Source organism: Megalobrama amblycephala, linkage group LG5 (assembly GCF_018812025.1).
Source record: "Megalobrama amblycephala isolate DHTTF-2021 linkage group LG5, ASM1881202v1, whole genome shotgun sequence".
NCBI classification, from domain to species: domain Eukaryota; kingdom Metazoa; phylum Chordata; class Actinopteri; order Cypriniformes; family Xenocyprididae; genus Megalobrama; species Megalobrama amblycephala.
Genome location: NC_063048.1, coordinates 15,725,924 through 16,014,281, shown reverse-complemented (window position 1 = coordinate 16,014,281; position 288,358 = coordinate 15,725,924). Strand labels below are relative to the sequence as shown.

General features: G+C 37.3%; 13 protein-coding genes across 29 annotated transcripts in view; 10 read left to right on the top strand and 3 right to left on the bottom strand.

Moving 5' to 3' along the window:
* The window catches only part of sorcs3b (sortilin related VPS10 domain containing receptor 3b), a 112,091-nt gene extending 107,346 nt beyond the window's left edge, over window positions 1-4,745 (top strand). Inside the window, 1 exon segment of the mRNA XM_048190845.1 lies at window positions 3,831-4,745. Coding sequence (XP_048046802.1) covers window positions 3,831-3,892 — 62 coding nt within the window. The 3' untranslated portion in view covers window positions 3,893-4,745.
* Window positions 4,746-28,940: 24,195 nt separating this feature from the next.
* add3b (adducin 3 (gamma) b) lies at window positions 28,941-44,170 on the top strand. 2 transcript variants are annotated; one of them, XM_048190822.1, is made up of 15 exons: window positions 28,941-29,246; window positions 30,204-30,431; window positions 33,188-33,323; window positions 33,482-33,633; window positions 34,598-34,678; window positions 34,832-34,981; window positions 35,939-36,082; window positions 36,315-36,413; window positions 37,043-37,213; window positions 37,377-37,637; window positions 38,054-38,170; window positions 38,268-38,357; window positions 39,114-39,231; window positions 43,105-43,212; window positions 43,379-44,170. In XM_048190822.1, the coding sequence occupies exons 2-15, from the start codon at window positions 30,234-30,236 to the stop codon at window positions 43,699-43,701; spliced, it is 2,148 nt and encodes a 715-aa protein (XP_048046779.1). In that variant the 5' UTR covers window positions 28,941-29,246; window positions 30,204-30,233; the 3' UTR covers window positions 43,702-44,170. The 2 variants fall into 2 exon arrangements, with proteins under 2 accessions (XP_048046779.1, XP_048046778.1); XM_048190821.1 differs by having other exon boundaries at window positions 28,942-29,246; window positions 30,201-30,431.
* Window positions 44,171-44,579: 409 nt separating this feature from the next.
* On the bottom strand, window positions 44,580-47,989 carry smndc1 (survival motor neuron domain containing 1). 3 transcript variants are annotated; one of them, XM_048190836.1, is made up of 6 exons: window positions 47,905-47,989; window positions 47,165-47,284; window positions 46,817-46,959; window positions 46,535-46,693; window positions 45,348-45,501; window positions 44,580-45,237 (listed from the first exon to the last, which is right to left on the bottom strand). In XM_048190836.1, the coding sequence occupies exons 2-6, from the start codon at window positions 47,282-47,284 to the stop codon at window positions 45,100-45,102; spliced, it is 714 nt and encodes a 237-aa protein (XP_048046793.1). In that variant the 5' UTR covers window positions 47,905-47,989; the 3' UTR covers window positions 44,580-45,099. The 3 variants fall into 3 exon arrangements, with proteins under 3 accessions (XP_048046793.1, XP_048046794.1, XP_048046792.1); XM_048190837.1 differs by having other exon boundaries at window positions 47,804-47,960; XM_048190835.1 differs by lacking the exon at window positions 47,905-47,989 and adding an exon at window positions 47,626-47,767.
* A 655-nt stretch (window positions 47,990-48,644) lies between these two features.
* On the top strand, window positions 48,645-50,772 carry bnip4 (BCL2 interacting protein 4). The gene is made up of 5 exons (XM_048190843.1): window positions 48,645-48,853; window positions 49,379-49,526; window positions 49,618-49,684; window positions 50,088-50,317; window positions 50,406-50,772. The coding sequence occupies exons 1-5, from the start codon at window positions 48,811-48,813 to the stop codon at window positions 50,449-50,451; spliced, it is 534 nt and encodes a 177-aa protein (XP_048046800.1). The 5' UTR covers window positions 48,645-48,810; the 3' UTR covers window positions 50,452-50,772.
* A 211-nt stretch (window positions 50,773-50,983) lies between these two features.
* Window positions 50,984-60,158, top strand: ebf3b (EBF transcription factor 3b). Its single transcript, XM_048190830.1, is given in 17 exon segments — window positions 50,984-52,686; window positions 53,601-53,757; window positions 53,863-53,926; window positions 54,042-54,097; window positions 54,377-54,450; window positions 54,641-54,709; window positions 55,049-55,130; window positions 55,637-55,754; window positions 56,018-56,151; window positions 56,384-56,510; window positions 56,719-56,807; window positions 57,018-57,083; window positions 57,398-57,551; window positions 57,622-57,656; window positions 57,658-57,883; window positions 59,695-59,774; window positions 60,018-60,158. Coding segments are annotated over 17 exon segments (1,635 nt in total). The 5' UTR covers window positions 50,984-52,597; the 3' UTR covers window positions 60,033-60,158.
* A 1,317-nt stretch (window positions 60,159-61,475) lies between these two features.
* mgmt (O-6-methylguanine-DNA methyltransferase) lies at window positions 61,476-66,007 on the top strand. Of its 5 annotated transcripts, none has more exons than XM_048190841.1 (5): window positions 61,476-61,567; window positions 62,926-63,062; window positions 64,641-64,777; window positions 65,160-65,299; window positions 65,397-66,007. In XM_048190841.1, exons 2-5 carry the CDS (start codon window positions 62,932-62,934, stop codon window positions 65,538-65,540), a joined length of 552 nt encoding a protein of 183 aa, XP_048046798.1. In that variant the 5' UTR covers window positions 61,476-61,567; window positions 62,926-62,931; the 3' UTR covers window positions 65,541-66,007. The 5 variants fall into 5 exon arrangements, with proteins under 5 accessions (XP_048046798.1, XP_048046796.1, XP_048046799.1 ...); XM_048190839.1 differs by having other exon boundaries at window positions 61,480-61,563; XM_048190842.1 differs by lacking the exon at window positions 61,476-61,567 and adding an exon at window positions 61,708-61,732 and having other exon boundaries at window positions 65,172-65,299.
* Window positions 66,008-71,249: 5,242 nt separating this feature from the next.
* Window positions 71,250-72,553, bottom strand: gnrh3 (gonadotropin-releasing hormone 3). The gene is made up of 4 exons (XM_048190844.1): window positions 72,459-72,553; window positions 71,793-71,937; window positions 71,560-71,634; window positions 71,250-71,452 (listed from the first exon to the last, which is right to left on the bottom strand). The coding sequence occupies exons 2-4, from the start codon at window positions 71,928-71,930 to the stop codon at window positions 71,381-71,383; spliced, it is 285 nt and encodes a 94-aa protein (XP_048046801.1). The 5' UTR covers window positions 71,931-71,937; window positions 72,459-72,553; the 3' UTR covers window positions 71,250-71,380.
* A 1,193-nt stretch (window positions 72,554-73,746) lies between these two features.
* Window positions 73,747-84,361, top strand: ecd (ecdysoneless homolog (Drosophila)). The gene is given in 15 exon segments (XM_048190823.1): window positions 73,747-73,906; window positions 74,031-74,262; window positions 74,344-74,549; window positions 75,150-75,328; window positions 76,828-77,020; window positions 77,607-77,735; window positions 77,941-78,066; window positions 78,191-78,276; window positions 81,053-81,104; window positions 81,107-81,161; window positions 81,843-82,053; window positions 82,149-82,216; window positions 83,545-83,730; window positions 83,733-83,752; window positions 83,837-84,361. Coding segments are annotated over 14 exon segments (1,926 nt in total). The 5' UTR covers window positions 73,747-73,906; window positions 74,031-74,057; the 3' UTR covers window positions 84,047-84,361.
* A 451-nt stretch (window positions 84,362-84,812) lies between these two features.
* si:ch211-248a14.8 lies at window positions 84,813-98,537 on the bottom strand. Its single transcript, XM_048190833.1, has 5 exons — window positions 98,230-98,537; window positions 97,720-97,850; window positions 97,260-97,467; window positions 90,444-90,741; window positions 84,813-86,237 (listed from the first exon to the last, which is right to left on the bottom strand). The coding sequence occupies exons 2-5, from the start codon at window positions 97,749-97,751 to the stop codon at window positions 85,849-85,851; spliced, it is 927 nt and encodes a 308-aa protein (XP_048046790.1). The 5' UTR covers window positions 97,752-97,850; window positions 98,230-98,537; the 3' UTR covers window positions 84,813-85,848.
* Window positions 98,538-103,288: 4,751 nt separating this feature from the next.
* Window positions 103,289-112,878, top strand: LOC125268555 (serine/threonine/tyrosine-interacting-like protein 1). The gene is made up of 6 exons (XM_048190831.1): window positions 103,289-103,370; window positions 108,578-108,643; window positions 108,927-109,069; window positions 111,286-111,439; window positions 111,554-111,690; window positions 112,208-112,878. Exons 2-6 carry the CDS (start codon window positions 108,624-108,626, stop codon window positions 112,867-112,869), a joined length of 1,116 nt encoding a protein of 371 aa, XP_048046788.1. The 5' UTR covers window positions 103,289-103,370; window positions 108,578-108,623; the 3' UTR covers window positions 112,870-112,878.
* A 1,701-nt stretch (window positions 112,879-114,579) lies between these two features.
* On the top strand, window positions 114,580-133,665 carry p4ha1b (prolyl 4-hydroxylase, alpha polypeptide I b). 5 transcript variants are annotated; one of them, XM_048190829.1, is made up of 15 exons: window positions 114,580-114,717; window positions 116,690-116,766; window positions 118,377-118,473; window positions 118,618-118,769; window positions 119,641-119,778; window positions 120,215-120,454; window positions 122,474-122,688; window positions 122,777-122,953; window positions 124,978-125,048; window positions 127,923-128,022; window positions 128,144-128,197; window positions 128,861-128,926; window positions 132,619-132,687; window positions 132,774-132,870; window positions 133,002-133,665. In XM_048190829.1, the coding sequence occupies exons 2-15, from the start codon at window positions 116,691-116,693 to the stop codon at window positions 133,070-133,072; spliced, it is 1,623 nt and encodes a 540-aa protein (XP_048046786.1). In that variant the 5' UTR covers window positions 114,580-114,717; window position 116,690; the 3' UTR covers window positions 133,073-133,665. The 5 variants fall into 5 exon arrangements, with proteins under 5 accessions (XP_048046786.1, XP_048046785.1, XP_048046782.1 ...); XM_048190828.1 differs by lacking the exon at window positions 124,978-125,048 and adding an exon at window positions 123,274-123,344; XM_048190825.1 differs by having other exon boundaries at window positions 120,203-120,454.
* A 3,434-nt stretch (window positions 133,666-137,099) lies between these two features.
* Window positions 137,100-158,382, top strand: actn2b (actinin, alpha 2b). Of its 6 annotated transcripts, none has more exons than XM_048190816.1 (23): window positions 137,102-137,435; window positions 142,511-142,625; window positions 143,119-143,238; window positions 144,121-144,207; window positions 144,732-144,819; window positions 145,365-145,440; window positions 148,156-148,237; window positions 149,424-149,509; window positions 149,599-149,691; window positions 149,780-150,010; window positions 150,427-150,574; window positions 150,714-150,864; window positions 152,003-152,111; window positions 152,214-152,354; window positions 153,237-153,419; window positions 153,567-153,701; window positions 153,804-153,983; window positions 154,717-154,863; window positions 155,071-155,091; window positions 155,428-155,505; window positions 155,888-155,953; window positions 156,524-156,682; window positions 156,810-158,382. In XM_048190816.1, the coding sequence occupies exons 1-23, from the start codon at window positions 137,307-137,309 to the stop codon at window positions 156,966-156,968; spliced, it is 2,784 nt and encodes a 927-aa protein (XP_048046773.1). In that variant the 5' UTR covers window positions 137,102-137,306; the 3' UTR covers window positions 156,969-158,382. The 6 variants fall into 6 exon arrangements, 5 of the variants coding, with proteins under 5 accessions (XP_048046773.1, XP_048046777.1, XP_048046774.1 ...); XM_048190820.1 differs by lacking the exon at window positions 145,365-145,440 and adding an exon at window positions 144,997-145,075; XR_007184928.1 differs by lacking the exon at window positions 156,810-158,382 and having other exon boundaries at window positions 137,100-137,435; window positions 155,787-155,953; window positions 156,524-156,601.
* A 941-nt stretch (window positions 158,383-159,323) lies between these two features.
* On the top strand, window positions 159,324-254,757 carry ryr2b (ryanodine receptor 2b (cardiac)). The gene is given in 104 exon segments (XM_048190252.1): window positions 159,324-159,368; window positions 162,039-162,155; window positions 162,314-162,373; window positions 162,913-162,987; window positions 163,087-163,165; window positions 165,809-165,921; window positions 166,019-166,136; window positions 166,388-166,484; window positions 166,557-166,631; window positions 166,727-166,883; window positions 167,077-167,227; window positions 167,924-168,062; window positions 168,226-168,409; window positions 168,514-168,649; window positions 168,724-168,819; window positions 168,959-169,030; window positions 169,033-169,076; window positions 169,852-169,985; window positions 170,152-170,393; window positions 170,857-171,049; window positions 171,211-171,430; window positions 171,568-171,672; window positions 172,166-172,269; window positions 172,355-172,438; window positions 172,543-172,702; window positions 172,895-173,042; window positions 173,782-173,990; window positions 174,155-174,329; window positions 174,432-174,640; window positions 174,918-175,240; window positions 176,883-176,997; window positions 177,122-177,282; window positions 177,453-177,612; window positions 177,890-177,976; window positions 179,006-179,232; window positions 179,726-180,557; window positions 181,199-181,405; window positions 182,380-182,485; window positions 182,592-182,732; window positions 182,884-183,160; window positions 186,295-186,409; window positions 186,553-186,685; window positions 186,798-186,901; window positions 187,020-187,155; window positions 187,246-187,432; window positions 187,514-187,622; window positions 187,806-187,926; window positions 189,273-189,442; window positions 191,781-192,004; window positions 192,244-192,334; window positions 192,441-192,581; window positions 192,812-192,975; window positions 193,158-193,206; window positions 193,208-193,237; window positions 193,357-193,446; window positions 193,559-193,696; window positions 197,414-197,491; window positions 197,768-197,843; window positions 198,945-199,068; window positions 199,162-199,277; window positions 202,281-202,357; window positions 203,531-203,652; window positions 204,648-204,697; window positions 205,028-205,088; window positions 207,355-207,593; window positions 208,516-208,597; window positions 209,425-209,936; window positions 210,136-210,376; window positions 210,472-210,559; window positions 214,838-214,930; window positions 215,910-216,080; window positions 216,185-216,235; window positions 216,341-216,421; window positions 216,686-216,798; window positions 217,020-217,116; window positions 219,558-219,667; window positions 221,517-221,568; window positions 221,661-221,711; window positions 221,944-222,043; window positions 222,736-222,815; window positions 222,956-223,032; window positions 223,337-223,410; window positions 223,549-223,629; window positions 230,229-230,317; window positions 230,579-230,707; window positions 231,014-231,118; window positions 231,233-231,314; window positions 235,349-235,878; window positions 235,970-236,689; window positions 241,688-241,752; window positions 245,602-245,737; window positions 245,870-245,956; window positions 246,180-246,368; window positions 246,848-246,978; window positions 247,189-247,231; window positions 249,498-249,634; window positions 249,826-249,892; window positions 250,003-250,149; window positions 250,316-250,450; window positions 251,871-252,027; window positions 252,355-252,419; window positions 252,711-252,811; window positions 253,750-253,801; window positions 254,135-254,757. Coding segments are annotated over 104 exon segments (14,739 nt in total). The 3' UTR covers window positions 254,231-254,757.
* Window positions 254,758-288,358: the final 33,601 nt, after the last annotated feature.

The window sequence follows — 288,358 nt, the reverse complement described above, 5'->3', positions numbered from 1 at the left end:
ACCGACCAAACTGCCTGTCAAGTGATAGACGAAACTGACAATGCTTTTATCTTTTTTGAACAAATGAAAGGCAATGTGGATAAACAGCCATGATATACAGAACACTCTCAAAGATATAGAAAATAAATAAAAACATTTTGGATCAATAAACTTTAAAATATATATATTAATATCTGCAGAAAGGCCACACTGCAGATAGATATAGGCTACATTTCATATGTCGGCAAATCAAATTACATCGTCTAAATTGTCTCTGCGAGCAAGCTTTAACTAATCTACAGCGCAACATTGATGCACCAAAAAACAAACAACAACAAAAAAAATTAATTTAATAAAAAAAATATATTAATTTTTTTATCAAACATTAATTTACAGAATTGAATTAGAACAGAATATACCGTTCTAATAAATAAAAATAGCCTACTTAAAAAAATGAAATATGATCAAGTCAAACTGCAAAATGCCTGTGCAGGGGAACATATTCAAACACAAGCCAGAGTTAAATTAGATAACCCAGAGTGATCAATAAATAAATTAAAATTAAAGAAATTATTAAAATAACGAAAGTATTAGAATTGTCAACTTGTCTTTTTAACTGCAGAGACAATAAACGCTAAACTGGAGTGGCAGTCTTTTTAGCTAAACATTAACAGCGTCCAAAAATCAAATTACAAGCGGCTGAAATAGTTTGAAATCACTTGTAGCTACCCTACCTGACTGAGAGAGAAAAATCCAGTTTTTCACGCGATCTGCCTGTGTCCATTTGAGTCTTTTCAAATAGCGCGCTATAGTCAGCTCGTTGGCCAGCAGAAGCGCGCCGCAGTGTTTGTCGTTGTTGAGTTCTAGGACATGAGCTGTTGGCACAACTTGCATCATACGTTTTTTTGATCATCTTTTACCATTTCAAAGTGCATCCAATTGTACACTTTATCCCAGACATTGCTGAAGATTTAATCCCTGCCGTGAAGATGCTCCTCTGCCGGTCACGGATCATGGAAGTGAAACTTAAATCGGTCACAGGTTGGATTTATTCACGCACATTAAAAATATTTATTAAAAGCTTCTTTCTTTTCACATTTTTATTTATAGTGTTAACATAATAGGCTATATATTAACCTATTGGGAAAGAACCCGTAGGTCTATGTAAAATCAGATATTGAGCGCCCTCATATCTCTTCTCATAACACCTCTGCGACGATTCGACTGTGAGATTGGTAGTCGAATCAGGCTCCTCCTATCGAAGATTCGAATCGTCGACTATTCAGGGTCACCCCTAGAGCGAGGTACTCTACAGAACAAGCTTCTAACATGAGGGGAGTACTACCTAGGCTCGACCAAGTAGAATATCAGCCAAGATCTGGGACTAGAATCAGGGAGGCTTCTGTGGAGCCTGCAACGTGAACTCAATCTGTGTACTCTGGGGAGCCAGGACACTCAAACTAGCTAGAAGTGCTAGGAATGTAGCTTGATCTGGAGGATCGGCATCAAGGCGGCCTGAGGAGGGCCAACTACAAATGAGTCTAACAGAGATAGCTACCTGGGGTGTGTAGGCTTGGAGTACTCATTCACATTGCCACACAAGCGATGTACTCAGCATATCACTTTCTACCCTTTAAACAAGGGGAGTACAGAACTCATGCAACCAGACTGTCACGGAGGCCTCCATATAGGGCCTACTACTCCTAGAATACCACAGGACATTGGCTCGGGGCTAATGCTTGAGCTCTAAGGAAGCGTACTCAGTACCATCCTAAATAGGAGGGAGTACTTAGTCGGCTCGACCTGTTCATCATTGGTGTTGAACACAAGGGGTGCAGAGCTCTGGGAGCGAAACATTCTTAAAGGACCCTGAACACGGGGAGTTAATATCAGCTTGACCTAAGAAAAAGCTCAAGGGTGGAGGCCTGAAAAATAATGACACTCACTCCAAGACAGGTTGCTGTCTGAGCTAAGCTATGGAGTGGAGGCCTCAATGGGATGAAGTTCCACGGAAGAGGCCTAGGATGCTCAACTCTGTAACTTGATTGATACAATCAGGGCTTGACATTAAAACCCGCCAACTCGCCAAATGCAGGTAGATTTCAGCTGTGGCGTGTAAGACAGCCAACTCCCACTAGCCACTTTGGCTGGTTGAATTTAATTTCAGCTTACAGCCAAATGAAATGCCAAGAACGTTATATAACAAAATTACAATTCAATTACAATTCTTTATCGATTAACTTGCTGTTAGTGAAGGGGGGATAGGCAAAATCGCGCTGAATGACACACAACAGAAGCGCTTTCTCGTGTGCGCTCTCTCTGTCACACGCGCGATCAGTTCTCCTTGCGCCTGAATATTCAAATACACACACACACAGATGTCAAAATGTCTAACAGATAGGAAATTACAGAAACTGAATAAAGTTATCAAACACAAATACAGTCTTCACTGCATATATTATAAATTAAATACAGATTAATCCTTATTAAAGCAACAATTTTCTCTGTTACCTTTGTTCTTTGATTAACATCACAGCAACTGGTTTATTAGGATGCTGTGACTTTAAGACCCGCCGCTGCCATACATGGCGCGGATCTGATGTGCATCTCGATTTCTCGCCAACTTTAAGTTCATTTAAGATGTTATTTAACTTATTTAAGACTGCTTTTATGAGGATACTCAACAAAATGGGCGTTTTGGTAATTATTCCGTGTTTTTATTCATAATTCTGTGTGTTATTGTTTGTTCAAGAGCGAAAGAGAACTCGATACTGGAGTGCGTCTATATACACACGAGTCATGTGTGTCACTCAGACACGATATTCACAGACAGGACGTTCTCGTTTGTCTTGTGGTGCTTGAATAGTTTAAAAGCATTTGCGTGAATAAGAGCATGGTCATATAATGTAACGCTAGCCAAATTATGACGGAAAAAAAAAACAGATGCTGCGTTAATTGCGTTAAATATTTTTAGCGTGATTTAAACTGAAAGAATTAATCACATGCGTTAATGCTGTACTTTTGACAGCACTATTTATAAAGTTTTAAATATGGATATTTTTCTTACAAAAATCCATCGCTTCAGAAGGCCTTTATTAACCCCCTGGAGCTGTATGGATTACTTTTATGATGGATTTTTGGCTTCAAAATCTTGAGCCTCATTCACTCCCATTATGAAGCTTGGAAGAGCAAGGATATTTTTAAATATAACTCCAATTGTGTTTGGCTGAAAGAAAAAAGTCATATACACCTAGGATGGCTTGAGGGTGAGTAAATTATGGGATAATTTTCATTTATGGGTGAACTAACCCTTTAAGTACACTTTAGTAGTCTTTTATTTCATTAATAATATATCTAAAAGTACATTTTTTTTTTTTTTTTTTTTTTTTTTTTTTTTTAATATGCTTTTAGGATTTACAGTACACTACAAGTGCACATTCAATACAACTAGGTGCACTTTTTTTTTTTTTTTTAGAAGGGAAGTCATTTTCTGTCGGCTTTAATGTTTATAAAGATGCAATTTGGTGCTCAAGGAGCATGGAGAGAGACGTGCTTGTTTTGTGTCTGTCTGTTGTTTGTAAGCATGAGGTCAGTGGATGGACCCCAATTCATTCATTCTACTGTTATTACTCTGCTGTCAGGGAAGGTGATTGTCTTATGAGTGTCCCAAGACTTTTTGATTCAAAGTAATCAAGGACTGATCCCATGACACTGAAGTGGAAAGCATTGATCACAAAGTTGCCCTTGCTTGTTGGTTGCAATCACTGTGATTTTCTGCTTTGTGTGTGTGTGTGTGTGTGTGTGTGTGTGTGTGTGTGTGTGTGTGTGTGTGTGTGTGTGTATGTGTTTAGGAGGCCTTGGGGTTGGAGAGCGGCTTAGGACCAGACAGATTCCAAACTGCACCAATGTCTGAAATGAAGGAAGGTTTGATGATGAAATATCAATTGTATTAGATGTTTAATTATAAAATTTTATCCCTTAACTTTTCCTGTTATTGTGGTGCTTATGCCTTTTTATTATTGTGGTGTTTTACATTTGAGCTCTATAAATAATCAATTCCTTAAGTGTTAATCAAGGTATTATTAATTACAGGTGTAAATTGAATCAAAATCTCTACCGAAAACGTTACAATTATATTTTATCAGCACTTAAGGAGTAGTTTCTTTCACCCCAATACAATTCTTTCTTAAAGCGATCAGCAAAATTGATCTATTCTTCCTAAGCAGGGGCACCAAATAATTCCTTTTGTAAAAAGTAAGAGATCATTCTCCGCATGCTAACTTGTAGATATATTAAGATAAACTGCCTCACATTTGTAAACAAACAGCTCACTTTTAGAGATCAAAAAACATATGCTACACTTTCATATGGGAAAATGAATATTTAATCATTTGAAATATGCTTATAGCTTTATGTATGTTCATATTTATGCTTACCTCATCTGAATTGATAGTGTCTCTGAGATGTTAAGAGGTCATAAGGAGCATGGTTTTACGATCAAGTAGATGTACATGGCACAAATAGAGGTTGGTACCTTCATCTGTATAGAAGCCTCATCTGCTGAACGTGTCCATTTGTGCCTTGTCAATGTGTATTAATATTGTAAGATGGCAACATATTCTTAATTTGGTTAGTATTCACAATACTGTATTCCTAGAAGTATACTTGGGGCGCATGTTTCATCGCTGCTAATAGCTGACAGCCAGTTTTATATTTGACTGTGAACTGAAACTCACTTTAATCTGAATAAATGTATTTTTACATTAGTGACTACCCACTGATTCTTTACAATGGATTTTCATGACATTTCTGTAACAAGTGGATGGGCTGTGTGTCCCAATTTCTCTAGGCAATTTCCAAACACCCATCATCTTTTCATTTCTCCAGTAAATAGTCTACAGCAGGTGACCTGTGACACTGAAGAATCTTTAATAGGATCACGTTAAATGAAAGGATACAAAAGAGCTTCTCTGCTGAAATGAAAATAAACATTGTGATTCAGCATAAATCTGCATTGTGCACCATTCCAGGTATAATTTCTGTTTTCTGTCAGTTTCTTTCCTGCATTGAAATTTTGGTAACACTTTACAAATCATTAACAAACTATTATTTTAAAGTTAATTCATATTGTAGTCTCTACATTGTTAATTTAGTAATAGGATATATACAAATAGTGAGTTCTTTCTTCTAACAACTGATGGGTGACTAGAACTAAGACAATGACAATGGAAACTAAGACTAAACTGAACAGAACAATACATGAATGTGACAGAATATTATTAGAGTGCTTTCTGAAGGATCATATGACACTGAAGACTAGAGTAATGATGCAGCTTTGCCATTACAGGATTTAAATGTATTCTAAAATGTATTAAAATAGAATACAGTTGTTTTAATATTTCACAGTAATATTTGTAATACTGTTTTTACTGTATTATTGGTTAAATAAATGCAGTATATGCAGTATGGTCAGTATATGAGACTTATTTCAAAAATATTTTTTAAAAAAATCTTACTGACCCCAAACTTTCGAACAACAGTTGAGTCAGGGTTAAACTAACAAATTCATGAATCCATTAATCACCAGTTTTAAACTCTCAATTGAAATGGTTCAGGATACTTTGAGACACAGAGAGTGAAACAAAACAGGAAATAAATAAAAGTCTTCAGAACGTTACGATTTTATGACTCCAGGATCTGCTGTTGCTGTTCAAAGACTACGTACACAAAGGAAGTGCAAACAGGCCTCTATTCAATATCCACCCATAAATGTACAGGCTGCTGGCTAAATATCCTGCACCACAGTAGCCTTTAGAATGTCATATTTTTCATCATTTTAGCTCTCTCTTCTCTCTCTCTCTCTCTCTCTCTCTCTCTCTCTCTCTCTCTCGCACATACACTGACGCACACACACACACCGTAGACGACTCATACATATCCAGCGGTTTTTATAGCTCTAAGCATTTTTTAAAGTTTGTACGGTTGCATTTGAAGATTAAAGTTCAGTAACATGGACAAAAGAGCACTCTGCATGAAAAAAAGTTAGCTTTATCTATTCTAGGGAGCCCTAGTGGTCATGTTTATGTGACAAGGGAGAGAAGGGTAGGATGAGAGTTTGAGTGATTTTATGGTGAAGCACAGAGAGCTTTGCCTCCAAGGACCGTACCGCCTCCCTTAGAATCTAATTTTCCATTGTGATTAAATGTACAGCAAAGTAAATAGTCAGATGACTCGCTGCACACTCAACGCTTAGTGTTTTGTATTTTGTTGTGATGGGCCTACTTTAAATTCAGCCAATATTCACATGTGACCGGCATAATTGCAAGTTAATGAGACCGTACGCAAATTGTAAAACTACATGTCCCATGACGCAGTACTTCACATTATTGTGCAAACTTGTTTTGCAATGTTTGATTAAAAATTCCCCACTCTGCACAACTTCACAACTCTGTACATTTTGTGTTTTGCCTATTTTATTTTACCTATTTGTGCATTTATGGATGTGTAAATAGCTACAAAAAAAAAATGAATACGCAATTATTATACTATACTGTCACCCAGGAAATGTTGCTATAAACTTCTGGTTTCAGACTTTCTGCAGTTAATGCATTTCAACTTCCGTATAACTTTACGTTTTGGAAAAAGACAGACAGCTGTCACGTTATAAAGTCTGAAAAATGAATCTGTGTTGGAGTGATTGAGCTTCGGCTGTCAACTCATGAGTGTGTGTGTGTGTGTGTGTGTGTGTGTGAGTATTTCTTGTGTGTACTTCCTGTAGCTGACGGACTGTTTAGGTTTCAACCTTTCCTGCCAGACTCATCACTGCCGTGTGTAAAAAAGATTTAACATTTTCCAAAGGTCATCCTGAGCTTTCAGAGATGGAGAAACATTGATAAAGTCAGAGGGATTATTTAATGTCTGATGAATTATTAAAAAGGCCTGTTTTGGTTTGAGTACTTCCATCTCCTCCGTCTGTCATTACTTACGGAGTTCACCTCACACATGACACATTCATCAAGGCTGTTTCACTTCAGTGCCATTCTGACTGGCGCAATTGTTAGAAAAAGAATCATGTTCATTTTTTTATGCACAATCATTATTCATGACCTTTATAAAAAAAAAAAAAAAAAATACAAAAATACAATGAAATGAGATGTTGTCACAGAGTTGTCAAAACATATCATTAAAGCAGCAGGAGACTTTGGACTTATATATATAGAGAGAGAGAGCATACTATGCATTAATATTTAAAAATAAATATATTTACTTATGCCAAAAATAACTGCCAGGTTTCAAATTTGGATGCCAGCTCACCTCCCAACTGGATAAAATCCAAGCAAGAGACTGATATAGGAAATATCCTTTTCCATGGTGACCTTCCAATAGTCAGACTTTATGAAATGCCATTCTGTTTTATGTGCTTCATTAAAGGATATTAAATGAGATGGTTGCCCTTAGTGATATCAAACTAATGATTATGCTTATATTTGCAGGAACCTCCTCTCCCCTCAGACTTTACAGAATGACAATTTTTTTTGTTCTTTGCTAGTGTGACTGTGTTTCACATTTATTGCATGTTAATCTGTGTATCTGGAGAACTGCTGTGTAATTCCATATTCTTATGAAATTCATATCCTAATTATTTATTACTAGGTATCTGGGGGGAGCGTCAAGATTCCAAAGTAATGTCCATTTTTAATGGACAGTGAAGTGACATTTGTCATTTTTGCATAATATGTGGTTGAATCCCTAAGTGTTACATGTGGTGCTGTACGGAAGAGGCAGTACTCAGTAATCCACAATACAGGGTACTTTAATAACAACGAAGGAGAGATGAACACACTTAACACACGATTAACACAACAGAGAATGGACAGGGAGTGAAGGGAGTGAGTCCATTATAAAGGCAGTGATGATGATTAAGTCCAGGTGAAGATGATGAGTGCTGATGGGGAGATGACGAGGGAAGTGAGTGCAGGTGTGGAAACAGGAGGATCATAGGAAATGGAGTTCGTGAGACAAGGGATCTGTGACAGTACCTCCCCCTCCCGGTAGGCACGTCCTCGCGCCGTAGATGGAACAACCGGGAGGGGGGGTGGGCGCCCTGGAGACCTCACGCAGGTGCAGGGAGAGGAGTGGACGGACACTGAGGTCTCCAGGGCGGATCAGAGGTCGTGGACGACCAAGGCGGGTTGGGGGCCGAAGGCAGCCATGGCGGGTTGGGGGCCGTGGACAGCCACGGAGGGTCAGGGGCCATGGGCGGCCATGGAGGGTCAGGGGCTGCAGCCGGCCATGGTGGGTCAGGGGCTGCAGCAGGCCATGGTGGGTCAGGGGCCTTGGTTGGCTCTGGCGACCCCGAAACCCCACCAAGGAATTCAACCTCATTCAAAATCAGAAGTAAACAATATAACAGTATACAATACTCACATAATCCGACGCATACATGCCGCATACATGACGAACACTTTGTAAAGATCCATTTTGAGGGTTATATTAGCTGTGTAAACTTTGTTAAGGCACTGTTCAAGGCAAGCACGAGCTCTGTGGGTGTGGACCACGGGATTTAATGGGGCCGCAGCATAAAATCGGCGCGTTTATAATGATGCCCCAAAATAGGCAGTTAAAAAAATTAATAAAAAAAAATCTATGGGGTATTTTGATCTGAAACTTCACAGACACATTCAGGGGACACCTTAGACTTATATTACATCTTTTAAAAACATAATCTAGGGCACCTTTAATAACAACGAAGGAGAGATGAACACAATTAACACAACAGAGAACGGACAGGGAGTGAAGGGAGTGAGTCCATTATAAAGGCAGTGATGATGATTAAGTCCAGGTGAAGATGATGAGTGCTAAGAGACTTTACTGCAAGGTTAACAGTGATTCTGGAGTATGTAAGTGGTCAGAAAATATTTGAAGAGTTTGGTTTACGTTGATTTTGTGAATGAAATCTGAGTGGTGCTTGTGACTTGTCACCACATTGCCTGGGAGACTTGGGTAGTTGTTAGGGTGTTCTGGTTGGTTGCTAGGGTGTTGCTATGCAGGTACTACTGTGTTTTGGGTGGTTGCTATGATTATTTCCCTGGTTTAAAACATTTTAATGAGAACAAAATGAAGTGCGTCTTCAATTAGTGAAATACACACAGAACTCTACACCTGAGATCATTTCATTTGCATCATCTTCCTTTTAATTTACACTTGTATATAATCCCTGTGAGTTTAGAGATTTGCTTGATTCTCATCTGGAATTGATAATGGAGAGAGAGATTAAAAATATTGACTTCCGATACTAAGAGATGCCATAATGTGTGCAAACAACCTGTAATTCAGCTTCAGTTCCCTGTGTGCAGTGTGTATTTGATATTCATGCTGTACAGGTTTGATCTCCCATTCACGGTGTATCAGTGTTGTAAATAATAAAGTATATATTGTGATTGTATTTGCCATCATTGTAAATTATGCATTGCATTATGCATTGTGTTTGAACATGGTCGCCAGTTTTCATCATTCATCAGATGATGAATTTGAAATTGTACATTGTGACACCTTAGTAACAAAGTTCTCCTCAGCAAGCCACAATTTGATGATTTGAGGTATTGGTCACGTCCATAGCACAAAGGCTATTTCTATTACAAAGTTTCATAGTGGTTATAGACTGAAGCAATAATAGTGATGATTTCCTAAGCAAGCATTACTAATGATGTCAAGTGTCTCTGTGTTTACTGACCTGAAAACAACTTAAAGACTTAACTCAGAACTTCTGAGTCCAGGTGCTTCAGAACTATCAGGGACAACCAGGAACCTTGGGAAATAAACAGCCGCCCTTCGTGCTCTTTTATCATCATTTCCATTACATCAAGAAGCTCGTTATCGCCAATGTTTTTATTAAGTCTGTGGTTAATGTTGAGTGTCCGCTAAGTGAAAAGGCTCATTGATTAATGCAGTGAAGCACTGTTCTCAGATCTGTGAACTAACTAAGCTCATAGACACACTAACAAAAGTGCAGCACAGAGGGATGAATCCATCCTCACCATAGTGCAGAATTTCTCTACCGACTCCCCAGTGTGTCACTGCTGGGGAAGAGTCCAGTCTGACTAATGACTGTCTCCAATGTCCTATACTGGGACTGGTTACACACACACACACACACACACACACACACACATACACACACACACACACTCGAAGCATCACTGCGGACACATATCCTCACGCACGTGTTTTAACTCCTACTCTGTGACTAATGATGGTGTCTTATGGCCCATACAAGGGTCAGTAAATCAATTACACATTCTAATAAAGAAGCAGACACATCTCTCTCAGCCTGTCACCACTGATATATTACACATACTTTGAGCGAGATTGTGCGTGTGTGTGTGTGTGTGTGTGTGCGTATGTGTGTCTTAACACTCTGCTGAGGCCTTTCAGACTCCCACACCACAGTACGGACTGTGATGGAATTATACTGAATAATAATGACAACTAACTACCAACCTAAATCACTTCAGTGCCATCAAACTGTAAAACTAACATCTGCTCATTGTTTATTCTACCGCTATAAATCATCTTTAATTAGTGCTGAGAAATGATGTACATTTCATGTGTTCATTTAGACAAATTTTATTTACGCAAGCGTGAAAGCAAACTGCTTCTCTTTTTCTCACCACATAATTATTTGTTATTGCACCATGATAGTTTCAATAGTATAACAAGGCAGCTGATGATCCATCCGACTGGGATTCTCTCTACTTTATAAATGCCTAAAAGAAATCACATATCATATTTGTTTGGATTTAGAAGCAATTGTCTATTTTGCTTTACAGACCAATCCAATGCACTGACCCATTGAAAAAAACTGGAAAATATCAGTGTCTATGAAGAAGGGGGACAGATTACAAATACTTTTACTGTACTTGATATTTCAAGATTTGTTTTTCTGAAATGAATTTCTTGAATTTGACTTTTATATCCATTTATTATTATTTCATTTAAAATAATTGCTGAAAACGTCTCAGGTTACAGATGTAACCCTGGTTCCCTGAGAAGGGAACGAGACGCTGCGTGGTAACGCATTGGGAACCTTCTGCGTGATGTCGTCACTGAAGCACTCATGTATCTAACCAATCGCGTAGCGAGACGTCAGAGACGGGTGACGTCACGGACCAGGAAACTATAAAGCATACCCGGATGCAGAGCACGCCAGCTTCTGGGTAAGTCTGAAACAAGTGCTCGCAAGTATGCAGGGGGTACGGCAAGAGACGCAGCGTCTCGTTCCCTTCTCAGGGAACCAGGGTTACATCTGTAACCTGAGACGTTCCCTTTCGAGGGAACTATCGACGCTGCGTGGTAACGCATTGGGAACGCTATCCCAACTGTGCCGTAGCGGCAAATACTTGCCAAGTTATCTTGGCAGGACTGAAGACCCCGGAGTGGAGCCGACATCAAGGTTATAAAACCTCATGAATGTGTGCTGGCATGACCAACCAGCTGCATCACAGATGTCACTGATGGAGACACCCGACATCAGAGCTTTTGATGCCGCCATACCCCTAGTGGAGTGGGCACGAACACTTAAAGGAGAAGGCTGTCCGGCCACCTCATATGCAAGCGTGATGGCCTCGACCACCCACTTGCTCATCCTCTGCTTGGATACAGGGCCCCCCTTCTTAGGGGACCCAAAACAGACGAACAGCTGATCAGTTTTATGCCACAGGGCAGCTCTGTGGACGTATGTATCCAAAGCCCTTACTGGGCAGAGCAGATTTAGTCTTTCCTGATCCAAGGATTTAAAAGGAGGAGGATGGAAGGCCTGGAGCACGATGGGGCCTGGGACATGGGTAGGGACCTTAGGGACATAGCCTGGTCTAGGATGCAGGAATGCCTTCACCATTCCTGGAGCAAATTCGAGATATGAAGGAGCAACTGACAGTGCTTGTAAATCTCCTATCCTTTTCAGAGAAGTGATAGCGAGTAAGAAAATAGTCTTTAGAGTGAGGAACCTCTCAGGAACCTCCTCTAGTGGTTCAAAGGGCGCCTCGGCCAACCCTTGTAAAACCACGGCCAAGTCCCAGGCCGGAACCCTTGTGCGCACTGGAGGCCTCAACCTCAGTGTGCCACGGAGGAAGCGAGTGACCAGGGGGTCTCGACCCACCGAAAGGACACCCTCCGGAGGAATGTGAAAGGCAGAAATAGCCGCAACGTAGACCTTCAATGTCGAAGGAGATAGGCCCTCCGAGAACTTTTCTTGGAGGAAAGTTAGCACACAGCTAATAGAAGCGTGGACAGGATCCACATTATTGCGCCTGCACCAGGCAGAAAACACATTCCACTTGTATAAATAAAGCTTCCTCGTGGCGGGAGCTCTGGAGTTCAGAATGGTTTCCACAACCTCGGTTGGGAGACCTGCATCTATGAACCTGGCCCCCTCAGAGGCCAGGCCCACAGCTTCCATAGTTCTGGGCGGGGATGTATTATCAGCCCGCCTGCTTGCGACAGGAGGTCCTGTCTGAGGGGAAGCTCCATTGGGGAGCCGTCTAATAGGGACACTAGGTCCGAGAACCATATTCTGGTTGGCCAGAAGGGGGCTACCAGTAATAGGCTGACCCCCTCCCGGCGTACTTTCTCCAGAACTCCCGGGAGCAAGGCGATCGGGGGAAATGCGTACAGACGCCGCCTCGGCCACGTCTGTACCATGGCGTCCAGCCCCAGAGGTGCTGGATGGGTAAGGGAGTACCAGAGCGGGCACTGGGATGACTCTCCCGAAGCAAATAGGTCGACTTCTGCACGACCGAAGTTTTTCCATAGGAGATCCACCACTTCCGGGTGGAGTCTCCACTCCCCGGGCCTCGGACCCTGCCTCGACAGGGCGTCCGCTCCCAAATTTTGGTGCCCCGGGATGTAAGCTGCTCTCAGGGAGAGCAACTTCCCTTGGGCCCACAGGAGGATCTGACGGGCCAAGTAATAAAGTTGGCGAGACCGCAAACCCCCCTGATGGTTTATATAGGCGACCACTGCTGTGTTGTCCGTTCGGACCAGCACGTGATGACCTCTCAGGTCTGGGAGAAAGTGTTTCAATGCCAGGAACACCGCCATCATCTCCAGCCGATTTATGTGCCAGGAGAGTTGATGGACCTCCCATAAGCCCTGAGCTGGGCGACCACTCATGATCGCCCCCCAGCCCGTGAGGGAAGCGTCTGTCGTAAGCATTGCGCGACGACCAGAAGTCCCCAGCATGGGTCCCTGGGACAGAAACCAGGGATCTTTCCACATGACCAGAGCACGAAGGCATCGTCGTGAGACTTTGATCATGCGGAATGGATTTCCCCTCGGGGAGAATCCCCTGGTTCTGAGCCACCACTGTAAGGGTCTCATGTGCAGGAGGCCAAAAGGTATCACGTTGGACGCAGCTGCCATCAGACCCAACAGTCTCTGGAACTGTTTTACAGTGAGTGACTGGCCTAGTTTCACCCCTTTCACGGCCGTTAGGATGGCACTCACACGAGCGGGAGACAGATGTGCCCGCAACGTGGTGGAGTCCCAAACTACACCCAGATAAGTAATAGTTCGAGCCGGAACTAGCACACTCTTTTTGGCGTTGAGCCTCAAGCCCAAGCTTCTCCATGTGACGCAGAACAACATCTCGATGCTGGACTGCCAGTTGCTCTGACTGAGCTAGAATCAACCAGTCGTCGATGTAATTCAGTACGCGGATGCCCTGAAGCCTCAGCGGGGCCAGAGCCGCATCCACGCACTTCGTGAATGTGCGGGGTGATAACGATAGGCCAAACGGAAGAACCCTGTATTGGTAAGCTTCGCCCCCGAAAGCAAACCTGAGGAACTTCCTGTGAGAAGGATGGATGGACACATGAAAGTATGCATCTTTCAGGTCTATCGCCACAAACCAGTCCTCGGATCTGATCTGTGGGACAATCTGTTTGAGTGTAAGCATCTTGAATTTGAGCTTTTGAATTGAGCGATTTAACACACGTAAATCTATTATAGGACGCAGTCCTCCATCCTTCTTTGGAACAATGAAGTAGCGGCTGTAAAAGCCCGACAGCTTGCTGGGAGGAGAGACCCTTTCTATAGCTCCTTTTTGCAAGAGTGTCGTAACCTCTTGTTCCATCACCAGAGACTGCTCGGGGGTCACCACTGTGGGAAGGACCCCATTGAATCTGGGCGGGCGAGACCCGAACTGTATTTTGTAACCCTTTTCTATCATGAGCAGTACCCAATTCGATATGTTTGGAAGGAGTTTCCACTCTGCCAAAAAATCTACTAAGGGAACCAGTCTCTCGGGACTGGCCTCTGGTGTTTTTTTGAGCACTTGACTCGATGCTCTGACGCGGCGCGCCGGCAGATGATAACCGAATCAAGTGGCCGGCCCTCCTCGAAGGGTCGGCGGGGACCGCCGTGCCCTGACGCACACTGGATGGCAGGGTTGACGGACTGATCCCCTGAGGGTGCCGAAGGGGAGCGGGGGTTAGATATAATTTTCCCCGGCTTCCTCCGGAGGGGACCACCCTCAGTGGGTCCTGACCCACAGATATCAGGACCGCTTCGAAGCCTTCCTAGCGACAATAACGGCCCGCAGGTCCGTTTTGCCCTTGGGAGGCTTCTTCTGAGCGGACCGACCCGATCCCCAAGCTGTTTGCGGGGGAGCACGGGCGGCCACGCTCACTTTTTGTTGCGCTCTGTGGTGCGCTGAGGAGCTCGTGGACGGCCGAGGCTGCTCCCGCTCAGCAGCCTCGGGGGGAACTATAGAGCGGCGGGGGATGAACCTCTGGAACGCCGCTGCCTGTTTTTTAGACTCCTGGAACCTCTCGACGACTGTATTTACAGCGTCGCCGAAGAGGCCCACAGGGGACAGCGGCGCGTCCATAAGGGCAGCTTTATCTCGCTCCCTTATGTCCGAGAGGTTCAGCCACAGATGTCTCTCCGTAGCCACCAAGGCTGCCATAGACCGGCCTATTTCTTTGGCGGTCTCTTTGGTGGCACGGAGAGCTAGATCAGTTGCCATCCTGATCTCTTGGATGCATTCAAATGTGGCCTCCCCGCTCTCGTCAATCTCCCCCAGCAGGTCCGCTTGATAGGCTTGGAGTAGCGACATAGTGTGTAAGCATGCCGCTGCCTGACCTGCTGCCGTATATGCTTTGCCCACCAAGTTAGATGTGGTTCTTAGCGGCTTGGTGGGCAACGTCGGGGCTTTTAGCGACGACGCCGACTCGGGTGAGAGATAGCCCGCAAGCGTCTCCTCAACCCGGGGCATCGCCGCGTAACCGTGCTGTCTCAAACCTATTATATTGCTATATACAGAGGTTTGTGGGCTGTATACGCGATGCTGCACGGGCCTTTTCCACGACCTCGACACCTCAGTGTGGAGGTCTGTGAAGAAAGGCAAACCCCGACGCTGGGGTAGCGACCGAGCGGGCAGAAAGCGCTCATCCAACTTGCTCTTAGGTCTAGACTCTGCCCGCTCTGCTGGCCAATCGATCTTTAATTTGGCAACAGCCCTGGTCACTACCTCCAGGAGCTCCTCATACGCTGGGGAAGAGGATGGCGGGTCCTCATCCCCAGCCTCGACGCTCACCACATCAACCTCCTCGGAGGAAGAGAGATGAAGCGCCGGTGCCTCTCTCTGGGGGGAAGAAACCGCTACGCGTGCTTCCGACACCCGGGAAGAGGCACTGGGGCTGGCGGGTAAAGGGCGAGATAAGGCTGGGCCCGTCTCAACCCCCTCCGCCAGCTCCATTTGCGAACCCCACGACAAAAGCCGGCGCTGCGCCTCAGCAGCAGCAGGACCCGACCCGCGAGGAACGCTCGCCGAGGCACCCTCCTCGAAGAGTGCCCGGCGAGATCTCAACACTCTAAGGGTTAATCTCTCGCAATGCACGCAGACAGCTCCCTCGAGAGCTGCCTGGGCATGCTCAACCCCCAGACAAACGACACACATATCGTGTGTGTCCCCATACGGAATGTATCTAGGACAGGGATGCACACACTTCCTGAATCGTTTCTCTTCCGCCATTATAACTGTCTTTATATATATATATATATATGGTGTAATGCAGCTCTTGTCCTCAGACGAAGAGATATTTTGTCTTTTTTATAATAGAGAGACAAACAACACCAAATAAGACAGACAAGATAACATAGAGCGCTTTGTTGAAGACACAGAAGCTGGCGTGCTCTGCATCCGGGTATGCTTTATAGTTTCCTGGTCCGTGACGTCACCCGTCTCTGACGTCTCGCTACGCGATTGGTTAGATACATGAGTGCTTCAGTGACGACATCACGCAGAAGATTCCCAATGCGTTACCACGCAGCGTCGATAGTTCCCTCGAAAGGGAATTGAATTTTCAACTTTTTATTCCAGTCTTCAGTGTCACGTGATCCTTCAGAAATTCTGATATGCTGATTTGCTGCTCAAGAAACATATCGCTCACACTTTAGATTAGGGTCTAATCCTCACTATTAACTGTTACCTGCGACTTTTGCTTCAATAAACTCCTAATTACTGCATATTAATTGTTAGTAAGGTAGTTGTTAAGTTTAGGTATTGTAGAATTACAATATGGGATTATGGGATGTAGAATATGGTCATGCAGAATAAGGCATTATGTGCTTTATAAGGACTAATAAACAGCCAATTGAGAGGGAGAATTGGACCCTAAACTAAAGTGTTACCAACATTTCTTATATTATCAATGTTGAAAACAGTTGTGCTGCTTAATATTTTTGTGGAAATGGTGATATATTTTTTCAGGATTCTTTAATGAGCACAATTTTCTTTTCTAGCATTATAACTTTTCTAACATTATATAATAGCATTATATATTACTGTCATTTTTGATCAATTTACTGCATCATAACAGTATTTTACTAAGCCCAAACTTTTGAAAGGTAATATACTTGAATAGGTACTTTGCTTTTGTTGACCTCAAATTAAATTATTTTTTTTTTTTATTAAGATTCCCTTAGTATATTATTAGTCTGACACTCTTTGAATGGTTAAATGCATTAGTGTGCCAGCTTGTATTTTTAACTTTTTTAAATGTCTTTTTTTATGGCAAGCTAAAATGAAAAGTGCTTTTAAAATTTGTAAAGGCCTATCAGAAAATGTGTCTTGTGTAGAAGTATAATTTTTCAATTTCTGGAGTTGTCAAATGCTTCTTGCCAGTGTTGTCCAGAAGCAAGAACTTGTATTTTCTAATGGATTTTAATAGAGTTGATCAGCATATGTACAACTTAATCTCATTTAATTATGTTTGACTGAGTCCTATCAAACTTGGGGTATTGAATGAACACACAGTGACATCTAGTGACACCAACAGCATAGGCCTATATCCTGATGTCTTTAAAGTGACACAAGTCAGGAGTATGTAGTACTGTGTCGAATTAAAACCAAGTAAACATTATACCTACATACATTAAAAATTTCTTATATTCCCCACCAGTCATAGTTCAAATTCAATAAAGCCAGAAACAGAACTGTAACTAGTTAAATGCACTGATTTAAAGCTGCCAGCCTTGTTAATAGTTCTCATTCTCTGTTTGCATATTCACAATCATAGCCATTGGTGAGGTCATTAACCTCTTCTGGTGTCAAACTATAATAGCGGCATGGTATCGGCACGCATGTTGTCAGCAACAACACTATTTACTCAATACATCACTTTAGGGAATCCCCCCCACTCTGAACTGCTGCATTTCGTATATGACTAATACGCTATGGGTCATGACTGCAATGTGGAGTAATGAGCTGCCAACCCCTGTAGACTGTATTATCCATAAACACTCACAAGCAAAAACATGTTAGTTTACAGGCAGAGAAGCTGAGGGAAGCTGAGGGCAGCGGATATAGTGAGCAGGAATGAGAAATTGCGGTTTTCTAGGGAACGAGAATTACAGTAAGGTCATGGAAGTTGTAATGTGCCCAGAGCTTGAATAAACTACTAACCTATTTAAATCTGAACACTTGATGTATTACAACAAAGTAAGGCTACAGATAGCAGGCTTGTCCAGACAACAAGCAAAACATGTGCTGTAGGTTAAAAACATACTCTTTTAGTGTAAATGTTGAGTTATTAACATCTAAAACTATAATTTAATGCATCATTTAATATTTATGTTGTTTCGCTGCTAAAACGCACACAGGTTAATTATGCCGCCTTTCAGACAAAGTGCTGAGACGAAATTTCGAACTGCAATGCGTACCCATCACTCACATGCAGGTAGATTACTTACAAATTGTAGTCGGTTACTGATTCCAAATTACATGACAAAAATTTTTAATTAGTAATGTAATCCATTACATTACACATTTAATAGCCTATAATCTGACTACTTTTTGATTACTTTTAGATTAGGCTACTTTTGACCTAACTTGTTTATCACATTGATTTGAATAGGATAATGTTGTACCATATTGAAATAAAAATACAAAGTAAAAAATAAATTCAATTCTTTGTTATCAAGAACATGTAGTGCATTAAATATTACATTACATCAGGGTTTCCCAGACTGGGGTTTACTAAAAAATAGCTTTATTTGTTTATCATGTGGCCATTAACCAACATCAGAGAATCATGTACTTAATTTTATTATTTAGCAGTTTTTTATTATTGGCTTTTATGGTCTCAGTTTTTGGTGATAGACTCATGACAAGTGGCTGGTCTGTGTGTGTAATTTCACAAACCTGGAAGACCTTCTGAATCTATATAAGCAGTAGGTTTTTAGAAAGGAACATTCAAAATATAAAAAGTAGTAGTAGGGAGAATTAGGTTATGAATAATTTACTGCCATTGTGAGGATAACATGTAATCATGTAATCAATAAAAAAGTATAACTGTAGTCTGATTACTTAAAAATGTAATATGAGTATTTTAAAATGTAATATAATCAATTAGAAGTACTCAATTTTTAGAATCTGATTACATTATCCAGATTACATGTAATCAGTTACCCAGCACTGATCATGCATCATAGACGTTGCAGCACAAGTTGGCGCCATGATCCAACAAGAATATATCGTGTTCTTATTCAAAATATGGCAAAAACAAGTCATTAACACAAAATGCTCGCATTCATGTTAAAAACAGCTGTTAAAAGCAAAAAAGCAAAAAAAAAAAAGGTATATATTACTTATGCTGCATTCATGCTGTCTTAATTACCATAATTAATAGATGTCAGCCCACAATGTTCTATTCTGAGCTGTTCACTTGTTCAGATTCAGAATTATGCGTTTCTATGGCAACTTTATTAACACCAAAATGAATCTGAAATCTGAGTAATCAACAGACAAAACTACAATACAAGTAACAGTTGTTATGCATTTGCCTAATTAAAAGGAACTTATTATGCTTTTTACCTCTAGTGCGTAAGCTGTTTGTGCATGTAAACAATCTGTAAAGTTACAAAGCACAAAGTCCAGCTTGATAATAATAACAATAATATTCGTTCCTCTGTGTTGTTTGTTAACGTTGTAGCTGTGGTGTGGACTTCTATAATAGAATTAGAATGATTTTTAAAACTATGTATAGCTATAGTTATTATTCTTGGTGTGAACTGGCATTCCAGTCATTATTTTCAAGTTGGAGATGGGAAAATTCCTTGTTCCGAACATTTCTGGAACACAGCATTATAACGGACATGAGTAGCCGATTAGCCATCATTTATCGTAAAGAAAAGCTGAGGTGGATAGGTCTACGAATTCCAAGCCTTGACTTCTGACCCCTCTCTATTTAATCGTATGTGTCAAAGTATCATAGGCAAGCGAAACACATTTATACTTAGAGTTGGAGTTGAAAAGGAGGGTGTAAATAATCTGCTCCAAACAATCTGAGGGCATCTGTCACATCAATCTGTACGGGAATCGGGTGAGATGGAATAGATGGCTGTGGATGGAGGATGTTTTATTCTTTTTGTTCTTGTGTTGCAGAACAGCCTTGAATTATTATGAGATATGAGCACAGACACACAAATACATGCTTAAAAGCACACACACACACACACACACACACACACACACACTGCATTTGATACAAAATATAGTAATGTGAATATGATTGTGTGTGTGTGTTGTGGGTGATCTGGTTCTGACTACATTGTGGGCACCAAATGTAACCACAAGGATGGAAAAATCTGCATTATGCTAAATAATGACTTAATCAATGTGTAAATATGTTAAATGGTATCTGTGAATGGAATGGAAAACAGCTTATAAATCATACTAAATTATGTTTTTTGAAAATGTAAAAATGCAAAATGTTTTCTGTAATGGGTAGGTTAAGGGTTAGGGGGATGGAATATACAGTTTGTACAGTATAAAATTCATTGTCTATGGAAAGTCCCCATAAAACATAGAAACCCAACAATGTGTGTGAGAGTAATAAAGACAAAGGTGTCATAACATATTTTCTGCTATAACTAATTTTATTCTGGTAACTCACAGTACACAAAGAGCAAGAGCGGGAGAGATTGATTTGATGCCCCGGGTGGTGTCCTCCTTTCATTTGTTGGTTTCAGGGTTCAGATGACTCAAAAGCAGGCCAGCGGCTGCTGGGGCTTGAGGTAATTGAACAAGTTGAACTCTCACACCTCTCTAAGTGATTATCTTTAAACCTTTACACATCTAATTCTTCCCTGGTTTTAGGTTTGAGCATTGAAATGGTAATAATATGACATAAAAAAAATGATTATATTAATGAGCATCCCTTCAGACTAGTTTAATTAATAGATAGTGTTCATTAGTGAAGATTTTGTAACACTCGAGTGATAACGACCTCATTAAAGCAAGTACGCGTCACTGATTAAATCTCTACTGCCATCTAATGTCTGAAATATGAATTACATGCATAATACGTTCTGTTCATGTAAAAATAGGGTATTTTTACATGGTAGAATACTTTTTTTTTTTTTTTGTCTGTGAACCTACCAAATTTCTTATTAAATCAATTCAAATTTCTTATTAAATCTCTACTGCCATCTAATGTCTGAAATATGAGTTACATGCATAATACGTTCTGTTCATGTAATAATAGGGTATTGTTTACATGGTATAATACTTTTTTTTATCTGTGAACCTACCAAATTTTTACTATTGATTATCTTAGACATAATGTTTCAAATTTTACAGTCACAGAAACCACTACTCGAACTCTCAGCCAACTCAAGAATTTCCAATAAAAAACCTAGATTTTCTCTTAATAATAACTTAGAGTAAAATATCAACATTATACAGTATATCCTCTTGAGACCAAAGCATAGACTTTTTTCCTCTGTAAAGGACATTCTCTGAGACCTTATGTCACAGTTTTAGTTCTGGATGTCCTGTAAAGACATTCAGGGTTTTTCAGAGATGCCAAATGTTTGGAGGTTATGACAACTCCCTCTCCTTGGCAAATTTAACATTCTAATGGAAATATGATAATATTTTGTAATTATCATTTAAATCTGACTAATATTCAAATTGTTTGTCCTAAATAAACATCTCAGGAAAACGTTATGGGGTTTCAAATCAGAATATGACTTTCTGTTACAAAACAGGGCATCGATTTCATACGTGACCGCTGTAGAAAAGAAAGAAATTGTATATCAATATTCCTATTAAATATGAGATATTCTTATGAAAATGTTGCCAAGTTAGTACTACTGTTATTACACTTCTTTTTTCATTACATGTTGTCCCAAGAACACATTAATATGCCAATTAGATACAATATATATATATATATATATATATATATATATATATATATATATATATATATATATATATATATATATATATACATTGTATAGAATGGGATGAGCCATTTGTGTCCATTTTACACACATTGCATAATAACAAACAGGACTTGCTGTTTTCATAAAGTATATCAAATCATTCTGTTATATCTTTCATAACATAGTTGTGAATCATCTTTATACAAAGTTTGGTTAAAATAGCCTGAAACCTGAAAATTGATTGGTAAATGAAAAAGAAAAAACATTGTTTCTGCCTATGCATGTCATATCATGCCATTTTCTTTTTTTAATAACTGAGTCCTTGTGTCTTCTACAGAGGACATAGCATAAAATATGAATAAAATATGTTCCCTTTCAGTCGGTCACGTTCGACAGACGTCAGTAGTGACCGACGAATTGTGATATCGCCAGAGAGCCCTATCAGCTTCGAGTGAACTAAAACAAGCCAATGGAATTGGCGTGCGATATTTGCATAAATGCGCACCGCCTCCGTCAAGTGTATATTAATAGGAAGCAGATGCAATCGCACTCTGTCTTTCGCTTCGGAGCCAACCTGTGTGTTCCTGCTATTAGACTGAGAGTGACTTCTTAAGCTTTTGAAGAGCTTTCGTTCTACAGTGCTGGCATTATGGCACCGTACAGCGTGGCCGCGAGCTTTCCCAGGGTGAGCTTTCCGAGCTGTTATACAGCTCTCAACTGCTGTTTTCACAGCATTATTTGCCCCGTTTGGTTTGCGATTTGGGCCGGTTCCTCTGTGTATGTGACTCAGGGATTGAAAAGTGTACCTGCAGAAAAGTGTAATGCTTCTAAAAGAGCTTCACAGACAGACACTGCGTCTTTTTCAAGACGTCATTCTGTCTGTGCATTTCTGGAGGCGGTCGTTTCCTATCCTCACTGACGGCCACAATCTCTTTCTCTCATGTCTGCTTAGTGTGCTGAGACTGTGTTTGTGGGTGATTCATATTCTCTTGTGAGAGCATGCCCACGTTGGCGCGCTGTTCATCTCGCCTTTCTCGTAAGGGGTTGAGCACTCAGTGCGCCTTGTGCCGTCGAACGCCTTGTCTGGCGCTCTAGATGCGCGGTCGAGACTCGAGTGCCTTAATTGAGGTGGAGTCCCCTCACTTATTCCCCGATCTAGTTTCTTTTTCTGAATCAGAAAAGTACTACTTTGGCAAATAAGCCTGGGTGACCAGAGGATCACAGTGGGGCAATACCCGCCGAGCCATTATCCGTGGGCCCCTCACTCCTCTAGTGCATTGCAAACATGTTGTGACTCTGTTCGTGGGTGGTTCATGTTTAGTAACAACATGGCCACGTCGGCGCCCAGTGCGCCATGTGTTGTCCAGTTAGACGGCCACGTTCACTGTCCCACATGGCTGGTAGCTTCTGAGTGGATTGCTGGTCCTTCTCATGGGGGACCTAGCGTCTTAGTCAGCGCTCCAGCAGAGGATCAGATGTCGACTGCTACATTGGAGAGAGGATTGTTGACATGAAGATGAGACTGACCGTCCCACGGTTGTGATGTGCTCATGCTGAATCAGATTCAGACTTGACAACCATGCTTTCCCGGGTAGTGAGCCTGCAAGCGCTGCCTTCGGAGGAGGCAGACCCAGCCCTAGCTTTGCTCTGTCCTGTCCGCGCTCCGCGTGTGTACGTTGACAGAACACGAAGCTTCAGGACCTCAGATCAGCTCTTGTCTGTTACGGAGGACAGCAGAAGGGAAAGGCTGTCTCCAAGCAGAGGATGGCCCACTGGATAGTGCATGCCATCGCCCTGGCGTACGAATCCCAGGGTGTGCCTTGCCCACTCGGGTTGAGAGCCCACTCCACCAGAGGAGCGGCCTCTCCCTGGGCGCTGGCTCATGGCGCCTCGCTGACAGATATCTGTAGAGCTGCGGGCTGGGCAACACCTAACACGTTCGCTAGATTCTATAGCCTATGTGTAGAGCCGGTATCTTCCCGTGTACTCGCTTCCACCAGCCAGTAGACGCATTGAACCCGCTCTAAGTGTCGGCTTGCGATGCCACTCCCGCCCCCTGGGCCGGATACGTGCATTTTTTTTCTCCAGTCACGTTCCCCGCTTGGCGAACCCTGTCAAGTTCCTCCGCCTCCCCCTTCGGTTCGGACATTGCAGAGTGTCTGATGCCAGGCCCACATCCATCTCCGGCGTTGATGTTGGCTGGGTTCCAAATGTCGCGATCCAACTACGTGAGCGCTTCCATATGTGTATTTGTCCACGGTCAAACTCCCTACGATGAGCCCGTGTCTTTCCCTTAGCAGAGCCAGCTCTGCTGTCACCTCTCAGAAGAGTCTCCCCCTACTTAGGTGAAGCCATCCCAGGGACTCCATATGCACACTGCCCAACCGGCCAGTCCATATGTGTATTCTCCACGTAAACTCCTCCCCCACAGGGTAGGTAGCGGCCTCCGCAGCTTCCCCTACGGGTTCGCTTCCCCAGTGTAGTCTAGTTTACTAAGGTGGGTATGTCGGAACAGCAGTAGACTCTCTCGGCATAATCTCGCCCCCTTCACCGTCCCAGTTGGTGCGATGGGTGGCTAGAGCTTACGCTGGGAACTGGAAGGGGTCCAAAAAAATGTAATGACATAAAAAAAATCACAAAAAATATCTGTTCTCAGGAAGATATAATGCTTATGAGATCATTAGTTATTTTTTACAATAAGGTTTAATATATAAACAATAGTTAGTGCATGGGACATTTATTATATCTTGGTTAATTATATTCTTTTAAAATATACTATCATTCATTGTTGATTCCATTGAGGTCGATTAATTTTCGTTCATAATGTATGTTAGCTAATGTTAGTCTAGAAATTTGAAATTTGTATAGTAACTTAAAATTAAGATAAATGTATAAATAAATTTAAAAAAAAATTAAAAAATGATTGTTTATTAACTCATGATGCCTAAAATGTATTGAATTTTTTTTCTTGTGTTATCGAATTTGTACCCCTAGCAGTACCATTGCAGACCCCTAGGGGTCCACAGACTCCTAGTAAACCCTGGATTAGTGTTTATCCAGGAAATGTGGATCTGGGAAAAAAAATTATCAAAATGATTCCTCAGAAAGTCATGCAGTTTTGGAAACACACATAAATTATGAAGACAATTTATGTTTTTTGGTGAAATACCCTTTTAAGTTTGTAAAATAGCTTTAGGTCTTTGGGTGAACTAAGGATAGTTCACCCAAAAATGAAGATTATCCCATAATTTACTCACCCTTAAGCCATCCTAGGTGTAAATTACTTAAATGACACCCGAACACAATCAGAGTTATATTAAAAATATACTGCCTCTTCCCAGCTTTGTAATGGGATTGAATGATGGATGGATGTGCTTTCTGGAACTTCAAAAACTTAGGCGCCATTCCATCCCATTACAAAGCTGGGAAGAGCCAGAATATTTTTTTATATAACTCTTATTGTGTTCGGCTGAAAGAAGAAAGTTATATAGACCTAGGATGGCTTGAGGCTGAGTAAATTATGGGATAATTTTTATTTTTGCGTGAACTATCCCTTTAAGAGATCAACATTCTCTTATTTCTCTGTAGTTCAACAATCATCCACCAGAGAACAGCATGACTCCATGCTGAAAGAAGGTCCTGTTTTATGTTCCAATAAAAACAATTCAGGAAGCAGTGGGAGCTGATCTCAGGTCAGCATTTTTATTCTACATGTGAATTTTTAATGAAAAAGACAATTACTTGACTTGGAACAATAAAGAAACAAAATAAGAGTGTGAGAACAAAGCATTTTTTTTATTACTTTTTCTTACTCGCATGCAAACATACAGAGATTAATACATACATTTTTCTCTTTCTAATTTTCTCTCTCTTGTTTTGTCTCTCAGATACATGAGCAGTGAGTCAGGCTGTATGAAGTGAGTGTAGGCGGAGGTGAGAGTGGTTTGTAAAGGGAAAGATGCTGCAGAAGCTCACTGTATTGTATGCAGCATGCACACATAATATTTAGTAGCAATACAGCGTGGTTACTACGCAACCATTACAACAGCATTGCCGAAGCTTCAAAGATGCATGCTGAAACTTGAGTTTATGTTTGGACCAAAAGCCACAGTATTTTACAGGGTCTGAAACAGTTACGGATTGATTGATTGATTGATTGATTGATTGATTGATTGATTGATTGATTGATTGATTGATTGATCAGAAAGTCATGCAGGTTTGGAAACACTTGTAAATGATGAAGACAATTTACATTTTTTTTTTGTGAAATACCCCTTTAAGTTTGTCCAATAGCTTTAAGTTTTAAAAGGATAGTTCACCCAAAAATGAGAATTATCCCATAATTTACTCACCCTTAAGTGAGTGACTTTCTTCTTTCACCCGAACACAATCAGAGTTATATTAAAAATATACTGCATGCTGAAACTCAAGTTTTTAAATGGACCAAAAGCCAAAATATTTTACAGGGTCTTAAACAGTTAGTTCACCCAAATATCAAAATTCGGTCATAATTTACTTACACTCATGTCATTCCAAACCTGTAAGACTTTAGTTCATCTTCAGAACACAAATGAGGATATTTTTAATAAAATCTGAGCCAGTTCTGTACTCTCCATGCTTTTTCACACACAGATCTTCAGATGCTTCAAAAAGTTCATAAAACTAATGAATATGAATATTGAGCGGTTTAGTCCAAATTTCCGAAGAGACACAACTGCTATATATGAACAGATTGAATTTAGCCTTTTATTCACATATAAACATTGATCAGCGAACATAAAAATAAGCTCACCCGAACCTGCCTGATGCATGAGAACAAACATACGAGAATGAACCTCATTGGTTCTTGCAGAAGCTAAAGCGTGATGCGTAACACATGGGAATGAACTTCACTGGTTCTCGCATGTTCAGTGAACATGCTTGAGCTTCTGTTTACTACAACTGATGTGTGCATTGATCAATGTTTATGTGAATAAAAGCCTAAATTCAATCTGTTCATCATATAAAGTGATCTTGTCTCTTCAGAAAATTTGGACTAAACCACGCAATTCATATGGAATAGTTTTATGTTCTCTTTATAAACTTTCTGAAGCATCAAAGTTGTAATTGTGTAGCTGACAATGGAGGGACAGAAATCTCTCATATTTCATTAAAAAGATCTTCATTTGTGTTCCCAAGATGAACGAAAGTCTTACGGGTTTGGAGCAATGAGGGTGAGTAATTAATGACAGAATTTCATTTTTGGGTGAACTAACCCTTTAAGTGTGTTACAGACTGCTCATGTGCACAGAATCACACACACACAAAAAGACATTTTGAAACACAACCCACCTGAATGACTAAAAACAATTGATTATGATGTCACCAATAAATAGAACCTCTAAAATGCCAGCAATCACTTTGCCTGCCAAAACAGCAAATAAAACACCACAGACTAAAATGCAAAGATTTGTAATGCTTGAGACTTGAATTATTTGACTACTGCAAAAAACTTTATAGTGTCATTTTTAGTTCAAACAGAGCTAATTACAGTCATGAGATGTCATGATGATATTAAAACCATCTCCAGAAGAGATAATCTGAACTTCAGATGAAAAACAGAGCTGAATGGAGTCAACAGTTTGTGTGTGTGTGTGTGTGTGTGTGTGTGTGTGTGTGTGTGTGTGTGTGTGTGTGTGTGTGTGTGTGTGTGTGTGTGTGTGTGTGTGTGTGTGTGTGTGAGTGAGTGTATGTCTCAAGAATAAACAGCCCAGCGGTTATGCAAGATCCTCATGGGAAACTGTCCAGATGTGCCTAACTTAAGACATGAGACTTTTTACTCTCTTTTCGGTCTTTTCAACGTACAATTCGGTTATTTACTGTCCTGTGACATCTGTAAACTGAAAGAGAAGCAATCACCCTCCTCCAGAGCTATTTAACAAATATTAAACACTTAGTATATGGACCTGCATCTAAGAGTTCAGGACAGAGGTCATGAGTGTAATGGAGCACAACATAGTTATGCCTAAATTGTATTTGCCATTTTCATAAGGTTAGAGGTGGAAGCAAAAACACATATATATATATATATATGTATGTATGTATGTATGTGTGTGTGTGTGTGTGTGTGTGTGTGTGTGTGTGGAATATTTAATTTTAAAACTAATACAAAGACAATTGGGAATCACATATCAGGGGTTCTCAACCTTTACAGACCCAAAGACCATCACACAGACATTCATCTAATCCATAGGGCCCAGAATAAAAAAGAAATGACATTAAAAATGAATTTATGTTTTTATATGCATTTTCTCCACTGACCCCTTGGAGTATCTTCAGGGGACCCTTGACATTTATACAAGTACAAAATTCTAATTTAATATGGAGGAAATTCTCATGAGACATATCAGCCAAACAAAAGCGGGTGTTCATGTGTAAGATAATGTGAAGAATAATGAATCATTGTTAGTCATTTGTTAACTCAGGTACTGATGTAATTAGGGTAATTATCCACATTCAAACACAAAAAGCTGGCAGGATGGTCACAGAGTACTGGCGTGTGCAGGGTTAAATGATTTACTGAAAGAACAATGCATGGAGGGTGAAAAAGAACAGAACCAGTCATAAGAGATGTCAGATCCAGAAGGCTAAATTCAAGTCCACAGCAGTTATGACATAGATATGGTTTGTTTTGTGATATAAAGTATGCACTTGGGTGAAGCTGAAAGTGTAAAACAGAGAAATATCATGAAAAAGAGACAACTACAATGTCACTTGTTTTCTTATTCTGTTCTTATCTTGGGATCAGCGTGCTTGCTGAGAGTTTGGAGCTAAACCAACTAGTTCATTTGATATATATATATCATAAAAAAGCACTATATATATGTATAAGAAGTCAAATAAATCCAGATAAACCTGTGTAGATCATTCAATAGTTGGATGACATCAACATTTATTAAAAGCTTTAGTTTATTAAAAGCATTATTTTTTCTCACACTCAAACAGATGCAAACAGGCCAAGGTCAGTTTAAATGTGCAACATATAAAATAGGCTTGTTATGGGCATTATGAAATATAGGCCTTTTACACATGTTCGTTATTTATAGATGTTTAAAACTGTTATAGAGTGGCCAAACATCCCAGCATCAGCAGTGTTTGTATTAATGTGTGTTTGATGTCTAACATCTGGCTCGTATCTTCACGTTTGTATACTCTCTGTGTGCATTTGAAAGATAAGGCTCGGGGAGGTCGTGGTGGTCCTGCCAAGGCGCGAGCATTAGTGGGCGGACATGACTAGTCACGTGATCCTCTCACCAAGTTCCCACGCAAAACGCTCCTCATACATCCACGCGCACTCGCGCTTTCGCTGCGCGCTCACGGCCCTGATCGCAACAGAGTCCTACGGTTCTAGGGAGAAGAAACTGAGACTTGAGCGGAAAATAGACTTGGATGCATCAGATGTGTTGTTGTTAGTTATCCTGGCTGAAGCTGATTTATAGAGTTAGTATGTTTCCTGCTGCAGCTCTGGGAATAAACTTAAGCTGAGACCGAGAAAAGTGAGTATATACTCCTTTGTACTATTAATGGACTTGTTTAGATTTGGAAAGAAGCTAAATTTTTGATAAAGTGAGTCTGCACATCAGCAATTTAGTAATCTTAAAATACAACATGAGTGTTCGATCTTAAAAAATTCTTACCTTTAAGTTAGTGTCAGTTAAATTTCATTTTTAGTTATATAACACAGCAGCTACACAATGTTAGTGCATCAAAACCTGGTGAACTGCCTACCAAGGCAGCATTTCGGAGCATTACATTCGTGCGCAGTTCTTTTGCATTCTGATTCGGAACGCACATATAATGCCCGAAAATTATTCGTGCGCCCCTGATGCCCAAAAAAATCTGTGTGTGAAAAAAATGCTGCACGCATCAATGATGCCATTAAGTGCTGTCTAGGTAGGCAGCTCACTAAATTTTGAGACAAATTGCTTTTACGTGCGCACTCTGCGCAGGCTGCGCGTCAATGATGGTGGAGATTGAGGAGCGACTTTTTTTTTTTTGCGAAAAAGACTTTTCTCGACTTAGATGGGAGGGTTCAATTAGTTTTTTTTAAAGCTTACGTCATAGATATTAATGCCCAAAACAATTGTACATATTTTAGAGATATACATTTAATGAAATTCAAACAAAATACATTCAAATGCAAAAAACTTGTGTTGGGGGTGCTGGGGTGATTTCAGGCTATCAGGGTGGGGAGGGGCATTAAAGGTGTGAATTGTTCTCTGTGGGGTGCGTGCAGATATGCGTGACTTGTATAGGATGTCAGCTGGAGAGCAGACATACAGGTGTTGTGTGAGTGCATGTTTATTTCCATGTGTGTGTTTAGACAATTAATTTGTAATTCAAAGCGCCCTGGCATTTTTGTATTTAAGCAGCAATTGTGAACAAAACTTCAAGTTGGTCAGAAAAAAAAAAAATTGCCTACCCATATTTTTCTATCTCTCTCTCTGAAGCAGAAGGTTGTGTGTTGTGGTAAACGTGTTGAGATGAGTGCGGGCGATGAAGAGGGCGGTTTACACATCCGTCCCCCATCCAGTCTAAATGTGAAGAAGGTGTACAGCGAGAGCGCAGAAGAACTCCAGTCCCCAGAGGCTCTGAGGAGCAGCGCTATGTCACCTGACCTGAGGCAGGACTTCAACATGATGGAGCAGAGGAAGAGAGTCACACAGATTCTGCAGAGTCCAGTAAGACGTCACTCCCACACACACTCACACCAAAGTGCGAATTCGCATGCTCTCTCTCTCTCTCTCTCTCTCTCTCTCTCCCTTCCTGTGCATTTTAAAAGGAGCCCACGCTTGTGTTTGATTGCATAACAACCAACAAGTGCAGACCCGTTACCATTAGTAACCATGCACAGATCACCAGAAATGCTGGGGATGAGTGAATTAAATAAAGAACCTGAAGTGATTTCTGTGTATCATGTTTTTGCTGTACTTTCAGGGCAGTAACTCTAGACGCACGTTTCTGATGTCTTATATGAGGCTCAGTCTCTTATGTGATTAAAGCTTTATCTTTTTTTCTCTTAATATGCAAAAATTGTAACAGTATAATGAACAACACTGCATGACATTCATGCCCTAAATACACAGCAAAATCTCAATGTAGTTTGTCCATGATTTTTTTTTTTAATCAACATCACGATTTTAAGTTTAAATGTATGTATAAGGTTCATGTGGCAAATGAATTTGTTATTAAATTAAAAAGTACAGATATTCCATGCAGTCTCTCAATTAATATGAGGCCATAAAAGCTGCATGCATGCTAATTATAAAAAGCATAAAATGCTGTTGAAAATAGTATTTAATAAAGTATAGCATGTCTCACCGCAGGGTATGTCATCTTCCCACAACTATTTCACAGTAAAAGCACTTATGACTGGACCTTCTGTTTACGGAACCTTCTCTGAAAGCCTGTTTTGTTGTCAGTGATAATTCATTACCATGAAATAATAAGCTATGAACAAATCAGAAATGTCCTATTTTCACACTTAAGCCACACTTAAAAATAAATAAATTTTATTGGATACACATTACCATACAAAGGTTTGGGCTTGGTAAGATTTTTCTTAAATACCCACCCAAGCTGCGTTTATTTAATCAAAATACAGTAAAAACTGTAATAGTGTGAAATATTATTGCAATTTAAAATAACTTCTTAATATATCTTACAATATAATTTATTCCTGTGATGCAAAAGCTGAATTTTCAGCATCATTACTCCAGTCTTCAGTGTCACATGATCCTCCAGAAATCATTGAAATCATGTTGATTTGGTGCTCAAGAAACATTTATTATTATTATTATCAATGTTGATTGTGATTGCTCAAAAATCTTTTTGACCCCAAACTAAACAAAATAAAAAAGCACAAAAATATTGATTAGATCTGCAAGCAATGTATGCTAAACCTTTTCTTAAGAGTTCTGTCATGAAACTCTAGATGGCACAGACTGATCCTTAAATTCCCCCCTTGTAGTTAATAAATTGTATGCCTTAAAACTCATCTTTGATTACCAAAATGACATATTTAAACATTTTTTTTTTCCAGTGAAAAAAAATTCTTTATGCCTTAAAATAGCTTGAAAGTAACATAACCCTTGCCTCATTTAATATAGACAGATCAATGAATATGCTAATGAGCTCCGCCTCCACTTGCTCATGCTAGCTCAGACATCCTCTCCTACTGAGGTAAATGCTGCACAATGGTATCGCTCTTTACAGCATTGGTCACATAACAGTAATTAATATGATTAGCCTTTTCCTTTCTCTGTTAATGATATGCTAAAGCCCGCCGGCAAGTTGACTTGATTGGTTACAAGGTAGTTTGTGACACCAGCAATTTCAAAGCGCAGATTTGAGACTGTCTTTTTTTCACTGCAGTTTTAAGGAGAAAATACTCAGCAATGGTGTTGACAAATAAATTTGAACATTGTCTTAAAGCATATTAAAAACACCACATAGACATATAAACAACATTAAAAACTGGACACAGCTGATTGGTTCCTGCTGTATCAGTAGCCAGTGAGCTCGCTGCTCAACCTTCAAATAATTGGTCAGCATTGCTGTAGCAGTTGCAATATGCTTTCACAAACCCTACACCTTCCCCAGCTCCACCTAGATCTGCTATGAGTAATTAATGCATTCTATTTTGTACAGCAGCAGCATGTCTTTCTTGCTCACAGCAGCTTGTCGTGTATGTATTGGCAGTAGCAAGTCCTGTACTTGCTCTGCAGTGGCAGCAGCAATAACAGCAGCAGTAGCAGCAGTGTAGCAGATCTATTCCTCCTAGACCAAACATATCAACATTGTCATATCCATTATGATGCCAAATACTCAGAGAGTTGTCATGACAGAACTAATGTTTTTGAATTTCTTGCAATTACATTTAACCAACTGGTCATTTTAGTCACTATATAAAGTCAGTTTATGCATTAAATGGACAGTATATCAATGATTTTAGAAAATGTGTTGCTTAATCTAATGCAATGACATTATTAAGTGTGGCTTAAATGTCCAAATATTATTTTGTAATTACAATTTAGTTCAAAGTTTGTGTGTGTGTGTGTGTGTGTGTGTGTGTGTGTGTCTGTGTGTCTGTGTGTGTGTGCGCGTGTGCGTGCGTTTTTGTGACATATCAGGACACAAATTTGTATAATGACATGGGTATGACATGGGTATTACAAGGAGATGGTGACTTATGAGGACATTACCCCATGTCCCCATTTTTCAAAAGGCTTATAAATCATACAGAATGAGTTTTTTTTTTTTTTTTTTTTTTTTTGAGAAAGTAAAAATGTGCACAGTTTTCTTTGATGGGTAGGTTTAGGGGTAGGGGTAGTGTAGGGGGATAGAAAATACAGTTTGTACAGTATAAAAACCATTACGCCTATGGAATGTCCCCACAATTCACAAAAACAAACGTGTGTGCGTTTGTGTGTTGCAGGACTTTAAGGAGGAGTTGGAGAGTTTGGTAAAGGAGCAGTGCTCTAAAGGCAGTAATTCCGGTGGTTTACTCGGTCACATTGCACACCTCATCATCAGCAACACACTTAACAACACTGGAGTTTACAGTCCCAGCAGTGAGTGTACACGCATACACATTTTATACTTTATACATTCCCGTTGAAGATTATTTGTTGTCATGGTCAACAGATGGTAGGCATATAATTCTGAAAGGTTGTCAGCTTGAAGCACAGATATTTATTTTTGTTGTGTTGCTGTGTCTTTGTGTTTCCAGGTGCAGGGTCAATCAGTCCGGTGAATGATCTGTGTGGTGTAGAGTGGTTTAATTGTTCTAAAGCTGAGAGGCAGGGCCGCTGTAAACTCGCCTGCTTGTACCGCTTACTGGACCTGTACGGACACACCCATTTCCCAAATACGTATATAACTGTAAGTACTCACACAGCACACAAACTGTTTTTCAAATCTGATGTAGGACTGACTATGCTCACTGTCATTTAGCATGCAATAAATTTGGATGCTTTTGTTCAGACAACATTGGTTGTCATAGTAATGGCTTAAGTGTCAGAACAATGCAGAGATACAAGAGAATAGCTGCCATTGTGGAAAAAAGACAGAAAACTGTTCATTCTGCTTCTGCTCTATCATGACATGTCACCATGATGCTAAAGTCATTGAACAACAAAAGCATCAGATGGATTAGTCTGCTTTCCACATTTATGCATATGCACTGTCTCATAATTGCGAGTGCAAATGAGTGAATTGAGATTTAGTCACTAGTGCACTTTCATTTTGCACCCTGAATGATATAAAATTGAAATGTTATCTGCCATTCAGAATTCAATCTTCAAGATTCACAATTAATGTATTTTTTTCCTTTTTTGCTGTTTAGACTATAAGCAATAAACAGATCTGAGTCAGATATGTCTGAACATAGTCCAGTTATTCTGGCCAAATACCGCCCACTTAAAAAGAAAGAGGCCACCTGCCCGGCATTTTTCCATGCTGTTTAATTGCGGATTTATCTGAAATAGATTATACCACAATACTAGACCAGCTTTAAAAAATTAATTTAAAAGTGGTGTGGAAGGTTTTGCGAACAGAAAAAATAGTGACAATGTACAGAGCCCTTTGATTTATCCAAAAGAAATATATACTATTATTTATCCAGTTGCACAAAAGCAGCCAATCAAATTAGAATTGGTGATTTCCAATGCATCTGAAGTTCTTGTCTTTTTCTCTGTCTAATTTTAAGGCTTTGGACCATCTTGAACATAAATGCATTTGATACCAGAATTTATTATAATGTACTCTCTCTCTCTCTCTCTCTCTCTCTCTCTCTCTCTCTCTCTTTCACTCTCTTTTACTATTTCTCTGTCATTTCCTTCTTCAGCTGCGCATTAACAAAGAGCAAGATCATATTCTTATTCTTCCTAAAGGACTGTCATTTTCCGAGGCCACAGCAGCTAGTCTGGTACATACACCCCCACACATTCTGAACATGAATTATAAAGTGGGCAACCATGAACATTAGCAATTTAATATGAATACACTATTATATATAATATATGGAAGAAGCCGATAAATAATATTCATCTTTTTCTTGCACTCGTGTGTTGTTTCACAGGTGAAAGTCAATCTGATTGGTGAGACGGTTGATCAAGGAGCAACTTCACTACCTGTGGATGTTTTGGGATTCAAACCACATTCTGCAGTGTATTCTGCCCGACCAGATGCCAAATGTGTTATACATACATACACACCAAATACAGCTGCAGTGAGTGTATACACACACACTTGCATTTCTGGTCTCACAGATTAGCATGCAAATCAATGGAACAAAAAGTGGGGTGTGACCACCCCTTTAACTCTATCTCAGCCATTGACAAAATTGTTCGTCATTTATTTGACAACGCTTCATTGACGTAATTTGATGGCTTTCCGGGTTTTTCCTGTTTTACAGTAGGGGGCGCTATTACACATCTTCTGAAAGAGTAGAAATCTCCAGATCAAAACAGGAAGCAGAAACGAGCAATTGAAGCATTGCTTATTCATGTTGTAGTTTTTGAAAACAATGCGATTTTTGCAGCTTTTTGTTCAAAATTGCTTTTTTTTAATTAAAATTACCCACATTCAAGTGTTGATAAAAAAGAATGCATGAAGCTAGAATAAAACAGTTTGTTTGTTTGTTTGTTTGTTTGATATATATTGCATGTTCAGCTATTCATACAACAAAATATTCTGGGGGCCATGAAAGTTTTGTGAAAATTATTAAAAATGCCAGCTAGTTAATCAACTACTATTCCTTTTTTATTCCATAAATTTATGTTCTTCATTAAAAAACAATAGTTTCATTTTCCTTTGTTTAATCAGCTTAAAAACTAATTGAGATGAAAAATTCTCTTTTTACAAGCGTGACTGGGCCAAGAAGGCAGCAACAATTAACATAAAAACCTACATTTATTAAGGGGAGAAGAAATATAATTGCAGTTTAATCTTGATTATGTTTTTTAGCATTTTTATTGAGCTAGATTGTTTTATATATATTAATTATTATTATTATTGTTATTATGTTAATGAAAATCTTCATTGATCTTCAGATAATCTCTTCATTGATCCTGTCTTTCCCTTATAAATTTGCTGAGGCCCCTTAGTGGGCTCTGGCCCCTTGGTTAAGAACCACTGGCATATATACAGTATTCACAGTTACGTGTCCTTTTTGTATGTCCTGTAGGTCTCTTCTATGAAATGTGGCATCTTACCCATATCCCATGAAGCTTTGCTGCTGGGAGAGGTGTCTTATTTTAGCTACCATGGTGATTTAGCTGATGAGCAGGAGAGGATGGAACTTCAGAAAGCTCTGGGTCCCACTGCCAAGGTGACAGTCTGTGAATTCTGCAACTCGTTGGCATGACAACCATTAGTAGTTCACTATAGTACAGCATGGCAAAGCTTAAGCAGGTTCTAAACCATTGGTTTTTTTGTTAATATTTGTTCATTTTTTTATAGTTAAATTTATAACCTTTATAATATTTATTATATTATTTTGTGCATTACTGGTATGCGTTACAGTGGATTTGCAATAATGATGTAATTCTGCTTGTTTTTAGGTTTTGGTCCTGAGGAATCAGGGTTTTCTGGCATTTGGAGAGACGACAGAGGAAGCTTTTCACTATCTGTATCACACACACCAAGCCTGTGAGATACAGGTAAACACACACACACACACACACACACACACACACACAGTAGAAGCAGAAGTGAATTCTAATTGGAAAAGGAATATACACTGGATCAAAGTACACAGAAACTGGAATGGATTGACAAATCAAGCTGCCAGTCCTTTTTTTTTTTTTTTTATCGAAGGCCCAGATCATTCCTGCCCAATTCTAACTATCAGTACCTAAATGTCAGTAGACTTAGGCTACGTCTGAAATCTCATACTCTGAATAGGTACTTATTTTGAATGATTAATTCAAAAAGTATGTTCTATATAGTATGAATGTAATTTGGATCTTACTATATTGACCATGTTGTCATCACGTGACCTACCAGTGTCACTTGCATCGCATCACTGCCATTCACAAATCCTTGCCAATGTCCTCATGGGATAGTAAAGTGTCCATCATATGCACACTTCTCAGAATCTCGTTGGAAGTAGTAGGTCATCCGGGTACTACTCTTTTATGAGTACTATGAATTGGGACATACTTCGTTTGTCTCATACTGTTTTTCACCTGCTATTGTAGGGAAGTATGCGATTTCGGATGCAGGCTAATAGAGTGGTTAGACTTTCATTCAGCATTATCTCTGTCTTTCTGCCTTTGTTTCTCTTCAGGTTAGCGCTCTGTTATGTGCAGGTGGCGTTGACAACCTTCATGTGTTAGACAGAGCAAGTCTGAAAAGAGCTCCTACGAAAAATCCCAGTGGACAAATGCCAGATGGACAGATCAGATGGAGGGTTGGAGAGGCAGAATTTGAGTCACTTATGAGGATGTTAGATAACTTAGTAAGTGGCCTCTGAGCAAATCTTTACCAGATGTGTTAGCAACATTTAAATATTGTCTTTTTGATGGCATGGAGCATGTATTATTAAATATTTATTTAACAGTAAAAAAAAAAACAGTACAAACAAATAGTGCCTACTAACATGCCTCCTCCTGCATTTCCAGGGTTACAGAACCGGTTACACTTACCGCCATCCCATAGTTAAAGAGAAACCTCGACACCATAACGACGTGGAGATCCCAGCAACCATCACAGGGGTGGCAATAGAGGAAAAAGACGTCTTGCCACAGAGTCCTTCGCACTTCCTGGCACAGAAGCGGGACAGAGAGAGGATACGCTGGCTGAACTCTCCCAACAGCTACTTAAAGGTTAATGTACCTGAGGAGTCCATCAATGGGACCTGCAGCCCCCGGACCAAAACTACGGTATCTTTGAATAGTATGCTAATTTGCAAACATGTTGCTAAACAGTTTTGAAAGTTATATGTTTTGAAAATTATGTGATCTAATACCTTTATATAGTAAATTCATTTATAAAGACTGTAATCTATCCCTCACTGCCTTGATTTCATCCACATAAATTCAATATGGGTGTCTGGTCTGACTAAGGTCTATTGTAAGATCAATTTTAAAGTAAGAAATAAATTACATAAAATACATAATTACAAAAAAATAGTGAAGTTGTAGTTGTAGTTTTATGCTGAGGGAAAATGAGCTTCCATATAAAAATGAATATAATATACAAATTAAATATAATATATAAAAAATATTATATATTATAATATTTTTTTTGTTTAATATTCACTATTTTCTTAAATTCATTATTTTCTTTACCCTTTTAGTGGTTGAAGTCAGAAGAGTCAGGCAGCTGCAAGGACACTCCAATTAGGATTGAGGATCCCAACCAGTTTGTCCCACTTAATACTAACCCCAGTGAAGTACTGGAGAAAAGAAATAAGGTGTGTGTGAGAGAGAAAGAAAATACAGACTGAACAGACTGTGTCCACAGATTGCGTTGACTTACACTAAAGCACTGCTTTGTTTGTGGTGGTTTAGATTCGAGAGCAGAACAGAGCAGATCTGATGACAGCTGGACCAAAGTCTCAGCTGCTGGCAGACATCGTTATTGACAAGCCTCCTGGACAAGTGCGTAACTACACAGATAAATCCAGCACAAACACAAATACTAAATAAACAGCCTTTAAAAGTGCACTAAATAACTTTTTCTTCTGTAATTGTACTTTTGACAGGTATGTTTAAAATGACACTCAAGATGTGACAGCATCCGCCTAGAAAAAGCTGTTGTTCTTTACATAGGGCTGAATGATATTTAAATCACATTGAGAAGCTAAATTTTAGTCACTCTTTTGTTTCCTCAGAGTAAAAAATTTAATTGCAACTTTATAACTCAAAATTTCACTTTACCTCCTTCCAGTATACCAACAATCTTCCTTCCTTCCTTCCTTCCTTCCTTCCTTCCTTCCTTCCAGTAACAACAATCTTTTTATTTTTTCTTCCTTATTTAATGTTTTGGATTCCTTCCTTCCATACCAACAATCTTTCTTTCCTGATACCAAAAATCTTTTTTCTTTCTTTCTTTCTTTCTTTCTTTCTTTCTTTCTTTCTTTCTTTCTTTCTTTCTTTCTTTCTTTCTTTCTTTCTTTCTTTCTTTTTCAGTACCAGTTTTGTTTTTTGTGTCCTTCCAGCATACCATCAAATTCATTTTTCCTTCTTTCCTTCCTTCCATACCAACAATATTTCTTTCCTTCATTACTTCCTTCAGGTATAGCAATAGTCTTTCTTTTTCCTTCCTTCTCTCCTTCCTTTACTTTTTCTTCCAACAATCCATTCTTCCTTATTTCCTTCCTTCCATACCAACAATTTTGCCATTATTATTTTCAGGAATTCATCTATGAGGATGAGGAGCAGACAGCTGCGCTACCGCCCAACCCTTTTAACCAGTCAGAGGCAGAGCTACAGGAATACACACAAACTGTGGAGAATAAAAGCAGCCAATCAGGTACAAGCTCATTCTGCATACAAGGACATAGAATGGCACTACCATTCAAAAGTTTGGGGTCAGTAAGAGTTTTGAAAGAAATTAATAAAAAAAAAACTCAAATAACTCAAAACTAGTATGGACGCATTAAAGGTGGGATCAGTAGATTTTGAAAAACACTGTTTGGACATTGTTGATATTTGAAATCAACTCAAACAAACCCACCCCTCTCTTTATTGCTCTGCCTCCAAAAATCACACTCCAGCTTTCACTTTTATTTATATAGCGCTTTTTACAATGTAGATTGTGTCAAAGCAGCTTTACATTGATAACTGGTACATTATTTTGGCTGCACAGCAGCTCTTAAAGAATAGTGTCACTGTAGGCAGATCAAAGCACTGATGAATATCAAATGTCAATCCAAATGTCAAGTGTCCCCAACTAAGCAAGCCAAAGGCGACAGCGGCAAGGAACCCAAACTCCAACAGGTGACAAACAAGTGGCAAATAGGTGTTAAAATGGAGAAAAAAACCTTGGGAGAAACCAGGCTCAGTCGGGGGGGCCAGTTCTCCTCTGGCAAAGAGTGCTATGTTACGACTCAGGATGCTATCATAAGTCAGATAGGATTGCAACATTCAAAGTATTTATTTCAGTTCCATCCAGTTGAGGATCGTATTCATCACGCTGGCTGCGCTACTGGTTGTCGTGTTGATGAGGCATTCACAGTGGATAATCTAGTTGACTCAATCTCTGCTGATACTTCAGGGCTTCATTGTGGTCGTGTCAAGGTGCAGGTCCTCGGTCTCGGTTTGGTTGACTACGCTAAACCTCGGGATAAACAGAAAGACTAATATTAGCTTATATATATAACTAATATTCTTCTTCTGATGTAATGAGTACATCTGGCTTTATAGGAAGTGTTCCCGGTTCCGGTTGACCTAATTTATGCAGCCTAATAATCCTTTAACAGATTTGAAAATATAAATTGATAATGTGTTATGTGTATGCCAGGTTAAAGAGATGCATTTTTTAGTCTAGATTTAAACTGACAGAGTGTGTCTGCTTGCCGAACAATGCTAGAAAGATTATTATTATTATTGATTTTGATATTCTAGGTATTATCAGTTGGCCTGAATTCTGAGATCGCAATAGACGTGAAGGACTATAATGCTTTAAGAGCTCGCTCAGGTACTGGGGAGCTAAACCATTAGCTAATTATTTACAAAGCACTAAACCAGTTCTTTGTACGTAAATAGCAAGATTTTAAAATCTATTCAATGTTTAACAGGAAGCCAATGCAGTGTTGACAGAACTGGGCTAATATGGTCATACTTCCTAGTTCTAGTAAGTAGCTGCTGCATTTTGTACGAGCTGTAGTTTATTTATCAGGCGAGCAGAACAACCACCCAGTAAAGCGTTACAGTAATCTAGCCTTGAGGTCATTAACGCATGAACTAGCTGTTCTGCATTTTTCATTGTCGTAGTTTAGATATATTTTTAAGATGGAAGAATGCGGTTTTACAGATGCTAGAAACATGGCCTTCAAATGAAAGATTCGTATCGAAGAGCACACCCAGGTTCCTAACTGATGACGAAGACGTGTTAGAAGTGTTAGACAGTATTTTAAGTTATTATGTGAAGAAGTTTTGGTCCAAAAATTAGAATCTCTGTCTTTTCTGAATTTAGTAGTAGGAAATTACTGGTCATCCAATTTTTATATCATCAATGCATTCCGTTAATTTTGTGAATTGGTAAGTTTTGTCAGGGCGCGAAGAAATATAGAGCTGAGTATCATCAGCGTAACAGTGAAAACTAACGCCATGCTTCCTAATGATATCTCCTAAGGGTAGCATGTACAGAGTGAAAAGCAATGGTCCTAGTACTGAGCCTTGCAGTACTCCATATTGAACTTGTGATCGATATGACATTTCTTCCTTTACTACTACAAACTGATAACGGTCAGATAAGTATAATTTGAACCATGACAATGCAATTACACTAATGCCAACATAATTTTCGAGTCTATTTAAAAGAATATTGTGGTCAATAGTGTCAAATGCAGCAAGATCCAGTAACACTAATAGAGAGATACAACCACGATCTGATGATAAGAGCAAATCATTAGTAACTCTAATGAGAGCAGTCTAACCACCCTCCGAGTCAGTCTCAAAGCCCGGCCCGTCCGTCCGAGTGCACTAACAATGACGCTAAACAACACATTCTATAGCGGTCCTCAGTGTGCAATAGTTTAACTGCAAAACTCTCACTATCTGGCCACTGGCCACACACGCAATGCGAGTGGATGTCTGTTTATCACAGCTGATGCGCAACAAAATGCTTCACGAAAAATAAAGCGCAGTTGATGAACGAATGAAAAATGAATGTACAGTACACAAGAGTAAATACAAAGTGTTTGTTGTTAGTCACCAACAGCACAGCAGCTCCTGACAATCAAAACCCAGTGTTACTCACATGAAAAGTGGAATCAAAGCAGCCTCCGCGTCTGTTTTCAGGCCTTCCTGTTTAAATCTCTCCAGCACTGGAAAGCTTTTCTAATATAAATGCGATCCTAAAGTGCTTGCCCAGTCATAAACCTTCATTCCAATGATATTCTTTTGAGCTTTTGTATTGTGTCCCATCTCCCATCTCTCGTTCTGCAGTTTTTTTTTCTTACAACTTTCAAATCTTCCTCTTGCTCGTTCTCTCTCCTTGACCATTATACGCCGTCATACGCATAATGCTGATTGGTTATGGTCTCCAGTTCGCACCGGCCGCTCCAAGCGAGACACGAACCCGGGCACGAACTGAGGTTTACACGCACAGCTTTTCCCGGCCTACGTCTGTTACACTCACCCCCCTAAACCTAACTCTCATCTGGGTCACGGCACCAATGTAGCCCCTCCAGTTCGCACCGCCCTCTCCAAGCGGGACGCAAACCTGGGCCTGTCCGCATGGGAGGTGGGCACTCTAACAAGGAGGCTAAAGATGGCAGTTTTGAGTGTGTGATCTTAGAGTGTGTGTACGCTTAAATCCACGCCAATGCTCATATTTATAAAAATGACGTGGAAAAGTGCTTAGAGCCATGTCAGGGTCTGAGCAGACATACACACTTTTCATTGTCAGATTACTGCAGGTTTTTGGAAATCTAAGCCATTCTTGCAGATCGCTGAGGATTTGGATGATGACTGTTGATCTTTTATATGTAAATGGAATTAATTAGGTGTCGTTTAAAACGCGGAGAACTGAAACCATTCAGCTGCGCGCAAGTTCAGGATCTTTTGCGATTTATAGATTTCACATCTGAAAGAGAGGCGTATGCTCATTTTCTGTGTACGTTCATTCTATGAATCACACATACACACATCTGAGAAATGATCGTTAAGATCAAATTTAGGATGGTTTCTGTGCAACATTTTATAAATGAGGCCCCAGGGGAATGAGGTTTACATGAACAGCTTTTACCGGCCTACGTCCATTACAGTTTGACATTTGTTGTTGGTGTCGGCCTGACTAACTTCCAAACAGTGTTTTTGAAATTCCATCTTTAAATTTATCAAAAGTGACAGTAAAGGCATTTATAGTTACAAAAGATTTATATTTCAAAGAAATGCTGTTAAACTTTCTATTCATTAAAGAACCCTGAAAAATTTATTGCTATTAAATACACTGTATATTAAAATTGTATTATTTCACAATATTACTGTGTGTATTGTATTTGTGATCAAATACATGCAGTCCTGGTGAGCATAAGAGACTTCTGTCAAAAACATTAAAAACATTAAACATACATCCATTATTCACTTTCTATCTCTGTTTAGCAAGATTGTAAGGCTTTGCTACCTCCAAAACCCCAATTTAAACCTTGTTTTTTAAAATGTGTTTTCTTGATATAAGCTCTTCAGTCAGAGGCCGATGAGGAGTTCACGGATGGAGAAATGACCACATATGATGGCTCAACCGTGTCCCTGTCAATCTCACCTCTCATGAGCCCTGAAAGAGGAGGTAAATATTCTCTTATATAATCTATCTCATGTAGTCTCATATAAACTGTTGGCTGGGATTGAATGAGCTTATTATCACACTGGTATTTGATAACCAAATTAGTTGTTGTTTTATGGTTTCCAGCTGGATGACCTTGTGCTGAAAAGTCTCTTCCTTTCATTTTCAGACTGTCTCTCAGCTCTGCTGCAAAGCAGCGATGGCGATGACCTGACACAGGATGATGACCTCACTCTACAGGTCACAGAGCTCAGCATCACTAAAGAGATGCAGGTCTCCATAACTACCACTGTCGCTAACAACATTTCAGTCACCAGCTCTTCTGATAGCCAGCCGAAGTCACCAAAAAAGAAGAAAAAGAAATTTCGTACTCCTTCCTTCCTGCGAATGTCGAAAAAGAAAGAGAGAAGGGAAAAGGAGAAAGGAAAAGACAAAGAGAAAGAGCAAGAAGAAAAGGAGATAGAGGAAGAAAAGGAATGCAAAAAGGACTGAGTAAACGCTTCTGTTAGACATGACTATGCTGGGGCTTGTGGGTAATGTAGTTTCAGGAGGGCCCATGTTAAACATGACTAGCAGGGATATGGATATTAACATTAAAGCAATGAATCGTATGTATTGTTATTAAACATACAGAATGTTTCATTTTAACACTCTTTTCTTAAAGCCATATCAATAACTAGAGAAAATAGTCTAAATAGCCTAAGAATATCCACTTACACTTTAATAAACTGTACATAAATGCACACTCATAGAAATTGTAGTCCTGATTTGCAACTTTAAACACTGAATTTGAGAAATATCAAACATTTTGATGGCTCTGCATTGTGTTTGTAGATGAATTGATGTTTTGTGCTGATTTAATCAGGTGACAGTGAATTTTACGAAAGACATTGTGCAACTGAATTCCTGCATATTAGGAATATTAAAGAAATGGGAAGCTGCCCATTCAGCGTAATATGAAGCTTTTTTGATTTGCTCGGTTTATAAATGGAGATGTGGTTGACAACAGATTGTTTTACTTCTAGTTTTATTGACTGATTTACTAATTATACTGTAATCCCTATATGTTGACATTAAGCTATAATCATTATACTACTTTTTAATCAAAATCTTATGCTGTAATTATGTTAATAATGATGCATTCTTGTGCTCACCAAGGTATTTTTTTCCACGGTCAAATACTGCTTTTGTAATTTGCAGTGTCTCATGGTCACGTGTGTAAATGTAATGTAACCGCTGTGAAATTAAAGTGTGCTACAATTTACTATGAAGGAAAAAAAAAATTAATCTTATAATATATCTAAACTGTCAGTTGGAAAACAACTTGAATTAAGTCAAATTAAAATAAATCACAAATTCTTATAGAAATGTCAAGAAATCAATGTTTATTCCTCTCAAATATGTAAATATACAAAACTGAAAAGCAAATGTAACAACAAATGGACTGCAGCAAAATGCTTATTAGACACAAAAGGTGAAGACAGCAAAACAAAACAACTGCTTAATCTGTTCAACACCAGTCAACTGTGTATGAGGGTGGCCAGTGCTTTCCATATACATTTGTTCAAACACAATCTAAAAACTATAGAGCACAGTCTCCATCCTCAGCAGCTCGTACAGAGACTCGTCCTGAGAGCATGAGGAGAACCTGTAAAACTAACCAGGAGCTGTCATCACTGAAGACTGATGAACATCCAGAGTCTCGTTCAGTACAGAACAGCTCTAACATCCACAGACTAAATACCCACTATTACTCCAAATAAAACAAGGGGGAAATGTGTTACTGTATTAATTTCTTGTCCAATCAGATTTGTTTATGATTTCTAAGTGGGTTTTAGTTTGTTTCATTTATGGTGGGTGATGAAGGACACAGACAGAACACAAGGCAGATCACTGGGGCATTAGGTGCCTGACATTATACTTGGAAGTGTCATTGTACTGGGTCATGGGTTTATCTGCAATACCACACGTGCCGACGCCAACCTTTCCATTCACACTCTCTGGAGATGCAAATATACTCCTCTTCACCTGTAGAGGAAGATCATACAAAATGAACATTATGATGGGGTTAAAAAAAAAAAAAACAGGGTTTAAGAGAACATTGCAAAATTAATCAGGCTTTCTTCTCTCATACACACCTGTCCTTTCTTATTTTTGGAATAGGCTTTGTTGTTAAACTGCTGCCATTTGGATTTCTGAACTTCTCTCTCTTGCTCCAGCTCCTTCATGCGCTGCACCTTCTTTTGGGCCTTTTTCTTCTTATATTCCCTCTGTTCTGCCAGCAGCTCTTTCCTAAGAGAAAACACAATAGGAAAATTTTTTCTTAACAAATCTTAATTATTCAGACATATGCACATACAATCTTTTAAAAGTGTATAATGTCTGTGCCATGTGTGTGTAAAATTATACATACAGTATGTATACCATTAATTTAATTGAAATTCATATTTTAAAATGGTAGTATTAGAGATGTAGTTTTAGGGATCATTTTCAGCAGAGATTTAGTGTAGCAACTGTTCATTTACAGCTTTTAAATCATATTATACCATATAAAGATATGTTGCTCTGTTTAGACAGGGCCTGTTTACACCTGGTCACTTCATGTGTTTCCTCTGATCGGATAGCTATCCAATTGTGAACAGACCAGGTGTAAATCCCCTTCAAAACGCATTTGAGATTTAAATCTGTTTACTCAAACCAGATGCTGAGATGCTTTCCAGACGAAACTGGACAAGTGTAATAAATGCAACTGATTGTTGAAACCACGTATGTAAATTTTACTTGTCTCAAAATATAAAAAAAATGTGTGAAAGCTTGTTATAGGCTATATTATATATATATATATATATATATATATATATATATATATATATATATATATATATATATATATATATATAAATAATGTTATAGCCAGAAATGACCGCTGCAACACGCATCGCCAATGCACAAACTGCCACAAATGAAACAGAAAGTAAGTTGCAGACACACACTCACCTTCATTAAAAGTAGTGAGACTAAATGATCTTACCAGTGCTGATGCCGCTCTCTCCTATTGTGGTCTTTGATCTTGAAAAATAGCTGATGATAAATAAAACCCAGCTCATATCTGTTGCTTTTGTTGACGTGAACTCGTTAAATTTGCATATAGAGCGGGAATTGAAGATCGAATTTATATTCATTTTGCAGAGACACATTTATGAGGTCAAGTGTAAATGGAACCTTTTTAACAAATCAGATAGCTATCGGATCAGTAAAAACACATGAAGTGACCAGGTGTAAACAGGCCCTATATTAAAACAGATTTTAATTCATGCCTACATACTTGGATTTGGGCTTTCCATCCTTCTCTTCCCTGCTCCTGCCCTCCTCCACTTCTTTGAGCACATGAAGCGGCAACACCTCTGCGTTGCCATAGCCAGCGAAGGTGATGGCTGCCGTGCCGTTCTCACTGTCAATCTCTTCAATTTCCGCCTCGTACAACCTGACAATCACACAGCACTGTAAGCAGGTGAGTACGGATATATACACGAATCCCTCTTCCAAATGTAGCCGACCACAATCCCAATATACCTCCCAGCACTGTGTGTGTTGGTGTGATACTCACTGTCCGTCCTGGCTCCAGATGGCCATGCAATGGTCTCCGACCCTCCAGCTGTGAGTGGGAGCGACTGTCTCTGAGCTTTTGGTGCTGGCTGCACCCTCCACAGGCTGTGATGTCAACAGGTCTTTTGTCAACTCAATCACCTCCTATAGTGACACATAACAGCAATGATTTGATGAATATACTTACATAGAAAGGCACTTTTTTCATCTTGTCAGAGGCTATAATCAAGCATCAACCTAAATGAGAAACACTGGACCCCTGAAAAATATGGCTGACTGAAAGACTCTGGTCTCACCAATGAACACGCTGACTAAAAAACAAAAAGCAGTGGATAATTGTGCCTCAAACCTGGAGATCCTTCTGCAGTTTAAGCAGATCTTCATTATCTGGATCTGTAGAGAGTGCCGCTTCCACCTGCTGCAGCTGAGCTTTATAATTGCTCAACTGCTTTACCAACTCTTCAGACATCTGAAAAAATTAAACATTTTTTTAAGTAAAGAGTGATAACAGACCTCAAAACACAGACCTTGCCTTTCATATATAAAAAGCCCAGCACAAAATTCATAACAATCTAGTTTCTCTAGAACAGGATTCTCATATATTTGTTTTCTGAATCTGACCTAAATTACGTTTTAGAACTAGCGTTACTCTCTTAGACTTACAACAATGTTAACTTTTCAAATAGAATAATTTTACAACATGTTAGCATGTTTATTAGTGAAATATTTGTAGTCATTTTCCTAATTACATATCCCATTTGAGGAACCAACTATATTTATTAATTTGATAATTTAATTATAAATGCTTACTTTATTTAATACAGCATTTGCGTTCATTCACTGTCTCACGAAGCCTTGTTTCAATTCAGTTAAACCATACAAAAGCGATGTGGAGAATCATAAATAGAGCGCAAGGCCGCACGCTCGGCAGAAGATATGTTTACTATAAACACAGTATAATAGGATCATCCTTAACCATGCGTCTTACCTTTAAATATTCCTAATATAATAATTATATGAAAAACAGATGAATTAAGGTGTTGAAGTGTCCCATGTACGATTGTATTTTCGAGAAAAAAGAGGCCGTTCCTTCTACGTTTGTATCTCTTGCTATCGTTTTCGACCTTTTCCCGGATATGACGTCAGTCTCGCGTGATTAAAGTGTTGTCGCGATGTTGTCGGAAAGGTAAAATAAAATAAAATAAAATAAAATAAAATAAAATAAAATAAAATAAAATAAAATAAAATTTAAAACTGCTTAAAAAATGTGTTTTTAAAACTTATAATAAAATTCTAATGATAATGAAAATTCTGAGTTTGAAACGTAAATCAATGAGATCTTTAAAACAGCAAGCAGACTACTTACATAAAATGCACGTAATATCAGCTGTCACTCTATATCTCCTAATAATATTTCTTACATTTAAATGCCTTAGTTTTATGAAAGCTCTGTAGTTTTCATTGTAGGGGCAAAACATATGGCACCGATTTATGTTTCTGCCGGTGGGTGCCCACACTCCATACCAACTTAACTTGCATGTTACAACAGACTAAAAACTGAATTTACTCACCAATATGTAATAAGTTACATTATATATTTTCACTGTTTACAGCTTTTCATTATTTTACTGTGAATTTTATTTGTCTTGTTGTGCATCAAACAACTTTATTAAAACTTTATTAAAATAAGTATATTTTCTTGTATTTTAAATGAATGTATTTAATAACACTCAAGTCAACACATTCTGAAGAGTGTAACATGTTCGTGCCAGAGCTCTATCGATCGACCTACGTAGGTTGAGATGATTGGTCTAAAGTCTGACCAATAAGAGCGCGGTGTCTGTCTGTAAACAAAAGGTTTCGTCATTGTTTTATAAGAGCGCTGTATTGTCCCGTATGTTTCTCAGGGCGAGTAAGCTTTATATTTTGGTCCACAAACAAACAAATTCAGGACACATTACATTTATAGCGTGAACAAAATTACAAAGAATAGCAATGTCAACTCAAAAACTTATAACTCAGGAAGAAAGTCTGCAAGGTAAGTTGTACAATTTGGCTCACTCGATTACATAGCGTATCTTCTACGTCGACAGCTAATGAAAACAATAAGTATTAATAGTACGTTAACAGTAAATTATTTATTAACATTCCTAGATTGTATACCAAAGTATATCGTGTTTTTCCTTTAAAAATCTGTACAATGCAGAACTTTGTGTTCCAATCCGGTCATACTGCCAAGTCAGCAACTACTTGTTTGCTAAAACAAACATTTGTTCTTTTTTTGTTAGTACAAATATTTGATTACGGACACGAGGCATTTACAGTGACTCCATTTTGAACTGATTATGTTGGGATTTATTGACTAACATCCAAATATGTACATTAGTTACCTATTTGGAGTTTGGACTCTTTTTGGTTCAGTTTCTGTTAGATAAAGTGTAGTAAAGCATGTGTGATTGTTGTAATGTATCTGAAAGACCAAAACAAACATTCATCCATTCTAAAAAGTAGAAACTGCTTCAGTAATCATTTCTAAATACTATGATGTACTTTTCTCCACCAGAGTCATGGGTGGAGCTCCACTACGATTCATGTAGCGAACATAGTGAGGACACACCAGCCCTGTCTGATATCACAGACCTGGAGAAAATGCTTCTGGAAGCACAGCGGGAATCCAGCAGTAGTTCACGGACAAGCTCTCACTGCAGCAGGTGTGTACAAACCTCTTCAAGAGATCTGTGTATACAGGCAAGAATTGTATGATCATTCTAATCACAGTGGCTGTTATTTATTTCCTCCTAGTCCTCGACATGTCCAAACACCTCCACTCATCAGTGCAGCCTCCTTCAACACACACACCATTGCACAGGTAAAAAAAAAAGAAGAAAAAAAAGACCTAATTGCATAAGTTTGCATTTATTAAGATATAAAAACCTTTTCACAAAATCTTATAGTCAGGAACAGTGGTTTAAGTGGTACAAATATTGCACTAATTACTAATGACGAGTTTGTTCTTGGAGCAACCTCTATTTTTCAGTACAATTCCAAATATGATTGCTACATGCAGGTTTTTTTGAGGTCTCACAACCAGACCACACTGCAATATAAGCATATGGAGATCTAATTTAGCTGACATATGTATGCTGATGCTTGGAGTACCACTATAAACATACTATGTTTTGACTGCATTGCAGACTTGCTTACATGACTTGATTACAGTGAAATCGCCAAAGATCAAAATTTGTTGTGATGCTTTGCTCTTTCACTTCCAGGAGGAAGTTGTACCAGAGAGCAAACAGGAAGCTGAGACTATCGCAAGGATCTGTGACTGGTCCAGCCGGCCAGAGAATGTACCACCAGCAGCACTGATTTTTAAACGGCCAAAGCGGAACAGATTGTGCAGCAGAAACTCAGACAAAAATGACAAGGAAATGAACACAAACTTGCTGAAGTTATTGCTACCCTCCCTAGTTTTGACACACATCCTCATGCTTGGGTTGGGGTAAGACACTTATGCATTTTATAAAGTCTGACATTTTGCTTGCCACTCTTCAGTTTACTGTTTGACTATTTTTAATCTCTCTCTGCAGGATCTGTATTGGACGGCGCCTCTCCACTCAGTGCTCTGTTATCTGAGTCATAGCAGATGAATGCTTGTGTATGTTGTGTCAGTGTCACTCTGGGATAGTCTCTAGAAAGAATCCGGCAGTCTTTTGCTGGAACACTTTTGTTTTCATCCGTCAGAAATGCAGGACTATGTAAGAGGACACTGTGAAAATATGATGAGAGATAGAAACTCTCAGCATTATTTTTTTCTTTGGTTCTCCTTTGGGGAGTTTGGCACAGAATTGATAAAGATGAATCCATTTGTGTATGGATATCAAGTTAGATTAACCAGGAAATATGCTTTATAGATTTCAGCTTTTGCTTCGAATTAAAAATGATTGTTACCATAAATGCAGCAGCATGAATATTGTTTTACTGACCAGGTCACATTGTTGTCTTTCAGCTGATCTGCTTTTTTTTATAGCATTTCAAATCATTATTCTTAAAAAGGCAAATCTGTGTTTGAGAGAAAATTCAGAGCCATATAAATGCATATTCTGACATATATTCTCATGTGACATGCTATTGAAAATTCATAAACTGTCCTGCCAATTATAATAATCTTCAAATTCATTTAAAAAAATACTTTCATATATTTTGCACCAATCCAAATACAATACTTCATTTATTACTTCTCAGTATTCAGTGAGCTTTTATGTTTTACTAATTGGTGGAATAAGCAAACATTTTCAGGTACAGCAAGAAAAATACATACTTTTTACAAAAAAAAAGTTTCACTTGCTGCCAATTCTCCTCCAGAATCATCTCGTATTTGTACTGGCGTTTCTGGGACAGCAGGTGGCGGTAGTTTTCCTTAGACTTCCAGTTTTCTTAATTCTAGGTTGGAGTTGACCGTTTATTCTTTGAAAGAAAGAACCAACTTTCTATAAAATGTACCAAACTAACATAATTAATTCAAACAATCAATAAGTCAGTGACAATTGTATAATTATTGTCAAGTTGCAACAATCTGTTTCATTATAGGTTAACTGTGTTTTGTTCCTTCAGAAAGAACTGAAGTAGCCTAGGCTACTCCAAATAACTGTACATATTCAGTATAACAGTGCAATCTCAAACATAGAATTAAACGTGACTAAAGAAGAAATTCTGCTTAATGATAAACGAACACAACTAATTGTCAAATGACATATTTGACCCTGGACCACAAAACTAGTAATTAGAGTCATTTTCTTAACATTGAGAGTTATACATCATCTGAAAGCTGAATAAATAAACTTTCCATTGATGTGTGGAAATTTAACCCTTGATTAAATTGTTTTTATATTAAATATTTTGGAATATTATGTTGAACCTATTTCTATTTCCACTCAAGTCTTGCTTTTCTCTTTTTATGCTTTCCTTTTCACATAGTCCTATTTTATTTTATTTAACCAAAGATTACCTTGTGCACACATGATCTCATTAGTGAATTAGTTTTGGAGGGAGAAAAAAAGAGTAATAATAAAATTGAGGACTTGCCTTTCAAATGTTTTCCAAGAAACGTGCCTTTATGCATTTATTTCGCACATACAAAATGACGACTTCAGCATTACATTTTGAGAATAGGCTATGTGAGTTATGGATTATTTCATTACATATTTAGTAGCCTATTTAATACAAACAAAAAGTCACAAGTCATACATTATAGGCTATAGGCCTATATAGACACCACAGAAAATGAAACTGTAAAATGAACGATTTTAAATGTGATAAATAACTTTAATGGTTATAATTATAATGTAAAGCGATTAATAAACCGTCGAAACATTTTGTCAAAGAGTTAAGACATTTTATTAGGCCAAAACAAGAAATGATCCGTGGTCATTAGTAGAGTAAAGAATGAAAGAATTTGATCTCAGACATGTTTAAAATGTTTAGTAAGACATTTTATTAAAAAAAAAAATAAACTTTTTAAATGGCAAGCAGGTCATCAGCAGCAGGTGAAGAATGAAAGAACTCCACAGATGCAGCGCGCGGTTTCCAACTTTCAAAGTTCTTCGCAGCGAGACGGTTTAAGTCCCTGTGCGTCACAGCCACGCCCATACAACACATTATTACACCTAACCAACCCATATTCTCATGCGGTTTGTCTACAAACTGCAGTCCTGCGGGAGAAGGAACTTTGCTGTCAGCTGCTCTCTTGCATCCCTGTGGACTGAGAGGCAGCGCGCGGTCAATGAAGCAGGAGGTCAGGTCTGCTCAGGGCTCAGCTCGCCTCGGGCTGCAGTTGGCTGGACGGGCAGAGGATAACCTTTCTGCTCAGAGGTAAGCAGGTGCATCCAGAATATGATCTGTCCATTTCTTATTCCAGTCAACTTTTATGTGTTTTTATGTGTAAGATGGATAAAGCAAGTATACATAATTTGTTTTATGTACGCATCCTTATTGGAAAGATCTGAATAAGTTACTTATTTAATTCATTCTATAAAAATTACCCTTTATATTTAGGTGTCTTTAACTGCTATGTACTTAACTAAAGCAAAATTGTTAGGTATAATGTACTTATTGTGTTCATGTTGCTGCTATTGAGATGCTATTTTTTAAAAATATAACAAGTTACTTGTATCAAATGATTAATATACATTTTTTAGTACATTAAATACACTTATAAAATTATCTAAAATATGTCTATATAAAATGGGTCTAAATATTATATATAAACCTTATGTATTTTATTTTTTTTAAATATTACTAAAATTATATATTACAATTTTTATATATTACTATATTACTTATTATATAAAATTCAATATGCGGTCCCACCTTATATTAAGTGTTTTTAACTACTATGTACTAACAGTTAAATTAATCATTTGATACAATGCACTTATTGTGTGCATGTTTTTATATTTAAAAATATCTGCAAGTCATTTACAGCTGTAAAGAATTTCTGTAATGACATCTATAATTACACTGTTCACATTCCCTTACCCCTTAACCCACCCTTAAACCTACCTATACCACTAAACCTGTCCCTAACCTTACCCGTATCCCACCTCAATAGCAGCACAATAAGCACAATGTACCTAACAATTTTTTATGTAGGTACAGTATTTAAAGACACCTAATATAAAGTGACATAATGTGCTATATAGAATTTGCTTTAATGGCAGCTACACTCAAGCTTTGTGTAAAGTTCTTTATTTTTTTAAACTAGTTGCTCTGTTTAATTCTGGCAGAGGTGTTGGTCTTGCCCGAGCGCACTTTGAGAAACAGCCGCCCGCCAATCTGCGCAAGTCAAACTTCTTTCACTTTGTGTTGGCTTTATATGACAGTCAAGGTCAGTCTGTGGAGACTGAGCACACTGCATTTGTAGACTTTGTTGAAAAAGAGAAGGTGAGGAGAAATGTGGAATAAATTAAACACTGGATTTTGATTAGTTTGAAGTTATGATGCTATGTAAGAAAAAGCATATATTTGTTTTTTACCGGTTTGATTTAGGAGCCAGTAAGTGAAAAAACAAACAATGGAATCCATTACAAACTCCACTTACTGTACAACAATGGTGAGCAATGCCTGTATTAGAACTATAATCTTCTTTAAGAAATACACTTACTTTGAACTGTAATTTGTTTGATGTTTAGTACTGATGCTGTGTTATTAATTTTCATGTCATTTAGGTTTCAGAACAGAGCAAGATCTGTACATCCGTTTGATAGACTCTGTGACCAAACAGGTAAACAATTTCTGCACTTTATTTGTATGAATATTGTATGTCTTAGCATTGAAAGTTTGCTTCAGTCAAGACTAAATGTTTAAAAAACTTTTTCCCCACAGATTGTTTTTATAACTTGAAGACATTCTGAAGTGATTAGCTATATTATATTTAGGATGCGTTGTCCACAGATCTCTATGATACACTGAAATACACGTTAATATTGACATGATATGTTTATATATTTTCTTCTGCATAACATTAACCTGCCATTTGCCTACATTACTTCTACTCTCTCAGGCAATTGTGTTTGAAGGTCAAGATAAAAACCCTGAAATGTGTCGTGTTCTTCTCACTCATGAGACAATGTGCAGGTAACTTTTGTCAAAATGCACTATAACACATTAATAGACAAAATCCCATGCATGCAAAAAACACACATACACATATTCTAATGTGTGTTTATTTGCTTTAATTTCAGTATGCAGGTTACATTTTTTACAGTTGATGCAGTGATTAATCCTTATGGAAAGATTTGAATAACTTTATGTGTGAATTTTACAGCCGATGTTGTGGTAAGAAAAGTTGTGGAAACAGGAACGAAACACCATCAGACCCCGTCATTATTGACAGGTAGAACAATCAGTTACATTCTATAAAATTTGAATTGAGTAATGAACTTCATGTACTGTAATGTGTAAGTACAAATGAGGGAGAGAAGAAGTTTATTGTTTAATGAACAATTCATTCCAGAAATTTGGATTCATCAGCCTTGAGGATAAAAGCAGGCAGACAGTTTGTATTGTTTCATCTCTCCAATTCTCTGTTTCTAAAATTTCATTTTCTTAAATCATTCTCTCATTAACTCTTTTTCTACATTCCCTGATCCACACATACCTTCACATGTTTGCAGAGGAATGGTACTAGTCTTGCCCTCTAAATTATGCTCCTTTCTTTTTATTGCATAATTAGGTTCTTCCTAAAATTTTTCCTCAAATGTAATCAAAATTGCCTGAAGAACGCTGGGAACCCACGAGACACACGTCGTTTCCAGGTACAAAAGTTTAATAGTCATGTCACTGATGTCCATTGTGTGTCTGATAATTGGTAACACTTTACAATAAGGTCTCATTTGTTAATGCGTTAGCTAACATGAACTAACAATGAGCAATATATTTTTCAGCATTTATTAATCTTGTTACCAATAAAATGTTCATGTTAGTTCAGTGCATTAACTGATGTTAACATATTTATTATCATAAAAAAATGTATTAGTAAATGTTGAGATTAACATTAACTAAGGAAAGTATTGTTCATTGTAAATTCACATTAACTAATGGTAACAAATGAAACCTTATTGTAAACCTTATTTAATCAACCTGGATCACATTTTAGATTAAAATCGCAATGGTAAAATGATAAATGCAGCTAACACTATTACTTTACATTAATTGAATTAATTAAAAAAAATGTATGAAATGTTTTTACTCATCTGAAAAAATAACCTTTTGTGTGCTAAATTTCCTGCACTACACTAGTAAAATTTTCTGTGCATTGCAGGTGCTGGTCTCTACCACAGCCTCCGTTAAGGGCCATGTTCTAGCCATTTCTGATAACATATTTGTCCATAACAATTCTAAGCATGGCAGAAGAGCAAGACGATTTGAGTTAATTGAAGGTACAGTAATCACAAACATATTTGCAGCTTTTTAGGAGTTTGTATACTTTAGCTAAATTACACACAAAAAAAAAAAAAAACTTAATAAATAACAGTGTTGGTGCTGGATCATTGACAGAGAGAAAGAGTGACAAAAAAAAAGAATGTTTTTATACACCTTTACATTAAAAAAAATGTATTTATTGCAGTTATTTACACTCTGTATCGTTAAAGTGCAATGCTATTATTCAGTGTTTTGAGCTAATATTTGTGTGTGAATGTAGCTGAGATCCCCTGCATTAAGGCCATCAGTCCGAGTGAAGGTTGGACATCAGGTGGAGCCTCAGTGATTATTATTGGAGATCAGTTCTTTGATGGTCTACAGGTGGTTTTCGGAACAATGCTGGTCTGGAGTGAGGTGTGTAACAGACTCAAGCTCTGTTGCCAATCAAATAATTAATATAAATACTTTTTTTGTTTCAGTTTTAGCCTCAGCCTCTTCAGTTTTCCTCATTCCATTTGTTCATTTTTACTCAAAACGCTAATTGCAAATTTTGCAAGGTGTGAAATACATTTGTCCTTAATGAATTTGGCGAAGATCAGAATTTCTAATTCCCATGAGGGTGATGACTTCTTCTGTTTTGTTATAGTTGATCACACCACATGCGATTCGTGTGCAGACTCCACCTCGTCACATTCCTGGTGTTGTGGAAGTAACTCTGTCCTACAAATCCAAACAGTTCTGCAGGGGACCTCCAGGACGTTTTATTTACACTGGTGAGAATTATTGAGTTTGCGGAAATTCAAAAAACTTTGCAATTTACCACAGTTATGGAATATTTTCCATTTTTTAAAGAATTTATTGGATTTTGTTTCTCAGTTACATAATTCCTTTTTGGATGCTCAGACTTTCTCATTTGTTTTTGTTTTTTTTTGCTGGCGGATGCATTAGAGTTTAAATAAGAATTTTGTTTCTCTGTTTAAGCTTTAAATGAACCAACCATTGACTATGGGTTCCAGCGGCTGCAGAAGGTCATTCCTCATCATCCTGGTGATGTGGAAAGACTTCCAAAAGTGAGCCAGAAACACTAAGTGGACTTCACACTTTCTCAATTTACATTTTATTTCTTCCCAAATTCATAAAAATGCATGTCTAATCACCAACTGAACTCTCCAAACAGGGAATTGATTCTGTGCTCATCGTTTTATTTGACACTTGGAAATATACAAATAGCTGTATTTATTTTATTATATATTTTATTTAATTTCATTTTTGATTGACAGGAGGTCTTACTGAAGAGAGCAGCTGATCTCATAGAGACGTTTTATGGAATGCCTCACAACAACCAGGTGAACATAACATTTAGATTTTTTTGTACTCTGGTTTGCTACCCAAGTAAACAATATCGATTAGTAATAAGAAAAATATTGTCCAAGAATGCGTCTGGTACTCAAAAAATACTATGGGTAAATCAAATTTAAAAAACAAATTTTTAATTTGTAGCCCTGCAAATAAAGGCTTTTTAAATACTAAAATCTATGTGAGTGCCTGGATGTGCACTTTCTCTGACATTAGGAAGGATCCACTTAAAATTGTAAAGAATATCGATTGCTGCTGAAATCCAGAGTGGGAAGTGATATAATTTCTCTGCGCCTCACAATAGGAGGTGATTCTGAAGCATGCATCGGACATAGCAGAGGCACTCCATGGGAGCCCACGAAACCCATCCCACACAAATTCACATGGGATTATCGGTGTAAACTCCTTTGATGGACAGTTAACTGCAAACACAGAGGTCTCACAGGATGTAGAACGAGGTATGCAGTATGTATGCATACGGTACATATGTTTCACAACAGTGTTTTAATAAATGAATGTCTCTTTCAGTGGGATTCAGTCGGAGTTCAAACACTGGCTTCGTTTTCAGGCTGCACATCCCAACAGTCTGATTTCAATATCAACACATGCGTGAACGGACACGCACATTTGCACCCACACTCCAACATGCCAAGGCACACACACTCAAACACACACCCGTCTATGGCCGGGCAAACACAAACACACGGACGCCCCTCTGTGCCAAATTTCTCCATGGCTGCCACACAAGCATTCTTAGACAGTCCCACAGAGGACACACAACACTACATCGGTAAGAACACATCTTTCTCTTCTAGACACTGTGAAACTTCAAGACTTTTTAGCCTTTTTTCCCCCCAAAAACCAGCATTTAAGTTTATCTTGACAAACTTTGCTTTCCTACTTAAAAATTACAGTGGAATTACGAATTTATTTAAATTTCAATTCATTTTAACTCTTCTGCCTTGCATTCAAATTCTGAATGGTGCATAATCCAAAATTTAATTATAATTACTACACTTTTACCAGTGAAGGTGACGTGACGTGTGGTCAAGTGTGGTGTCTCATACTCGGAATTTGTGCTCTGCATTTCACCCATCCACGTGCACACACACAGTTGTGAACACACAGACACCGTGAACATACACCCGGAGCAGTGGGCAGCCGTTTTTGCTGTGGCGCCTGAGGAGCGATTGGGGGTTAGGTGCTTTGCTCAAGGGCACCTCACTTGCGGGTAATGAGAGTGGAAGACAACGCTGCTCATTCACTCCCCCCACCTACACTTGCTGCCGATGCTGAGACTCGAACCCCCGACCTTCAGGTTACATGTCTAATGATTATCCATTAGGCCACAACTGCCAGAACAGTGGTGTGCAGTGTGTTCTAAAGTGAGGAGGCAAAGTCCTCAGTACTTTTTTATGTTTTTTAATAAATCAAATATAAATTCATGTCACAGTTACACTAAATGTTGTCACATTTTCCTAGTTAAATAAACATTGCTTTACATTACATCAATAAAAGGAAAAGACAAACAGAAACCAAATACAATCCTATTTTGTATTTTTACATTAACAATGTAATTAATGTTCTATTTAATAAAACCAAGTATAGTTAGTTTTTAAGCATTTTTACATTTATTCCAAAATAATAACTAAAGGCAGTAACAATTTAAACAATAGGTTTTATTTGTGAACTGATGTTCAGCTGTTCTTTTTAATAGTAAACTTATTTTCGGATCATCAGTCTCAGTAAACACTGTCTGTCACAGACACAAAGATGTATCTTTTATTTCACCAAACAGATTTCTCACTAAAACAAAAACCCCAAAGTCGTCATGTTTTTAGGCCATTTCAAGTTTAATTTTGATGTGACATAAAGCAGTGATATCTAAGTGGCTGAGCTGTTTTTATGTACTTTTTAATTAGTCTTCCCATTAACGCCATCATTTTGTTCATTCAGAGTGATTCACGAATGTGGAACACACAAAACAAAAGGTGGGATTTATCGCATGAACCAATCATAACCGATTACATCCAATCATAGCGCGATGGAGGCATTGCCTTCTCTCAAGTGACTTACCCCCATTCATTCTCAATTACCCCCCAATAAACCCACCACATGCTTTAGGGGGTCTTTTAAAATTCACTGGGCTCAGAGGAGACATGAGACATGTGGACTCCCGCTGTAACTTTACCTGCTGTGTCGTTACTTTACAAAAACGAGTGATTTATCAACTTTTTAATGTCACTTTTTGTAATTTGCATTGTTTAATTTTTTTAAATATGGATTATTTTCTCCTTTTTTTTTGAGGAGGCCTCTCTTGCCTCCTCTGAATTATAGTTATACAAAATATAATTTTTACGATATATATATACGATTTTCAGTTGTAAAAATACATATTCTTCTATGGACACATTTCTGTCTACAGTTTATTTTCGAAAATGATTATAATTCATGGCATTATTAAACTGAATCCTGGTCAAATTGCATATGTAATGATAATATGCAATTTTTTACATGCCTGAAGACAAATATATATTTTGGTGGTTTCACATGATTATTTAATCCTTACTTGTCTTCTTTCTTTTTCATGTGGTTCCATAGTGAAGCAAAAAAGTGCTTTTGCTCCAGTTCTGAAGCTGCAGTCCTCAACAGCACAAGTTTCAAGTCTTCCCATTTGCACGGTGAGAGTAGGACAAACATATGCTCTTCTCGTCTACCTCTACATTGTCCCTTTATTTTCTGCATAAAGTGTATCTACACATCAACTATATAAATTTATATATATATATATATATATATATATATATATATATATATATATATATATATATATACATACATAGCCTTAGGGAGTGCGAAGTGTGAAAGTGCATACACAAATGAATTTGACAGACTCATGTCTATTCTGTATTTGTCTTTTACAGCCTTGCATGGACTAGTGACACCTGTCGCACTTTCACATGGACAAACTCAGAAGTGAAGGAATCTCTTTGTGGTCAGGGAACAGCCAATTTTGCATTTTGAATGTTTTTTCAGTGCAAGCAATATAAAAACAAGAAACTATATGTTAAATCGTGTTGATTGGTGATAAAGCAGTTTATTTGTTCTGTGTCTAAACAATATGCAACACTCTAGTATTAGTGTGTTTGTTTTGTGTGGCCAAGCCATTCAGTATTTACTTGATATATATATATATTTATTTGATATAATATTGTGAAATATTATTTCAATTAAAAAGAACTGTTTTCAGAATTTATTCATGTGATGCAAAGCCAGATTTTCAGCATCATTACTCTAGTCTTCAGTGTCACATGATCCTTCAAAAATCATTCTAATGAGATTTGATTCTCAAAACATTTCTTATTATTATCAGTGTTGAAAATGATTTTGCTGCTTAATATTTTTGTGAAAAAAGTGGTTTTCTGTCAACCTTTTGTCCCTAATTTTTCTGTCCTTGCTGAAAAAGTTAATAAATTTCTTTAAAAAAAAAAAAAAAAAAAATGACCACAAACCTTTGAACAGTAGTGTATAAGTAAATAATTTCCTATCAATATGTATAAACCAATATATAAGACATTTTCATACACTTAAACCTAGCTTTTTTAACCCAGCTTTAACATTTGTCTTCTAAAAACATACTACTATTTAAGGGAAAGAAAATGATCAGAACACTGGACATAGAATCATACTGGAATAACTGATGACAATGACAATATTTAATTTCTAATGAAGGTTTATTTAAGCCCAGGTTCCACATAGCCCATATCTCTACAAGTCTATTCTTCATGTCTCATTAAATTCTCATGAAGTTGAGAATTGCTCTTATGTTCTGCAGATCTGCTTCACTGAATTCTCAAATAAGCACTCCATCAAACATCAAGTTTTACTATGAGGAGGAGGCATCAAAAATAAAACCAAATGCTGCATTTGGAGTTTGTCTCTCATAAATCTGAGCGAGTGCATCCTCCCTGTGCATAAGAGAGGATGCTGCACACTCATGAACACCAAAGAACACAATTGTGATAACTGTGTCACACTGTTGTGGACCTTCAAAACCCTTTACAGCGTCAATGTGTTAGGCTACTGTTTCATAATTTCATTTTTACACACTTTTGTCTTGTCCTTTATGAAATTTTGTGCAAAATGAGTGGCATAAAAATGTATGGTAATTGATGGTAATCCCCATTTCAACTAATAAGAATTGATGGATGAATCAAGATTATTGTTTCCTGTTATCAAGACTAGATTAATATGTTAATAATGAACATTAAATATATTATTTTATACCTACTGGCGGTCTGCTGAGAGCAAACTGTCCAATCACAGAATTGAGCACAAACATGCTGTGCTCTGATTGGTCAGGTTTCCTGATTTGTTTAGTACGTTTTCTAAGCAGGAAGTGAAATTGAAAATCATGTTCCAAAGATATTGAAAAAGAAAACCCTTGCGTTCATTGTTCGTTGTAATCGTGTAGGTAATAACTGTAATAAAGTAATGTCACCTTGCATTAACTCTTGGTGATATTAACAATAACATTTTACTTGCGCAAAAAACTAACTGGTTTTGTGTGTGCACGTGGGGGACTGATACGTATGACCCTATGGTATGACCAAGCTGTGTTGTCATAGCTGTATGCGTTGTAGGTTGTAGTCATAAACTGTAAAAAAAGATGGACGACGCAACGCCGCTTCCTTCCATTGTAATGAACTGAGGCCAAAATGGCTGACGATGGGCGCTGACATGTTACGCAAAAACGTCATAAAAAAAAAAGTTTGCAACCTGGGCATGCGCAGAAGGTATCGTCCGTGGAACCGGAGGCGGAGCCGCTGTATCAAACTTCCGCCCAGACGACTGCGTCATCATTCATGTATTTTAAATAGACTATAAAAATGATACACAATTTAAAATTCTACCTATAAAATAATAGGCTATTCTGTTTCTAGAGCAATAATATTTTTGAGACAGCAAATTCAGTAGATAAACTCAATATAATATGCCACTAGAAACAACTCTAGATCGTCAGAAACGGTCCTGCCATTTTAAATCAAGTTCAACTAACGTTACAGGAGATCGATTGCTGTAATTAGAGTAGGCTATCATTAGTTTTGTCCTGCTAATTATTATTTTATACCCATAAAAATAATAAGTAACTGCCAGATATCGATCACCTGCTTTTTCCCGACATGGTTAACATTAGGTGTGTTATCTTAACTAATAACATTAATTAGCTTATAACGCCCACATTTAATGTTACAGAAAAAAAGTTCAGTGATCCGTCAGATCCTGTAGGTCAGTTAGTACAGTTTACTGCTGAACAACTCATTTTGTTGGTGTTAAATAACAAAGAAATCGAAAATTAACAGTTAATACATCTTCAATCTCCCCTCGAAGCTCCGACAGTCCTCAGACAAGCTGTCAATCAACTTCGAATCATGACGACACGCCCCGTTTTTATAGCATCAAATTGCTAGCTAAAATCTAAATCATCACAAAAACGAACAATTGAATATATATCAGCGTGATAACAACTACCTTAAATGACCAAAACCATCTTTCAGAAAGTTTTATTTGAAGCAGAATTTATTTTTAAGTTTTCACTGAAGTCTCATTCGACTGCATTGAGAGGGCGGGGTTTATGACCTGTACTGCATCCAGCCACCAGGGGGCAATCAAAGAGCCCGCAGCTTCACTTTTCAGGACGTATGAGACACACCCGGTTGTAGTTTGTCATAGCTGTATGCGTTTTTACGTGTAATTTTTTTTTTGTTACACATGACTTTAGTATATATGTGTTTGACTGCGTTTTGACAACAGATTGCTTGTTGTGTGCAGTTTGCGATGTCTGACAGCGGTCATTGTGTGCTGCGTGATGTGACTCTTTGCTCGCCAGTGGGGGAAATCCTGCTGAGCGGCTGTGAGAGGGGAGCTCACACCATTGATATCAAACTGGGAACAGACAAGGAGGAGAGGTAACTCACAAACATGTACATAAACTGAGTCAGCGCCCAATTGAAACATGTTAATATCACGTAAAGTGCAGCGAAGCTATTCGAATCTTCTTCTTCTTCTTCTTGGGTTTATTGGCGGTTGGCAAACAGCTTAATGGGGCATTCCGCCACCAACTGGTATGGTATGTACCAGAATGTCTAATATACTCATATATGATATATTTCCTCTTTCGAATAGTGTTCCATTTAGTCCAGTGTGTCCAAACCTAAGCCTTGATATTATTATCTCTTCCCTGTAATTTCTCCCTCTTTCCTTTGAATCCTGTGAAACCATAGCCCTTTTCTTGTTTCTTCCCATTGCCTTTGCCATCTTTCCTTCACTCTCTTTTTAATAATACTCTTGGTTTCTGCCCTGCTGATACTAACTGTAAAATCAGCTATTCGAATCGAAACTCTGAATCAAATGTAAGATGTAAACCCTCCTGAATGCCATGTGGTGAGAGTGCGGGACAAACTGTCACTCACATGAGATCAAAGCAATAGCAAACCACAACGATCCAATGATTTAATCAGTTCTTGATGGTCAAAATCAAGTCCCGCCCTACATTTTTTCTTGTTCGAGAAGCCGTTTAACTCAGATATACGTCACAATTACTGATGGATAATCCGATTCTTTTCTGCAAACTGGTTCTTTTGGACTGGTGGTTTCAATGAACCGGTTCAAAAAACGATTCGCCAGTTTTTTTACATAATTACATGACGATGAACCATTCCATTATTAAAGCACCCAATAATGGTGTGAAACGTGGATGTTTTACATGTCTAAAGCATATATAGTGAATAAACTAGTCTCAATCAACTCACCTTTTATATACTCAATGGGAAACCATAAAAAAACCTTTCATTTCGCCCCTCATTCAAGTCAACTGCTCGTTCATACAGATGCTTGTATCAGCAGCTCATTGATTCTTCGCAGACATATCAGAGTCAGAAGTGTTTCCCCAGTTCAGTGTATTGGTGACTCAAGAACCGTTGAAACCGACTCTTGACTCAAGAGAGAACTACTAGGCTATGTACTGCTGTTGACTCGAGAACTACTGCCATTGGATCACTGTTATATTTCCAATACTTTTCATTTGTTATACTTTATGCTTTTCAGCCAAAGACATCAGAAACACATTTTGGCCCCATTATAAAACCTTCGGCACACAGTTCTCAGCATGTCGGACATATCAGAAAGACTGTTCTCAGTTCAATGTTGGACTGCTGTTGGACTAACTGGAACGCTGAATGAGTTGGCAAAAACCCACATCATAGGATCATAGGATAAGATAGGATATATAGGATAGAATAGGATATACGCCTGGATATTGGCTCATTTCGAGATGGAGTGACTGTCAGATTCATCTGATAATGAGTTTGAGTTACTAGATCTGTGCTGTCTTGAGCCACAAACTGTTACAGATGGTTCAGTCCGATTTTGTGAACTTTTTCAACAAAAGAACCGGTTCAAAAGAACAATTCGTTCGCAAACTGGATATCTAATATAAATCTCATATCTGTTTCATGCTGACTTGATGCATGTGTATCCTGTTGTAGTGTACACCCTATTGGCCAATCAGAAATGAGCCCTGAGTTACAGCGCTGTGTTGACTGGCTTCAGTGCTACTTCATGAAACCCGAGTCCATCAGCACTCTTCTTCTGCCTGCCTTACACCATCCGCTAATGCAGAGCGGTTAGTCACATATACATAGATAATCCCACTTCACCTCTGACTCATTTAGGCCTGGTTTCACAGACGGGGTTTAGATTAAGCCACAAGTTAGTTCAGTTGGGACATTTTAGTAGCTTTTATAAATGTAGCTTTTGTAAATGTAAATGTTATAACCATGCCTTAGAAAAAAACATTACTGGTGTGCATCTTGAGAAAAAAACAATGCCATTGACATATTTTAAGATATGTCAGTGCAAATTGCTTTCAGTTAAAACAACTCAAGCATGCATTTTAGTCTGGGACTAGGCTTAACCCTTTTCTGTGAAACCAGGGGTTAAAGTATTAACCAGGACATTAACTGCCACTGTTTTTTACTGCTTTCCTTCCTCTCACTATTTCTCAGATTCTTTTACAGCACATGTGCTGTGGACTCTGTTGAAGGAAGTGGGGCTTGGGCAAACGGTCTCATACAAGCAGCTTGCTGAAATGATCGGGAATCCAAATGCTGTGCGAGCCGTGGGCTCAGCCATGAAAAAAAACCCTGTGAGTTTTGTTACAATGATGATTGTTCATGAAAGATTGATTTATCTTGAAGTATTTTTCTTCATCTGATGCATCTTTTTCTCTGTTATTCTCTCAGATTCCACTGATAGTGCCGTGCCACCGGGTGCTGCGCAGCTCAGGGGACAGTGGATCGTATATGGGAGGAAAGGGAGATGATATTAAAGTTTGGTTGCTCACTCATGAGAAAAGAAGCATTGAAACTTCATTCTTCAAAGAGTGAATAATCCTTCTGATGGACCCCCACATCTTCATGCTTCTTCTCAGTTTGTTCACAAACTTTTTTTTTTATTAAGTTTGAGTTTGAAAAACATTATGACAGATTTCTGATTTGTTCAGACAAATTATATTACACTTCAGCAAACAAACTCTGTTATAATACATATATCGTCTATAGTTATTAATCTTAGATGAATATGTTTGGAATTTTTGAGAGCAGGTGATGAGGTTTGATTAGTTGTTCTGGTTGTCAATGTTGCATTCACATTGTTAAATGTGATTTGAAAAATCATTGTATAAACAAGATATTTAATCCAAAGGATTACAGAAAAGTATTGTTTTAAAGAAATTGTAATTATTGCATCTTTTGTAATCTTTTATTCCTGGCATGCCTACGTGGTATTTTTGCAGCAAGTTATGCATTTAAAAGAAATGTTTAGGCAAATAAACAGCTCTTTAAAGCAAATCAAATGTTTATTAATGGTGGATCAATTATCTGTGCTACCGTTCAAATGTTTTAAATACTAAATTAATTCTTCTTTTTTTTCTTTCTTTTTTTAAAAGAAAAGAATTCTTATGCTCACCAAGACTGCATTTATTTGATCAAATTATCAAAAAAAAAAAAAAAAAAAAAAATCGGTGTGGATTTAAATAGGCAAATACTCAAGAATCTCTGACTGGATCATTATTGCAGTGATTATTATGTTTCTTGCATGTTATATGTTTGACAACAGATTTTTTAACCGTAGTTTATGGAGTGTGCAGATTTTCATTTCTTAACCATGTAGGAAGACATATCATGGCCATATTCCAGAATGACAATGTCAAGATTCATCAGGCTCAAACTGTGAAAGAATGGTTGGGAGGGAACATGAAGAATCATTTTCACACATGAATTGTAACCTTAAATTCATTGAAAGTCTTTGGGATGTGCTGGAGTAGACAGAGTGCTCAACTTTTGTTTTGTCTTGAACAAAAATTGATGCTCCTCTTGATGGAAATGTTTATTTTTTTCACAATTTGAGCCTGATGAATCTTGACGTTGTTCATCCTGGAATAAATATGGTCATGATGTGTCTTCCTACATGGTCGTTTAAGAAATTAAAAGCTACACTCGATCAGTTAGGGTTAAAATAACTGTTTCCAAACATATAACATGCTAGAAACATAACAATCACTGCAATAATGATCCAGTCATAGACTCTTAAGCATTTGCCTATTTAAATACAGCAACTTTTTTTGTACCTTAAAATGTAATTTATTCCTGTGTTGACACAATCTATTGTCAAACTGATAAATGTAACAGATATTTATATATTTTTTCTTATCAGTGGCGAGTTTTATTTTGTGCTACTCCATAATTTGTCATAATGCAAATTCAGCACAAATATCAAAGATTTCCCGACACCAACCTCTTGAGTGTTTTTTTTTTTGTTGTTGTTGTTGTTGTTGTTTTTTTTTAAATAAAACATCTCAGTCCACAAATTTTCAAATGTATACTGCATAAAGACTGAGGGTCAAATAGTCAGAGAATCACTGTTTAGCTACCATACAAATACTTATAATTGTATTTCTAAACAGTTCCTAGATCCTCTGGATGGCAAACAGACAGTCGTAATCTGTTTAATGGGAGGATGAAAGAGGGGTGTCCCTAGTGAGATCTCCACAGTCAGTGGTGTGATACTGTCTTATATTGTGTTTGATCATATGTGACATGTGCTGCTTCCACTGCCTCAGGCTGTGCTGATCTCTCACTAAGCCTTCACATACAGAATCATGCCACCTTACAGAATAGCAATTTGTGCCTGACAGAAAAAAAAACAGTTGGATCGTGCTCAGTGAACGCAAACCATCCCTGTAATTTCAAATCATCCAGTGCAGTGTGGGAGCTGTTATCATAACTCTGTGTGAGAGGTGAGTCTTAATCTATAGGTTTGTTTTCATTTCCTGTGACATTTTCCACGAGAGGAAGTCTGAAACACTTATTTATTTTTATTTTTAATACATGATCAGAAAAAAATGTAGTTTTATTTTCTATTCGTTTTCTATAATTGTATGTGTGTGTGTTTTTTTTTTTTTAACATTTATTTATTTATTTTATCATTTCTAATAATTCTCACCACAAAAATCATTGGATTTGTTCAACTAATGCTATTAAAAATTGTAACAGGTCACTAAATTTGTGGAAATTGATCTTGTTTGTTGCAGAAAAAAAGTTTTTGATGGTGTAATTAGCATTTAGACCAAACTGCATGAAACTTATAAAAAGCAGTGTGTAAAAGAGAAGCAATGTTGGGTGATGCTCTTTTGAAATGTCATGACAGCAGAGATGGAAAGCTAATCTGCTGAGGTCAGTTAAGACCACATACAGTATACTAACAAATGAGTTAAAAATGTCAAATCCATGTAAGGTATAAGATTTAACATTTAGATTTAACACTATTACCATGATACACTTGAACCAGGGAAACCATCTAGGGGAGTGTCTGTGTAATTAGTCTACTGTAAGTCATTTGTCAGGGTAAGACATGATCAAACTGGATTAATGGTTTAGAATGAGAATAAACTATGATTAAAGTCTAAAGATTCTCTTTTGATTGACAGAATGGTAGTGATTTACAATGTGATCCCTGTGCTGCATTAGTCCCATGCTGGTGTTTTAATCTTCAAAGCATTTAATGTGTCAGGAGGACACATCATTCGTACACATGGGTTATTACTTAAAGAAATTACTTACACATGGGGTTACTTAAAGAAATGCTTCAGACTTTATTTTATTTTTTAAATATTTATGTGAGCAGCTTTTTGCTCAACCACAACTGAACTAACCTGATGTTTCAATAAAGTGACTTCCAGTGTAATGTAATGCATCATTTGCAGTAACAAACTTTGACAACCCTCACCTTTGACACCTTCTCAGAGACTCTCAGATTTTCAGTTTGTATGTGTTACAGCTGAATGTCTCATGCTGATACAGTAGGAATGTACTACTCTTGATGCATTACTCTTGATGTACTCAGGTGATAATGTCTTGCATTTAACTTTGATTGATATGTCAGACTCACACCGTTGTGCAGTTCACACACAATGCCAGATCTCACCTCGCACATTCACCTCTGACACTCACACACTGGCGTAGGAACCGGGGGGGACGGGGGGGACGTGTCCCCCTCAATATTGGAAAATGCTGCATGTGTCCCACCCAAAAATTAGCCTATACACCGCAGGAACAAAAACTGTACATTTTGAACTTTTATTTTGAATACGCGACGAAGAAGATATTCGGTTTTGTCAGTCAAACCCAGAGTGATTTCATTCATGTTTGAATAATCACCATTCGCCAATCACCAGCTTCATATTCTTCACTTTTCACCTATAGTCGGACTCGGAGCATCTGATTGGTAAAGAGAGAAGTCAACATTACACTACGAACATTCAAATACGTTATTGGTGCGCACCAGCTTTGAACGACTCGACTTTGTATGAGGTAAATTAGTCTCAGTCAAGCGGTTTAAATTAACAAGCTTTTTAAAACTGAATTATGGATACGAGGCATGACATTAAATCAACAGTGGAATTTTGTATGGCACGTATGTTATGCTTTGCGAGAGGAGGTTAACGTTACGTTAGGTAGATAGCCATATAGCGGGCAATCGATTTCTCTGTGTTAACCTTAGCAAAAGTAAAACGTTCTGTCATCTCTTTTCAGCATAATGCCACCACAGAAAAAAATAAAACCAAAGGAAATAACGTTGCTGAAGTTTTTTACAAAGAGTAAGGTTAGTGTAAATAGTTATAATACAACACATTTTACACAAGGACAGGGCGACATCATAACCTTCATTTACCAAGCCTATATTTACATTAAAAAATTATATAATTTGTCATCAGGAGAAGGCTGGTATTATCAGGAAAGAGGCAGGTGAGGAAGGAGTGGCACATGAAGTAACAGGTGGAGGTTGTGAGGTGAGGTCTTAAAAGGAATTAATGATGACTATGAAAGTTTTTGCCTTTTATAAATTTTTCACATACAGAAGAGCCCACGATAAACATAACTGACCATGTATAAGTCCACTATTACTTTGTTTGCAATATCATATTGGCTACATTTGTTAATTTATTAGGAGAGCCATGATGCAGCCATGGACGAGACAAAAGGAGAGGCAGGTGGCACAGCAGGGTGTGAGGTGAGGTTTTAAAATGTAGAGGACAAAAATATCAAAAATGTAAAAAAAAAATAAAATAAAAAAAAACTGTCATAAAACCTGTAATATTGGGAGCCCAAACTTAAGTTTGGTCTTATTTTAAAGAAGACCCTTGGCAGATTTTTTGTTGAAGCCAAACTAAGTTTAAAAAGTGAAACCATAGATCTTCCTATGAGTTTGTAGTCTTCAGGATGTTTCTATGGAGCTTTGAGAACAAAATACTGATACCAAACTAAAGTGGGACATTGTCTGGGGGGAAGGAGCATGGGGAGCAGGTGGGGCACTGGCATTAGAGGGGAATATTAGACTTAAGCATCAATTTCATTAGCTTCATAGTCAGCTTAGATAATAAGCTTTGTTTTACTGTTATAAACTTTTTAATAGAAAAGTAAAATGTTATTGATATAGATAATAATGATAGTTCTAGTTCCAAGTGCCTACATCCAAAGCCGTATGTGACTGTTGTGTTTTTGTATTTTTTTGGGGTTACAAATCAAATATTTGCCTTGTAAAGTGCCCCTTTCCTTTCTGCCCGCAATTGCAGGGGGGCTTGTACACTTTTATGTTTCCCAACTTCAATATTTGTGTAATAATAAATAGATAAATTAAACAGATGAACAGATGATAAACAGATGATTTTGTTTATTTATTTTGCTGTTATTTCATATATGTCGTACCACGTGACGTCACCATACTGTATGTTACTATTATGGTGGCGAGATGGACGTTGATTCATAATGGCCAAAATGTCCCCCCCAATGTCAAAGTGGTTCCTACGCCCCTGCACTCACATCTGAATTTCCTTCATTTTATGAACTATATGTGGAGCTAGTCATGACTAGGCTATCAGAGGTGTCAAACTGTCTCAATCAGAATCCAAATTTAGAAGACATGTTGGAGAAGGTACACGTTTAGTTGCAAAAAGCTTAGCTATTTGACCATCTGCTCAGTCCTAATAAAGAGTATTGATACTTTTATTGAGCTTTACAGTGGCAACTGCTTTACTGAAAGTTAACTTCGATGCTGAAGTCAGTTAAACAAACGGACTGTTGTGTCAGTTTCTCGCATTAAACTTTGATTCAGTTTTCATAGTTTGTAACCTATTATTCAAACCATCGATGTGATATAGGCCTAGGATAAATGCAGTTTTAATCATTATTGATCAGGTGTCCTCTAGCTGCTAACAAATGCAATAAGAACTGATAATCTGTGTAAACATTGATGATATTGACCACACACAACAAGGCTATAGAAAATATTAGCATAAATGAGTAATCTCCAGAGTACACAAATTATTATAAAATGTCTCAAATCATTCGTGAAATCACTGTGTAGACATACAAGAGCGCCACCATGTGGAAGCAAAGTTAGGATGTGTATGCCTATGTATGTTTTTGTCTGTATTTTGAGAAAAAAAGGTCTTTGTTTATTTGAACAATTAGTGCAACTCTTGCCTCAGTTTTCAGCACATTTATCATAATATCTAATAATAAATGAGCGAGGGTTGATTTTGAACAAATATGCACTTCCAGTGCAGTATATTTATTAAAACCATATGAGGAGTATATTTCATCAGAACTCAATAAAACCAAATTTTATTCTCATTGGCTCCAAGGGTTCATCTTCATCTTTTATGCTTTTACACTCTTCCTCGTCTGTTGGGAAATCTCTGTTCTTTCAGAGGCAAACCTTCAGCGTCTACCTCATTCACCTGTAACCATAATAGAAAGGCATCACTGATCAATAAATACAGTTTCACACTGGGAAATGAAGCTGCTGATGTTTTCTAATAAGAGAGAGGAACAGTCGTGCTCTTACTATGTGTATTGGTGAAAGCTGCTCCATTGGCGTGTCCGCAGGAATAGACAGCATTGTGTCACCAGCATCCATCATCTGACAAAGATTTTTACTCTATGTTAGTACTCACACATTTCAGCACTTTTAATATTTTTTAGTTTTTGATGTCCACCCCGCGTTACAACACTCCTGGTCTCCCCTTAATAATAAAAAAGACCAATTTTCAAAATGAAACAAAAAGAGGATAATCTCACCCTGAATGTTGCCTCCACTTCACCAACACTTCTCTTTCCACCAGGAAGCCAACCGTATGACCAGTGCTGGCAAAGACTAACTTCCAACACACACACTAGCATTAACAACTGGACCAGCAACCTTCCTTTCCACTCCATGCTAAAACTGAAACAAAGAGATTTAATAGGCAATAATAATAATAATAATAATAATAATAATAATAATAATGCAATCTTATGCAATTATTTGGTTTTATAAATATATTGGAACAAAACTATTGATTATGCTATTGATATGAGTACAGTTCAAACTTATTGAGTCTGAGGCAAAACCACTAAATGTGAAAGTACAACGTAATGACATTCAACCCCAGTTTCTAACAATTTACACAACAGATCCACAGAAATCATTCAAAACATGCATGCATTTTTCAAAAAAAAAAAAAAAATGCTATAGGCATGCTTTCTCTAAACAGTGTTAATATTCATAAAAAGAAATTCAAGTCTATTAATTTAAGCAGGGGTACAAAGATACAGCAATTAAAAATAACACAAGCTGTAACTTCTCATAAATGACTGAGGTCAGCTAAGATGTAATTTCAAATATAAACATTTTTTTTAAATTAGTTACTTAAGTCTTAAGTTTAAATCTAGATATTCAGAAAACACTAGTCCAGAATGTCTTACCTGCTGTCTTTGTTCAAGATGAAGTGTGTTGTTCTTGGTCTCCTTTATACAGTGCTCTTAAAATGAGTTGCAATGCTCTTCCGTCATTGGGAGTCTTGCGACCATAGGGCAGGTGCAGATTTTTCTCTAATGCACACTCTAATGCACACCTGGGGCTGGATTTTTCTAAAATTGACCAAGCTAATGGACCTGTTTAAAGTCTTAGATTTATTAAATAATGTGTTTAAATGGTCCAAAGAGACACTCTGATGGCCAAATCAACACACAAGGGAACAGATGAGATATATAAAGGCAAAAGAAGAGGTATTGGTTGTGTCAAAGAAAGATTGAATCATCTGACTGTCTATCAAGCTTTTGCTTGGGATTGTTTTTAAATACACCAAAATTATGTTCCTAATTAACTAAGCAAGCAACTAAGTAAGTAGTATCTACTAACCAACTTTACATTTGGTAATTATTTGCTCACAAACCTTTTCTTATGTTCTCTAGTGTCCAACTTTGATATAACCAACCAACCAACCAAACAAACAAGCAGGTCAATTAAGTTTTATGGGTTTTTTTTTTTTTTTCTTTCATTTTTTAAAAATAATTTTTTCTATAAATAGAAATAAGAGGATACCACACCTTTTTAATTTAATTTGTACATACACTATCATTAAAAGATTTGGGATCAGTTTAGGTTTTTTATTATTTATTTTTTATGTTTTTGAAAGAAGGCCTTGCTCACCAAAGCTGCATTTATATGATCAAAAATACAGTAAAAACAGTAATATCGTGAAATCTTATTAATATTTAAAATAACTGTTTTTATATTTTAATATATTTTAAAATAAAATGTATTCCTGTGATGTCAAAGCTGAATTTTCAGCATCATTACTCCAGTCTTCAGTGTCACATGATTTTATTTTATTTTATTGTTTTTTCAGGTTTCTTTGATGAATAGAAAGTTCAAAAGAACATTTACTTGAAATAGAAATCTTTTGTAACATTATAAATTTTCACTGTGACTTTTGATAAATTTAATGCATCCTTGCTGAATAGAAGTATTATACTCATAAAAATCTATTCTTTAGCAGTGTATAATAATTTCAATTAGCATTTTGTTTAAATAATAAATGTTTTAACCCTAGGGATGGATTTTGTCTGGATTTTTAGTTTTTGTTTTAGTGTAATTGTATACTATCGCTAAAATAAGGGAAACATTAAATAAACTAAATTTAAAATCAAATGTATAAATTTACCTTTATTTTGCCAACCGCCATTTATTTAACATCATCATCATCAGAAAGAAGGACCTTTATTTTGAACCGAGGACCTGTATCCTAAACTATGACACGTCCGGGGCGTGTAAGGAAAATCCCGCGAGCTCAGTCCCCAAAACATGTCAAGCTGTCCACATGACCGCCACTCTAACGCGTTTATTGATCAAGCTATAGTGTAACTCACAGGTAATTGCCAGAGTGGTATGTACATGAACAAATATCTTATACTACTGAAACCTTAATGATTTATAGCGTCTGCACGTTTAATCTGGAACCAAATCAGTGATGTGACCTGTGTTGCTCCTCTCAGCTTTTAGGGTATAATAAGAAATGAACAATGGATGTTTTGAGAAGACCTGCCATTCCCGAAGATGCGGTCCAGTATCAGCTGTTCCTGGTTCACCCTGACCCATCAGACGCAGAAGCTAACGAGAGATTCCTTAAGCAGATCCTGCAGAACATCCTCGCTGAGATCGCCCCTCTCCTGGTGCCGTACATCTGGCAACATCAGTCTTTCAATCTAAGATACCACCCCGAGAAAGGTGGGAGTTTATATACATACACACACATATATATGTATATAAAGAGGCGTTTATAAACACTATTTAATTTTCACTCCATAGGGGATGTGCCCGCACACCTGGGTGGTGTTACTGAGTTTGGTGATAATGTGGAGGATGAATGGTTCATCGTTTACCTGCTAAAACACATAACGCACATCTTTAGTGATGTAGCTGTTGTTGTCTGTGATAATGATGGACAGTTTATTCTGATTGAAGCAGCTGAACACCTGCCAAAGTGGCTGGACCCTGACAGCAGTGAGAACAGGGTTAGTATTGGAAATTATATATATGATTTCTGGGCTATGGCATTCTTTGAAGTATATGCAAATGCCACTGATGTGTATTAATATGGTAATGTAGCAATCCGTACAATTTGTTGTATTCCTTTGCACAGCCATTATATGTGAGCATGAGTTGAACTCGAATAACATCCAATATTGCAATAACTTGTTTATTAACAATTTAACTGGAAACAAAAATATTACACTGTTAAAAAAAAAAAAAAAAAAAAGTATCCAATCTTGCATTTCGTAATATGGTCATTGCAGGAAATGCCATCACCATCATTAAGTAATAATTTAGCTTAATTAAGTTTTCAGAATATTATGTTACACTTTATTCACAATTATTAATTCTGCATCTGTATAAAGAAATACACGTCAATACACATTAACATTTGATTCCAGTACTGAAATTACCACAGTTTGGATTAATCAGTGATGGATGGTTATTATCATTTTCAGCAAAAAAATATTATACAAATATCTCTCTCTCTCTTTTAGAGTAAGGCTGTTCTTGTTATCATTGCATGTATAGTCTGTTCCTATTGGCTTATAACATTTTTTGTCTGTCATTGTGTTTGTCAGGTGTTCCTGTACCGGGGAGAGCTGCACATATTACCCAACCGTACACGTTCTGAGGAGGTTGGCTGGCCCAGTGACTCAGTGCCTGCTGTGGGTCAGGCTCTAGAGGTGCTGCACTCACACACTGAGAGCTGTTTAGCCAAACAGCCCATACGCTCCGCTCTGGCCAGGAGGCTGGATGGGTGAGTGTGACGTCATTGTTTAAAGTGTCCCTGTTATGCTTTTTGGACCTTTCATGTAGTGTGTAATATAGCTGTCTGCGAATGTAAAAGGTCTGCAAAGTTTCAAAGATCAAAGTGCACGATAAATGGGGTTATTGTCTCCCAAAAGACAGAACCGATACAGAACTGCTTGAAACGAGTTCTCAGGGATTTCAGTCTCTCTTCCTGCACAAACTTGAGTAGGTTTGAACTAATTTGCATAATGCCAGCCTATGGTCTTCATTGGCTGTCCAGAAACAACGTTTACTTTGATCCACCCTCAAACACTGTAGTTGTAGCTGAGGCCTGGAAGAGTTTGGCTTGTGTTGACATGTCGAGAAGATGCTGTTTTCAGCACTAGGAAGCCATCGTTACTGTTTGTATCCTTAGGAAAACAATGACCAGTGGGCGACATGCATTTAAGCATGTAAATATAGGAAAAATATGACAGTCATTTTGACGTGCCACACTTCCTGCTGCCAGCAGGTGGTGCTTTGACTACAACTGAACATTGCCATGTTGTAATTGCAATTTAACATCTCTAAGGACTTGAGATTGGACTGACCAAATATGATGATGTTAAATCTAATCACAGTGTAAAACATGCCATTTCCTGTTGCCCACAGGTGGCACTATGATTGTAACTGAATATTGTCATGTAGATGTCTTGAGGCCAAGACTCTAATAAAACGTGAAGTTTTGGGCATATCGGACATTGTATACCCAAATTACAACAACTTCCTGTTTCATGGTGAAACATTGAATTTTGTCAGGCTGCCACGGACACGCCCTTAGGCGAAAACTCAAGATCTTTGCAATTTAAAGTCTCAAAGGCCTTTAGATTAGACTGACCAAATATGATGTTGATCTGATTAAAGCTCTAAGACGGTCTGGAAATGGCAAAAACGAGAAAATTCAAAATATCTCACTTCCCATTGGGTTTTCAGATTTTGCACCCAGGGACTCTTTTGTAGGTATTGAGCTGTTAAATGTGTCTACCGATTTTCATACTTGTGAACGTAGTGCGAAGGGCGCTTAATTAAAATTTTGTATGTTGGCGCTATCGAGCCATTTTGCCACACCTAATTCTGAAACCCATATCAGATGTAAATTTTCACCGCTTCTGACGTGTGAGTTTTCAAGCATGTTTAGGCCCTCAAAAATGTGAATCATTTTGGAGAAGAAGAATAATTGACTGAGCAATTCCAATAGGGTCCTCACACCATCGGTGCTCGGGCCCTAATGAGTGTTTCATTACCGATACATGCTGTTTCAGTCACCGTGAGAGAAGAGGTGATACTGCAATGTACATTATTAGAAAATTTAAGTGGTTTTTTTTACTTTGGATGCATGTAAACCTATTATAGGAGACCTTCAAAACAAAATTAGGGACCTTTAAAATAGCATAATTGGGGCACTTTCAAATAAGCTGTTTCTCTAAAGATATTTTTACAAACTCAGTCGTTTGTGTATGTGTGCAGGTATCCAGATAAAATCCAGCAGAATTTCCACCGTGCCCACTGTTACGTGCCTGCGGGCATTGCTGTGGTGTTGTCTAGGAGGCCTGACCTGATAGCCGCGGCGGTGTCTGCTTTCTATCTGCGTGACCCTGTTGACCTCCAGGCCTGCCGAAATTTCCACACCTTTCCTCCTGACACCAGAGTTATGACATCGGTAAGAAGCAGTCTAAATTTTGTTCTGAATTCATCTTTATGGGGAAAGTACTTGCTAAATTCTGTCATATACACTGTTTAAAGGTTTGGGGTTATTTTTTTTTATTTATTTATTTATTTATTTTTAATGGCATTAATACTTTTATTCAGCAATGATGTACAAAAGATTTCTATTTAAAATAAATTCTGCTCTTTGGAACTTTCTATTCATCAAAGAATCTTGAAAAAAAAAAAAAAAGAAATGTCACGGCTTCCACGAAAATATTACTGTTTTCAACATGGACAATGAGAAGAAATGGTTCTTGAGAAGCAAATCAGCATATTAGAATGATTTCTGAAGGATCATGTGACACTTAAGACTGGAGTAATTATGCAGAAAATTCATTTTAAAATATATTAAAATAGAAAATGGTTATTTTAAATTGTAAATAATATTTTACAATATTACTGTATTTTTATCAAACAAATGCAGCACTAGTGAGCATAAGAGACTTCTTTCAAAAAACAGTACTGTACATTTAACTGGTTATATTTTTTGAAAACTCCCCCAGTAACTACAAACCTATTCCCTTCCCCCTTTCCTGTAGGTGAGGTTTACTCGATGCTTGTACGCACAGCTGCAACAGCAGAGTTTTGTTCCAGATCGGCGGAGTGGTTTCACGCTTCCTGTCCGCTCTCATCCCCTGTACAGAGCTCATGAGCTGGGAATGAAACTGGTGAGTGCATGTCATGAGAAATTGTTCTTCAGTCGTGGTCAGAGAAAGCTGACTATTAAAATGCAGATTTTATTTCATAGCGATCGTGTTTCTTGTAAGGAAAATTGTAATTTTCCTTATGCTCAGAAATACGATTTGCCATGTAATACATTTTCTAACTACAGTACATGGTGCTAATGTATTCTACTTTCTCTTCTTGTCTAAGGCCCATGGCTTTGAAATCCTGTGCTCTAAGAGTGGACAGTCTTCATCAGAGCAAGAGACTCCAGTCAGCAGTAACACATTATGGAGAGGCTTTTTAGATAGCCTTAAAAAGAATGGATACTTTAAGGTAGGAAAGAGTTTCTGTGTTGAAAATTCTTGAAGCAGATGATGCAAAGATTCCTTTGCCTGAGATATCCATTTTGTCTGTGTGTGGATATGGTTTTTGCTTATGTCTATTTTTGTGAACCCAGGGTGAACTAGAAGGATCTGCTCGATACAGAGACTTAATGACATCAGCTGAGAATTTTTTCAGACAGTCTGTAACCAGCACTCATCGGTGAGAGTGACTTTTTTATTTATAGTTCACTGTCACAGTTCAAAATCGAGTTAAAGGGGACCCATTATGCAACATTAACTTTTATATGGTGTTTAAAGGGTTAGTTCACCCAAAAATGCAAATTCTGTCATTTATTACTTACCCTCATGCCGTTCCACACCCGTAAGACCTTCGTTAATCTTCAGAACACAAATTAAGATATTTTAGTTGAAATCCGATGCTCTGTGAGGCCTTCATAGGGAGCAATGACATTTCCTCTCTCAAGATCCATAAAGGTACTAAAAACTATTTAAATCAGTTCATGTGAGTACAGTGGTTCAATATTAATATTATAAAGCGACGAGAATATTTTTGGTGTGCCAAAAAAAACAAAATAACGACTTGTATAGTGATGGCCGATTTCAAAACACTGCTTCAGGAAGCATCAGAGCATAAATTAATCAGCTGTTCGGAGCGCCAAAGTCACGTGATTTCAGCCGTTTGGCTGTTTGACACGCGATCCAAATCATGATTCGATACACTGATTCATTGTGCACCGATGCTTCCTGAAGCAGTGTTTTGAAATCGGCCATCACTATACAAGTCGTTATTTTGTTTTGTTTTTGGCGCACCAAAAATATTCTTGTCACTTTTTTAATATTAATATTGAACCACTGTACTCACATGAACTGATTTAAATATGTTTTTAGTACCTTTATGGATCTTGAGAGAGGAAATGTCATTGCTCCTTATGAAGGCCTCACGGAGCCATCGGATTTCAACTAAAATATTTTAATTTGTGTTCCGAAGATTAACGAAGGTCTAATGGGTGTGAACGGCATGAGGGTAAGTAATAAATGACAGAATTTTAATTTTTGGGTGAACTAACCTTTTAAACACAGATGTGTGTCTGCAGTGTGTAAAGTGTAAAGTGGTAAAAATCCTCCCACTCTTTTTTCATAAACAGTCTCTAAATGAGTGGTTCCAGATTTCCCTCTGCTCTTATGTAAGAGAGGAAGAAGCCCCGCTCATGATTGATGATGGTATTTGCCCGATTAGCTAAGCTCCTCCCCTCAGATAGCTGTACACAGTCCGCCATGTTTATCTCCTCGCCAGAGCATTTAACAGCATCATTCAAGTAAGAAATGTATTCTTATTAAAGGCACTAAAGAGGATCTTTTCGTCGACTGAGAAACCAAAGACTTAGTGAGTTTTTGAAATGAGCGCATGCGTAAGAACAACCCCCCTCCTTCACAGCTCATTTCGAGGGAACGCCTCCCAAAACTCGAACACGAGTGTTTACCACCGGCATTCGCTGTGTCCTGTTAGTGGATTCATTATGTCGGACTTGTTACTCCTGTCTCCTGACAAAAACATTGCATGCGGCGCCTGTAGAGTGTGGAAAGTTACCGGAGAGCGCAGCCGCGCACATCTCTCACAAGGAACGTCATGGCAGTGATTGACAAGCCAGAGAGCCAATCCATGCACGTCTCTCACAAGGAACGTAATGGCAGTGATTGACAAGCCAGATTGGCTGATGTTTTTAAGGCCCTACCTCGTGCACAGATGATGTATATTAATATTATTCCTTTCAGTGCACCTAATAAATAGTCTTTTATCAGTTAGCAAACACAGTTTCAAGTAATATTGCAAAAATGTATAAAACAAAACATCCTCTTTAGCACCTTTAAAGCTACTTAATTAAAGTTATTTAATCAAGAGCAGGGAGTTTTTTTCAGTTTTTCTTTTGTTGTTTGGTTCATATTAACAGCAGTACGTACTGTATATTACGCTGCTTTCTCTTTAATAAACAGATCTAATAAATGTGAATTCTTTCCCTGATGTTTACGTTCACAGACATACCCTGTGTTTATGAACTTTGTGTGTTTTAAACATAACCTTGTGCTTTATGTAAGCAATAAGGTACGAGAGGCTGTGCTGTATCGTGAATAAGTCACGGCTCAAGGGCGTTGTTAGGCATGATGCTTTGCGAACCCCTTCAGCCGTGACTTATTCACGATACAGCACTAGCCTCGAGTACCTTATTGCTTTTATAAAACGGTTACCACACAATACAAATATTAAAGCAAAAAAAAAAATGTATCAATGCAACTTTCATTAAGTAAAACCACTAAAAAAGCTTTCCTTCCGCTGGAAAAAATAGTACCTGACCGTGAACAGCAACAGAAGTTACATTATTATGCCTTTAGATGGCAGCAAAGACTGTCTTTATGAGTGAGTCACTCAGTAGCGAAGACTTTAATTTTGAAAATACTGAATTGTTGTAAACACGGAACAAGACGCAACTGTCAGTCACAGGAAAACTCCTTAACTGTTATTTTTTTATTATGAACATAGGACTGACCTGAAGGAAAATGCTGAATTGCTGAATGCTGATTGTGAATAAAACACAGCTATTGACCAATCAGAATCAGGGACAGGAACTAACCATTTTATAATGACAGTTTAAGTGCAATAAGATGTGTAAGAGAAGTCAGTTTAATAATAACAGGTCAGGACGCTCCCCATCTGACTGCCAGCTTTCTGTGAACGCTCAGAAAACCATACAAGTATATCAGTAGTTAAAACTGCTGTGGCTTTAAAACGCATGCAAATAATAAACTTCAATGATGATGAAGAACTGCAATGTCATGTGAGCGTAGCCAGGATAGAGATAATAATCAAAACCTCACAGAAGTTTTGAGTTGTACAGGCTTTTAAATAATATCCAAACTTAAAAAATCAAGTCCAAACTTTTGAATAATATTGTGTATATATCATTTTAATTTTTCTCAAGCCCTGATATTCATAATCCTGGTGATGAGGTGTTGAAAGTCATGGAGGGTGCACCTCCTACAGTTTGGAAGGCCTAAAAAAACAAGAGGCACATCTACCACCAGAGGACAGTATGTACAAATTTTTCTTCTGTTATTTGTTTTCTTGGCCTGCACATATTGACGTCAAATATTGCATTTTGAGCAAAACATAATCTTTTCACTGCTTTTGCTGAAAGTGAATCTACTCTGTGAATTGAGCACAAATATTATTTCTCTCTTGTTTAACTCTTTCCCCTTCAACGTTTTTTAAAAAGGTTGCCAGCCACCACCAGCATTTGATAATTTTCACAAAACTTTCATGAATACCCTCAGAATATTTTGTTGTATGAATATCTGAACATGAATTATATCAAAAGAAAGAAAAGAGCCTCTGCTTCTAAACAAACAAACAAACAAACAAAAAAATCGTTTTATTCTAGCTTCATGCATTTTTTTTAACAACATAATGTGGGTGTTTCATAAAAAAAGCAACATTTAGAACAAAAGGCTGAGAAAATTAATTTTTTCAAAGATTACAACATGGATAAGAAGTGCTTTTACCACTTATTTCTGCTTTTTTCCCACCTGTGTTTTGCTCTGGAGATTTTGTACTCTTTCGGAAGATGTGTAATAGCACCCCCTACCGCATAACAGTGAAAACACGGAAAGCTGGAAAATTTGTTGGAAGCGTTGTCTCATAAATGATGGAAAATTCTGCCAATGGCTGGGAAAGAGTTGATCATGTATTCTCCTCTCAATCAAACCCTGTAGGTGATGCGTGGTTGGACATGTCACCTCAGGAGCTGGAGAGGCTGCTTGAGGAGAAAGGAAGTCGAAGGGTGAGTGATGGCACTCGAAAGATGGCACAGCCTGATGAGGAGGTGCAGGAGGAAGAAGCTGGCTACAGTCTGATAGCTGTAACACAAGGCATGAAGAACTTTATCAATGCCATGTCTTCTCATGAAGGTGCTGAACTACCAAGGTAATGATACTCCATCTGAATAATAGTCAATATTTCAGTTATTATTATACCGCCATGATAATTTATGACATTCTTTTCCCCAAATTGTTTTTCAGATCTTGCTTGGCTGAGCCCTTCAGTTTTGATCCAGATGCAGTAACCAGTGCTCTTGATAGATTGCTAGGTGAGTTTGATTTTCTTTGATATTAAAGGGGAAACTAAATGTTAACTGCATTTTTTTTAAATGTTTCCTGAGGTGCACTTATAATGTTAACTGCATTTTTACATCAAAAAATTGTCATAATTTAGAAATAAATGTCCATTTTCTAGTATCCCTCAGATTTGAACGCTCTGGGTTGAAGGGGTGTGTCTGCTGTGAGACTTCATTAACACCCACTGCTATGATTGGCTAACATCTTTGCATATGAAAGTATTACATACACTCTCTCAAAATCTTTTACTATGTTTTTTACTATTACAGCTGTCGAGATTAACTACTCGTGAAAACTGTTGATTATAGCATTATATTTAGCTCTGCTCCTCTTGCAAGGTGGCAGTGATGAGCATTATAGCTGATCACAGACATGACTGTTCAGCGCATGAATGCAGTAATCACGTCAATCCTACTCGATTTCTGCACTCTCACGAATGCTTTCAACATCATGCAACGTAGGTAGAGTCCATAGTGTAGATAACGGTAGTTTAAGCAAGAGTCAAGAATTCAGTCGCTGATAAACTCGTGCTGTTTGATTGACAGCTCCAGCGATTATAAAGGAAGCATTCTTTAATCGCTTTCTCTATACAATTTAACCACAATTTAAATAACAGATTATTTTCATGCTATTACTTTATTTACTGACGCATAAACAGCAATAAACAATTTTGAGACAAAGTCAGATGTCTGACTGTAGGCATTAGAATTAACACGGTTACTTACATGTTGTGGCATTGCTGTCGGGTCAATAAGCACTATATAAAATTAGCAGTACCATGTCTTTATTTGAAAAAATATTATTCCCACACAGACTTACCAGATTACTGAGTGCACTGTAGGTTACAGTGTTTACTTTCTTTTTATTCATATTTTCAATTTCTTTGTGAAAAATACTATAATAGTTACAAAATCAAGAAGTTGCCATCTAAAGTATAAATGTTTTAGATTTTTTTTTTCCCATGTTAATTTTCAAATGATGTATTTAGTAAATATTATGTAAAATAAATATTAATTTCAGCGTTTGTTATGAATGTGTTTTTACTATCTATAAATTAAATGGTGTAATATCATATATATCGGCTTTTTACCGGCCATCAGCCTCCCTTCTTTCTGAAGCATCAGCTATCAAAAAATCTATATTGGTCGACTTCTAATCTTTATATCTTTTATATTTTAAATTGGTTTCCATAAAGCCTGTTTTTCTTTAACTGAACTCTTTGCCATTTATTTAGAATTTTATTGATTTTATTATCTAAACTACAGAAAAGCACAAATAATTTGTACTTCCTGTTTTACAGGAACTAAGGATGATGAGTTAGACTCGGACGACTTTGATGATGAAGATGATGATGAAGACGATGATGATGAGAATGAAGAAGTGCAGAATGGTGGCTCTCAGGAGCAGGCAGGTTCAGAGGCACTGGGGAATCTGAAGAAGTACATGGAAGAAATGGACCAGGAACTGCAAAGCACAAATATTGGCAAAGTTTTACACAGAACAATGGAGTAAGTATCCATAGATGTTATTTATCCTTTTCCCATAACGTTGTAAAAGCTTTTGATTATTTTTATTTTTCTGCTTCCTTATAGGCCAGTAATAAAGCAGATGCATCTAAAAGCTCATCGGCAACCTCGGGCTCAGAGCTTGTTGAGGAAGAAATCCAGCCGCTTGATGTGGATCTCAACCTGGTTACAAATTTACTCGAATCTCTCGCTTCTCAGGCGGGCCTTGCTGGGCCTGCGTCTAACCTACTGCAGAGTCTAGGCATCCACATCCCACCTGACGCAGATCAGTCCTGATAAGCCAAACTGAAGTGGAAGAATCTACTCAGAGATTTATCACACAATAATCACGCACTCGGCGTTCCTTCACCTAGTGCACTTCAGCTGTTGCTCTATCAGCTGGCTATATTTGACTTTATGGCGTTCTGTTCCACACCCAGTGCTGAATTGTGAATTATTACATCCAAACATTGAGGTTTTCTTCAACACAGACCACTTCCATAAAAATTGAATGGGAATTTCTTCCTGCACAAAGTCTGAGAAGTTGTTTTATCATGTTCTCAATTAAAAATGTATTTGTCTATCTTTTTCAATAAAGATAGTATTTTCTGAGATGTTTCTTTAATTACGAGTACTGCCATTTTGTTTGAGATGAATAAAATAGATTATGCGCTACAACAGAAAATACCAGTTACAGCTACAGCTCAGCTATCTGTCATGACAAAATGAAGGGGAATGTTTCACAGGGCTTATCTACACTGACATTACTGATAAACTAAACAAATTGCATGCTTGTGTAACATTAACCAAGTCTATACAGATAAATCAATCATACCTGATTAGAAGCAAAGCCACACAGCTCTGATGGTGAACTTTTTTAACCTCTTGTTTCTCACTTGGAAAGACTTTGGCCTATGCTGGTAACAATAGTAACGAGTAGTAGATATTTGGGGATCTATATCTATACATTATGTACTGCTTTCATCATTAAGAAAATGCACAGGAAATGTAACACATTAGATTTACAGAAAAATGACAAGAAAGAATCTGAAACACTTGGGAATTTGGTTTAGGTATGAGAAAACCTCAATATGTTTTATTTGCTCCATACTTTAACAATAATACTGTAGTTTGTACTGTAAATTAGGAGCTAAATAAATACATGAGTCACAGGTTTTCTATTTAAATAATATATTACTATTATATGTTGCTCTGTTGCAAATGTGTAAGATTAAGCGCTTACTGTAGTATAACGTACTTGGGTGAATCTCACAAAGCATGTCAAGAACACGCTTAGATCATTTTTCACCTATAAAATATAATATAGAATACAAAATTATACTTTGCATAAAAAATCTAGCTTATTTTTAGAACCATTAAGGCTCAGTTAAGCACATTCTCCATTCTCATTACCGTAATACATTCAGATATTTTACTTTTAGTACAGTAATGAAAATCTTCGCCTTTGACTTTTTAAAAACTAAAATAAAAACACAAAATAAAGGCATAAATTAAAGCCAGTACAACAAATACAACAATTTTTGCATTACTGTAATGATAATGATGATTTTTCATGATGTAGTCATGAAACTATTATAAATATTACATTACAATGCGATAAACCCTAAAGGTCCTAAAAAGGCTTAATTTTCTTTATGCAAAATATAATTTCTTATTTTCATTCTCAGAGCTTCCAGCTGACACATAGAAAATAATGGGTAATTCTAACTCAGAATAATAGTCTGTACAAAAGAGCTGGTTTGAGATGTCTGAGAAACCTGTTTTTTATCTTTACAATTGAATTCCAGAACTTAAGTATTAGTTCCTTCATGAAAACACCTCATTTGTAGGTTGAAATGAGTGTCGTAGTTTCAGCGCAAGCAAAGAAAAGAAGTTGCACATAAGTGCTTGCTGGTAGCATAACCATACTATTTGATTAATTAATTATAATTATCTTTACACAAGGTTGTCACACCTATAAATTAAGTTTTAATACTGTTATAATCAATCATGTATTTGATTGATCAGGTATTTAATTAGCTATTCTACACAAACATTTGCTCCTCAGAATGATCTACACTCTGATTGGTCCGTATATTCTATAGCAGACTGAACAAGGGCAGTATGAGCCCTCTGGTCGCATGCAGCACGGCTGCTGGGAGAGCAGATAAATACAGCGCTGTAGCATCCACAAAAAGAAGCTGCACAGCACTGAGCAGCAACATCCCGAGCATGTATCCCAGAAACAGCAGACTGTGCCAGTTGCCATTACTCAGTGCCTTTGGGCCGTCAGGGTGCAAAACACACAGGAACCCTAATAAGAGGGTACGTGTCACTGTCAGAGTGTAGTAAAGGTCAAAGGTTGAGGTATTGCTTCGCTCCGTTTGGGCGACTTTAGCTAGCCAGGCAAGAGACATGCTGTGGAGGACCAAGCTGAGAGGAGAGTAGACATACTCCAGTGGCTCCATCGCATGCAGTCCTTCACACGCTGGAAAGAGAAAAATGCGATTAAAAATGGAATGAATGTTTTTACAATTGCTAGGGCCCATTTCTCAATACTTGCGTCACTTTTTCAAAACTCTTCAAACAATGATTTGCTCTTATCAGATCGTGGTTGTATCTCTCTATTAGTATTACTGGATTTTAGTGCTGCATTCGACACTATTGACCACAACATTCTTTTAAATGTTAAATGATATTTTATTAACAAAGTTCGGGAGGAGCAGGTTCAGATAATTAACCTAATTAGCATGAGTGGAGAGCATTCAGGGGGGAGTACTCTGGGTTCGGGCCAAAATTCCGAGCTCGGAGCCCTCCCCCCGGACAACATGCCAAATATGCATAACTTTTACTCTATTTGTATATGTACATGTGAACTCATAAAATAGACTCGAAAATTAGGTGGAATTAAGTGGAATTGCATTGACATGGTTCAAATCAAACTTATCTGACCGTTATCAGTTTGCAGTAGTAAATGAAGTTCAATCTGGAGTACCGCAAGGCTCAGTACTAGGACCATTGCTTTTTACTCTGTACATGCTACCCTTGGGAGATATCATTAGGAAGCATGCCGTTAGTTTTCACTGTTACGCTGATGATACTCTGCTCTATATTTCTTACTCCCCGACGAAACTTACCAAAATTAATGGAATGCATAGCTGATATAAAAAAATTGGATGACCAGTAATTTACTACTACTAAATTCAGAAAAAAAACAGATATTCTAATTATTGGACCAAAAACTTCTGCACGTAATAACCTAGAATACTTGATGGCTGCTCTGTTAAGTCTTTGTCAGCAGTTAGGAACCTGGGTGTGCTCTTTGATACCAATCTCTCATTTGAAAGCCACATTTCTAGCATTTGTAAAACCGCATTCTTCCATCTTAAAAATATATCTAAACTATGCTCTCAATGACTAATGCGGAACAGTTAGTTCATGCGTTCATGACCTCAAGGCTCGATTACTGTAATGCTCTACTGGGTGGTTGCCCTGCTCACTTGATAAATGAACTACAGCTGGTCCAAAACGCAGCAGCTAGAGTTCTTAATAGAACCAGGAAGTATGACCAAATTAGCCCGGTTCTGTCAACACTGCATTGGCTCCCTGTTAAACATCTTGTAGATTTTAAAATCTTGCTAATTACTTATAAAGCACTAAATGGTTTAGCTCCCCAGTACCTGAGCGAGCATTATAGTCCTTCACGTCTTTTGCGATCTCAGAATTCTGGCCAGTTGATAATACCTAGAATATCAAAATCAACCACAGGTAGTAGATCATTTTCCTTTTTACCACCTAAACTTTGGAACAGTCTTCCTAGCATTGTTCGGGAAGCAGACACACTCTGTCAGTTTAAATCTAGACTAAAAACAGATCTCTTTAACCAGGCATACACATAACACATTGGCAATTTATGTTTTCACATCCATTAAAGGATTGTTAGGCTGCATAAATTAAGTCACCCGGAACCGGGAACACTTCCTATAACCCCAGGTGAAAAAAAAAGTACACTTCTATAATGTACTTAAAGTGCTCTATTTTCGCGTGCTAATTTTGTACTTAAATATACTAAAAATTCTTCTTTAGTACTTCTTAAGATAATCTTAAGAACATTTAAGTGTACTCAACTGTGCTATTTTGAGACACCACCACCTTCTTTCAGAAGAAGAATGGCATCTACGCTAATATTAGTCTCTCTGTTTATCCCAAGTTTTATCGTATTAGCCTTATTAGTGCTCAGAGTTGATCACAATTTTTGGGCTTCTGCTTGTCCACTCTCCTTTTGAGGATTGACTACAGGTTCTCTTTGGGATTAAGATCCGGGGAGTTGCCTGGCCACAGATCCAAAATTTCAGTGTAATGATCTCCGAGCCACTTTATTATTACTCTTGCCTTGTGACATGGTGCTCCATCATGCTGGAAAATACATGGATCATAACTAAATTGCTGGTGGGTCGCTGGGAGAAGTTGCTCTTGTAGGAGGTTTTGATACCATTCTTTATTCCTGGCTGTGTTTTTGGGCATAATTGCGAGAAACCCACTCCCTTGGATGAAAAGCACCCCTACACATGGATGGTTTCAGGATGCTTCACTGTTGGCACGACACAGGACTCATGGTAGCATTCACCTTTTCCTTCTGCAGACAATCGATTTTCCAGATGTTCCAAACAGTCAGAAGAGGGTTTCAGCAGAGAAAATAACTTTGCACCAGTCTTCTGTTGTCCAATCCTTATACTTCCTGTAGAGTTTCAGTCTGTCCTTGATGTTTTTCTTGGAGACAAGTGGTTTCTTTGCTGCCCTTCTTGATACCAGGCCATTGTCCAATAGTCTTAGGTTCTTTCAGGTGCAATTTTCTTTGCAGCAATTTCCTTGCATTTGAGGCCAAGCGATGATGGCTGCACATCTTCCTTTGGAGGTAACAAGCACAATGATTGGAAGCGCTTCTTCTCTCTTTTTATAGCAATCAGTCTGCTCTTATAATTCAATAAGAATGATAGAGTGATTTTCACCTGACTATTGCTTGTTCACACTTCCCCATGTGCTGATGATAAGATTAGTGAAACGATGTTAGCTGGTCATTTTGTGCCAGGGCCAAAAGACAGTAAAATTAGTTGTTGTTTTTTTTTTTGTGATAAAGTTTTTGTTTTGGCCAATGAAGCTATCTGCAATTATTTAAAATGCGTCTGATTACTCAATAAACTAGAAACAATGTGAATCAACACCACAACAATTAAACAGCAAAAATTTGTGCAACACAAAATTTGTCACTGCCAAATCTTTTGGCCATGACTGTATCATTGCTTTGGCACAAAATACATTCAATGACAACTTCTTTCAAATTGCATGAATTATTTTCTCACTCAGACACAAGCACCACCAAAACTCTATGTACCTACAAAACAGTTTGCAAAACTTAATAAGATAGCGATTTGCTACATTTCTACAGTAATACCATATTAAAATATTTTCTAAATCTAAAAAACGAACAATTAGGTGTTAAGGTGTTAAGGCCCATTCACACCAAGGATGATAGCTATAATGATAAAGATATTGTTTTAAAAATCGTTCCAAATGTAAAAGAATAGCAGAGTCCACATCACAACTATAATGATAACGACACAGACCTAAATTTACCACCCAATTTACCAGCCATAAATAAATTTTACCAGCCATGAAGCTATTTGCAAAAACAGGCAGTTAGAAACTACTATAAACACAGCTAAAACAATTAAAAATTGACAAATAAACAGTCAGTAATAAAATAAGAACAAATAATCAAATTATAAGCAACAGCAAAAATAAATGCGACAGAACTAAGATACAAATTGAATAAACAGTGCTTTTCAGATAGATTTTTCAGGTAGGTCTAGCTAGTAGTATTAGGATGCTGTCAATTTAAGGCCTAATGCATGGATCCAATATACCGATACTATACGGCTTTCTGGGCGTGCACGCTTCGGATCCCACACAGAGCGCGAGTAATGAATTGAGCTCCCTTTTGCATCTTCTTGTGCTTGAATATTTAAATTGGCAAGGCTTAAACTTTCATTACAATGCAGCACTGGCCCGTCGACTTACCCGAGCTTCATTCACGTTTATTGACTTCATGTTCACACAACTTTGCATTGTTAGAATTCATAGAAAGTTTACTGGTCAACTGGCGATTGACACTCTTTCATATACTCGTCAACGCCGATTTTTACTCGCATTTAGCGCTTGGCGAGTGTTAATTTTAGGCCTTGGGCACAGAGGAATGATATTGTTGGAACTACTTTCTCAACATTTTTTTCCACCTGATGAATGAAACAAACATTGACAGCCAATCAGAATCTAACGGATTTGAAAGAATTCAAGCATTTAAAAGGGCAGATGACATAACTGCAGCGCATTCTAATAAATAGAACGTTATCTTACGTTGGTGTGGATGCTAATATAGTTTCCATTATAGTTACTGTATCCTCTATATTATCATTCTTGGAGTAAATGAGTCTTTATTCTTTCCAATATACAAAAGGGGGCATGGACCATGTAACATATATTGTGTTTTGGATTTTTTAAAAAAATGACTGCTGTGCCAAGCTGAAAGTTGGTTTGGAGAGTTGTGTGAAGAGTTTTGAAAAAAAAAAAGAGTACTGAGAAATGTGTCCTAGTGAAATGTCTGTTTTCTCTTAGCAGATTTTTGAAGCCATCATACCTGTGATGCTGACAGAGGCGAAGGTGAGAACTGTTAGAAGGCTCAAGACATGGATGGAGCCTGGCATATTCAGTGCAAACAGGTGACCCAAGCTCACACTGACCATTGGGAGAAAGCGGGCAATTAGGGGGTACAGGCCAGAGTGGGAACAAGCTTCAGCCCATACGGCTAGAACACACTGGACGCTCCCGCAAACTGCCGGCACAAACAAACGCTCAGCCAGCCTCAGTGAAAAAGGTTTCAGGTGGATCAGACCCACACCATGCAAAGCTAGCAGTGCCAGGAGAATCAGAAATACCTGGAGGGAACAAAGCAGAATTAAAAGGAAGTTCAATGCAGCTAAAAACAGCACATCAGAGATTAAACCATGATACACAGTGCCATAAATGCCCGGAGAGTCATATATTGCAAACTTTTCATTGTGTACCTTAAAAAAACCAAAAGCAATTTTAGAGGAAATGATAAACATAACAGATGACAATGTTACATGGAAAGCAGTAACAGCTGCTGTATCAAACTATTTTAAAGAACATTTCAAAATTTTTTATAATTATTATTATAAATTATTATTATTCACGTTCGACGTTACATCGATACTGACGTAATGGGGTCTCGCTTGGGAGCCCAATCACCTCCAAGGGTACAAAACGAGCCAATGGGAATTGGCCAGTGAGATTTACATGCCGGACCACACCCCCGGCATCCGGGTATAAATAGGACCGGCCTACTCGCTTCCATTCATACTTTTGCTTCGGAGCGGTTGTACAGTGATCGCTCTTCCAATTCACCTCTACTAAGAGTAAATTTCTGAGCAAATAACAGCAATTTTAATTGCTATCAGGAGAACACTCCGAAAACAGCAATTTTAATTGCTATTTTGCTTGCAGCTCGTCGAGGGATCTCTCTGCAGGTGTGATGGCGCATTCCAGCGGTGTTTGCATCCAGCTTGCTGTTTACACAGGGCAGCATTCACCCATGGGCGCTTCATTTCCCTAAAAGAGCAAGCACGGCAGCGAGCAACTTTTTAAAAATGCCTCTCTGTCTGTGCATTCCTGGATGCGGTTGTTTCCTGGACCACACGCAGAGCTTCAGAAGCTCTGTGCAGCTCTGTGCAGCTCTTTGTTTGCTTTGGAGGTCAGCAGAAGGGGAAGGCTGTCTCCAAACAGAGGTTGGCCCACTGGATAGTGGATGCCATCGCCTTGGTGTACCTCCCAAGGCAAGCCGTGCCCCCTCGGTTGAGAGTTCACTCCACTCGGGGTGAAGCTTCCTCCTGGGCGTTGGCGCACGGCGCCTCTGTGGCAGACATCTGTAGAGCTGCAGGCCGGGTGACACCAAACACATTTGTGAGGTTTTATAATCTCAGAGTGGACCCTGTGTCCACCCGTGTGCTGTCTACACGTAGATAGCCACGGGTGTTCACTTGCTTGTGCCATTTCCTTCAGACGAGGGAATGCGAGCACTTTTCCTGCTCCTCAGTTCAGTTCCCCACATGGTGAACCCTGTGGAGTTCCTCCTGCATCCTGCGAAAACCAGATGTGGCGGAGGCATCCGGCACCAGGTCCAGTACTCATGTGCATGCCCGGTTGGTCAGCTCTTGTACTGGGCTAGATGCCCACATGATGTGATTCCCCTCTGGTAATCCCATATGTGTCTGTCCACGGTACAGTTTCCCTGGCGGTAAACCCGTGTCTTTTCCTGGGTGGCTCTGCTCTGCCCTGTCTCTGTGCGCTAGAGTTCCTCCCTGGAGGTAGGACCTACATCAGAGATCTTCCATATGCGTTACTGCCCCTCGGGTAAGTCCATATGTGTCTTCCACACGTCACCTCCCTTCGGGCAGGGTGTGGCCTCATAGCTTTCCCCTCCCTTGGACTGGGAACGCTTTCCTGGCATTTTGGTCATGGCTGTAAAACATGGGAATTGAGTCCTGAAGCACTCTTCCCCAGGGGTAAGGAACAGTAGCTTTGACCATCCCCTGAATAATGCCCTGTCCGCTCCATCCCACTGGTATGGATGACTTCTTGGGCTTACTCCGGGCGCTGGAAGGTTACGACTCTGTGGTAGCACTTGCATTGGGCACGCTACGGCTTGCCAGCATCTGCTTCCCTAACACTTGTAACATGGCTCAGTTGCTATGGCGTTTTCCATTGGACCCCATTACATCAGTTTGACTTGACTGACTGAATGGGAATGTCTAGGTTACTATTGTAACCCCCGTTCCCTGAAGGAGGGAATGGAGACGTTACGTCCCCCTGCCATAGCCCTGAGTCACCGCTGAATGGTGCCCTGGCTCGGCTCCTCAGCAAAATATGAATGCAAGTGAGTAGGCCGGTCCTATTTATACCCGGATGCTGGGGGTGTGGTCCGGCATGTAAATCTCACTGGTCAATTCCCATTGGCTCATTTTGTACCCTTGGAGGTGATTGGGCTCCCAAGTGATACCCCATTACATCAGTATCGACTGTCTCCTTCAGGGAAAGGGGGATACAATAGTAACCTAGACGTTTTATGACCACATTTAATACACTGAATATTTGTTGTGGTTTAATTTTTTTTTTTTATTCATTTTACACACCACAAGACTAAAAATTGTGAATTTATAAGAACTTTGACCAGTTACAGCACAAAAATCTACACTTTACTTTAGATATACGCTCTAAAAAATGCTGGGTTAAAAACAACCCAAGTTGGGTTAAAAATAGACAAACCCAGCAATAGGGTTGTTTTGACCCAGTGGTTGGTTTAAATGTTTGACCAACCTGCTGGGCAGTTCTATTTAACTCAACTATTGTTTAAAAATTACTATATGGCTTGCTTAAAATGAACCCAAAATAGGTTGGAAATTAAAAATCAGACACATAATTACTAGAGGCAACAGTAATATTCAAAATGTGAACATTTATGAATGAGCTACTTAATAAATGCCTATTATTAAATTATTATTATTTAATTATTATTTAATTATTATTAATTAAACATATTAATAAATGTTAATTTCCAACCTAAGTGAGCAATATAGTAATATTTCAACAACGGTTGAGATAAATAAAACTACCCAGCAGGTTGGGCAAACATTTCACCCAACTGCTGGGTCAAAACAACCCAATTGCTGGGTTTGTCCATTTTTAACCCATCATTTTTTAGTGGGGTCCAAAGGTCTGTCATTACAACTGGGATTCAAAATCTAAATTTAAACCTGAAAATAAACGTGGTTTTAATATTTTTTTAAATAACAAAACAAAGAAACGTAAAATGAATATGAACCATTTCGAATTCTGCACTATTTCTAGCTCACTAATCAAATAATTTGTTACATCGATCATGTGACTCTTTGCACAGATGGTCAGAAGCTCAAGATGTTCGATCTCAAATCATGCAGGAGAACATGATCGTCAGGTTTGTAACACTCTTGTGTGCTGCATCTGAAATTGCATACTTCCCTATTATATGGTAGTCAAAAACAGTATGTAAAGAAAGTAGCATGTTCAAATTTATAGTATTCATAAAACAGTAGGCGAAAAGAACTCGGATGACTTTACTTACTCATTCCTGTGAGGAAATGATAAACATAACAGATGATAATGTTACATGGAAAGCAGTAAAAGCTGCTGTATAAAACTATTTTGAAGAACATTTTAACATTTAAATGGACACTAATGGACACTATACTATCCCATGATAGTATAGTTGGGATATCCCATGATAGACTTATAAAATTAATGCAATAATCAAATTTTTTTTACTGATTCTAACCTTGTGTCTCCATCATCACAAGTGCGTAACCTTGGTGTTTTTTTTTTATTCGCAATTGTCATTCAATGCCCATATAAAAATGGTCTCAAAATCTGCTTTTTCCATCTCAGAAATACAGCCAGACTACGACCTTCTCTACCTCTGCCTGATGCGGCTTATCCATGCCTTTATTATGTTGAGGCTAGATTATTGTAATTCTGGTCTCCCTGACAAGTATATCAAGAAGTTGCAGTATATTCAAAACTCTGCAGCACGTGTACTGACCTACACAACTGCTCGCCAGCATATTTCCCTGGTTCTTTATGAACTCCATTGGCTTCCAGTACAGGCACATATTCATTTTAAAATCTTGATTTAAACATATTTGTGCTCAGAATTATTGGCAGCCTTGGTAAATATGATCAATGATGACTGTAAAAATAAATCTGCAAAAATCTAACCTTTCATTGAAGGAAAAGAATTGAAAGTGGGGGGAAATTCACATTATGAAATAAATGTTTTTCTCCAAAACATGTTGCCCACAATTATTGGCACCCTTTTATTCAATACTTTTTGAATCTACTCCTTCATATTCCCAGCTTCATGTTGGTGCTTCTTCTCTTCTTCTGAAGCTTCATTTTGTGCTCAGTGACACATTTTTGTGTCAGTTTTGATGTTTGTTTTGGATCATTGTTCTGATGGACGATTCAACCAAGGCTCATTATAGGATTTCTAGCAGAAGCGGTCAGGTTTTTCATTTTTTATTAGTTGGTATTTGATAGAATCCATGATACTATGTATCTGAACAAGATGTCCAGGACCTCCAACAGAAAAATAGGCCCACGACATTTCCAACAGTATATTTAACCGTCTGCATGGGGTACGTATTATCCCTGTGTGCACCAAACCCATCTGGTGGGTTTGCTGCCAAAAAGCTCTTTTTTTTTTGTTTCATCTGACCATAGAAGCCGGTCCCGTTTGAAGTTCCAGTCATGTCTGACAACTGAATATGCTGGAGATTCTCGACGAGAGCAGAGGATTTTTCTTGAAACCCTCCCGAACAACTTGTGGGGATGTAGGTGCTGTTTGATAATTTTTTTTTAGGCTTTCTAAGACTCAAGACTCAACTAATCTCTGCAATTCTCCAGCTGTGATCCTTGGAGAGTCTTTGGCCACTCAAACTCTCCTCCTCAACGTGCATTAGGACGATATACACACGCGTCCTCTTCCAGGCAGATTTGTAACATCTTTAGTTGATTGGAACTTCTCAATCATTGCCCTGATAGTGGAAATGGGGATTTTTTGCTTTAGCTATTTTCTTACAGCCACTTTCTATTTTGTGAAGCTCAGCAATCTTTTGCTGCACATCAGTACTATATTCTTTGGTTTTACCCATTGTGATGAATGATTACAGAAATGTGGCCTTTGTGTTCCCTCATGTTAATACTCCTGTGGAACAGGAAGTCATGGCTGGACAATTTCATGTTCATGATCACCTTGGTTTGCTAAAAAATGTAAATATGAAATTGAATATACTTCAGAGATATTTTACTCATTAAAAATTACTGGGTTGCCAAGAAATTCTCCAACACTGGACTGGTTTAAGAAGTCTTTAAAGACTAATTTTTTTAAAGATGCTTACTGTTTTTGACTCTATTATTTTATTATTGTACTTTCGCAATTGCTGTTTTATTTCTGTCTGTTTTTATTGTATTTTGTCTTTATTTTCTATGAGGCACTTTGGGTTATGAGAAAAGCGCATTATAAATAAAATGCATCATCATCATCATCATGAGGCCACGGGAGAGGAGTTGGAAATGGCTATGAAGTGATGCTGATAAGTCACATGATAATGACAGCATGACATATGCAGTAAGTTCGGATTACATTCAAATTACATACAATCAGTCTATATAGAACATACTTTTTCCTTGGCCGCAAAGTAATTACCTATTCAAAAGAAGTACCTACTCAAGAGAGTATGTGATTTTGAACACAGCCATGGAGTTCATGTAAAAGAGGGACAAACCAAATGCTAAGACATTCTGATTTTAAAGCTGCTGTAGGTAACTTTTGTAAACAATTTTTTTTTACATATTTGTTAAACCTGACATTATGTCCTGACAGTAGAATATGAGACAGATAATCTGTGAAAAAATCAAGCTCCTCTGGCTCCTCCCAGTGGTCCTATTGCCATTTGCAGAAATACACCGCTCCCGGTAAGAAACAACCAATCAGAGCCAGGAGGAGTGTCTTAGCAGTGTCAATCAATCAAGCTCGCGTGCGCGCTGATCTCACCCCTCCCATACACAGCATTTTTTTAAATTCAGTGTTTCACTCAAAGTGTGATGCTGATTTAATTTGTTACAAAAAGAATACTACATTATAAAAATGCAAAAATGCAAGCATTTTCACTAGTAGTCTCAGACTCTGAACCCACTGTAGATACAAATTTATAACCTAAAATCTTCTATTTGTCAATTGCGGACATCCCGTCTGCATCTTAAATATATAGCCAGCCATAATATGTATACACACAAACACTAAAAGGACTCCACCAGTTTATAGCACTATTCCAATGATCACATGAAACACACCTAATGATTCATCTGAGAGCTGCCCAGTCTTGTGCTTTACACCCTACAGATAATAAATGTGCACATTCAGATATATTCTTAACATTGATGATGATACTTTATTTAAATACATTTCTCATGACTTTAAATAGTGATGGTCCATTTAACAATAGTTGTTGTTTTTTTAAATTATTTTAGAGCTTCCCTTTAATTTTCATTGTGTAAAACAGCAGCTTAGACATAATGCAAAATATCTTAGTGAGTAAATAAATTTTTAGTATCCTTTTAAGCTTTGCATAAAAATTTCCTCTATTCAATTCACTCAGGTTCTTCAAAACTGGCCTTTCTGCAGAACTTTCTGCACTGACCCCAAATGAATGACTAGAAAGCCTGCAAAATCATCTGATCTCAACTTACGTAAGGCAACTTTAAAATATGCATGCTCAAGATCATATAACAGATGTAGAAATAAAGATGAACTGATAAAGATGTAGCTGTGTGAGCAAAGTACCTGTATAAATGCAAGTGGCACCGCATAAGGATAGTGATACTGGGGAATGAAGATCCTGCTTACAAAACTGTGTAGATTATCCGCCAGAGCGTACACAATCACAGCCACCAGGGCAGCGATGCACAGCAGGAGTGGCACCAGGGGTTTACACACCTCATACACACAAGCTCTGAGAGCATGCGGCGTATGCATCTGCCACCATGCCGAACTGAAAAACACATGAACAGACAGTAAAATTAATATGGTTTAATATTTTACTTGCACTTAATAATATCACATTTTGATGAAGTAATTTAATAGTATAATCTCACAAGCATTAATGATAAGAGATGTTACTTTATGGCCAGTATTAATGCATTTATGTATTTATGCAGCACATTAAGATGCAAGTATTCACACTCACAAATTCTAACCGAACTTTGTGCTCATTAAAGGCTTTTAGTCACAAATAAATTCTCACCATCTGGACACCAGATTTTGCCAGGGGTCCATACTGGTGGTCCACCCACCCCGGGACCGGTGGAGTGGAATACGGTTTTTGATTTTGACCCCTTTACAGCATCAGGGGTTGGAGGATGGACGTAAAACTACCTGTTCACAAACACAAGACAAGTCACCCAAAAAATTAATAAATACAAATAAATAATAATAATATATATATATATATATATATATATATATATATATATATATATATATATGTATAAACATACTAAAGAATTATCACTGTCACTATTAGAAACAAAAGTCATGTCATGTTTTGTCCTGTAATATATCATATTAATTTAACTTTTTTTTTTTATTGCAACCCCTTTTTATTATGCAATCTACATACTGTACGTAAAATACATAAATTAATTTAAAATGAATAAAATATAATAAAATGAAAATAAATTATCTAAACAAAAAATAATAATTAAAAATAAAATAAATTATACAGAAAAGATTATTCACATATAGACCTACTCACATTGCTTAATGAGAATTTGTTAATCCGTTATATATTTCCAAATCGATGGACTGAAACCTGTTTAGTCTCTGTCACGAACCGAGCAGGAGTGGACTTTGAGCTGTTGTCAATCTGAGAGTTAAAAATACGAACAAATATAAAAAAAAAAAAACTTCCCTCAATGAGAGCTTTTCATTCCACCGTTTGACTTGGGCCGTTAAAATCAGTGTTTTTTATGCTGGATGTCCTTCTTCCCGTTGGCCACCTCTCCTTTGACTCTATTAATGACTATACCTGAGACAGACTCAGGGCAGGGTAGAGGACACGCGGAGTTAATGATTGAACACGTCACCTCGCAGCGTGAACGAGCATCGGGTAGCTCGGTAAATAAGTAGCTTTATGACGCCGGCGCAGTGATGTTGTTGTGTGGTAGGTAGGCCTACACTTGGCACAAATAATTAACCCAGCAGGTGACTAACAATTTATGCGTTTTATGCGTAGTAAAATTCGTTATGTAGTGAGAATATATTAAATAGTGAAAATACATATGAAATGCTCTGGAACCTCATAGTTTGATATTTTTACTCATGCTGTTATTTACTTAAGGCGATTGCCTAATTTCTTTATTGGACATATATGGTTATAAATATAAAACAAACAGAATAAGGGAACATTTGTCTTCCAAACTTTTTTATCTAATGCCATATTAAAATCCCCCCCAACTGCAAACATGTAGCCTAATGTCAAAGCATAATTACACAAAGTACAAATATATAAGCATATGCCATTTTGAATGTTAGCTACATGAAAGTAATAATATTAATGTAATAGTAAAGTAATAGGTAAAGGTAAAGATAGTAGGTAAAGTAATTGAGCAAACCTTATTTCTAAACAGGTTTCAATCCATCCCAGTAAAAAGTGGTAACATGTGCAATCAATAATTAAAATAAATTATTAAAATGTGCAAACCAGCTTTAACTTAAGGTTGGGCAAAAAAAATTAAAAATTTAAGAACTGGTTCTTAAATGGTTCTGGTTCAGTTTGAGTTGGAATTTGAATTGGAATGACAGGAAATAAATTCAACACAGTCACATGTGTTGTTCTACACTGTAAAAAATTACCGTGATTTTAACAGTAAAAGACTGTAAAAATGCTGCGGTGAAAAACTGTTAATTGGTTTACAGAAAGTTTCCGTACTATATACGGTGAATAACTGTAATAGATCTAACGGTACATTTAATGTAATTTTACGGTAAAATACCGTTAAATTCACAGTTTTTGAAAGTGAAAAATAACAATTCATTGTAAAATTTACAGTGAAAAACCGTAAATTGACATTCCCACAATTCCCTGCGTGACACTTCACATTTGATATATTTTTGTTGAAATAACAGTTTTTCTCATTTTTTTCTAATCAGTTATGTACATTAGGGTTTTATGTTACATCTAATGTTGTTAAATTAATGTTTATTGCATTTTTAAAATTTCATGCATGTTACCATGATGGTGTTTAGTGTGTGTGTGAATGACACTGTGTGCACCTTCTATATATTAGTATTGTCCTCCTCAGCTTGTGGAAAAGCTGCTTGTGATGAACTTTGATTCATCATGTGACTCTTATCACCACTGGATTTGGTGACTGTCAGTGTATTATAAAGGTACAAAACAGATATTAGTACTTCATTAGGTTGGTAAATTAACATTATATCAGTTAATGAAATATGTTATTTTACCGTAAATTTTACTGGGATTTTTTTTACAGTGTACTGAAATCCAATGTTAAATATACATATTTAAAATGTAAAATTCACATGTAACTCCGTAAGTATGTTTACGGTTTGATGTCATTTTTACAGTATTGTTCTGGTAACCACAGCTGCCGGTATTTTTCCGTAGAAACAACGGGATTTTTTTTACAGTGTACACATGACAAAACTGATATGCATAATATATAGTCCAAAACCAAAGGCAGTTTCAAAGACATGACTTCATAGACAGCGTTTGTATGAAGGCATCTCCTAAGGATGATTTTAGATTTTATAAAGGTCGATAAAGGCATCGCAGCAGACAGAATGTGACAAATTTGGATGTGACTTCCTATCTAAATATTTTAGCAAAGAGCTAATAGTGACTAAACTTGAGTGACTCTCCACAAATTCGTGTGGAATTTAAGAGACTTGTGAAGCTAAAATTTCGTTACAGGATTTAGAGAAGGCTTTGCAATCTTTATCTTCTGACAAATCCCCTGGATCTGACAGTCTAATGGCCAGGTTTTACAAATTTTTTAGGACTCAATTAAGCTTCTTTTATATAAAGCTTTGACAGAAGTTACAGAATGTTTATCACTTTCTCATACTATGAAGCAAGGGGTTTTAATTCTCATTCCCAAGCCGGGCAAAGATCCTAAGATATTAGAAAACATGTGGCCCATCACACTATTAAATAATGATTATAAATTACTAGCACACATTTTTTTCTAATTGTTTGAAGAGTGGTTTATTGATTATAGAGACATGATGATGGTGTTATGTTTTTCCTTGATTTTTACAAAGCATTCAATACGGTCGAACACCCCTTTATCTTTTCTGCTTTAGAGTTTTTTGGTTTGGGGAAAAGTTTAGAAGTATAATTAGTAGTTTATAATGGGACACAAATTGCTCTGTTTCATTGCCAAATGGGACCACTCCACGTTTAAAAGTCGAGGTATTAAACAAGGTTATCCCATCTCGCCACTACTTTTTATTTTGGCTGCTGAAATGCTCGCTTTCGCAATTAAAAATTCAGATATCAAGCAATTGGCTGATGACACAGCCTTATTTTTTTATTTTAATTTTTATTAGAGCAAATATTATTACAAGAAAATAGATTACAAATGTAACATTTTTTACATTTTAAGACTTAACCTAAACATAATACATAACCAGTAACAAAAAAAAATAAATAAAATAAAATAAAAAATAATATATTAACTAGGAGATAGAATATAAAGAGACTTGAAGTAATCAATAAAGGGACCCCATTTATTAAAAAAATGACTTTTCCCAGAACATCTTACTTTTTCCAGTTTAAAAAAAAAAAAACATGGTATCCACTAGCCATTGGGAGGTTGTTGGAGGAATATTAGATTTCCAGTGGAGCAGAATACGGCGCCTAGCTAACAAAGAAGTAAAGGATAAAATATCTAATTGTTTTGAATTAAACTGAGACCAAATCTTTGGTATCCCAAAGATTGCTATAGCGGGGCAAACACCAATTCTAACTTTTAACACTTTAGACATGGTAAAATAATTGACCCAAAAATTTTGCAACATAGGGCAAGTAAAAAACATATGACTCAAATTGCACAGAGAAGCATGACATCTGTCGCATCTGTCTTCAATATTAGGAAATATTTCAGATAACCTGGCCTTGGAAAAATGAATCCTGTACAGTACTTTAAATTGTATGAGGCCAAGACGTGCACAAATTGTATGCCTCAGGTTTATGTCTTAATTTAAGTAAATGTGAAATAATGACATTGAAAGAATCTCATCTTACAAATTTGCAGTGTACCAATTAAATCTAGGATTAAATATCGTGGGATTGTAATTACCAAAGATAAAGTGGAATGTGAAGCATTAAATATATCTAATAGAACTGCTGAATGTAAGACCAGATTGGATAGATGGATGCAGAGAGACATTTCTATATTTGGTCGAATTTTATTGACTAAAGTTGAGTCTTTGTCTAGATGCATTTACCCTGCAGGATCCCTTCCCATTTCTGATAAGAAAATTAAGTTAATTAATCAGATGAACTTCAACTATATTTGGAAAAGAAAAGCTCATTATATTAAAAAAGTGACAATAGTGAAAGATTATAAAGAAAGGGTTTACAGGCCATAGATTTTGATTGAATGAATGGAACTTTCAAGGTTTATTGCTTTCTAATAAATAACAATAGTGTCTGGTTCTGCACTCCAATATCTTTAAAAGTGTTGGTGGAATAGAATTTTTGTTATGTTGTGATTTCTCAATACAAAAGCTCCATCTTAAATTTCATAAGCAGGTTCTCAGGTCCCTGTAACTTTATTAACCCAAGATAAATTTCCAAATCAAGCTAGTCGAATTAACATGACTCCATTCATAACCATTCATAATTTAAGAACTTTGTATCTCTCCTTTCCCATACCTCCCAAAGCCAAGGAATTACACTTTAAAATTTTTAATGATATCTACCCATCTTCAGAATTTCTTAGACATAGATTTAATATTGACCACAGTAATTGTACTTTTCTGTGATTCGGACATTGAAACGACTGTACATCTATTCTTTGACTGTATATTCAGTAAAGCTTTTTGGTCTGAAATGTATGAGTGGCTTAAAGTTTCTATTAATGTGAATTCTCAATTTTCTAAAAATGATATAATTTTTTGTATTATAATGGAAGATATACATATTCAGTATTTACTGAATAATGTTTTTATTTTGGGAAAATTTTTCATTCACAAATGTAAGTGCCTTAAAACAAAACCATTGTTTTCTGTTTTTCAAAAAGAATTTTGGTTGTACTGTAAAAATTTAAGATGTTAAAATGCATAACAGGAAAAAGACTGTTTAGCGTAATGAGGACATTTAGAAGACCCTGCTGTGTAATTTCTCTTTTTTTTCCCCTCTCTCTCATTTTGCTTTTATTTTTTGTTGTGCTCTGTTCTATTGGATTTTCTTAAGATTCTGTAGGGCAGACTGGGGGCAATTGTAACAAATTTTGGTCATGTCGTCATTACTCAAAAACCTTTTGAAATATTTGGATACAATTTTTATGTCAGTAACTTGTATCTGTGTTCTACTTGTTAATGTCACCAAATGTTTTTACAAGCAATATTAGAGTCACAATATTGATTGAAACATTTACAAGTTATGCTTGAAATTTAATATGGCTTCCAATTGGATCTACAATAAAATATAGGCAAATAACACAGACAGTGTAAATAAAACATCCATAAAGTCCATGATAAATCACTAATAACATGACAAACATTTATGTCTGAATATGTGTGTGTTCGCAATCAGTTTTTATTTATTTATTTATTATTATTTTTTTTTTTGTGATTAGCAGCTGGATCCACAGAATAAATGGAGAAATGTACTGAGGGCAAACAAGCACATTATATCCATGACAGGTGGGTGAGAATCCTAGAACAGACAGTCAGTGCAATATCACCATGACAACCCAGCACTTATTAATCAGGTCAAATATCAGTAAGAACATACCGATATGGTGACATCATAGTACTGTTGAATGTCAGTGATGGGTCAATGAATTAAAGGACATTCCCTTAAGCCATTATTTACTAACCCTCATGTCATTCCAAATATTCTTTAAAAAAATCCTCCACAGAAAATGTACAGTATGCATGAAATGTAATGTATGAAAGAGTATTTTAGTAGCTAGTATTTACCGGTATGAAATAATTACGATTTTTTAAAAATGTTTTTAAAAAAGCCTCTTATGCTTACCAATTAGGCTGCATGTATTTGATTAAAAAAAAAAAAAAACAGTAAAAGCAGTAATATTGAATAATAAATGTATATTAAATAATAAATATAAAAAACTGAGGAATTGTTTTCTATTTTAATATACAGTACTGTGCTGGCTTTCTTAAACCTGGCTCTCTTAAAACTAAATGGAACTGAAAAGGACTAGAAGGCCAAGAAAACTTTCAAAATCTGATGAAGTTTCTCAAGAGTTTCATTTTTGAGAAAATGGAAGAGGTCCATTAGGTCACACTAAATACTGATTTTTGCTTAAAGAAACAATTTCATTCAGAAATGTTTTTTTGTTTTTAATGTAATTTATTGGTAAAGCTATTATTGGTGCTCAAATATTACTGATGGTTCTTATTATTATCAATGTTGAAAACTGTTTTTGCTGCTTAATATTTTTGCATTTATATTATATTATGATGCAGACTTTGATGAATATAAAATTCAAAAGAACAGCATTTTTAAATAGAGCAGCATATTTGAAATATAAATCTTGGTAACACTTTACAATAAGGTCTCATTTGTTAACAGCAGTTAATGTATTAATTAACATGAACCAACAACGAGTAATACATTTATTACTGTTTTTATTCATCTTTGTTAATGTTATAAAATAACAATTGTTAATAGTTTGTTAATGTTAGTTCACAGTGCAGACTAATGTAAACAAATACAACTTGTTTTTAATATTAAGTATATATAATAATAAGTATTTGTAAACTAAGATTAAAGTGCCCCTATTAAGGATTTTTGAAAATTACCTTTCATGTAGTGTGTAATATAGCTCTAAGTGAATGAAAACATCCTGCAAAGTTTTAAATCTGAAAGTGCACTGTATATAAAGTTATTGTCTCTCAAAAGCAAGAGTCGATTCTGAGTCAATTAAACGAGTCGTTTGTAAAACAAATCCCAAGCCGTTTCGTTGTGATGTCACAACAAAACATTAGCATATTGCCCGCCCACTTATTGCTCGCACAGACGCCAATGAAAATTATGCCCAGTTTATTTGGACCAGCTTGCTCCTCTGAATCTCAAGCTGTAAGTATGATTAATAATTGATGTTTATATTTTCTAGCGATCGTTCAAAATTTCTTAGTTTTGTATATTATGTTGTGCAACGTACACCCTAGTCTGTATGTCTCTTGCTAACGGGTTAACTCATGTTTCTGTAGTTCTGTTATTCAGATGTGGGTCCAATATTGTCTAAAAATGTGTCGATTATTGCAGCTTGTCTGTCTTATTATTGGAGTAATGATCAAGGATGGAGCACGACTTTTGAACAAAGTGTAATGCATTATCAGCTATTCACATATGTGCTCGGCTAACGTGGGAGTTTACAACATAGTTGTGGGTTCGGTTCACTTACATAACTTTAAAACAAACTGTTATTTCCTCTGTGTTTTTATTATTACAGTAGAGTGGAGCTCTATCTGTATTGTAATAGGATGTTAAGATGCTAGTCCGTGCTAACTTGAAGTATTCTCTCTGTAAACATTAAACACCCACTGTAATGTCAAACAATGATATAGCCATTTTTTAATTTGTTAATATTTATGACGAAAAAGTCTGTGTACACATCTGGCCTAAATGTTTATCTTATATTTAGAGGTTTTCAGCTTCGCATGGCATTCTGATACAGTTCCCACAGGTACACCTACAGTGACACTGCAATCACGTCTTATAAATAACTAAGGTGACTCTTACCATAGACATATAATAAACACTAGACGCCCCATTGGCCGCTGGACCGTACGTCAACGGCGCCGCCATGTTGTGCGGGGCAACGTTCGCATTACGCTCATAACTGGAATTGAGAAAAATGCCTGCTTCGTCTGCTGCTTGGGGCTGTACAAATCGCTGCACAATTGAAAACCGGTCTCGGGGAATAACCTTTCACAGGTAAGACTGAACATTTGTTTCTGGTTGTATTTGGTCATTATATAATTGATAGTAGTTGGCCACCGGAGTCAGTCAGACTAAAATAGCTAGCAATGTCACTAATTAGCTGTGAAAGTTGAGACGTGAGTTTACATGATTTCTAATATATTTTTAGCTTATGCTATTTTATAAACTAAAGTTTAAATATGCATCTCTATTTTATTAAAACCGACTTTAATGACAAGTACTCGTTACAGCTAGGTGACTGATATTTTGTTAATCTTAATCTAACCCTTACTTTAAGGTTAGTTAGTGGGCTAGCTTTTCACACATTTATGGTTTCACAAAGACAACGAGTTGAGGAGACAGTGGGAAGTAGCTAGAAGGGAAGTTTCCTGACTCATCTACATTATTTAAAAGTTTGCCATTAAATGGTGATTTGTTTATATTTTTATTTCTTTTTCAGCCCATTGCAACCAGGGCCTCAAGGAAAGCTGAGGAGAGCCTGTCAGTGGACTGTTCTCACCATTTCCAAGAGACTGATGGAAAATATATAGCCTTTTGTTGTTGTTATTAATATTATACCAATACTATGTTATTATTGTACAAGTCACTATTTAATTTACTATTTTTATTATTGTCTATGTTATTCTGCAATTGATATTACATTGTATTTGCGATTATTATTATTATAATACCAATACTATAATTATCAATCTATTATAGTTATCTGTTATATTATTGTCTATATTCTGTAAATGATACTACATGTTCTATTGCTATTATTATAATATTATTATACTATATGCTATTATCAATATATTATGATATTATATTATTGTACTTATACTATTTTATAAATGTTCTATTCATTACTATTTTATTTGTTGTATACTGTTTATTTATTGACAATATTATATACTTTATTATTGACTATATTATTATATTATATACTACATAAACTATTTCTTATAGTGTATAACAAACTATTTACTATTCTCAATTTCTTTATTTGCATTGCACTGTAGATGTACCATATCATATGTATTACCATAAAGGATCCATCAGTTATCTTTGTTGTTGTATGTTTTTGGAGTATCTATCTGTATCATTTTAGTGCTATAAAAATACAGAAAGCAGCCTGTGTGTTTTGTATTTGATGATTTTTGTTTCATTTTATCAATGGTGGTCAATTCTAAGTTCAAGAAAAGCTAAAATTGTGTTAAAGACAGAAAATCCCTTTTTTTACAATAAGAAAACTTTATTTAATTTAATGTGAAAATTAAATTAAATCTTAGTATGGGCGTTTTCACAATTCTTATGCAAGAATAAAGCAGTCAAATACATGACAAGCCTGAGCTTTGACTATTTTTTATTAAAATAAATATTTTATATGTCTATAGAGATCTTAAGTAACTAGAACTTTTTGTACACCACGTACATTATAAACCACTGAAATTGGTTGATAAATGTAAACGTTATTTTTGTTTTTATCCAGAAAAACCGCAGCTCGTCCGTTTACTTGTGTTTGTTAACAGCGCAGTCTTGCCCCGCACAATATGGCGGACTCGTTGACGTATCGCAGCAACAGTCCAAAGCGGCCAATAGGGCGTCTAGTGTTTATTATATGTCTATGACTCTTACCATATAGAAACGTCGTACTCAGTCGTGATTGCGAATCAGTTTCTGGTGAATCGACTACTTCAGAAATTTCATCGTTGGACTCGTGCTCGAATTGATACAATAAAATTGATGATATTTTTTCTGTCCATACATTGTATACAATGTCTTGCGAATTGATTTGTCATTCAGTGCGCGCAGTTGACTTAACAAAGGACTGGGCCATCTGACCAATCAGAGCAGAGTAGGCTCATGGAAAGGAGGGGTTTAGAGAGACTGATTCTTTGAACTACTTCTAACGAAGCGTTTACAAAACATAGAGAACTGAGGTGAAATTAAATGTATATTATGAGAAAACAAAGTGTTTTTTGAACTTGCATGCATGTACACCTGTTGTAGGAGACTCCCAAAACAATATTAGGAACCTTAAAAAAGGCATGACAGGAGCACTTTAATAAATGCTGTAGAAGTATTGTTCATTGTTAGTTAATATTAACTAAAGTAGTTAACTAATGTTAACTATTGAAACCTTATTGTAAGGTGAAATCTTTTGTATTATAAACTGTTTTTATTGTCACTTTAGATTCAATTGAATGCATCCTTTTTTCAGTCTTACTCATCCCAAACCTTTGACTGCTAGTGTATCACAGATGGTTTCAACAAAAATATTAAGCAACCAAAACAGTTTTCAATATAATCTTAATAAATGTTTCTTGAGCACCAAATCAGCATATTAGAATGGTTTCTGAAAGATCAAGCACAATGCTAATGGCTGCTGAATTCAAATATATTAAAATAGAAAACATTTCACAATATTACTGTTTTTACTGTATTGTTCATCACAGGAATAAATGAATAGAAGACAGTCCTCAGTTCATTATTTTTTATTTAATATTTCACAATATTAGAGTTTTTACTGTATTTTGAAAAATGCTGCCTAATTGGTGAGCATAAGACTATTATTTCAGTCTCTTTCTCAAGTGTGCCTGTGTCTGTGTGTGACACTCTGACCTGTCATGGCCAGCTCACCCCTGCTTATGTAGAGCACTTCACTGTACTGCATTACCCTGGCAACACACTAAAATAAGGACGTGACAAGGAGGGAGGGAGAGAGTAGAATGGAAAGAAAAAAGAAAAAAAGCAGTTGTTTTTCCACAGTGACATGCAGAGAACGATTTAACAACCACAAGGATGTAAAATTCTACTTACATTCCTGTTTTTTTTGGTAGATTTTGGATATATCGGAGCAGAGAAATGCTGTAGGGAGTGTGTATTTTGCCTGGTGTTTGGTTTGAGTGTGTGTATCAGGATGGTTGTATTCTCTCTCTTACCTTTTGGCCCATAGAAGAGAGAGAGAGAGCTTCGGTCCCGAATGACTCCCATCCAAAACCATGGGCATTGTGGTGTCCAGGTGAGTACTGCTGATAACATTATTCAAAATGATTCACATTTTTTTTTAACTCTCTGATATTAATATTTGTTCAAAAAATGTCAACAAAGCAGACATTGATAAAGAATTGTGAAAATATCTCAAAATAAATTCAAACTTCACCTTATGTGGCTCTAAAGTGCATCACTTGTCCTCTGGTGGTTGATAGGATCTGTGTGAAACTGCTGATTACATTAGCAAGAATATAGAGAATACACATCAATTGCTACAATTCTTTCCCCTCCCCCTCTCCCTCTCCTCACAGAGCTGATAAATGTCGTTTGGTTCGCTCCACTGGTTTGCGGGGCTCTCTGCAGGTTCAGAACAGCGCCTCCTGTAGGGAGATGAATGGAACACTTAAACTCTCTCAAATTAACGTCTTTGATTCATCTCAGAACAACACTGAAGGTACATCAACATATCTAAGAATAAGCATAACTAAAGAAAGCACAGCTTGTGTGTATCAGCTTCACTGTTAAACAAAACAATTAGTTAAAGTATCAATAATAATTTTCTAAAATACACACACATACTCACACACACACATTGGGGTTCCATGTTTTATGTGGACATTCCATAGACATGATGATGTTTATATGGTACAAACTGTTCATTCTCTAACCCTAAACCTACCCATCACAGAAAACAACTGTAGATTTTCAAAAAGCATCACTTAATGTGATTTATAAGCAGTTTTCCTCATGGGGACCAAAAAATGTCCCCACAAGGTCCCCATCTTTGTGGGGACATGGTACAGTATACCTGAACCACACACACACACACACACACACACACACACACACACGCACAAACACAAACACACACACACACACACACACACACACACACACACACACACACACACACACACACACACACGCCCTCCTCGGTTGAAATCGAGACGGCAGTGTTTAATTCCTGAATGAATCCGTGTTTTGACCGAATCATTCGAGTAAACCAATGATTCAATGGCCCATTCATGAAGAGAACCATTTACTTGATTCCTATATGAATCAGCCTTTTGAATGAATGAATGAATGAATGAATGAATGAATGAATGAATTACTCATTTAGGCATTTACTGCCACCTACTGGCAGTTTTAGTTTCTTATTTAAAAAGTTCACCAAAAAATGAAAATTCTGTCATTAATTACTCACTCTAATGTTGTTACAAACCCGTGAGATCTTCGATCATCTTCGGATCACAAATTAAGATATTTTTTTATGAAATCCAAGAGGTATCATCCATGGACAGCAATTTAACCACCACTTTCAAGGTCCAGAAAGGTACTAAAGACATAGAAGAGAGGATATTGTTGAATAAAGTTGTTATTTTTGTTTTGTTTTAGCGCACAAAAAGTATTTTCATCACTTCATAAAATTAAGTTGAACCACTGCAGTTACGTGGACTTTTTTAACGATGTCTTTAGTACCTTTCTGGATCTTGAAAGTGGTGGTTATATTGCTATCTCTGGATAGTCAGAGTCAGATACCTCTCGGATTTCACCAAAAATATCTTAATTTGTGTTCTGAAGATGAACGAAGGTTTTAGTGAGTATTTAATGACATAATTTTCATTTTTGGGTGAACTAACCCTTTAAAATATAATTTAATTTACTCACCCTCATCATTTTCTCACCCCATGGCCGTTGAAGCCTAAAAGTTTATGTGTAATAAATTATATGTTGGATCACATCATTTTTTTTCTAAAGCTAATTTTTATAACACAATAATGACTTTTATTATTTTTTGGAGGTAATTTCTCAGCCAAATTTGATGTGCGATATAATTTGTAATTGATTAGATTAATTAATTGCCACATTGTGTAATTAAAAATTGTATTTGCTTGACAGCCCTGATATATATAAATACATTTATATGTAAGCAATAAGGTATGAGAGGCTGTGCTGTATCGTGAATAAGCCCGTTCAGCCGTGACTTATTCACGATACAGCACTAGCCTCGAGTACCTTATTGCTTTTATAAAATGGTTACCACACAATACAAATATTAAAGCCAAAAATATGTATCAGTGGAACTTTCATGACTTTCACTAAAAGCCTTCCTTCTGCTGGAAAAAATATGGTCACTGACCATGAACAGCAACAGAAGTTACATTATTACATCATTAGATGGTGGCAAAGACTGTCTTTATGAGTGTGTGTTTTACACTGAAAAGACTGAATTGCTGTAAACATGGAACAAGACGCAACTGACAAATGCTTTGTCTAGCACTGTCAGTCATGGAAAAACTCCTTAACTGTTAAAAGGACAAGATAATACATCGGACATTTAAACAGGTTTTTATTATGAACATAGGACTGACCTGAAGGAAAATGTTAAATCTGAATGCAGGTAATAAACTCGCTCAATCGATCTCTTTCTCACAATACTCTTCTATTTCTAAATAATACAGTAAGCTTCAATTCAGTTTACGTTGCTAAGAGTGGTTGCTAAGGGTGTTGTGTAGTGATACACAGAACCGTTACGTGAAGCAGTCATATGTCTACGGTCATAGCCGTGTTTTATCCTGAATAAAACACAGCTATTGAGATATATATATATATATATATATAAAACATTGATTGTCTGTAATTATTTGTTTTGTGTTTTTTGTACAAAAGAAATTCTGATTCCTGCACTTCCAGAAAGGGCAAATATAGAAAGAGGTTATGTGACCCCACAGCAGGTGTACAACCTCCTGAATGCTGAAGCGGGCCAACCTTCACTGCATGATCCCTATTATATACTTATACTGGACTGCCGCTCTGCAGAGAGGTAACAGATACACACACTCACATAAATACATTCAGTGAAAGAACTGTGAGTGCTTCTGTCTGAGGTCACAAAAAGTTTAATGATAACTAGCGTATTCATTTTATATATGTGCAGATATAAGCAGAGTCACCTGGTGACTGCCCGTGCCAGTGTGACAGTGATGCATCCAGAACTGGGCTGTTTGATAAGCTGTGTTCAGCTGCAGGAGTTCTCCATAATACTGCTATATGCTGAAGAAGGCCAAAGTCCAGGTAGAACATTTTCATAATGTGAATAAAATAAAACCTAATAAGACTGTCTCATTAAAATAATAATATAGCTAAATAATGCATTTGATAAATTATGTTATGTTATATATGTATACATTAATATAAAAGTATTGTTTATGAATATAATTTACAGATGAGTTATTATTAACATTATTAATATTAATAATAACAATATTTTTGTTATCATTTAAAAATGATAAATTATAAAAAAAATTATACATTATAAATATTTATAAATAATAATTTTACATAAATTGATGCATGTATAACAACCTAATAATTGATCAAATGTATTATTTACCTATATTATTATTATGATAATCGAGTAGTTTAATTAGGATTTTAAAATTAATTTTTATTATTATATTAAAAAATAACTTATTGAAAATAATAATTTAAATAAAAAACAATTAAAATTACATATTAATAATATTTTTATAATAAAAAAAATAAAATAATAATGTATAAATATGGACTTGTATGGCTTTTTGTGCTATAGTTGGGAGTCAGGAGGCACGTGCTGATTCTCCTACTCTCCAGCACTGTTTCTTCCAGCTGAGTGCTTTGGGAATGGACCCTGTAATCCTCCAGGGGGGCTATTCTGCTTTTCACTCTCTCTACCCCTTCCTGTGCACCCCTCGCATGGTCCTACTGGAATCAGAGCGTCGCTCCCTCACCATCTATCCTTCTGAAGTCCTGGAGGGGGCGCTGTACCAGGGCTCTGCCTCACAGGCACATGACTACCGTATCATCAAAAACCTCCACATCACACATGTGGTCAATGCCACAGCCGAAATCTCTGATGCCTTCCCGAGTGTTTTACGTTATCTTCGGCTACGGCTAAGTGATGACGCGCAGCAGGATCTCCGGCAGGCCCTTCCAGAAGCTTCTCGGTTCATCGCCAAAGCTTTGCGGGGGGCACCGGGGGCACCAGGCGGCCGGGTGTTGGTGCACTGCAGCCTCGGTCGGAGTCGTAGCTCGGTGCTGACGTTAGGATTCCTGATGGAGCATCGCCGTTGGTCTCTGCTACATGCTTTTCGTTGGTTGAAGGAAAGACGAGCTTGCGCTGCCCCAAACGCTGGCTTTCTTCAGCAACTCTCTGACTACGAGGAACTGCTGTTTGGCCAACGCCTCACCTCGCTGGATGACATCCGTCTTTGAGAGATACTTAAGGGAAATATAGTGGCACAAGAAGAAGGAATCCTCTTCACTGACTTATATAGTTAGTTAAGTTAATGATCTTGATTAACAAGAATATCACAGACTCAAGAGAAGCTTTGCTATATGATGAATCAAACACGAAACTCTATTAATCTGACACAATTGGAAGTCTGTAAATGGCCTTATTGCAGACTAAGGAGGAAAAAAGGAGGAAAGATAATGTATTAGGGAATATTAGTAAAGACGTTCTATCATAAGCCAAAGACGAAAAATATCATTATACAAATGCTATTTTTTTCATATTTTCTCCAAACTTGCAAGATAGACAACCAGATAGGATGATTACAAAAAAAAAAAAACAGAAAAGGAATTGTTTTTGATGTGATTTTAAATGGGCACAAGGCAAAAAAAAAAAAATGCTAACTCCAAATTTTTTTATTCAAATTTTTATTATTATTATTATTATTAGATTTTCTTTCTATTTTTTCTTTTAGGTCATGGTGATCAGAGGGACTAAAGTTAACAAAATGTTTTTGTGTCTAGTTTAGGTTTTGTTTGTAAGTAAATAAATGTTTTGTTTTTTAGCTTCTTACAATATAGGAGAGAGATCTAGTAACCAAAAAAGGCAATTAAGTCAAGTTTGAATCAGTTAAATACAAACTGCACAGAACATACACAGCTGCAGACTGCAGTTTTTGACCTTTTTCTGCCTTTAATGATTTACGCTGAGGGCAGGGATGAAGAAAAAAGTTTGGAGGAGCAAACCATAATCATTTTAGTAGTATGAGTCAGTTTTTGGCTAGCGTTGAAAAGCAGGAAGATTACAATAAATCATTACAAATAATTTATTAAAAACAATAGTAATAGAAACACTCAAGGCAACTCTCAAATGATTGTGCAGCATAATAAAAAATATTTTGTAATTGAGCATTTCAAATAATACAGAGAATTTTCATTAAATTACTTTGAAATGCTCAATATTTTTACATCAACTATACAGAGTGCAATAAACTGTATTTATAACACAAATGCCTGCTGTTGTGTCTCTATTGTGTTACAGTTTCACAAACAAACAGAAATTCTTCAGGCTATGTGAAAAACGGTTGCCTCGTTTATAGCCAAGTGTTAATTTGGAAAGCAAAGGTTGTGTTCAGAATTTAAACCAGCACAGTCTTAAGCCAGAAAACCATAAGGTTATTATAAATCAAAATGAGAGGAAGCAACAGAGAAATACAGAACGGGAAGAGTGAGAAACTTCCACTTCTTTTTGCACAGAAAAACAACATATTATGCATATTTATTATGGATCTGAGCCATTAAAAATGAAAAGGGTAAATAAAAAGTAATCCATTAACTTGAAGTGAGAGCATACAACCTTTACTGACACATAATGGCATGAAAAGCACACGTTTATTACCATGATCTTAATAAAGAGTGCATTAGTTCCACAAAAGTAAAAAAAAAAAAAAAAAAAAACTAAATCTATATTATGGGTATATTAAGGGTTTTATTAGACAAAGTGTCTGTATGAACTGCTAAATATGTATTAAATCATGTATCAAGTAAGATGGAATGAGTTGTAGAAATCTGCGCATGCGCAGTTCGAAATTCCACCTAGTTCCATGAGTTTGGGAGAGTGTGTGAGACTCTGCACGTAGCTCAGCGGATTCCCTACTGCCAGATGGCGAGGAGAAGAGCGGTGCAGCCTCTCAGATAAAGCTCAGCTGCACACCAGAAGCATCGTAAACATAGAAGAGTCTTCCATCCATACTGAGCTCCTCATCAGCATCACTAGAGCAACATCTGGATCGATCCACTGTTTCTCTGCGCGTGGTGACAGCCTGAAAGGTACGAGGTTATTTGCTTTCCAAGTTTAATTTGTTTTATTTTGGTTTATTATCGAATTATTTGTTGTTGCAATTACTTTTTTAGAGCAAGGGTAATATGAAACATACATGGAAAACTCTTTGATATTATAATCTAATGCCTAAAAAAATCTCGAGCAGGATTTTTTTCTGGCTGAGAAAAAGTGCCGACCTCACGTGCACGAGTTTATCTTTCACTCATTCTTAAATGTACACAACAATATAGTCGCAATAATAAACTATCTACATTGATTGAATACTTAGGGAAAATAGGTTTCAAGCTCATTAGGCGACTAGAAGTCTTCGGATCTAATATAAGATATGACAAAGTCTCCGTAGATTTAAGTTTTTATTTTCGCTATTGTGAGGAATATGTAATAATATATGAGTTCTAAAGCGCATATCAATGTGGATAAGTCTAAATAAAGGACGTTACATTATTTGCAGCACTGTAATAATATTGCAAAAATGTTACAGTGTTTCTCATCGTCAAGCACGTGCAACGTCGCAGCGTGCGTCTCATTGACTGACACACTGCTGCAGTGAGTATTCCGTGTTTTAAAAAGTCCCACCTGTTCTGATGCACAGATTTTTATAACTTTTCCTTTGGCATCTGTTACATGTGAACTTTTTGAAGAGTTTGCAGTCGGCTTAACTCATCTCGAGCTCTCGAGGGGGCGGGGCGAAGACGTGGCAGTTCCGCTTGCTCTGCACCGAATGAACTGCAGTTGGCTTCCATGCTGGACCCTCACGAGCTCACGAACACCACTATGGTCTTTCCTATAATTATGCAGTACCTTTAGAACTTTGCATAATCGAAGTAATAATTTCTTTTAAAAGCTTCTTTTAAAGCATATACAAGACAGACAAAAAAAAAAACAGTGACAGGGTATCTAAAAGGATGGTAACTAAAGTTAGCCATTGCTAATTAAAGGACTTCATAGTTACCTAAAATGGGAGTGCCTACTAATTTCGAAATTCTGATTATAACAATTACTCCAATTAATTGCTAATACTTATTCTATAGTACATGTGGCATTAACATTAGCCAAGAAGCCTTCTATCACTCACATGCTGGTTAAGTTCCTTCTGTACAGAACATGAGCACGCACAGCTGAGCAGGTGCGTTTTTTTTTTTTTTTTTAGCATATCTGAATGCTTTGGTATACAGACTTAAGGTTGGTATATTTTCAAAGAAGGCAGTCAGCAGATTATTGCAACAAATTAAGTGAAAAAGGTTTAAAAGGTTTAAAGTACAGTTTTCATTGTAATGCAGTGTCCAATTTTAAAACGTTTTTCAAATAATGAATTTTGAGTGTTTAAGCTTCAGATACATTTTTTTTTATTTATAATGAAATATGTGATAAGGAAAAAAGGCAATAAAAAAGACAAGAGCACCATGTGTCCCAACAGTTAACAGGCTATGATACAGTAGCTGTAACTAATAATGCAAAAAGTGCTTATGATAATGTGTGCAACAGAGTTTGTCAGGGCATTTGTCCAATGAGGCTTTCCCTTTACTCTAAGGCTTACCACTGTTTGCCATATTTGTCCTTTTCAACAAACAAATGTGACATCTTGTTTATACACGCTGACACTGGCTTAAACACACAAAAGGGATCTTCCCACAGGGCCAGCGTGATGCTCTTTGTTTGCTCTCTGGATGCCACATTGTGGCAAAATTCTGAGCCAGCAGTGACCACATGCAGCCATGTGTATCCAAATGAGTGTGCACTGGGGGTTACAGCAACAAAAAAACTAATTTCCCATTGTATTTTGTTGCATTTTAAGCAGCCTGCATGTGTTAGTTTCAGTAATGCATTTTCCTTGCCTTAAAAGTTGGTTGTAGTATCTATTTTCTACCTCAAAAGGCAGAAACAATACATTCTTCTGATATTGTCAGGAAGATGTTGTGTAATGCATTGTTAAGTATCACACTTGTGTGTTTCTCTTAGGATGGCATTGTCTTGGTTCCTGTTGAGTTTCCTCTTCCGTTCCCTGTACGCCCACAATGATTTCTTCACTTCTATAGGTGAGATGATACTCCATTGTGTTTTTCTGCCTGGTATCAATACCTGATTAGGCTATATATCCTGCCAAACATATGAAACATGCAGGAAGTGTTTGTAACCAAGGGGTGAAGGTTTATCAGCCCATGCTGGTAGATGACTGTATGAGAAGTGACATGTGACATGTGAAGTGACATGTGTCCAAGTATGGTGACCCATACTCGGAATTTGTGCTCTGCATTTAACCCATCCAAGTGAACACACACAGCAGTGCACACACACAGCAGTGAACACACACACCGTGAACACACACCCGGAGCAGTGGGCAGCCATTGCTGCGGCCCCCGGGGAGCATTTGGGGGTACGGTGCCTTGCTCAAGGGTCTCACCCCAGTCGTGGTATTGAGGGTGGAGAGAGCGCTGGATATTCACTCCCCTCATCGACAATCCCTGCCGGACCAATCCCATGACCTTTGGGTTACAAGTCCGACTCTCTATCCATTAGGCCACGACTGCCCCAATATCTACATCATTATGTAATCATCTTTCTTGACAACAACTAAAATAATGTTTTAAGATCAAATAAGCAGGAGCAGTACTTGATTAATAGTTGCTAAATGTGCAGAAAGATGATCTCAGGTAAACTAATGACATTAGACTCCTTATCAAGTCCTATGAAAAGCATGCTGGGAACTAACTGGGAAATCAACTGCCCAGTTAAGTTGAAGTAATGACCAATATTATTATTTTAACAGAACTCATCAAAATAATGTTTGCAACTTTAAAGGTTTAATTAAATCATTGAGTTGAATTTTTATCTTGCAACCATATGTATTTCATTAGAATTGGGGGGAACCCAAGTGTTTTTAGTGTTACTACCTATTTTTACTACATTTCTATAGGTGGTATAACATTGTAAAAACTTTTATCATCAGTCTTTGAAGGAAGAAAAAGCTAGAAGAATGGTGTGTAGGTCTATACGAAATGTCTAATTGCTGTGAGATACTAAAGATTTGGGACAAATATTCTGACTGAAACGCCCTGACTCTTCCATCCAGATAGGTGTATTCTCTGCTTTTATTGTTATTTTTTATTTCTTATGCATTCCATTTTTATTCTCATGTATTTGTTTCCTTTTCATGCATACAATTAATAATAACAAAGCATTTAGGAGTACCATCAAATCATATGGTAAAAATGGTGTAATGGTTCAATATTATATCTGTCTATCTTAATTCATCATCATCTTCTGAAATCCCCTCAGATTTAAATTACACTGATTTTATATAGAAAATAAAACAAGTGTAATTTGAATCTGAGGGGATTTCAGCAATAAATAAATAAATAAACAAATAAAAAAGAAATAAATTAAAAAATGAAAATGTAGTACATTTACGCAAATGAGCTGGACTCCCTTAATCCATGGTGGTCATTGGGAGAAACTACTTAAAAAATAATTTATGACCCAAGTAATTCCAACCCATGTACATTTTAGTTTGATGCTGTTATCTGTACATGCCAATTTCAGTAAATATCTGAAAAATGTGTTAGCACCTGAAAGGGTGTTTAATTAAAGCTTTGTGTAATATTTAGTCTTCTGTATCAGATTTGATGTTTAACTTTTTGATTTGTAGGCCAGATGACAGACCTACTGTACACAGAGAAGGACCTGGTGACATCACTAAAAGAATACATTAGACAAGAGGAGAACAGACTAGAGCAGGTCAAAGAGTGAGTAAACACACGCCCATCTGCATGGGGAGCTGTGATTGTCCTTTAACTCACAGATCATTTCATAAAAAAGTGTCACTTTCTAGTAGTCATTTGGCAGCTCATTGATAGCTGGTGAATATTTTGTTTCTTTACTTGCATCAGGTGGGCAGACAAACTGGACTCACTGACGAACACAGCCACGCAAGACCCAGAGGGATTCCTGGGGCACCCGGTCAATGCATTCAAACTGATGAAAAGACTCAACAGTGAGTGGGCTGACCTGGAGAGCCTGGTGCTGAAAGACACCACCGACGGTTAGTGACAGTCCAAGTCTGACACAGTAATTAGGGGTGGGCGGAATGACATTATAAAAAAAAAAAAATATATATATATAGTTACTGTTTTTTACTGTCTCAAGTGTTGCATAATGTGAAGCTGTTTTTGAACTGATATCTGACTTTTTAATTTGCTAAGAATGACTGATTTATTTGGTATTTACCAATCAAGTCCACCTTTCTACATGGTTGGGAAATGTATAAAACATTTTCAGGTTGAATTTTTTACAAAATTTTACAAAAATACAGTAAAACAAGTTTAATATTATGAAATATTATAACAATTTAAAATAATGGTTTTCTATTCTAATATGCTTTTAAAAATAATTTATTCCTGTGATGCAAAGCTGAATTTTCAGCATCATGACTCCAGTCTTCAGTGTCACATGATCCTTCGGAAATCATTCTAATATGATTTGCTTCTCAAGAAACATTTGTTATTATTATCAATGTTGAAAACAGTTGTGATGCTTCATATTTTTGTGGAAAATATGATACGATGGAAAATACGTGATCATTTTTTTTGTCTGTATTCTTAGATGAATAGAAAGTTCAAAACAACAGTATTTATTTTAAATAGAAATCATGTCCAATGTTTTTACTGTCACTTTTGCTCAATTTATTACATCCTTGCTGAATTAAAATATAAATAACTGTAAGAAGAATTGTACTGACCTCAAACCTTTGTAAAGTACCGCAATGTTATGGTGATGTATGATTTTAGTCATACTGTAGTAATAGCATTATTTGCATAACATGTTATTTGCTTTATATGTGTTATAAACTGCTTAATCTGTTGTAATCTTGTAATACTCAATGTCAAGCCTCTCTTGTCTGTTCTCTTTTGTAGGGTTTATCTCTAATCTGACCGTCCAGAGACAGTTTTTCCCAACAGATGAGGACCAGACAGGAGCAGCCAAAGCTTTGCTTAGATTACAGGACACATACCAGCTGTCTGCCAACACCATCTCTAATGGAGACTTGCCTGGTGAGCGACTGTGCATGTCTATGTGTTTATGCATTCCAGACTGCTTGCAAATCTTTATCAAGCATCAAGCACATTGCTTTACCTTGGACAATGTGAAGCACCATGCTGTGTCTGTGATAAGTTGCTATCTTTGAAATGTTCCCATGGGATCGAGCAATAATGTCTTTAAAGAAATGGAAACACCACTGACTAGTTCTTTACACCTGGAGGTGGTGTGTGTTTCAATTACTCCTGTGACTACTTAACTACAGATGATTATTTAGAAAGTTAACCCTTGTTGTAGTCAAGTGGTTGATTGAGAGGTGAGAAGGCTGTCCTTTGGGGCAGCAACAACATAGATATCTTTAAAAACAACATCAAAATTGAAAAGTGTATATGTGACATTTAATTAAGAGACCACTTGTTTTTGTGCGTCTTCTTACTGGTGTGACCTCAGGTGTTGTGCACAAGAGCCGGATGACGGTGGCAGACTGCTATGAGCTAGGGAAGATTGCATACTCCGAGGCAGATTATTATCACACAGAGCTTTGGATGGCTCAGGCCCTCACACAGCTGGATGAAGGCGAGGAATCCACCATAGACAAGGTCACAGTTATGGACTACCTCAGTTATGCCATCTACCAGCAGGGGGAACTAGAGCGTGCCCTCGAGCTCACCAAGAGGATGCTGAAGCTGGGTAAAAAAATAAATTAATTAATTAATTAATTGATTAATAATATAATAACATGGTTAAATGCAATGCTATTTCAGTGTTGTTTATATACTACATAGTATTTATTAGGATTTTGAATTAGCTTTTATTTTTATATTTTCAGTTTTCATTTTCATTTTAGTTTAAAGGGTTAGTTCACCCTAAAATGAAAATTAAAGGGTTAGTTCACCCAAAAAATGAAAATTATCTGCTCACTATTATTGATTATTTACTCACCCTCAAGCCATCCTAGGTGTATATGACTATCTTCTTTCAAACAAACACAATCAGAGATATATTTAAAAATATCCTGGCTCTTCCAAGCTTTATAATGGTAGTGAATGGAGGGCGTGATTTTGAAGCCCCTCAAAATGCATCCCCATCATAAAAGTAATCCAATACTGCTCCAGGGGGTTAATAAAGGCCTTCTTAAGTGAAGCGATAGGTTTTGTAAGAAAAATGTCTTTCTTTAAAACCTAATACACTAAAATAGCTAGCTTCTGGCAGATGACCGTACGCATACTACACAAGTCGCCTTGCACCACAAGAGTAACCCCTGGCGCTGATGTATGATGTAGGAGTATCGTAAGCTTAGACGCCTCTCGCGGTTTGAACAAATAGGGCAACAAACTCAAGCTCCTTTTCTCTTATATCGAAATCCTCCAACATTTCTCTTTAAAAATTCTCATTTTAGACTTCTAATTCCGGTGTTTTGTTTTGCTCTATCCTTCCGCATTCATCATTGCGTCATGCGTCGGGTCAAGGGTTATTCTTCCACCACAAATCGATGCGTACGGCTGTCTGCCGGAAGCTAGTTATTATAGTTACAAATAAACCTCTTTTGGAAGCACAAACGTGCTGTGTAACATACGAAAATGAACCTCTATGTTTACATAGCACATTTGAGCTTCTTGAAGAGGTTTGTTCTTGTGCGTTATTCAGGTTCGGTTGAGCTTCTGCTTATGTTCGCTGATCAATGTTTACATTTGAGTAAAAGCCTAAATTCAATCTGTTCATCATATAAAGTGATCAAGTCTCTTCAGAAAATTTGGATTTAACCGTTCGATACATATGGATTAGTTTTATGATCTCTTTATGAACTTTTAGAAGCGTCAAAGTTTCAGTTGCAAAAGGCAGTCAATGGAGGGACAGAAAGCTCTCAGATTTCATCAAAAATATCTTCATTTGCATTCCTGAAAGTTACAGGTTTAGAACGACATGGGGGTGAGTAAATTAATGACAGAATTTTCATTTTGGGGTGAACTAACCCCTTAAATTTTACTCTATTGTATACCCCTAGAACACGTGGAATATACAGCACTTGCCACATGTGATCATTCTGTGATACTTTTGCGTCTTTTTTAAAAAGCTTTATGCTGGTCGCTATTCACTGCCATTATATGGTCAAGTGCGAGTGGGACCTTTTTTTTTTTTTTTTTTTTTAAATTCTCCTTTTGTAGCCCTTAAAAGAAAGAAAGGCATACAGCATTAGAACAACACTAGTGTGAGTAAATAATGACTTAGTTTTCATTTTAGGTTGAACTAACCCTTTAAGTTTTAGTCATTTTGTCATGTGCATTTAATTACCTTTTTTCTTTTTTTCTGTTTAGCTTTAATTAATTTTTATTTCAGTTTTCATTTCAGCAATTTTAGTACTTCAACTTAAGCCTATTTTTTACAGTCAGTTGCCAGTTTTTGTTTTATAAGATTAGGTTTTTTATCTAATATTTATATTTTATTTCAGCTTTATTTAATTTAATAAAGAATATAGAAGAATAAAAAATTATGTTTAATTGTTTGTTATAGTTAACAATAACAACACTGGGTAATAGCCTTCTAATTATATAATGAATAATATGTAATGTAATGAATAAATAAATGGAATGTCTTTTATGACTTTGTAAGAACAGCAAAATGAACTTGCAAAACATAGAAATGATGACTGATAACACTAAAATATGATATTTTTCCAAGCTTAAAATTGCCTTTGTATGTGAATCTCAGATCCAAATCACCACAGGGCCAATGGGAACCTAAAGTACTTTGAGTTCCAGCTGGAGAAGCAGAGAAAGGCAAAGGCCGAGAAGAAGGAAGTGGAAGATAAAAAAAGAGAGCAGAAAGTGCTGGACAAACGTGATGCTCAGAGGAAACGGTCCAAAGACCCTCTGCCTGAGAGGAAGAAATATGAAATGCTGTGCAGAGGAGAGGGAGTGAAACTGGTGAGCAGAAAGAATCAGTTTTTTCCCCTATTTTTTGCATGTTTAAATTTTTTTCTCAAATTCTTTCTTTTGCTTTCTTTACTTGTAGACCCCACGCAGACAAAGCCGCCTGTTTTGCCGTTACTATGACAACAATCGTAATCCACAGTTGCTTTTGGCTCCAGTGAAGCAGGAAGATGAGTGGGACCGCCCACGGATTGTCCGTTATCATGACATCATCTCTGACAGTGAGATCGAGACAGTGAAGGAGATGGCAAAACCCAGAGTGAGTTGGGCTTTTTGAAGTTATGCTGTGGTTTGCAGAGTTTTAGCTTGTGATTTGGTTATTCTTTTAACTTAAAACAAATTATTATACATTTTAAATGATAAATAATTTAAATACATTTTATTATATTTTTTGGAGATAGCTTATGTGACTGTTGAATCGTAAGAAAGACTTTTTGAAGCTCAAAAATCAAGTTTAGAAGCATGAAAGAATGATATGAATATAGAAGAGTAACTTTACTATATAAATGTAGTAAATATGAGTGAGGGGATGAAAGTGCTGTACAGGAGCCTGTGTGTAATCCATATCTGGCTCCTCAGCTTCGAAGGGCTACTATATCCAATCCCATCACAGGCGTACTTGAGACCGCCCCCTACAGGATCAGTAAGAGGTAAGGCAATAAGTGTGGGAGTTTAGAACGCAGCCAAAAAAAATGAACCGTCGTGCTTTAACCGACCCCTAGAGTCTGAGAACTCCTTAGCAGAAACGATGCAAAACATTGAGAATCATAAATCAAAATTGTTGAATTAATTGCTATTAAAAATTTTTTTTTTTTTTTAATAACTACAACATAGAATATAATCCCACCAGCCACTTTATTAGGTACCACCTGTTCAACTGCTCGATAACACAAATATCTAATCAGCCAATTTGTTGGTGCCAGATGGGCTGTTCACACACAACCATCTCTAGGGTTTACAGAGAATGGTCTGAAAAAGTGAAAATATCCATTGAGAGCAGTTCTGTGGGCGAATATGGCTTGTTGATGTCAGAGGACAATGGTCAGACAGGTTTGATCTGATAGAAAGGCAACATTAAGTCAAATAAACACTCGTTACAACCGAGGTCTGCAGAAGAGCATCTCTGAATGCACAACACATTGAACCTTGAAGTAGATGGGCTACAGCAGCAGAAGACCGGTGCCACTCCTGTCAGCTAAGAACAGGAAACTTAGGCTACAATTCACACAGGCTCAGCAAGATTGGACAACAGAAGGCCTGGAAAAACATGGCCTGGTCTGATGAGTCTCAACTTCTGTTGCGACATTCAGATGGTAGGGTCAAAATTTGGCATAAAGATCATGAAAGCATGGATTCATCTTGCCTTGTATCAGTAGTTCAGGCTGGTGGTGTGGGGGATATTTTCACACACTTGGTACCATTTGGTACCATTTGAGCATTATTTAAACTGCTCAGTCTACCTGAGTATTGTTGCTCAAACTGGTGTTTTGAAAATGACAATGAGTTCACTCTACTCAAATGGCCTCCACAGTCACCAGATCTCAATCCAATAGAGCACCTTTGGGCTGTGGTGGAAAGGGAGATTCGCATCATGGATCTGCAGTCGACAAATCTGCAGCAACTGCGTGATGCTATCATGTCAATATGGACCAAAATCTCTAGGATTGTTTCCAGCACCTTGTTGAATCCATGCCACAATGAATTAATGTAGTTCTGAAGGCAAAAGTGGCAACTCTGTACTTGCAAGGTGTACCTAATAAAGAGGTTGGTGAGTGTATATATGAAGTATTATTTTAGAGCATACTGAAATCTAGAAGGTATGTATATATTGCTTTCATGCTGAGGAGCTTTTCATGCTTGTCTTGCTGTCTTTTTGTCATGGTGATGGTTAAAGTAGAAAGAAAGAGTAAGAAATGCTCTACTTTGTTACTTTTTCTTTCAGTAGTTGTCATGTGCTCTTTGTGGAGGGCTTGAACGGGACAGAGTGATTCAGAATTGCAAATTAAAAATTTTAGAATTTTGTAATTCGAGGATTTATGTTACTTGGAGTCGAAATTATGTAAAATTTTGCATCGCTGCTGGTGTACAGTTCTGTCCCTGTTCTTTACATGGCATCAGTTCAGAAAATGACACTAAAATGACTTCTCTTTCTCTCTCTCCCCTTTTTCCTGTCTTTTATCTACACTTACTCTGCCTATGTCCTTATGCTTTTGTGTGTTCTTTCTCCTCTTTCAACCTCTGCTCTCTCTCTCTCTCCTCTTTGCTTTGTGTAATGGTGAATAGCTAAAGCGAGCCACTGTGCACGATCCCATTACGGGAAAACTCACCACTGCCCAGTACAGAGTCTCCAAGAGGTAAGGGATCCAAAGTCAAAGAACAAAACCATCACCATCATCATCTCTAGGGAGCCCCCTGTGAAATGGAGATTCATACTGTGCTGATATTAAAAAATCCAATCTTCACTTGGCCATAGGTTTGGTGACCCACTTTCACAGGCAGCAAATGTTGGAGTCTTTCTTCTACTACAGTCCTCTTAATATTAATACTATCTGAAATGTTAGAGAATCGATAAATAAATAATTGTGCACACATAGCGCACATCACCGTAGTCTCAGTCTCTGCATGACCAGCCTAGTCTGTGCACTAAAATAACTTTTTTTTAATAGAGCTATACATAGTTCTGTCATCTCACTCACATTTCCACACACACCAGAGTGGTTTAACTTATCCTAGTTATTATGTGGGTGTATGTTTTAGAACGCGCGTCTCAGCATGGGCAGACTGGGTGGAGATGCTGAAACACTTGAGGGCTCTTCCTATCACACAAAAAAATATAAATGTGTCAGTTTGTGAATTTAGGACCTCGAACATTTTGTAGAGAGGATAAATATATTAAAATAAATGGTATATACACTCCATCATTCAAAAGTTTGGGTCAGTAACAGTTTTAAAAGAAATTAATACTTTTATTCCACAGAGACACATTAAATTGATCAAATGAGACAGGAAGTACATTTACTATGATTTCTATTTCAAATAAATGCTGTTCTTTTGAACATTAATTTATCTTTGTATTAATCAAAGAATCCTGAAAAAAAAATCACGGTTTCCACAGAAATATTAAGCACCACAACTGTTTTTCAAAATGTTTCTGAAGCAAATCAGCATATTAGAATTATTTATGAGGAATCATGTAACTCTGAAGACAGAAGAAATGTCTGCTGAAAATTCAGTGTTGCCATCACAGGAATAAATTAAACTTTTAAAGATATTAAAATAGAAAACATTTCACAATTTTATTGATTTTACTGTCATTTTGATCAAATAAATGCAGCCTTGGTGAGCATAAGACTTCATATAATCTTACAGACCCCAAACATTTGAACTAAGGTGCCATGTGAGAAATCATGGTTAAGATTTACAGTATCTCACAAAAATGAGTACACCCCTCAGCAACCATTATATCTTTTCAAGTGACAATACTATAGAAATGAAACTTGTATATATTTTAGAGTAATCAATGTGCTGCTTGCATAGCAGTATAGATTTACTGTCCTCTGAAAATAACTTAACATACAGCCATTATTGTCAAAATAGCTGGCAACAAAAGTGAGTACACCCTAAGTGATAACATTTGTATGTTGTTTAACCATGCAAAGCCACATGTCCTATTCATCATGTTCATGTTTTTATCTGCTTGACAGGACCATACAAATGTGTGGAACTTGTATTAGAGCAGTTAAAATTTGGTGCTTTGTGTACAATTCTCTCATACTGATGCATGAGTCTCACACAGATGCATGAGTGCGGCCATCATTGCTTTAGAGGTTGCAGAAGCAGAAGGTCAGCTTGTCAGTGCTCAGACCATTCGCCGCACACTGCAACAAGTCGGTTTGCATGGCCATTGTCCCAGGAGGAAGCCTCTTCTGAAGCAGGCTCACAAGAAAGCCCGCAAACAGCAAACAACCTATCCAAGAGCATGAATTACTGGAACCATGTCCTGTGGTTTGATGAGACTAAGATAAACTTGTTTGGCTCAGATGGTGTCCAGCATGTGTGGCGACGCCCTGGTGAGGAGTACCAAGTAAATTGTGTCTTGCCTACAGTCAAGCATGGTGGTGGTAGCATCATGGTCTGGGGCTGCATGATTGCTGCTGGTACTGGGGAGTTCTGCTTCATTGAGGGAAACATGGATTCCAAAATGTACTGTGAAATTCTGAAGCAGAACATAATGAAACTGAAACTGGGCTGAACTGCATGATAATGACCCCAAACACACCACCAAGATAACAACTGCCTTGCTGAGGAAGCTGAAGGTGAAGGTGGCCAAGTATGTCTCCAGACCTGAACCCTATTGAGCACCTGTGGGGCATCCTCAAGTGGAAGGTGGAGAAGCGCCATGTGTCTAACATCCAGCAGCTCCGTGATATCATTATGGAGAAGTGGAAGAGGATCCTAGCAACAACCTGTGCAGCTCTGGTGAATTCCATGCCCAGGAGGATTAAGGCAGTGCTAAATAACAATGGTGCTCACACAAAATATTGACACTTTGGACACAGTTTTGACATGTTCACGTTTGTTGCCAGTTATTTAGACAATAATGGCTGTATGTTGTCAGAGGACAGTAAATCTGTACTGCTATACATGCTGCACATTGTCTACTCTAAAGTATATCCAATTTTAATTTCTATAGTATTGTCCCTTGAAAACATATAATAGAATGGTTGCTGAAATGTGAGGGGTGTACTCACTTTTGTGAGATACTTTATGTTTTACCTCAGTTGATTTGCAGTGGCTAAGGGGCCTCTCTCTCTCTCTCTCTCTCTCTCTCTCTCTCTCTCTCACACACACGCACACACACACACTCATAATCCTGAATGAGACCAGTGTTGCTGAATTCCTTTACTCTGATATTTTCTGAGGAATGTGAACTCATTTTGCTGACTGCTGTCCCCGCTTTCTTTTTAATTTCTCTTTCCACTCTTCATGGCTTCACCTGCGGGTTTGACTTTTATCACAATCAGACTTTTTCACATTTATGACTAAATCAATTAAATTCTACTTTAGAAATCTGTTCACCATAAACATGATGTGAAAATGTCTGAAAATCATTCATGTGCATGGTGTTGCATGTAGTCTGTTTATTGTGTATAATGGAATATTAATTGCTTTTGTATATAGTTGTTTCACTTTTCTTCAATTTTTACTCCCCCCACCCCCCATTCTAGTGCTTGGCTGTCTGGATATGAGCATTCTACGATTGAAAGGATTAACCAGCGTGTCGAGGATGTAACAGGCCTGGAAATGGACACAGCAGAAGAGCTGCAGGTAAGAGGAACTTTTACACAGCCTGCCAATCAGAATTAAAGTCTGATGACACATTCATGTAGCAAGAATCGACCTGTTGTAATATTGCCCTGTTAAATATAAGCAATGTTTTTCATCTCAGGTTGCAAATTATGGAGTTGGTGGTCAATACGAACCTCATTTTGACTTTGGAAGGGTGAGTTCCTGTGTCTTTCTTTTACAGATAAAAAGACACACATATCAGCACTATAAATCAGCATAGCATTATTATCTTGTTTATATACACTACCATTCAAAAGTGTGGCATAAGATTTAAAAAAAAACAAAAGAAAAGAAATGAATACTTTTATTTAGCATGGATGCATTAAATTGTTCAATAGTGACAGTAAAGACATTTATAATCTTACAAAAGATTTTTATTTCAAATAAATGCTGTTCTTTTAAACTTTCTGTTCATCAAAGAATCCTGAAAACAATGTATCACGGTTTCTACAAAAATATTAAGCAGCACAACTGTTTTAAACATTGATAATAATAAAAAATGTTTCTTAAGCACCAAGCGGCATATTAGAATGATTTCTGGAGGATCATATGACACTAAAGATTGGAGTAATGATGCTAAAAATTCAGCTTTGTCATCACAGGAAGATGGCAAAAATACATTAGATTTTAATTGATAAGTTATTTTAAATTGCAATAATATTCACAATATTACTGTTTTGTTTTTTTTTAACTGTATTTTCATAAAATAAATGCAGCCTTGGTGAGCATCTTTTTTCAAAAACCTGACCACAGACTTTTGAACAGTAGTATAAGCTTGTGTCTTGAGTATTTTTACACTGTGTTCTTATAAATACAGAAAGATGAACCAGATGCCTTTAAAGAACTGGGAACAGGAAACAGAATTGCCACTTGGCTCTTTTATGTGAGTAACTTAACATTGACGTGCAGACACACATAACACACTATATGCAATCATTACTGTCTGATTTTATAACTAAATATGCTTGTTAAAATGCTTGCAATAAAATGTAAAGTATAATATAATTTTTTATAATTTTTATAAAAATATGTTATAAAAACATAACATTATAGCAGTGGCAGATGCAAAAAGTGGATGATGGATGGGGCACTAAAAATGTGGGTGGGGAATAATTTGCATCACCCCATGTTTATCAACTGGCTTAATTTGGGAGAAAAAATTGACTGACTATACGGACTGTAATCTCCCATGACTTTAGCACTGTGAGGTTCTGCAACAGAAGCGAATTCCCTTTTGAAAGGGATCTCACACTGTGTCCTAGAATGCATATGGGGGAACACCCTCGCTTGACAGGTGTCTGAAGCGATAGTCGAATCACGCCAATCCTATTAGCCGGCGACAGCCTATGATGTCATACTAATGTGACCAGACAGTATATAAGAGGCGCCTAGAGAACTTGTCGTCCTCTTTTCGTCTTCAGTAACTATGTCTGAGAAGTGTTTCAAGCGTTGTGCTGATCCGTGTCCGAGATATCTGACACCGGAGGACACACACGACTTGTGCGTTCACTGCCTGGGTGAGAAGCACACGCATTCAGTTCTCGAGGGATCTGTTTGCGTTCATTGTGAGTGTCTGCCTACGTGGAAGCTCCGCTCTCGCCTGTCAATCTTCTCAAGGGAAGAGGGACAGGCATCTGCACCTGGAGGCTCAGGTCCTTCTCGTCCTGAGGATGAGAGGAAACTCAAGTCGTGGGGCTCACAGGTGGAGCTCTCCGAAAAGTTTGAGAAAGGCGTCTCTCTTTCTCGCAATTCGGCGGCTCACGTGATCTGCTCGACGAGGATGCCATTTCTCTGGCATCCTCCGGTTCAGCAGATAGTGCTCTTTTGGCTCCTTGAAGAGCAGATGATGGTTGTTGAGGGCAGTGAGTGTATTTCATCTGAGCCCACACGACCATCCTGCCCCGCGTATGTTGAGTTATTGGATGTTATGGAATGCGCTTCGGACAGTTTAAAGCTGCTGTGGGTGCGCGCTTGGGAAGAGGCGGTTTGTGGGAGGCTTGACGAACTTTCTCTCCGGCCATACTCCTTTAGCTCCCGTGAGCCTTCCATTCCTTCCCGATCTCCATTCTGAGATCGAGAAGGCATGGAAAAACCCATACTCGGCCCGTATTCATCGACATGGGCATGCGAATTATGCCAATGTCAAGGGGATACGCAAGCACGGATATGTGGCGATGCCCCCTATCGACAAGATGTTTGTGGACTATCTCGTTAGTGGTGGAGTGGTGGAGCCAGGGCAGGGCATACACAGCTGCAGGTCAGGCTGGTGCTGCACTGCACACTATGGCAGTGCTTCAAGCATACCAGGCTGATCTGTTGAAAGATTTGGACCAGGGCCAGGGTCTTTCTCCTGATGCGGTGGCTGAGCTGCCAAAGACCTGGCTCTCCGCGAACTTCTGAAGCATCCTTGTTATTTGGGCTTCAGTTAAGTTCACGCTTCTAGTGTAGGCCATCATTGGCCTCCGGTTGGGGTCCATTCCTTAGGTTGTAGTGATGCGGTTTGATCGGAACCTCCGCTCCCTTGAGCTCCAGCTAGTCGCTCGGCTCAGGTTTGCCTCCACTCTTGTCAGGGTTGCTTCTGGTCGGGGGGCCCGCCTTAGAGAGTGAGTAGTAGGCCCTGCGGCCTCCTCTCCTCGGTTCAGAGTATACCTTTATTCCATTGCTACTAACGTTTTTTAGCAATGTGTGAGTATGTGGTTCCCTGGCAGTGTTTGGCATTAAGCATAGCCATTCTTGTAGGCTTTGTTAGTTAGCCTCCCTGTGGTCGCATGAGCATTGTAGGTTTCCACTTACTTTGAGAGGGTGCTCTTTGCTGAAGCCTCCACTCTCTGAGCTTGGTAACTTCTTTGTGAGTGGCTCCTTGATTTGTTTCAAGTTTTGGATTGAATTCTGGGCATCCTTGGATCTCTCTCCTTTGAGGCCGCTATTCATCCAGAGTTAGCTTCTTCAAGTCTCTCTGAGATCCCCCGGTCTCTCTTAATCTCTGTTTCCAAAGCTCTATGCCCCATGCATGCTTTACACCTATACTGCTTGGGTCGAATGCGCTAATTCTCCTTCCTGTTGGTAAATGGAGTTCACTCCCTTGAGCTCCAGCATTGGCAACCCGGGTCCGCGGCCATGGTTTTTGGGAGTAGTAGGCCCTTCGTGAGGCCTTCTCGTCATCCCGGTGGCGTTATGTTTGTGCTCCCCTTTATTTAAGGGTAAATAAGCGATATGCTGAGCACATGGCTCATGTTCGCTGTGCGAACGAGTATTCCTAGCTTGAGACATATACTCTCTTCCAGGTGATTGGCTCCTTGGAGCCTCCTTGGAAATGTTCACTTTCTGTCTACCTCCATCTCTGAGCTGTTTAGATTCTCCAGGCCTTTCTGGGAATCTTTACCATTTTTGGTGCTGTTTTAAAGCTCTTTGTTTGTTCAAGCTTGGTTTAGCTCATCCTGGTCAAGCTCAGTTCTCCCCTCATTTTTTAGGGTCATTGGACTTGCTCCTGAGTACCAGTCGGAAGGTAGAAGGCTATATTATACTATATTCCAGTCTCTGTTCCCCCCCGGCTTAGGTTGAGTACCCAGCCTCCAGAGTGCCCAGTCTCACTCCTACTCAACTAGTTACTGACTAGCCCTTGGTTGGGCTAGTTCGGCCTCCTCGGTGGCCTTTGGGTCGACTTTGTCCCCCTGGTAAGTGACTGGCTGGTGTTCCTCTCGGTCCTCTGGCCATACTCCCTTAAAGGGACCCCTTCTTTTGAGGTTGTTGATTCCAAGTCTTTGAGCGGCCTTGGCAGGCCTTCACTCTGTGGAGGCCTCTTTGAGGCTTTCTAGCTTGGCCGGTGGCCGTAGGGAGTAATGTCACTGACAGCCTAGCGTGCGACCAGAGAGGGTTGAGTGTTGCTACTCTCTTCTCAGCCATTGTTGGCATACACTGCCAACAATGCAGTGTCTCGTTCCCTGTTCTCAGGGAACCAGGGTTGCAGAGAAAAGACATTTCTTTTCTCTGTATCAATTTTGCGTCTATTGTGTTGGGTGAAAATGTATGTGTATTTAGCATCACAGACTACAATACCATACAAATTATTTTATCATTTTGTGCTATAACTAGTGGTAATGATCGGTTCACGTGCTACTTGAACTGAGGCACTAAAGCGATCTGTTCCCCACATTAAAGAGTGCCAAAAACCATTTATTTGAGTTTCATAAAAAAAATTACATAATTTGATGAGACTTTGTTTCAAAAGTAACCTGCTCTATACTGTTTATCAGTGCGTTTTCAGTGTCCTCTTTGCCACAAGAAATTATGTACATAGAGCATGAAAACAGTATCAGTTGAATGAGTCATGCTGAATGCGTGAGAGTTGGCAGCCTTGTATAATATTAGGATAAAGTGCTAATGCATGACAAAACAAATCACATTAAAAAAATTGAAAAATTGTTAAACGTTAAGTAATTTGTATTATTAAAATATAATATGTTTCCATTGATCTGACAGGGTGGGCAGGCTGTTAATCTTGGTCCAGGCCCACCCCTAGCTCCGCCCCTACATTATAGATATGTTGTACTATCATGATTTTTTGATGTGTTGCAGATGAGTGATGTGGCAGCAGGGGGTGCTACAGTCTTCCCTGATGTAGGGGCAGCAGTGTGGCCTAAAAAGGTGAAACACCACTAAAAATAAATAATTTTTTTCATGTGTAAACTTGTAAATTCATTTTAATATATTTACTCTCTCTTACCTTTCAGGGTACAGCAGTATTCTGGTATAACCTTTTTGCCAGTGGAGAAGGAGATTACAGCACAAGACATGCTGCCTGTCCAGTATTAGTGGGCAACAAATGGGGTGAGTATATATATATATATATATATATATATATATATATATATATATATATAGTGTGTGTAAAACAAGTGAGAATACATATTCTCATGTTCTCACTTGTTTTATTTTTTTTGTTCTCTCTTTACCTCCAGTATCGAACAAATGGATACATGAACGAGGTCAAGAATTCAGACGACCCTGTGCAGTGTCCGAGATGGAATGATCACTTCTTATTTCCTGTTTAGTGTCAGTTTTAGTCAATATGATGTGTGTTTATGAATGACTATGCATCAATCTATGCATTTCTTCTATTGTGCCCTTTTACTCAAATAATAGACCTAGAAATGCTGTGAGGTTTCTGTGCAGGATAGAAACTAACTCTGACTGTAGAAACTATAAATATGCATAGATCCAATCAAATATTTTATTTTAGTTATTTATTTAGGGTTGAAAGGTTGAACTCCATATGTTTCTTTTGCACTTTCAGTCACGTCTTAAACTCCAACAGACCTTTTTGAGAAGTTACTCAAGTCTTTCATTTAAACCACTGAACACTCCATAAACATTAATATAATTGTTATGGGAAACACAGCACAGTGCAAGACCAACTTTTAAGACTTATCTGTTACAAAACTTATCTGTTACAAAAACATTCTATGAACCCAAGTACCAAAGAGTATTTTCTTAATTCCTGGGGCCAATGCAAACAATGTGTGTCTTTTTTCTTTTTTTCTTTTTAAATGTTAAAATCTTTAAATGTTAAAATCTTTTTTTCTTTTTGATTTTTTTTTTACAGAAATAAAATCTATGACATCATTTTCAGTTGTCTTTTTTTGCCTCATTTCATAAAAAACAAATTGTGAGATTGTATTAGAAATGTAAGAGTGCCAAAACTTAGACCCATTAATGCAAAGCTGATGGGAGTGAAGACCACCAAGGCGGGGCAGGCAGAACTGGAGACCACCACGGTGGATCAGGCAAAACTGGAACCCAGACAGGAAATTAAAGGGCGACCTCCTTGGCCGAGATAGGGCAGACAGAGAGTTCAGGGATTCTAAGACAACCTCCATGGTTGTGCCAGGGCAGACAAAGAATTCAGGAACGACTTCTGTGGTCGTGTCAGAGCAGACAGATAGTTCAGGGATGGCCTCCATGGCTGTATCAAAGCAGGCAGGGAGTTCATAAATGGCTTCCTTGGCTGTAACAGAACAGGCAAAAGGTTCAGGAGCACCACCCCAGGAGGAGCTGTAGCAGATAGCGCCACCTCGTGAGGAGCTGTAATGGACGCTTGAGCCTTGGGAGGAGCTGTAGCGGACACATCGTGTCGGGTGGAACTGTAGCAATTGCTGCCACCTTGTCCAGAAAGTCTCTGATGTAGTCCTCGAGTCAGTGAGTTCCTTGGTGAAGCTGGATTAGGGTGACTGCTGAACATGCCGCCAAAACATGGCGCAGAACAGGAAATAACATAAAAGTCCAAACAATACCATGGAAACACACAACAGGAATCATGACATCAACATTGATAATCAGAGAAGTTTCTTGAGCATCAAATCAACATATAGTGATTTCTGAAGGATCATTTGTCACTGAATGCTAGAGTAATGATGCTGAAAATTCAGCTTTTCAGCATAACATTTTATAATATATTCACAAAGAAAACAGTCATTTAGAATTGTAACAATATTTACACTTCTTTCAAAGAGATAAAAAAATCTTGCCAACCCCAAACTATTGAATGGTACTGTAAATTACAGTTATGATGGCGTAAGAAAAAATGATGAGGACACTGAAGATCTCGATGAAGATGTTGATTTCAGCATAGCAGTGACAAAGTACATGAAACACCTTGGGTTCACCGGTGTCAGAATAAACCCAGAACATCCAAATCTCAAACCTTTTATCCTGTTACAGTTTACCACTCTTCATGTAAATGTAGTTGCTCATGTATTAACAGCTGTGGTCTGTCTGTTAATGAAGCTGTGACACACCCCATTGTCTGAGATGGTTCCCACTGTCCCACACCTATTCCCATTCTACAATTGATGACCATTTGGTCAGGATGTGATGTTTACATTGTTGGGTATATCAGTAGTGATTCTCTCTTGTTTCAATTATAATAAAGTTTTAAAAGAGTTTTCTTCACAATTATAATAAAGGTTTTTAGCATGTCACTCAAGCTATTGTCCACTGTTATTTTTGTTATTTTGAACTACTTTCCCTTCAAATGAAAGTTGGAAAAGTTAAATGACATTATATCATAAAGCAGTCATAACTCCTTTGGAAGAAAAAAAAAACTTTTTATTACTTACCCTCATGCCGTCCCACACCTGTAAGACCTTTGTTAATCTTCGGAACACAAATTAAGATATTTTAGCTGAAATCCGATGGCTCCGTGAGGCCTCCATAGGGAGCAATGACACTTCCTCTCTCAAGATCCATAAAGGTACTAAAAACATATTTAAATTGGTTCATGTGAGTACAGTGGTTTAATATTAATATTATAAAGCGACGAGAATATTTTTGGAGTGCCAAAAAAACCAAAATAACGACTTATTTAGTGATGGACGATTTCAAAACAATGCTTCAGGAAACATAGCCTGACTACGTCAGACTTCCTACTTCCGCTCAATTTCATTTCGCTTCTGTACTCAGTCTGATACAGCGTCAGAGCTTTGTGTTTGCCACCGGTCTGGAAACAGCCGGGCCAATCAACGAACAGAGGGCGGGCTGAGAGCCGTGACGTAGATGCTAAGCGCCGAGTTTTACATTGTAGGTTAGAGAAATCGAAAACCGAAACGACCGCGGAAATGGGAAACGAGACACGGGATGCAAACTTCGGGATGCATTAACTTCGCATAATCTGCAAAAGTCGTTTACAGCCATGTTCACTCCGGTATTTCGCTCACATCATCATGTGTTTACAACAGGTTTACAGTGGAAGTTCAATCATAGATTTGAGTTCGATGCATGATGTCTGTGCTTCGATGCGGCTGTACAGGCGGATAACATACGTCATAACTAAACGTATCTGATTGGCTTACGGGTAACCAATGATTTTAAACTTCAGACAAGCGTCCCCTAGCGAGAGAGAAAACACTTCTCTATTATGCCATTCCAGACTCTGTCTACGAAGCAAAGTGAAGTAGCAGAGTCTGGTATTACCAGGCTACAGGAAACATCGGAGCACAAATGAATTAGTGTATCGAATCTGCTGTTCAGAGCGCCAAAGTCACGTGATTTCAGCCGTTGGCAGTTTGACACGTGATTTGAATCATGATTCGATACACTGATTCATTTGTGCTCCGAAGTGTTTTAAAATCGGTCATCACTAAATAAGTCGTTTTTTTGTTTTGTTTTTTCCAACCAGATGGAACTAGATTAATTATTTTGGCTCTTCCGATCCCAATCTGACTTCTGAACTGAACTGAACTGAGCTGGATGATGACATCACTGTTTTCTCCAGAGCTGCTGTATAGATAAATGAACTAAATTAATAACTAATGATTTTTACAATGGAATGAATCAATACTAAACTTACCTAAGCTGGACAATGACACAATTTTCTTCAAGGGCTGCTGTGCAGCCAAAATTATTTTCCTGTAATCATTGTAAAACTGATTTGACAATCTGCATTGTAAAAAGTGATATATTAATAAAGGTGACTTGACTTTACTTAAAAGTGTAAAGTTGCCAAGATAAAGTGGGTGGGTCAACTTACCCACTGGCTCATCCTACCCCACTCCCCCTGCTTATTTTGAATAAGTAATTACTTCACGACCGCTAAAAAAGTACATTCTATATAGTGAGAATGTGTGTAGTGTGAATGTAATATGGACATACTACATTCACCATGTTGCCCTTATCATGTGACCTACCAGTCAGTATGCACACTTCACAATAATGCTGGAAGAAGTAGGTGAAAAAAAAGCCACTTCATGGCATTAAAATTAAAGCAAAGTAAAAATAGAATATACATATAGCCTACTATAGAATTCTGTGTGAATTAAATATGTAATGTTGTGAATTTTGTAACTTTAAAGGTGTGACTAACATTTGTTGAAACGGTTGTTTGTATGTTAAAATAACGTTTGTGAGGGATGAAGTTACGGCGGGTGGAACACTGAGGGAGTTTCCCGAAGTAGCCAACTATGGTCGTAAGTCCCATTGAACTCTATTGGTAACGACGGAACTTGCGACCATAGTTCGCTTTGGGAAACGCACCCCAGATCAGTGGGGTGGAAGGACAACGGGTCATGTGACCCATCAGTACTAATTGACAGTCACTCCTCTCATTGCTGTCACTGCTCGCGCACTGCGGCCGCGAGACTGGAAACCAACACGAACGAAAGAGAGAGAGAGACACCCGAGATACTGAAGAGTCCAGTTTCCACCAAAAAGTCAAGCTCAGAAGCCGAATATCACAAGTTACCCATCAAATAAGAGAGTATAACGGTTGAATGATGAATCAGATTGAGCTTTCAGTGCCATATGATAATGGATATGAACCGGACGAGTACATGATGCAGGAGGATGAATGGGACCGGGATTTACTGCTGGACCCAGCATGGGAAAAACAGCAACGAAAGGTAAGAGAAAGTTAAACACACTACAGAATAAAGCATTGTTTGCACTCTCCTTTTATTATTATTGTTATGATTATTGTTATATAATGTTTCACAGATAATTAGTTAAAATATTAAACTTTTAAACTAATTCTATATTGAAGCTTTCAAACATCAAAACTTTGATGCTTTGATTATTATTATCCTAATATTTAATAATAATTTTATTTATTTATTTATTTATCATTTAAAACTGCGAGTTAACAGTTGTCTGCAAAGGAATCCCGTCCCGCTATGTGCTCAGTGGTCTGTCAGTGTCACGGAGGGGTCTGGCTTGGCTCTGGCCGGCCGCCGGGAGCGCGCGCAGAGGATGGATGCAGCGGGTACCGATTACGGAACTAACAATAGCGCAGCACCGCGCGGCTCTCTGTGTGTGTTGCTGATACGATTGGAATGCGGACTGTCAACAGATGCTTCCAACACAGGATGACGTCCTTGGGATTAGAATGGATGCAGGGGCTAATTTTAACTCCACGACCAAAAGGCATTATAGTAGCTTAATCCGGTGTCCTTGGCGGGGAATTCTTTTGTATATATGACATCTTATTTTTCCATAGTGTAGTCTATAATAGTGTTTTTCAGATATATTTTGAATTGACGTGGACAGATTTGGCCTATGATAAATTTTGATGGTCAGTGTAAACAGGGATTCGGATTCTTTATGTGGGATTTAGATTTTAGGGTCTCTTAACTGTGTCTTAAGCAGGGTGATCTTAAATCTTCTGCTTTATCTGAACAATCCACAGATTTAATCCTATTATAGACTAGAACCACATTAGTGGACTTTCTCTCTTGCTTGTTTGCTCTTGCCTAGCTGTAGCCTATTATTCATTCTCTTGCTGTAGCAAAGCAAAAAATTTACATTAACTGTCATGGCTGAACACTTTCTGAACAAATTTAGTCAGTTTATAAGTATTTAATGTGCAATATTTTTTATTTTGAAGTTCCCTACATGTTTGGTGAATGAAAAATTATTACAATTCTCCAAAATATCAGACCACATAATAGGCCTATTTAAGACAATTTTAGTGTAGCAAAAATATAACCATGCACCAGTGTTTTTTTTTTATTTTTTTTATTTTTTTTTTATATATATTATTTACACAATGTAGCCCATTCAGATTCAATTAATAAATAGATAAACCTGGCTGGCATAGTTGGGTGATGATAACATTAATTTAGGCCTTAAACTGAACCTCATTCACTCTATTTATACTTAGCAGATTTTTTACTGTCAAATCAACTTAAGATATTTATTAATTCTGAAGCTATGGCTCAAATGTTAGATGGAGACTTGTTTTGCTTGTTGATGTGTGATGTTAGGGTCTAATCACTCTTTCTTATTCTTCCAGAGACCATCACCCCACACAGGCATGTTACTGTGGACACACCCTACAGTATTACAAAATGAATGAAATTCTTTCCTCTCCGATTAGACGGAGCGGCAATGTGATAAACAAATGTGTTATATGCAACACATTCTTTCTCTTATCTCTCATCTCAATGTGAGCCTACTTCATCAGGTCCCTTATCAGAAATGGACTCTGTAGAGGGAGCTAAATTTACACTCTTACCTCGCAGGAATGCACTGTGGAGTCCATAGAAAAGCTTTCATCTGCCGAACAATGACTGTGGCAGGACTGAGCATGCTTTCAGGGATTAAAAAGACTACTTTTGAGTCCAAAAAATGGTCAAAGGGTAGCTGTTGATTTGAGAGTGGGCAGCAATTCAGCCATATTTTGTTCTGTAAAACTCTTTCCAGCAGCATTACTGGCTCATTTTGGCATAATAGCATTGAGTGTCACAACATTTGTCATTTGGATGTACATTTACCCATAAATTCGAATGCAGTATGTGGAATTAACTTTTTGTTGATTTAAAATGAGAAAATGTGTATAAATATTTCGCCCCTATGACAGTGGCATTATAGCTATATCTTTATATAATTGTGGCAAGCATCACAGGTTGTGTTTTGTTGTGAGATTAACCAGTCTCCATCTCTTTATGAAACTGCATCTGTCACAAATATGTAAAGACCCATTTTAAAAGTGTTCCTCATATTTTTGTCTTTATTTTAATTTTAATTCCCAATTTTAACACTGATATGGTGCTTGATGAGTGTTCATTTTGCAGCAGACAGTATAGGGTTGAGTATAGAGTTATAATTTGCATCTTTACCTGTGGCGCTGCACAAAGTAGTAAAGGGCCTGAAGCAGCGATTCTTAAAGGGATAGTTCACCCAAAAATGAAAATTATCCCATAATTTACTCACCCTCAAGCCATCCTAGGTGAATAAGACTATCTTCTTTCAGACGAACACAATCAGATATATTTAAAAATATCCTTAGTCCTCCAAGGTTTATAATGGTTGTGAATGGGGGACTGCATTTTAAATCCAAAAATAATGCATCCATCCATAAAAAAAGTAATCCATACGACTTCAGGGGGTTAATAAAAGCCTTCTCAAGCGAAGAAATGCATTGTTGTAAGAAAAATATCCATATTTACAACTTTATAAATTCAAATAACTAGCTTCCGGCAGATGACCATACGCAGAATGCGCAAGTTGATTTGCGCCAATCCTCTGACGTGATGTATGACACAGGATGTTGGAGTATTGTAAGCTTAGACACCACTTGCGGTTCAAACAAATAGGGCTGTGGAACAAATTTAAGCTCCTCTTATATCGAAATCTTCTGACATTTCTCTTCAAAAAACTCTTTGACCAGTGATTTGGTGTGCTCTATCCTCTGCGCCTCCGTGCGTCAGGTCCAAGGATACTCTTCCGCTACAAATCGACTTGCGCATTCTGTTTACGGTCGTCCACCAGAACCTAGTTATTTGAATTTATAAAGTTTAAATATGGATATTTTTCTTACAAAAATGCATCGCTTTGCTTGAGAAGGCCTTTAATAACCCACTGGAGCCGTATGGATTACTTTTTTTTATGGATGGATGCATTATTGTTGGCTTCAAAACGCTGCCCCCCCCCATTCACAACCATTATAAACCTTGGAGGACTAAGGATATTCTTAAATATATCTCCGATTGTGTTAGTCTGAAAGAAGATAGTCATATACATCTAGGATGGCTTGAGGGTGAGTAAATCAGGGGATAATTTTCATTTTTGGGTGAACTATCCCTTTAAGTTACTGTGCTCAATAGTAAATTGTAGTTAATAGGGTCTGTGGGTCCAAGAATAATCTAAAAGCATTAACCTGAGTAGACAAAGGCCTTGTTCACACCTGGTATGAAGATGCATTTTGGTCGATCAGATCACAAATGGACGACGCTAAATACTTTTGTAAACAGATGAATCGCCTTCGATAATGAACGCGATATTGTGTAGCTTATCAGTGAACTACGGCTCTGTTTATTAAATGCCGCTCCATTTGAAAGCAGGTGATGGCGATTTAGCGGCAATCAGGGAACCGGCTTTACTGACGAAATGCGCGTGACAATCGCATGCGATATATCGCCCAGCCCTAAAACAGGGTCTAAAACATTTTGAGCTTGTCCACTTTCGACCACTTCCAGAGGTAGTCGAAAACGCGTTAGACTGGATTGTTTTTGAAGTGTAGATGCTTGTGTGGTCAAACAGCCACAAAAGACCATCTACTCTCCACCTATTGACCTAATGCGTAAACATTATGAGAAGCACACTAGCCAGACAGGATTTAAACTGTTGGCTGAAAACCCAAGTTTGGTTTGAAGATGAAAAACGGACCAAGCTCAATGTTCTCTCACCATTCCTGAATTCTAACACATTCACCACGTCCGTCTTGCGGATATTAGAGCAGAATCGAAAGCTTCTGCTCTCTATATGTTTTTCCTTTGTCTCCAGTCACGTTCATATGTAAATTGCATGAGCTTATTTCGTCCATTAAATTGTCAGATCTGAAAAAGCCCATATTGACCCGCCCATAGACCCTCCCCTCAAAGAAATCAGAACAGAAGTGGTAGAAAGTGGACAAAAGAGAAGGATTAAAACACCAAGTGTAAACGGGAATGTGCCTCCCTCGTCTACTTGTGATCCAATCGATCTTAATACCAGGTGTAGAGTAAACAGGGCCAAAATGTTATTCACTCTGGAGTTTAGATGCTGATGTGATGTCCTGAATTTTAAGCACCCAAATCCTTTAAAAGTGGTTCTGGATAGCAGTCATATGATGATGCAGAGGATACTGGTTCTGGTTATTTCTGGAGGATGAACTCATCAGTACAACTCAAGTGTAGATGCTCATGTGTGCAGTGCAATTGTGTGTTGTGGATTTTTATAATACCAGTGTTGTTCTGTTGTTTTGTTGATTGGTCTCAGTACACTTTCTGCTCATAATTATTGTCTTTTAAAGGGATAGTTCACCCAAAAATGAAAATTCTGTCATTAATTACTCACCCTCATGTCATTCCAAACCCGTAAGACTTTCGTTCATCTTTGGAACACAAATGAAGATCTTTTTGATGAAATCTGAGAGCTTTCTGTCCCTCTATTGACAGCTAGGCAACTGACACTTAAAAAGTTAATAACGAGATTGTAAAACTATATGCGATCCATATGAATTGAGCAGTTTAGTCCAAATTTTCTGAAGAGACATGATCGCTTTATATGATGAACAGATTGAATTTAGGCTTTTATTCACATATAAACATTAATCAACTCACACATCAGTTGTGGTAAACGGAAGCTCAAGCATGTTCGCTTGCTACCTCTTTTCTTGGGATAAACAAGTAGTTTCATTGGCACTGTCCTCTGTAGTCACCCATGCAGTGAGGTTTTGACCTGAAAGTGGTGTCAAAAGCTTTCATGGTATCACAACAAACCTGTTAAGACTTAACAGTCTTATGATAAAATCTGGTCTACTGCCACAAATTTGGCTTAGTGAGACTATTCACCCTGTGGTTTTGTGCAAGGATTCTGTAGTATTTAAACACACAAATGTTGAGTGTTGAATACATATGCTATGCCAATAACTGAGAGGATGTGTGTGCGAGTCTGCATGGAGGATTGCATGTTAAACTACATTGTACTTGTTTCCTAGACGTTCACGGCCTGGTGTAACTCTCACCTGAGAAAAGCTGGGACACAGATTGAGAACATAGAGGAAGACTTCAGGAATGGCCTCAAACTAATGTTGCTGCTTGAAGTCATCTCAGGTAAATTTAATTCAATTCAAGTTCATTTTTATAGTGTTTTTACATATTTTTTCAAAGTAGCTTCACAGAAAATGCTATTAATCAGAGATGGGTGTTTCAAAGTAATGAAATCCATTAAGCAGACAGACACAATGAACATGTTAGAACAGTGGTTCTCAACTCCAGTCCTCGGGACCCACTGCTCTGCACATTTTGTATGTCTCTCTTATATGACACACTCAATTCAGTTCATGCAGACTCTCCTAATGAGCTGATGATCTAAATCAGGTTTGTTAAATAAGGGATACATACAAAATGTGCAGAGCAGTGGGTCCCAAGGACTGGAGTTGAGAAACACTGTGTTAGACAATGAATACAGCATGTGAAGTAATGTAATGATTACAATATATTATTTGACAGTTTTGTATATATCAATATGCTGTAATTCTTCAACAAATAGTGATATCCACTATATATACCAAGAAATGTTTTATACCAAGCTGTATTTTGGTAGGTGAGAGGTTACCCAAACCTGACAGAGGAAAGATGCGTTTTCACAAGATAGCCAATGTCAACAAAGCCCTTGATTTCATCACCAGTAAAGGTGTGAAACTGGTCTCCATTGGAGCTGAAGGTATGCTTTATTTTTAACTGTAGTGTAAGTCTAGTTTGCTGATATTTTTTGTAATAAAGTTATTAGGAGATGCAGGTTATTAATTCTACATGTCAAATACATACGTCCTGTATTTTTTAAAGGTCCCGTTCTTCGTGATCCCATGTTTCAAACTTTAGTTAGTGTGTAATGTTGTTGTTAGAGTATAAATAAAATCTGTAAAATTTTAAAGCTCAAAGTTCAATGCCAAGCGAGATATTTTATTTAACAGAAGTCGCCTACATCGAACGGCCAGTTTGGACTACATCCCTCTACTTCCTTCTTTAATGACGTCACTAAAACAGTTTTTTGACTAACCTCCGCCCACAGGAATACACAAGAGTTGCGTTTGTAGAGTGTGTTTGTTGCCATGTCATCGAAACGCTGTTATTTTCATCCCGCAGTCCAATCACCGGGTCTGATTCCAGCTCAAATTGATAGGGTAAAATTAAAGACATGTTTACAATAACACTGAGTGCATGCATCTCCACGTTATGGTAAGAGGCGTGACTTTTCCGGGCACGGTGCGCTCAGAGCTGTCGAATCACAACACAGGAACCGCTGGCACAATCAGAACTCGTTACGTATTTCTGAAGGAGGGACTTCATAGAACAAGGAAGTCATCAGCCCGTTTTTATGACAGTGGAAACAGCGGTATACAGATAAGTAAATTATGTGAAAAATACTGTGTTTTTTTACACGCGAAACATGAACACATGTTATATTGCACACTATAAACACAATCAAAGCTTCAAAAAACCACGAAAAACGGGACCTTTAAAAATACAAAATGTTATGTAGTTTTAACTTACTCAGCCCTTTATGTATTTGAGCAGTCATTTTTCTGTCACATTTTTTTTGCAGAAATTGTGGATGGGAATGTGAAAATGACTCTTGGAATGATTTGGACAATCATCCTTCGCTTTGCCATTCAGGACATATCTGTTGAAGGTAAAGAAAACAAGTCACAAACATGAAATGACACACAACATCTGCACAAACAACAGCAAAACATTATTATTATTAATTCTTATTATTTGTGGCACATTTCACAAACTCATGTTTAAATCAGTTTATAACAACGAGCAATCATTTGATTTATTACAAAAGGTGCAAACAGATTGCAATCTCACGTCTCTTAAAAATCTGTAAATTCCAAATGAACATTTTATGGAAAACATTGTTTTAATAAAAGCATTGTATTTTTTAATTTAATAAATGAATCCCTTTAGAATTGGTTGGAGGAATTCATGGCAGGTAGAAATAAGTAACACTTTAACTGTATTTAGTTTAAAAATATAAACTGAATTTAAAAATATAAAAACTGTATAGTTATATATATATATATATATATATATATATATATATATATATATATATATAGTTTAAAAATATAAAAACTGAATTAGCAAAAACAGAAACCTAAATGTTCAGTCATATGTGTATGATATAATGATTTCCTAATAATCTTTCAGAAACTTCAGCCAAAGAAGGACTTCTTCTGTGGTGCCAGAGGAAGACTGCCCCCTACAGGAATGTCAATGTTCAAAACTTTCATGTCAGGTAAGGCACTTTTTTGGGTGCAAAAAAGTTGTAAGACCATATCAGTGTTTTGTATTTTCATATGAGTATCTGGTTTGTTCTATCAGAGGAAAAAAACAGACACTCTGTTATTTTCAGTTATGTTTTATCAATTTGTATGTTAATTCTGTCATGACCCTGATTCTCTCTCTGGTGAAGCTGGAAGGATGGATTGGCGCTGTGCGCTCTCATCCACAGGCACAGGCCTGACCTCATTGACTACGCCAAGCTCAACAAGGTCTCAAGTGTGTCCCCAGATTAACATTTGGCCCTCTGGGACATTTAGTCTAACAGTCCAATCACAGTAGTAAAATAACATATCTGCCACAATATCCTGATGTTCCCTGTCAATGATATCACTGCACAAATGTGTCTAACATGTTTTTTGGAGGATGAGTGTGATTGATGAGTGTGTGTGATGGCTAATTTAATTTCTAAGTGGACATTTTGTCTGTTTTTCATTCACACCTAATTTATGGCATGAGTGATCAGAAATCCACTGTTTTTTGCTTTTGTGGCTTCAATAGCTGGAAGGATGGACTGGCCTTCTGTGCTCTTATTCACAGACACAGACCAGAACTGATTGACTTTCAGAACTTGAAGGTAGCATACATGGTTTATTTTATTGTTGGATGTGGTGTTTCCCGTAACAGTATAAATTTAATAGATTAGACATGCTCAGTCCTGCTGGACATCTAAATTCCTGCAGAGTTTAGTTCCAACCAAGGCTGTAACTCACCTGGACAAAGCTATATTAGCATTCCTATTCATTTCAGTGGCAGTTTCTCTAACTGTGCCTAGAACGATGGTCTTTACAAAGTTGAGAAAAATGTTGATAACATACACAAAGTATTGTTCTATCTTTTTAAATATTTTCTGTTTCACCTAGTAGTATCCTAATTGTCAATTTGTGTAGGCCTATGCTACAGGCTACTTTTTGTGCTTGTTAGAGTATCAAGTTGTTAGCTTAGCAACACGCTAACTCTATTAGAATCATCTGTGCCATCTATGTGCTTTGTGTGATTCCTTAAAAGTTACTGTCTTTCTAGAGTGTTTCTAATCATTCACTTAGGATGGCTATGATCATTGGGGCAGTTTTTGATTAGCTGGTTCAGGTATGTTTCATGGTTGGTGTTAAACTGCCAGAATGTTGTAGGAGCAGAATTGAGATTCTGAGATTGAAAGATGGTTGATGTTTTGTTGATAGTAAGAGCATATGTCTGTAATTAGCAAGTAGCTTTTGTTAGCTTAGTTTACTGATATAGTTAGACATAACCTACTGTTCAAAAGTTTGGGGTCAGTAAGATTTTTTAATGTTTTTGAAAGTCTCTTATGCTCAGCAAAGCTGCATTTATTTGATCAAAAACAGTAATATTGTGAAATACTATTACAATTTCAAATAACAAATAATAATATATTTTAAAATGTAATTTATTCCTGTGACTGAAAATCTGAATTTTCAGGATTATTACTCCTGTCTTCAGTACCACATGAACCTTCAGAAATCATTCTAATATGCTGATTTGATACTCAATAAATGTTTCTTATTATTATTGATGATGGAAAGAGTTAATATTTGAAAAGAGCTGCCTACTATTTTGTGGAAACCATAATACATTTTTTTTTAAGGTTCTTTTAATGCACCCTTAAATGGTGCATTAATTTAAAAAAAGAGCTGAAAAGAGCTGCTTAATATTTTGTGGAAACAGTAATAAATTTTTTCTAAGGTTCTTTTAATGCACCCTTAAATGGTGCATTAATTTAATGCACCCTTGCTGAATAAGAGTATTGATTTCTTTAAAAAAAAATCTTACTGACCTCAATCTTTTGAATGGTAGTGTGCATACAACTCCTCAGTTGTTATGGTACTCAGAGGCAATCAGATAAGACTAGTTGATAAAACTTTTCTCAGAGGCCTGTTTGGATTTACAGTAATTCTGACCCAGAATAGAACTTGGGAAAGTGATCCACATACCATGAGCACCAGAGCTGTTCTAAAAAAAACATATTAGAACTAACTCTGGCTTTGGACCCTCTGGATTTTAAGCTGTTTTAGTAGCATGTTAGTACTCCTGTGATAGGCTAGGTTTGATTTCTTCACTCTCAGCTTAGAACAGGGTGTGAGGTGAGCAGGATGTAACATGTTTTCAGACATGTTCTAAGTCTGTGTTAACGAGTGGTTGTGTACTATAGTTTTAATTAGTTGGTTGGATCAGACCACTGAAGATTAAGGATTAATTTAGCTTGTCAGGGTCAGTGAGTTTAACAGTGAGTAACTAAAAGACCCACACAGACATGCCTATCCCTTTCAGCTGTCACTGACGGCTCCAGGTGAGCTTGAATGGGGTAATCCAGTGTTTAGCATGGACCCCATGGTCCCAGTTTGGACACAAGCATCAGGAGAGTCCAGGACCCTCTAGATCCCCTGCAGCTGCTGATGTCCTGCAATGCAGTTTTTTTATTGACACAAAGAACAAAAGCTTGATCTCCAGACCCTGCTTACACACACATCCACAAGTAATGCCACCATAAACATGCACATTTGCAAAAATTGGTTGCTTGCATGAACAGGAAACCATTACTCAGAAAATATGGCCCTTTCTCTTTTTAGTTTAGACCATATTTTAGTTTGGTCTAACTACTATTGATGCTTATCTGTCAATGCATATGTTTTTGAAAGAAGTTTCTTATGTTCACTGAGGCTGCATTTGTTTGATCAAAAATACAGTAAAAACAGTAATATTGTGAAATAGTGTTACGATTTTCTATTTTAATATATTTTTATTTTGAAATTTATTTCTGCGATGCCGAAACAGCAGCCATTACTCTGATCTTCAGTGTCACATGATCCTTCAGAAATCAGATTCTTCGAAGAATAGAAAGCATTTATTTGAAAAGTCTTTTGTAACATAAATGTTTTTAATGTCACTTTTGATCAATTGAATGCATCCTTGCTAAATACAAGTATGAATTGTTCTTACTGACTCCAAATTATTATTATAGTGTAGAATTATAGTGTAGTTATTGTATAGTGTATATAATATTAGAATAGGCATTTGTATTTAAAGGACAACCAATTTTTCAGTATTAATTTAGTAATTACTTTTCAGATACATTTGAAGTAATTTAGCATTTGAAATATTTTGAATGTTTTCCCTCTCCTCTGTTGGCACTTGAATACTGACACTCACTTTTGCATGGAGAAGGATTTTGATTTATTTATTTTTTGACTTGGTTTAGTTTTTCAGTGATATCTTATTTCTTGCATTTTTTGGCCAAGAATTATGCCTTTTCTCACCTTTCTCTCTCTTTCTGTAGGATGATCCACTTGGTAATCTGAACCTAGCATTTGATATTGCTGAAAAACATCTGGACATCCCGAAAATGCTGGATGCAGAGGGTATACGAATATTCATCACTACTCCATATTAAAGCTGCATGAATAATCATTAGAAGATCGCAATTTCAATTCAAATACCCACACAATCTCATTCCTAAATGACAATGATTCGCCTGTTTCTGTTAAACAAAATTACAGCTGAACATTCAAATCTGGGTTAGTGCTGCCACTGACCCAGAGAAAGCAATTATCATAGGTATTAAACAGTTTTACAAACAGTCTTTTCAACTACACAGTATAAGTTTTTCTGTGTTACAAATATAGTTCAGATATGAACACTGATGTCTATGGAAACAATCAAAATAGAGCAAATCTCTTTTTGAAAGTAACGTGACACATCAAAAAACGATTGTATCGATTAAATCTTTATGCCAGGTGAGGACAAGTGACTGTTACAAATGTTTTTGTCATTGAATTATTTATTCAAATTAAACATTTTAATTAGACTGCAACAATTAACATTTTGTCTGAAACTCTAATAAATTACGGTATTTTGTTTAGTTGTCTGTTCAGAATCATGTTTGAAGCAAAAAAACTGTGATTCTCAATTTATCCACAATTGTGCAGCTCTACTCCATTATAACATACCAGCTCAATTTAGAGCTTTCAGCCGTTGAACATTAAAAATATGTCTTTCACAAAAAAGTTATGCTGTCAAAAAATTGTGACATAAGACCTTTGGCCCTACTTAAATACTATGAAACACTATTAAAATATACGGCGTCTACTCTGAATAAGGTCTATTCGTCACAGTTGATTGTGGCAAGGAAAAACTACCTCAAATGTATTTTAGTAGGAAACCTTTGGTTCAAATTCTAAATATTTCAAGAAACAATTTGCCTATTTTTAACTTAAAAATATTACAAAATTTGGCTTTTGCTCCACAGTCCTAGTTAGCAGTGACAGGCCAGATGAGAGGACAGTCATGACGTATATCTCCAGTTACTATCACACCTTTGCAGAGGCTCAGAAGGTATATCTGATCTCTGCGCTTATTCTAGAAATGTTAGTTACACCTGAGTGTATGGCCCCTTTAGTCCATTTAGGCCTATCCTCATTTTCTCTTTTACCAGATGAACACGACTTGTGTTTCCTTGTAGTATTTACTGTATATTTTCTTCCGTCGCACACTATTGGCACCTTCACTTCATGTAGTTGTTCCTTAGCTCCTGTCCTCTCCCTGCAGACATCCTGAGCACCCCTAAGCCTGATGAGAGAGCTATTATGACATATGTGTCCTGCTTTTACCATGCATTTGCTGGAGCTGAACAGGTATTGAGATTTGCATGTGCTAGAATGAAAGAATCAGCTATCTTTTTATCCATCTCGTCCTCCATTCTTACTGTGCTTCTCTCCATCAGGCTGAAACTGCTGCTAACAGGATTTGTAAGGTCCTGGGAGTGAATCAGGAAAATGAGAAGTTGATGGAGGACTATGAAAGACTGGCTAGTGAGGTCAGGAGACATATCAGATACAGTCCACACACACTCTGCACACAGACACACATTTCTCTTTTCACCTAAATATTCCTCTACTCTCCAGCTGTTGGAGTGGATCAGACGAACTATTCCCTGGCTGGAGAATCGTGTGGCGGAGAAGACCATGGTCGAGATGCAGCGGAAGCTGGAGGATTTCCGAGATTACCGCAGGATGCACAAACCTCCCAAAGTGCAGGAGAAGTGTCAGCTGGAGATCAGCTTCAACACCCTGCAGACTAAACTCCGCATCAGCAACCGGCCTGCGTTTATGCCCTCTGAGGGCAAGATGGTGTCGGTGAGAGTTTGACCCCCACACACACAGACATGCATGATATGTTTTTGTGTTTTATGAGGACTTTCCATAGACATAATGATTTTTATAGTGTACAAACGTTACATTCTATCCCCTTACCCTAATTCTACCCTTAAAGGGTTAGTTCACCCAAAAATGAAAATTCTGTCATCTGTTCATCTTTTTAATTGTAATACTTATTTTATGCATGTTATATATTCGTATTTTTATTTTAACATTTACTCATTTATTTATTTTAATATTTTTTTATTTTAATATGCATTTCATATTTTTTTTTATATGTTTGTTATTTTTTATTGAACTTTATATTTATTTTATTTTATTTAGCTAGCTTTGGGGGGGCATTTTCCAGCTAATAACACAAACACATATACTAAACTGTGTGTTTGTCTGTGTAGGACATAGCGAGTGCGTGGCAGGGACTGGAACAAGCAGAGAAGGGCTATGAGGAATGGTTGCTTACTGAGATTAGGAGACTGGAAAGATTGGATCATCTAGCAGAGAAATTTAGACAGAAAGCTACAAACCATGAGACCTGGGCTACAGGTGAGTCCTGGACATGAAGTGGTCTCATCAATAAAATATTACCATTCTGCACTTAAGTAAAAATTTACTGTAAACCACTTTGGATAATAAAGTGTCCACTAAATGATGCTTGATGTTTTATGTGTTTTTTTTACAATAGGTAAGGAGGAGATGTTGAGCCGGAAGGACTACGAGTCAGCATCTTTAATGGAAGTTCGAGCTTTGCTGCGGAAACACGAGGCATTTGAGAGTGACCTTTCCGCCCACCAAGACAGAGTCGAGCAAATCGCTGCTATTGCTCAGGAGCTCAAGTATGACCTTTTAGACTTTTTTTTTCTTTTCTTTTTTTTTGCTAAACTAATTTGTACACTACCGTTCATAGGTTTGGTGTCAGTATGTATTTTTTTTATTCAGCAAGGATGCATTAAATTGATCTAAAGGAACAGACTTTTACATTGTTACAAAAATGATTTAAATGTTATTCTTTTGAACTTTCTATTGATCAAAGAATCAAAAGAATAAAATTATGCTTTTCTCAAAAATATGAAACTGTTAAAATAATGTTGAAATATTTCTTGAGCAGCAAATCAGCATATTAGAATGATTTCTGAAGAATCATTTGACACTAAAGACTGGAGTAATGATGCTGAAAATTCAGCTTTGTCATCACAGGAATAAAGTACATTTAAAAAATATTTAAATTGTAATAATATATCACACTATTACTGTTTTTACTGCATTTTTGCTTGAATAAATGCAGCCTTGGTGAGCGTAAGAGACAAATCTTACTGACCTCAAACTTTTGAACAGTATGGTACAAGTACTTTGTTCTTGTAACTAATCTGTCACATTAAGTTTCTCATCACTTTACAGAGTCTGGATTGCTTCATGTCTCTTACACTGCTTATCCATATCTAGATACACATTTACATGCACCACGCTTTCAGCATACTTTAAGGTCTGAATCACTGGCTTTCTATTTTAGCATTCATTATCTCCCTGCAGGCCTGTTTAAGTGTGTGTGTGTGTGCATAGTTGTATTTAGTAAGTGACTGACAGCTTCTGACATTTATGTTGTCTCACTAAGTACAGGGTGATATTACTGATAAAATATGGAGCATACTTATGATGATTAGCATACTAACACTCATTTGGACACAAAAAGCAAGAAGCTGTTTGAAATATAAGTAGCCAATCATAACAGCAGTCTTAGAGGTTCAGTACCAAAAACAGCTAGAAATAGAGAGGGTGGAATGGCCATGAAAAATGCAAGAAACCTTGATGCAAGAAACCTTACCTAGGGAAAAAAAATCTAACTAAGTTTTAAAATATATAACATCAATCCAAATTTAGTGAGCACTACATCTGGTAACCACTAGAAGAGGACATACCAAATGGCAAATGCAATATTGTGGCTTGAAGTTTCTCTCTATCTGTTTTATATTAAAGTGAGCTGGACTATCATGATGTTGCATCAGTGAATCAAAGGTGTCAAAGTATTTGTGACCTCTGGGACCAATTGGGCACACTCACCCAGAAACGCAGAGAGGCTTTGGAGGTATGCTGTGTGTGTCCCAACCTGTTTTGTATATTTTAGATTAATCAAAATATTTAAAAAAAAAACCCAAAAAGGTTTGAATGGGTGTTTTAAATTTTGCAGAGGACAGAGAAACTTTTGGAGACAGTGGAGCAGTTGTTTCTGGAATACGCAAAGAGATCTGCACCCTTTAATAACTGGATGGAAGGAGCCATGGAAGACTTACAGGACATGTTTATAGTGCACACCATTGAAGAGGTCCAGGTACACACACTTAAAGAAATGCTTGAGCTCTTCAACATACAGTCTAGGCATTGACTTTTAAAGTATTTTGTAGTAATATATACTCTACCATTCAAAAGTTTTTTTTTTTTTTAAAAAGATTTTTAAAGAAGTCACTTATGCTCACCACTTCTGTTTTTTGGTTCAAAATACGGTTAAAAAAAGCAATATTGTGAAATAGTTTTACATTTAAAATAACAGTTTTCTATTTTAATCTATTTCAAAATGTAATTCATTTCTGTGATGGCAAAGCTGAATTGGTATCACTTTCATTTGTTAACATTAGTTAACTTTTAATTAGTTTAACTAACATGAACTAACAATGAGTAGTGTATTTTTACAGCATTAATTAACCTTTGTTAATGTCTGTTAATAAAAATGTTCTTGTTCATGTTAGTTCACAGTGTATCAACTAATGTTAAGACACATCTTTTGATCGTAATAATGTATTAGTAAATTTTACCATTAACTAAGATTAATAAATGCTGTAGAAGTATTGCTCATTATTAGTTCATGATGTTAACTAATGTAGTTAACTAATTTTAACAAATGAAACCTTATTGTAAAGTGTTACAGCTAAATTTTCAGCGTCATTTCTCCAGTCTTCAGTGTCACATGATCCTTCAGAAATCATTCGAATTTTTGTGGTAACTGTGTTACATTATTTGTGCAAGATTCTTTGATGAATAGAAAGTTCAAAAGCATTTATTTGAAATAGACTTTTTTTTTTTTTTTTTTTTTTTTTTTACCACACTTTTGGTAAATTTAATGCATCCTTAATGAGAAGTATTAATTTCTCTCACAAAAATCTTTCTGACCCCAGACTTTTGAAATGTAGTGAAAAAAGTAATCTATTGTGTGCAGACTCTGATAGCTGCGCACGAGCAGTTTAAGGCCACGCTTCCTGAGGCGGATGCAGAGAGGCAGGCGATCCTTGGCATTCAGCAGGAAGTCCTGAAGATCTCCCAGAATTATGGCATCCGTGGAGACCTTACCAATCCCTACAGCACCATAACTACAGAAGAGATTGCCATCAAGTGGGACAAGGTTAAACACACACCCCTTAGACCTTGGTTCTGTTCCATTACTGCACAAAAAACCCTCAAATTTATTATCTAATATCTAATTCTAAGCCATTCTAATCACTTTCTGTAATCTTCAAAGCACGATTATGATGTGTGTTTGTGTATTTAGGTGAAGAGGCTGGTTCCCCAGCGTGACAGTGCACTGCAGGAGGAGTTAGCACGGCAGCATGCTAATGAAAGGCTCAGACGCCAGTTTGCTGCCCAAGCCAACCTCATCGGACCATGGATACAGACCAGGATGGAGGTGGGTGGCTTAGCTATTACTTGTGCCAGTGTGATGCCCACAAACAAGAATAATAATTCTTTGATAAACATTTGTCTGCCTATCTGTCTGTCTATCTGGCAGGAAATTGGTCGTTGTTCTATGGAGATGGGTGGGACTTTGGAGGATCAGATGACCCAACTGAAACAGTATGAGCATGTGATCGTCAGCTACAAACCCAACATAGACAGATTGGAGGGAGACCACCAACTCATCCAGGAGTCACTTATCTTTGACAACAAGCATACTAATTACACTATGGAGGTACACATACACACATATTACACATTCATGCTCATAATCATAAACACATTTTTAAATCTACAGTATTGAACACTACTGTTAAATGCTTGTGGTCAGTAAGATTTTTTCTTCTAAAGAAATGCATACTTTTTATTCAGCAAGGACACATTAAATTGATCAAAATTACAGTAAAGTTACAAAGGATTTCTATTTCAAGTAAATGCTGTTTTTTTTTTTTTTTAAATACAGCTTTGCCATCACAGGAATAAATAACATTTAAAGGGATACTTCACCCAAAAATACAAATTCTGTTATGATTTACTCATTCTTATGTTGTTTCAAACCTGTATGAATTTCTTTCTTCTGCTGAACACAAAAGATGATATTTTGAAGAATGTTGGTAACCAGACAGTTGACTGTATACGTTGACTTCCATAGTATTTTTTTCCTACTATGGAAGTCAATGGCTACTGTATTTTTTGGGTGAAATATCCCTTTAAAACGTTTTAAAACAGAAAACACTCATTTCAAACAGTAATAATATTTTACAGTATTACTATTTTACTGTTTGATCAAACAAATGAAGCCTTGTTGAGCATAAGAGACTTTCAAAAATATTAAAAAATCTTACTAACCACAAACTTTTGAATGTAGTGTATATAGAATATCTATATAGAAATCTCTATCTGACACATCACATTTGATTTGTCACTTGATCCTGGTTTTTACAGCAGTATTTCTCTTTCCTCTGCAGCATATTCGTGTTGGCTGGGAGCTCCTTTTGACTACGATCGCTCGCACTATTAATGAAATCGAGACTCAGATTCTGACACGTGATGCAAAAGGCATCAGCCAGGAGCAGATGCATGAATTCCGATCCTCTTTCAACCACTTTGATCGGGTGCTGTACTCAGCCTTTACATACACTAGCTAGTCTAAACATGTGTCTTGTTGAACGGATGCTATACTAATCATTATTAAATCATCCTAACTAAACTACACACTTCTCCTCTTAGACTGAGCATTATACAAATATCTGTAAATCTTTCATTTCAACTGACACACGTTAATTTCATATTTGCTTTATTTTATGCATTCACTTCTTCAGAGGCTTCACAAGGCAAGAGTGGTAATTATATTTACATTCACTTTAGGCTGCCCAATAACTGGAACAAACTTAGTTTGAAACAGGAGATCATTTGCAGCATTTATTGTTTTTAAAATCAGATTTCAAGATGTAAAGTAGATATGACTACAAATGTAATTTAGGCTAAAATCCACTTAAAATTATAATATAAGCTAACAAAAGGACACATTTAAAAAAAATGTTGAATATAGCACTGCCTCTCATACCTTATGAAGAAATGTTGTGGCATTTTATCTTTTTATCACTTACCTTTTACTTTTCTTTATTTCTACTAATGCCCTGTGTATTTTTTTATGTGTTGTGGGTACCTGCTCTTAGGAAGAGAGGGGTAAACTCAGGCCTGATGAGTTTAAAGCATGTCTGATCAGTCTTGGGCATTTAGGAAATGACAAACAGGTACTAACCAACATGACCTCTAACTCCAATATATATATATATCCCGGTGTGTATATATATATATATATATATATATATATATATATATATATATGTGTGTGTGTGTGTATATACAGAATATAGTTCTGTATATATTATAGAATATATATATTGTATATATATATATATATATAGAATATAGCTCTGGGCAGCAGAATATAGTTCTGATGTACCTCTCTTGTGTTTCTGTCTGTGGTTGTGTGCTGTCTCTTTGTGTGTACATCTGTGTGTTTCTGTGTTAGGTGCTGTCTCCTTTCCTACTCTACATTGCTTCATTATTCCTACCATGTCTCTGCGTCACCCATGCACCCTCGACCTTTACCCTTTAACCTTTCCCATACAGAAGAAGAATGGGGCGATGGATTCTGATGACTTTAGGGCCTGTCTGATCTCGATGGGTTATGATCTGGTAGGGCCTTAAATAAGGTTCACTGCTTACGAACTAATAGACAATTTTCTCAACAAGTATTTTTTGTTTTTTCCAATAAAAAATGCTGTTACATGACGTAGTTACATTGTATTTATTTAAATAAGCACTGAGTAATATTAATTAACTACATGTACTTACTATAGAGTTATGTTAGGGTTAGGGTTTGGTTTGGTTTAGGTTAGTTACTTATAATTATGCATATTTTACTGTTATTACTATAATAAGTAACGTGATAACGTGAAACTATGTCACCTTAGATAAAGTGTAACCGAAATGTCTAATAAAAAATACATATATTTTCTGGTTATTTATAATTATTATTTTTTATTTTGCTAATCAGTTAAAAATGTAATACAATTTTGTGAGGTTCATGCTTAAAACAAGAAACAGCAATTTTGCCAATGGTGTAGATAAAATGAATAGAGTATAAAATTATATCATATAAAATATTGTATTAATTTAAAATAAAATGTTTCCTCTTTATTTTAGTATTTTTAACTTTTACAAGTTTTTAACAGCTAGAACTATATGTATGTGTGTGTTTTTCAGGGTGAGGTGGAGTTTGCTCGGATCATGATGCTGGTTGATCCAAGCGCTTCAGGCGTTGTGTCGTTCCAGTCCTTCATTGACTTCATGACCAGAGAGACAGCAGACACAGACACAGCTGAACAGGTCATCGCTTCCTTCAGGATTCTTGCTGCAGACAAGGTGTGTGTGTTATATTGTTTACTTAACCCTTTAACTCCAAAGTTTATCAGAACTTTTATTTTGTGTCTGAAAAAGCTCACATATTCTTTCCATATGCGTTATCTGTTGTGTATTGTGTCTTGTACAGCCGTATATTCTGGCAGATGAGTTGAGGAGAGAACTCCCTCCAGACCAGGCAGAGTACTGCATCAGCAGGATGCCCCCATACTCTGGCCCTGGTGCCCTGCCTGGAGCTCTGGACTACACTGCCTTCTCCACTGCCCTCTACGGAGAGAGTGACCTTTAGTTCCATCAACACCTATGACCTTTACAATCCCATCTCACTTGTTAACCAAATAAATTCTTTAAAGATACACAGTCCCATGAAATGAAAACATGGCAAATAAACAAAATGAGCCCAAATTCAGTTTTTAATCTCAGTTGATGTATTTTGCTAGACAGTTGATATAAAATGTCAATGCTCAATGCATATGAATTGCAGTCTGAAAATGAAAAGAAATCAATGAAGGAAGCTGAAAGAAAGCAATGAAGAGGTTATTTTTCTGTGACAAGCCAAGCAAAAAAATGTTTTGAATTTTATATTTACTATGTTCTGAATCCCATAATTCATTGAATCTAAGAAAACTATTTTACTCTCTTTCATGTAATCTATTATAATACAGAAAACATTCACATGCATGTCACTTATATTACAGCAAAAAACAGTAGGTATACTGAAACTAAATAAGATTGATGTTGTTTAAATACATTTTAGGTTTTATGCATTTTACTCTGATTTCTTTTAATTCCATCTTTTCCCCCAGAATGAAATCTATTTTGTGTGGTAGTGTTACACCTACATTATGAAAGATTTTGCACATTTGAATTATCCCTGAATTGAGAAAGTTTCACTCAGCCACCATGCTTTCTAATTTTTTCCTCTGGTAGTATGTGAAAAAAAGCAATATGAATAGTGGCTCAACTTAATTTTTCCACAATGTAATTATCACTTGAAACTTTTCACTAACAGTGCCTACTTTCATATACGGTATGGTAATAGTTTATATGAAGTAATAGGAGGTGACCTTTGTCATTCTCAGTTGTGAATCAGATAGATAACAGCATCAGCTACTGATTTGGTTTTACATGAAATTTCGAATATTGCGGATCCTTGAACGTTTTTATCAATTTGGTGATTGCATAAAGCGTAAAAGTGTCAATTTACTACAGGGCTTGTCAAATAAGGATAGCAAAACCAGAGATTATGATAAAATACTAAATTTACAGGAAAAAAGTATGTGAACTCTTAGGAACAATAGACAAACACAGTCTGCTTAATACATAAACAATTGTTGTTGTTGTTGTTTTTCTGTATTGAACACAACATTTAAACTTTCGCAGTTAAGATTGGAAAAGTAGGTGAATCCCTAGGCTTTTTCCTGCAACTATAATTAGGAAAAGTAATCTGGGATGGATTGTCATTTCAAAATGTTTTATTGTATTGCCATGATTCATGAATGCAGCAAATTCCTAAAGGTCACACTAGTTCAATGTATGGTGACTGTGTACTTGATTGATTTGTGCTCAGTTTGTTAACTGTCAAATCAGTTTTAACAATGAAAGTGATTTGTGAATGCTTGGTGTTGAATTATATGATCAAGAAAGCCAAATTTGTGTGTTTTAGAGTGACATAAATTAAATAAACCGTACTTATGAAAATACCAAGTGTCTGCTTTTGTTACATGTTTTGATTAAAGCATAATTAATATAGACCTAAAATACGTAAATATTTATATATACATAATATCTTGCACAATTTAGTTTTTTACTTATATATTTAGACAAATATTTATATATATATATATATATATATATATATATATATATATATATATATATATTAAATATTTGTCTAAATATATAAGTAAATATTACGGCTGTCAAACGATTAATCGCGATTAATCGCATACAAAATAAAAGTTTGAGTTTGCCTAATATATGTGGGTGTACTGTGTGTAATTATTATGTATATATAAATACACACAAATTAATGTATATATTTAAGAGAAATATGTTATTTATGTACAAAATATTTTTATTTATATATAATATAAATTATATCAAAATATAAATAAATACATATACTTGTGGATATTTCTCAAATATATACATGAATGTGTTTGTATTTATATATACATAATAATTACACACAGTACACCCACAAATATTAGGCAAACTCAAACTTTTATTTTGTATGCGATTAATCACGATTAATCATTTGACAGCCCTAGTAAATATATATATATATATATATATATATATATATATATATATATATATAGTTGATAATTCATATTAATTACATGTTATTTATTTATTTATTTATTTATAATTTGCTTTTGCTTTCTTTCTTCTTTTATTTATGTCTTGCTTGCTGGCTTTCTCCATTGTAACTTACCAAATATGGAGAAGCACTTTCTTTCCCACTTTAACTTTATCAGATCTCAGCAGCATTATCTCATGATGGGTGGTATCATGGTCTCCCTGTCCTGGGATGAGTTCAGCACCTGCGGCTGGCTGGGTGAGTGGAGTTCTTCAGTCTTCTGGTTCTTACACACTGATCCCTGACTAGATCTAAAGTCTGGCTACATAGTCACTGAACATGGATATTGGAGAAGTGGAAGATGAAATCCAGTTTCTGCGAACTGTAAGTAAAATGGACTGTATTATAATGCAAATGTATGAATGTGATTAATATTGTGTCGACTATTTCTTTATGCTGAACTACATGTAACTTCTGACAGAAAAAGGGCTAATTACTAAATTGTAATTGGATTTGTTATTAGATTGAAGTAAGGGGGAACACAATTAGCTTATTGGACATAAATAGATTAGATGTTAACATATGGGTTACAAAAGAATATATCTAAGACATTCTTTGGCCATACATATGGATACAGAGACTTGCTCCACAGCCATTATCAATGTTATTTCATACAATATTATACTGATGATAAGTTTACACTTGAGCAATCACTCATAGCTTTGTGTATTTCTCATTAATTGTTGTGTCTCTTGTTATATACAGTTATTAAATGCAATGATGTGATTTACAGTGTTTGAATTTGAGAGAGTTTGACCCATATCACTGGTGTCTATTTTTACTTTGTGTTATCAGTAACAGAGGAACTGGAGAGACTGTTGGATGTGTGAGCTATCCACTCTCAGCTCCATATCTCTAAAACAGAGATAAATGTGCTCTCTCTTTCTTACACAGATACAGTATATGCTTCCACTGATTCACTGCATTTAGTGCATGCACCTGTAACAGTAATGTGCAGAAAAATAATTTTAATATTGTGTTAATTAATTTAATTAATTGTAAAGTGATATGAATATGAATGTCCAAATGTGTGTGTTTGTGTTTGTTTGTGGCCCATTTCTGGTCACTGGAAGGCAAATGACAAGCTAGAGGTGTTGGAATTCTCCATTCACTGAATGATACACCGTTATTCTGTCCTTATAAGGCTGCACTGCACCAGTGCCACATAAAACACTGCTGTTCTACACACTGTAATATGAGCAATGGCATTTGATAGCATATGAGACTTTTTATTTGTTTAGAACTGATTTATAATCTTTATTTAACCAGGAAAATTGGGCTTTCTAATCACAGATATTAAAAAATGTTAATTACTTGCATAAAAACACAGTAGACCAACAATATTTGGTAACACTTTATTTTAAGGTGACATATGTATAGTTACACACATGTACTTACTATGATAATAATAGTACATTATGAATAATTTACAAGTAACTAACCCTAACCAAGTCCTAACCTTAACTTCTCCAGGACCCCAAATCAGCCTCAGACTCCAGTGGGTTAACCCAACTGAGTACATATTTAATTGATATTACTCAGTACTTATTTGTGTAATTACTCTGTAACAACATCACCATAATATAAAGTGTTAACCAGTATTTATCAAGTAATTTCACATTGAACAACATTGCTGATTTTTATTTTTACTTAAAGGATTACTCCACTTTTAAATACACTTTTCCTGATAAATTTACTCACCCCCCATGTCATCCAAGATGTTCATGTCTTTCTTTCGTCAGTCGAAAAGAAATGAAGGTTTTTAAGGAAAACATTCCAGGATTATTCTCCTTACAGTGGATTTCAATGGCTACCAACAGGTTGAAGGTCAAAATTACAGTTTCAGCGCAGCTTCAAGGGCTTTAAACGATACCAGATGAGTAATAAGGGTCTTATCTAACGAATCGATCGGTCATTTTCGAAAAAAATACAACCGTTTATGCTTTATAAACAAAATATCGCCTTGAACATACTTTCCGCTTCCGCATTCTTCATAACGTTTACGCTGAATGTTCTACGCCTTCCCTATTCTACTTACGGAACGAACGCGGCGCCAGTTTCGTTTTTTTCCGTAACTTGAATAGGGAAGGTGTAGGACATTCAGCGTAAACGTTATGAAGAATGCGGAAGCGGAAAGTACGTTCAAGGCCATATTTTGTTTATAAAGCATAAACGGTTGTATTTTTTTTCGAAAATGACCGATCGATTCGCTAGATAAGACCCTTATTACTCATCTGGTATCGTTTAAAGCCCTTGAAGCTGCGCTGAAACTGTAATTTTGACCTTCAACCTGTTGGTAGCCATTGAAATCCACTGTAAGGAGAATAATCCTGGAATGTTTTCCTTAAAAACCTTCATTTCTTTTCGACTGACGAAAGAAAGACATGAACATCTTGGATGACATGGGGGTGAGTAAATTTATCAGGAAAAGTGTATTTAAAAGTGGACTAATCCTTTAATGTTTGTTGACCATTATTGAGGTTTGTGTATTTAGTGTTGCGGTGTATGTGCATTTACAAAACTTTTGGATATTATTCCTTTACTTTGAAACATGTTCACCTTTTCAGAAGTTAAAATTGAATAATTACAGAGTTAAATTATATTTTCTAGTAATCTATAGCTGTCTTGACAAAGATTTATTTGTTATACCTAAATAGGATAACAAATTTAAAAATTAGCAAAGTTATTCTACTGAGGACAATTAATCAAATCTCAATGTATCTCAGATGTCTTCTCATTTCTATTTCTATTTATCCAAGTGTTACATTACAAATGTAAAATAAAAAACAGTGGTAGAGCTGCAAACCATAATTTGAGTTGTTGTGACTTCATTTGTTCCTGCAAACATTTGAAGGTGTTCATTATGCCATTTTAAGCATTATTCCATCAAAAACCTATGTCATGAGTTTAATTTATAATGTGTTTTTATGTTGTGAGATCAGATACAGTGTCTATAGTGTTAGCTGTCTTCAGTAGTGTGAATGTGTTTTTCAGAGAGATGAGCTGGTGTTGAGGTGTTGCTCATCAGGCCCTCATCAGAAGAAACTGTGTTTAGCTGCAGAAGCTTTCGGCGACAGGTTATGTTACCTTGAGTCCACCTCCAACTCAAAGGTGAGATGCTCATTTATTTCATATTCATATTTTAAGTCACTTCTACGTGTACATGATCATACTCTTCGACAACAGCTCCCTGCAGTTTTGTGTCGCCTTTTCTCGTTAACAGAATGTTCCAGCAGACCTATCTGTGTGCGTGTTTGTTGCTTGACCAGTGTCTGTCTGTCCGAGCACTGCAAGAGATGCTGGCAAACCACGAAGATCAGTGTGCAGGGGTGGGTAATGTAGTGAAAGGGGCTTCAGACCATTCAGAACTCAGCAAACTATGAACAGTTAAAAATTCAGTATGAATATTTAGTCAAATATGTCACCCGTACATTATTGTTCACAAGTTTACTAGCATTCACAACTATTTTCAACATAGATAATAATAATAAAAAAAATGTTTGATTCGCCAAATCAGCATATTTAATGATTTCTGAAGGATCATGTGACACTGAAGACTGGAGTGATGATGCTGAAAACAAAAACAACAACAACACAGGAATAAATTACATTTTATAATATATTAAAATAGTAAGCAGTTATGTTAAATTATAGTAAAATTTCTATTTTACTGTATTTGAGACATAAGAGCATAAGAGCCTTCTTTCATAAACATTAAAAAACCACCCCAAACTTTTGAACGACAATATACCTAAGATCAATATACAGTTGACATTTCTTATTCATGGTGTAACTTGTAAACAAATGTTAAAGTTGTGCCAAACAATAGACTGTAAACTGTAAAATATCACAGAGTGTTTTGTTTCAGTCGTGTGAGGCAGCTGGGCGTCGTACTCTGCTCTATGGCCAGGCAGTGTTGTTTCGACATGCCTTTAGTGACATGGTAAGACCAGTCTTTAAAATCCGTGGTTATTAATTAGTGGCTTCCATACTGGTATGAAGTTTACATTTTGAATCTGATGTCCCTTCTGTCTTGTTTTAGTATCTCTGCTGTTTGTCCACATCAGGCCTCTCCTCTGACAAACTGGCTTTTGATGTTGGTTTGCAGGAGGAAACAAAGGGTAAGTTCATATTCTCTTTCTGTATACTGTGAAATGTGTGGGAATATATTGATAAAGACTGCCCAGATAGCACAGGTACATACGTTTCTAAGATTTGCTAAAGAGCACTGAATCTGGATAACATATGTTGTGTACAAACATCTGATAAACATCTTAGAAATCAAACTCTGAATCAAACGCCTTTCTTAGACTAAATGTCTATTTAACATCTGACAGGAAAAGTCTTATGTCGGGTTCACACTGTACGATTTTGGCCACGATTTGGTCGTCTGAGAATCCTAAAAGATTCCTTGGATCCTAGGCCAAAATCTGAAGTTTTTGATCGCTAGTTTGACATGTTTGCTGACAGCTGATTATTGAGATCAGATTGTGACCATTGTGATCAGATTTTTACCTCTGATGACATTCTGGCAGTGTGTGATGAGTGTCTGAAGCTGGGATCGAACTCTGGTCTTCTAGTCAGCTGAACTGCTTCTTTACCACTGATGACAAGCAGCAGATGGACCCTGGGGCAGAAGAATAACATGCAGGCTGACTGAACAAAAAGTGTTTTACTGCTAAGTCCAATTTCAAAAATACAACAAAAAGGAAGCTGAGCTTCCACAGAAATAACAGAAACAAAAGATGAGAAAAAGGCAAATCCAAAAACATAACTTATGTATTCACGGTGTATTCACGGTAACACTTTAGAATACTGATCCTTCATTAATGAATAACTACACAGGAACAAATGAGTAATGCATTATTAACACTCTAGTAACTATAACAGGAAACTCTGATTAATGAATTAGTAAGTAATAGTGCTCAGTTGAAGGTGGTAGTTCACTATTAGATAATCAGTAACTACTGTTTTTTCATTACCTCCCAGAGAACTACTAAGAACTACTATATACAGGTTCATAATTAACATGAATGATGCATAATGTATAATTAATTCTAAAGTAAAGGTCATGGTGACCCACTAGTAATGACTGAAGTATTACTAAATCCTTCAGAAGGAATTACTAATTATTTGGATCAGTATTCTAAAGTGAAAAACATGATAACTCTCTAGTAACTACTGAAGTCATTGTAAACTTTTGAGGTTTTTGTACATTTTTCTAAATTTTTTTTTTTTAATTACTAGTGGGTTACCATGATCTTCACTTTAGAATACTGATCCAAATAATTAGTAGTTCCTTTAGAAGGATGTAGTAACTCTTGAGTTACAAAAACCTCAAAAGTCTGACTTCAGTAGTTACTAGAGAGTTGTCATGTTTCTCACTTTAGAATACTGATCCAAATAATTAGTAATTCCGTCTGAAGGATTTGGTAATACTTCAGTCATTACTAGTGGGTTACCATGATCTTCACTTTAGAATTATGTGTAGTATTATACATTATGCATTATTCACATTAATTATGAACCTGTATATAGTAGTTCTTAGTAGTTCTCTGGAAGGTATGAAAAAAATAGTAGTTACTGATTAGCTAATAGTGAACTACCACATTCAACTAAGTGCTATTACTTACTAATTCATTGATCAGAGTTTCTTGTTAGTTAATAGTAGTTATAGAATGTAAATAATGCATTACTCATTTGTTCCTGTGTAGTTATTCATTAATGAAGGATCAGTATTCTAAAGTGTTACCGTATTCACACCAGGAAAGTCCGCTAGTTCACTTGTATTAGTCTGGATTAAATACAATGTTGATTTTTTTTGTTTGGTGTGGTTTGCTTTCACACTGCCCTTTTTGCAAGTGAACCAAAATGTGTAAATAAAACAACACGTTTGCTAAGGTCATCCATTAATTAGATGGAAATTTAACCGTACCAGAGTTCATTTGGAACCGAACCAGCACTTCTTCAGCTGGGTCTCGGTACGGTTGTTTGGTCCGCACCCAAATGTGATTACTGTCCAAAAAAGATCCGCACCAAGGGGGGAAATGAACTTGAATTCGATTTAATCAAACCAAACAAGACAGGCGTGAATACACCCTTAGCTTTTTTGAGGAGGATATCACATGCATAGTATGCTCAAGAATAAACACAACTGAAAGAAAGAGGCATGCTTAAATAGGCCAACACAAACAAGGTAATGAACCACAGGATGAGAGAAATCAAATCCTAATGAGTAGCAACACAATGAATTCTACAGAAGCTGGTGCCTTGCCATGTAATGACTGTGAAAGTCATTACATGGCATACAGGTAAGTGTCAATGTCAGCTAGAGGTTGGGAGAGTCATTACAAATCAGCACCAACTAGAGGCTGGGAGAGTCATTAAAAGTCTTTTCAAGATGATCAAAATTAACACTAGAGATTGTTTTTGTTTGCTAGCCACTATGGAATCCCGCATATAAATGCAGCTCACGTCACTGAATGTGTCATGGATTGATGATGTAAAACTCCGGACTTCTTGCATGTGTCCGTTTTTAATGCGTCTTGACAGTCTGACATTAATGACAAATGAGATCCCACACGTGGCTTACAGCGGGGATCATGTTTGTACAGTGTGCACCTGGCTTTAGAGATATATAGCAAAATACATCTTGCAGATGTAAATGCAGACATCAAATAGACGTATCCGTGATGTATGTGTGCTATCAGCATTGGGCTGCCAAAATATTGATGTTATACAATGTTGTTTTTGTATGGATTCAGGTGAGGTGTGTTGGTGGACAGTTCATCCTGCTTCCAAACAGAGGTCAGAGGGTGAGAAAGTCAGAGTGGGTGATGATCTCATCTTAGTTAGTGTTTCCTCTGAAAGATACCTAGTGAGTGAATCCATTAATTCATCCATCTGTTCATCTATTTGTCTGTCTTTATATCAATATTTTTATGCAGTGTGACAACCTGTCTCTCTCTTTCTAGCATGTGTCATGGATTAACGGTGAAGGTAATGACAATGGCATTGGCCGCGTGGATGCTTCCTTTCAGCAAACATTATGGAGTGTGGCCCCTATTTCTTCTGGGACTGTGAAGACGCAGGGTAGATGACCAATTTTTAAATCAGTTTAAACATTTGTTTAATGTCTGAAGCTCGTAAAGGTGCAGTATTCGATTTCTGAAAAACGCTGCTGAAAAGTGGATCGGACAGAGCACCAAAACACACTTGTAACCAATCAACATTAGGGGCATATATACTCATGATGGGGGTGGAGAGAGATCTCTGTGCACAAGTGTTACATTTTTGCTCTAGGCTTGTATAAAATTTTTATTATTTCTTATTTTTAACTGTAGGTCATGTGAGAGGAGGGGACACTGTGCGTCTGCTACATGGACACACAGATGAATGTTTGACCATTCCCGCAGCTGAACACAGACGGCAGGAGCGCAGGTCAGAGAGGTCACCTTACTGATTGGAGACAGATTATTAATATTTATTACCATTTTTCCTTTCTTCCTCCAGATCTGTACATTTCGAGGGAGGCTTGGTATCTCTTCAGGCTCGATCTTTATGGAGGCTCGAAATGTTACATGTTGTGTAGGTGTTCCTTCAGCTAGTTAGCTAATGACAGTGAGTTAGATGTAGATTCCCTCTCTGTTTGTCAAACTGTATTAGTAAAGGATTGTTTGCAGGTGGAGCGGTAGTCATATTCACTGGGGTCAGCCGTTCCGTCTTCGGCATCTTACCACCGGGTCATACCTGGGACTGACTCATGATCAGGGACTACAGCTCATGGAAAGAGAAAGAGCCGATGTTAAAAGTACAGCATTCTCCTTCCGTGCATCGAAGGTTGGACAATATCAGCTCTAAACTCAACATAGCCAGATAAACCATATTATAACCAAATAAATAGTTGTGGTCACATAGTATAATCCGATTTTTTGCTGTATATAACTTTTGTTGTTGTTGTTGTTGTTGTTGTGGTGTGATATAACATTTTGATGATTAATGAAATCTTTTTTTTTCCACTGTATTTTTATAGGAAGAGAGCCAGGAGAGCTCACATTTTGTTATGAGGAGAGATGGCATGGGCACACCTGAGATCAAATATGGAGACTCTCTCTGCTTCATTCAGCACATTGACACAGGGCTTTGGCTCACATATCAGACCACTGACTCCAAGAGACAGAAGGAAAGTGTACAACAGAGACAGGTAAACTATGTAAAAAAAAAAAAAAAAAAAAAAAAAAAATCAAATAAGGTCCAAAATTATACTAGATAAGAACACCTACAATTCAGTTCAAAAGTTTGGGGTTGGTAAGATTTTTTTTTTTATGTTTATGAAAGAAGTCTTTTATGTTTGCCAAGGACTGCATTTACTTGGTCAAAAATACAGTAAAAACAGTAATATTGTGAACAATTATCACATTTTATTTATTATTTGTATATATGTTACAAAATGTAATTTATTCCTGTGATGGCAAAGCTGAAGTTTAGCATCATTACTCCAGTCTTCAGTGTCACATGATTCTTCAGAAATCATTATAATGCTGATTTGCTGCTCAACAATCATTTATAATTATTATCAGTGTTGAAAACAGTTGTGCTGCTTAATATTTCTGTGGAAACCATGATTTTTTCATGATTCTCTGATGAATAGAAAGTAAAAAATAGCATCTTTTGTAACATTATAAATGTCTTTACTGTAACACAGAATACATTTCTTTCAAAAAAAAAAAAAAAAAAAAAAAAAATCATACTGACCCCAAACATTTGAATGGTAGTGTACATTACTGTGCTCAGGAGCTGCAAGTAAACAAAGCCTTTCAAAACACCTTTAATTTTTAATTGTTCTGTCTAATATTTGAATTATGGTTAAAATGCGTGAAGTGGTTCTCTCTCTCAGGCTGTTTTGCAAGCAGAAGGTCACATGGATGATGGAATCACCCTCTCTCGCTCTCAATGGGAGGAATCACAAGCTGCTTGTATAATTCGTAGCTCTGCCCTTCTCTTCTCACAATTCATTAGGTAAAATGGAAAATAATAGTGATAGCAGACAGAATGTGTGCTTATCAACTCTGCTTGAACATTTCAAATTCTAACTCTTTTAAAATCCTTTTAAAAGGCCCAAAGTGTGTTCAGAGAAGCACAATTATGTTTCATAATGATGTTTTTTTTTCCATTTCTGAAGGGGACTAGATGATGTCAGTCAGAAGGAAAATATTACTGAATTGTTTCTTCCAATTGAGATGGTCCATCTGACACTGCAGAATTTGCTTGGTTATTTTCAATGTCCTGAAATGGGGCAAGACCACAAGGTTAGACAGGGAGATATTAGAGGACTGAAGAACAGACAAAATCACTTCCAAGATGAGGTAATACCTGCAGCAAATGAGACAGCTTATATATGTAGCCACACACTGCAATAATATCTGAATTGTTTACTTTTTTTTGTTCTGCTTCATTGCTCCTTTCTCAGGGTATAATCACTCTGGTGCTGGACTGCATTGACCACCTGCATGTGTACAACAGTGCGACTCATTTTGCAGAGGCTGCTGGGAAAGAGGCAGGAGAGTCATGGGAAAAGATTTTGAATTCTTTTTATGAGCTGCTAGGTATAGGATGACTTGTTTCAAGATTTATAAAAGAGGTTTAGCTTTGATTTACAAAATTTACATTTTCCTTATAGCTGCCCTTATCAGGGGTAATCGGAATAACTGTGCCCAGTTTTCTGGATCCTTGGACTGGCTGGTCAGCAGACTGGAGAGGCTGGAGGCCTCCTCTGGTAGATGTCTTGCAGAATTATTTAGTTTGTGTTATAACTAGAATGTCGAAGTTGATTTTAGAGTCTAAACATGATGTCAAAAAGAGTCTTCCCTCATTTGTTACTTGTTTCCCCTGTATTTTTTTCTTTTTCTTTTTAGGAATATTGGAAGTGTTACATTGTGTTTTAGTAGAAAGTCCTGAAGCTTTGAATGTTATTAAGGAAAGCCACATAAATCTATCATCTCACTTCTGGACAAACATGGAAGGAACCATAAGGTAATGTACAGTACCGTTCGAAAGTCTGGGGTCTGTAAGATTTGGTTACACTTTATTTTAAGGTGACGTAGTTACATTGTACTTACTCAAATAAATACTGAGTAATATTAATTAACCACATGTTCTTACTAGAGTTATGGTTGCGGTTAAGTTTAAGGTTAGTTACTTGTAATTATGCATAATTTATTGTTATTACTATAGTAAATATACATGTAGTAACGTGTAACTATGTCACCTTAAAATTAAGTGTTACCAGTTTGAAAGGCTCTTATGCTCACCAAGACTGCATTTGTAAAATGTACAAAAGTACAGTAAAAATAACTATATTCTATATATAATATAGATTTTATATGTTTAAAATATAAACATATTTTAAAATGTAATTTATTCCTGTGATGGCAAAGCTTTTTTTTTTTTTCATCAGCCGTTAAAACAGTTCTGCTGATTAATATATTTTAATTAGTAAGTTTGAAAGAATAGCATTTATTTGAAATAGAAATCTTTACATTATAATGTCACTTTTGATCAATATAATGTATCCTTGCTGAATAAAAGTATTAATTTATGAATTAATTAATTATAAATTTTTTAATTTATATATTTTATAAATAAAACTTTAAATTTATATATTTTATATTTTATTAATTTATGTATATATATATTATATATTTATATTTTACTTGCTTTTTGTGTTCTATAATGATTGTGCTTAATGCTATAATAATGGATTTTACTATTTTTACCATATTTGTGCATGTGTTTATTGCATCTGCAGATCTTGGATGTGTTGTGTTCACTCTGTGTATGTCATGGCATGGCCGTCCGCTCTAATCAGCATTTGATTTGTGACACACTGCTGCCAGAAAGAGACCTGCTTCTACAGTCAAGACTGGTTAACCAAGTTTTCAGGTGATCAATAAATTCAACTGTTTATAACTCCTACACCACAAAATCATAGTAAAAGGCACATTTACAGGTTTTTAGCACATCTAAAAATATTATTTTAGTCTGTTTGACCAAACAATGAATATAAATGTTAAAAATAAAATCTCATAGAACATTTTTCTCTCTTTAGTGTACGTCCAAACATCTTCTTGTGTGCAAGAGATGACTGCGCCCAGTACAGGAAGTGGTATTATGAGGTTGTAGTTGAGAAGGTGGAGCCTTTTGTGACAGCGGAGCCTACTCACCTGCGAGTGGGTTGGGCCAGCACTGAAGGGTATCATCCCTCCCCCACAGGGGGTCACGGCTGGGGGTCAAACGGTGTTGGAGACGACCTCTGCTCTTATGGCTTTGATGGACTCCAGCTCTGGACAGGTAAGATGGAAACTAATCATATACACTACCGATCAAATGTTTGGGGTCAGTAAGATATTCAGCAAGGATGCATAAAATTGCCAAAAATGACAGTAAAGTCAGTTAAATATTTGCTGTTCTTTTGAACTTTCAATTCATCAAAGAATCCTGAAAAAAAAAAAAAAAATCATCAAGATGTCCACAAAAATATTTAGCAGCACAACTGTGTTCAACATTGATAGTAATAAGACATTTTTCTTGAACATCAAATCAGCATATTAGAGTGATTTCTGAAGGATCATGAGACACTGAAAATTCAGCTTTGTCATTACAGGAATAAATGACATTTTAAAATAGTGTAAAATAGAAAACAGTTATTTTAAATTGTAATAAATGTCTCTTTACATATAACATTTTCTACTGTATTTTTATCAAATAAATGTAGCCTAGTGAAATCTAAACACTATTTGTGTATTCTTCCTAGGAGGTGTGGGTCGGAAGGTCACCTCACCCAATCAGCACTTGCTAAGGGAGGATGATGTCATTAGTTGCTGTCTTGACCTTAGTGCAACCTGCATCTCCTTTCGGGTCAATGGACAGCCAGTTCAAGGCATGCTGGAGAACTTCACTGTGGATGGGCTGCTGTTCCCAGTGGTCAGCTTCTCAGCTGGAGTGCAGTGAGTTGCCTTTGAATGGTTTTTGATTTTTTCTTGTGTTACTTGTAGGTTTGCTTGTTGAGTTCTACCTCATTTTATATTATACCAAACTCACCATTTAAATGTTGACACATAGGACATTGTGAAAGCTTAAATAATGTCTGAATTTATTTTCCAATCAGGGTGCGTGTGCTGTTTGGAGGTCGACAGGGGGAGTTTAGGTTTCTTCCTCCTGCTGGTTTCTCTCCATGTGCTGAAGCTCTCCTCCCCAAAACCTGCTGCAAGCTGGAACTGTGTCAGGAACTCACACGGAATCACACTGGAGGCCAACGTGACCTCTTAGGCCCTGTGGTACCTATTAGCCCAGTGACCTTTACCCCCATTCCAGTGGATTCCAGCCAGGTACTTTCAATTTTAAGTACATGCTGATTATTTAAAATTTAGCATCTGTACAGCACAGTTATTTTAAGCCACCATCTGTCTTGCATCAACTTGTATGAGTGTCTGACACCCCTGCGCTCAACTCTGTATCTTGTCAGGTTGAATATCCTCCACAGCTGGAGCAGATCAGAGAAAGATTAGCTGAAAATCTTCATGAACTCTGGCTTATTGACAAAATAGAGCAGGGCTGGAACTATGGACCTGTAAGTATGTAAGGGCATTTTCACACCTGGCTCACTTGGAGCTTTTGTTTCAAAAACTGATGTGTTTTCTCTCTTAGTTCAGTTAGTTTAGGCATATATAAACATGGCAATCATGCTCGTATCCACACCAAAACAATCAGTCCAAAATCAACTAAATGAGGTGGTCTCAACACAACCGAAAATGAACTTTGGATCAGTTTGGTTGTGGTAAGAAAGCAATCCGACCCAAGCTGTATCATAATTCATAATTCATAATTGGAAATGTGTTTGTGTTATATAAAAAGTCGCAGTGTCTGACTCTGTGGTTGAGCACAGTAGTTATTGCAGTTGAAACCCAAAGAAATCATCTTATCCCTAAATGTCATCTAATTGCAATTCTTCAAAACAGGATATGCTTTCATGATGAAGCCTTGATTCCCGCTCTAACTGGCAAATATATATATATATATATATATATATATATATATATATATATATATTTCTCTTCTCCTAGGTTAAAGATGAGAGCAAAAAAGTACACACATGTCTAGTTGAGTTTTCCAAACTTCCAGATCAGGAGCGAATTCATAACATTCAGTCATCTGAGGACATCCTCAGGTATGCCATGGATTATTGTGCCTAATACAGTATAGTGTTAATTAGCTCTCCGTTATTAATCATGCTTCCTTTTGTGTTGTGGAAGGACTCTTCTGGCTTTTGGTGTCCATATTGGACTCTCTGATGAACATGCCGAGAAGAATGTGAAATATGTTCGCCTTTCAAATAAGTATATCAAAATAAAATTCCTCACAAGACACCTGAATTTTATAGTGAACAAGGCAACAGTGAAAAGTGCTGTTTAAATGAATCCTAATTACATCACCTCCCCAGGTATGAGTTATGGAACGGATATAAACCAGCCCCTGTAGATCAGTCCCGTATTTTGCTAACAGCTTCTCAGGAAGAGCTGGTAGAAAAACTGGCTGAGAATGAACACAACATCTGGGCCAGAGGGCGTATCAGGCAGGGCTGGAGCTTTGGACCACAGCAGGTGGAAATGAATATTTTATTGAAATCAAACTATATAAATGTGATCTTTTTCATCAATGGAATGCAAATGCCAAATGTGTCCATCTATAGTACTTGCAAGTGGTATATCTCCAACTTCTTTCATTGAATTTGATGTGTGTTTAATGTGGAAATATTGTGGTTTTTCAGTGTATATTGTATCTCTTTGTTTCAGGATGTAAAATCTAAGAGAAGTACCCAACTAGTGCCATTTTCCCTATTGGATGAAAAGAACAAACAGGCTGGAAGAGATGCCATGAGGGATGCTCTGGGTACTCTTCTTGGGTTTGGATACACTGTGGAGCCGCTGGAGCAAGAACATGGTGGGAACATTATACATTTTTGACAGTATAGTCTGAAGAATTGTCATTTGGACAATTGGTTACATTTTAAACTTATTTACAAAGTTTACTTATTGCACAAATGCTTTGATTTTATTTGTTTGCAGTAGTTGTTTTACAGTTGTTTGTAGAAATATGATAAATGTTAATATACTGTAGGCTTAATATTTTGATCATTTTAAATGTTGTGTCCTCGTTCATTTGTTTACAAAGTTTGTTGTCACTAAGATTTTTCTAAAAAGAAATTAATATTTTTATTCAGTAAGGATGCATTAAATTGATCAAAAGTGACAGTAATGACATTTACATTATTATTAAAAATCTATTCAATTGAACCAAATATTTTTCTTTTAAATGTTCTTTTCATTAAAGATTTGTGGGGAAAATTTTAATTTAATTTTAAGCAGCACAGCCATTTTGAACTGTGAAGGAATGAATTTGAATTTCTGAGGCATCATGTGACGCTGAAGACTGAAGTAATGATGCAAAAAAATGAGCTTTGCCAACACAGAAATACATCACATTTTAAAATCTATTAAAATATAAAACAGTTATATTATTTCAACAGTTATATTAATTATATTTCACAATATTATTGTTTTTACTTTATTCACTCAAATAAATGCCGCCTTGGTGAGCAGAAGAGACAGCAAGTCAAAACTTTTGAATGGTAGTGTATGTAAATCATCATGAACATTGTTTTTGTTTTTGTCTCCCATAGCCTCAAGTAGCAATATTAAGTCTGTGGCTGCAGAGAGATTTCGGATTTTCCGTCTGGAGCAGGCCTTTGCAGTGCATTATGGCAAATGGTACTTTGAGTTTGAGGCCGTAACTGATGGACAGATGAGAGTGGGCTGGGCACGACCTGGATGTAAACCTGACGTGGATCTTGGGTCAGATGATCAGGCCTTCGTGTTTGATGGTTCTAAGGTATTTTAGTGATCATTTATTATGTCAAAGCAACTTTTACTGAGATCATATACTGACTATATATTGGCAATATATTGAGATGCCTTTAGGAACAATTAAAGATCATAAAATAAAAATAAAAAAACAGGCAATATCATTTTTGTTTATCTCACTGCATGTTTTAGGGGCAGTGGTGGCATGGTGGGAAAGAGCGATTGGGTGGCCGCTGGAAGAGGGGGGATGTAATTGGCTGTTTGTTGGACCTGACTACATGCACTATGATGGTTACTCTTAATGGAGAGCTACTGCTAAACAGTCGAGGTTCTGAACTGGCTGTAAAAGACTTTAATATATCTGATGGTAAGTTCTCTGTGGTCATTTTCCAATTTGACATGCAATATATGTATGTATTTTCTTTTGCTTTATATAACATACATTTCTCTCTTTGATAAATTCTTTCAGGTTTCCTGCCTGTTTGTAGTATAGGGATAAACCAGGTGGGTCGTCTAAATTTGGGTCGTAAGGTTGACTCACTGAGATACTTCGGTGTTTGTGGCCTACAAGAGGGATACCAGCCCTTTGGTCTGAACATGAGCAAAGATCTACCTCTGTGGATGAGCTGGAGAGAGCCTTTGTTCATTCCTATAACTGGTGACCATCCTAACATACAGGTTAGTTAATTTACATCATTTTTATCATATCATATTTTATTATATTACATAATATTTTTGCTGATAAACTGAGCACTTGTTTTTAATTTAACATTTATAATATATATATATATATATTAATATATATGTGGATAGTATTGTACATACATATATAAAATATTTATTTTGTTTTATTATTTTCATTCATTAAATGTCCTTTTTAAATTTCTTAGTTGTTGCAACTTGAATTATTTTAAGGTCTCATACAATGTTCTATAATGTTCAAATTTCTACCCAGGTGATTCATGTTGATACGGTTGACAACACTCCATGTCTGAAAGTAACACAGAGGTTTTTTGGGCAGCAGGAAAGAAGCACAAGCTATGTTGGATTTTACCGTCTGAGCATGCCAGTCGAGTGTGCACAGGTTTTCTCTGGCCCCAGCGAGGGCACTGTGCCCCCCAGCAGCGGTGTGGTGTGCCACCTCAAAGATCCAGAGGAAGGAGAAGCAGAGTCTGACTTTGAGTTACTGATGAAAGCTCACAGATATGCAGGATCAAGAGATGAACTCAGTTATCACAAGGACCACAGTCAGGAGAAGCCATCCAGACTCAAACAGCGGTAAGTTTATTTCACTCCTCCTTGTACACTTTTGGTTCTAGAACACTAAACACTATTGAACTAACATCATTAATCTAAGGAGAAGAAACTATTGACTGAAATTGTCTTTAAATACCTGTATCTAGGGCTTGACATTAAAACCCGCCAACAGCCAAATGCGGGTGGATTTCAGCAGTGTCATGTAACGCAGTCAGTCCTACTAGCCACTTTGCTGGGTTGAATTAAATATATACATTTTTCAATTGTAGTCTTTTAAAAAGGCATCTGAAATAATAAACTAAGTGAAAAAATATAAATTTATATAAAAAATATTGATTTTTCAATACATATTGATACTGAAATTTTCCACAGCATAGATACATGCGTTTTCTTGCTCTCTCATCTCTTCGACAGTGAGTTGACACACAAACCCGCCTCCCCTCACTTGTTTCATTTGCTCCGGATGATTATTATTTGTGTTGGCGTGGGATTGCACGTATTGTGCATAATTTTACTCATTCCCGCAAATTTCATGCTCACACTATAAGTTGCTTATTGTCAATTAAACAGTCAAATACACACAAAATAATGTCAAAATGCTAGTCTTGGCGAGTATTCATGTAAACAGTTATGTTTTAAAGGAGCCATAGAATTGAAAATTGAATTTACCTTGGCATAGTTGAATAACAAGAGTTCAGTATATGGAAATGACATACAGTGAGTCTCAAACACCATTGTTTCCTCCTTCTTATGTAAATCTCATTTGTTTAAAAGACCTCCGAAGAACAAGCGAATCTCAACATAACACCGACTGTGACGCAACAGTTGGGATCATTAATATGTATATGCCCCCAACTTTTGCATAAATCAGCCCATGTTCAAGGCATTAGATAAGGCAGTATTAACATCTGGATCTGTGCACAGCTGAATCATCAGACTTTATGCAGGTAAGCAAGCAAGGACAACAGCGAAAAATGGCAGATGGAGCAATAATAACTGACATGATCCATGATAACATGATATTTTTAGTGATATTTGTAAATTGTCTTTCTAAACGTTTCGTTAGCATGTTGCTAATGTACTGTTAAATGTGGTTAAAGTTACCATCGTTTCTTACTGTATTCACGGAGACAAGAGCCGTCGTTATTTTCATTATTAAACACTTGCAGTCTATATAATTCATAAACACAACTTCATTCTTTATAAATCTCTCCAACAGTGTAGCATTAGCTGTTAGCCACGGATCACTATCAAATGTAAACATCCAAATAAACACTGTACTCACGCGATTAGACATGCTGCATGACGAACACTTTGTAAAGATCCATTTTGGGGACACCTTAGACTTATACTACATCTTGTGAAAAAGCATTCTATGGCACCTTTAAGTGAACATAAACAGTTGAGAAAGAAACGCACGTGTAATATAATGAATCTGTGTGTCAGGTCTTAAAGCAGCCTAATATACCTGCTGCCAAATTATTATGAGATAATATTAAAAAAATCTATATGGCAGTTTTCCCCCATGGTATTGATGTCAAAATTGTGGCCAGTGAAAATGCTGAGTGGCTAGTAACTTTGGAAAACCACTAGCCACAGTGGCTGGTGAGCAAAAAAGTTTTACTTAATGTCAAGCCCTGCCTGCATCAATTGGTGACTGCAGGTTTCTGCTGAAGAAGAAAACAGAGTTAAACACCAGTCACTCATCAGCTCGTCTCTTGGAGGATGTGCTGGCCATTGAGAAAGATGAAGACAACTGCCTCGTTCACTGCACTACGGTAAACAATAACCCTTTTTTATTGATCCATTTGTTTCTGGATCACTGAATGGGACCTTGTGACTTTTAAACAAGTCTTGGTTGAGTGGGTTTAACATAATCTCATCTTGTCTTTCCCACTGCAGTATTATTACTCTGTGAGAATCCCCTTCAGTCAGGAGCCCTCTTACGTTTGGGTCGGATGGGTAACTTCTAAGTTCCACCATCATGATGTGACCTTTGACCTGGACAGCATTTGCACAGTCACAGTCACTCTTGGGGATGAATGGGGCAAAGTACATGAGAGGTAGGACTCATGGGGCCTCTAAAAGATGCTGTATCTTAAAAAAAAAAAAAAAAAAAGAAAATAATAAAAAAGAAAATCTCATTTTAAAAAATGAATACATACTTTAATATTATATAAATAATACTGGTGTGTATGTACATATTTGTTAGTTTATAATTTGCATTTGTTAGCGTCAAGCGTAGCAGCTGTTACATGGTATGTGCAGCAGAGGGCAGTAGTCTGTCTCACAGTCGCAACAGCAGTAGCCTGGAGATTGGCTGTCTGGTTGACACAGCAACAGGGCTCCTGACGTTCACCGCTAATGGCAAGGAGTTTGCGACATACTACCAGGTAAACATCAAAGTCAAAAGTGGTGACATTGCAGTTCAAATATTTAGCTTTACATATTTTACCTATCATTATTGTATCATTCAGGTTATATATTAGTGTAATAATCTTACCATAAAAAATGCAAAGCATTTCTCGACTTTGACTCGATTTCAGCCATAAACAACAAAGCACTTTCAACAAACTTTATATTACAAAACTGGCCTCATTCATATGTTTTGCTTGTTTAGATGTTAGTGTTTATTTTAGTTTGACTTCAGCGATGTCTCTCCATTTGTAGGTGGAACCTGGCACCAAGCTCTTTCCTGCTGTATTTGCTAAACCCACCAGTCCTGATGTCTTCCAGTTTGAGCTGGGACGTATCAAGGTACACCCGATACATCAGTTCTGTTCACCATTGCCAGACCAAATAAATCCTTGAAAAAGTGCCTCTTTCAGCCCAATGGGTGCCCTTGCAAGCTTTAAAAGAATTTCATTGCCAGCAATGCCTCCTTGAATGCAGTATCAGTCTTCTTAAAATGGGCTGCAAGCCTGCAACACATCCATTTCATTGCCAGCAATGAAATGAGCTTGAAGCTTGGCTTCAATCAGCACAAGAGTACAGATCAATATCAAATTGGACTTTCTTGTGCACTCTAATAGCTCTATACACAAATGTACAAATATGCATTTCACATCATAATTTAGATATCAGATATTTTGATTTTATGCCAGTGTACACTGCCCTCCAAAAGGTTTTGGACGATATCAGCATAAATCCTAATAATGTTTTGGTGCAAATACATTAAAGTAACTTGACATTATCATTGAAGACCCAGCAATAATAATTTTCATTTTGATTACATAATAATGGCAATATATACATGTCAAAGTCAGACATGCCCCTTTGCCAGCTGTGATACCTGGTTACTGGTTTAAACTTGGCCCAGGTTTGTAAAAGATTCTTGGGTCAGCACACCTTAATAGCTTCAACAATTGATTGCCAATTAAGTTTAAAATACAATGAACCAATTAGAACCCAGTTTAGGTCAGATAGCTGCTAATGGTGGATATTTTGATGAATACAAAAAAAAAGTTTTTTCTATGTATAAACTGTTTATGTAATAAAATACGTTTTCGTCGTTTGTGTTGTCCCTTATCAGTTTAAAATTATCATAAATTAAAAAGGATTCATGCCAATATTGTCCAAAACCCCACTTTTCTAGGGCGTTTCCAAACTTTTGGAGGGCAGTGTACACTTAATTGTATTCTCTCCCTTTATTATTATATTATATTATATTATATTATATTATATTAAAAAAATAAAGATTAAACATAAAAAATCTAATTATTTTGCATCTATATAGTTTTCCCTATATTTGCTGCAGTTTATATTTATATGTATTGTTGCCCACAGAATGTGATGCCACTATCAGCGGGAGTTTTTCGGAGTGAAAGAAGAAATGCAAAACCTCAGTGCCCTCCTAGACTGTGTGTTCAGCAATTAACGCCTATCCGGTGGACCCGAGTACCCGACCACGCTCAGCCTGTGGAAGTGACCCGTCTGGAGGAGAGATATGGCTGGAGAGCTCGCTGCACTCAGATCCGACAGATCATGACCCTGCATATACCTGAGGAGAGCAGGTCAGAGATGCAGGTCACACTTTGGAGATGTCATATTTGGATATTACTTCGAATTTTGTCATTTAGAATTTTAGACGTGACATTTCACAAAATGGACTTTTGTGGCATATTATAGTTTTAAATTAGAATTTTCTAAGTTTACATTTTCAACCATGACAATGAACAAAAGTGTTTTTGTGGCGTATTTTATAGTTTTGAATTTAAGTTTGGTACATTAAGTCTTTAACATGACAATTAACAAAATTGAATTGTTTTGTGGCATATTTTATAGATTTGTATTTTTTTGTTTTACTTTTCCCTGCTTTACCTTTGGCCTACTTTGTATGATCTGAAATTCTGGTTTTTATTTTTGTAATCTGAATATTTACAGTTTATTTTCCACTCCAAAAATCTGCTGTTTAAAAATTCAGTTCTAAAACGCAAAACAATTTTGTTAAATTAACAAAACTTAAAAAAAAAAAAAAAAAATGTAAACTATAAAATTCTCTTTCAGGTGTGTGGACATTCTGGAACTGTCCGAATTGCGTGATCTTCTGAAGTTCCATGACCACACCCTTCGCCTCTACTCAGCCTTTTCTGCTAATGGAAACACGCATGTGAGCCATGCCCTCTGCAGCCATGTGGACCAATCACAACTCTTGTTCGCCTTGCAGTGCTCTAGAATGCCAGGTCACCTGCGGATAAGTTACTACAACCTTCTCATCAACACCCACCTCGCTGCCCATGCCAGTGCCAGGCAGGCAATGAACCATGAATACATTGTACCCATAACGGATGCCACGCAGTCTATTACGCTTTTCAGAAAAAACAGGAAAGTGCAAAGATTCCCAGGAAGTGACTTCAGCACTTCCTTGCGGCCAAGAATGCGCTTCACATCACCTTGCTTCATTAGAGCTTATAAAATAGACGTGATGGATGGAGATAACAGTAAGGCTTTGTGGAGAAATTTGCGCCAAGACAGCCCGGAATTCCCATTGGATGTATTAAAGGATGTTGTCATTGCAATGCTGAAGGAGGCAGTGACAGCAGTTGATCAGGGTGTGAGGGATCCTGCAGGGGGCAGCATAGAGCTCCTGCTGGTTCCTCTGATCGGTTTACTTCACACACTCCTGATGATGGGTGTGTATCAGGGGACAGATCTGGAGGCTGTGTTTAGTCTCATCCTGCCAGTCAGTTACATGAGAGGAACATGTAAAACAGAGGAGATGGATGAACTTGAAGAGAATGATGGAGAAAGAGAGGAAAAGGAGGGTAGAGATTGGGAGAATAATGTCCCTCAGCAAAGTCTTCTTCAGATGAAGCTTCCAGAAGCTGTCAAATTACAGGTTGGCATAAATCATTTAAAATGGTTGTTCATCCAAAAGTGACAATTTAGTCATTATCTACTTTATCTGATCAAAAGTTTGGAAGAGAGTTTTTCTTATATTTTTGAAATAAGTCTCTTATGCTCACCAAGTAAAAATACAGTAAAAACTGTAAAAATATTGTGAAATATTATCAGAAATTAAAAGAACTGTTTTCTGAAAACAGATTTTGCTGTTTGATATTTTTGTTGAAATTTTTGTTGCATTTCAGGATTCTTTGATCAACAATGTTCAAAAGAACCAATTTAATGAGTCCTTGCTGAATAAAACAACAATTTTCAACATTGATACCGGTAATAAGAAGAAATCAGCATATTAGAATGATTTCTGAAGGATCATGTGACACTGAAGACTGGAGTAATTATGCTGAAAATTCAGTTTTGCATCACAAGAATAAATTACATTTTAAAATATAAAAAAATTACAAATATTTAAAATTACATTTAAAAATATTAAAATAGAATGCAATTTAAATTGTAGTAACATTTCACAATATTAAAATGTTTACTGTATTTTGTAATCAAATAAATTAAGTCTTGGCCAGTATCTTTGTAAAATCTTAATTATTCCAAACTTTTGACTGTTTTTTTTCTCTTCATCAGGTGTGCCACCTTCTGAAGTACTTGTGTGACTGCCAGGTGCGTCACAGAGTAGAAGCTGTAATGTCATTCTCAGGTGAATTTGTTGGTCGTCTCCAAGACAACCAGCGCTTCCGGTACAATGAAGTTATGGATGCGCTCAACATGTCTGCTGCCCTCACTGCACGCAAAACTAAAGAGTTCCGTTCCCCCCCCAGGAACAGGTCAGAGGTCATAGGATAACTGGATTGGACTGTATACTTCTGTCATCATTTACTCACCTTCTTGTCATTCCATACCTGTATGACTTTCTTATGTGGAACACAAATGAAGATATTTTAATAAAAAAGCCAATAAAATTAAAGTTTTTTCAGAATATTTTATTTTGTGTTCCGTAGAGGAAAGTCATACAGCCACAGGCTTGGAAAATCATGAGGTTGAGTAACTTCTGATGACTTTTAGATGCATTTTTATTTTTGTATGAATTATCCTTTTAAAGTCATGTTGTAATGGAAGTAGTGACAGATCTTTTCTTTTGCATCTTGAGTGAAATGGATTTTCAAAAAAAGGAAAAGATTTAGGGTGGGAACTTGGTTCTATCCATTAGTTGTTTATTGGATGGAGGGCAGGCAGATCTGAAGGCAAGCTTGCAGTCAATTATAAGAAAGGCATGTTTAAACAGAATAGCGTATCATATCAAAAGAGTCCGCACACTCCACCAAGGATGAAAAAACATCAGATGCAAGACAAAAAACAAAACTTTACTGAAAAAACGTTTCGGTCACATGTGACCTGCCAAATGTGACCGAAACATTTGCCCTTTTTTTCAGTAATTTTTTTTTTGTCTAGCATCGGATTTTTTTTTCATCCTTGGTGGAGTGTGCGGACGCTTTTGATATAATACACTATTTGGATATTTCTGTCTATGCCCCTCATTTGGACTTGTTTGAAGGCGCGTTGAGTTCCTGACTACTCTTCATGTTTAAACAGTAAAAAGGATTGGAGAAATTCTGCATATGTCATTAGGGTGTAATTTCACCTGGAGATTAAGTCATCAGTTTGATTAAAAATTATGAGTTCCAACTTGTAAAAAACAAAAACTAAAATGAATGAATCGTTCGCAATAAAATCTATAAAATAGGGTGAATTTTCATTTCATGCAGATTCATCTGTTCCTAATGAGTTTCTTTTTTTCCTCCGTTCAGATAAATATGATGCTGAGCTTCCGGGAGGAATGTCAGCATTGTCCGTGCCCAGAGGACATCCAAGATTTGATGTGGGAATTCCATCAGGATCTAATGACCCACTGTGGTAGGCAGCCAATTAGGACAACCAATGCCATAATTGTAAACCCATCAACTGCCATTATGACCTCTCATACATGAAGCATTTATTCCCATGTCTTTGTTTAATTCAGGAATTAAGATAGACAGTGATTCGGGTAATGAGAATGAGGATGACCTTTCAATCAGGAATCACCTCCAAGGCCTAGTGGATAAAATAATTCATTTAAAGAGGAGAATGTCTGGCCTGCCTGAGGAGATTGTGAACAAACCTGGTCGGAAACACTACCAGTCTCTTTTGGCTTTCATTTGTTACATTGGGACTGCATTATGTTATGAACTGTGTTAATATAGCCTCTTATTACTTGTAATACTGAACAGTTTCTTTCAATGATTCTAGGCTAAAATAGACCTCTCACTTTCTAGTCTCTCTGCAGCAGCTGATATCAGAAACCATGCTCCTTTGGGCCCAGGAGGGGACGATTGAAAACCCTGATCTGGTGCGTGCTGTTTTCAGCCTGCTGCTACAACAGTATGCTGGGCTGGATGGCCAGATGTCTGCTCCGCTACAGAAGGCTTACTGTATCAGCCAGGCATCTGTGGAAGACACTCTTAACCTACAGTGGGCTCTAGCATGCATTCGTTCATTGCTCAAGGCCAGGATGGGCAAAGAAGAAGAGGAACTTATGATTAGAGGACTGGGGTGAGATACGATAGCTGGGTTATTTTTTAAAAATAGTAAGCAAAACACTAGTCATTATGCAGCACTAAATGTTTCACTCTATTATTGTCGCTTGACTTTTTCAAATAGCACGAGAAAGTCAACCTTCTTTGAAATTAAAGGGATAGTTCACTCACTGAACATTATTTACAACATTTTTACCTCTAATCCACAGCCTTGGCAAACTGTCCTGAGCGCATTCACAATAGCCTTGAGCGAGAGATTCCTGTCGCATAATGACATATGTCAGCTCTGTGTTTGTTTACAACATAGATGGAAGACATTGCGTGTTGTATTGTTCATCAAAATTGTACTTATTTGTGCGTACCCTGGGTGCCGCAACCTATATATGCGTGAGCTCCATCGGGAATATTTACTTTTCATAGATTCTCAATGTTTGAGCTCCCGTGCATATGTCATTATGTGATGGGAAGCTTGTGCTGCAGACTGTCATGAATTCACTTAGGACTGTTTGCAGAGGCTGTGGATTACAGGTAATAATGCTGTAAATAATGTTCAGTTCTAATGAAGAAAAAAGTCACCTACATCTTGGTTATCCTGAGGGTGAGTAAATTAACAGCAAATTTCATTTTTGGGTGAACTATCCCCAAAGAAAAGAAAAATGATTGAGTTGACCATTTTAGCTTAGGCAATATAAAATAAAGGATTAGTTCACTTTCAAATTAAAATTTCCTAATAATTTACTTACCCCCATGTCATCCAAGATGTCCATGTCCTTCTTTCTTCAGTCGAAAAGAAATTAAGGTTTTTGATGAAAACATTCCAGGATTTTTCTCCATATAGTGGACTTCAATGGACCCCAAACGGTTGAAGGTCAAAATGACAGTTTCAGTGCATCTTCAAAGCGTTCTACGCATTCCCAGAAGAGAAATAAGGGTCTTATCTAGAGAAGCCATCACTCATTTTCTAAAAAAAATTAAAATTTTATATGTTTTAACCATAAATTCTCATCTTGAACTAGCTCTCCTCTTCTTCTCCATTTGAATTCCAACAGTGTAGATGCTGCTAAGTGTATTACTGCCCTCAACAGGTCAAAGTTTGAACTAAATTGTCATATTCAATTTGCTAGTGCACGTATATAACAATTAGTTCAAACTTTGACCTGTGGAGGGCAGTAATACACTTAGCAGTGTCTACACTGCCGGAATTCTAAAAGAGAAGAAGAAGAGAGGTAGTTCAAGATGAGCATTTATGGCAGGGGTCTCAAACTCAAATTGGCGGGGGGCCATTTCTGTGATTGACACCTCATAGGAGGGCCATATTAACATTCAAGCGCAAGAAAGCTCAACATTTCAGAAAATTTACTTTCCTTTGCATTATTTCTCATTTACTTTCATTAGGCCTACTAAAATGTTTTTATACCTATACTATAAATATTTTATTTACCATACTAAATAAAATATTACTACTAAATACTACTACAGCAGTGTCTCTCTCATTGTTACAGAGTGTAATATAATTATATAATACTATTACTAATATAATACTACTAATATAGCCTACTAATATAATACTATTAATTGCAATAGTCTGGTGCAACTTCTCACATCCAACAAGGTGCATGGAATAAAAAAATGTGTAATTTAGGAACAAAACCAGCAAAACTTGTGGCGTGGAGGGGTCAGGAATAAACAAAAAACTGGAGCTATATATATCAACTTTATTTTGTCAAAAAATAAAAATCTCTCATTGTTACATACATTATTAGTTTTTAACATTTAGTGGAAGTATTTTCCCTTACTTTATGTTAGCTTAAATAACATTAAAATCTTGCACTGAACAACACTGTACTGAACAAATACAATCCCTGAATACATTTGTACACTCTTCTGTTTTTTGACAGACACCTGGCAGCGCTTGCGCTCACACAGCTGAGACACATGTGTCCAAGATGCCGTTTGAACATCGGTAACGTTTAATGGTTGCATCGGACGCGTTTCGGTGGTTTAAATCGACGCTCGTGACTTAAAGTCGAGTGCTTTTACTGTGATTTAGGCAAGTGCGCTCATAATAGAAGCGAAGCGGTTGAGAGCGCGGCTCATGGTTGCATAGCAACGACAGACGCCACTGGAGCAAAAGCGCATTGGAAAGGAGAATGCGGCGCGGCCGCTTATGTGACGCGATATGTGAATGCCCCTTAGAACGGCGACTTTTTCTTTGCATATCAGTCAGGTAGCAACTAGGGAATAATAATAATTTCGCGGGCCGGATTATGTTTTATTTTTGAGATTAGTTGCGGGCCGGGTAGAGGGGGAGGGCGGGCCGTAAATGGCCTGCGGGCCGGCAGTTTGAGACCACTGATTTATGGTTAAAACGTATATAATTTTTAATTTTTTTTAGAAAATGAGTGATGGCTTCTCTAGATAAGACCCTTATTCCTAGTCTGGGATTGTGTAGAACGCTTTGAAGCTGCACTGAAACTAATTTTTACCTTCAACCGTTTGGGGTCCATTGAAGTCCACTATATGGAGAAAAATCCTGGAATGTTTTCATCAAAAACCTTAATTTCTTTTTGACTGAAGAGAGAAGGACATGAACATCTTGGATGACATGGGGGTGAGTAAATTATCAGGAAATTTTCATTTGAAAGTGAACTAATCCTTTAACATACACTACTGTTCAAAGGGTTGGGGTCAAGATTTTTTTTTGAAAGAAACACAGTTTTTTCACAGTTTCCACAAACAACTGTTTTTAACATTGATAATAACAAGAAGTATCTTTTGAACACCATCACAGCATTTTAGAATGGGGTTGATATTCTGAAGGATCACGTGACACTGAAGACTGAAATAATGCTTGCTAAAAAAATCTGCTTTGCCATCACAGGAATAAATTACATTTTATAATTAAAAAATATTTAAATTGTAATAAATATCACAATATTAATAATTTTACTGTGTAAAATGTAGTCTTGGTGAGCAGACCTAGAGACTTCTTTTCATTTTAGCATTTCTAATCAGGCACTAAACATCTCAGCCAAAATAACTACTTTTTGATCATTCATGTACTTTTTGATCCCATCATGCAGTTTTCATGGACTGCTATGTCCAAACCAGTTTATCCTTTATTTGAGACCTGTGATTTATCTTGTGTAGTGACATCATGAACAATAAAGTTTTCTATCAGCATCCTAATCTGATGAGAGCTCTGGGGATGCATGAGACCGTCATGGAAGTTATGGTGAATGTCCTTGGTGCTAGAGAATCCAAGGTAATCATACTATCAAATACTTTTAGTGATTATCAGTAGTCAGATGTCAGTTGCATAACTGAACCACACAAATTAGAACCTAATCATTTAGTTCATTCACTCCTGTGAGGTCCTCTGTTAACTGATTCCTTTGCCTCATTAAGGAAATCATGTTCCCTAAGATGGTTGCGCACTGCTGTCGTTTCCTGTGTTATTTCTGTCGAATCAGTCGCCATAACCAGAAGGCCATGTTTGATCATCTCAGCTACCTGCTTGACAACAGCAATGTTGGACTTGGTATGTGATACTGATCTGGTTTATCTCATAAATACTTAAAAACCTTACCTGAACATTTTTAAGAAGTAGACAAAAGTAAATGTGATTTTTTTTTTTTTTCTTTTCTTATCAGCGTCTCCTTCAATGAGAGGATCAACTCCTCTGGATGTGGCTGCCGCTTCTGTCATGGACAACAACGAGCTGGCACTTGCTCTTACTGAGGCGGATCTTGAGAAAGTAAGTCTTACTGACTGATTGCTTTTTCTCTCTTCTACAGTATATCCCTTCTGACTTTTGGTGATTTTGAACTCTTTTTTTTTTCTCTGGTCTGGTCTTTCTGAATGTGTTTGTACAGGTTGTGCAGTATTTGGCAGGCTGTGGTTTGTGTAGTTGTGCTCTGCTGGTCTCCAAAGGATACCCAGATATTGGATGGAATCCTGTAGAGGGAGAACGTTATCTAGACTTCCTGCGCTTTGCAGTATTTTGCAATGGTAATGATCAGTTTTAATCTGGATTCTTGACCTAGTGAAACCTAATTGAACACCTCCGATTGGTTTTGATTGCTTGTACTCCTCATACAGGTGAGAGTGTTGAGGAGAACGCCTATGTGGTGGTGAGGCTTCTGATTCGTCGACCTGAGTGCTTTGGCCCTGCTCTTCGAGGGGAGGGGGGAAATGGTCTTCTCGCAACCATGGAGGAAGCGATCAGAATTTCCCACCAGCAGGATGAAACCGGTGCAGCCAGTGCACACAGTTCCAACCAGACACTGTGAGTGTTGCGTTTCAGTTTTATTCTATGTTTTTCTCATTCTCGTGTATAGCCATGTCTCGTTCTGACCTGCACTCTTAGTGACATGCTTGATGATGAAGATGATGATGTCATCCACATGGGATATGCCATAATGACTTTCTACTCTGCTCTGATCGATCTGTTAGGTCGCTGCGCCCCTGAGATGCATGTAAGTGTTTTGGGAAACCCGCAAGCAAGATAAGAGCCTCGTAATGTGTTTGAAAGAATGAGTTGGAAAGGGCTAATTGGTTTTATCTGCTTTTTAAGGCCCAGTCAGTTTTCATTAAAGCTTTGAAAGGTTCCTCAAGGTTTGCTAATGGTTGTCTCTATTGTGTGTATATGTGGCCTGCAGCTCATAGAAGTGGGGAAAGGTGAGGCCATCCGATTCAGGGCAATCTTGAGGTCTCTCGTTCCCAGAGAGGATCTGGAGGGCATCATAAATATTCCTTTTACTTTACCAATTGTAAACACAGGTGCGTGTGTGGGTGTTTGTTGACTTGCAAACTTAAGTAAAATATACATTCATCAGGGCTCGACATTAAAGCTTGTCCGCTTGTCTGGGACAAGTGAATTATTTTTGAAGGGGTAAGTGAAAGAGAATTTTACTTGCCTGACCGGACAAGTAGCCTGATTAAAACTTCATTGACAAAAAATAACTAGGGAAGCATCGAAACACGAGAATTATTCTGATTTTATTTCATTTAGTGTAATCAGTGTATTTCTGGTAACAAGGTCGCGCTCTTGAGGCTTGCACTGCCTGTCTCTTTGTTAGAGACTTTCAGAGAAATCAAAACAAATGAGCATAACAACACATATAAAGAAACTCACAGAAGAAACATACTGAGGTAAAATTAATTGTTTTGTTTTTTTATTTATATCATGTCATATAGTTAAGTAACATAACACGATCAAGGGAGCCGATTTGCCCGAATATTATCATGATTGCAAATGTTACATTAATTTTATAGTTCAATAAAGAAGTAGTTAATACTAATTTACTTACATTTTAGACACAATATTGACTGTTTTTGTTCTATTTGACTAAACACAGCAGAACTATTATGCATTCTTAAAGCAACACTCAGCAGTGTTTTGTTACTGAATGATTTAGCATTTTAAACGAATTGGTTGACTGAATGACTCATGACTCTCATTAAATGACTTGCAGCCACCTACTGGCGCTTAAGTTTCATGTTTAAAAGCATCATTGTATTTTTTCCTACATTTCTTATTTGTATATTCAAAAATTTATTTAAAACATAAATCTCATAACATTAATTTTGCAGTGTAAATTATTTGATTTGATTGGTAACAACCAATCTTATTATTGTGTCTTATTATTATAATTGAATATATTGATTAAATGTAAGAATTGGACATGAAAGACGACACATACATTTAATATGGTTAAAAAATTGCCCTTTATAAAGGTAAATAAACCTAGGCTAATAATTTATCCCTTGGTTAAATATCAAAAATATTGCAGATTTAAATATGTAAAAGCTGGTAGAACACTGATGAAAATATTGCTTCAGAAAAAATTAAATACCCAACCCCCCCCACCAACATGACTTAATGTTGAGCCCTGCATTCATGATGTAAAATCATTCTTTCCCAGACTATTAACTTATCTTTCTAAATGTATTTGATTGTTGATTGTTAAAAACTGGGATCAGTGTAATGAGAGAGCCTGAGCTCAGTTTTTAAATAAACTAAGTACATTTATTTTGGAGTTGCTGGCAAAGTTGTTTATTCAGTTATTTGAAGTCAAAAAGTGATTAATTGGTGGTTGAAAATATTTTGTGCTTGTTATACTCAGATGATGTAGTGGTCGAGCCAGACATGTCTCGGATATTTTGTCCGGATCACAAAGCAGCCATGGTACTGTTTTTGGATCGAGTTTACGGAGTTCAGGACCAGCAGTTCTTGCTACGTTTACTGGAGTATGGTTTCCTGCCAGACCTGCAAGCAGCTGTTAACATGGATGCTGTAAGGATGCAGACATTTCATGTAGGAAAAGTTCACCCAAATTTGAATATTGTCCACTTGTTGTTTTAAACCCATATTACTTCTTGAATCGTTTTGAGTTTTACCTGTATGTTGTTCTTTTTTCCATATAATGCAAACGAGTGGTAATGGAGCTCTTGAGCTCCAAAAATGCCAAAAACATCATCAAAACAGTCCATTCAACTCATGCATGGTATTCAGGTCTTTTAAAGTCAAACAATAGTTTTGTGTGAGGAATTAACCTGAAATTTAATGCATTTATTTACTGAAAATCTTGAGTTTGGGAGCTCTAATTAAGACTTGAACCCTGCAATGGGCGCCAAAATAAAGGTTAAGGAGGACTTAAAGTCTTGCAGTCTTAATTCTACATATTCCAGCAGCTCTGTCTGTTCTACATTTTTCAACAGCTCTGTCTTAATGCAGCAGAAAAAGAAAATATCATTTCTACCACCCCTAAAACAGGCCATATGACGTGCGGGTCCGGTAATTGCAAAACTGAAGACATTGACCATACACAGAACTCAACATACAAGAAACCTTTAATTGAAATTTGAGTCTCATAATACAAGTAAAATTGTATTCCATGAACACATTTGTAACATAGTTAATGATGACAATCACCCCATACATATATACACCTCCATTCAAAAGATTTCAGTGGTTTTGAATGAGGTTACTTACCAAGGCTGCATTCATTTGATCAAAATGCAGTAAAACACTAATACTGTGAATTAAACATAACTGTATTCTATTTTAATATATTTAAAAATATATATATTAAAAATAGATATTTTTAAATGTAATTTATTACTTGCTGAATTTTTAGCAGTTTTCAGTTTCTCGTGATCCTTCAGAAATCATTAGCCTGACTTCGTCATACTCATATTCTAGGCAGAATGTGAGTCTGATACTGCTCCATTGCACTTGAATTATGGGGCGTGTCTTAACCGAACCAGTAAAAAAAAAAAAACCTCTGCACTCAATTGGATAGACCTACAACCAATCAGAGCAACGCAGTAAGTGACGTATGTTGAACTTGTACTTAAACTTTTGCCGAATCCCGTTGGAAGGACGGCAAACACATCTTTCCCATCGACAAATGCCTTGATTGCGGTTCTTTGTTCGTCTTTTAAAATTAATGCGCTGTCGATTTCTTTTATTACAGACGTGATAGCGGAATCTAAACATCTTACTTCTCCAGCTGCAGTCATCGTTGGTGAAAACCAACCCTGTGTCTCAATCAGCTCCCTAGTTCAGTAGTCAGGGCACTGACCAGGGAGTCGGCCATTTTAAGGGCTGTCTCAATCGCAGAATCCTTCCAGGGCACTGAAACGTTCGCTCCCTCAAAAGTCCCACAATGCACCGTGAAAACCAGGGAGCATCGATGCTCACTATGCTCCCTTAACGGAAGTTCTGAAGCGCGAAACTTGAATCACGTGAGCCAACTCACTACAAATAACGATACGCGATAGATGTTTTTTAAAATACAAACCGTTATTTTATTATATTTCAGTAAACATACATCGCTAGACAGGTAATGAACATAATCTAGCTAACGTTTATAATTTATTCACGGCTGAAATGTTGCACATATATGTAACAAGCAAATAATTAATCACAATGTACTTTAAATAACATTACAAGTAATGTCAGAAAATATCAGCTATGTTGTTGTTCATAAATACCAGTAGTGATGTTGTACGAGGACGTTGTCACGTCGCCGGAAATAGAGTCATGAGTGTCCCAATGTGCAGTGAACCAGCATCTTTTACTGTCCTTATCAGTGCCCGAATTCGTATACACGATATACTGATTCACGAGCTCGGGAGCTAGGGAACTGATTGAGACACACCCCAATTCAACCCAAGCGCTCTTTGATGACATGGGTGGTTACGTAACCGCAGATAGCCTGTCCATCATCGATTAAAGCCCGCCCTGGCAATTTGATTGGCTCGGCCTTCTGGGAGCCGAGCATAATTACTCCACAATGGATCGAGTCCAGACCGAACTTCCCGTCCAAAAAATGTTGTGGGCGGGGTTCGGGCTGGCACCCAGGCTAGAAATCATTCTAATATACTGATTTAATGCTCAAGAAACTTTTTTATTATAGTAAATGTTGAAAACAGCTGTGCTGCTTAATATTTTTGTGGAAACCGTGATGCATTTTTGTTGCAGGATTCTTGATGAACAGATTTGTTTGAAATAGAATTGTTTTGTAACAATGTAAAAGTCTTTATTGTCACTTTGATCCATTTAATGCATTCTTGCTGAATAAAAGTTTTAATTTCTTTGCTTCAATATATAAATCTTTTCTCTGCAGATGGGGTTAGGTGGAACAGACATGGCACTGGCCCTCAATCGTTACATATGTGTGGCCATGCTTCCACTGCTGAGTAAGTATTCCTCTCTGCTGTGTGACTCCTCATCTCATTGGACCAGGCTGGTGGACAGGCTCCTGGAGGGTGTCTACAGCCTCTCTAAAGCCAGCGGACTGACTAAGGCCCAGAGAGATGCCATACAGGACTGTCTGCTGGCAGTGTGCAAGTGAGGATGTTAGACATTGCTTCTTTTTGTTTTGATCTTATTATTTATTAAAAGTCATTAATACGATTGATACAGTTGCAAGAGTGACTGTTTTAAGGATTTCTGCAAATAGTAGGCCATTAAATGTGGATTAACTTACTCATTTACTGTAAAACACAATTCTACATTGTATGGGTCTGTTTATTTATAATCCATTCTTATTTTTTATCAACTGCAAGTGTGCAACTTTATTCCCACAGAAAACTGAATCCCTCCATGCTGCAATTTCTGCTGCGTAATCTTGTGTTTGATGTCCCTCAACTGTTGGAAAACTCAAAGATGCCACTTAAGGTCTAAAGAGAAAACATAAAAAATTAAAGCATTTAATCAAAAAATATTTAAAGATACATCAGGTTTTCATAATTCTACTTATCACTGTGGTCACTTCCTCTCCCAGCTGTTGACCAATCATTATGAGCAGAGCAGGAAGTACTACTGTCTGCATGATGGATGGGGTGGCTTTGGCTCCGCCTCAGAGGAAGAACTTCGTCTAACCAGGAGACTGTTTTGGGGGATATTCAGTGCTCTTGCCAAAAAAGTGAGAAAAGACAGAAACGGCTCTTTCATTACACTCTGTTTATGTTACAAATATGCCATTAAAACCATGTGAATGACAATTACACAATTACACCATACAATTCATTGCCTCTAAGAAGTGTCTTTTAGATAGAATGTCAGTTCTAATATCAAACAGTTCAAATTTCATTTGAATTGTACTATTAAAATTTTTACTATTACTATTAAAATATTTTTCAAATTTGTCCACAGTCTTATGATGCAGAGCTATTCAAACTGGCCCTCGGTTGTCTCAGTGCAGTTGCAGGGGCGATTCCCCCTGACCACCTTGATCTGAGCTGCACCGGCGGACGAGAGAGACACTTAGTGATGGATTCAGAGAGACGGTTTTGTCCTCAACCCCTGGACACCTCAAAGTAAGACTTTATTTACTTAAATGGCCATGACACATGCCAAACCAGGGCAAATAAACATGCTTGAGCTGGATCTAATTGACCATAAGCACTGATTTCAGAAGTTCACTTTAACGTTTTCTGAAAAGTGTAGTGTTTTTATTTGATGTGATAAACAATAATCCAGTTTTTTCATGCATTTATAGTGTGACAATCCCAGAGACGCTTGAGTTTGTGGTAAACAAATATGCAGAAGCATACACATGAGAAATGGTCACTGGACAAGGTAATATGTTTAATACTTTACTTATTACAGGAATTTACTTAATGATAATGGTTAATATAGTGAAAACCTTGGGAAATCTGTTGTATTAAAGCCATTTGTGTTTAATGGTTCTCTTCCAGTTTGGTAACGGTTGGGTTCATGGAGAACAGCTTTCTGAGAGTGCTAAAGTTCATCCACTCCTAAAACCTTACAGAGCTCTATCTGAGAAGGTAGTTAACACTCTTTACAAACAACAACACCAGATATTCAGTATTTTTCAAAGAAATTAAAACAGGCAACATGCAGTTTATTTTCACACATTGAGGTTGCTCTGTATTTTAGGATAAAGAAGGTTATCGAGGGGTCATTAAAGAGACGGTGAAATGCATGCTGTTCTTGGGCTGGACCATTGAGAGGACCAATGAGGGGGAGTCACAAAGCTTTCACAACCCAGCTAGGAGGATCTCACAATCTGGCAAGGTAATGGAGAGTGTTTGGAAGAATTGATGAAAATGAATAAGTCTCAGGCTGAAGAAAACTGCAAATCCACACACAGAGCTCAAACACATCTTTCAGCTGTGCTGCTATTCTGGTATTGCAGAAGAATTGGACTCAGGAGAAGAAAGTTCAACACTTATACTACAGCAGTTAAAAAAATTAAGGTTACCTTTTATTTTAAGGTGTCTTTGTTACACTGTAATTATACATTTATTTAAATACTGGTAATATGAAGTAACTACATGTAACTTACTATGGGTTTAAGATTAGGGTTTGGTTTGGTGTGGTTTAGGGTTAGTTGCATGTAATTATGCATAATTTATAGTTATTACTAAAGGAACTACATGTAACATACAGTATGTAACAATGACACTAAAATAAAGTGTTACCAAAATTAAACTCAAATGTGATGTTTAACTAAGGTAATTTTTGCTTATTAGAATGGTTGAAATAGATCATCGAATGTCAGCAGAAAAGACTCTGCTAATGTTAATAAAGTGAGAGTATATTTTATTATTCAACAGTTAATTATTACAGGTTATTACAGGTTGAGTAAATGCATGCTCACATTTAGTCTAGAACTACAATAACCATCATGTTTACACTGTGCAGTGTGCACACTACGCCTCTGCGCTTACTCCCGATTTCTCTCAACATGGAGACAGGAGAGCTGTCAGTCAATGAATTGGACAACAAAATAACTTGCATTACTTATTTGAAGAAATAAATCTATTTCTTTACTATTTTTCTTGTAAATTTAAAAGTAATGCATTACTTTACTAGGTACTTAAAAAAAAGTTATCTAATTACATACAGTAGCTTGTGTTACTTCTAATGCATTACCCCCCAAAAATTACATTTAGTATGAAGAAGGCATGATGATATATGTGCATCTTAATAGTGCTGGTCTATGTTTGGAGAACTAGAAAAATTGAAATATGTCCATAAAAAGGATGCTTCCAAAATCCTCCCTACATGTCACAACTGTCACAAATGTCACAGATGTGATTTTTCTATAAATAAGGATTATACAGATTTCCATATTTTCAGACCTGAAAAGTATGACCCACCTGAATTGCGTAAAGGGGTGTGGGGTTGTGACTGTATAAAGGTTATTGGCTATTTTATGATGATTGTATAAAGTAAAAAATGTTAGGTTATGATGTAATTATATAAATATAGTGTATAGTCTGACATGCTGCATGTTTCAGAGTAAAGCACAGCACTGTTCAGTTTTGATTCACAGTAAATGCTACGCTGCAAGTGCTGTGTGTTTGACGCAACATACGCCAACCATCTTCCTAAATTCATAATGAGAATCGTTTATAAATCTATTGTTGTAAACAAAGAGAAGCGTTAAGGCCTCCCTGCGGTTTTCCGCCAATATAAATAAATATCAGTATAAATTTCAATGGTGTAATGTTTGAAAGCAAAGAAATTAAGATAACTATAAATGTTAGTATTGTAATTTTACTGTTGTTCTGTAAAATAAAAAAACAAAAGGTAACACTTTATTTTAAAGTGATGTAGTTACACATTACTACATGTACTTACTTTAGTAATAACAGTAAATTATGCATAATTAAAAGTAACTAACCCTAAACTACTTTATTTTACAGTCCTGTTCCACATGTACATATGTACAGTACAGTCCAAAAGTTTGGAACCACTAAGATTTTTAATGTTTTTAAAAGAAGTTTCGTCTGCTCACCAAGGCTACATTTATTTAATTAAAAATACAGTAAAAAACAGTAATATTGTGAAATATTATTACAATTTAAAATAACTGTGTACTATTTAAATATATTTGACAAAGTAATTTATTCCTGTGATGCAAAGCTGAATTTTCAGCATCGTTACTCCAGTCTTCAGTGTCACATGATCCTTCAGAAATCATTCTAATATGCTGATTTGCTGCTCAATAAACATTTATGATTATTTTCAATGTTGAAAACAGTTGTGTACTTTTTTTTTCAGGATTCCTTGATGAATAGAAAGTTCAAAAGAACAGCATTTATCTGAAATACAAAGCTTCTGTAGCATTATACACTACCGTTCAAAAGTTTGGGGTCAGTAAGAATTTTTATTTTTATTTTTTTGAAAAGAAATTAAAGAAATTGAATACTTTTATTCAGCAAGGATGCATTAAATCAATCAAAAGTAAAGCAGTAAAGACATTTATAATGTTACAAAAGATTAGATTTCAGATAAACACTGTTCTTTTGAACTTTCTATTCATCAAATAATCCTGAAAAAAAATATTGTACACAAATATTTTGTACAATTGTACACATTAAATGATTCTTGAGCAGCAGATCAGCATATTAGAATGATTTCTGAAGGATCATGTGACACTGAAGACTGGAGTAATGATGCTGAAAATTCAGCTTTGCCATCACAGGAATAAATTACTTTGTGAAATATATTCAAATAGAAAACAGTTATTTTAAATTGTAATAATATTTCACAATATTCACTGTTTTTTACTGTATTTTTAATTAAATAAATGTAGCCTTGGTGAGCAGACAAAACTTCTTTTAAAAACATTAAAAATCTTAGTGGTTCCAAACTTTTGGACTGTACTGTACTTATTATAGCAATTACAATAACTGGGTTTTAACTAGGTACTAACCCGTAACCTATCCATATTAACCCATGTAGTAACCTGTACTTTCTTGGGTAACTACACTGTAAGTACATGTACTGTAAATTAACGTGTAACCCCAAACACTAACCCTAACCATTAACTCTATAGTAAGTCAAGTCAATTCACCTTTATTTATATAGCACTTTTTACAATGCAGATTGTGTCAAAGCAGCTTAACATTGATAACTATAATTTTGGCTGCACAGCAGCTCTTAAAGAAAATTGTGGCATTGTCCAGCCTAAGTAAATTCAGTATTGATTCATTATGTTGTAAAAAATCAATAGTTATTAATTTAGTTAATTTATCTATATTAGCACTGGAGCAAACTGTCATCATCCAGCTCAGTTCAGTTTGCATACAAGGGTGTCAATGCAGGCAGATCAAAACATTGTTGAATATCAAATGTCAAGTGTCCCCAACTAAGCAAGCCAAAGGCGACGGCAGCAATGAACCCAAACTCCAGGTGACATCAGGTGGCAAACAGGTGTACGTAGATGTAGTAAATTAATATTACTCAGTACTTATAAGTACAATCACCTTAAAATAAAGTGTAACCAAATAAAATAATAATGATAATAATTACAATATTGTCAATAATAATAATGATAATTCTGTTAATACTTTTATTATAACATTTTGGAATTTCAGTAGTGCTGTATTGTACCCCCCAACACACACACACACACACACACACACACACACACACACACACACACACACACACACACACACACACACACACACACACACACACACACACACATTATTTGTTAAGGCAAATTATTTATTAAGGCAAATTCTTTCTGCATAAATTGTACTGACGCTGTTTTGTAAAATAACAAATAACAAATTGGGATTCAGTGATTGGGATTCAGAATAGTGCTCACCAAGACTGGAGTAACAGCTCTTAGGCTTTTAAAAAAACATTGCTTATTCAGAGAACATGGGATACATTCAAAACAGACTTGGGTTTGACAAATGCTTATTACCAAACCAGATAAATGTGTTGTGTTTCTATGAAGAAAGTAAGTTTGTTTTGTCCTTTTAATAGCTGTCTTTTGAGGGAGCCTCCACGTTCAGTCCAAAGCCTGTGGACACCAGCAGTGTCAGTCTGACCTGGGATCAGTATGTAAGCAGCTTCAATGAATTCCACACAATATAAATCAGTTCAACAGAGGCCAAAGAGGAGATTACGTTATTAACCATTGATTACTGCTTTTATTTGAGTAACTTGTATTGTTAAAATAGCTGTTAGATATTTTTAAAATATTAGTTGGCCAAATAACATATTTTAGAGCATATTTTAGAAGTCATTTTAGAAATTGCCTCATATATATATATACTGCCAGCCGGCTCTGTACATTAACAGGATTAAAATAACTGCACTTTCAATCTGCTGTTGAAGGCCATGGCAGAGCGTTTGGCTGAGAATTATCATCACATCTGGGCAGCCAGGAAACTGCAGGAACTGGAGAGTAAAGGTGTGTGTTACAGATGGACTGCTGTGAGAGATGATACAGTAAATTAAATTAGGGTTTCTGCAGCCACCTGTGTCTTACAGTGAAACAAGACACTGTGAAATGGCAATACTGGGTTGAAGAGGAATGAATGTACACTGTACAGTATATATACACTACTGTTTTTTTTTAAAAAAAGAAATTAATACTTTTATTTAGCGTAGATGCATTACATTGATCAAAAGTTGACAGCAAAGACTTTCAAATAAAAACTTCCTATTCATCAAAGTATCGTTAAAAAAAAAAAAAAAAGTATTTATGTAATTAGCATCAAATCAGCATATTAGAATGATTTCTGAAGAATCATGTGACACTGAAGATTAACAAAATTACTGTTTTTACTGTATTTTGATCAAATAAATGCTTCCTTGAGCAGAAGAGACTGCTTTTGCTTTTGTTGCTTTTGAAAACATTTTCAAAAAATCTTAAACACCCTAAACTTTTGAATGGTAGTGTAGGCAATGAAAGATATTTAATGTAAGCAAATACTTAACCTTTGGATATTAATGTTTGTATTCATATTCTTCAATATTGTATCTGCTTACTAAGTAAAGAGTAATTTAAAGTGAGCCAATTGCAAAATAATCACCAGCGGCACCCTGAAACACCCTGGTTTATTTTGCTACAATGACCAGTTGATTGTACACTATCCTGCTTATTACACAATATTAAATATAGTACAATTAAAGTTTTACACATTAAATAAACAACTGCACATTATTAATATTGCTTTATTATGAAAGAAGACCATGGAGTAACATGGAAACATGAAACTAGTAGAGTGTAAGTTTAAATAAACTGTTTAGCAGTCATTATACACAAATATTTGTCCTAGAATGACAAATCAGTCATATATTTAAAAAAGTTTTATAATAATATGCACTAATTACAAAGGCAGTGCCCTTATAAGCTAAGTGTAGGAATTAATTTAATAACTGTCAGCAGTTTAATTAATTAAAATGCATTGTATTTATATAACTCTTAACAATGACAATTGTCTCAAAGCCTAATTAGCAGGACTAAAATCCATTGTGGCTGTTAATTCTGAATTATGTTTTTGTCCAGGAGGGGGCAGTCACCCTCTGCTTGTACCTTATGATGCTCTGAGTGTTAAAGACAAGAGTCGAGTCAGAGACAAAGCTCAAGATGTTCTCAAGTTCTTCCAAATCAATGGGTACTCAGTGAAGAGGTGAGGGTGCTTTCCTGCTACTGAAAACTAGAATGAGCATGATGCCTTTGAAGTGTCCATTTCATTTCCACTGACTGGATTCTCACTGCACAGGAACAAAAAGGTGGCAGATGCTGATTCCCCAGCGATTGCGAGCCGCTTCGCTTACGGCTTGCTCCAGCAAGCCCTCTGTCTTACTGAGCAAGCCCAGGAGCAGCTACTAGAGCTGGGTTAGACACAGACACTTACATTCCCTTGTTCTTCCACTCTACTTCTCTCCATTTACTTATTTGCACATCTGTCTTCTTATATATCTGCCTATTAACTGCAAGGCCTCACTAATCTGAAGGGGTGTTAAAATGATAGTTTTCAGTAAATCTGAAAATTCTGTCATCATCCTCATGCCTTTCCAAACCCATATCACTTTCTTTTGTGAAATGCAAAAGCAGTTTTCACACAGCTCTTTATATATATATTTCACAGAAGAAAGTGATATGGGTTTGGAAAGGCATGAGGATGGTGACAGAATTTTCACTGTTCACTGTGTACAGTGCTGGGTAGTAACTAATTACATGTAATCTTGATTTCATAATCAGATTCCAAAACTTAAATACATGTAATTAGATTATATTACATTTTAAAATACTGGTAATCAGACTACAGTTACTTTTTTTATTGATTACATGATTACATTATTTTCACAATTGCAGTAAATTATTCATAATTCATTGATTGTCAAAATACTATTGGGTAAATTGGCAGTGGGCAGGATCACACAGACAAAAACAGACATTCCAACATGGAACGCACATTTCAAAGTAAAATAACTGGCTGTAGCATTGTCTTTCTGTGTATGTGAACTTAGCATGTTTCCTAAATATCTGCAAACATATTATGGTATTTTTATGCTTTAGTACATTAAAAAATACATACAGCACCTTTTAAGTTCATGGTTCTCTGATGTTGGTTAATTGTCACATAACGTGCAGGTAAACATAAAATATTTCATATTTTTTAGTAAGTGTTAATTTTGATTGTTTTTATTTTAAAATTATTATTATTATTTTTTTTTTTAATTTAATAACTTCATTAAACTCACAAACCCCCTGTAGTTCCATCATGAACCCCAGTTGTGGGAAACCCTGACGTAATGTTATATTTAATGCACTACATGTTTGTTGATAACAAAGGATGGCATATATTTTCTTTCCCTTTGTATTTTTAAATCAATATGGATACAGATTATCCTATTCAAATCAATGTTAAAATGAGTTAGTTCAAAAGTAATCTAAAAGTAATCAAAAAGTAGTCAAATTATATTACCTTTAAATGTGTAATTTAATTAAGTTACTAAATAACAATTTTTGTCATGTAATTTGGTAATCACTAACTGACTACAACTGTAACCTACCTAGCACTTGGATGTGGACAGAGGCTGTCAAGCTAAAAAAAAAATCACTACACAACAGTAGTCCAGTCTCCTGAAGCCATATGATAGCTTTATGTGAGGGACAGACAAAAATTGTACTTTAAATCTGCTTTCAAATCTCACTAGCATCCATAGAGCCTTCGCTGATATTCATATAAATGTTATGGTCAATATGTAGAAGTGCAAAACAGTGTTATTGTTAGCTAAAACTATTAAACATAGTTTTTGTTAATTAAAATAAAATAAAATATAAATATTAGATGAACAATTTAACTTAAAAAACTTAAACGAAAATTAGAAATATTGTCTTGGCATCTAAACAAAATAAATTTTAGTTTAGGTTAAAGTACTAACATTACTGAAACTGAAATAAATAGAAATTAAATAAATAGAAATTAAAGCTAAATAGGAACATTAAAAACAAATTAATAAAAATGACAATAGTACATAACAAAATCACTGAAAATATTAGGGGTGTGATGAGACAGGTATCTCATGAGATGAGACGAGACTTGAGATTGAGTTCACGAGACGAGACGAGACAAGATTTTTACACACTATTTTTAAGAAATCCTCAATGGATATGGATATGGATAATGGAAATACGTAATGAATGTCATTTCAGTTCTACTTTCTGAGTATTAATTATAATATGCAGTAAAAGACAACAATACTGAAGCACTTTAAAAGGTTTTGCCACTAACTCAACTGACTGGCTTCTCTCCTGTATGATTTCAGTCTCTTCAGACCTTACTGTACATGAATTATGAGCTTCTACAACTTTTGACCTCCTAACTGAACTCCTTTCCACAAACTGATCATAGAAATAAAAACAGTATAAATAAAAATGGTAACACTTTACAATAAGATCTCATTTATTACCATTAATTAACCAACATCAACTAACAATGAGCAATATATGTGCTACAGTATTTATTAATCTATGTTAGTTAATAAAAATAGTAATTTATTGTTAGTTCATGATAGTTCACAGTGCATTAACTAATGTTAACTAATGAAACCTTATTGCTGTGCTTAATAAGATTAAGAGAAAACTGTTATTAATTTTTTATGGCAACACTTTACAATAAGTGCAACCATAATCGCACTCTCAATATTCAAAGTGCAAATAAGACCACATTTTTCTTTGATACAGAGCTAAGAGATGGTTACAACTACACTGCCCAGCCTAAAATAATTTTCATATTGAGAGATATTTGCATGCATCAGGGAGCGGCTTTCAAAATGCGGGGTAACGTTATTGAAATCGTGTTTGAATGCGCCCTCGCGTTTACTTTCACTTTCACGATAACTCTGTAAATATGGAGTGGCGGCGACCATTATCCAACTGAATTAAATGTTTTTTTATTTAAATTCAAAGCAAAACGACAGTGGAGGCATAATGTAAACGTAGCGGTGGCATATTCTTTCCTAATCATCCTAACACTCTGTTATGGCAATATCACAGGACTACTTTTCGCCTCGACGAGAAGTCTCGTCACATTTTAGTCTTGCGAGATCTTGTCACACGAGATCTCGTCACACCCCTAGAAAACATACAAATAAAAGCTAATTTAAAATAATAATAAGTACTATTATACTAAAACATTGCAAATTAGATTTGAGAGCTACTACTGAGATTTTCGGTGGATGAAATATTATTGGGTGAAGTGTTCCTTATAATTATCAGAATTTCAGTTCATTTTAGCTATATGATCTCATTTGCTGTGGCTTGTCTGAAGCATGTGAAAACCTTGCATTGAAATCTGCTCATTTAATTTATGTGTTGTGTTATGTTTTGCAGAGGTTGCTCAAGCTCGAGGGCAGATTGACAGGACCGAGAGAGTTCCCCATGAACAACAAATTAATTTCTTCATTAAGGTTAGACATCTTTAATGCAGCTCAGACATTTGGAACAGAACTTTACACTGAAATCCATGAGAATCCATCACAGCATAGCTGCTCAGTCAGGATGACAGACTTATTTAAATAACCAAACAAGCATTAAAGGGATAGTTGAAGCAAATGTCTCAGCTTGTTCAAAGCTATGGGATGAACATTTACATGTTTTTGTTTTGTTTTGTTTTGTTTTTTCAGTTGAACCACAGTGCTCATAGTGAATTTGTGTATTTACAGATAATTATGGCTTTTGTGTTGTTTGTCCATATAGGCAAGGCAAGGCAATTTTATTTGTATAGCACATTTCATACACAATGGTAATTCAAAGTGCTTTACATAAAGAAGAAGAATAAAAATAGAACATGAATAGAAATAACAGTGATGATACATAAAAGATATAAAATACATTAAAAATGAAATAAAAACAGGAAAAAAAAAATTAAAGAATAAAAAGATAATATGTATAAAATAGGATGCAAACAGTTCGGACGTAGCACAGTGCTCAATCAACAAATGCATAGGTAAAAAGATGTGTTTTGAGTTGATTTGAATGTGGCTACTTAGGAGCACACCTGATCTCTTTGGAAGCTGGTTCAGTGCGGCTGCATAAACTAAAAGCAGACTCTCCCTGCTTTGAGTGAACCCTTGGTATTTCTAAGTGAGTTGATCCTGATGATCTGAGTGATCTGTTAGGTTTATATTCTATGAGCATATCTGCAATGTATTGAGGTCCAGCCATAGTGATTATAAACAAGTAACAGAACTTTAAAATCAATTCTAAATGCAACTGGAAGCCAGTGCAAGGACCTGAGGACTGGTGTGATGTGTTCATGTTTTGAAAACATATAGACTTCTCTGTGGGTCATGTCACTGCTGATCTCGTAATTGATTAGATGTCATGCTTTGCTTTGTGTGATAGTATGCGTCCCTGTTCTGAGACAATATGCAGCCTGCAAGTTAAGAAGGCTTTCTTTCCTACGTGAAGATCAATAACAACAGTCAGCTGTTCCCTGACCTCCACAACCATCAATCTCATTAATGTGCACTAAAAATCTTCACTTCAAAACCTAACTACAAAAATCTGAAATGAACATTTCTTCAGCTGATGACTGCCGTTTTATTCTCTATTCAAGCCTCTTTTTCTTTTTGTCCCAGGTTGTATTGCCACTGTTAGATCAATACTTCAAAAATCACTATCTCTACTTCCTGTCCACTACAATGTCTTCCCTTAGAGATAGCTGCCAGTCTACAAATAAAGAAAAAGAGATGGCCACCAGGTAATTTGTGACAACAGACCGCCTTGACAAATGTTTATGTGATTATGTGGGTCAGGTTTTTCTTACATTAGCCAACGGTCTCCAATGAGTAAAATGTATAAACTTACTAAATAATGTCTTAAAGGTACATTTAGTCATGTTTTACTCATTTAAAGTTTTACACACAAAATGAATAGTACTTTTGTAAAATGTTTAAAATATATTTAAAACTCACTCGAGATGAAGGCTCCATTCATATAAGTAGCTTTATAAAAGCTGCTTTATTTTACATGGGCTGCGTCTGAAAACTTAAAAACTTAAAAAACTACTCTATTTTACTGTAGATCATTTAACCATTACGCTGTCTCAGAAGTTTGTCCGAAATCAGTTTCTACTGCCTACAAAGTCATTTCCTGAAAAGGCAGCGAGGCAACAAGTCAGCTGCCTAAGTTTTCAGACACAGCCATGGAGTCGGTCCCCTCATGGGGGTGTCCATGTTGAGATCACATGACCAGATGAATACTACTCAGTTTATTTTAGTAACCTCCCATTATTTTGAATCTTGAGCTCATGGAATAATTAATCATGAGTGATTGAGTATAGGATGTTAATATACAATGACGACAGTAAATAAATACTGAATAAATTTGCTTTTGCATGATATTGCGATTTGGTATCAGTATAAGTCCAAGGCGACTGTCTTTTTTGGTAGCGAAACATACACCAAATATTTTTGAGTGCACCTTTAAGAAATATCTGAAAATGCAAAATTGTTTAGGGGACAGAAAATTTAATTCGCTCAACAATAGAAGTCAATGGAAAGTCCTCCCCATGATAGAGAAATGTGTGTTTATGTGTGCGTGTACACACACATGGCTGAGTGCATGTCTGTGTCTCCATGTTCACCTTTGCTACTCTGTCATTGTATATTTTCAGTTCCATCTATCTTGTTTTTTTCCCCATTCGATTCCCTCATTCCTTCTCTTACAGTTGTCCTCTCTCCTGTTATTTCCTAGTTTATTCTGTAAACTCGGAGCTCTAGCCAGACGCAGAATCTCTCTGTTTGGTAAGGGTTGGTGTGGTGCGAATGTCTTTTTCTCATACTCCTTTCTTTCTATATTTGTATTGTTTTTAATAAAATGCTACTTTGGATTATTTTGCTAGAAACACTTTTAATTTAGAAGCACTTCATCTCATCTTCATCTTCATATTCATCTCATGCGCTCTCAGCATTATCCACTGCCATTGTTCACTCACCCCAGTCTTGTATTGCTGAGGTTAATGCTTACATACCTCATTAATTTTATTAACCCACCCTCCATGGAAAACATAAATCAGGAGCTGCCGCATTTTACTGGCTGGATTGCATTGAGCTCAATGCCATGTTTCCTCTTAGGAAATGATGCCCTTGCTTTGGTAAGCTGCCTACAAATCCTGGCACAGTCCCTGGATGGAAGGTAGTTAATGCTTCACTGTGTGTTTGGTGTACTGATATACAAGTTACAAAAATATTATAACATTTACTGAAGGTCCTTCAATATAGGTGACCTTTTTGTCTACTAATCATATGAGAAATCGATACATCAATTAAACCGTAAAATATGTAATGTCTAAATGCAATAATAGATTAAAAATTATAATTACTCTAAATATTTATATTTTATATATCTTGTATGTATTTTAAAACGGAGTGTCTACACTAAGTGCAAATAGCGTCTCTTGTTGGTAAACGCTATTTACACTAGCTCTGCCCACCAATGTCTGTTTGGGCCACTCAACATTTTAAAATAGATGCACAGAATTTAATGTCTTCAGTGGCGCAGCAGTAGTGAGTAAAGCTTGCAAAGCTGACTTTTAACACGATCAACACGGGTTCGACTTTTGCCTTTTACTTTTAACTATTCCAGCTTAATATGCAGACACAACTATAAGTAAGCCATTCGTAGGCTGATTGCTTCATCTTAAAAATAGAGTATTCAGTTTTGCTTCAATAATATACATGGTGATAATTAAATATATATATATATATATATATATATATATATATATATATATATATATAGTGTATATATATATATATATATATATATATATATATATATATATATATATATATATATATATATATATATATATGTATACTGTATATACACCAATCAGGCATAGCATTATGACCACTGACAGGTGAAGTGAATAACACTGATTATCTCCATCACAGCACCTGTTAGTGGTTGGGATATACAGTATTAGGAAGCAAGTTAATATTTTGTTCTCAAAGTTGATGTGTTAGAAACAGGAAAAATGAGCAAGCATAAGTTTGAGCGAATTTGACAAGGGCCAAATTGTGATGGCTAGACGACTGGGTCAGAGCATCTCCAAAACTACAGCTCCTGTGGGGTGTTCCCGGTCTGCAGTGGTCAGTATCTATCAAAAGTTGTCCAAGGAAGGAACAGTGGTGAACCGGCGACAGGGTCATGGGCAGCCAAGGTTCATTGATGCACATGAGGAGTGAAGGCTGGCCTGTGTGGTCCGATCCAACAGACAAGCTACTGTAGCTCAGATTGCTCAAGAAGTTAATGCTAGTTCTGACAGAAAGTGTCAGAATACACAGTGCATCACAGTTTGTTGCTTATGGGGCTGCATAGCCGCAGACCAATCAGGTTGCCCATGCTGACCCCCTGTCCACCGCCGAAAATGGCAACAGTAGGCACGTGAACATCAGAACTGGACCACGGAGCAATGGAAGACGGTGGCCTGGTCTGATGAATCACATTTTCTTTTACATCACGTGGATGGCCGGGTGCGTGTGCATCGCTTACCTGGGGAGCACATGGCACCAGGATGCACTATGGGAAGAAGGCAGGCCGGCTGAGGCAGTGTGATGCTTTGGGCAATGTTTTGCTGGGAAACCTTGGGTCCTGCCATCCATGTGGATGTTACTTTGACACATACCACCTACCTAAGCATTGTTGCAGACCATGTAACCCTTTCATGGAAACGGTATTCCTTGGAGGCTGTGGCATTTTTCAGCAGGATAATGTGGCCTGTCACAAAGCAAAAATGGTCCAGGAATGGTTTGAGGAGCACAACAAAGAGTTTGAGGTGTTGACTTGGCCTTCAAATTCCCCAGATCTCAGTCATATATGAGCATATGTGGGATGTGCTGAACAAACAAGTTCGATCCATGGAGGCCCCACCTTGCAACTTATATGACTTGAAGGATCTGCTGCTAACATCTTGGTGCCAGATACCACAGCACACCTTCAGGGGTCTAGTGGAGTCCATGCCTCAGGGCTGTTTTGGCAGCAAAAGTGTGACCAACACAATATTAGGAAGGTGGTCATAATGTTATGCCTGATCGCTGTATATATATATATATATATATATATATATATATATATATATATATATATATATCAAAAATGACAGTAAATACATTTATAATGGAATACATCTTTACTGTCACATGAATAATTTAACTATATTAAAACAGTAAATGGTTATTTTAAATTGTAATAATATTCCATGTTATTAATGTAATGACAGCATTTTTCATAAAAAGTAGCCTTGTTGAATATACTTCCTTGTTAAATGTTCAATATGTTGAATTCTTTCTTTCAAAAACATTGAGTAGTGTATATGATGAAAAAAACAAAACAATTTTTAATAATAATTACCAAAGTAATTGGTCATTCTAACATGTCTCTGATTGCTTGTCTCTAGGACGGTAATGAAAACCACTAGTGAATCTGTCAGGGTGTCGTTGTGGTCATTTTTTGAAGCTGCGGCAGAGGATCTTGAGCTAACGGTGGAAACTGTGACCTGGGATGAGTATGGACTGAACCGAGCCCAGAGCAGGGGAGACAGCGAGGTCATAACGCACACTACCACCGCCCTGATCCCAGTGCTCACCGCTCTATTTCAGCATGACTCACAGAGGCAGCACGGAGGGGGATTGATCGGTAAGAGAACAAGGAAGAGGGCGGAATGGATGGAAGAAATAGCAGCAACTAATTAGATGAATAATGAATAGATTAGTGTTTTCTATGATGAATGAACTGATGGAGGGAAATAAATGGAGGTTGTGGAAAGGCAGTGGAAAAAATATTCACAAAGGTTTTGGCTTGTGCAGATCACTTCCCTTTCCACTTACCTCTGTTTTGCCAATTAGAGTGGCACTTGACTTCCTGTCCGCACAGGATGCAGTGTAATATATATGGTCCTGTGACTGACCCTTCTTATGGGCATGTGCTTCTGGGTGTATATTTTAATAGGGAATGTGCAAGTTGCAGCATTAATAATTGAAAAATCACTAAGCTGTTTGAATTGACTATTCCTCTCAAAGATGATGACTCTCTTTGAGTTCAGCTTAAAGGTACATTCATTAATGTTTTGCTCTATTTTGCACTATATAAAGATCCAAAGGAACTGGCTGTATGTTCGCAAGAAGTCCAACATCATTTGGTATTCTTTCACTTTCTCTGTGACCTGAGAATTTTCTTCTTGAACAAGACCTTATATTACTTCTATAAACAATTGTTTTCTTAAGTGTACTGTGTGCTGTTTGCACTACACTGTAGGACTGCAGCAGGCTTTGCTGCGATAAGAGCTGCTGTGCAGCACGCTTTTAGAACAGCAGCATCATGTTGAATCATTCATACTCTACATTTCTGCTCTGTATGAACTGATTACCATTTCATTAGAAAGAATTTCACCCCATTTACTCCTCTTTTGCAATTCGTCTGAATTATGAATAAATCACATTTACAGTTGGGATAAATCATAGTCAGTTTTTTTTTTTTTTTTTTTAATTTACATTGAAATTCAAATATGCAAGAGTGAAAAGATTTGTTTTTTAAATCTCTGATTTATTTTTTCTTTCAGTGGATGAAGTGCACTCCTGTTGTTACAGGATCCTCAGCAGTCTCTACATTCTTGGCACCTGCAGTGGTACCTTTATTGAGAGGTAACACTGTATTATCTATCGAGTATTGTTTCACTCAAAATGGAAAATTCTGTCAGTATTTGCTTTCCCTTATTCCAAACCCATATGCTGTTATTTTCTCATTTAAACACAAAGTGAAATGTTTAAGATAATGCATGTCTGTCACGTGTGTCAATTTAAAAAAAAAAAAAAAAAAAATCACCAAAAATTGTACCTTTTAGTCTATGCTACTCTTACACTACTGTAATAGTCCAAGTCTTCTGAAGTCATATGATATCTTCAGGCAAGGAAGAGCCCCTCTGTCTTCAAATTCAGCTTTGTTGTCACAGGAATAAATTACATTTTTAAGATACAGGTATATTAAAATAGAAAGCAGTTCTTTTAAATTGCAATACTATTTCACAATATTACTGTTTTTACTGTATTTACTGTGGCGTGATGAGCCTCTTTCAAAAACATTAAAACATCTTACATACCTAAAAACTTTGGAACAGTAATTTAGTAAAGTTAAAGTTTGTAAGTAGTGTTGCTATGCACAGAAATTCTTGTAGCTTTCAAATTACCTTTCAGTGCAGTGTTCTACGGAAAATAACAGTATACAGGTTAGGGCAGACATGATAGCGAGGAAATTCATTTTTGGTTGTTCTAACCCTTTAACAAATCTATTGCCCTTAGCACATTGTGTTACTTTGGGTTTGGCTCTTATCATTTTGTTCTGATGATATATTATTGTTAATGCTGTATTATTGTTCGGTTTGTCCTTTTGAAACTTGTGCGCTCCATAGTTATTAGCTCATGTCTAGGTTTGTGTTTCATCTGTCAGTTAGCCTTTATCTTTGTTTTGATAGGCAGAGGTCAGTCTTTGGGGAGTGTCTGGCTGCATTATCTGCAGCTTTTCCTGTGTGTTTCTTGGAGCTAAGTGACCTTCATTCCCTCTCCGACACGATGAGTAATGAAGAGAGTGAAGGTAAAGGCAAGAAAAATTCAATAGAACACAAGTATGTGCACATTCTCACACTGCCGCATTCAGTTTTTCTCATGGATGTTGGTGTGGTCTTTCTAGCCGAGAGAGCCTGTAGGCTCCTCCCCACTTTGCAGGAGGCTTTCTCAGAGGTCGAAGAGCTCGCAGGAGCGGGGTCTGCAGCCCGCCATGCCCTTTTAACAAGGGTTACTGAGGTGACTCTTCCTCTGCTGTGTAGCTATGTCTCTAGATGGGGGGAGGCTGGTAACCAGGCATCCCAGGAGGGCCACTGTTCCTCTGTCACACCTCAGCACGCCAATGCCTTGCTGGGTCACATCCTCTCCATCATCCACGCCCACCTGGGGACTGCAGACAGTTCTTGGATGAAACGCCTTGCAGGTGAGCTGGTCCCGCTTGAAAAGTGAATTACTAGATTATGATCATCTGGCACTTTAATCTAACATTGAATAATTTATTTTAGAAGAAAACAAGGGTAGTACAAGTCATCTAAACTTTAAGACCAAGTCAAATTGGAACTTACATTGGAAAGTACAAATAAAAACCAAAAATGCAATAAATAACAGAGCATTTCTTTTAGTATTTAGCCAGCCTATCATCAGCAAGGCAGAACCACATCTCTTGAAGAGCCACTTTCTGCCTCTGATGGAAAAGTTAAGGAAGAGGGCGGAGTCAGTGCTGCTGGAGGAGGAGCACTTGAAGGCAGAGGGGCGTGGCGATGTCTTAGAGCAGGAGTTAGACATCCAGGAAAGGTTTACCGTGTTGGTCCAAGATATCTATGCTTTTTACCCTTTACTCATTCCATTTATAGACCTTCACAGGTGAGAAAAAAATATGCAATATGCAATCTATTATCAATTATTGAAATTCACTGTTGGTTATTGGTTAATCTGCTTAATGTTTGGTTTTTTTTAAGAATGAGCTGGCTGAGAGAGGTGGACGCAGATGCTGAGAAACTTTTCTCCCTCGTAGCTGAAGTCTTCATTTTTTGGGCTAAATCTCATGTAAGAAGCTCTCAGTCATGTTTATGATATTGAATATATAATATTTACCTCTTAGTCAAGTCAAGTCAAGTCAAATTTATTTATATAGCGCTTTTACAATTGGTAATTGTTTCAAAGCAGCTTTACATATTAGAAGCACAGAAAAAAGGGAAGTGGTTAAAAATAAGCTGTACAAACAAGCGTGGTAATATGTAACATATACAAGATGGTGCTACATTAAGCCAATGTCGGCTGACTCCCAGGGGTGGAAAAAACCCCCTAGGAGAAAAACCCAGCGTGCTAACACTGGGAAAAAAGTCCTAGGAGGGAAAAAACCCCTTGGAAGATATATATAATATATGTAAATGGATATGGAGATCAAAATCTGAATTATACATTTTTATTATAGAGATTAAAAATAGATTATATATAAATATATGTAAGCGGATACGGGGATTAAAAATCTGAATTATAGATGCAGCCAGAACTGGATCTGTAGGCTCATTGTCTCCTGGGCTACGTTGTAGTCAGGTCCAGACACAGGTTCTCCATCTGATCTGGATACGGCCTGGATCCAGCACCCGGCAAACCTCAGGATAAGCAGAGAGACAGATATTAGCGTAGATGCCATTCTTATTCTGATGTACAGGTATATCTAGTGTTATAGGAAATGTTCTCGGTTCCGGCCGACCTAATTATTGCAGCGTAACAATCCTTTAACGGATTTGAAAAATGTTAATGTATTGATAATGTGTTATGTGTATGCAAGAGCAAAGAGATGTGTTTTTAGTCTAGATTTAAACTGACAGAGTGTGTCTGCTTCCCGAACAATGCTAGGAAGATTGTTCCAGAGTTTAGGTGCTAAATAGGAAAAGGATCTGCCGCCTTCAGTTGATTTTGATATTCTGGGTATTATCAACTGGCCTGAATTCTGAGATCGCAATAAACGTGAAGGACTATAATGCATTAAGAGCTCACTTAGGTACTGGGGAGCTAAACCATTTAGAGCTTTATAAGTAAGTAGCAAGATTTTAAAATCTATACGATGTTTAATAGGGAGCCAATGTAATGTTGACAGAACTGGACTAATATGGTCATACTTTCTGGTTCTAGTAAGAACTCTAGCTGCCGCATTTTGGACCAACTGTAGTCTGTTTAAAAGCCGAGCAGAACAACCACCCAGTAGAGCGTTACAATAATCTAGTCTTGAGGTCATGAATGCATGAACCAACTGTTCCGCATTTGTCATTGAGAGCATATGTCGTAATTTAGATATATTTTTTAGATGGAAGAAGGCGGTTTTACAGATACTAGAAACATGACTTTCAAATGAAAGATTGGTATCGAAGAGCACACCCAGGTTCCTAACTGAGGACGAAGGTTTAATGGAGCACCCGTCAAGTGTTAGGGAGTATTCAAGGTTTTTTCGTGAGGAAGTTTTTGGTCCAAAGATTAGGATATCAGTTTTTTCTGAATTTAATAATAAGAAATTTCTTGTCATCCAGTTTTTAATGTCAGCTATGCATTCTGTTAGTTTTGTGAATTTGTAGGTTTCGTCAGGGCGCGAGGAAATATAGAGCTGAGTATCATCAGCGTAGCAGTGAAAACTAACACCATGCTTCCTAATTATCTCTCCTAAGGGCAGCATGTACAGAGTGAAAAGCAACGGTCCTAGTACTGAGCCTTGTGGTACTCCATATTGAACTTGTGATCGATACGACATCTCTTCATTAACTACTACAGACTGATAACGGTCAGATAAGTACGATTTGAACCATGCCAAAGCAATTCCACTAATGCCAATATAGTTTTCAAGTCTTTTTAAAAGAATGTTGTGATCGATAGTGTCAAAAGCAGCACTGAGATCTAATAACACTAATAGAGAAATACAGCCACGATCGGATGATAAGAGTAGATCGTTTGTAACTCTAACGAGAGCAGTCTCAGTACTATGGTATGGTCTAAATCCTGACTGGAAATCCTCACAGATTCCATTTCTTTCTAAAAAGGAGCACAGTTGTGTTGAAACTGCCTTTTCTAGTATCTTTGACAGAAAAGGTAGATTCGAGATTGGCCTGTAATTTACTAAATCTCTCGGATCTAGTTGAGGTTTTTTAATAAGAGGTTTAATAATAGCCTGCTTAAAGGTTTTTGGCATGTATCCTAGTGTTAATGATGAATTAATTATATCAAGAAGTGGACCTACGACCTCTGGAAGCATTTCTTTCAGTAGTTTAGTCGGCATTGGGTCTAACATACATGTCGTTGATTTTGATGATTTGATAAGTTTAGATAATTCTTCCTCTCCTATAGCGGCGAATGATTCTAGTTTTACCTCAGGGACACTACAGTGCACTGTCTGAAGCGAAACTGTGGACGGTTGCATGTTTTTAATTTTCTCTCTAATATTATCAATCTTGCAAGTAAAGAAGTTCATAAAGTCATTACTGCTGTGCTCTATGGAAACGTCAGCAGTTGAATCTCTGTTTCTAGTTAATTTAGCCACTGTGTCAAATAAATACCTAGGATTATGTTTGTTTTCTATTAAGAGATTTGAAAAATAAGTAGATCTAGCATTTCTTATAGCCGTTCTGTACTCAATCATTTTTTCTTTCCACGAAAGGCGAAAAACTTCTAGTTTTGTTTTCTTCCAACTACGTTCAGTTTTTCTAACAGCTCGTTTTAAAGTTTTTTGTATTTACTAGTTCGAGGTACAGACACAGTCTCTATGTGATAATATCTAGGTGAAAGAGTTTCTATGTGCTGTGAATTATTTGAGTTCTGTGACGTGAGGCGGCTAGCAGACGGTCGGTTTAGCCAGTTTGTCTGCGTCCTGATCTGGGCCCTGGTTTGTCATGTTTCAGCTCTAAGACTATTTGCCAAATTTCTAGAGAGAAGAGCAGCACCATCCCGGGAGGGATGAATACCATCTCTTTTCAACAGATCAGGTCTGCCCCAAAAGCTTTTCCAATTGTCTATGAAACCTATATTATTCTGCGGACACCACTTAGACAGCCAGCCATTGAGTGATGATAACCTGCTAACTATCTCATCACTCCGACGAACAGGAAGAGGGCCAGAACAAATTACTTCTGCTGACATTGAATTTGCGAGTTCACACACCTCTTTAATGTTAATTTTAGTGATCTCCGACTGGCGAAGTCGAACATCATTTGTGCCGACGTGGATAATGATTTTAGAATATTTACGTTTAGCATTAGCCAGCACTTTCAAATTTGCTTTGATGTCAGGTGCTCTGGCCCCCGGCAACCTCTTAAAGGTAGGGTACGCAATTTTGCAGTGGCTAGAAATAGCAATCTAGCTTTGAAAGCATTAGATCCCACTCTTCCTTCAGAGTGCTCTGCAAAGCCACACCTCCTCCAAAACACATGAACGCGCATAGCAGAGTTTGCAAAACTTCACGAGATGAGGGACGGCGTTAAATTACCTCATGTCTCAAAGTACATAACATTACAGTACTAATGAACATAAACAACTTACAGAGCTAAAGTTGTACCACCTGCTGCAGATTCATTTTGGCGTTGATAGTGTTGCAAATTGCCTACCCTACCTTTAAAGGGTTCATATCATGAAAAATGGTACTTTCTTTTACAGTATATAAACAAAAGAGTTTAGGTTCAGTTTCTGAATGGAACAAAATTAACTCCTTTTGAGGCTAAAGTGTACAATGCCCCACACTTGACAGGCAAAAGAAAAATGAGATATCATGGCCACAAATTAAGAAATTGTTCGTATGATTTATTTATTCACTCCCTTTACTTAAACTGTGGCCATGTTGTACTAATTTGTTTCGTCATTTTTGTTAAATTTATGCCAATTAAAATGAGAGAATGAATAGGTGCAGCATGATCATGATTTAACAAATGAATATAATGTGGCCATAAATTAATACATTTGTGGGAATTTGTGGCAACTGAAGTATGTATTTGTCTTATGTCATGTGAATGAAGGGCTCCGTAAAAAGAGTTCCCTTTCTGGAATCTGCCATCAGAAGACCATCACACAAAACATGTTCACAAACATTTACATGTCACTGATGCCTATTTTGAACACTAAGTAATAAGAAAGAATGAAATGATCACTTCTTGTTTATCTTTGTTGTCCTCATAGGAAAAAAAAAAAAAAAAAATCATAAAAAAGATAATACCCCTTTAAAGTACACCCAAAAGTTGAGCACATCCCCTTAATATCATCATAATATTTTAATTTGTTGACATACTTTTGAACCTTTCATTCATTTATTACATTCTTTGTTTTCAATTTTTATTTCCCCTTTAGAATTTCAAATGGGAAGAACAGAATTTTGTTGTTCAAAATGAAATCAACAACATGACATTCCTGGTGAACAGCAGCAAAAGCAGGATGGATAAGGTCTCTTTTCATTTCACTAATACTGTATTATTTGTTGTGAACACATTAAATGGTTAGTTCACCCAAAAATGAAAATTCTGTCATTAATTACAACCTGTAAGACTTTCGTTCTTCTTCGGAACAAAAATGAAGATCTGTTTAATGAAATTTGAAAGCTTTCTGTTCCTTCATCTGCTTAATGTTTGGCATTTATCAGAATGAGCTGGCTGAGAGAGGTGGACATGGATGCCTATGCCTATGCAACTGCCACTTTCAAGCCCCAGAAAGGTAGTAAAGACATCATAAAAGTAATCCATTCTCCGGACTCCAGTATTTTGATCTCAGTTTTATGAAGCGATGTGAAGTGCTTTGTTTGCGCAACAAAACAAAACAAAATATAATTTACCACTTTATTTTCAAAATAACAATCTCAAACTTTCGTGTTCATGAGAGCACCACGACGTATGCGAGTTAGTGTACGCGAGAGAAGACGTTGTTGCGTGAATGCGTGTTGGAGATTAATATTTTGCAAATAAATTGGTCAATTGTTTTTTGTGCAAAGCACTCGCGTCACTTCATAAAACTGAGGTTAAACCACTGGAGTCACATGGTTTATTTTTATGATATCTTTACTGCCTTTCTGGGGCTTGAAAGTGGTAGTTGCATTGGTCAGAAAGCTCTCTTAATTTGTGTTTCGCAGATGAACAAAAGTCTTACGTGTTTGGACATGAGGGTGAGTGATTAATGACATAATTTTCATTTTTGGGTGAACTAACCCATTCAGTTTTTCCTTTATTAACTCTGTGAATGACCATTTAACATATTTTGCTCTCTAGTTCTTCTCAATCCATTTTTTACTCTATTCTTTGAAAAGAAATTAATCTTTGCCCTGTAAACCTAGAGGCCTGCAGGGACTTTAATAAATGTCCATGTCATTATTCAACCCAGATATGCTGTTCAATAATATTGAATGAATCTAAATTATATGATTGTCCATTAGGGAGGGGTGTGCAACCAGGAGAGAAGAAAGGTGAAGAGGAAGGGTGATCATTACTCCACACACACCTCTCTCATTGTGGCCGCCCCAAAAAAACTCCTCTCAGTCGCCATGAATGGATGTTGCCATGGCGATCAGGGCCTGATCACCCATGCCAAAAACCGTTTCTCTCAGGTACGCCCGTTCATACTGTTCAGTGCTTGTAAAATCAATCCATTTGTTATCTTGAAAATATTATGTTTTTTTTCTTGACATCTGAAGCATTCATCTGTTTCTAGAGGGACACAGAGGATGAGGTCCGAGCATTCATTCGAAGCAACCTGCAACAGGTGAACCAGCAGACAACCTGTGAAAGTGCTGATAATGTCCTGTGAAAAATGCTTTTTAGTCTCCTCACCTCACTTGGTTTCATTTTTCTTTTCTTTTTTTGCCAGGATCTGTGTGAAAACTTAGTAGATCCCCTTAGTATTGAGAGGATCTTAGGCATCGCTTGTGTTCTTTTCCACCTGGATCAGGTTAGACTGGAAATGAATTGCTGCAACTGATTGTAAATGATGATTGACAGCATAATGGCAAAGCCTGCATGTTGTGTATGGCAATATCAGAATGGGTCTAGACTATCAAATGTCATTTTTGGGTGAATTATTCTTTTAAGGTCATGTGACAAATACATTGAAAATTGAAACAGTTCAGTTCAGTGGAGAATTTTGACTAATTCTGGCTCTTCTGTGTGGTTCTGTTCTAGTAATTGATTTACATAAAGCTTTGTTTTCTGTCAGGTGGAGCGCCCTCAGAAGAAGAAGAGGGCAGTGTGGCATAAGATGTTGTCTAAGCAGAGGAAACGAGCTGTAGTTGCTTGTTTGAGAATGGCTCCTTTGTACAATCTTCCCAGGTCTGCTGCAAAGAGAATTATGACAAGTCCATTTACTCTTCATATTGCATTATGAATTATCCAAGTGATAAATGCTGAAAAGCTGCAGAAATACTTGTGAACTGCAATGTTGTTGAGCTAACTTGGATAAAGAGGACATTTTGTCATCTTCCTTATGATTCAGTGGGCTGAAACCGATATTAATTACTTGCTTTTAACTTGAGATTTGTCTTTTTCTGCAGGCACAGAGCAGTGAATCTTTTCCTTCGGGGTTATGAGAGAGTCTGGCTGAAGGCAGAGCTTGACTCACCTGAGGACAGACTAATTGAGGATTTGGCTGTGAGTGTGTTTCTGATTGGCTGTATTCCCCAGTTGAGATGTTGAGTCATGACGTTCATGTGCATGCCAATCCAGAAGGCTAATTCACCACAGGTTCCCTTGGGAATTTTGTAATGGGTTTTTAGAATTGCAGTTTTCAATTTTTAAGTACAATTAGTATTACTTGTAGAGACTTTCACATGTTGTATTGCAACATAAATTACATGTAGGCACACTTCAAACTAATTGAGATTGTTGTGTGCTTTAAAAACATGTTGCTAACACACTGAAACTAGCACAATGTGAGTTTATGAGCTCAATGAATCTGACAACATTATAATCCTTATATAGCAACAAAAATACAATAAAAGCACAGTTTTGAAGCAGTACTGTAAATACATTTATAATTTTACAATGTAACTTTGCAACTACATGTCAACATTAGAGTATTATGGCACTTTCCACTGTGTGGTACGACTCGGCTCGATACGTCATGGCTTGGCTTGGCCTGCTTACTTTTGGTTTGCTTTTTCACTGCAGTTTAGTACTCTACTCTGCTGCCGTGGATCCGCTCCTCGGCTACCAATGAGTCTGCACCTCATCTACTGACAATGATACAGCCATTTCTTTTTTGCGTGCGATGGTCGTTTAAAGCAAGTCGTTTAAAAAAGTCACGTGAACAAATGATACTGCAGTGGCTGTTACTGACTATTTAAATCTACGCCAGTAGTGACGATTCTCTATGACTAATCAGTGATCTGCAGTGTTTACACGTCACATTTAGTATCGGTATAGCATGCTTGGAACCTCCACTGAGGTGGTACTATTTTAGCAAGCCTTACTATGCCGTACCGAGCTGTACCATGCAGTGGAAAAGTGCCAAAAAGTGAGCTGTACCGAGCCATACCATGCAGTGAAAAGCACCATTAGTCGACTGTAGTAGACTGTTAGTAGACTGTTAGTTTTGGGTTAGGTGTTAAGGTTCGGATTAAGTTGATATGTACTTACATGTGCATTAAAGGTGCCGTAAAACGTCTTTTTAAAAGATGTAATATAAGTCTAAGGTGTCCCCTGAATGTGTCTGTGAAGTTTCAGCTCAAAATACCCCATAGATTTTTTTAATTCATTTTTTTAACTGCCTATTTTGGGGCATCATTAAATATGCGCCGATTCAGGCTGCGGCCCCTTTAAATTCTCGTGCTCCCCGGCCCCAGAGCTTGCGACTGCCTTAAACAGCATAAACAAAGTTCACACAGCTAATATAACCCTCAAAATGGATCTTTACAAAGTGTTCGTCATGCAGCATGTCTAATCGCATAAGTATGGTATTTATTTGGATGTTTACATTTGATTCTGAATGAGTTTGATAGTATGCTCCGTGGCTAAAGCTAACATTACACACTGTTGGAGAGATTTATAAAGAATGAAGTTGTGTTTATGAATTATATAGACTGCAATACAGACTGTTTAATAATGAAAATAACGACATGGCTCTGGCTCCGTGAATACAGTAAGAAACAATGGTAACTTTAACTACATTTAACAGTACATTAGCAACATGCTAACGAAACATTTAGAAAGACAATTTACAAATATCACTAAAAATATCATGATATCATGGATCATGTCAGTTATTATTGCTCCATCTGCCATTTTTCGCTATTGTCCTTGCTTGCTTACCTAGTCTGATGATTCAGCTGTGCACATCCAGATGTCCTGCCCTTGTGTAATGCCTTGAACATGAGCTGGCATATGCAAATATTAGGGGCGTACATATTAATGATCCCGACTGTTATGTAACAGTCAGTGTTATGTTGAGATTCGCCTGTTCTTCGGAGGTCTTTTAAACAAATGAGATTTATATAAGAAGGAGGAAACAATGATGTTTGAGACTCACTGTATGTCATTTCCATGTACTGAACTCTAGTTATTTAACTATGCCAAGGTAAATTCAATTTTTAATTCTAGGGCACCTTTAAGTTACTTCAGTGGAATGTCAGCCTCAGTGGAATGTCTGTTGGGGGACCATGGAAATAGTGTTAGCAGATATAAAGCATACAGTCTACTAATGTTCAGATGAGAGGTAGTTGACATGTAGTTATGTTTTTCTTTATAACTATACCTATTTTTAAAGAAATGTTTAGTGGTAGTTTAGCGGCTCAAAATAGGTTTTTAATGCAACATTGTTGCTAAAATTATAGTTTTTCTACATATCTGTGTCCATTACATTAATATATTCCTTTTAATATATAAATCTATAAAATGGTTATGTTTGGGTTTGGGGATAGTGTTAACTGACTGTATTCGCAGTGTGACTGCATGAACCAAACCATGACGTCCGTACTGTATGGTTTGGGATAAATACATGTACCGTTACACCCCTAATATATATGTGTGTGTATATATATATGTGTGAATTTGGTTTTGAATTTATAGTAATAGGAATACTTTATACCCACCAGAAAGCAGCTTATGTAGAGATACTAAAGGAGGGAGCAGAGCAGAGAAACAACATGGATCCACTCCATCAGCTTATCAATCTCTTCAGTCAAAGTGCCTTGACTGAGAGGAGGTTTGTATATGTGTGTGTGTATATGTGTGTTTGTGATAATTTCATGCATTTGTTTATTTACGTGTATCAAGGCTAACCAAAACCATTTTAAACATAACTTTACCAAGTATTTCACCTCTGTTAAAAAAGTTACTGAAACGTTTACAACTATAACCATGGTTCCCTTCCATAACTCTGGGCGGGTGTAAAGGATTGAGCCACCTACCTAAGACAGAAAGTGCCTCTTGATTGGAATCTCCCATAGAGAGCCGTCAAGGAGAGACACAAGGTCCGAGAACCAGACTCGGGCCGGCCATTTACTACGCCGGCTGCTAGCAACAGACAGGCCCCGTTCTGGCAAACTCTCTCCAGAACTCAGTTTTGGTGCCCAGGGATGTGGACTGCTCTCAGGAATTGCTTCCCCTAAGCCCACAGGGGGATCTGGTGCAACAGTTTGTAAAGTGGGCGTGACCGCAGACCCCCCTGATGGTTATGTAAGAGACTACCAATGTGTTGTCTGTCTGGAAAAGCACATGATGACCCCTCAGGTCTGGGAGAAAGTGTTTCAATGCTAGAAAGACAGCTATCATCTCCAGGCAATTTATGTGCAATGAAAGATGATGCCCCCCTCCCCTCCCGAAGATGCATCCGTCGTAAGCTTTACACGACAACAATGGCCGGTAACATGCATGCTGTATGCCTAACTGAGTGTGGTATAACCATACTTATTAGTGAATAATCAGAGTAATGAAAATCACATGTAAACTGGAGTAAAGAGTTCTGCTTGTGTCATGTAAACATCTTACTGCGATTAAGACCTTACTCTGATTATGAGAAATAATCGCATTATTGGTGCACATGTAAACGTAGTCAATGTCTCGAAGTAAGTTGGCCTGGTACGCCTGCAACAAGTCCATTGTATGCACCAGCCTGACCTGTCGCCATATAAGCTTTACCGACCAAGGCCGAAGTTTTTCTACATGGCCTTGTGGGTAATGTCGGGGCCTTGAGGGACAGTGCCGTGTCAGGGGACAGATAGCTCGCAAGCATCTGTTCCACCTTAGATATCGCCCCATACCCATGCTCATTCAGTCCCCTTATATTTGAATAATTAGTGACTTGGCCTGTATTTAGAGACACGGCCTGGGCACCCTCCTCCTAAACAAACAATGCATTTTTTAAACTGTGATTTAACAGCTGTTTGCTCGCCATACCCCTGTCTAATATGTATATTATGCTTTTTTGGAAAAATGAACAACAAGTAAGACAGTGACAGTTTTTACACAGAGCACTTTATGAAGGCACAGAAGCCTACATTGTTTATCCCTGATGTGCTTTTAAGCTTCCTAGACATGACATCACCCTGTCTGTGACAACGCAATCACACAAAGGCGTTCCCAAAGCGTCGCTCCTGGATGCAATGCAAGTTCCCTTGAAAGAGAACTCAGGAAGATGTTCTACACTGAAAGAAACCTGACAAATTTGTCTCAAATGGCACACAAGATATCTGGCTGACACTCACTCAGACGGCACACAGTTGACTACAATTAACATAACACAAATGTTATGCAGAACATACAAATATTGGTTGAAACTGCATTTTTAATTAGAACTGTTTTTTCTATCAATATATTTTGCTTTGTACTAAAAAGTATATTTATATACTTATTATTTATTACTAGCACTATTTATTATTAGTATTATTTATTGCTGTATTATTATTATTTATGCTTTCTGAGATTGTTTGATATGTGAAAGATATATCTAATGATGCCTTAGATTTTGGTCTTTGCACTGGAATCATGCCTAAAAACAATAAAGGGAACAAATCTTAACTCATCTGGTTCACTCTTGTCGTCTGTATCTACAGTAAACTTGAGGAGGATGACCTGTACATGTGCTATGCTGACATCATGGCCAAGGTAAGAAGCACTGCTGGGACTTTCTGAGCAAAGTTTATTTTTTCCACAAAATACATGCAGCATTCAAGCTAAACTGTAACTCTGCATTCCAGAGTTGCCAAATAGAGGAAGACCAGGATGAAGATGGCCTTAAATCATTTGAGGTAAGCAATGGAAATTAATAGGATCTGAGTTGGTATTGATTTAACTGTAGAAGAAAGAGCTGAAGTTGGATGCAGAGGATGCTGAGGATGCTGACAGTTATGTACTGTACTATACTCGGGTTCATTAATTATGCAGTCAATGATTGATTTAAATCAGAAATAACAGACTGAGACACCGTTGGTTTGTTTTATTTCTTAGTGAATTTATTGAGTAACTAATTTTTTGTCTTAGGAAAAAGAGATGGAAAAGCAGAGGCTGCTGTATCAGCAGGCCCGACTTCATGAACGTGGAGCTGCTGTGATGGTCTTACAGAACCTCAGCGACAGCAGAGGTATCAGTCAAAATGCAGCCTGTTCCTTCATCATCTTCCTGTCTAAGGCAGGGGTTTTCATACTGGGGTCTGGGGATCCCCAGAGGGCCACAAGAGGGTCCATAGAAAAAAAAGGAGAAAAAAATAAAATGGATTTTGCAAACAAGAAAAAAAATTGTAGCGCTGTCAAAGTTAAGGTGTTATGATATTAATTGAAATTTTTAACAGTATTTCTTACATCTATCACATTTCATTTTATTCTGCTTACTAAAACTGGCCATGTGATATTTTATTCTGTTAACAACCCTATTTTTTACAGTAATATTTCAAATCTGTTTTTAAGCAAACAAATAAAATATCATTGTAATAATATATTTAATTTCAATATAATATTTTACAATATGTAAAATATTTTATATTAAAATATTAAAAGACTATTATAATAACAAAAATAAATTGTTTTAGAGTCATCACCATATAAATGGTGATAAATTATATACATGAAAGTATACTGTATAACCATCTTAAATTTTAGAAAGAAAAAAAAGGGTTCTTTGATATTTATATATTTAAGGATATTTAAGGGTTCCTTGGCATCAAAAAGATTGAAAACCCCTGGTCTAAGATACAGGTCACCATTCATATCTTGAGCCAGCTGGCTGTGACTTTTATTTTTGTCAGTGCTGTTAAGTTGGATGTGATATTTGAACCAGGTGATATGGGGCCTATGGTAGCAGCCACATTAAAGCTGGGCATTGCAATCCTGAATGGAGGAAACACGTCTGTCCAGCAGGTAGGTTTGAAAAGGTCAGGCTGGATTACAGATGTTATGACGATAACTCAGACCCCAAAGTTTTGACATTTAACACCAAAACCAACTTTTATATAACAACTTCTTCATGTTCATTCTCTCTGTTGTTAAATTCTTTCTAGAAAATGCTGGATTACTTGCGACAAAAGAGAGACGTGGGCTTCTTTCATAGTCTGGCCGGCCTAATGCAGTCTTGCAGGTTCGGCTGTTTGCTAATGCATTGTGAGACATTTCCCTGACAGAAAGCTAGTGCTCAAACCACCTAAATGTGGAAAAGTGCTTTGTTCACTCATTTATCGCCTTTCACCTTCTTTTTCTGTCCAGTTTTAAAGTTACTTGCTAAAATCAAGAGAGAAGAACATCCTTTTACATTACTTTTTTCCCTTTCAGTCTGTTTCATTGCTGTAATTGGAAGTGTCTGTTGAGTGTCTGTGTTAGTTCGTATTATAAAAAAGAAGAGGATTGTGTGTTTGATGTTTCTGTTGTAATTCTGTATGACGCAGCGTGCTGGATTTGAACGCATTTGAGAGGCAGATCAAAGCAGAGAGTTTAGGAGTGGGTGCTGAGGACAATTCAGGTACATCACTGACATCCACAACAAAGTGCTTCTTTGAAAAATGAATGTATCTGTCAGAAGAGGTAGAATTTTGTTTTTATTGACATTGATTTGTCTATATTTCATTTTGCTTTCACCTTCTCTCTCTCTCTTTCTCAGGTGATAGAGTGATGGCAGATGGACAGCTAACCTGTGATCTTTTCAGATTCCTCCAGCTTCTTTGTGAAGGCCATAATACTGGTTAGAACAAACTTTTTTTTTCTTTTAATAGTGCAAGGTAAGTCAGAAGGTAAAGCATAATTTTTGTTAAAATACTTTCTCCTATCCCACTTCAACAATACTATAAATAAGCCACAGTAGTGAACCGTGACTCTCGAACCTTTGCTCTCTCACCCCCTCTCTTCTATAATACTGCATTTTACCTTTGTCAAGAAATGCCACAAGCACAAATCAGAGTGTTTTTAAACAAAAAGTAATGAAATGCAAATCATCATTACAAAAAATTGCATCATACATCGGTGTGTCACGTAAGCTGTTAATGCATGTTTTTTCAACTAAAGCTTAACATGTAACAGTGGCAGCAGCGACCAGTATAAAATCAGTTACGTAACCTATCAGATTTTAAATAACTTACCCAAACAACAAACAATTCCAGCCGTAAAACTTTAGCTTCTTGATTGTAGTATTTAGCCCATCCAAGAAAGCTAAGTAAAATAGGGATTGTTACTCACGTTACCACTGACGTTGTGATTTTTGGATCACACGTCACTTAAGGTGTGGTTATGACTACATCAAATGACCACTTCCCCCCTCTCTTAGTTCAGGGTACAATCAAGGTCTTTTACCTTGGCAGTATGAGAACACTCCCAACAAGAGGCTGTTAAATAATTTAGAATTAATTTAAAGTGGTCAGCTTATTTATCTGAAATATTGGTGAGATTGCTAACTTGTAGAGCCTTTTCTGTATTATCAGCACAAGGAAGACATAAAAAAGTATAATAATAAAAAAAAAATATTAACAAAAGATAAACAAGAATAACTAACACAACTACTAAATGAATACCATGAATGGTAAAGGAATAAAGTGCATAAGATACATAAAATACAAATGATTAGGTTGGGTGTGGCTATGGAAGAGTTACAGTATCTTATGGAAAGATAAACTGTTTTAGATAAACTGAATGGTGGAGAACCTTATTATGCATGATCAAACAAATAAACAAAAGATTATTTGTTATTTACTAACACCAGCTGTATTACATCTAATGTGAATTAGAAAATCATATACTAATAATATACAACAATGCCATGGTCTCTGGAAAGAGGTTTGGTTGAGTGATATTTACGTTTCACTTGGTTGAGTCCGATGACAGTGACATCTCCCACTGTTTGTGCTGGGTGACAGTGCAGTGGGGAGAGGAGCTGGAATCTGTTTCAACAGCCTTGAACACAAAGCTCTGTGGGATGCTGATCCTCCCGGAGCACCAAAGGGTCCTAAAATCTGGAACACGCAGATGAGGCCCTGGCGTAGGTGCAGAATGTCCTTAACAATCTGGAAAACACAGACGAAGGTACCTTGAAGTGAAGGTTTGCTCTCCTGAGTTTAACCTTGTTGCAAGTGTCTTTGTGTATCCTCTGCCTCTCTGGACCAGGCACTCAGAAATTTGTCAATCCGCTTTTGTCTCTCTGGAGTCGTTACTGTCTCGCTGGACGAACTAGAGGCTCAGAATGTTACGATGTATCTGTTATGTCTCAGCTTCACAGGCCGAGACTCAGAACGGCATATCTGTTATGTCTCACTCAATGGGGTGTCTGTTGAAAGGGTACCTTTATCCCTTTCTGATGAGGAAGAGATTGCAATTTGGCACTTCTCTGTCCGAGTGCTGCAATTGGTTGCTGGCATCCGAGGACACACACACCCTTCTTTCCCCTGTGGAACTCGTTTGCATAAAGCACAAAGTTGGAAGTCTTTAAAGTGTCTTTAAAGTTTACCAATGCATTTCTCACTTTCCAAACCACCACCAGAATACCTTTGGCAATATTTTAAACAAATAGAGATCAAACATGATGGAAAAAGATTGAAATGTCATGCATTCATTCATTTATACAGTGCTCAGCATAAATGAGTACACCCCCTTTGAAAAGTAACATTTTAAACAATATCTCAATGAACAATTTCCAAAATGTTGACAAGACTAAGTTTACTTATAACATGAAAGTAAGGTTAAAAATATAACCCTGTTATTCTTCAGAAATCCAACAGTGGCCTTAGATGTGTGTTTAGGATCATTGTCATGTTGGAAAAGTGCACGATGACCAAGGGCAAGGAGTGATGGTAGCATCTTCTCTTTCAGTATAGAGCAGTACATCTGTGAATTCATGATGCCATCAATGAAATGCAGCTCCCTGACACCAGCAGCACTTATGCAGCCCCACATAAGGACACTGCCACCACCATGTTTTACTATAGGCACCATGCATTTTTCTTTGCATTCCTCACCTTTGCGACACCATACAGTTTTGAAGCCAAAAACATTTATCTTGGTCTCATCACTCCAGAGTATAGAGTCCCATTAGTCTTCATCTTTGTCAGCATGGGCCCTGGCAAACTCTAGATGGGCTTTTTTGTGCCTGGGCTTTAGGAGAGGCTTCTTTCATGGATGGTACCCATGCATGCCATTCCTCTGCAGTGTACACCATATTGTGTCACGAGAAATAGTCACCCCCGTTTGGCTTTCTACTTCTTTAGATAACTCCAGTGAACTTGCATGCCGATTTTTTTCAACTCTTCTCATCAGAAGACGCTCCTGTCGAGGTGTTAACTTCCGTGGATGACCTGGACATCTCTGTGAGATGGTTGCAGTTCCATCTTTTTTAAATTTTTGTACCACTTTTGCTACAGTATTCTTACTGATAAGTAAAGCTTTGCTGATCTTCTTGTAGCCTTCACCTTTCTGGTGTAAAGAAATTATTTTCTTTCTCAGGTTTTGTGACATTTCTCTTCCATGTGGTGCCATTGCTGACAGCATGAAATGGGAAGGGGTTTTAAAGGGTCATGAAACCCCCCTGTTTTACCCTGGTCACTCACACCTCTGAGCTGGAAAAAGTCTGTAAAATTGGGCGTGTGAAGTAGAGAACAACCAATGAAACAGAGACATAGAACACACTCATTATACAGAATGATGAATATTAATATATGAGCACAAAGAAAATGACAACAAACTCCCAAGCACAAGGGAGAAATGCGAAAGAATATTTAATTGGGCTAATGCTTTCATTACGTTTACGAGCATTACAATCTCATGATAAACGACACATAGTTTAACCGAGAAAGAATAGACATAGTTTAATTTGGTCCATTCTAAGTCTTTTGTTCATCAGAACAATCGTGTCATCACGTTCTGATACACCACTGTATCAGTGTCCAGTTTGCACATATAATTCATTTGAAGAAGACTTAATGAAATATGTGTGCATACACCGTGCTGGTTCATGTTTGGTGCAGGAGAATATGTAAAATATGTCTATAAACATGGGTACTTTATTCTGTATATGAGCTATAGGATCCACGTGGCTAGTGTTATTAAACACAACACGAAGCTCCGCGCTGAAACCGATCATATGCGCGCTCCACATAATAACAATTGTATTTTTGATGTGTTCGTATTCAAACTCCAGTTCTGACCGCATCGCGGGCAAAATACAAACAACACTCATGTGCTTGCTGTGCTGAGGGAAGCATACGGCTCGCTTGTCCAAATGCAGAGGTGAATGAGCCGCACTTTTGTGACATTTGAATTCTCCGCTGTAATGCGATCTTATGCGAACATATTTTCCATTTGTGCTGGTAGATCACAGCAAAACAATCCACATGCACCTAAACTTCTGCTCTGGTTGCAGGAAAACGCATTTTTGTGTTGTAGTACTGAGGTGCACGAGCACCAACGAATGTCTCTGAATGACAAGAGACAGAGGCGAGAGAAGTGATACTTCCTCATGCATAATACCGCAATTATAATCTTATGCATACTACAGTGCAGTAATTGGATTGAATGAGCTTTAAGTCATGAATAAAAACAGAAATGGTTGATGTCAGCATGTTCGACCAGCCCATACTTGGAGCCAATCAGCGCTACGAATCTTGCCGGTGGTACATGATGACGTCAGATTTTGTGACGTTGGTCCGACTTTGCTTTTCAAACCGGAAGACAGAAATCGCTCAGAAAAATGCAAATATAACTCATTTCAAATTATAAATAAAATTAATGATTAGCTTTAGTGTTTTCAATGATGTGCAGCCTATACATATCTGTTCACAGCTGTGTCCTGGGGTTTCATGACCCTTTAACACCCTTTTATAGTCAACTGTCTGCTGGACACCTGTGTAATGTATAATTAGACTCACCTGTGGTTGAATTTTTCTTAAATTAGACATGTGTAGTCTAAAATTTAGCTTTGCTCCAGAGACTTTCAGTGGGGTGTACTCATTTTTGCATCACCCTAATTTGAGTAAAACTGGAAATGTTATTCTCTAAGTTATATTATTATCCTTACTTTCATGTTATAAGTTAAATAGATGTTATAAAAAACTTTGTCTTGTCAACATATTGGAAATTGTTTTGTGTTTATTGAGATATTGTTTAAAATTTTACTTTTCAAAGGGGGTGTACTCAGTTACGCTGAGCACTGTACATTAACAGCTGAATTTGTGTAAGATGTTGCACTACAAATAGCTGTAACTTAGAATAATTTCTGTGAATAAGTATGAAATGAATGTTTGTAGAATATATCAGTTTCAAGGTTTTCAAACATTTCAAACATGAATGGATTTGGATGGATCATTATGGTCTCTCTTTGTTTCACCCACTCTGCTGAGGTCCTGATGAATTTTTATGGCAGTCCAACCTTAGGAATTAGTCTCTATATGGGTGAAGGGCAGAAACTGCATTTGGACCAATGAGAAGTCCTGTCCTTCCTGGGTTTCGTACCAGAGGTCATCTTCTTGCCCTCTAAGTGGTGTCTGGCTGTTGTCCTAATATATTTATCTGATGGCATTGAACAGTTTGTTTGTGTTAGTCCACCAAGATCCAATCAAAATATAGCAAACCTTTGACCACTCTTATAATTGCTTTCAAAAGCTTTGGCTTTCTGCACAAAATTAAGCTCTGGTGTAGGTCTTCCTTTGCCAATTAACTCCAGCTTTTCTTTGAGAAAAAGTTTATCTCAAAAACAATGTGGATAATAAATTAGCAACAATATCCTCATCATTAATGTTGTTTGCGGTTTCCTTAGCGAATAGCGTTAGCAATTTTTTTTTTTTTTTTCTTTTTTTCTGATCAAGTTCCCCACAGCGGGCGGAATGCATCATAAACCTACTGATAACGAGCCCCACCCATTAAAAGGGGTGATATGATTGGTCAATTTTCCTGTCAATTAAAATTCATCTCTCATTGATTTGCAATGACTTGGCCCTCTGTAATTTCACAGCAGGACCACCAATCACAGAGCTGAAAGTGTTAGGCAGAGACATCCTAATATGGATACGGATGTCAACACAGCACAACTGAATAGGCAGATTTGAAGGGTTTATTCCCTCAGAAAGATTTAGATGTTTATTGTCAAATTATAAATTCCTAAATTAACATTAGAACGAACGACTTTTTATTAGAAGTTAGAAGTTTTTACTTTTTAAACTTTTATTTAAAAGTTTGTAAATATAAATAAAAGTTGGGGGTCAGTTTCTTTTGAAACTAAATAATTCAGCAATTCAGTATTCAGCAAAAGTAACAGAAGACAATTTAAAGACAATTTAAATGTTACAAAAGGATTCTATTTCAAATAATCATAATGATATTATTAATAATAATGTTTCTTGCATACCAAATCAGCATATTAGAATGATTTCTGAAGGATAATACAGCTTTCCATCACAGGAATACAAAAAGTCTTTAAGACTAATTTTAAACATTTTAGAGCCTTAAAATCAAAAGGTTTTTAAAGCCGGCATGAAACGGAAGTTGCTATGGTCTTTTCTTCCTGGTGGTGTCATGTATCTGAGTAAAACAGCTTCTTGAACAAGAAGCTTAGTCCACCAAGATCCAATCAAAATATAGCAAACCTTCGTCCACTGTTTCGGACAGAGAGGGGTCCGGCCATAAACTGGACCCTGGAATGTACTGATCCCTACATGATTGATGTTGTCATCATCCAGGTTTTCTTTGACTACCTTGTGAATCAACGCCCCCAGGGCATGGTTGCCACCTTGTAGATAAACTACTGCAAAAAAATTAAATGCACATATGCGACCTGTGCGTACAAAGTACACAGGGTTACAAAAAACCAGCAGTGCACGTACAGTACACGCATACTCTTCTGATGACGAAATTTGCGTCACGAACACTGTACGCTGACCCTTTGCGGATGCAATCACTAGCAAAGCCTAGCAACTATCTTAAGACATGCTAACAATGTGCTAATTCATGCAAGCAATGTGCTAATTCATGCTAACAACATGTTAAAACGTTAATTCATGCTAGCAACTTGCTAAAACATGTTAGCAACAAGATAATTCATGTTGTTTTGTTTTCTATTATCAAAAAGGAATTGAATCCAAAATATTATGAAAGGAATCTGCCCATTCTGAATAGTCCTATGAATTTAATGGTGTTAAATACACACAAATCATGAGATTACTTATTACTGATTAATGTACTAATGTAATGTAATAATATACCGACAGCCCTATTTTTAAATTGATATTAATCTTATACAGCATCAATTTTCTTTTCTGTTTTTGTTGTATAAGAACTGGAGGTATACAACTGAAATTTCCCTTACAGATTTCCAGAATTACCTGAGGACTCAAACTGGAAACAACACAACGGTCAACATCATCATCTCCACTGTGGATTATCTGCTTAGGGTCCAGGCAAGACTATGACTCAACCCCAAACACTAGTTTCTTACATTTTTCATTTCACCTGTCTGTAATATCCATGAATAAGGACTGAAAAATGCATGTTTGCTGCTGTAAGTGGTTTGAGAGTTTCAGCACAGAATAGAGAAGGGCCAAAAACAGTGAGGCAGAGCGTGTAGCCAAATAATGTTTCCATAAACCATTCGCTGCTGACAGGCCACCTCCATTTCATTTGTCTGATACTGAGAATGATAGATGGCCTCATATCTGCAGGAGTCCATCAGCGATTTCTACTGGTATTATTCAGGGAAGGATGTGATTGATGAACGTGGTCAGCACAACTTCTCCAAAGCCATCAATGTGGCCAAGCAGGTGTTCAACACGCTCACTGAATACATTCAGGTAAATGCACACAAGCAAATGGGTCAGCAGAGATTGGGCTTGTATGAAAAACTGTAAATCTGCTTGGTCAAAATGCAGATATACTGAGTAATATTTTGATTACGATATATTATAAGATTCTACATTATTTCCTCCTTTTTAATATTTTATTTCAAATAAAAGCCTCTCAAAGTCCTGACACTATGCCTGTGTCTTTCTTTGTTCATCCCACCACACTATTATTTTGGTGTTTCTATGTTGTGAAGCAACTCATTTTAATAATCTCTTTAACTAACATCAATTGAAACTTTTAATTATCTAATTTAGGGTCCCTGTACAGGTAATCAGCAGAGTTTGGCCCACAGTCGTCTGTGGGACGCTGTTGTTGGCTTCCTCCATGTGTTCGCCCATATGCAGATGAAGCTTTCTCAGGTTGGCCTGTAAACTAAAATATCTTATGTGCTAATTTATTTATTGCAAAGTACAAATGTACAAAAAAACTCAAGGGGGTAAAAGAAAGATAAAAATATTGTTTTATGTCTTCAGGATTCCAGCCAATTAGAGCTGCTGAAGGCTTTGATGGACTTACAAAAAGACATGGTGGTAATGCTGCTGTCCATGCTTGAAGGTAGGAGAAATGTTGAAGGTCTTCTCAATGCTTTTCCATGCACTTCCTCTTCTGCTTGTGAGAAATGTAGCATTGTTGTTTATCCAATCAATGTAAGTATAATAATATTAGTATGCTTAGCTTGTTTTCACAATTGGTTGAATAGTTTGGCCCTTTTTTGTTATGTTGGATTTACCATAAAATATTTCAACATAGGCTCATTGAAAAATCGTGTTTCTGCCTACCTTTTTGCAAAACTCCAAAAATGTACCTATACATAAAATTCACTGCAGTTTCCAGCTGTAATGAGCACTAGTGGCAGTAAAATGGCAACAACTTTTATTCCTTTTCCCACTAAAATAATTATAGGGGCAGATTATTGATTAATGATGACTTATTTTTGCATGGTTCTTTGCACAATACTGTGTACCTCCCAACACTTTGACCATAGTCCATGATTTGTAAAAGAAAACATTTTGATGTTTGCATTGCATAATCAGCTCCATATGTATGTTTTTGTTGTTGTTGTTGTTGTTGTAGTAAACTTGCTCAGTAGCTCACCTGGTAGAGCATTGCACTTGCAATGTGGAGTGCTCGGGTACAAGTACCCAGGGTTTTTCCTGCAGTGAAATTTTTTTGGCATTGCCAAAACAATTTTTTGTCCTGCCAAAGCCTTATTTGATCAGTTATTGTGATTTATGAGTGATTCAGATGACTGCTGCGCTTGTGATAGGGCACATGTTAAAGCTGCAGTCCGTAACTTTGCCTCTTTGTCGCCATCTCTGTTTGAAACATGCAATTGCAGTTAGTTGCGGAATTATCATTTTACGCGGGTTGTGCATCTGTATGGCTCCTCAGCATGGATGAATCTAATGTATTGAGGAGTAGGCTGTCAGTCATCGCACCATTGTAGATACTGTACTTCGGACCAAAATAATAAGTTTCACCGGAAGATATCATCTGAACAAGTAACTAGCATGTCTGCCACTTTTGTTCTGACCAACTGAAAAAAAAAGTACATTTAATTAACAATAAATTTAATGGTAAATTTAACAATAAATTTAATGGTGATTAAATCTAACAATCGCCAAGTTAGCTCATATCACGTCAAACCGTGCAAATTAATATTATTGTTATACTTTGTTCTCAAATTGTTAATGTTAACAACATCAACATTGCTTGTCTATGTGTATTTAGTGTATATTAGCGTTAGGCTTTCTAATTAGCATTATCTACCCAATAAACAATTAAAATGTCTCACCTGTCAAGCAGGAAAAAAAAGTAATCTCTGCGTCCATTTTTTACTCCACCTTTCAAAAGCCCTGCTTATATTTTTATTCATGTTTTCGCACAGGCCTGTTCGCATTCCTTTTTTAGCTGTTAGCCACTCCGCAGTCTGAAGTTTACTGGTGATTCACCAGTTGTCAATGATGATGGTCATCTTTACGATTCATGATCACAATCTGCCATCAAATGACAAGCTTAATTATTACTGCTGCTGTAAAAGAGTCTTCAAATGATATGATACCTGCAGCGTCCGGGACTCCTTCTTTATGTAAACAGACGTGATGTAATGATACAAAGGCAAACTCATATTTCTTGTGGAAACCTACCAGTACCACTCAGATTAAAAAACATTATTACAAACTTACCATTATGAATCGGGCTAAGGTAAGGAGATAGTTATAAACACTGGCTGGTACTTGCTCAATAATTGATTTTGGATCATTTTTAACGAAAAAATGTTACGGACTGGAGCTTTAACTGACGGAGAGAATGAACAGAGAGCTCTTACCTCTTGCACGCACACTCTCTCTGTCTTCAAACTAAGCACTTGTCTTTGCTCTCTATTCCTTGCACATATTAATTTAAATCAACTGGCATGATGCTACATTTTTGGAAGACCGAATCCATGATTCAGGTGGCGCATTCGGAGAATTCAATTACTTGAATTACCGCTGGGTGTGAATAGTGCTCAAAAAACGTCACCTCATCTTCCCTGACAGGTGTTCCGCGCATGCAGCTAACATAAAGCACACTTTCAATAAATGGAAAAAAAAATCCTATCAAGTGATGAAGTATTTTCTGTTGACAAATCTTTTGTGATGTCCTAACAGTCAGGATTCACACGTCCGCTAATGTCCCATTCACAACCTAATGATTCATGACTCATGAATGACTCATGACTCAAGATGCTTCTTTGCTAGACCTGAAAATTATTTTGGTATATATACCAAAATAATTTTCAGGTCTAGCAAAGAAGCATCTTCTCTTACAAAGCTATGAAATTAGCACAGATTTTTTTGCAAAGAGTGGCAGGTAATTTATGGTCAGCATTGGGCTCGCAGATCACGTTGGTAGGGTACTTTTTACTGTTTTTGTCGATGACCGTGTCTGTCAGCCAAATCCGAAGACCATTTTTGACCCTGGTACCGTCACAATACTTAGTAAAAGTGCTGAAATACTTGTAGAAGCACGCTAATATGGCATGTTTTTTTTTTTAGCAAATGCATTTCTTATCTCACATTTGCTTTTGTTAACATTATTGGTTAAGTTTAGTTTATTTGGTATGTTATTTTTTTTTTTTTTTTTTTTTTTTAGTGCCACTGGACATTTCAGAGCTGATTTAATGCCAACAAAAACCATAATACATTGCCAGATTCATGTTCATCTGTTTCAGATAAAACAAAATGCACTTTTACCACCACTCACAGGACATTTTACTTAGATTTAACTTTGAGTAATAATCACAAGTGTTGCGAAACCTTGCAAGAAGCAACGTAATATTTTGCAGAAATGTTGGCGCAAGCACATTTTTCCAATGAGTCTGGGTTGAAATCTTTACAGAACACTTGCACTTGTGTTCATACCAACTGTGAAACCGTATTGCCATCCATATGAACCATTTGACCATATGAACTAGGGGTGCAACGGTTCAGATTACTCACGGTTCGGTTTGTATCACAGTTTTAGGCTCACGGTTTCGATATGGTTCGGTATTTGCTATGTTCAGGTAAAAAATTAGTACTGTCAAATAAAAATGAAGAAAATATGAACAAATAATCAAAGACACAAATAAATACAGTAAAACAAAGATACAAATAAATAAAGCTTGTCAGGTTTTTCATGTATCCAGTTTTCAGGTACAGAAATTAAATAAAGTAGCTAATGTAAAACAACATTGCATGTAATCTTCACTGTATAAATTAAATAAAGATCAATCATTATTAATTATTAAGTTACTATTCAGTCATGAGCAATGAGTGATTTCCTTGTCTTTTGTTGTTTGATTAAGATTAAAAACACAGTCAGACAGCAGGAATGCAAGGGCTGCTGTCTCTTTAAGACATAATACACGGATCAGTAGACTGATACTGAACACATGCATTCTTTCTCGAGTGTATAAGTTCACTTAAGACACTATGCTTGCTAGGATACTCGCCAAGACAGGCTTGTTGACATAATTTTGTGTGAATTTGTCCGTTCAAACACAAGACTTGAAAGAGACCTCAATATCACTTCGGATAAGTGCACAAATCTTCTCACAGCATGCGCGCAAGTTCTCTTTTGCGGCTTGCACTCGAATGTTTAAATGGGCAAGGCTTAAAAGAGTTTAGTTTAAACGCAGTTAGCAACGTGTGCTGTACAGGTCTCACCTGCGCTTGCAACACCCGGGTGATGACGCCGTAAATGACTGGTCATATAGAGTATACAGCACTCGCATTGAACAAAGTTTAGGGGAAGCCAGAATGTGTATCCATCGACAGAAACAAACATTAGCCTAACTCTCTCTGTCTGTTTTATTTACTTTCTACAAACCATATTATAGATGCGTCGTCAGATAGAGATAAACCGTGGTGTAAGCGCGTGCCGAACCGAGTGTGCAGAACGGTACAGTTAGATTTTTTACCGAGAACCGTTTCACCCCTAATATGAACCCACTTTCGCCCCAACCAAATGAACAAAATTCTGATGCCGTACCGTAGTTTAAAAGAGCCCTACTGAAAGTGTCCTACAGACATTTTAGGCACATAAATGTTAATTTGTGTTTCTAGGAAATGTGGTGAATGGGACCATTGGCAAACAGATGGTAGACATGTTGGTAGAATCGTCCAGCAATGTGGAGATGATCCTCAAATTCTTTGATATGTTCCTCAAACTCAAAGACCTCACATCATCTGAAGCCTTTCGCGAATATGACCCAGAGGGCAGAGGACTCATTTCCAAGAAGGACTTCCACAGAGCCATGGAAGGGTTCAAGCACTACTCTAATTCTGAGACAGAATTTCTGTTATCTTGCGCAGAAATGTCGAAAAGCGATTTGCTGGATTACCCTGACTTTGTGATGCGTTTTCATGAACCGGCCAAAGAGATAGGCTTCAACATGGCAGTTCTTCTGACCAATCTGTCCGAGCACATGCCCAGTGATGCCCGATTGCAGAATTTCCTGGAGTTGGCGGACAGCGTTCTTAAGTATTTCCATCCTCACCTGGGAAGGATCGAAATCCTGGGCAGTGGGAAACGGATAGAAAGAGTCTACTTTGAGATCAGTGAATCCACCCGCACTCAGTGGGAGAAACCACAGGTATTAAACGATCATTTGCTAATGTGCTTTTGTAGTCTATTAATGTGTTTCATATACAAATCTTTGTAAATGCATGTTCTCAATGATTCAGGTTAAGGAGAGCAAACGACAGTTCATTTTCGATGTCGTGAATAAAGGAGGAGAGAAGGAAAAGATGGAGCTATTTGTCAACTTCTGTGAAGACACCATCTTTGAAATGCAGCTTGCTGCACAAATATCTGGTTCAGAGAGTGGAGAGGAACTGAAAGCGAAGGATGACAATGAGGAAAAAAACAAATTAGAGATGAATGAAAACCTTGCAGAAGACAACAGGATGACCAAAGACTCAAGATGTTTCTCCATAAGGAACATCAGAAAACACTTAAAGAGTATAACCATTAGGAGTATTATCTCAGCGATCTTCTCTTTCTTCCACAACGTTGTGCTGTTTATCACTCGTGCCTTTTTAGGCCTGGTTTGGTTCTGCCTTTATCTGCTCTACCACATCTTCTTAAGCGGATGGATTATTGATGTGGCTAAAGAGATGAAGCTTGTCGACCTTTTAGGTGACCTTCAGGATCCTACTATGGTTGAGACAATAGGGCTCAGAGAAGGAGTGGTCATAGAGAATAACGCGTGCCATACACGTGCACTTTCGTCTCGCGGTAATCTTCGAGGAATGAGTCTAGATCTGTCTGCAGTGTCCAGGGACCCCCAGCTCCTCACAGATATTTTCGGCTTGTGTCTGAAGAAGGAGGGAGGAAAGTACACATTGTCGAGTGGAGACCAGCGTTCCAGTCTGGATGAATTTCTAAACACCTCCAAATATCAGGTCAATAGTCTAGAGTATACCATTGTCAACTTACTAAAATGTCAAACATGTTAAATTTGAATGTATTTCTTCTATTCATGGCATTAGTTACTGTTGATTTTGGTTATTTTTTTGACAATTGTGCACATGAAGTGGACGTTTTTTAAGGTTGGCATATTTGTTTTTTTAAGTTTTGTGTCCACTACAGTTTTTTTTAATTTGCTTTAGTACTATTTTCACAAGTAAAATGCACATTTTCAAAACTCTTAGTACAAAAATCCAAACTGATCACACTTGCAACACAGCTAGTCATTCTTTCAAAAACTGATCTCATGCATTCTAGTTGTACATATTTTCATTCTACATTTCTGTTTCAAAACACAAGATCATTGTGATATGTAATGAGAACATTTGGTTTAATCACCAAAACTTTCACTTCTTTCAGTTTAGTACTTTTAACAATCAGTTCATTCAGTAGCAAACAATGCAAGATACATGTTTCAAATCACCCTTGTTTCTGAAATAATTACAGTTACACAGGCTACAGATGCCACCTTAGAGAATACACTTACATTACCTAAATTACATAATTGACATAAAATCCATAATGTTTGTAATAGTATCTATTCAGTGTGTTATCAAAAAGTGTAAAGTATGACACAGTCATAATGTTCTGTGCTAGAACAGAGTTTGTTGCCAATACAGTAAATGTTCTCACTGTACCATATGACTAAATCTACACTGTAGTTGATCTTTACAGATGAAGGGTGAGTTACAGTAATGTGGCAGTGAGTTACAGTAATGTGGCTGTAAACAATCTGTTTACAGTATCACATGGCATATTATAATGTAAAACGATGCCATCTGTCTCCCTTCTTCTGATGCATCTCTGATCAGTCTGATGTTACACAGTCATTGACTGTTTCTTTTCCCTTACTCTGTCCTGCTCTGTGTTCACAAATTTCAAATCCCTCTGTATCTGTATCTCTCTCTCTCTCTCTCTCTCTCTCTCTCTCGCACATGCATACACACACACGCACTCATGTTGGTATAAGTGGTTTACGGGGACTCTCCATAGGTGTAATGGTTTTTATACTGTACAAACTGTATATTCTATCCCCCTAACCCTACCCATCACAGAAATACAGAAATTTCTGATATTTTACATTTTCAAAAAAGATCATTCTGTATGATTTATAAACTGTTTTCCTCATGGGGACCAAAAAATGTCCAAACAAGGTCTAAAATTACTGGTATTACCATCCTTATTGGGACATTTGGTTCACAACGCAGTGTTTACCAGGACCACACACACATTTTGAAAATTGTGGTCATCATCTAAGATAAATTGCTTATAATTCATTACATTTTGTTATCCATATCGGAAAATGCAAATAATTTCTGTTGAAACTATGCCTATAGAATCAATATATACAAACCCGATTCCAAAAAAGTGGGGACACTGTACAAATTGTGAATAAAAACAGATGCAATGATGTGGAAGTTTCAAATTTCAATATTTTATTCAGAATACAACATAGATGACATATCAAATGTTTAAACTGATAAAATGTATCATTTTAAGGGAAAAATAAGTTGATTTTAAATTTCATGGCATCAACACATCTCAAAAAAGTTGGGACAAGGCCATGTTTACCACTGTGTGGCATCCCCTCTTTTTATAACTTTTTATAACAGTCTGCAAATGTCTGGGGACTGAGGAGACAAGTTGCTCAAGTTTAGGAATAGGAATGTTGTCCCGTTCTTGTCTAATACAGGCTTCTAGTTGCTCAACTATCTTAGGTCTTCTTTGTCAGACCACAGAACCACTTTGCCACAGTCCATTTTAAATGAGCCTTGGATCAGAGAAAACGCCTGCGCTTCTGGATCATGTTTAGATATGGCTTCTTTTTTGACCTATAGAGTTTTAGCCGGCAACGGCGAATGGCACGGTGGATTGTGTTCACCGACAATGTTTTCTGGAAGTATTCCTGAGCATTCCTGGAAGTATTCCTGGAAGTATTCCTGTTGTGATTTCCATTACAGTAGCATTCCTGTATGTGATACAGTGCTGTCTAAGGGCCCGAAGATCACGGGCATCCAGTATGGTTTTCCAGCCTTGACCCCTATGCACAGAGATTGTTCCAGATTCTCTGAATCTTTGGATGATATTATGCACTGTAGATGATGATAACTTCAAACTCTTTGCAATTTTTCTCTGAGAAACTCCTTTCTGATATTGCTCCAATATTTTTCGCCGCAGCATTGGGGGAATTGGTGATCCTCTGCCCATCTTGACTTCTGAGAGACACTTCCACTCTGAGAGGCTCTTTTTATACCCAATCATGTTGCCAATTGACCTAATAAGTTGCAAATTGGTCCTCCAGCTGTTCCTTATATGTACATTTAACTTTTCCGGCCTCTTATTGCTACCTGTCCCTACTTTTTTGGAATGTGTAGCTCTCATGAAATCCAAAATGAGCCAATATTTGGCATGACATTTCAAAATGTCTCACTTTCAACATTTGATATATCTATATTATATTGTGAATAAAATATAAGTTTATGAGATTTGTAAATTATTGCATTCCTTTTTTATTCACAGTTTGTACAGTGTCCCAACTTTTTTGGAATCGGGTTTGTAGAAATCGTCTACATATATAACCATGGTTCCCTGAGAACAGGGAACGAGACACTGCATTTCACACGCTTTGGGGGAATGCCTCCTCGTGAACCGGTGTCTGAAACAATTATCAAATAACTCCAATCCTATTGGCCGGCGACAGCCTATGACATCATAACTGGCGTGACCCGGAAGTATATAAGGAGCGCCTAAAGAAGCAGTCAGTACCTTATCATTTGAAGGGACTGTTCAGCAAGCAGCCACGATGCATGGCAGGAAACACAGTGTCTCGTTCCCTCTTCTCAGGGAACTATGGTTACATACGTAACCTGAGACGTTCCCTTTCGAAAGGGAACTCAACACTGCGTTTGACACGCTTTGGGGAATGATATACCCCGCTGCCATGCTAGAGCGCATGCCAAAAAATGGCTAAACAAACGTCAAGAACTAGCAGTTCAACTGAGCTGCCAGAGCCACTCCCCGTTGGGTCATACTTAGGCTGTCAGTGACAGCATTTCCTATGGCCAACAGCCCAAGCTATGAGCCTCAAAGAGGTCTTCCACAGAAGGCCTACCAAGGCCATTCAAAGGCTTCTAGTACCAAGCTTCTCTCAAGAAAAAAGGAGGTACCTTTTAGGAAATATAGCCAGGGGGACTCAAAGGACCCCTAGCCAGTCACTTGTCAGGGGAACATACTCGACCCTGATTGCCACCAGGGAGGCCGACCTGGTCTATCAGCAAACTAGTCTTGGCCAACAACCTGTCTCAACACAGAGTCTCAATTCACATTTTTCAGAGAAGATAACCAGTAAGAGGGACTGCAAAGAGGCAGTAACCAACTCAGACCAGATCGTAGAGACTGGCATCCTGGAGAGCAGGACTCAGCTTAGCACTTTTTTACCCTTACAAATGAGGGGAGTAAAATGCTGCTCAATCCTAGGATCTACTCAGCGCTTGTTTATCTATGCACTGAGGAGGCTGTGCACTCTAAGGGGACCTAAACAAACAGTGGACAAAACAGGCCTACCACCTCAAAAGATCACAGGCATAAACCTGGGGTTGCAGTGTTATGATCAGAAAGGAACCGCTCGTCGAGCCGTCCGTGAGCGGTTTCTTTCCTAAAGTGCAGCCTGCCAAAAGCACGTTCCATAACCTCCAGCAGCTCCGCATACGCGGGGCAGGGTAGTTTTGAAGATTTAGAAGGCTCACTTTCTTCCTCTTCAACCACCATCTCCTGCTCTCTAGTGCTAGGAGCCAGAAGAGCACTCACTGCTGGATCCGATGATGTTAATGACAACACTTCATCCCCCAGCAGCTCACCCTCGTCAGCCGCTGAGGGTCACGAGTGATTTACACCTCTCTCAAACTCCTCAGCCAGCTCCATCTGAGAACCCCATGATTTCAGTCACCAGGGACCAGAACCACAAGAAGAGGGCCAAACGAGAGCGAAGCGTCAAGCACTGTCCGTGCATGCTCTTCCCCCAGACAGAAAACGCACAGATTGTGTGTGTCATCAGGTGTCAAAAACCTGGGACACGGATCCACACACTTTTTGAAACGTTTGTTAGACATATTCGCAATCGCTGATGCGATTCATCGCTGATGAATCGCAATCAAACAAAACAGTCCCTGAAGACGAAAAGAACTGACTGCTTCTCTAGGTGCTCCTTATATACTTCCGGGTTGCGCCAGTTATGACGTCATAGGCTGTCGCCGGCCAATAGGATTGGAGTTATTTGATAATTGTTTCAGACACCGGTTCACGAGGAGGTGTTCCCCCAAAGCGTGTCAAACGCAGTGTTGAGTTCCCTTTCAAAAGGGAACTATAAGTGTACCAAATGATCTATTGATTAACCATCAAGATCAGTTGGATTAAATAATAGACAAATGTATTAAACTGAATGAAAAGAGATGCAAATCAAAAGTTTGATAGTAATTGCATTATGAAAGGCAGTTACTATAAATGAAACATTTATAGTATGTAGATTCAACTCTTTTTTGTGTAGTGAAAAGGATACTTTGTAATTTTGTGTATTGTACTACACATATTTTCAATCACTATTGAAAATATGCTGAAATGTTTGGAAAAAAAGTGCACTTTTGATGATCTGTTGTGATATTAGTACTAATAGTTTTGAAAATGTACCAATTGCTTGTGAAAATTGCACCAAAGCAATTAAAAAGAAACTGTAAATGGACAATGGTGCTTCACAAAGTTGACATTTGTGTCCACTTTGAACATTTTTGTCCAATAATTTGACATTTGTTTTGGATATGTGTGTTCAGTAAGCAGATGTTGTGTCCACTTTAAGCATTTGTGTCCAAACAGTGAACATTTGAGTCCCTTTAGTCTGTGTCCATCTATGTCCATTTACTGTATGTCTGATTTGTTAACAGGTTGAAATCTGTGAGGATTTTCAAGAGGTGCAAGAGGAGGAGGACTCAGAGACTGAGAAAGCTTTGTAAGTGCTTCAGACTGGGGAAAGATAAAACTTTTAACAGGGAATACCACTGATTTTCTGCTTTCAGGTGTATCATTACTTTCCCCCACGGGAAGCTCAGGGAACATATAAAGAGATTTGAATATTCTCAATTGGACCCTTGAGTATGTATGGTATCCAGTCCCTGAACATTTCAAAGAAAATAGTTGAAAAAAGTTGAAAGTTGAGAATTGTTGTTACTCCCAATCCCTGTTACTCCCTGGCATGCTTTCAATCATATGTGACCCGTCACGGAATCCAGGGACACAAGTCGGCAGCACAACTCTCGAGCAAAATGAGAAAGAAGCATTTTTTTTCAAAATTGGTGATTTTCGTTTTTTTGCAGAATCTGTTAGTTGAGATCATGAAGAAGCCTTTCCGTGTTTGAGATAGCAGTATTGGTATATTTAAAAGCGTACATTTTGAGGTCGAAATCGGCTTGTTTTTCGGAGATTCTAGCACGCAGTAGGGGCGTGTCATTGTCTGTGTGTATTTCCATACTGGGAAGCGTGGCTACTTATTATGCAGTGCTCTGGCCGGCTCTAGCTGATATCAAAATTCAATGAAGAACCGTGGCTGTTACACCGAAAATGTTTTGAAGTACTTCTTCGACAAGCCGGATGCTTATGAACAAGCGCTCACTGATTATGAAGACGATCTGAGCGACGATGAAAGCGGCATAATAAGACATTACCTCTCTGGAGTCGGGTAACGCGCCGGCGCGTTTTGCAGGTTTTTTTTTCACATTGCAGCAAAACAGACTTAAAATACTCCATCATATTTTGTCATAGAGACATAAGTAATATATATCAATTGAAACTATAGAATGTCTTCTTTTATTTGTGTACACTCAGAGTAAAAACAAAATGTTGTGCTTTTTGAAAAATAAAGAAAACTAACATGATGCGTGATCTCTCATCTCCCTCTGAACGAAGTCCAATCTGATAGTTCTCAGAAAATGAACTGTAACTTAGTGAATACTAATCATAAAAAAATTATTATACTTATGTCTGAAAAAACGTTGAAATGTCAAGTTTTAAAATGTGTAAGTCAAATCGAAAACAAACCTTCTGTGTTTATGTAATCTGTATGAAAAGAGAGCCACGTCAGAAGTCCGTGATTCAGCTCATTATCCGCTAATGCGGCCACGCCCACGGAGCCAGCGCTATTCAGACGCAAATTCAGTCAATACATGCATTCATCGCCTCAATCGTGTATTTATTGTCTTGAAAAGTGTTTTGAATAGCCATAGTTAGCGATCTCTGGCCTCTGTTAGTCCAGTTATTTCCTGGATTGCCTATTCTTCTTTAACAGGCTTCTCAGGTGAGAACATTTCATTTCATGATTATAGTGACCAAAATGATCACGGTTATCACAGAATCCTGTTCAAAAAGTCAATTCACCAAGTTTTATGTGGAAAACCAGCAAATAAAAAATAAAATTAGCATCAATATGTACTTTTTCTTTACATAAACATTAAAATAATAACATTAAAAATGATGGGCAGATTTTAAAGGAGTGTCTTGCAGCATGTTATCTACAATGCACAAGTTCAAATAGAGTTTTGACAAAAAAGTCACATATTTCAGCCTCTAAATCATTTTTATAAAAGTAAAAAAAAAAAAAAATTACTGACATTTACAATGCACATTAACCTTTATTATTAATAGTATGCGGTCCATGCAGCTTTACAGGGGGTATGGCTTATCTAAATGAGATGTAAATGAGCCCTATTGTCACTCCCAGCAGGTGAGAACTGCACAAACTTTAAAGGGGTTTTTCTCCCTCTTGAGCCTTCTTGATTGCCTACCTTCAAATGGCCACAACTTCTCCAAATATTATCAGATTTCCATGTGTCACACATCGTTGGAAAGCTTGGAGACTGCACTTTCAGAATCTGTGAATAACTCAAAATGCCCCAAAACCGACTTGTGTCCCTACTTTCCGTGACTGGTCACATATTCTCAAAAAAAAAAAAACCGTCTCAACTTTTTGAATCAGTTTTGAAATACTGCCCTATAGAACTGTAATTTGTAATAATGTACTGCATTAGCAGAGCAATAATGTCTTTCATATATATACGGAGCCCTGCACATGACATGCTGGAAAAAATAGTAGGCTAAATCGTGCACATGATTTAGTAAATCGAGGGAACAAAATTGTAAATTGTTCACACATCATGTCATGTGCGGGGCCCCATACATATACACTGCTGTTCTAAAGTTTTGGAGTCAGTACGATTTTTTTTTGAATGAATGAAAGATTTTCCATTTTAAATAAAGGCTGCTCCCTTTTTGAGGGAACTTGCACTTCCTCGTTAACAACACTATGGGGAACACCCCTCAGCGTAGGGTCTCTGAAGCATGAATGAAACTATTCCAATACTGATTGGTGTTGCGTCATGACATAACAGACAGAAGCTACAAAGGGATGCCGGCACACAACAGAGTTAGCTTGGTGTGTGTATCCCTGCCCTCGATTCTTGACTGGTGGGGACACATATCAGCTCTGTGTACACTGTTTGGGAGCGCAGCGAGTGTGAGAAACTCCTGCTGAGAGTGCTGCCTTCTTGCCTGGATGTGTTCGATGAGGCCGGCCAGGCACGCACTCCCCAGGGTTCGGGTCCCACGTCTGCTGAAGCGTCATGGCATCTCAGATCCTGGGTTTCGCAGAGAGAGCTGGCAGATGAGATCGAGACTACTGAGGCACATTCTTGGTCATCGTCGGCCAGCTCTGATGCACTATTCCTCTCGTGTATCCAACCGCCCTGTGTTCTATTACAGTGATTCAGCTTTGCCATCACAGGAATAAATTACATTTTAAAATATATTAAAATAGAAAAGTTATTTTAAATTGTACTAATAATATTTCAAAATTTAGTGTATTTTTTGATTAAATAAATGCAGTCTTAGTAAGCATAAAATAATTTTTTTTCTTTTTTTTCTTTTTTTACAAACATTAAAAAAAATCTTACTGACCCCAAACTTTTAAATGTAATGTTTAAACAAAATTGATATTATAACTTAAATGTAGCCAAATAAATCAGAATCAAGTTGAGTGAAATTGAGATTGTAAATCTGAATCGAATCTGGAAATCTGCTTATATAGTCTACTTGTTGTGGGTTGCCATTTAGTAAAATCCAAAGGATGATGCATGACGCAGAATGAATGATATAAACAATATATTTAATAAACAGAGAGCAAACACATCCAATGTAACGTTAACACAAGACGAAAAACAGGAAAACTCTGTGCTTAAATACACAAGGAATGTAATCAACAGAACAGGGAACAGGTGTGGACTAATTAGAAACCATGACAATGAATGAATGACTAGAACTTGGGCAAATGGTGACACGAGGTGTGTTTGACTTGAAGCAGCAGACTGATCAGTGTATGACATGTCTGTTCTCTAAACTCTCACATGGTACTTTGATGTCATACACCGATCAGTCTGCGCAGTGGCGCTTCAAGTTGAACACACCTAATGGAAACTAAACAAAACAGAAACTAAACATGACCATGAAAATACTTAATCATACTCTGTATGTAGATCACCTCATTATTTGATGTTTAATAAAATCCCACTACAGTGTGTATAAGAAAGTGCATACTGTACTCTAGATGCAAATAGGTGAATACAAGGCACTCTGTTTTCTTCTGGATTCATTGTACTATGCTGGCAAAAATAGGTTCTGCACTAAAACATTTACAGTGCTTGTGTGGGCAGAGTGAATGCAGTAACCTGCTAATATGGCCATCTAAATAATAATGTGCCGCTTATGAGTGCAATGTGAAACAAGCCTAAGATATTGAATTTAAATTTTGCAGGGATGAGGATAAAAATAAAGGTGAAAAGAAGTCTAAACGGAGAGCTAAAAAGCTTAGCTCTTCAAAACCAGATGAAACTGAAATCGAGGAATCAGCTGTTTGGAATATTATCTGCTCTCAGAAGACCAAACTGCTGGTATGTTTTTTTCTCTGTCTCTGTTGTTTCCAGCTGCACAATACAAGTTCACTGTACTAACAGATGTTTAGCCATATGGATCTGAAAACCCATATATGATCTGATGACCTGTAGTATGTCTTTTCTCTGCAGAACTGTTTTGCAAGAAATTTCTACAACATGAGATTGCTGGCTCTGTTCCTTACCTTTGCCATCAATTTTATTCTTCTGTTCTACAAGGTGAGTATTGATTTCCCTGTTAAAACATCAGCTTTAATAATGTTGGTCAGGCTGGTCTGTTTTGATGTGTTTAGGCCACTTGGATTGGGAAACTAGCCAAAGTAACTGAATACCAGCTTGCCCAGGATGGGAGACCAGCTAGACCAGTTCAAACCAGCTTTTTCCAGACATGTTTTTCATACCTAAATTTGACCAAAGTCATCTAAACAAAATTTTTATTTAGGCTTCATCAACCATTGGTGATGGTGAAAATGTGGAGATTGCTCTTTGTGACGACAGAACCAAGAGTGCACAGGAAGTTCATTTTGAACTAGAAGAGAATAGTGGCTACATGAAAATGATTCTTCGTATCCTGGCTGTCTTGCACACACTTATCTCACTCTGCTGTATCATCGGCTACTACTGTCTGAAGGTTACACACACAGACACACACACACACACACACAGGTTTTTTGTTTGTTTTGCTATCAAAGTGAGGACATTCCATAGGCGTAATGGTTTTTATACTGTACATTCAGTTTTGTAACCCACTATATTTCTCTTAGTGAAACTAAGCATATGTCTTTGATGTACTAAATAATGCTCTCAGATGTACAGTGGGTCCAAAGTCTGAAACCAGTATTGAAAATGCTTTTATTTTTCACTTTATTTTGCACTTGAGCTGCATGAACCTGTTAATCATGTTCTCCAGTATGATTTGAGATTATCCAAAGAGCATCTTGTGCTTCAATGGAAGCAAGAACATCTGACTGTCTGTACAAAGATTAGTGACCTAGAAATCTGAATTTGAAAATTTAGTTCATTTACAGGTTTAAAAATCTCAGATTGTTTTATGTGGTCACAGGCATATAAAACATCCAACAACTTTTTTCATCATTTGACCCCTGACAGGTTCCTTTAGTAATTTTTAAGCGTGAGAAGGAGCTGGCTCGTAAACTGGAGTTTGACGGACTCTACATTACAGAACAACCTTCTGAAGATGACATTAAAGGCCAGTGGGACAGAATGGTCATCAATACACCGTAAGAGCTGCGTAACTGCCTCATAAAGGCTCACATTATACGCAATGAATCAATAGCCTTCTATGAATTTCAAAATTCAACAGTGATTGCGGAATTATCAGAATCAGAATCCACTTTTATTGCCAAGTACAACAACATGTAACTCCTACACAGTACAAGTGTTGCACCTCTTCAGTAATATATTCTGTTTTCTTCTTTGCTGTTTTTCAGATCATACCCAAGTAATTATTGGGATAAATTTGTGAAAAGGAAGGTAAGATGAACAAATGAAATATTTTCTCTAAAAGTTACTTTCGAAAACATTTAAGAACATCATAGTATGACAGTATCTCACAGCTCTAACATTGTGACTTTTATAGTCTTAATTATAAGGTTCAATTTTTAAATTAGTCTCAACCTAAATGGGTTTAATCTCAATCCTAATTTTAATATTAACAAATTTTTACATTTTCTTTTTTTCCTGTTTCATGGTATTTTAAAATTTAAAACTGACGTCAATTCTAAAATGTACTTTCAAAACAGTTTTTGACCATTTAAAAATAATATGAAAGTATCTCAACACTCTAACATCTGTGACTCTTAATCCTAATTTTATTATTAAAGGGATAATTCACCCAAAAATGAAAAATCTGTCATCATTTACTCACCCTTGTGTCGTTACACACCTGTAAGACTTTCATTCATCTTCGGAACACAAATGAAAATATTTTTAATAAAATCTGAGCCAGTTCTGTACTTTCCTTTGACATCTACGCAATTAAAGGTGATGATACACGGGGCAACTTTTTGAGCAATGTTGCTGGGCAATGTTGCCGAGCAACGTTGCTTGGGCACTTTCCCACTGAGAATGAGCAACAAATATATATCTGGATACGTTATGACATTTGAATAGCTTTTGATGCGATCGACGCGGGTTCGAATCCGCCTTTTGCCGAACTCGCTCTTCTCCCTTTTCCTGTCACAAATCAGATCGGAAAGGCATTTATTTTTAATAAAAATGAAGAAAATATTTGAAAAGTTGAAATAAAGTGCCTAACAAGTGTTTATAATAAAGTATTTATTGAGTTGGCAATATATTTGCTCCTCTCTGATTAGTTGCTGCCAACTGTCTGTTGCCCTAATTAGTTGCCCTGTGTCTCATCAGGTTGTCCGTTGATGGCAACATTGCCCAGCAACATTGCTCAAAAAGTTGCCCCATGTATCATCACCTTAACACTTTGACGCTTCAAAAAGTTCATTTAGAGATTATAAAACGAATCCATATGAATTGAGTGGTTATCGGTAGCACTTTATTTTACAGTCCTGTTTCGCATACTATGTACTTACTATGCACACACTAACTGGGTAATAACTAGGTACTAACTCTGAACCCACCCTTAAAAGATTAGTTCACTTTTTAAATGAAAATTACCCCAAGCTTTACTCACCCTCAAGCCATCCTACGTGTATATGACTTTCTTCTTTCTGATGAACACAATGGGAGAAATATTAATAAATATCCTGACGCATCCGAGCTTTATAATGACATTAAGCGTTACCAAACAAGTATGAGCTGAAGAAAGTGTCTTCATCCACATCCATCCATCATAAACTATTCCACACGGCTCCGGTGGGTTAATAAAGGCCTTCTGAAGTGAAGCGATGCATTTGTGTAAACCATATTTATTAGTTATGAAGTAAAATATCTAGCTTCCGCCAGACCGCCTTCCGTTTTCAAAAACTCATTTGGTAATGCTTACTGCAATTATAAAGTTCGGATGCGTCAGGATATTTATTAATATTTCTCCCACTGTCTTCATCAGAAAGAAGAAAGTCATATACACCTAGGATGGCTTGAGGGTGAGTAAAGCTTGGGGTAATTTTCATTTAAAAAGTGATCTAATCCTTTAACTTAACCCATGTAGTTACATTACTCAGTACTTTTGTGGTTAAGTAAACTGTAAGTACAATAAAAGTGAACGTACTGTAAAATAAAGTGCAATGAGGGTGAGTAATTAATGACTTTTAATTCTTGGGTGAATTAACCATTTAACTACATTTTTGCTCTTTCTTTTAGTAACATTTTAATTTTTTTTTTCCTGCATTATTTTAAGAGATTCCTACATTGTGTTGTGGGTGATTACTGTCACTATGCAGTTGCTAGGGTGTTCTGAGTGGTTTATAGGTGATTATTTGCTGACCCACCCTTCTCTGTGACATTCAGGCTTAAGTCCTTCTTTCAGTGTCAGTCTATGGGATGCTTACTTTTTTATCTTCTGCCATGTGGAAATCGTAAGTCCAGTGGCTTAGAAAAGCAACAGCAGTCCTCTCAACAATAAGACTCATGGATTGAGATATCATTCATTTCGGCAGTATGAACAGTGTTGGATGAATTACGTGCCAAATATAATGCTTGGGTTCAGTACCTCTGATAATGATCCATTCCCTTGATGTGGTACTGTAAGCTGTATTTTTTGAGCTGCTGGTTCAAACTGTTTTTCTGTTTTTGATTCATTCTGTTATTGCTTTTCGTGCTGCAGGTGATGGCAAAATATGGAGAGCTGTATGGATCGGCACGTGTCAGTGAGCTTCTAGGTTTAGATAAAGCTGCTCTGGACTTCAGCTCAGAGGCTCATGAGAGGAAGAGACCTGCACAAAAGGGTGCCATCACTGCCCTGTGAGTTACTCTTCTTTTATCTATTCTAATAATTTAACCAGCTAACTAGCTTCTGTTTAGTGAAACAGCCCAATGAGTTCATCTTCAGACTGACAATGAAAAATTATTTCACTGAGTGCCAGATGATGGCAGCAGTGTTCATTGTGAATGGCTTAAAGTAAATCAAATAAATCATTCTCATGTTTTCACAGCTTCAAATTAAACACCATTGATGTGAAGTACCAGATATGGAAGCTGGGAGTGGTTTTCACTGACAATGTAAGATCTCTGAATCTTTGAACACTCAAACATGTTATAACTTATAACAGAAGGAATTGGCAATCAGTGAGCCAGATCTAACATGGAATTGTGTTTTGCTTTTCTCTCAGTCCTTCCTTTACCTGGCCTGGTATATGTTTGTGTCAGTTCTGGGTCATTATAACAATTTTTTCTTCGCTGCGCACCTGCTAGACATCGCCATGGGCTTCAAAACACTGCGCACCATACTGTCATCTGTTACACATAATGGCAAACAGGTACTACATTTGTGTGTGTCTTTCTGTGTCTATGTACAGTGGCCCCAAAATATGTTTAGACCTTCAAGTTACAACATTCATGAATTTTTGAGTGTGACACTATCCACATTTTTGGGTCACTGTATATCTGCGAAGATGAGATGAAAGGCTGTTGTCTGTGTTTCAGCTGGTTTTGACAGTAGGACTGTTGGCTGTGGTCGTGTATCTGTACACTGTGGTTGCCTTTAACTTCTTCCGCAAGTTTTACAACAAGAGTGAGGACGGTGAGCCAGTGGACATGAAATGTGATGATATGCTCACAGTGAGTAGCCCTCTGCCTATCTAGTTTTAAATATGGTCATGGTATTGATGTCAGAAACATGAGAGCATTAAAGGTCCCGTTTTTCGTGTTTTTTTGAAGCTTTGATTGTGTTTATAGTGTGCAATATAACATGTGTTAATGTTTTGCGTGTAAAAAAAAAAACAGTATTTTTCACATAATTTACTTATCTGTATACCGCTGTTTCCACTGTCATAAAAACGGGCTGATGACTTCCTTGTTCTATGAAGTCCCTCCTTCAGAAATACGTAACGAGTTCTGATTGTGCCAGCGGTTCCTGTGTTGTGATTCGACAGATCTGAGCGCATCCAGAGCCATAGAGAGAGCCCATCTTGCCCGGAAAAGTCACGCCTCTTACCATAACGTGGAGATGCATTCGCTCGTGTTATTGTAAACATGTCTTTAATTTTACCCTATCAATTTGAGCCGGAATCAGACCCGGTGATTGGACTGCGGGATGAAAATAACAGCATTTCGACGACATGGCGACAAACACACTCTACAAACGCAACTCTTGTGTATTCCTGTGGGCGGAGGTTAGTCAAAAAACTGTTTTAGTGATGTCATTAAAGAAGGAAGTAGAGGGATGTAGTCCAAACTGGCCGTTCGATGTAGGCGACTTCTGTTAAATAAAATATCTTGCTTGGCATTGAACTTTGAGCTTTAAAATTTTACTGATTTTATTTATACTCTAACAACAACATTACACACTAACTAAAGTTTGAAACATGGGATCACGAAGAACGGGACCTTTAACATAAACTATCATTCAAAAGTTTGGGGTTGGTAAGATTTTTAATGTTTTTGCAAGAAGTCTCTTATGCTCACCAAGGCTGCATTTATTTGACAAAAAAACAGTAATATCAGTAGTTCTGTGAAATATTATAACAATTTGAAACATTTTTCTAAATTAAAATATTTTAAAATATAATATATTTCTGTGATGCAAAGCTGAATTTTCAGCATCATTACTCCAGTCTTCAGTGTCACATGATTCTTCAGAAATCATTCTAATATGCTGATTTGGTGCTGAAGAATAATTTCTCATCACTAGTGTTAAAAACAGTTGTGCTGCTTAATATTTTTGTATTTATGCTTAATGTTTTGTAGAAACTGTGATACATTTTGTTCAGGAATTTTTGGTAACTGAATTAAAAATATTTATTTAATGCTTCCTTGATTAATAAAATTTAGTTCCCTTTCAGTGTTCAGCAGCCTAGAACTCATTACACGTATGAAAATGTTAATGCCAATCATAGCAGAATCCATTTAGAGTCCTTAAAGGTTAAAACACCCTGTTTAAATCAGAGAGGTGGTGGAAAATGGTTATATACAACAAATGTATTACTATTTTTGTGCATGAATAAAGCAAAAAAGTGAATAAACCTGTATGTGTGCTTAGTGTTACATGTTCCACATGTACGTTGGTGTGCGAGCCGGAGGAGGGATTGGAGATGAAATCGAAGACCCAGCTGGTGATGAGTTTGAGTTCTATCGTATCATCTTCGACATCACCTTCTTCTTCTTCGTCATCGTCATCCTCCTAGCCATCATTCAGGGTGAGTGATAGAGAGATTGTGAGAGTCATTTTAGTGAAATGGCAAAAAACTGATATGTGCTCCAAATTTCAATAAGGACAATGAGCCGAAGTGTTTTGATTATTTTGTCCTCTAACTCGAGTCATGCTGAGCAGTGCTGGAAAGCTTCATTAAAAGATCACGCTCTCACATGCTGAGAGGGGTTTATGGGAAGAGATCCGAGGACTGTATGATGCTAGAGGAGTGTCTGATGCATGGGGTGAAATAATACTCATGATTCAAATGTTTGGCATAAACCTAATTGTGTTTGTGACTGGTGAATTGCTCTGTTGTCATATCAACTGAAAGGTCTGATAATTGATGCATTTGGTGAGTTGAGAGACCAGCAGGAGCAGGTTAAAGAGGACATGGAGGTGAGTTTTCATTCAACTTCGGATTTGACTATTTTAGCACCACGCTACATCGCCTGTTGACTTATGTTCCAATTAACACTCTGAATTAATATATCAAAAACCAAACATTTCTTTAATTATAAGACCAGAGCTACACTGCACTTGTCAGTTAATATTGTATTTCTCTGTTAGCAAATACGTCATTAATCTCTGCCAGACGGTCTTTAGACTAGACATCGAATTTATGTTAATCGATCATCAATAATTAAACAGTGCATGTGGTGTGCCATTAAGTCTGTTTTTCTGCTGCAGACTAAGTGTTTTATCTGTGGCATTGGGAGCGAGTACTTTGACACGGTGCCCCATGGCTTCGAGTCACATACACTGCAAGAACACAACCTGGCCAACTATCTGTGAGTACTAGAGAACTGAGAAGAAGGACAGAGGTCACTTTTGCCTAATTTCCGTCATGTTTTTCAGTCGCAAATTTAAAGGCTGTTCTGGATGGAAGCTTGTTTCCGCCACTGAATAAAAAAGGTAATTGCGACTTTATATATCACAATTCTGACTTTTTTTGCTTGCAATTGCGAGTTTACATCTACATCAAAAGTTTTTTTCCCAGTTACAAAGTCCAGAGTGCAAGATATATAAAGTCAGAATTGCTATATAAACTCACAATTGCATGTTATAAAGTCAGAATTGCAAGATATAAACTCACAATTCTTAATTTTTTTCTCAGAATTGCAAGTTTATATCTCACAATTCAGAATTTTCTTCTCAGAATTGCATTATATAAATGTGCAATTGCAAGAAAAAAGTCAGAATTGTGGGGAAGAAAGTCAGAATTGCAAGACGTAAATTTGCAATTAAGAGAAAAAAGTCAGAATTGTGAGAAAAAAAGTCAGAATTGCGAGATGTAAACTCGCAATTGTGAGAAAAAAGTCAGAATTGTGAGATAAAAAGTTGCTATTATCTTTTAAATTGTTTTATTCCATGGTGAAAAATAAACTTCCATAGTTCTGAGATCTGTATTCTGGTTGAAAATAAGTCTATTGTGCAGCTGGCCAGGGAGACAGAGACAGAGAGCATGTCATGTTACAAAAAAGTACTGTGATGGTGCCACAATGGTAATGAAATATGATAATGAATGATTAACATATTCTTAAACTGTTGTATTTACATGAATTGCCATGATGTTCTTTAAAATTCATGTTTTAAAGAATACCATTGGTTTTCCAAAGTACTGTATCCAAATGCCAACAAAGATTAACCTGTTAAAATAGGAGTCTTGTTTCTATTTTTATTTGCTGAAAATGGATAACATTTGTTTTGTGTTTTGTTTGCCCTTTAGGTTCTTTCTGATGTACCTCATCAATAAGGATGTTACAGAACATACTGGACAGGTACAACTTGTATTCTCAAATGCCATGAATCTTTATTGAAAAAAGATGGACAGTTTCAGAGTGAAAGGTGTGTGCTTAATAATAAAGTAATATGTGAAACTACTGAAAAATCTTTGAGATACACTACCATTCAGAAGTGTGTGGTCTGTAAGATTTTTAAAAGAAGTCTCTTATGCTCACCAAGGCTGCATTTTTTAAAAAAAATAAAATACAGTAAAAACAGTACTATTGTGAAATGTAATTACAATTTAAGGTAACTATTTTCTATTTTAACAATAGAAAACATTTTAATGTTTTAAAATATTTTGACCGCTACACTCTGTAACACAACAGGAATCATACGTGTGGAAGATGTTCCAGGAACGCTGCTGGGAGTTCTTTCCTGTTGGAGACTGTTTCCGGAAACAGTATGAGGTTCAACTCAGCTGAAGAATTCCAGTTCACTTTCTATAGTTCAGTTGGTAAATACTTATGAAGTATGTCTGGGATGTTCTTCTGATAATAAGAAGCTGGTGTATAACTCAGTACAGTTTTGCATGCTTGTTTGGTTCTTAATATTTTTTCTTCACTACATATTTATTTTTTCAGTTCAATTCACATTTATTTGTATAGCACTTATCACAATACATATAGTTTAAAGCAGCTTCACAGAAAATGCATGTCTGTTATCAGGTGACGGTGTCAAAGTAATGTCCATATGGCAGAAATGTACGGTTCTAAGATAATACAAATCGTGCAGTTAGCTAACATCATGTATTCACTTAAGTAGAAAAAATGAGCACGTTACTGTTTTTTTTTTATTCGCTTTGGTACTATTTTCACACGTAAGGTGTACATTTTCAAAACTCATAGTTTAAAAATCCAAACTGATCACATTTGTAACACAGCTAGTTGTTCTTTTAAAGCCTGATCCCATGCTTTCATTTTAGTTGTACATATTTTCATTCTTCATAATCATTGTTTCAAAACACAAGATATGTAATGAGAGTATTTGGTTTAATCACCAAAATACAACAGTATGTTCTTTTATTAGTAACAGCCTTATGAAAGGCAGTTACTGTGAATGAAACATTTATATAGATGAAACACTTATTTTGTGTAGTGAAAATGATACTTTTTGATTTTGTGTATTGTACTAACACAATTGAAAATATGCTGAAATATTTGATAAAAGTGCACTTTTGATGATCTGTTGTGATATTAGTACTGAGTTTAGAAAGTTTACCAATTGCTTGTGAAAATTGCGCCAAAGCAGTTTAAAAAACTGTAAAGCAATGATTACATGTTATGATCGTAATGATTACAATATATAGAAAATTTGGCAGTTTTGTATGCTGATTCAGAGTTTGCATCTGAAGTCCCTGCAGGGGTTGGCATCATTTGAAATCTTCGCCTGGATCCACACCGGAACTGGTGTAATCTCTAGATACCTCACAATGGACTAATTGGTCTTATTTTACTTTTGTTGACTTTAGGTCGATGCTGTACTTTTTGGCCATATTGAGTTGAATTTTATGTAACCTGTCACTTTGTAATAAATGCAAATAATTTAAACTAGAATGGTGATTTGCATTTCTTGGAACGCAACAGAAACCATATTAATGTTCACAGTTAACCATACTGGAAATATTAGAAAATATATTTTTATTTTATGATTAGTCAAGTGTGGTTCTTGCATGCAATGATATATCAAACCTGTAGCACAAAGTGCAGCACCATTAATGCAAGAAAGTTTAAAACTGGTCTTATTTTAGCTCTTCCAGGGTCATGTCTGCATCTGATAGTAATAATTTCTGGAGAATCTCACTCCCTCATTTGCACTACGAAAAAATATTTTCTTGTAAAAAATATCTAAACATTCTTAAAGTGATATGTTCATTTAAATGTCTTCAGTTACTGAAAGTTTATTTTAGTACCTTGTTGAAATCGTAAATCACCTCACTACTTCATGGTTCACTAATTTATGGTTAAAACATGAAAAACAAATTGCCAAAGACTAATTTTGACAGTATGAAGATTATTTTTTGTGCACAGTGTGATGTCTGTAGTTTGAAGTTCATAATCTTCATTTGCTTAAACCTTCTTATTGTTTGCCCATTGTAAACCAATCCTTTTCCATCCCTTTTTCTTTACTTCTTTCTTCATCTACTGTCAGCCTTCTCCCTTTCGTCTCCTTATTTACAACAGCCACTCCATCTGTGGTTCTCATCTTTCTCACCTCCTCTCTGTCTGTCTGTCTGTCTGTCTCTCTCCTCTATGTGAGAGGTAGCACTCAGATCCTGGGCGTGAAATGAAATTAAACGGCAGCCCACATCACATGCAGCTGGTCGAGTTGTTGCTGCTGCAGGGCATGACACACTGATCTCTAGCCATTCCAGAGGTGCTGTTAAAGCTTTAACCCCCTCTACATGAATGTTGCACACGCACAGTCCTGCTGCTGTCAGCCTTATTAAAAAAAAGACAAAGGACAGAAGTGATTACCATTATCTGTAATAGAAGGATAGATAAAAATAGAAAAAGTACCGCAATACCTATAACCACACACACACACACACACACACACATATATATATATATATATATATATATATATATTATAATTTATAAAATTATATAATTGAAACTATATAAATACCTATTTAAATTATATATTAGTTATTTTATAGGAATCTGTTCATAATTATGGATTAAGTACTTGTGCTTAAAGTTTATGTTTATAGTTTAATGAAACAGAAGATGTGATAGTCTTTTCTTCCCTATTGTGGCCCTGTCCCAAATGGCACCCTAAACACTCACGGTCGTCCTATGAATCCACACTTTCATGACGTAACGGCGCATTGGCTGCTCGCTTCAGTGCGGGCTCGGCAAAGGTGCGCATCGAGGGCGCATATCGACCGCAAAGGTATGGCGGGCCGGAAGGTCCAAAAATATGGCTACCGACTTGTCGCGGGAATTCACTATACAATTGCCAGCAGCCACTGAGTTTACCACTGATAGGCCGGCGGTGCATCTGCATACACACTCTCCTCACGCAGCGACTCACCACTCACCACTGACTCTCCTCAGCCGGCGACTCACTTTCCTCACGCAGCGACTCACCACTCACCACTGACTCTCCTCAGCCGGCGACTCACTTTCCTCACGCAGCGAACGACTCACTTTCCTCACGCAGCTGACCACTGACTCTCCTCAGCCGGCGACTCACTTTCCTCACGCAACGAACGACTCACTTTCCTCACACAGCTGACCACTGACTCTCCTCAGCCGGCGACTCACTTTCCTCACGCAGCGGACGAATCACTTTCCTCACGCAGCCGGCGACTCACTTTCCTCACGCAGCGGACGAATCACTTTCCTCACGCAGCCGGCGACTCACTTTCCTCACGCAGCCGGCGAGTCACTTTCCGCAGCCGGCGACTCACTTTCCGCAGCCGACGACTCACTTTCCGCAGCCGGCGAGTCACTTTCCGCAGCCGGCGAGTCACTTTCTGCAGCCGGCGACTCACTTTCCTCACGCAGCATTAACTCTCCTCACGTTTCTTTTCAAATACTGTGATGGTGCAATAACTAACTACATCTAGTAAAATTGATCATTTTTGTGTTGTAAATGTAATTTATTCTGAAGCAATATTCCCATCAGTGTTCTGTAAACTGTTACTGTTAAGATGTAAACTGTTAATCATCAGATTTGTATATGCCCCTTAAAGGGATAGGTCAATCAAAAATAAAAATTCTGTCATCATTGACTTACCTTCTAGTTGTTCCGAACCTGTATGAGTTTCTTTCTTCTGTTGAACTAAAAATATATTTTGAATGTCAGTAAACAAACAGCTGACTGTAGCGAGTGACTTTCATAGTAGGAAAAAAAAAAAAAATATGGAAGTCACTGGCTACCATCAACTGGTTACTGACATTCTTCAAAATATCATCCTTTTTCTTTCTTCTGTTGAACTAAACTCATATAGGTTTGGAACAAACTAGAGTGTAAGTCAATGATGACAGAATTATCATTATCATTATTATCATCAATTATCACAGGTTTAACGATCCCTTGAAATTGATTGTCATGGCATTTTTTTTTTTTTTTTTACCTTTTTAAAAAGGTACTTTTCCCCTAACCTTGGCTATCAGTCTCATGTTAATTAGAATAACTCACTGTAGGGCTTTTACCGTTATTTTTTCCACGGCAGAGGAAACAGAATCTGCATCAGAAGTGGCATTTAGATGCATGTATAAAATTGAATATGAATGTGCAAAACAAGCATGAAAAACACTGTTTAACAACTTTACAATAAAGATCTATAAAGCTTTTGTGGATTTTACAAAGTATCTTTAATATACAATATTCTGAAAAAGTGACATTTCCCTTTTTGCAAAGTTCAAATGTTTATAAAATATATAACTTTAACTAAAGATACATTTTTGATTTGCAGCTGTCATGCTTAAACACTGGTTCTGCAGATTTTTGACATTTCAAAATTGCATTGTTTTTGTAACCATCACATTAGACTCAGTGAAACAGTCACTGTTTAGGGGCCCAAGCTGTTGGTGCCTTGTTTAAAATGTTATTTGTAGTGAATGCTCTTTTGAATAGTGTTATCAAATAAGGAATCTGTTGTAAGCTGATTAAATTTTTTTTTTAAAAAAAACATGAAAGTAGCGTATACCATAAACTAATGTGATGGTTACAAAAACAATGCAAATTTGAAATGTCAAAAATCTGCAGAACCAGTGTTTAAGCATGACAGCTGCAAATCAAAAATTGTATCTTTAGTTAAAGTTATATATTTTATCAACATCTGAACTTTGCAAAAAGGGAAATGTCACTTTTTCAGAATATTGTATATATTGTATAAAGATAATTTGTAAAATCCACAAAAGCTTTATATATGTTTATTGTAAAGTTGTTAAACAGTGTTTTTCATGCTTGTTTTGCACATTCATATTCAATTTTATACATGCATCTAAATGCCACTTATGATGCAGATTCTGTTTCCTCTGCCGTGGAAAAAATAATAAAAGCCCTAGAGTGAGTTATTCTAATTAACATGAGATTGATAGCCAAGGTTAGGGGAAAATTACCTTTTTATAAAGGTAAAAAAAAAATAAAAAAATGCCATGACAATCAATTCCAAGGGACAGTTAAACCTAAATGATAATTCTGTCATCATTGACTTACACTCTAGTTTGTTCCAAACCTATATGAGTTTAGTTCAACAGAAGAAAGAAAAAGGATGATATTTTGAAGAATGTCAGTAACCAGTTGATGGTAGCCAGTGACTTCCATATTTTTTTTTTTTTTCCTACTATGAAAGTCACTCTCTACAGTCAGCTGTTTGTTTACTGACATTCAAAATATATTTTTAGTTCAACAGAAGAAAGAAACTCATACAGGTTCGGAACAACTAGAAGGTAAGTCAATGATGACAGAATTTTTATTTTTGATTGACCTATCCCTTTAAGGGGGCATATACAAATCTGATGATTAACAGTTTACATCTTAACAGTAACAGTTTACAGAACACTGATGGGAATATTGCTTCAGAATAAATTACATTTACAACACAAAAATGATCAATTTTACTTGATGTAGTTAGTTATTGCACCATCACAGTATTTGAAAAGAAACGTGAGGAGAGTTAATGCTGCGTGAGGAAAGTGAGTCGCCGGCTGCAGAAAGTGAGTCGCCGGCTGCGGAAAGTGACTCGCCGGCTGCGGAAAGTGACTCGCCGGCTGCGGAAAGTGAGTCGCCGGCTGCGGAAAGTGAGTCGCCGGCTGCGTGAGGAAAGTGAGTCGCCGGCTGCGTGAGGAAAGTGATTCGTCCGCTGCGTGAGGAAAGTGAGTCGCCGGCTGCGTGAGGAAAGTGATTCGTCCGCTGCGTGAGGAAAGTGAGTCGCCGGCTGAGGAGAGTCAGTGGTCAGCTGTGTGAGGAAAGTGAGTCGTTCGCTGCGTGAGGAGAGTGTGTATGCAGATGCACCGCCGGCCTATCAGTGGTAAACTCAGTGGCTACTGGCAATTGTATAGTGAATTCCCGCGACAAGTCGGTAGCCATATTTTTGGACCTTCCGGCCCGCCATACAAAGGGGGCGCTCATGAGCACCCCTCTGAAACCTAAAATGACAAATGGGACACCCTACGGTTTCACGGACGTAACGGAAACGCGCACACGGCAGCCATTGTAAAGGCTGTTCTATACTTCTGCGTTGGACCAACATCATAGCCTTTACACCGTAGACTATGCGTCGGTTTTCATTTATACTTCTGTGTCGTTGCCTACTGTCTGCATGTGTAATTGCACATCAACGCAGACAGTGTCCACAGGCATGCTGATGGTGTATCCCACGGTATTAAGACAAAATCCGAAGAAGAAGCAGCTTGTTGTTGACATTGTCGGAGAAGCAGTGATGTTGGCAAATAGACAGCGACTTTTGTTACAGCTTGAGTTGTTAAATATTGAAGTGTAGTTATGTCGTGAGCAGAAATGCGTGAGGAAATGCGACGTTATCGCAGTTTTTTTTTTTTTTTCGATCTGAGGGAGGGGTTCTAGCACACCAATCACAGCTCTTGCGGTCCACATAGAATTGACGTATTGTTAAATTTTTGGAGAGATGCACGTCAGGCTACACCATAGGCTACGTGTGCTACACACATACTACGACGTAGCCACGCCGTAGGTTTGACGCAGAAGTATAAATCAGCTATGAGACTGAAAGTGCATATGAAGTTTGCCATTTGGGACAGGGCCATGCTTATTCAAGTAAAATGGCTTCACGAACAACAAAAAATGTTAGGTGGGACTTCATTTTGTCCCTCAGGAATTAATTGTTTGGGTGTGGTTTGCTATTGCATGTGAGTAACAGATTGTCCCGCCCCTTGCGCCAGTAAACACATCATCAGAAAAGAGATGTCGCAGCAAGAGGGAGGGGAAGTTTTTTCATTAAAGATTATGAGGGCACACAAATTAAAAAATTATGATGTGCACATATAGAATTGTCAGTTTTGACTGCATAATGACTTAAAATAACATATATAGTGAATGATTCATTTTTGAAAAGGATGGCCTGTTTGTGTTTGACTGTGATGGCCACCCAGGAATGTACAGGAGTGAAGAGAGGTATTGATGATGGATGGCAGAGTGTAACTTTCACAGCCTGTGGTTTGCTCACTGCTGCAGCTCCGACCACACTGTAATCTAGAACATGCTGGTGGTTTTAATTGAGAGTAATAGTGGAGAGAAGGATGTGGGCATGTTGAGGAGAACAGACAGAGGAGTTGAACGAACTCTGCATCCATTCTTAAATTTTACTCAGAAACAGGGTACTGATACCAGAGCTAGTGTCCAAAGTAACCACATTTTGCATATTTCCAATGAAGTAAAGGTGGTTCTGAGCCAGAAAGATTGCCTATTTGGTTAATGTCCATCTCAGATTCTACCATCATGACCTTTCCCAGATCATCTGAGAATTGCTGAATCCTTTAGGTACTGAATGTCGGGCTGAAAGGTCAATAGATTTGGTCTGGGACTGCGATGCTGCAGATAACTTTAATTTATCATGTTAAGGTTTTAACTGATCAGGCACATAATAAATGAGAACAAATCATTTTTATTATACATGTTTTTACTTTATCATTTAAATGTAGGCCAATATATATGTCACAGTCTCAGTGCCATCCACAACACCAGACCTGGTCTCTTAGGCCAATGGAAAGACTTACCCGACTACTCACCTTGGAAACTTACCTGTCTTCAGTCCGTTTTCACATCCTGCCAGTACAACACCTGCACGAACAAAGAACTGTGAATGATCAAGCGAAGTGCAAACCTGCTACTTTGAATTCCATGTTTACCATGCTGCTTCATTGTACTAACTGTGAATAAAGACAATGTTGTTTTATCTGAGTCTTTTCCTTATGTTATTGTGACAATATAATTTATATATATTATTTTTTATTTATTTATTTTTTTTAATATAATTATTTTAATTTTATTTTATTGCCATACTGTACATACATTTTTATTAGATGTACTGTGGCCCCAAGAAGCATTTGGACAACCAAAGAAATCAAGAATATATGACATTGCAAAATATAGCAAAATGTCAAACCAAGTGGCATTTATTCTATAGAAGCACATACACTTTTCAAGCAAAACTTTAATATAAACAAAATCATAACGTAAAAATATATATTTTAAGTTATAAAACAACAGATATATTGTTCATGAATTAAAATGAAATATAATATAATATTAAATATTTTATTTTATTTGTATTAATATATGTTTTATTTCAAGCAACACAAATGTTTTTTAATGCATTTAGTTTTAGTTTGAGGTAACTGTAATAACCCTGACTGTATTTCAATGCGTCTTGAGCATGTGTTTTATTTGCTGTGCCACAAGCTCTTATGAGAGTTAAGAACTTTAAAAAACATTCAGTTCTCCTTCTTTCTCAAGCAGATGGTGCAGTTCTCCAGCAGAATGAAGAGTCTTCAGTGTTGGGTTCATTATATCAGTGTCAAACTCAAGCACGTCATTACTGCTCCTGACACTCAAGCTGGTTCGCAAACACTTCATAAGCCACTCTGTTCTATGACCTACCATTGAATTGTTTTCGCTTTTTGGTTTATCAAAGCATCTGCGTGTGAGCTTGCTTAGGTGCCGAGGGACATGTTGTGTTTGGACTATCAGAACTCATTATGAATTCTTCACATTGGTAAATTTATTACTGAGGGAATTATGAGGTTGACTGAAGTGGTAGTTTATCAATAGATGCTACACATGAAATTAATTACTGTGTTTGTGTATTTGCATGTTTGAATATTTGTCAGAAGTAAATCCCAAAGGAGACTCACATCTCGCTTCTCATTTTTTCTCTTTTGTGTCTCTCTCCTGAGTTTTCATTATTCCTCTCAGGATCCATCATCGCAAAAGAATTTCTTAGTCAGTCTGCTGAGCAGACCAGAGAGGATATAAATGGACTGAATACAAACATATAGAACGGGACAGAAAGGAAGCAGTAACACATCACAGACTGGCAAACGAGTTTGAGGACAAAATGTCAAGGACATGAACAGTCACAGAACATAAAAGGGAGAGAAGTTACTCTATTCAGAGGAAAAATAAACTTTGTGTTTGTGCATATTATAAACAGCTGAAGAACCATGTCTTTCAAAGCACTTAAATCCACAACCATTCTTTTTTGTGCTTTTGTGCATTTCATGTCTGTTGTAGTGTGTTTACTGATCTAGTTTATAGGAAACTTGGCATAGTCCACTAGGAAGATTTTGTCTCTGACAAATTGCTCATGTTGTTTCTCTTGTCCAAGTCACTTTGAATGAAAGTGTCTGTTGAATAAATGTAATTGTATAAATGTTGACAGTAAGGCATAGTTAGTGGAAATGTGTGTGTGTGTGTGTGTGTGTGTGTGTGTGTGTGTGTGCGCACGTGTGTGAGCGTGTGTGTATGCGCGCATTGTTGTATTTTTAATGAAAATGAAATACATTTTCCCCCACAAAATCTCAGTACTAAATTGCATTGCTCAAAAAAAGTTGAAGAAACATTTATTATTGTCATTATGTAGCATGATTCTATATGCTGAATCTTAAAGAGATTATTAGTTTTTATTTCATATTTGTTTTTTTACAACTTTATTTCATTAGGACAGCTTTTATCACTCAATAGAATCACTCCTAAGGCTCCTCTGTGCTGTTTTGTTTGCTGAAAAAATTTGTATGACTCAAATTCAAGGTGACAACATTACAAAAAGGCTCCTGCGTACCTTAATGACAAATGTGCCTCCTTAACCCCTATGGCTTTATGCATTTATTTCTTTATAACATCTGTTACTTTATGTTGTACTGAGTTTGTATATAATTCTTGCAGAACAGAAGCTGTTCCTGAAGCTGCTTCTGTGGCTACATGTGCCCTCGTGTTTAATATGGCGTCGAAATTGACTTTTCATGCTCTTTTGCTGCTTAATATGGCTCTCTGCACTCTGCTTGGCACTGAAGCGGGGGAATTTAACTGTCACTTTTAGCTTGACAGTTAAATGGCACCACAAGTAGAAGAATGTACGATTTCGATTTAGTCGTTTTGCAGATATCCTTGCTGAAAGAAACATTTAAAAAATTGATACTGGTAATGGGATGCCAGATGAATTACGGATGAGCTGTGTGGCATCCAAGGTCACATCCGCCTGGCATATTATCACAAAATAAGCATTGAAAAATGAAGCGTTGAATATTACAGACATCTGATGACAAAACACATTCTGCAATCCAAGGAGAAGGATGTTGCCTCAACCCTTTCGTTTTTCAAAATAGGCAGAGAGGCTTTTAAAGTATGTCCAGTCAACCTTCCTGATGAAACTTGTCACCAGGTTTCAACAAAGACTGATTCAAACATAAGCCACTACAAAAACACAAAGTGGATTAGGATTCATTGGATTTGGTTCATTGGAAGAGCCACCAAGGTCAGTGATACGTGAAGATGAGGTGATTTGATTGGACTTAGACTGAGACACTTTTCAGAATATTTTCTTCTGTGTTCCACAGATGAAAGAAAGCCATGCAGGTTTGGAATGATCTGAGAGTGAGTGTATGATTACAGAATTTTTTATTTTTTTGATAAACTATGTTCACCAAGGCTAGATTTATTTGATCAAAAGTATAGTAATAAGAGTGCTGTTGTGAAAATATTATTACAATTACAATTTGAATATATTTTAAAATGTAATTTATTCCTGTAATGGCAAAGCTGAATTTTTGAACGTCATTACTTCAGTCTTCAGTGTCACATGATCCTTCAGAAATCATTATAATATGCTGAATTAGTGCTTAAAGGGGTGGTTGGTTTTTAACTTTAGTTAGTGTGTAATATTACTGTTAGAGCATAAACAACATCTGCAAAGTTACAACACCCAGAGTTCAATGCAAAGGGAGATATTTTCTTTTAAAGAATTCTCTGTTTAAGGACTACAACAAACAGCTGGTAGGGACTACAGCGAGCTTCTTTCCGGGTTAGTGACATCAATAACCCTAAAATTTACATAAACCCTGCCCTCGAGAACACGCAACAAAGGGGGCGAGGCCATGTTGAGCTGCTTTAGAGAAGAGGAAGAGTTGTTGTAGAATGTTGCTACCATGTTGCCACAACCTGTAAGTATGTTTTATTCTTTGTTGATGTGTCTTCCATTAATAGTTTCTATCATTATTTTTATGTTGTAGCAAGGACGTAAACAAAGGGCGACGCTGTTTGGCTCCACTAGCCAGTTATCCAATTGCTATTTCAAACTTATCCGTCAAACACCTACAAACTTCTTTTTAATCCCACAAGAGATCTTCAAATGTTGCTGTTTGTTGGCAGTTATGTGATCATTGTAAATTATTCTTTGATTAGAGCTTTTATGTAGTGTTTACCCACATGCTCATTTGGCTACAGGCATGCTAAACATGGTTCTGTGTAAACATGGTTCTTTACTGTAGTAAAGCAATGATTAGTCTTTGTAAGCCGGGCTCATAGTTCTGGTGACAGATATTTGGCTATCCTCGTTCTAAAGACAAAACTAACAGTTCTATACAGTCATAGCGATCACTATAGATCCACAGTCTGTAATCAGATAATGGTAAGGGGCGTGACGTTTCTGGACAAAGTGCACTCGGTGGTAAGCAAATCAGAACACACTGTTCCAGCTAACCAATCTGAGTCCATTGCGTATTTCTGAGGGAGGGGCTTCATAGAACCAGGAACTCAACAGAGCATTTTTAGGAGAACTGTAACAGTGGTGTAGATTAAAGGGAAAATATATGAAAAATAATGCATTTTTTTAAACAAAGCATGAACACGTTACATTGCACACCCCAAACACAATCAAGCCTTTGAAAATAGCTGATCAACCACCCCTTTAAGAAATATTTATTTTTATCAATGTTGAAACCAGTTGTGCTTAATATTTCTATTCTATTCTATTCTATTCTATTCTATTCTATTAGAAAGGTCACAATATGCATCCATCAGTCTTTTCTTCACACACCTGAATGCAGTTTCAACGGTTCTTATCAACTAAAGTTGTAGCATGCGGCTTGTGGCCCTTCGCACCTTCATGTCAAATAGAGAGTTCCTGATATTACCATTTAGATTACAAACCCTGATGCCAACAGCAGACCAGTTAACACACACCTTCTGTTCGGAACACGCTGTTACCTTATAGATCTGAATTCAGATCATTCACTCTCATAAACTGCTAATGAAGTTCTGCTAATGAAGAAACACTGTAAATTAACACCATAAATTAACCCAAGATAGTCTCTAAAGCAGAGGATTCAGTTTAAAACGTCAAACTTGCAGTTCTCACCCCCAAGTGACTTTAAAAGTGCTGAAATAAGCATTGAAAGAAGAGATTTAGTAACCATTCCTCATGGAAGTTGGCTATTTGTAGCAGTTGGAGTCTCTCCATATTAAAAATCATTTCCAACGTTTCTAAACTTTTTAATCTAGATCTTTTAAATCCTTCCCAGATTTTCTGAAACCCGCTTTGAAAACTCATGTGAATAGGGCTAATCTTCCTGCCTTAAAAATCAGATGATAAGACATCACATGCTGGAGTGTCAACCGTCCACCTGACCAAACCGTCTCCATATACTCTTGTGTGTATGAGCCCAGTATGGCAGGAATGCAGAAGCAATGCCAACCTAATGTAGTGCATGAGAATTGTGCCAACACCCACATTCCCTTGTCTCTCTCTTTGTATTTTCTATCCCCATGTCATCCTCAGATACTAGACTGTGCTATTTCTTTCTCATATTTTTCCCCTTTCTACATCTCTGTATTCTAAAAAAGCTTCTACATCAAATCATTATAACCACACCCTAAAGCAGTGGTCTGTTGAGGGTTACAGGTCTGTTTTGATGTGATTTCATTAGAAATCATAGGTATTTGTATGAAAAAAGTGCACACATACATGTTTTTGATTGAAGTTTCTCTTTTGCTCACCAATATTGTGAAATAACTTTTGCATTAATAAAATAGGAAAAACTGAATTTTCAGCATCATTACTCCAATCTTCAGTGTCACCTGATCCTTCAGAAATCATTCTGCTATGCTGGATTTTGCTGCTTTTATCATCTTTGATGAACATAAAGTTCAAAAGAACACCATTTATTTGAAATGCAAACTTTTTGTAATAATATAAAAGTCCTTGCAGAATAAAAGTATAAATTATATACTCTTATACTCTGTCATCATTTAATCACTATTTAATCATTTAATGTTTCATTTTTTTGCTGAGATCTTTGCAACTAAAAAATGACAAACACACCATAAAACCTTTGCATTTTGTGGTGATATGAATCAAATTCATGCTTGATTTCAAGCATGTTTTCTTTTGTACAATTAACAATTTTGATACTGCACTGGGTCGCCAGAAGATGCCTGGAATCTGAAGCAAAACTAGCAGAGAACCATTGATTTAAATCATAACATTTTAAAATGTCCAACCATGATGTGCATTTGAAATAGAGATGGTGCAGTGGCCTTGTATACTGGCTTCAGTTTCTATGGAAAGGGTCATGTGTGAATGTCACTCGAGCTCTAGCAATAAAGAACTAAAGCCTAATCAATAAAACAAGATGCAATCTTTTATGTCAGCAGGATTAAATCGTCGTGGCTGACCAGGAAACAGTGAGCAAGAGGAGACGTTGTGAGTCTGTTACAAAACAGACAATGATGACGATCACAATCTTGACAATAATGCTAATGATGATGGGTATTTTCCTGTCTCCCGCTTCTCCTCCATCATTTCCAAGCTGTTACCACATCATATAATCTTCATATGAGTCATGTTTCTGTAAGTGTGTCAAGTGTTTGTTTTAAGGAACTTAAAGAACATCATTTCTCAGTCACAGGCAGGAGAGAAAGGGATGCCGAAGTGCTTCGTAACTTATTTGAAGTGACTCCCAGGAGCTCTGAGGTAGAGCTATAAGAGATACTTAAATGACAGAAGCAAGTGCTTGTGTGTGTGTGTTCCAATGGCTAAGCTCTATAGTTAGCACTATGCCAAGCAGATAGAGGGCTGAGAGAGGGAGATAAGCAGTCTGAGTGTGAATGCACCGGTCAGGATGGGTCAACTGCACTCCACCTCTTGTTGATTTTCACACTGCTCCAGTGACCTCGGAGGAGAGTATGTTTACTGTGGCCCAGTCTCAATCTCTCTCAAACAGACTCACCGGTGCCCTTCAGCAACTCTGAGGTGTGTATCTCCAACTGCCAATTTTTTTTATTTCCCCCTGGCTAATCTACTATTTTTTTTGTTACTTTTTCTCTCATAGTTTTTGAAGTTTCAAATTTCTTGCCTTCATATTTGTGTTCAAAAGGGGGTTTTCGCAGCAATGCCACAGATTTTGGGTTCCCAAAAGAACCTTTCCGGTTCTTAAAAGGACCTACCAGTTTAATAACCCATTTCCACTATAAAAAGCCTTCTGATTAATGAAAAGTTCCAATAGATGTTAAAGGTTCTTCCTGGAGTCATCAATGGCAATAAATAACCTTTATTTTTAAGAGTGTATAGTAGGTAAAAAATAGTATGTAAAAAGAGTAAAATGTCCAAATTCACAGTATTCATAAAACAGTTGGCCAAAAGTAGATGGCTTTATTACTCCGGTGAGATTCTGATGTCTGCATGAAGTGATGCAAATGACATTGGTATGGTAAGTCACATGACAGCATGATGACATGATGACACATGACAATGACAGCATGATGGATGTAGTATGTCCAGATTACATTTATACTAGTCTTGTGTAGCCAGACCTTCAGAAAATCTGGAATCCATAGGAGTTTTCATTGGCCAAGGACCGGCCAAGAGGCCATCTTACTGACATGTAAAGCAACCAATCACAACCAAGAGTCATGTTTTGGGGAGTGAAAATGTAGTCGATGTCTCTACAATAACAGTCAAGCATGTAAAACTCTTGGACGTATTTTAAAGAATCTGTGCCGTGAACTGATAAGCAACAGATGATGACTTTGAAACTCCCAAAGTGTTTCCAATTTTGTGTGTCTTATACATCAGATGCTCAGTGGGCGTGGCGTCTAAGGCTGTGACTACATTCTTACTACACACACATTCATACTACACAAAATGCATTTTTTTTAAATGTTCATAAAGTACTTATTCAAAAGAGGTACCTACGTGATTTCGAATGCAGCCCATGACAGTAGCTGATGAAATAGAAAACGTACCAAAGAAAAAAGTTTATGCTAATAGCGCAATACCAAGAAAGCATGTTTACTTGAGTTCAGACGCATTTCAAAATGAAACAACACGTTAAATAAAGTGTAACTCAAAGCTTTTGTTGTACACATACTTGTTTAGTTTAATAATTTTATTCACATATAAACATTGATCAGCGAACATAAACAAGCAGCTCAACTGAACCTGTGTGACGCACGTGTTCAGTTGCGTAGCTGTCTATGGAGGGATAGAAAGCTCTCAGATTTCATCAAAAAGATCTTCATTTGTGTTTCGAAAATGAGCAAAAGTCTTACAGGTTTGGAACGACATGAGGGTATGTGATTAATGACAGATTTGTCATTTTTGGGGGAACTATCCCTTTAAAGTAGCCTATATTTTAGGTCTAAATATTGTGTCCACTAAAATAATTAACAAATGCATATGTAGAAATGTATTTATTATTAAAAAAAAAAAACTGATTACAATTGCAAAAGCTGCTAATAAAATATGCTAATTAACACTATCATCACATTTCAGTAATTATATAATGTAGGCTTATATCACATATATTAGCCTACATACAGTATTATGCTTTCTTTTTTCTTTACAGGCCATCTTGGAAATGAAATTCATCAAGGCTTTTGAACCTATTCTGCTTTCTCCGTTGCGTGTTTTGGTCAGTAGTATTTTACAATCAAAGTGACTACATACAGTAATACATTTGCAATCGAGCAGAGACTCTCCTCGGTTGTTCCTCATTTTCTTGCGGAATGCTCAGAATTCCTGATACACCTGTAATAGTTGACATCCTGAACTTTTGAGGAACCATTTAGGATTGGAGGTGAGTAGTCTGCTAAGGAGATTTGTGAATGATAACAAAAATAACAGATGCTATACAGGTAGACTTTTATCTTTGTGAGTGGCTAATACTACCTCAGCCAAGTGAATCTGCAGCTTAAATCACTTAAGCTGTAAAAACATGCACAGATGGGAACATTTGTGAAACTCAAAAGGAGCCAACAGATTCTCAGTAGCGTTGTGACTGAAATAATAATATTATATTAAGTCTATCTTGGGTAGCTTTCAAAGAAAGCTTAAATATACTAATTAAACAAATTGTCAGGCTACAAAATAGTGAATGATGATGGCTCTGATTCCACCCATTTACCAACGATTAAAAGATAGTAGCCTGCTTTGTTTTGCCAGCAAAACTATTTACCATTATAAAATAACACAGCTGAACTTAAACTAAAACACTAATAAAAATAATGTGACATACATATTAGGTGAGATGTAACATTTAACCAATTATATAATATATAATAGGAATATAAATGCACCACCACCGACCTTGAGGTGACAGTAGATGTAGCTTCGAACAAAAAGTATAACCGATTGCATTAAAGCTATACTCAAGTGAATGGTATCTTTTTAAATATAGTTTTCTGGCATTGAAATGGAATTAGGGTAACAACATTAACAGACATTAAATAAAGCATTATAACAACGTTAACAACATTAAACAGATTCATTCACACTAAATGCAAATAGCCTAATAAACTACTCTCTACCTAAATAACAAATTTTTATATTTATTTGCAGTAGGCTTATGAATTGATTCACTAAAACAAATAGGACATTCCAGTGAGACAGGGCCATTTGGAATGTACAAGTTCAGAACAAGAACCGTTCAAGATGAAACGACTCACTGTGACATTAAAACGAATGTTTGCTGCTTCAATGTTGGTATACTGTAAAAAAAAAAAAAAAAAGTATTTCTTAACATTTAAAGGCTTGTATTAGCAATAACATTCAATGTATGCAACACATTTACAGTGTTTCCCCTTCTCTTTCATAACCTCTGAAATTCTCACTAGGGACTTAGAAACACTAGGGACTTAGGAGCTGTTAACATGGCTGTTAACATGGCACCATTGCATTCAATTAAAAATGGAAAACTTTTTATGCATTTTGGCCATTCATTTACATGACAACTGGGTTTTGGTGGCCTGAAAAAATGGGTTTCAAAGTGCAAGTTTTTAAAAACGACACCATTGACATCTCAATTTAAACTGAAAAAATGTGAATCGGTGAAAACAGTGACGGCATGCACATGCCTATTACGTGTTTAGTCTATCTACCTTATTTTTCAAAGCGGAAGTAAGGTGTTTCTGTGAATGTGCGAGACTTCTGATTTATTAGCCGCTATAGGGAAATAATGAGAAGAATATAAAAGTGCAGTAAAGAGTAAAAATAAGGTTGATAGGCATGCACGTTTGGCATGAGTGCTCTGTAAAAGAATGTGTATGCGCAGGCGCGTAGTTTTCGTTACAAAGTGACATCAACAACTACTTGTCTGGCATGTGTTATACAGTGTTTTTAGTCATTTTCGCGGATCCGTGTGAATGGGTATAGTTTTGATAACGTTGTCATCTGTACAAAGAAAAAACATTTCCGTTTTTAGTACATCATTGTTGTTTACCCTAAAATACAGGTGCTGGTCATATAATTAGAATATCATCAAAAAGTTGATTTATTTCACTAATTCCATTCAAAAAAGTGAAACTTGTATATTATATTCATTTATTATACACAGACTGATATTTTTCAAATGTTTATTTCTTTTAATTTTGATGATTATAACTGACAACTAAGGAAAATCCCAAATTCAGAATCTCAGAAAATTAGAATATTGTGAAAAGGTTCAATATTGAAGACACCTGGAGCGACACTCTAATCAGCTAATTAACTCAAAACACCTGCAAAGGCCTTTAAATGGTCTCTCAGTCTAGTTCTGTAGGCTACACAATCATGGGGAAGACTGCTGACTTGACAGTTGTCCAAAAGACGACCATTGACACCTTGCACAAGGAGGGCAAGACACAAAAGGTCATTGCAAAAGAGGCTGGCTGTTCACAGAGCTCTGTGTCCAAGCACATTAATAGAGAAGTGAAGGGAAGGAAAAGATGTGGTAGAAAAAAAGTGTACAAGCAATAGGGATAACCACACCCTGGAGAGGATTGTGAAACAAAACCCATTCAAAAATGTGGGGGAGATTCACAAAGAGTGGACTGCAGTTGGAGTCAGTGCTTCAAGAACCACTACGCACAGACGTATGCAAGACATGGGTTTCAGCTGTTGCATTCCTTGTGTCAAGCCACTCAACAGACAGTGTCAGAAGTGGCTCGCCTGGGCTAAAGACAAAAAGGACTGGACTGCTGCTGAGTGGTCCAAAGTTATGTTCTCTGATGAAAGTAAATTTTGCATTTCCTTTGGAAATCAGGGTCCCAGAGTCTGGAGGAAGAGAGGAGAGGCACACAATCCACGTTGCTTGAGGTCCAGTGTAAAGTTTCCATAGTCAGTGATGGTTTGGTGTGCCATGTCATCTGCTGGTGTTGGTCCACTGTGTTTTCTGAGGTCCAAGGTCAACGCAGCCGTATACCAGGAAGTTTTAGAGCACTTCATGCTTCCTGCTGCTGACCAACTTTATGGAGATGCAGATTTCATTTTCCAACAGGACTTGGCACCTGCACACAGTGCCAAAACTACCAGTACCTGGTTTAAGGACCATGGTATCCCTGTTCTTAATTGGCCAGCAAACTCACCTGACCTTAATCCCATAGAAAATCTATGGAGTATTGTGAAGAGGAAGATGCGATATGCCAGACCCAACAATGCAGAAGAGCTGTCTACCAGACCACTATCAGAGCAATCTGAGCTCTCATAACACCTGAGCAGTGCCACAGACTGTTCGACTCCATGTCACGCCGCATTGCTGCAGTAATTCAGGCAAAAGGAGCCCCAAATAAGTATTGAGTGCTGTACATGCTCATACTTTTCATGTTCATACTTTTCAGTTGGCCAAGATTTCTAAAAATCTTTTCTTTGAATTGGTCTTAAGTAATATTCTAATTTTCTGAGATACTGAATTTGGGATTTTCCTTAGTTGTCAGTTATAATCATCAAAATTAAAAGAAATAAACATTTGAAATATATCAGTCTGTGTGCAATGAATGAATATAATATACAAGTTTCACTTTTTGAATGGAATTAGTGAAATAAATCAACTTTTTGATGATATTCTAATTATATGACCAGCACCTGTAGGTAATTATCTAGACACAGGTGTGACACATGAGGGCAAATCAAAAACCATGGTAACAGATGAACAAAGACAAAAGAAACTATACTGGGAAGTGGGAACAGTGCAAAACTAACAAGATATCAATTCAAAACAAACTTAAATCCAGAAGAGACCTTACAGATTATACAGCACTTTTTTAAACTGAACAAAACAAAAAGCAAAAGCATTCACCTGATGCACATTCTTTTTAACATTTAATATTTAACATTTTGACAACTTCCCAGGACTTGATACACCATGATTCCCCAATACTTATTCAACTCACCTACAAAACTAGCACAAAATGTGTTACAACAGTCCACGCTCTCCTCTGCATTCTTATCAACGATATTATACCAAATTACAAATTCTACTAAACTAGTGCTCATTTCCCCAAACACCTCGTCTGTCTCATATATAGCTTCTCTTTAAAGAGCCTTAAGCTCTCCCACGCTGTCTTTACACAATCCTCTCATGTTCTCAGTGAGTCTCTGTAGGCTAAAAAGCCACTGGCCTGTTACTGATGTCTGTCTGCTGCATTAGTTGAACAGAGACAGGACACAGAGACCGCAAATCAGATAAGAGTCTGCCATACAACGGGGAATGATATAATGAATCTCGTGGAACCATAATGCTGTGTGTGTGTGCGTGAAAGTCTGTGTCTTTTCTGCCCTGTTGAAGCAGACTGCAGTCATGGCTGAGAGGGAATCACACTTTGATGTTCACCCTGATGAGTCGATCCTAACAGGAAACTAGATTTATCACTTGATTAAACTTAGCAGAAGGGTGTTGTAAGGCTGATGCAAGGTAGACAGAGATATGCAGAGCTGGTTTGAACGTGTATGTGTGTGAGAGAGATCGCTTCAAGGTCTGATTTTTCACACTAAGTACATTGAAAAGTGTGTCCCTGCAATTTCCTGTTTATGTATTCATGCCATGATGAAAGAAAATTCATTTTACCACAGTAATTACAGTCTGATCTTCAAAAAGACAGAGCCGATCATTGTCACTCTCATTTTACCCATGCACTGTCCCCTTCGATTAGTTGCATACTACTTCTCTTAGAGCAATTACCCTCCATTCATAATTTTCCAGTAATTACTTCAGAATTAAAGTTTTGAATTTAATTAAGTTTCATTTTGAACATCCCTGAACATGGTGGAAGATATGCCTCTTGAATGTTTTTGTTTATTTGATTAAGTCTCAGGGGAGAAATAAATGGTCGGGTGGTTTTGATTTATTTGGGCTTAAATTTCTGCAGTGCCCTTTGATTGCTCAGTGTAATTAGCTGAAAGTAACATGTAATTATATTTATGTCCTCAACTCAAAACTTTTACCCAGACAGCCTTCCACCGGTGGATGAGCGAAAAATGCTTGTTAATTGGAGAACATTGGCTTAATGAAGCAAGCTGGCATGTGTGCTTGTGAGTTTCCTATCTGATAGAAAATTAACTAGGCCGAAGTAAGTCACTGGCCCTTCTTTCAGACCATAAAGGGGGCAAATTTTATATTTGCATAGTTTATTTTTTTTACCTTGAAGTCCATTTGTAATGTTAGTCAAGGTTTCTAAGACACACACACACACACACACACACAAATTGCATAATGCTGGATGTCCTATGGCGTTATTTTACTGTCAATTGTCGAGAGCACATTATTGTGACGCGAGAGCATATCAATGTAATGCGCGAGCGCAAATCTGTCCGCTCGCGCGCGGATTTCCTCTGCTCTCGCGCAAATCTGTCCGCTCGCGCGCGGATTTCCTTTGCTCTCGCGCAAATCTGGACGTGCGCGCTCAAATATACAGTGCTCTCTTATGAACTGCCTCTCCTCTCGCTCAGATATTGCGTGTGCACGCTCAAACTGTTTCCTGCGTGCTCAAACGTGTCCTGCGCGCTCAAACTGCACATGTGCGCTCACGAATCTCTCCGTGCTCTTGCAGAAATTAATTTGCTTTTGGATTAAATGCTGTCAAAAGTTATAAACCAATCAGAAGAGACGACTGATCCATGAAAATGCTACGTGGAATCTTATTGGCTGAGAGTGAACTGCGCCTGGAATTCTTTCGACAAAAATATATATTTTATTTCTTTACAATTTAATAATATTTATCAAATGTAACCTAGTCTAACTGCATCACATTACAGGTCAAACCCCTATTTATCTAAACAAACAAACAACAAATGTTTCTTAAAGTTATTGTGGTCATACGTTTTGTGTTGAAATTAAAAAAAAAAAATAGGTAACATTTTACAATAAGGTTTTTATTTGTTAACATTAGTTAATGTATTATCTAACATGAACTAACAATGTGCAATACATTACTGTAATTATTAATCTTTGTTAACGTTAAAAATACAGCTGTTTGTTGGTTGTTTACTTCACAGTGCATTTAATAATGTTAACAAATACAACATTTGATTTTAATAACGTATTAGTAAATGTTGAAATTAACATTAACAAATATTAATAAATGCTGAAGAAGAGCAATTCATTATTAGTTAATGTTAACTAATGCAGTTAAATAATGTTAACGCAACCTTATTGTAAAGTATTACCAACAAACATCTTCTGATTTAAGACCGAACAAGATCAGGGTCAAATCGTCATTCCTTAATACTTAATGTGGAGATCACATACCACCATAGTCAATTTCTTTTGAGGTCTGGAATTAATGATTCTGATACATCAAATACATTCTGATACATCAAATACATTTTAACAGTCACTGGTCACCACCTACTGGCAGAACAGTGTAACAACATTAGTTTCAACATTCATTTAGCTACTTATTTTAATTGCTGAAATCAGTGTATATTCAGACTATAAATTGTTATTGCAATACTTGCATTATTATTTAATGTTTGCAACACAGATGTAGCAATAGTATGTTGTTGAAAACACTTTGTGAAGCTGTTTAAAACATATAGCTTACATGACCACTGCTTTCAGCAGCAATGCAAAAGCAGGTTTAAATATTCTGGTATGATTGTAATTTCAAAAGGTTTAATAGACATAACCGAATCGTTGTCATTTAGGAATAAGATCGCGTTCTTTTGCTTAATCGTGCATACACAAGAGCTTAGGTATTTTTGTATGTCATGTTTTATACCAGACCTCAAAAGAAATTGACTATGGTGGTATGTGATCTCCACATTAAGTATTAAGGGAATGACGATTTGACCCTGATCTTGTTCGGTCTTAAATCAGAAGATGTTTGTTGGTAATACTTTACAATAAGGTTGCGTTAACATTATTTAACTGCATTAGTTAACATTAACTAATAATGAATTGCTCTTCTTCAGCATTTATTAATATTTGTTAATGTTAATTTCAACATTTACTAATACGTTATTAAAATCAAATGTTGTATTTGTTAACATTATTAAATGCACTGTGAAGTAAACAACCAACAAACAGCTGTATTTTTAACGTTAACAAAGATTAATAATTACAGTAATGTATTGCACATTGTTAGTTCATGTTAGATAATACATTAACTAATGTTAACAAATAAAAACCTTATTGTAAAATGTTACCTATTTTTTTTTTTTTAAATTTCAACACAAAACGTATGACCACAATAACTTTAAGAAACATTTGTTGTTTGTTTGTTTAGATAAATAGGGGTTTGACCTGTAATGTGATGCAGTTAGACTAGGTTACATTTGATAAATATTATTAAATTGTAAAGAAATAAAATATATATTTTTGTCGAAAGAATTCCAGGCGCAGTTCACTCTCAGCCAATAAGATTCCACGTAGCATTTTCATGGATCAGTCGTCTCTTCTGATTGGTTTATAACTTTTGACAGCATTTAATCCAAAAGCAAATTAATTTCTGCAAGAGCACGGAGAGATTCGTGAGCGCACATGTGCAGTTTGAGCGCGCAGGACACGTTTGAGCACGCAGGAAACAGTTTGAGCGTGCACACGCAATATCTGAGCGAGAGGAGAGGCAGTTCATAAGAGAGCACTGTATATTTGAGCGCGCGCGTCCAGATTTGCGCGAGAGCAAAGGAAATCCCCGCGCGAGCGGACAGATTTGCGCGAGAGCAGAGGAAATCCGCGCGCGAGCGGACAGATTTGCGCTCGCGCATTACATTGATATGCTCTCGCGTCACAATAATGTGCTCTCGACAGTTGACAGTAAAATAACGCCATAGATGTCAGCGATGATTGCAGAAAAGATGAAAAAGGGCAGGATCTAAGTGCATCAGTTATTTTATTAAACACAAACTCAAAATAACAAAATACTCAGAAAACTCTGGACTAGAAAAACACAAACACCGCAACCAACAATATACGACGTGAACAGACAATGTACTGAACAAAACAAAAACAAAACAAAACAAAACAAAACAAAACAAAAACAAAACACAGGGCTTAAACAGAGCAAACTAACCAGTAAACAAAACAAGCCAGAGGTGTATAACTTAATTCAATGAAAAACCATAGGAACAAACTGAAACACAGGAAACTGAACTGAAACGTGTCAAACCCACCCAAAACAGAAATAAACACAGATTCCCCATAACATATCCTCCCCAGGGACGTGCACAGACATTTTGGGGGGCAGGGGCTCAAGTGGAAAAAAGGGCACTTCTCATAATTATTTATTTAAAAAAATAATAAACCCTTAAATATATTAAGACAATTCTGACTTTCTTACCAATTTATTTTAATTCCCTCACACTCATGCAATTGTTTCATCCACAGATTTCTACAAAATAATCAGTTCACACAGAGACCATGGGCCCTATTTTAACGATCTAAACGCAAAGTGTAAAGCGCACGGCGCAGGTGCACTCAGGGCGTGTCCAAATCCACTTTTGCTATTTTAACGACGGATAAACGGTCCGTGCGCCGGGGCGCATTTTTGAAATGGGTTGTCCCTATTCTCTTAATGAGTAATGGGCATAACGTTCAATAAACCAATCAGAGTGTCATCTCCCATTTCCTTTAAGAGCGAGATGCGCTCGCGCCATGGCGGATTGCTATTTACATGGCGGAATTTGTTGGCGGAAAAGCTGAACGCTTTTCAAGCGAAGAAACCGATCTGCTCATGCGCGAAGTTAAAACGCGCGAGCAGATCATCTACGGGACAAGCAGGAATCCACCAAAGCTTCCCGAGGTGAAGAAGGCGTGGGATGAATTAGCAGTGATTGCGTCCTCGTCTTCTGGCATCAGATGTTTTGCTGAAATTACCTGTTAAGTGGCCAGTCAATCTTTCAGTCGTCTGCGTTGGATGCAGGCTTTCAAATAGCTCCGCGCGATGAGTCAGTTCACGAGTTCACACTTACAAATAAGTCAAGTAAATTAATTGGTAAACGTATTTGGCGTGCTGTCCGGGGAGAGGGCTCCGAGCTCGGTTATCGGCCCGAACACAGAGGGACATCATTATAAGTAGTAATAGGCTGAATTGAAAATAGGTAGCCTAATTCTAATACACGCAGTGACTATTCATCATTACATTTTTATATTTATGTAGCCTACACAATAAAATTCTTTTACACTGTAATCCTTTTGTTTTTAATATTTGGCATGTTTGTGTGATGCTCATCCGTGTGTAATAAGCAAAGTCAACGCGCACTGTGGACGCGCCCAGAGGCGCAGTTTCTACCAACGCGCTCTAACAAAAAAATATTTAGACCAGGTTTGAGTTGGTCTATGGTGCAGTCTATTTTCAGCTCCTTAAAATAGCAATGCGCCGGAACACGCCTCTTTTTTTAGACCAGCACGCCCATGGGCGCACTAACTGGCGCAAATGCATTTACTAATTTAAGGACATGGCGCTGAACGGGAAAACGCGAACGGCGCCGTACGCAAACTAGCAAACACACTTGCGCTGCGCCTTGCGTCGCATTGCGCCGGGTGTATTATAGGGCCCCAAGAGTTTTTTCCCCTGAAATGTTATAAATACATTATATATTTCAACAAATGCCTGCAGAGGGCACCAAAAGCTTGTTGATTTTTGTAGTTACACAGCACAGCACGATCAAATCCAGGATCAAAGCCAAAAACCATAATTAAAAATATATTATTAGTTAATAATAATATTCGGCCACCTTTTTTTTTTTTTTGATAGAAATGCTACAGCCACTGTAATTTATTTAACAAGAATATGGCATACATCAAACATGCAAAGACAGAGCGAGGGTTTAAACTTTTATATGTATTATCCTGTGTAAGCATAGATTTAAGAATAGCATTATGCAATGCTATTCTTCCATGCAATGCTTCTCTTCCGGTATTGACAGACCTACAGATATCTTTACTATGGTTCAAAACGCAATGCAAAGCACATTAAAATAATTGAAATTATAATATGATATAAATTGCATTAGTGTCAAATTAGGCAGATGCGTTGCTGGTGGTCAAACTATTAACGCGGCGTTAAACATATAAATAATCTCACCCTTAAATAGTTTCACAAATTTCACATGTTTGTGAACATAGGCTACCTGAAAGAAATGCACGGGATGGATCCATCCATGGCTTTTTTCTTTTTCGCTTCTCATCGCCAGACAGCAATTATTTTCCCGGGAATAGCTGTCACAAGTTTTCAGCCAGCAGCAAACACGAGGTGAGGTGGGGCGGGGCGCGCGCGCGCGGGAATGAATGGCGTGTCGCGGAGGGAAGGCATCTGAACTCGACAAAGCCGACTTGATATATAGTATTTTTTTATTCAGCAAATATATTTGTTCAACAGGGAAGCTGTGCGTAAACAGGAATATATATTTATTTATTAAAAAAAAAAAACACCAGAAAAAAGGGCACATTCTCTCGAGGAAGAAAAAGGGCAGGTGCTTAAGCCCCCTTTTATGTCTATGTGTGCACGTGCCTGATCCTCCCCATCGGTTCCCTCAGTGGGTAATTCAGCTCAAGGTCTGTGGAGGGGTCATCATCTCTCTTGGCACTTTATTGCCTGATGATGATGGCTCAGGCTCTACATCCTGGGGTACCAAATTCAGGGAGCAGACATCCTGTTGAGGCAGGGGGTGAGGCACGGGGAATGGAGGCTCCACCCCGAGGTGGTGGAGCAGATTTGGAGGGTATTCGGCCAGGAGAAGTGGATCTGTTTGCATCTCAAGTGTCTCACTGTCCACTCTGGTATTCCCTCACGCATCCAGCTCTTCTGGGACTGGATGCTATGGTGCAGACGGGGCCAAGGCTAAGTCTGTATGCATTTCCCTTGATCGTTCTGCTCCCGGCTGTTCTGGAGAGAGTTTGCCAGGACAAGTTACATCTTCCCTTAATAGTCCAACTGTAGCTGGGCAGAGTATGGTTCTTGGATCTCATGTCTCTCCTTGACGGATCTCCTTGGGAGATTCCAGTCAGGAGGGACCTTCTGTCCCAGGGAGGGGGCTCAATACTTCACCCCCATCCAGAGTTGTGGGAGCTGTGGACTTAGCCTCTAAGGGGGCCCAGCTCATAGATTCAGGTCTCTTAACTGAGGATGTTGAGACTATTCTTCACTCCAGAGCTCCCTCCAGGATGAAACTGTATGCCCTGAAGTGGAGAGTATTCAATTCTTTGTGCAGTGGTCATCAGCTGGACCCAGTTAACTGCCCTGTCGGTACAGTGCTGGAGTTCCTGCAAGAACGATTTACTGCAGGGTTATCCTCTCCTCTCTAAAGGTTTACATGGCACATATTCATCAGGTTTTACAACCTAGATTGGTTCTAGGTGCTTCTGTCTTAGTTGTGCTAATCTAATTTCACACAAGACAGGCACACACAAGCATCAATTCGACTGTAACCTTGGTTTCCTGAAAAGGGAACGAGACATTTTGTCACCCCGCTACACTTCCGGCGTGCCTGCAGTCGACTTGTTTCGGCCTATCAGAAGCTGACATTGTTTGGTCTGGGAGCACTTATTGCTTCCTGCTTATGACGTCACCTGCCTACGGTGTGCTGTCACGTCACTGGACTAATTTTACACATGCTTCAAGAATTTTTAAGAATTTCAGATTTACAGAATAGGTTTCATAAAAGCCTATATAGTGTAATGCAAAAGGTAATGTTGATAATGTTTATAATGCTTTCATAATAAACCTAACACAAGCTGTGTGAATGCTTTTAATAAGGGTGCTAAAATAAATGCCTGTAGCCTACTATATTGTATATTACTGTGAAACAGGCCTTAAGGTGATGATACATTGGGCAACTTTTTGAGCAATGTTGCTGGGCAATGTTGCCAAGCGACCCAGGTGAAAAAAACAAAGTACACTTCCATAATGTACTTAAAGTGCTCTATTTTCATGCACTAATTTTGTACTTAATATAAAAATTCTTCTTTAGTACTTCTTAAGATAATCTTAAGAACATCTAAGGGCGAAAATAGAGCACTTTAAGTACATTATGGAAGTGTACTTTTTTTCACCTGGGGATGTTGCTTGGGCACTTTCCCATTGAGAATGGGCAACAAATTATCCAGTATCCAGATAGAAATTTGTTAAACTGAGAAAGTGTTCAACAACATCGCTCGGCAACATTGCCCAGCAACATTGCTCAAAAAGTTGCCCCATGTATCATCACATTTAGAGTACTGTATGTCTGCACACATACACAAAACACAAAAGAGCAGGGAAAATGCTTCTTCCATGATATGTCCTCTTTACAGTTCTAGTTCAGGAAGAGTTTCACCAAGGACAAACCTTTAGGTGACTCTCACACAGCTGTCACACAATACTGAAAATATGCCATAGTGTGGTGTAATCAGGACTTTATTCTAGCATGGATGCTTTATGAGGTGAACAGGGGCTTTTCATCTGTTCAGAGTGAGAGAGAGCTGCTATATAATGCCTGTCGCATGTTTTTCTTGAGAAGAAGAAAGATTGGAGGAGAATTTATATGCTGGAGGCCTGAGATATGAGAAGGCTTTGCTGTTGAGTGTTAGAATAATCCTGCAAGTGCTAAGGGAATGGAAGCTGACCAGACTGAGCAGGAAAACTGAAAAGATTCTGTCCTTTTTGTCTCTCTATCTCAATAAAACCCTCCCATCAGATTCCTTTCTTGTGTTTTTTTTTTCTTTTTTCTCAGTTTCTCTTTTCATGGCTCAATTAATTTAAGTTCATAAAAGGATGCAAATGATTGTACATGCCTTTGTGATGTCTTCTTATACCTGCTAAATGTGCTGAGCTGGTTTGTTGTTTGTCTAAGATTGTCTACCAGCCCAGTCAGTCAGGTGTAGTCATTTACATAAGGGAAACATTGACCAACTAGTTTTCTACTTCTCCACTAGTAAAAATATGTGTGCGTGCAAACTCTACTTTCTGGAAACCAGCCACCATGTTCCAAAAACCAGCTGTCACTCTAAGCTGGGTTTAGATGGATTTTCAGCAGGGTGAATTTAGATTCAAGCCATTAGAATCCATGAGAAGTGTCTGAATACATCGCAAGCCTATTAAGCCAACATCAATGTTGGCGGGCCGATCTGCCAATGATTAGCTTTATCCCTGCAGCCTACCATGTGGATACGGGGGATATGGTGTGTACTGAAATGGCCTCAGGAACATCTTATGAGATCACTGAACCTGCTGATTTTTTTTCATTATTTTTCATTATGTATTATATTTGATAATATGTGATGATATATGGCATGTACATTTATTTTTACTTGCATTTTGCCATGAGAGGATGGGCTCCCTCTGCTGGGTTCTGGTTTATCTCAAGGTTTTCTCCTTCTTCACTTAAGGATAACTCACCCCAAAATGAAGTCATTAATTACTCACCCTCATGTATTTTCAAAGACTTTTGTTCATCTTCAGAACACAAATGAAGATCTTTTTGATGAAATCAGAGCTTTTTGTCCCTCCATTGACAGCTACGCAACTGACACTTTGATGTTTTAAAAAGTTCATAAAGAGATCGTAAAACTAATCCATATGAATTGAGCGGTTTAATCCACGTTTTCTGAAGAGACTCTGTCACTTTATATATGATGAACAGATTAAAAAGCCTACATTCATCGACCTACAGGATAGAATCCTGAGACATTAGAAATATGTCTGGTTGCCATAAAGAAGATAGATAGATAGATAGATAGATGACTGCAATGTCATACAGATGGGCATATTCATATGTCACACTGCACTGTGAATGGAGTGAATTGGTGAGAGGAGAGAGGCAGGTTGACAGCTTTAATTGTGATTCTAAATTTGATATGATTAACCAGGCTCGTTAAAATTAACCTGATTGGCAGATGGAGAGGGGGTGGACGGGGCATGGAGAGGGGAAAGGAGATGGATGTACCATGCCTTCAAAGTGCATTACCCATTTTTGCGTTTACACACATATGAAAGAAGTTTTACAGAAAATTATAAAGCTTTGGTTGTTTGTTTTTTAATCTTTATGAAAGAAGTGTAATTGTCGCCCAAAACCTAAATTATTATTATCTATTTTTCTTCTACGTTCCTGTACTGAATTTCCTATGAATATATATTCCATATTTTTAGTTTTGTCCTCTGTTTAGGAAAAAGTGAACGTCCCCTCATTAAACCACCAGTAAGCCCACATACATGCCGTATTCCAGCTCATTATAATATGAAAACAACAACACTGTGAATGCATCTCCAAAACAATGACAATTAAAGCGGCACCAGCTATCCCCTGCACTTCACGCAACAAAGACAACAGTTCAAGAACGAGCCACTTGTGGTGGTTGGACAGGAGTGGCAACGTGAAAGCTGCGAGGAAGTTGTGAGGTTAATGAGCACAGATTTGTTTGCTTTCACCTTGCTGTGGGGCATAAATAATAGATGCCAATTTTTTCCCCTGTCATTTTTACATTTGCCGTTTCCTCTTTTATTTGTTTGTCTCTTTGTCATTGCATGTGTGAGACTGCTTGTGCCACCACTGAAAATGAGTCCTCAACCAATGCTGTGTAAATCCTCTCACTCTAATGAGCAGTCAGCCGCCGCTCTCACTCCGGTTGTCTGTCTACCCTTCCTCCTCCTCATTCTTTTCTTCAGTTTCTCTTCAACAGTACTCTGGAGAACAAGAAAAATCGCTGACCCTCCCCTGACAATTGTTAAGTTTCAGTATAAACAAATGTTTTCGTACAAAATATTCAATTAGCATTTGCATGAACGATCACACAGGAGTTAGTAGGCCTCACAAAATATACAATGCTTGTGATCACTAGTGAAAAAGCTTCCGTTTTGCTTTTTTATATTAAAAAATGTTTTCATACTAAATTGTATTATTAGTATAATATTTTGAGTAATCAACATTTATTTTACTACTTACTTAGAAACACAATAGAATTTAAATATTTTGTTCTTTCTTTTTTTAAAACTTTGTTTATTTGTAGGTTTAAGTGAAGTTCCTAAACGTAATTTAGGGAGGAGCGAGCCCATCTATACTTCCAATCAACAGCCGGAGTATATAAGCAGCTGCTTACCTCTCGTCAGTCTCAGCTGTTCCAGCATCCGGTAATGCTGTACTGAACAATGTCCGACACCACGGAAATTCCACCATCTCCCTTCAGACGACGAACTTTCCCTGAGACACCAACAGTCACATCTCGCGTAAGATCGGATCTCACAGATCCAAACACGGATGCTCTTTCTGAGCGCTCATACAGACCACTGTCTCCTCCACCATCAAGATCGCCTGTTTAACTGCACCTCAACAGTCTTCTTTACATACTTCATATCTTCATTCTACCGCCGCTAATACACTGATTCTAGCCATTTCAATGGTCCACTAACAGCCAACGTCAAGTCCTCTCCAGCTCTGGAATTAATTTAATCGGCAGATCATCAAAAGCTCAACTCTACGATCTTCTTTAGTTCTAACAACAGTTCCAGCATGCCAACAAACACTTCAACATCATCGAAGTTCCTAAACGTAATTTAGGGAGGAGCGGGTGGGTATGAGGGTAAGTAATTAATAGCTTTTCATTTAGGGAACTATCCCTTTAAGAGACTATATACAGTGGGTACAGTCTTTGTTATATTGCAGCCATTTGCTAAAATCATTTAAGCATTAATGTACACACAGCACCCCATATTGACAGAAAAACCAGAATTGTTGACATTTTTGCAGATTTATTAAAAAAGAAAAATCTAGTATCTTCCAGGTGCTGTCCATTTCTTCTGAATCATTGAGATGGTTGTACACCTTCATTTGAGTCCAGCTGTGTTTGATTATACTGATTCGGACTTATTAGGCAGCCACACACCTGTCTATATAAGACCTTACAGCTCCCAGTGCATGTCAGAGCAAATGAGAATCATGAGGTCAAAAGAACTGCCTGAAGAGCTCAGAGACAGAATTGTGGCAAGGCACAGATCTGGCCAAGGTTACAAAAAAAAATTCTGCTGCACTTAAGATTCCTAAGACCTCTCCATAATCCTTAAATGGAAGACGTTTGGGATGACCAGAACCCTTCCTAGAGCTGGCCGTCCGGCCACTGAGCTATCGGGGGAGAAGAGCCTTGGTGAGAGAGGTAAAGAAGAACCCAAAGATCGTTGTGGATGAGCTCCAGGGCAGTCGGGAGATGGAGAAGTTGGAGAAAGTCTTTAGGCAGAGTGGCCCGACGGAAGCCTCTCCTCTGCAAGACACATGAGGGGGGGGGGGTCTAAATAATTTTTACTTTGTTTATTTAGTTTTTCTCTTTCAGGGTTGCTGCACATTTTTTAAAGTCAAATTTAAGGCATACTAATACCCTGAAGAAATAAAGATTATATGCATAGGCAAAATGGCTGAACTTGTTAAATAATCTTTGCTATAAATGGCACAGTGAGAAGACATTAAATATTTCACAGCATTTACAATTTGTCTACATAAATTTAATTCAATATTTAAATATTTAAATAAATTTTTAATTAAAATGTCCCTTAAATATGAAACTAAACTAAACTGCCAGTAGGTGGCAGCAAGTCACTGTCTTAATGAGTGAGTGAGTCAACCGATTTGTTCAAATGACTGATTCATTCAGGAACGAAACTCGGATTCATTCGTTCTAAACACAGATTCAGTCAGTATAATAAAAACCTTTCTGTTTCACGGGCCTCTGTTCTGCTGTTCATCATTTTGAAATTTTCGTTGGCGAAATAAAGGAAAAAAAAAACCCAATATTAACAATACTGTGTCTAAAATGTAACTCACATTGTTCATTTAACAATAAGTTGTTAAACAATAAGAACAATAAGAACATAGCATTTGTGATATTGTAAAACAAACAACTACATCTTATAATATGATATAATGACAAAAAAATTGTCGGGGCTAAAAATGCCCATATATCTTGAATTTTGAGGGCATATAACTGCATGCATAGCTACATCATGCTGAATAAGACGAGTAAAAAAAAACACGGTAGGCTTATTAAAAGAATCACCCTTTATTTAAATATATGAACACAGAAAATTGCTGTTAACAGGTATATAATATAGCATTTCCCATTCCATGACTAGTAAAATAATCACATCTTACTCTGTAAAATGGCGTAATCTGCAGGGTGATGGACACGGAGGTGGGTAAAAAGGTTGGTGGTGTTGCCACCCTTCGCACTGACTGTAGCTAGGCAAATCCTGTGGATTGGGCTGTCTAAGGAGCCGAAAAACTCCCATACTGTCGAGCTTATTTACTTTTTTCGGGTGTGGACAGAGCCTCTCAGTCTCCTGCTCGGAATAGCTGCGCGCTGCGTCTTCTTGTTTGACAGGTGTCAGCGTTAAGGTGCAATACTGCCACCTGAGAGCTCAAACAGGTACTGGCACTGGAGTATTTACATGTCATGATATCATAAGCATCCTATTCATTTTAAATATACAGGTATTTACGATAACCACAATATCGTCACACCCTAAATTAACACGATATCGATATTTCATGCTTTGAATATCACGGTTATCGTCAATACCGGTGTATTGCGACACCCCTAAGACCAAGATAGAACTTTTTGGCCTTAATTCTAAGCGGTATGTGTGGAGAAAACGTCTCAGGTTATGTATGTAACCATGGTTCCCTGAGAACAGGGAACGAGACTCTGCGTTGATTAACGCTTTGGGAAACGTCACGTGAACCAGGTGTCTGAAAGCAACTATCCAACAACTCCAATCCCTATTGGCCGGCGACAGCCTATGACGTAATATGGCATGACCCGGAAGCATAAAAGGATCTCCTGGAGAAACAGAAGACATGTATCGTCTTGAGGGACTGTTCTGCAGGCAGGCAGCCCGAAGCATGGCAAGGAAACGCAGAGTCTCGTTCCCTGTTCTCATTCCCTTTTGAAAGGGAACTTCAACTCTGCGTTGTTTAACACTTTGGGGAACGATATACCCACGCTGCCATGTTTGAGGAGAGTGCATGCCAAAAAATAAGGCTGACAAACGTCGAGCAGTTTCGAAGGAAACGCTTAGCAACTCACCCTCGGGTCACACCAGGCTGTCAGTGACGGCATTCCCTATGGCCAACAGCCCAAGCTGAGCCTACAGAAGGCCTTCCTCTAAAGAGAGAGAAGGCCTAATAAGGCCGCTAGAGCATCTGAGACCAACTTCTCTGCAGACAAAGTGGTCTCTTCTAGGGAATGAGGCCAGGGAACCAAAGGGAACCCCGACCAGTCACTAGAGGGGAACGAAGTCACCCCCAATGCCACCAGGGAGGCCGACCTGGTCTATCGTAAGACAAACTAAGTCTTGGCCAGCCCTGTCTGAGTACAGAATCTCCATATCGCATTCTTCAAAGAAGAGAGCAGGTAAGAGTGACTGCAGAAAGGCAGGAGCAACTCAGACCCACGCGTAGAGACGGGCATCCAGGAGGCTGTGCGCTAAACACCTGTTCCTACAGGAGAGCACAAACCAGCCTAGGGCTGAATCTTAGGAGGAGGCCTGATTAAGGCCTACCTCCATGATCAGCTCAGGGAGCTAAGCACTATTACAAGCATAACCCTAAAAGGGAAGTACAAAGCTCACCTAACAGGTAGACCATGCAAAGGGCACATACTCATGGAGGTCGAAGAGGGGCCTACAGCATGATAGTAGCTATGTGAAACAGAAGTATATTCAGAAAGTGGCCTGGAGGGGCCACTCTGAACACCTGTCTTGCTGGGGCAGACAGACAACTTCAATGGCAGCATAAGAGGCTGTAAAGTGCCCTGCATGACAATCCACCTAACATAATCCAACAAGCAGTGTACTCGGTAAAAGCACCTTTTACTCTTTAAGCAAGAGGAGTACAACTTACGCCAACACGT

What these genes read in the sequence shown, in the direction of transcription:
- actn2b (XM_048190820.1), top strand. Translation starts at nt 137,307, where the DNA reads ATGATGAATCAGATTGAGCTTTCAGTGCCATATGATAATGGATATGAA. An exon ending in CTGAGGGCAAGATGGTGTCG is followed by an intron (nt 150,011 to 150,426) that starts GTGAGAGTTTGA and finishes TTGTCTGTGTAG; the next exon opens with GACATAGCGAGTGCGTGGCA. An exon ending in ATACTAATTACACTATGGAG is followed by an intron (nt 153,984 to 154,716) that starts GTACACATACAC and finishes TTTCCTCTGCAG; the next exon opens with CATATTCGTGTTGGCTGGGA.
- LOC125268555 (XM_048190831.1), top strand. Translation starts at nt 108,624, where the DNA reads ATGGGCATTGTGGTGTCCAG. An exon ending in ATCTCAGAACAACACTGAAG is followed by an intron (nt 109,070 to 111,285) that starts GTACATCAACAT and finishes TTTGTACAAAAG; the next exon opens with AAATTCTGATTCCTGCACTT. An exon ending in GACTGCCGCTCTGCAGAGAG is followed by an intron (nt 111,440 to 111,553) that starts GTAACAGATACA and finishes ATATATGTGCAG; the next exon opens with ATATAAGCAGAGTCACCTGG.
- gnrh3 (XM_048190844.1), bottom strand. Translation starts at nt 71,930, where the DNA reads ATGGAGTGGAAAGGAAGGTTGCTGGTCCAGTTGTTAATGCTAGTGTGT. An exon ending in AAGTGGAGGCAACATTCAGG is followed by an intron (nt 71,635 to 71,792) that starts GTGAGATTATCC and finishes AATCTTTGTCAG; the next exon opens with ATGATGGATGCTGGTGACAC. An exon ending in AGCTTTCACCAATACACATA is followed by an intron (nt 71,453 to 71,559) that starts GTAAGAGCACGA and finishes TTATGGTTACAG; the next exon opens with GTGAATGAGGTAGACGCTGA.
- p4ha1b (XM_048190825.1), top strand. Translation starts at nt 116,691, where the DNA reads ATGGCATTGTCTTGGTTCCTGTTGAGTTTCCTCTTCCGTTCCCTGTAC. An exon ending in CAAGAGGATGCTGAAGCTGG is followed by an intron (nt 120,455 to 122,473) that starts GTAAAAAAATAA and finishes TGTGAATCTCAG; the next exon opens with ATCCAAATCACCACAGGGCC. An exon ending in GAGGAGAGGGAGTGAAACTG is followed by an intron (nt 122,689 to 122,776) that starts GTGAGCAGAAAG and finishes CTTTACTTGTAG; the next exon opens with ACCCCACGCAGACAAAGCCG.
- si:ch211-248a14.8 (XM_048190833.1), bottom strand. Translation starts at nt 97,751, where the DNA reads ATGGACCCCTGGCAAAATCTGGTGTCCAGATG. An exon ending in CAAAATCTGGTGTCCAGATG is followed by an intron (nt 97,468 to 97,719) that starts GTGAGAATTTAT and finishes TGTGTTTTTCAG; the next exon opens with TTCGGCATGGTGGCAGATGC. An exon ending in TGCCACTTGCATTTATACAG is followed by an intron (nt 90,742 to 97,259) that starts GTACTTTGCTCA and finishes TGTTCCCTCCAG; the next exon opens with GTATTTCTGATTCTCCTGGC.
- smndc1 (XM_048190835.1), bottom strand. Translation starts at nt 47,652, where the DNA reads ATGAACGCAAATGCTGTATTAAATAAA. An exon ending in CAAATGCTGTATTAAATAAA is followed by an intron (nt 47,285 to 47,625) that starts GTAAGCATTTAT and finishes TAATTTTTTCAG; the next exon opens with ATGTCTGAAGAGTTGGTAAA. An exon ending in AACTGCAGAAGGATCTCCAG is followed by an intron (nt 46,960 to 47,164) that starts GTTTGAGGCACA and finishes GTGTCACTATAG; the next exon opens with GAGGTGATTGAGTTGACAAA.
- bnip4 (XM_048190843.1), top strand. Translation starts at nt 48,811, where the DNA reads ATGTCAACTCAAAAACTTATAACTCAGGAAGAAAGTCTGCAAG. An exon ending in ACAAGCTCTCACTGCAGCAG is followed by an intron (nt 49,527 to 49,617) that starts GTGTGTACAAAC and finishes ATTTCCTCCTAG; the next exon opens with TCCTCGACATGTCCAAACAC. An exon ending in ATCCTCATGCTTGGGTTGGG is followed by an intron (nt 50,318 to 50,405) that starts GTAAGACACTTA and finishes CTCTCTCTGCAG; the next exon opens with GATCTGTATTGGACGGCGCC.
- add3b (XM_048190822.1), top strand. Translation starts at nt 30,234, where the DNA reads ATGAGTGCGGGCGATGAAGAGGGCGGTTTACACATCCGTCCCCCATCC. An exon ending in CACAGATTCTGCAGAGTCCA is followed by an intron (nt 30,432 to 33,187) that starts GTAAGACGTCAC and finishes TGTGTGTTGCAG; the next exon opens with GACTTTAAGGAGGAGTTGGA. An exon ending in TTGACAAGCCTCCTGGACAA is followed by an intron (nt 38,358 to 39,113) that starts GTGCGTAACTAC and finishes TATTATTTTCAG; the next exon opens with GAATTCATCTATGAGGATGA.
- mgmt (XM_048190841.1), top strand. Translation starts at nt 62,932, where the DNA reads ATGTCTGACAGCGGTCATTGTGTGCTGCGTGATGTGACTCTTTGCTCG. An exon ending in GGAACAGACAAGGAGGAGAG is followed by an intron (nt 63,063 to 64,640) that starts GTAACTCACAAA and finishes ATCCTGTTGTAG; the next exon opens with TGTACACCCTATTGGCCAAT. An exon ending in CAGCCATGAAAAAAAACCCT is followed by an intron (nt 65,300 to 65,396) that starts GTGAGTTTTGTT and finishes TTATTCTCTCAG; the next exon opens with ATTCCACTGATAGTGCCGTG.